Source organism: Poecilia mexicana, unplaced genomic scaffold (assembly GCF_051168715.1).
Source record: "Poecilia mexicana isolate PSO_F unplaced genomic scaffold, ASM5116871v1 scaffold_9, whole genome shotgun sequence".
Taxonomy (NCBI): domain Eukaryota; kingdom Metazoa; phylum Chordata; class Actinopteri; order Cyprinodontiformes; family Poeciliidae; genus Poecilia; species Poecilia mexicana.
The window spans coordinates 31,565,626-31,853,983 of NW_028263378.1; the positions used below are offsets into that span (position 1 = coordinate 31,565,626).

Sequence of the window (288,358 nt, forward strand, 5' to 3'; positions counted from 1 at the left end):
TCCCCTTAGCATTCCCTTTGTGTGTGTGTGTGTGTGTGTGTGTGTGTGTGTTTTTTTCCCCTTTTGGTTTATTCTGAGTTTACTTTGAATTGACTTGTTTGGACATTTTGTGACTTTAATTTGCACCGGACATTCTTGAGTTTGTTAATCCCTTTTGTTTTGCATTAATTGGGTTAAATTGTATTGTTTTGTGAAACTTTATTTTGTAATAAATCATTTTTACTTTACACTTTTGCTCTGGACACATTTTATGTTACCGCCCCTGGACCCCTAGACCTTGGGGCCATAACACTCAAGGTGATGCATCAAGTCTTGCTGGTGACGACTGTGACTGTAGAATACAGTAGAAGATTTCACCTGCAGATGAGAATCTAAATGCATAGAAAAATGTATTGCTTAAGTGTGGTAAGTTTATCAGTGAAACAATAATTTAAGGCAAAAGTTAGTAGATGGTACATTTGTTTGGACTGTTGTCTTGCAGTAGTAAAGTCATTTTATTGAATCCTGGCTTGAGGTCTTTCTGTGTGGAGTTTGCATAGCAGGCGGTGTTAAGTCAAGCAGGATCCATGGGTTCTATTGGATTCTATTCACGGCCCAATGACATGCATGTGAAATTAGCTGACCTCTCAAACATTCTGAGAGTACTTGGAGAACATCAATGAACAAAACGGGATCATAAAGTAACACACCAAGCAGGTCAGGGAAAAGTTATCAGCTATGTTATGATGAAGTCCACCTACCATACTGAAATATGATGGTGGCAGCATCATGTTGTGGGGATGCTTCTAGTCAGCAAGGACAGTGGAACCAATTTGAGTTCATGGGAGGTTGGACTGAGCTAAATACAGATTCCAGACCAAACTGCTCCATGTGGATTGTTGTGACAAATGTTGTGACAAATGATTGGCCCCCCCAGTAGCCTCCCCTGATGATTGACATGTAACAGCACCAGGTCATTCCTGTACATTATTTGGAATCATTCTAAGCCAACCTAATATCTAAAGAAGAAAAACAATAATAAATATATGAAAAGAAAATGTATAAAACTTTATATAAGTCGATGTGATTACATAAATAAACAGATTTATATCAGGCGCGATACCAGCCTCCTTTATAGTTGTACTCATAAAAACGAGCTGACATTGATCTCCTGGATGTTTCAAATGTGCTGCGCTGTGGTGCAACTCAAAGGCTAAAGCACTTCATCCCTGGTGGTTGTAAAACACCAATAAGTTATTTACTGATCCTCCACACAAAAAAAAAAACAAAACAAAAAAAACGAAGCGAGGCCGACAATGTTCGTAGTTTGGAGCAGAGGTTGCGCTGGAGTTTTTTCGTTGTCCGTCAAAGAAAAAAATTGTTTTATTTCCAATTTGTTGTCATCAAACAAAACATTTAGTATTTCTCTGCGAGACCGTTTTTGAAATCAGGTAACATTTCACGAAATGATTAGAAGACGGCAGAACTCTGATCGTTTCCTGATCCCGCATCACTTCCCTCGGCCTGCGGGAGAAAAACCCCGCAGAAGCGGATCAGCTGCTGGTCGCTCCAAAGCCTCTGGTTCGTTAAAGCGTCCAGATCAGAGATGATTCTCTGACAGATATTGTTCTTAGTGTGATTAATAATGAGCTCCGCGATGTTCTCTGTGCGTAAAGTTGAAACTTCCTGCGCACCAAGTGTCAGCTGCGCTTGATCACAGTCTGGACATAAACCAGCGGACTGCTCTCTGTTCTTATCAAGACCAGGGTGAGGAGGGAATCTGACATATTAACTCAGTTAAGTTTTTACTGGTTTTGTTTTTAAAACACCATTAACTTAAGCAGTGTAACTATATTTTGTATATTTCCCATAACACATAAAGCAGATAAATGCATCTAACTTTTTCTCCGTATAGTGACAAACCACTGACTGAGGCTCCAATAACTTATAACAAATGAAATTAAACGACTCCACTTAAATTACCATTAATTCTCCCGCTGCGGTCTGAACGCTCAGCTTCACAAATTCTTCCTGGTCGCATCTGCAGAGAAATCTGCGCTGGTTCAACGACAGTTGGATCTGTCTGAGCCAAACCGAACAATTGAGCTCTGAGAGATTTTTTTTTCTTTTTTTTTTTTTTTTAACCCTGTGCGCGGTTCGGGCGTGCGTTTTTGCCAGGATTTTTTACTTTTATTTTTTTTGCATGGTTTTGCTTCTCCAAAACGGACAGATGTTACGTCTGCCGCGCTCCTTCTGAGCATCGCTCTCCTTCTGGGTGAGGGGGGGTGGGGGGGTAACATCTTCAACTCCATTTGTTAAAACTGCAGGGCGAGTTAAGTTTAATTCTTCGCAGCGTCAGCATTGGTTGTGCAGCGGACTGCGCATGGATCTAATTAACTTCTGCACCTTTATTTATTTCCTCAAAATAAACTGCTGGCTCCTCTGTTTAGACTATAAATGGATTACAACAACGTTGCATTGTCTTTAGTTTTCTCTGTTCTGTACTGGAGACTGGAGTTAAAGGCGCCATTTCAACTAAAGATTTGCAATGAGCTTCCTAACCAAGGTGTCCTGTCCATCATTCTTCAACACGCTGTCAGCTCCCGGTCTGAAAGACGCATTTAGTTCAGTGTCCATGAGATGATATTCAGAAAGGATTCTTTCATTGATTGATTTTAGTTGCCTCTACGATGAGATCTTTGCGTAAAGTCTGTCATGTCTCCATGTGAACCAGTCAAAGGTGTTAATTAAAACCTGTCAAATGACAGAGGGGCTTAAAAAAATAACCAAATATTCAGTTTGGTTATTTTTTTAAATTACATATATATATAATTTTGCCCCCCCCCAGTGGTAGTCCTAGCCCCCCCTTGGCCCCTCCAACTTTAAAAGTCTAGCTCCGCCACTGTGCTTAAGTAAGAATGCCTGATAACAGATTAATATACTTAAAACTTGGCATTACAGAGGTTTTTTTTTTTTGAGTAATTCTTTCTAGATCCAATTCCAGGTTATTCACCCCAACCAATCTCAAAACAAAGTGAGTTGAGGGATTTGGCTTTGGCATCAATTTGAATGTGATTTATTTTTAAAGAGGTTTGTGTCTCTTCAAAGGAGGGTGACTGAGATTGCATCAGACTCAGTCACTCTTACTCACTTTCCACACCTTACTTTCTAAGGTGTGGAGAAAAATTGAAAAGACCGGCAGGACGGCTCAGAAGTGTGATGTACACTGGATGGAAAACAGAAGCTCAAATGGCAGCAGACATAAGACATGTCCTGGTGGACATGCGCAGCCCAGAAAGTTGAAAATGCTTTGCATCCACATGGTCTCCAACAGTGTCACACTGTTCAGACAGAACACACACTCTCTCTCCACCCAGACATCTTTGTTAATATCAGACTTTAGCTCTGGTTTTGACTCCATGTGAGTGGCGTTGTGCACTCAAACTAAGGTGAGTGTGTTATTGGGAGGGCGGGGAGGTGGGTAGCAGGCGGTGTTAAGTCAAGCAGGAACCCTCAATGTTGCTAATTTATTTACAGATTTAATTAGATGGATAGAGCCCTCACTGATATAAGAAAGAGAGGAGAGATGTTGCCAGCGTTACAGCACTTTAATTATGGTAGCAGGCTCCTGATCCCTGCGCTCTGCTGTCTGGGGAGCCAGTTAATTAAAATCCTCATTATTTTACTTTTAATTAGTTCCCCCCTCTTTTGTTTCCTTTCACCATATGGCCATGTTCCGTGGTCAAATTAACGTAATTGAGCTAATTAAGCCGATCACTTTAATTATTCAAAGCGTTCCGATTGGCCAGGAGAACTTTTCTCCCTCTCCCCTCCCTGACATTCCTGAATGAGGCTCTGAGTTGAAAAGTCGCCCTCTTTGTCATCGTGCTCCTCTGCTGTGAATTATTGCTGCAATAGCTCAGTTCCTCCGTGTTCCTAGACTGTCTCACGTTTCACTACCACACAATAAAGGGTATGCAATGCAGCTTTGTGGCTCTCAGGGTGTTCAAAGACGATTCTGAAATATTTGGAACATTTAACACACTATGGTATTTGCTTCAGCAGTCATCTGGCGCTTTAGATTTTTAAGTTTCAAATAGCTGTAGCAGCTTAAGAGGCTTTTAGAAGGGTTGTCAACACAGTTCAGATCTTTCAGCAGCATGCTACCAGCCGGATGGTGTTTTTAGTGGATGTTAGGGAGAGTGCAGTGCCTGAGGGTGGATGATCCCTGTCTGTCAGCATTCTTCAAGGGCTAAAACACTTGTGAAGTGTTCTTTGACTGCATCATTTCTTCTCAACCTGCTTGCTTGCTTTGTTTTAAGGGAAGTATCTGACTGCAGGGCCCATTACTCTCAGGCCATTTCCTCTTCATTCATTCTTGTCTCTCTTTTCCTAGCAGCTAAACCTAATGTTAAAGTTGACACCTATTTCTAACAATAACAGTTAAATTCTATATTACTTATTAAGCTCTGTACAGCTATGTTAAAAGGATGGTTATGAAAAGATGAATGTTGTGTTGTACCTACCTGCTATTTGTGTCTTATAATTGTGTCCTAATAAAATAAGTACTACCTCTATCAACCATCAATTTATCCCATTCTTAAATTGCAGTCAGGGGCCATACAAAATCAGCCCTGGGGCCACACTGTGGACACCCTGATGTAGATTAACCAAACTGACTGGCTGCCTTCTAACAGTCGCCTCCTCATGTTTGTTCTTGACCTCTGAATCTTTAGTGTGTTTCCCAAGAGAATAATAATAATGTAAAACAAATCTGGAAGGAATTTGAAAAAGATGCTTGCAGTGACATTGCTCAGCCTCTGCTTGTAACACTCTTGTTGGTCTGTTGGGGACCGCAGTGGTGACCTGTGAGTCTTACATCAAATAGTTTGCAATCCTGCTTACCTTTTATATAACCTGGCACAATAAAACTTACCGACCAGTGGTTTTAATGATATAAACATAAATATTCACATGAAAGACCTTACGTTGAAAATTTCAGTTATAGATTATTTTTCTTGGGACATTTGTTAATCAAAGTTTCCTTTTTACAATTTAATTTACATTTAGTAACAAACCAATCACAGAGGTGTTGTGAAGGCCGAGGCATCTCCTGGTTCACCATAACCTAGACTCTTCCACTCACACAAAGGAAGGCAGAGATGTTTGAACTTTATCACAGAAAGGTTTAGCAAAAAAAAAAGAAGGAAGATTCGCTGGTCTTCTTTCTCTTCATCATAAGCACATAAAAATACCCCGGCATCTTCTCAAGTCTTCACACGGTGTGAGGTGAAGGAGCTTCGGCAATTACACTCATGCATGTGTTAATATAATTAATTAGCATGAATAAACACTTTCCTATGACACAGGCTACATGATGAACCACACACCTGCAGAAGCTCTGATAAAAGACAACGCCTCGTGGCAGAGAGCTTTTTCATGAGACCTGCTAATTGGCATGTGAAAACGGTCTGGCTAATTAGGAGAAGGCAGATGATGCTTGATTAGTTTGAATGCAAAGTGTAACTTGTGGTGCGTTGGGACTCAGGAGTGTGCCGAGGTTGTATTTTTTCACCATCACTATACAAAGATAATTGTAATTGTGATCATTTACATACGTTAATGAATTTGCGTGACGCTTCTTGATCAGACGTGGAATAAATAATTGATGCAGCATCAGCCTAGACCATGACAAGTGGGACGGTTTGAAATAGCTAAGCGCATTAAAAGGGAAGTTTGATGGCAAGCCGCACACCCAGGCAAGGTGTGAAAGTAGAGCAGATGCTATCGCTTGGTTTCCTGCATGCAGCTTGCTCTACCGCCGCTATCACACAAAGATTAAGTCGCAACCTCGGATGGTATGCTGGGGCTTTAACGTTTGCACGCAGCAATAGAAAGGCACGAAGCTGAATTAGGTGCAGCTCTTGGAAATCATTTTCAGAAGCCATGCAGAGAGTGGCACAGACCAAAGGGCGCTGTGCGACCAACCAAGCCGGGCTGTGTGGGAGCTAATTGAAACAAGATAAAAAGTAAATACATCAGATTGTTTCAAATGCCCTGGCTGTTGGGGAGGGGGAGCAGGGTTGGGGGCACTCCCTTTTAATTAGCCCCCTTTCAGATTAGGCTTTATTAGAGGCAGCCAGCCAGTCAGCCACACAGCATATGCCCCAAGATCAGGCTCCCAGGAGCTCCAGTAGCACAGATACAGGGCTCATGCTTAATTGTTTCTGTAAATGGTCAGAGCTCAAGCCCCCTAAATCCATTCCTCGGGGTAATCAGGCATGTTTTCACCATACAGGGCTAAAGAGGGCGAGAGAGAGAGGGAGAGAAACATCCACCATGCCAGGTACCAAGCAACACAATGGTGCACTAATGCCACAATGACCTCAGGTCGCTTCGTGACATGTTACAGGAAAATTGTTTTAATAGGATTTTTGTTTTCATACCCACAGCCCCCACCCCACCACCCATAAACACATTACACAGGCATCTGATAGAGAAACTGTACAGAAGGGAAACAGTAAAACCATCACAGCTATATTGCACGTCTTTGTGCAGAGTCTGAGGCGTGGATGAGCCGTTTATGGTGAGTACAACCCTGGATTACATCATCTAATGGCTCCCTACAACCAATCACTTTCAGTTACACAAATCATAGATGCCAGTCTCAGTGCTTGGATCTCATGATCAGCTAGAAAGATTTAAAAAAAGAACAGAGGAGGAATAATATGACATGGCAAATGTAGTTCAGTCACTTTCTCTAAGTTCACAGCAGTCCATCACACTTCTGCAGTGATGACTTTTGTTCCCTCTGCGGTTTTATACAGCTTTTCTGAGTCACCATTTTCCTCCAGCTTTGTTCAGTCTTGAAGGAGACTTTTTGCCACTGCAGCCCCCACATAGTCTCAAGTCTTTACACAGACCACTTTGCCATTGAGTGTTAACAGAATGGAGATGCTGTTCTATAGAAAACCTCTGAAATAGCGAGGGAGAAGACATCTTACAGGAAAAAGTGGAGCCTCGCTGGGAAAAGTGAGACTGGAGGAGGAGAGTAATGAGGCTCCCCAACAACAAGTACAACAGCACCAGTAGCAGTGGAGGAAGAATACATGGAGGGAAGGAGAAGGCTGAGAAGGGAAGGAGACGAGGTCGCTCTGGATTCTCCCCGCTTAGCATACCTGGAGACGGGACAGGAGAAGGAGGAACAGGTCACAAAACGCAGCAATGCTAATCAGTAAAGCTCTGTGATTGGATACAGTCATCTTTATTTAAGCAAGATTAATTCAATCACACATAACATAAAATGTAGAAATGTGTTCCAAAGAAAACCATTTGAAGTTTAAGATGACAGTAAACAAACATTTTTTCCCAAAAGCAGCTTCCAAAAACATCCATAAAAAAAAGGATTTCATTTACAAAATAATGGTAATAATTGAATATTACTTCTGACTTTAAGGGTCAAGTAGCCACTTCACCAGTTTGTACCCTCAGCAACAATTTCATCCCTCCATTCCTTGACTTTGTAAACAGACAATGTGGTATCCATTCGTTTAAACAAAAGTGGTTTATTGTATTTTCCAGGTCATCAGACTTATGAAACATGACCGCTGATTAAACCCAAATGAGGGGCACATGATTGATACGAAAGTCATGTGGTCGCTTTTAATACAAGAGGCTGGTGCTACATTACCAAACCTGCAAAGGAGCAAAATGGCAACGAGGACAAAATACAACCCAGTGTTCCAAATAAACGCCTTGCTTTAGATAAATGACTCCTGCCAGAATGGCGCAGCATTGTGAGATCAGTACTAGTTAGCAGAATAACTCTGCATCAGGTCAGGATGGAGGACTATCTTTTGTTGTGTTAAAATCTTTCATTTGAACCAGTGTTAGAGGTTAGGGATGACATTTCTTTGTAAAATATAAAGAATGAATATGTGAAAAAAAAATTAATTCAGTGCCAAATTATGTTCCTTGATGTATTTTCCAAACTCATGTAAAAGTTAGTTTTTCGTTCCTGGTCGGTGGTAAAACTTGCATTCGACAGACTTTTCTTTCCCACTGGCGTTAACTTAATGTCTGTTAGTTTTCCCTTGCTGCATGGGTCTGAAGAATCATCTCAGTAACCCTTTTATTTACCTTCTGGTCCGTCAGCACCGAGCTGCTCTGAAGTGGGGCCAGGTGGCTGTTGTGCAAAGCAGCGCCAGGCCTGTCATGTTCGCAGAAGATTGTACCGTTGATGTAATGGAAGCGATCCCCGGGAATTAGTCTGTTTCTACAGGTGGCACAGCTGAAACACTGCAAGGGAGTATGGGGGGGAAAACAGAGTCTGAATGAATAATAATAAAGTCAGTAAATATATTACCAGCAGAGCTTCATCGTAAATTAATCAGAAAAAAAAAGGAAACACCTGGTTTGCAAAGTCAGCCAAGGTGAATCAGAATAAATCAGAATGTCACATAAAATATAACAACAATAAGTCCGACTGGTTTAAGGACTAAGGGAGGGAAAAAAGGAAGACCGTTCCTTTTGTGTTCATACTAAGCGTGTCTTCTATGTGGCAGGAAGCAGGAAGCAGGGTGAGGTGCAGATTAGGGATTTACCTTGATGTGGTAAACATTCCCCTGTGCCCTCATCACCATCTCGTTTGCTGGGATGGACTGACCACAGGCGCTGCACGCCCCAAACAGCCTGGAAACACACAAACACACCGCTTTGCTTCGCTGTACGACTACTGAAACAATCTAAAACAGGCAGCACCGTCTCCTCTGCCTCCTTCTACTCCTTCTTCTCACTTGATGTAGTCACTGCGACACAGAATCATGCCCCCTTTGCTGTAGCAGGTGGTGCCGATGTCCCCCAGCTGGGCCTGGCAGCAGGAACACTTAAGGCAGCGTGTGTGCCAGTAGCGCTCCATGGAGAAGAGCAGGAAGCGGTCTGCGATTTTCCCCCCGCATCCGGCACACGACCTGGGAGCTGGTGGGACACTTGACGCTTGGCTGTTCACCATCTTGACGGGCCCACTGGCTCCTGGAAGAGTTCAAACAGGTTGATCACTCTATTAGGTTTACTTTACAATGATTAAACTGAAAATACATAAAGTAAGCTCATCTTCCTGTGAGAACTGTTTTATTACAAGTTATAATGACTTGCAAGGATGACTGGAAGGGATTTCTTAAAATTAATGGCAGCAAGGATTTAACCTTTAACCTTAAACATGAAAAGCATTCCAAATGACTGATATTGCTCCAGTGAGAGGCTGATTTACAAACTGATACAGCTTTTAATATTTAGCCTAATGTCAATCAGTAAATGGTCTAATGGAACACAAGAAAAAGCTGTGAACTAAAATGTATTATTATTACCACTACTAACAAACCAAACCGGAGACACGGGTTTTGCTTGTGTTTATGGCCAAATAATGGAGTGTTTTCTTTCCATGTTAACAGTATGTAGCTTTGAAATGTATGGAAATTTCAAAGTTTATAAGGAGTGCGAGCTCGTAGAAGAAGCTGCACGCTGGAATGCGCGCGAGGACTGAAAACAAGAGACAAGAGCCGCGTTACCTTATTAGGACAAAGCGTTTCCTTCTTCCGTCACAACTTTACAGAAACTGGAAAAGTGTTGAGAGAACCTATGGTACGGTCACGGGTGAGTTGCTTTAAGATTCCACATCCACAACTGTACTCACAGACTTCCATATAAAAAATGAGACAAAAAGGACAAAATATATCAACGAAAAGCGCGACAGCGTTGAGAACACGGTGACGCGGTGGCGGCGGTAGTTCAGCTGCTTCTCCGTGGCATCCAGCTCTGCGGATTCAGAACTAAATGTAACTAGGCGGAGGAGCCATGCCGCGGCTGCTCTCCTCTCTTCCAGCTGCCTGTCTTCAACAAGCCGTCCTCTTTCCACGCATCTGACAGCGACTCTATTCATCAAAATGCGCAAGGGGCCGTTTAAATGACCAAAAAGGAGAGGACAACCTACAGAATGAAAGCGGCAGCCAATCAGAAAGCAAGAGGCGTGTCTACAGTCAAAATGATTTGTAGGTTTATAGTAGCCGTTTAATATGAACTTTACATCCCTTAAACTTGGCTACATGACTTTAGTGAGACAAAGTAAACATCTATTAAAAATTATCTAAAGGAGAGGACAAGATTCAGAAACACGATGGAAAGTTGTTTGAATCGTTCCAGTTTAAAACAATTATAAAGTCAGTGAAACATTTAGTTCTAATTTTATTGCAATTGTATTAATGGGAGAAGGAAATGTTATTTTTCCACCACACTCAGCAGCACTTATCTGACCTTTATCCTCTGTTTGACTACAAAGCTAATATATAGAGAACAATCACTGGTTATTTGCAACGCATTGTTTAAAAATAGCATTTCTTTCTTTTCTTTGACTTGCTGGGTTTTGTGAGGCACCCAATGCGATGCCTCTGAAACACATCAAATTGTCTTTTCATGAAACATGTGAATTGCTATGGCACTTATGGACTTAATGCCTTTTAATAGATAAGCATTTTTAAGTGTCGTCTTCTGGAGGTCTAACTGTGCCTATGGTTTTCAGTTTCCTCAGCTCTGGAATCAACTCCCTGAAAACACGAGATACACAAACTGTTTATTCCTTAACATCAAAACTGAAAACATTGTTTCCTGCAGCTTTCCAGTAAATGTCAAATATAATTTTATCAGTTCATTCTCATCATATTGTAGGTTTTAATTTCAAAGCAACACAGATTGCTTTGAAAAAATGTATATCACTTTTCATCAAAATTAACTGCAAAACAACCAAATTTGGCTGGCTTATTATTATTATTATAAAAACTTGTGCATTTGTCTCAAATGAGTATGGGACAGATTTGTATACTTTTATGTCCTCATTTTTTTAAAGTTTCTTAAATGCATGGAAATTTTCTATAACAGGGATGAGGCAGAGCTCCACTTTAATAAGTGATCAGTGTTGGAGGAAGCTGAAGCCGGTCCACACAGTCTGGCTGTCAGAAGGGGCCAACAAACACACAAACAGCTGTACGTCCTGCAAAGCCAATCACTAAACAAGCTACTATCCATTTTCTGCGATACAGAGAAAATCCACAGATGTAATTGCGGCTTCGTTACAACAGTGTTAACTAATAAACATTTTTATTTCAATAATTTCTTCTGCAATATGTATGAAGGTGTATTAGAGCCAGGCTGTAGGAATTTTTATTTAATTACAAGAACATAGTCTACTAGCAGAATAAAGACAATTTTACCTAATATTATGATGTTATTCTCTCATGTTTTTCACAGCAATAACATTTCAAAAGACTTAGCCTGGCCCTAATATTTTGTCATAGAGCAGACCTGAATTCAGAGTCCAAATAAATAGAAGTAAAACATGCTTGTCAAACCAGATGGTGGCCTGGTTTGACATGGTGAAACCATGCCCCCCCCAAAAAAAATCCAGGTTTTCCAAAACATTAAATCTTCAAAGATTTGATTAATCAATAAAATTGATTTATCGCCCAGGCCTAGCAGAGTTTCATTTATAGGTCCAACATGAATCTTAAAACATTAAGGATTGTTTCAAGAGTGTTTCTCTTCTGTGATGCAGAAAATTCCAGCTGGTGGAGCAACATGTTGCCTTCCATGTGACACCTTCACATGTTTTTATGGTTATCACTTTAACACAAAGCATTACGTTAAAATAGTATTTATTTTAATTGTCTTCCTAAAGTCAGAAGGAATTACAATAATGTGAGAACTTTCTTAAACTTTGCAGATCCTCCATACAACATAGACAAACTGAATGAAGCAGCAGTCCCATGCCAGTATCATGGTGCTTATAGTGTAAGCTAATTTGCAACACTGGTCCATAGATGGACTTTTCTAAACACTATATCTACAGCAGGAAGTGGAGCAGCATTAATGGAGTAAAATAATAAAAATTATATTAACAATGTAAACAAAGTCATACACATAAAAGGATTAAAATAACAATTGGAATATAGCTGAGGAACCCGTGGCATTGAGGGCCATGGTTCCATCCAATCTATCTGTACTATTTACATTTTTGTGAGAGACTAAGGATAAAATTGGGCATCATCCATCTTGAAAGGTAAATTCTAATTATATACACATTAGAATTGGTTTTATGCTTTGAATTGAAATAGAAGGTTCCTGAAGTGTTACAGTTCCCTATTGTTGCCTCTAGATGGGAGTGAACATTCCCAATAAAACAATCCCACATCCAGTGTATCCTAATAATGAAGGCATGCTGAGTGAAAGAACTCCCTGATAATACCCAGAAACCTCCAACAGAACCAGAACAATGACATGTGCTCATCTGTGTCAACCTGGTGTACTGTAATAGTGTCTTATGTATGATATGGAGGGCGAAGTGCCAAATTACAATAAAAATAACTACCTTTTATTTGTGCATTTACTGTAATTCAGCACTGTTCACGCTCTTTATTATGATTCCACCTGAGTTAGTGGTTTATGTGTCAGCATAATGAGGGATCAGAACTCAAGGTCCCCGTCTGTGTGGCTGGTTATTGTACTGGATACAGTCATCACTGTCAGTCTGTATTTCTGTTTTACTCTCCCATAAACAAACAACATGACATTTCAATGTGCTGGACAAACAAGTGAATATGATTTTGATGTTAATTGTGCTGTTTATTAGACTCATGGTGAGATTTGTGAACATGTATTTGATTTTATGAATTTTGGAATTACTCTCAATGTTGATTGTCATCTAAACATGTTACCTTAACAGACAATATAATGTTTGGGCTGGATTAAATAAGTAAACATGAAGAGTATATAATAAATAAATAGCCAATTTTGGAAAATATTTAAGAAAAGTCCATTGTCATTCAATATGCAAACTGGATTAAAAAAAGTCCCTTTACTGTAATAATTAATAGTTGTTTGATTTTCATGCAGATATGTTTCTTATATGGTTAGTTGATTGTTAACTGGGTGAGCAGTTCACACTCAAAACAATTCTAACATGTTTGTTTGGCTTAGCCTGAGGTCGAACACGGTAGGCTCCTGTCTCACTTGCTGACTTCAGTCTTCATCCACTTTCACTCTACCAGATTGTATTGCAGACTAACAATCCAGGGGAAATTTTCCACAGAGTGTCACTATAGCTTCCAGCCATGTTTTATTGAGGTGTGAGAGGAACTCATACAGAAAGGACCCAGACCTAAAGACTAGTCAAAGTCAGGACCTTTCTGCCACAGGACAACTGGTGCACTGCCCCCACATTTATCCCTACTTAAAGGGGCAGTACTGTGTGTCTTCCAGGCACACAGAGACATTTAATAGCACATTTAAGTAACTATGTTACATTCATTCTGAGGAGGAGCTAGGTCCACTCTGGTCCACCCTGTCATTTTAAGTTGAAAGGTTGCCATGGGGATTAAAAGATTTCTCAAATATGCATGGAAGAATAAAGACGACACTCCAGGCTTGTTTTTGATGGGGGGAATAACAATGTGATGTAGCGGTAAAAAAAAGTTGATTTTACATAACACTGGCCCTTTAAATGGCTAAAATCACACACAAGGGTCACATCAATGAGAAACAGATCTTCTGTATGCCCTTTGATAAACTGCAAAATTATGTTACATTTGTTTACTTCAAATATGCAGTTTAAAAATTAATCTAAATATTTGTTTTTCTTAGCATCTACTGTGTTTGTCCTCAGGAGGCGTCTTGGTCTTCCCATCATCATGTCTGGAGTATTAGTGAAATTCACTTAATCCTGGTCTCTGACGATTACTTCTCTTTGATTTTTCCTTCCGTGTGTTGCTACATGAATCTTACAGACATCCCCCTGTAGGAGTGATGCTGTAGAGTAGCAACTTTAGATGTGGCAATGTTAGTTTAGTAATACCAAATTGAAATGTGGTGTATGTGGATGTTGGGGGACTTAAGAGTTTAGACTTAAGATTGTTTTTTTAAAAGGTTTTATTGGCTCTTGTGACCTTTATTTGATTGTGAATTGAGAGGAAAGAGGGTAATAAGAGAAAGGGAAAGACTTAGGCCTCCTTATGTGGGTTGTGCTAAACCCCTGCGCCATCACAGCACCCCAAGGACTTAAGATTGTTGTGAAATTAATGGGGAAAAAGAAAAAGGATGATACAAGTCACAGCTCTCCAGCTGAGATGAGGCTTTACTTCAGTGAAACTAACATGGCATCAACTTAGTCTCTACTTCAGGAATTAGGGCTACAGAGAAAAAAAAAGCACTTGAATTCACCAAACTCCTGGAGAGCCAGTCTCAACCAAGCTGTTTCACAATTTAGCCGTTTTGGTCAGGCACAGAGAAATTAACAATAATTAGACAAAAATCAATAATTACTTTAGATCCTGAAACACAAGTCATGAGAAGCAACTACAGTCATCAGAACAGATTGTTTTGGTATTTTCTCCCAACAGAACCTAAAAGTCTTAGAAATCTTCAAAGATGTGGATTTTCTCTGTGCATGGGTTAACTGGATCCATCTACGGATGGTATCCAAACCCATCCATGGATATAATGAAGATAGAAAGAAAAACAGCTGGTTCTGACTCTGGTCATACAAGAACTGTGTTTTGTGCTTTTACTATGGTCTTATTAGATATTGGCTAATTAAGGATTAAGCTGAGATGGAGAAACTCTACAGAATCTCTTTGCTGGTCAGAGCTTTATGGGGGAGAGGCAATGAGAAAAGCTGTTGAAGAAAACCCAGATAAGGCTGGACTAGAGCTTCCCTTAAAGCCATGTGGGGGTCTCCAAAGTCAAGTGGAGCAGATTTAATGATCTGGATGGGAGACCCAGTATTTTTTGAAACACAGCACTGTATATTTAGCTGCACCTGACTAAATGTTATTTTGAACTTATAACATTCTTAAAAGCTGTTGGAAAAAATAATAAAAACTTGTATTGTAGGAATCATTTAATGACATTTTGGAAAGACGGGCTTACCAAACAATCAGAAGGGTGACATCCAGTAGTTAAATTCCTGAAGTCTCCATTATGAAAATGCTCACAAGGAAGAGTTTAACATTCAAAAACAATCCAAGAGGGCGAATCTTTCTGACGTGAAACTGTTGTTAGTAAAACTGTAAAAGTTCTGTTCTTAAAAACTGTATTGTCACTGTTGTTTAAAACACTGGGAAGGTCATTGATGCTGATTAAAAAAATAATCCGATCTGGTCAGTGCTATGTGAAAAAGAAGATACTCAACAATTTCTGTAAGAATTAAATAAAGGGATTTGATTGTTTTCTGAAGTGTTTTGTGGACCAGAACCAGGGCTTCTGAGGCAGCAGCTGAACCACAGAGACGCGACGCCTGCTCCGCTCAGTCCATCGGTACAGCGTCTCATCATATCTACAATCACGGCTGATTCTGGCTTTGGGAACGAGGACAGGACTGTGAAGTCAGCTCAACCAGTCCAGATCATCATCTTCATCATCCTCACCGAACAGAGGCGCCGGCGGCGGACGGCCCTTTAAGCTCTGGACAAAATAAAGAAGAAAACAAAGTCTTTTTCTCCTGGGAGTCTTGGAGACATTAAAGACAAAAGGTTAAGAAGATCTGTCCTTCCTCACCATGTCATCCTCCTCTTCCTCTTCGTTTGCAGAAGCAGGGGGCTTGGCAGGTGGCGTGGTCTGGAAAAAGGATTCTTCTCCATTTTCCTGTTTTGATCCTGCAGTCAGACTGAGAGAGCAGCAGAGAGAGGGTGAGACGGAACACTTCACCTGGATAAAAGGAACTTAGAGAACAATTAGCTCTGTGAGAGTCAGTTAACAGGAGGAAAGACATGGTCAGCTGAGGTCAGAGGATTCCTTCAATCTCTGCATGAATATTGTTCCCTATCTGGGCTTTTAATGATTTGTGTGGAAAATTCTTCTGCCAAATTGGAATGATTACAGGAAACAAGGGTTGCAATGAATTTTAGAATCTCAAAAATGAATAGACACGGAGATATATATCCAGAAATGATACATTTTCTTTTGTTCCAGCTTTATTGCAAATTGTTTTAAATCTTCCCTCATTTTTTTCCGTCTCTCCCCTCAAATTTCTACATACAATTACCCCGCTAAGACAATGTGGTTTTGGCAGAATTTGTGGTTTTTGGCAAGTTTATGAAAAATAGAAAACTAAGAAGTTCCATTTGTAGAGGTATTCACAGCCTTTTGAAATGAAGCTCAAAATTGAGCCATTTCCACTGATCATCCTTGTGATGTATGTAGCTTAAATGGAGTCCACCTGTGGTCAATTCAGTTAATTGGACTTGATTTTAAATGACTCAGAGAAGCCCATAAGAAGTCCCACAGTTAACAGTGCAGGTCAGAGGTCAAACACCAAGCATGAAGTCAGAGGAATTGTCTCTAGACCTCAGAGACGAGATGATCTTGAGGCACAAATCTTGAGAAAGATCCAGAAACATTTCTGCTGCTCTGGACGCAATGATGGAGGCTCAGCGGCCTCAGTAGAAGATGTTTGGAAGCAACAGGACTCTTCTGGGAGGGGGGAGGGGGGAGCAGGGCTGGGAGGGTGGGGTTGTGGCTTTAGTAAGGGAGGAGACCAACACCTGATGGTCACTCTGTTAGAGCTTCAGGGTTCCTCTGTGGAGAGAGGAGAACCTTCCAGAAGGAAAACCAGGTGAATTAACAAAGTACTAAGGTTAATAAGTGACCATAGACAGCTTTTATCAGAGGCTTCAGGTGAGGTAAGGATATTTATGACCCTTGACCTATAGGTTACTTCAGGATAAGTAATCTAACTTTGCTGTTTATTCAGGAAGTCACTGGATTGTAAATGAGGAGCACATATCATGTGAGGAGATCTTTTTGTTGCTATGGGAGATGAAGGTTTTCTGAGAAGACCCAAACAAACACATTCCCTCAAGTTTGGTAGAGAGGTTTTCTGACTTCACTGTCATCACAACTTGGATTCTATATCTGGACCCAAAAGGATGCTATCATTACTATATGTCTCAGCTACATTGTGTGTGTGTGTGCGCGCGCGTGCGTGCGTGCGTGTGGGTGTGTATTACCTATACCTCTATCTTAGTGAGACCCAGCATCCTCCAACTAGTCCGTGGCAGTGTTGTGGTACTCGAAGTTGGTCTTGGTCTTAAGACCATTTTTTGATGGTCTCGGTCTCGTCTCGGACTCGACCGCATTTGGTCTCGGTCTTGTCTCGGTCTCGGGCGCTGAGGACTCGGCATTTTATTTCAAGACCAGTCCAGACCGCAACTGTGAAAATATCACTAAACGTACAGCATTCTGTCCACTTTGTTAACATCTTTGTTTTCAGTGGATGCAAAACGCACCAATTAAAATCCAAGCAACCACGTGTTTCTGTTACTCCCCCCTGCCCTCCCCACCTTTTACTCTCCCTCCCCCTCCCTTCCCCACCTTTCACTCACGCGCGGCACTCCAGGACACGCGCAGTGGTTTCCTCTCAGCGGCAGAAAATGTTTGTCTAATCGTCAGTAATATAATAGCGCTGCATAAATAGTAAGAAATCCGATGGCCACAGCTAACTCAGCAGCGCTTCGCTTTCACAGACGGTGGGGACAACGTCTAACTTTTTTCGTCACTTAGAAAAGTAGCTCAAAGAAGGTAAGCTCCGTTGACGTGATGTTAGCAAGCTAGCTGTATAGAGACACATAAGCATTGTGATGAAAAATGTTATCACTCACTGTGCTGAATTATTGTGCGGAGGTGTTGACTGACTTGTCGCATATATGGGACAACGCTATGTCCAAAAGTCTGCAATATAGTGATGTGACATTCAGAAACAGTCGATTCTTCTCCACGGCTCTTTACTTATTAGATAGGACTGGAGTGTCACTCACTGAGAGCCGTTGTTCTGTCAGATAGCCATATGCTGTCAAGATAGCATACATGCATTAAGCATTAAGAAGTCCGACCGTCAGAGGAGTTGTCAGTTCACCATACGCAGCAAGTTATGATGAACATAAGTCATTAAATTGTTTTCAATGATAACTATATAGATATACATGTGTTGTCATGGTTTCAAAGTGTATTTAAAGCAGGGTCTGGCTGCAGCTGGAGTCAGCTACAACACACGCTTAACCGCTAAGTCAGGATGCCATACAACTATTAATAACAAAGTGTATGACGATCTACGTCATGATTCTATGTTGTTGATTAAATAAAATCTTATGGTAATGACGTGTCTGACAGATATAGCAGGTGTTCTATCACATAGCCATACGCTGTCAGAATAGCATACATGCAGTGAGTACCATGCCAGCGCATGCGCATTAAGTCCGACCGTCAGTGTAGTTGTCAGTATACGCAACAAGTTATGACGAAAATAAGTAATTAAATTGTTTCTAATATGACATAATGTGATAACTAGATGGATATACATGCGTTGTCGTGGTTTCAAAGTGTATTTAAAGTAGGTCTGGCTGCAGCTGGATGCCATACAACTGTTAATAACCAAGTGTATGATGATCTACGTCATGATTCTATGTTGCTGATTAAATAAAATCATATGGTAATGACAGCGTATGCATGTCTGAGCTAAGCGTACGACTATCTGACAACGTATGCTGATCTGACAAAACACCGTGAGTTCGTGTTAAGCATATGACGATCTGACCTGACAGAACACCCGTTCTTTGTTCTTGTAATGCTCTGTGTACACTGCATCATTATTTTATTTTATTATGTACGTTAATATTTAAATTAACAAATAACTAAAACACAAGAACGAAAGAGCATGCAGAGCATGCACATTGCTCTTTGATTGTTTTTGTTCAAAGTGGCAGCTGTAATGTCTGCCATGGTGTCAGACTACCTGGCTTCATGTACTGGGATAGAGAGTGAAAACAGTCACGATGAGCGCCTTCTGTTTGGTTACTTCTTGCTTGTTGCTCCTTGGTCAGTGTTCATGGTTGAGCATTATTTACCGTCAAGGGCATTGCCTCAATTGCTATGTTTAATGGTGCAGACAGTGGTGGTTTCTTATATGAGCAATATGGGCAAATGCCCAGGGCGTTATGTTTTTAGGGATGGCACGAGACCATCACACTTTTTAGCACATAAATGGAATATTTAATATTAGTAAAATGTATTAAGTATTTAATATCTAGGTGTTTTATGGTAATATGGATCTTTCAGATTATTTTGAGAAGCAATTTCGATCATATTTTACATTTTATTGTGTCATGTAGCGCGGGCCGCTGGTCTTGGTCTTGACTCGGTCTCGACTCCCCTCGGTCTTGGTCTTGACTTGGTCTCGGACCCCAAAAGTCTTGGTCTTGTCTCGGTCTCGATACACTCTGGTCTTGGTCTTGTCTTGGTCTCGGGTTAGGTGGTCTTGACCACAACACTGGTCCGTGGTTTTCCATAAGTGGCTTAGACTAGGACTGTGGTAACGAAGGACTTCTGGGCATAGAGATCGGACAAAGCCGCCAGAACTCACCTTCTGTCGTCTGCAGAGCTGTTCTGTTCAACAGTTGGAGGTGGAGGTGGGTTAGTTGGGGGTCCAAATCCTTTCGGAGGAGCAGCAGGTGTTTCTCCGACCTGATCTTCGTCTTCCACCTCACTGCTCCTTGCAGCCTCCTCCTCTTCTTCAGGTAGAGGGCTTTCATCAGGTTTAGTATCAGCACCCACACACTGGTTCACCTCTGATTCTTTAGTACATGACTCAGAGGCAGCCGGCTGCTCCTGGTGCTGCTGGACTGCAGGTTCTGGTTCTTGATGCTGGGATGCAGGCTCAGCACTGGAAGCTAGATGGAGGTCCAGAGTGTCCGGAGTCTCTGAGTCCTCCACCTGGCTGGACGTCTCAGATGTAGATACCGGCTCTGGTTTCACCTTCTGAACCATCTGGACCTTGTTGTCTTGGTGATGATCTGCATTGGCCACATGTTCCTCCTCTACAGTCTCTTCCTCTTTCACTTCCTGTTCCCCGTTCACATGGACATGAGAGCTGTGCTCCAGTTGCTTCCCATCCTCCCCTTCATCGTCTTTATCGTCCTCTTCCTTGTTATCCGGTTTCAGAGAGGAGCAATCCGCGCCACTGAGCAGCTGCAGCGTTACATTCTGAAAAACCATCAATCAGCCATTATGAAGGAAAGAAGGTTTCACTCATACAATAATTACATTTGGTTAGCCCTCGAGTTGACAGATTAGGTAGTTTGCTCTGAAATATGAGACATCTGTAGGGATCTAAGAGAACTTCTTTGTTCTTAAATTTGTAAAGGTTAAGTGGTCATAGCTTGACCCTGTTAGGTCTGCGGCTGTGATTTGTTCTTCTTCTTCTACTTGTTTAATTGCAGTTGGCAAACAACTCAATGGAGCATTACTGCCACCAACTGGTAAGGACTGTGAACTGGGAGTGGGGATTTTTCACATTAGTTATCATCATTTGTTGTGTTTTAATCTTGACAAAAAAAAAAAAAAAACGGACATCAAAAATGTTTCGTTTTTTTTACCGTTTTTTTCCCACTGTTTGCTCCACAAGAACATGAGTAAATAGTGAATTTGAAAATTTGATTCAATGTAGTTTTGTCATATAAATTACATTTCTTGGTAACACTTTATTTGAAGGGGGGTGAATAAGACTGTCACGACACTGTCATAAACATGACATAACACATGTCATGAACATGAATAAGCCTTCATGAATATTTATGACTGTTGTCATAAAGCGTCATTCGGTAAATTATGACATTTTTAATACAAAGTTGACATTATTCAAAATGTCTTTGTTATGACAACTTGACATTAACCAAGAAATCATTACTGTTTAAACTTTACCTTTAATAACATAAAGTTACCTCATTTTTAAAGTGCAATCAGTAAATTTATATCAGTAATGATTTCTTGGTTAATGTCAAGTTGTCATAACAAAGACATTTTGAATAATGTCAACTTTGTATTAAAAATGTCATAATTTACCGAATGACGCTTTATGACAACAGTCATAAATATTCATGAAGGCTTATTCATGTTCATGACAGGTTTTTATGACAGTGTCATGTCAGTCTTATTCAACCCCTTTCAAATAAAGTGTTACCCATTTCTTTAACTGGCTCTCTTCATCTCTAGGCCTCTTTTTGAGAAATATGGTTGAAAATACATGCCCAAAATGAATTGAATGTATCTCAAGAACTACAGAGTTTATTTTAATTGTTTTGGTATCAAAATAAAGGCAAGACTCTAGAGAATATGTTACAGCTCTAAAACCCACCCTGCCTGTTACTGAGGAAAGTGAATTAATATGATACACAGCAGAAATTAAGCAAAATATCTATTTCCGCCTAAAAAAAACCAGTTCAATATATGAAGATTCCTTTCAAAGCATGTTTACTACATGTTTTGGATGTAGTAAACAACAGTACACAATCTGACCTTTTACTGTGCCAAGTTTCATGGAAAGAAAGTGAATCACATGAGTTTTAGAGAGGTACTACTTGATAAAAATCTAGGCGGACCTTCCAAATTAGCCATTTTGGCACAATTTGTGCCATTTGAACTTTCTCGGTTTTTTTTCTGTAGGTTCTGTTTCAATTATTTATTCTTATCATAGAATAAATGATTACTTGTCATAGATAAGTAATTACATCTAATAATTGTTTTTGGGGGTTCCTTTGAAAAAAAATTTCCTCCTGGAGTCTCTAGTCTGCGCTCTGCGCGTAAAACCATGCAGTTCTCAATACAGATATTCAAACTTACGCGGGGCGGTTTCTCGGGATCCCATTGGCCAATTTTGATGATTGACACGTCTTTCGAACCGTCAGAGCCAATAGAATCCGAGGGCGTTGACATTAATACGGAAGCTAAAGCCATTCACCAATTAGAGGACGGGAAACGCATGCGACGTGCATTGACGGAGTTCACCTCTACATTTTTATATGGAAGCCCAGGAGGCGGAAGAGGCTCTGGGCAGAGCCGAAAACAGTATGAGATGGACTTAGGGAAAATGGATTATCGAACCAAGTGGAAATATTTAGTCTAATAAGGATTATGACCACAAAACAGCAAAGGTAGGACTGAATTTATGTTTTTCGCTTTGTGAAATTAGCGATTTCTTTTTTTCTTCTTCAGCTGCTGGTTCAGTGAGTTTTGCACGTAGCGTGGTGATTCTGGTATTGTTGGAAACGGCAGAGCTTCGGCTTTATTCTGATTGATAGTTTGTGGGCTTTGGGAATAGTCGCTCTTTCACTGTTGCATTTTTTACTGTGTATGCCTCGTTAGCCTCGTTAGCATCTAATTACGTTTCGTTTTATCAAGCTACTTCGTGTTCAGGCTGGGTGTTGTTGATGTAGAAAATATTGTTTGTATCATTTAGAAGAGCTTTTTCCCGATCTGTGGATATGCAATATGCCTATATTGATAAATGTATAGCATGTTTTTTCAATCGATCTTGTTGCGGCAAGCGCAGAGGACCCAAATTTGGGTCCTCTCGCGACAAACAGGTTAAAATGGGAATGGTTCTCAAGACCAGTATTTGTGCTGCTCTCATTGCTGTGCCATGTATTCACAGCCATACAGTTGCCTAAAAAAATAATCATTATCACAGTACCACCACAAAACATTGTGTTAAAAATTAGTGTGAACCAGATTGCCAAAAATAACACCTCATATCTCATCATAGAAATTAAAAAATAGAATAGGTAGATTTTACTTCTCCAGTCTTTCTGAAATAAACCAATAAGTTCTAGTTTGCCTAACTTTGTTCATATCAGAGAAAATGATCTGGATGGAGTATGAACTGATTTCAATGTGTCTGTTTCATTCCACCATCACTTTAGACCAACAGAAAATCTTTGTTAGTAGATTAGAGTGAAGGTTTACCTTAATAGTGGCAACGATGACCCCCAGCACAGTCTGGCCACTGTAGGACTCACTGAGGTCAAACTCTGCTCTGAGGGAGTGAAACACTCCATTCATCACTCGTTTCACCTGCAGTAACACAAACCTCATGTTCAGCTCCATAACCTGACAATTTAACGTACTTCAACTCACAGGCCTTCATCTAAATAAAGTATGCTTTATATAGCTGCATTCCCATTGACCACACAATTGCACCAATTGAAATTATGGAACTAAGTTTGCTTAATCGGAAACAAGCAAATTTCAAGTAAACTCACATTTTTTAATTCTATGTTTTTGCACCAACAAGGGGTGGTTTCTCCAGCTTGCGTGGTTCACAAAACTGCAATTAGAACACCTGTTTGTTTGTATCCAGCAGCAATGCACTTATTTGCAGGCACTAGGCTATTTGGCTCCACTAGAGCACTCACTACAGCAGCGCTTAACTGACACAACTTAGAAATAAATTCAAGAGGCAAGTTTTATATCCCGTTCCAACGAGAAATTTCTCTCGCTTAAACAAGAATTTATTTCCAAGTTAAACTCTTCTCTCAGCATTGCACATTTCATCAAACATTAATTTTGCCATTCCAGAGTGGTGATCCATAGCTCTTCTGTGAAATTAGACACTACAGTTTTCCCAAGATGCAGCTTATATATGTAGCCACTCACTAGTATAAGGGGCTTGTCACTCCAACACCTGAATAAGACGCCTGATCTTCTCTGATGAGCTCTAATGCCGTGGCTGAAATATAGATATACATCTCATGACAGTTTACATCCGTCTCCATCATAATTTTTAATGACGCATCACATGAACAGACTTATTCACATGTGATTTTAATTGCATTTCATGTGTAATGGAAATGCAAAATTTCCATTACACATGAAATGGAAAACACAATAGCAAAATTGTGCTTTTTGAACAGTAGCAAAATAATCTTTGCACACATTTTTAATGGAAACACAGCTAGCGGTGATCTGCAGTTTAGAGATGGAAGAAAGCAGCAATAGTCAGTGAATCCTCTGAATCCTGTAGGATTTTCATTAGTGGATGGTTTTACAGAGAATCATTGTGTTGTGGCCATTTATGTAAAGTTTACAAATTGTAATTTCTACTAATTTAGTTTTCTATTTTGGGAAGTTAGAATTTATTTAAGTTAGTTTAGATCCAAAATCTGTAATTAATTTGTATATTTGAATTGATTAGATTATGTTGGTAATTGGTTAGACCCTCCCATTAATTTCAGTAATTAAAAACACTCCGGGTGCTTGGTGGAGGCATTGTTTGGCAAAAGTTTGGTGTGTTTTTGTAAATGATTTTTTGACCACTTTCCACTTTTTCGTACTTGAAACGTCACATTAAGTTTACTTTTGTTCTTGGCTAAGTTGTAGGACATTTTTGGTAATTATTTTGTTGCTAATTTTTTATAAGAAATAAAGAATATATTTTTTCAAACAAATTAAGTCGGAAGTGAGTTCAAATCAAAAACCACCTGTTAACACCCACAGTCTTTGTTGAAATATTATTTTTTGGAAACTAGAAGGCAGCGACACATTGTGGAGCCCTTTATGGATGTCTCATCAGGACAGAAGTCGGAGCAGCTGTAAACCTGCAGGGAACTCTGGTTTGCTTCGTTCGTTCTGTCGTTTAGGACTCCTCACCTCTGCTGCTGTGTCCTTTGAACTCTGCTGCTCTTCCACAGTCCTCTCCAGTTCAGACACTTGTCTTTCCAGCTGTTCCTTCACAGAGCCTCCATGCTGCTCCAAGGCTGAGTACTTTCATAGGAACACACAGATATGAAAGATAATCAGGAACTGCCAAGTTTCAGAGATTTAACAGCAAAGCCAACTATCTGTTAACAGCATTGCTGCATCAAAGATATGATGTGCACCTTTTCTTGCAGTCGAGTTAGCTGATCCTGAAGCGCTTCCTTGCTCTCCACTAACTCAGACAGCTCTCTGCGGTGCTGCTCTTTAGCTACGGCCAACATCTGCTCACTCTTCTTCCTCCATTCTTCCTCCAGCTCCGCCTGCAGCTGCGACAGCTGAGACATAAATCAGGACATCTTAGTGGAACAATGTAGTGGAAGCATTTTGGTCACCTGAAAGCATTGGTCCCGCCGACGGTTCCCCTCAGGCTCGCTATTCATCCAGATCCTCCTCCAGGACGTACCTGCTCAGAGGCCGCCGAGTCGCTGCAGGTCCTGGCTTTACGTAGCTGAGCTCGCAGGCTGTCCAGCTCCTGCTGGCTGCTCCTCCGCAGCTCCTCCACCTCCTCATCCCGATGCTGACGCTCCGCCTGCCACTTCTTCTTCCTCTCAGCTAGAGCCTGAACATGAAGGAAGCAAAGCACTCACCAGAATGGCCCATCTCCAAAACTCCAGCCTGAAACAAGTTGGTGTTACACGACTGGGCGATAAGTCCATGCTTTTAAATCTTTGGAGAAATTTTGGGAAAAATTTGGTTTTCTTTTTACCAATGCACAATTTTATTGTAATACAAGAAGAAAAAAAAGTAATTTTATGAGAATGATGAGGAATGCTGAGCATTTTGTGAAGGTATACTTTGGTATATATTTTACAGATAATATTTAATAATTAAATTGTTGTAAGTAGCAGAACTTTGAGACGATCATGCAAACAACTGAGTCAATTTCAAAGAAAGGACTTCACAAACTGAGCTGCTCACAGTGATCCTGGAAATTATCAAAGATTTGTCCCTCTACACAACATTTTTTCTCATAATTTTAAGAAATTTTGTCTTGTAAAATTACATCCTTATTCTGCTAATATGACAAAAATTCCCAAAATTAAAGTAAAATATTAATAGACCCAGGATTCCACTGTACAACTCACAGAAAGGATGATTGAAATAAAAGCCACGTTTTGAAAATATTTTCAGTCATTTCTATTTTTTTTTTCCAAGAAAAGAAAGGGGAAAAAAACCTAATAAAATTACAGCTGGTATGAAAAAAATCTGAAATGTTATTTTGAAGACATATTGCCTAACCAAAGTACTAACCTCTCCTACTTGGGAACATATTGAATGTACATTAGGACAATTACTGGAAGCTGATGGCATTAATTGGAGGATTGTTATTCCTGTCTGCTTTCACTGAGACAAACATGAGCTGGACATACTCTTCCCAGGTTCTCTTTATCAGACTTCAGGTCCTGTAATTCCTCTTCCACAGCGCCGACTCTCAGCTCCATCTCTTTGCGTCGTTGCTTCTCTGAGCGGTACTGGTTCTGAACCCGCTCTGCAGCCTCCTTCAGTTCTGAAAGTCCACAACACAAAAAGAGTCCATTGGATCTGGAACATGCGGTGGTGTTTGATCTGCAGTCATCATCAGCAGAACACACTCAGAAGTCCTGAAGGAAAGCAGGACTCCTAAGTCAGCTGTGTGTCACTTTTTACTCAAACTGGACATGACATTTTCCATGCTCATGAATTAATTTCATACTTTCTTCCAGATTCTGATCGAGTCCTATCAGCATGGTTTAACCCTCCTTCAACTGTGAAATTATTCAAGTCTGGCAAGAAAAATAAAAGAATGTAAAAAAAAAAAAACAAAAAAAAAAAACATGCAATGTTGTTCTTTTAAGTTCTGCGGATTGGAATCTGTGGTGCAGTCCGAGCACACTGCCTGATTTTAGTGACTCTCTCTGTCCTGATCACATGATGCAGTTTTTTTTTTAAGCTTAATTCAATTTTATTGGAATTTTTGAGACTGTTTGTAATCAGCTCTATTGGGAAAAATATGAATATGAAGAAATGATGAGCAGAATTTAAGCAGCCATTTTCTGGTTGTCCCCCCCCAGGCCCCGACTCATGAGGCATTTATTCCAGATGGACATTGACAGCATAGTTTATGTTTTGTTCAGGTATTATGTTCCTAAACACACCACCTGTTTTTAACAGTAGAACTGATTGCCTTGTGTATTAAGTTTTATCTTTCCTCTGAATAAATTGTGCAAAACATTGAAATGATCCAATTCTCTTGCAGGTAGTTTTCTTAGCTTTCTCTACCATCTGATATTGTATCTGACCGCTCCCACCACTGGAACTAGCAACACTGAGTGCAACTAATCAACAGTAAAGCCTTAATAGATGCAATGAGGCTTGAAATGCCATTCTTTCCAGTTGTCCAGACCTTCCAGCTGGGCTTCCAGGGCAGTGATGCGCTGGCAACGGCTCTCTCTGTCCTCCAGCGCTGAGCTGAGTTCACCCTGCAGCTTTGAAGCTTTCTGCTGGTGAGCTGAAGCTTCCAGCTGCAGCTGGGAGACCCGAGCTGTGGAGGAAGCCAGCTCCTCTGTCAGACGGACCTAGTTCAGATGGAGAAAGTGGAGGAGGAAGGTAAGCTGTTTGAATGGAGGGAAACTTCCAGAGACAACAGACTGGTGAGAAGCCTGGGTGAGTGACGACTGGCGATCATTCCTGTGGGAGGAAAATGGCCAACGGCTGAACTGATGGAAAATGAGAAACCAGAAGAAAATCTTGTTAAAGTGACGATGAGGATGATGTGAGGAGGATGATCCAGTGGCAGCAAAGAGAATGGGGTCAAATAGTCTGTACCACTAATTAGGTTGTTCTTTACAGCTGGAGTCTAGATAAATAACTCTGACCAAAGCAACGGATGGTGTCCATTTAAAAGGGCGCCATTATGTATTTTCCAGGCATTGTGCTATAAAATGAATGTGCCATTTTATAGCACAATCAAATAACAATTTTACCTTCAGTTGCTATAAAAATGCTATATACATCAAATATACCTTAAAAGAAATGCTACGTCCACCCAGATGTTTGTATGGTTTCCATGGAGATTCCAGAATTTCTCAGACATGCATGAAAGAATGAAGAAAACACTCCATGTATACTTTAATGAGGGAATAAATAAAATGAAGTATAAGTGAAAAGGGTATTTTTTCATAATACTGGCCCTTTAACAAAAACTTATTACATTCAGAGTTAAACTGTCACATTTGGTTTTTCTTTTGGTTTATTTTCTAAGCGCTAGTTGACCCCAGTCTGGTGGCAGAACACTGAGAAGCGGGCTCACCTGGCCGGAGCCACGGTCCAGTGGCCGAGCACGCTGCTGGGAAGAGAGAGCAGTCAATGGATAGTAGCATCAGCAAGGCTAGCACTTTGCTAAAGCTTTCACACGCCTTGAAACTTCAGATTTTATAACATTATACCCACAAACTTCTATGAATTTTAATATTTTTGTGACAGATCAACAAAGTACTGCCAATTGTGAAGTAGAAGGACAAGACAAGGTTTTCCCATTTATTTTACAATATCTTGTGAGTTCTGCATGCATCAGTTTTCAACCAGTTCAACTCTTAATATTAACAGATAATCATATGTATGAACCATTTCCCCTGCTAGAAGTCTTTCCACAACTAGAAAATGACATTTTACCCATGGTTCAATGCTCTCAAACAGAGATTGACTGGACGGAGCATGTCAGTGAATATCAAACTGCAAGTCTTACAATATAATTTCAATTGCATCAGCCTGGACTTTGACAGGGCCATTCTAGAACATGAAAATAATTCCATCTAAACCATTTTATAGTAGTTCTGCTTGGATGTTTCAGCTTGTTTTGCTGGAAGGTGAACCTTTACCATAGTCACAGTTTGCTTCAACAGCTTTGCTTGGCCCACATTCTTAATGGTGGGGATGGCGTGCCAGGGCAGTGGTTCTTAAAGTGTGGGGCGCAGCCCATGACTGGGTTAGGGGGTTGGACGGACCTTCTAATATATTTAGGTAAAGGGGCTTTATAAAATGACACCTTTGAGACTTAACAGTTCTGCCCTACTTTGTGTTGATGAATCACATAAAACCCCAATAAAAAACACGGACATTTGTGGCTGTAACATGACAAAATGTGAAAAGGTTCAAACAGTATGAATATTTTTGTAAGGCACTGTAAATACTGTAGATGCAAAACGACTAAAGGATGTCAGCACAATTCCCTCTGACAGTGGCAGACTAAGTATGCACAGGATTTGAATATTTTTAGAAGCACAGACAGAGGAAGATTAAGCTGCTGTTAAAACTGCTGTTCTGAAATGTCAGCTTCTTTTAAGCAAAGCCAGGCTTTCACCTTTTTATCAGAAAAACTGCAACAATCCCATCATCCCGGTTTATTTAGAGCGAGTCCTATCCTGGTTGGCAATAGACGAACTGACAACAGTCCACTGTTCAGATTTTTATCAAGTCTCTGGACCTGTGTGAGGTTCCGTCCAGCTTCAAACACTGCACCATCGTCCTGGTCCCCAGCAAATGCTTCATTATGGGTTTAGACGACTACAGACCTGTTGGCATGACGTCTGTAGTTATGAAATTCTCTGAGCAACTGGTGTTGAAGGATCTGAATTAGAAATGGGTTGACAGATGATGCAGTCAACTCCCGGGGACGTACTCCAGGATGGCGTTTGTGGAATTCAGTTTGACCTTCACTCCCATCAAACCCATCAACCCAGAATCATCAGCAATGGCGCCCCCCAGTGGTATGTCCTTGCCCCCTTCCTTTTCTCTGTGTACAAAAGATTGCACCTCAGCAGACTCTTCAGTGAAATCCTGTTACAGCGGACACCACCACCAATGGAGGACAACGACAAGTGTAACTGCTAACATGATGTGGATCTGAGGGTCTGCTAGTGTGGTCAGAACCTTAACTATCCTTAAATTGCTTTTTTGGCAGTTTTTTGGGGTTGATAAATGGCAACAGAGTGACAAAGACACAAACAACATGCAAGAACTGCAAATTCTTCAGGTGCTGAAAGCATCGTTCTAACAACCAATGGGTAGACGTACGTTGGGCAACATCACAGTAACACAGGTACACCATATCAGCAGCAACAAGGAAATGGTAAATGTACGGCAGGCCATGCAAAAAGAAAAACATCACTTTGTGACAAAAGTTAAAAAAAATTTGCAGCATAAGTTTGATTTTAAAATGTTCAAAGTAATATTAAAATCTTGTCTGTGTGAACTCTGTATTCACACGAACAAGATTTTACATATCGTAACACGTTCCTTCTCATACACAGAACATGTACAGTTTGAGCTGCCACAGAGAAGGTTTGTTCCTCAGGCTGTCTGAAAACGCCAACGACTCCCACAGATATCAGGGATATTTGCACCAATTATGTGGGAGGAGCACCGACTCTCACCTTGTCCTGCTCGGCCTGCAGCAGCCTGGCCTGGTTATGTTCACTGGAGGACTTGAGGGAGTCGTTCCTCTGCTCCAGCAGCTGGTGGCTCTGCTCCATGTATCTGGCAAACCAAACATCAGGCACCACATTATACTGATTGCACAAATGTAATCTTTCCCAGAAATTCTTTGAGCAACATAATCCCACCCAAATATGCCCCTCCACATTGCTGTGGAGGAATTCTGGCCCACTCTCCTTTACAGAATTGCTTGAACTTTTCCACAGTGGGGGGCTTTAAAGCATGAACAAAATGTTCAGAGTCTTTGGCAAGGCCACTCCAGAAGTCCTCATCTAGAGTTGGACCATCTGGTGTGCTTTAGATTGCTCTGAATTAAAGATCAAGTCAGACGTAATGAAATGAATGTCTTCTGCTGACCAGTCCAGAGGATATTTTCGCAGGAGCCTTGAGGATCATCAAGGTGTTCATGGAAAAAATGACAGTAGGCCTCTGTGGTCATCAGTGGTTCTGGTCTTAGAGCTCTCCCATCCCCCCCCCCTCCCCTCCCGAGTCTCTTTTCTATTGTTGAATCATGAACTCTGATTATAACAGAGGTTGGTGAGACTTGCAAAGCTTTAGATGCTGTTCTAAGTTCTGTTGTGACCAGAATGAGTAAATTAATTAAATTATCATTTGAAAATTGCCTTTTGTGTTTACTCAGCCCATCTTAGTCTAAGAATACAACATACAAGTACAAGCCATTTACAATTTATTTTTAATGTTCAATGTTTTTTATATATATATTAACTGAGTTTGCAGCATATTTTTAAAGGCAGTTTAATGTCTTAGTATGTGTTTAATTCTATTAAATTAATTTTAATCGAGATGTTCTCCAAAGGAAATCTGGGACAGTGTGACTCAAACCTGAGTCTATTTCACCCTCTGAGACTCACTTCTGGTTCTGGTTGATGAGATCCCCGATCTTACGGTTCTGCTCCTCAATACGAGTGCTCTTCTCAAACATTTCCTTTTTCAAAGATTCATTTTCCTAAAACCAAAATGTGAGCCATCAGAGCAAATCAAGAATATATAAAACATGGTCAAATAAAAAACAAAAGACCTCTGCATGCGTGTACCTGAACAATCCGGCTGATATTGTGCACAATCATTGAGGTTTCCATCGTCATACCAGAAACACCAACAGTCTGAGTTCCCTGCTTTTCAAGATCACTAATCTGTTAGAGTGGGGGGAAAAAGCCAAATATTAACTTGATAAACAAACAAACAAACAAAAAAATCAAACAAGAAACTATAATTATAACAGGTTCGTACCTTGGAGGCTAGTTGATCCACCTTATCTGCTACTTTTCCTATGGATAACCTGATCTCCGTGTTGTGCTGCCGAGCCTCCGTCATCAAGAAGTTAGTCAACTCCCCAGAACCTGGAAATCAAACTAATCAGTCGCATCAAGGTGGTTTTGGCTGACTTACTGAAATTGTAATGTCAATAAACTACAGAGGTCTACTTTTTCCTTCATGAAACACAAACCTGCTCCCTAAATGTCAAGATCCTTTAAGGCCAGACAGTTAGCTACAAGCAGCACTTTGCTCCAGTCTGAATCAGTCCAGATAAACATGGTGAGCTCTCTTACCCATGTATGGGACAGTTTGAGGCGCGTAGACCTGGCCGATGGCCTGCATCTGAGTCGGAGCTGCAGACGTCTGTGGGTGGGAGGTTTTCAAACATTATTATCAGACTAGCTTCTGTTTAGTTATAGGATTTTGTTGATAGATGTGAGCAAACATCACCTGGAAAGCATGGCTGCTAGCTGGCAGCCCAGGATACGGGCCGACTGAAGGAATGACGGGAAGCAAGGCAGACGACGGAGCTGTGTGAGGAAGAGGATGGGCTGCAGGGGAAATACTGCTGTTAGATAGATGATTCTGATGTGCAGGGAGATGAATCTTGGCCACCTGCAAGGAGCAGAAGAAGGAAGCTCACCGTGGGCAGAAGCTGGAGCAGCAGCTGTGATGGGCCCCACAGGGGGAGCTGCAGGACCATCCTTCACTCTGCTGATGCTGGTATCCTGGAGATGAAGATGAAAGAACAAAGAAACACACAGCTGAGACTGAAACTATTCATCTGATTTATTATTCTGAATTGATTAATTGTCAAAAACTTCAACAATCCGCTAATCATTAAATGCTAAAGTCCATTAATCATTTAAGCAATTTACCTTTTATAAAGGGACATTTGTTGAAAGAAAAACACTCAGAGCAAATAAAACTATTTGTTTTCCAAAAATATACGTTTTGCATATAAGGTAATAAAAACATTTTTTTTCTGTAAATAGGTTCTACCCAGAACTCTTCAAGTGGCATAGAGTTAGTTTATTTATAAATTATGAATTAGTTAATCCAAAAATAGTCAACAGATTAGCCCTCTACTCATCTGATGTTAAGTCAAGCAGTAAGGGCTTTTTATCCTCTGAGGTTAGAAATGTTTTTAGCTGCAGATGCAGCCTTTGGTACAAATTATTAATCATTCACTAAAGGAATGCTGTTACTGCATTTTAGGCAACAAAATACTTATTTTATTAATTAAAAAAAAGAATTTAATTGTTTATTTACATTTTTAATATGTATAAAAAAGGCTTAAGTGAAGTGCAGATGAAAAATCTGCAGAATGTGCCAATTTGTTTACCAATTAATCAATTATTTTTATGATTAACCAATAGAATAAGTGATTAATAAAATTGTTGTTGGTTGCCGCTCTAAGCACCACACAACATTACAAAGGGACGCTGATGGTTTTGATGATCCAGTAAAGGTTGCTATGGTGACGGCCGTAACCACCAGCAGAATGGCTGTAAGTACCAACCTCCAGCTCAGAGTCACTAGATTCAGGCTGGCCTGCAGCTCCAGTCAGAAAGGGCAGCATGGGCTGCCCCATCTTCGCCATGCGGGAAATCAGCTTGGCTTTAGTGGCGTCTGGGTTCTGCTGTTCAAACGGAACAATTTTTATTCAGCAAAACTTCACAGTAATTAAAGATTCTAAAAGTTGAATGCAGTGAGGTTTTCTACCCCCAGTTGCTCGGTCAGAGAGTTGGACTTGGCTCTCAGTGGCGGCTCTCTTGGGAAAAAACAAACCAAGGATAAAATCAGTTACAACAAAGTAATATAAAAGTTGATGTTGATGCCTCATTCGCTGCAGCCAAGTCTCACCCTGGTTTCCCCGAAGCTGATGAAGGTTCTGAGGTCAGACTTTCTACACTGGGGGCTGGAGACGGAGCTGGGGAGGGAGCAGCAGATTCTCTGGAGCTGGCACTGGCCTGGTCAGAACCACTGTCTTTGGAAAACTTCACCTGCGAGACGAGCTTCATAAGCATCTTCAAAGTTCAACATGAGGGACCAAGCAGAGCGGTTGTGGAGCTACTGAAACAAGTGAGGCATAACGTAATACCCGCCGCAGCTCCACTTCAAAGATTAGCGTGCTGTTAGCTGGAACTCGGTTGGGAACGCCCTTGGCTCCATAAGCCAGGCTGGGTGGGATGATGATGAGACGACGGCCGGCTTTCTTCATCCCCAGCATTCCTTCCTCCCATCCCTGTCCACACATTCACCACAGGAAGAGAACAAATCAGCTGGAGAAACATGACATGCTGATGAACACTTAGGCCAATTGATGCCATTCTCCACAGATCAACCTGTGGAATCCTTTATGTCTTCATTTTATTTAGATGTTAATGATTTTTCTCTTCAGGTTTTAGGAATGTGGATTTGTAACCTTAAATTCAGCATTAGGACTATTCACCAGCAAAGCCACCTGAACTACAAAGATGGCAGCTTCCAGTCATTAAAAGTGGGCTCACTGAAATCAGGGCTCACTGAAATCAGGGCTCACTGAAATCAGGGCTCACTGAAATCAGGGCTCACTGAAATCAGAACCCAGTAAAATGATGATGTTAAAAGTCAGATGACAGAACTGATGCTTTATGTCATCTTTAAGCAGCTCCTGCCTTCATGAGTTGGTTAGGAGCTGCAGGTTTCTTTCTTACAAGGTGTCTTTAGTGTGGAAGTTTGTACTGAGTGAGGAGGGCTTAATGTTAGCCATTTGAAATACTTGTAAGGTATTAAAAATCAGAAAAAGATCAACAGGCAACTACGTGGGAATGGAATAGGATTTTTTATCCATCTGTCTGTAACAAACCCATGATTCATTTTAGTCCATTGGATAGTGATTAGCAAGATGCCTGAGGTCTTTCAAAAGAAAAATAAAGTTATGGATATTAAGATAAGAGGTGCTTTCTGTTCAGTTAGATGTTATTTACACTAATGCATGTGTTCAGTAAACTGGACTCTTTGATACAGATCCATCAGAGAACGGAAAAACTGAATCTGAACCTGTGGGCTAGAACGTCACAATGGTTGAAATATTTACTGAAAACTGGAATTATTGGATATCTAATGGTTATTGATAATTCCTTGTAAAACTCAGCATTTATTGTATATTGTTTATTTATGGTGATAATCATGTTATAGCTTTGTTTATGGTGTGTCTATTCTTGTAAAGTTTCTTGACTGACAAGAAAGCCGACTCACCTTACTGCAACCAAATCTACCTTATAGTAAAAGCTGATTGATTGATTTGATGTTTTTTAAGAGCAGTATTTGTATTTGTGGTGCAATGATTCATACAGCTGACCAAAAAAAGTAATAGTTCTTATAATCACTTCAATTGTTATCACAATAGTACTATACGTTATCGAGATAAAACTTTAATCCATATCATGCACACCTAATTCCTCACATTGCATGGTTTATTACAACTGAACAACAACTGTTATTACTATCCTACCTGACTTTGTGTCGACTCACCTTGATTACTTTCCCAGCCCCAAGTTTTAGTCGCAGCAGCTTGTCTTTGTTCTGGTTGGAATCAAACATCTGAAAGCAAACACCATTGCCAGTCAGTTCAATCAACCACTGCATCGGTGCGTGCTGAAAAGGTTTTAGAGCGCCACCTGTCCGATGGCGTGGTTCTGCAGCAGCCAGCCCGTGTACACCACCTCCATGGAGTCTCCAGTCTCCACTGCTTGACCCTCACCAAGAATCACATCCTGAGTCACCACAGACTCCAGAGAGGATGAACTGTTTGCTTTGGCTAGACACACCTAGGAATCAAAAACAAACACTGAATCATTTTATACGTTGAAAAAAAGACTTACAACTGTGAAAAAAAGACGTCCTTGAGCTGCCAGTATAAACAGCTTGCTTACTTGTTGTGTTGATCACAGGAGTGGCAGACTGTACTGTTTATGATTTGTAGTACTGTACACATAAACCATCATATCCTATGACTCATAGCATGTCCTCAGAAATTAGGTGAAAATAGCTTTAGAGCAGGTATGCTCACACCCCTCCTCAGCACAGCGAGTACAAGATGTACAAGATGCCACATGGCTAGTGGCATCTTGTAACCTGAGGTTACAGGAAAACCATTTATCCATGGCAAGGTGGCTAGGCTAACTAGCCTGAGCATTCACAGCAGACTCTGCTGTGAAGAAAGGAGCTGTAGTGCAAGGGGCAGGGTGTCAGCAGCACGTACACGAGCATGATTGACAGAGCTAAGACCCTCCTCCTGGCTCTGATTGGACATTTCTGACAGAGCTGAGTATTTCTACAGATTTCTGTAGGACCACCAGGGGGAGGCAGAGGAGTTGGATTTTGTTCAAAGATTATTTCGCATATGAAACTGTCAGGACAGTTTTAACAAATATGTAAAAAAAAAAAACATTTTCATAAAATGCACTTCCTGCAGGTTTAAGCTCAGTGGAGAACCTGTGATGCTGTGGGCTTGTCTCTCTTGGAAAAACCAGGAGACTTGAAATAACAGTTTAGTGCAGTAATCATCCCGGTGCTTAAGGCCCTCTGCTCTGCATGTTTCAGAGGTTTCCCTGCTGTAACACACCTGGTCCAGATAATTACAGTTCGGCAAAGGCTGTTACCAGTCACCACCTGAAATCAGGTGAACTGAAGCAGGTAAACGTCTAAAACATGTGGGATGGTGTGTCTGAAGGAGCGGCGCTGGGAAACACTGCTCTACAGGAACTGAGATTGGGCGCTCACTCTGTGTTGCTCACCTCTTTGCAGAAGTCTGATGCATTTTTCTCTGAATCAAACATCAGTGACCAGTTCTGCCTCTGGTCATCATAAAAAGTGCAGTAGTTGTTTAGCTGTACCTACAAGACAAGAACAACATATGACACCACGTTTACGTCTTTCTGAAAGGAAACATGTTAAAACGCCAGAAGTTCATAACTGATTCTATGCTTGCTCGTCTTTCATGATGCTACTGACCGTAAAAATAAAGCCCACATGAATCCTGGCAGCAGTCACTTGTTTCTGTTGGCTCAAATACAGCAGAAGCTTGTACTACAAAAAAAAAAAAAAAAAGAAAATTATTAAAACAAGAAGTCCCACCAATAATCTCAAAGGAGTGACTGAGATCAAGGCCAACCTCTTTAGTAGTGTGGTTGCCCAGCACAGCTGCCCCCAGCTTGCCCTGCTTCATGTATTGTCCATTAATACTGGATGAGACAGGAGCAGCAGAAAAGAACGTAAAGAGGGAGGATTTGGTGAGCTCTCATTTTAATTAGAGAATTAAATATTTCTACTATTTCAAAGCATTTCAAAAGAGACTTAAAAAGAAAGCATGAGCTACTTAGAGATGGTTAAACTGACTATTTAAATGCCTGAACTGCTGAGGCCAGTAGGACTGCAGGTCCTGCAGGCTGCTTCTGGCTCTCTGCTGCTGCAAGGATGAAAAGGACAGCGTCAGTGCAGCCTCCATATCACGCATCATACACATACTGAGGTGTTTGTTCCTCTGGTCTTACCCTGAGCGGTGGTCTTCCTGGGCTGTTTGGGGGCTGTGTACTGGAAGGACTCATTTCCTTGACTGGATTCCTGGTCTAGTCCAAAAAGGGAAGCCAGCTTGGCTCTATGGAAACAAAAATGTGAGAAATTTCTAAACATGGATACTTTTATTAAGAAATGCATAAACTGCCGTGGACTGTTCTTTCTATTCTTCACTGTAATGGTCAGAGGATGAAAACCCAACCTTTGACACAAATAGAAAGTAAAAACATGCTCCTGTAGCTTTTCTGTTCATGATTAATAGTAAGAAAATCCACTTCTTCCTATTACAGACCAAAAGCAGGAAGCAGGTACCACTAACTGCAACCAGTTCATTTTTGTTCCAGTGTCCCAATTTTTGTTGAGATTATGGTAGTGTCAAGTTATATTAAAAGGAGTTACCCTGTCAGTAAAGCTATTCCAGCCTAAAATAGCATCTCAATGCTAAACATGCAGCAGCAGCAGCACAGACATCAGCGTCCACAGTCCACATGTCTGAAGACGTTCCAGGAATGATCTGGAGTTCCTGAAACACTGGAAAGCTGAATGTCTAGAACAGATTAAAAGCTACAAATATCTCTGTTGTTGAACTCACGTCTATTTATTCAAGAATTTAACAGTAAAAAGGGCTTTGGAATTGAAAATCTTGCTTATTTTGCTGATATATAGTGTGATGAAATTGCAATTAATTGATTACACACAGATCCTCACAATTAATTTGATAAAAAAAAATGTTATTGAGTCCCACAACGGACTAAAACTTTCATCTGTGTCATTGCTCTTCTGCCTGATGACCCAGCAAATAGTGAACGCCTCATACTAACCCCTGGAACTCCTTCCACTGGTAATCATTGGTGTCTCCCAGAACAGACATGTTGAATGTCCTGAGGGCCTCAACCCCGGTGGTAAAGAAGACGAGGGGTGAGGAGGGACAGCCCGTTTGCATGTGTGAGCCAGAATCTTCGGGCTGTTCTGCTCCAGTGCTTTGGTCCAGGGCTGCCACCGCAGTGGGAGATTCAACAGCATCGCAAGAAAGGAGTGGAGCGCTGCAGCTGTAGAGCCGGGTCTAAGCTGAGCAGACTCGGGCTACAGCAGAGCCTTTCTCCTTTATTCTACTAACAAGTCGCATGTGAAAGGAATTAGTTTGGGAAAAAACACTCCCCCTCTTTCAGAGCTGGAAATCCACTGGCTGACAGTGGTCATGCTGAAAGCCCGGCCCTATGCATGTCTGAGAATGTGGCAAAGCTGTAACTGAGTGTCTGATGGCTGAAAGGGGAGGTGTATTTATAGCAAGTTGGCCTGTCTCATAACAAAAGGATTGCAGCACTTATTATCTGTGACCTGAGGGCCACAGCAAGGCTGAAAGGCCCTCAGTCATGATCACTACATGGCAGATCACAGTCACTGAGGCCGAGGCCAGGTGATCACTCATCTACCATAGAGAATGAATGCTCAGTTTAGCATCCAATTCCATTCACTTTGTCGTTTTGCACTTGAGTAAAGGGCTGTTTCACAGCAGCCTGGACCACCTCAGATCAGCTCTCCTGGTGAATCTAATTAACTTAAGATAGTCTAATCTGAACTGGAATAACTATAGAGACTTTAAAACTGCTTGTGATCAAGGAATCTTTTGCTCCATTTGCAAAAACAAAGACACAAAAGGCATATCTTAATGTTTTTAAGGAGGAGTAGTTCAACGACTCAAACGTGCACTGATTTCATATTCTATAAACCCTGTTTTTCAAAAAAACCCCTCTATTTTACACATGTAATGCAATTTTAGCGTTCGAGCTTCCTTAATTAATCTAAAACCAGTATGATCTGACCTATATTACACTACATGAAAATTTCTGAAAATATTTTATAACTTTCTCAGGGGAAAAAAAGTTATTTTTTTATCATCTTCACAAATTTAGATCAAGTCCATCTTCATCATTAGCTGAAGTATTTTAGTTGACTCGGTGTGAGGCAGTTAAAGGTGTCACCAAAAAGCAGAACTTTAAAGAACGAGTGAGTTGTGCAGATTAATAAACCTAAGAACTGCGGTTTAGATTAGCGTTGTTCTCTGGACAACAGCAAGTCACCAAGTGATGCTAAGCTAATTAGCTCGCAGGCTACAGAACGACAGAAGAATTCAATTGAACAAACTCACCCTCCTGTGGGGGACAGAAAATCTCCGTCTTCATCTTCCCCGCCGAACATCTTTTAACTTTGAACTCTTCTCTTATCAAGAAAAACAAACGACTTAGCTATATTACCATGACTGGTTGGTCACTTCCCTTTCCTGTTTGGTGTGAAGTCAGCTGACTTTCCACCTGACCCCTCTTCAGATAGCACCTAACAGGGGCTGTCGCAAGAGGGCGCCATAGACCTTCAAGCTCCCGAGGCTGTGCTTTTCAGAAAGATTTAGCCAACAAAGAAGATTAAATAAGGTCACTTTGTTGCGAATCTACATACTTTGATGCTGCTGTTGCACTTGAATTTCCCCACTGTGGGACAGTAAAGGATATTTCTATTCTATTGACTCAGACATTGGGCATGGTAAGTACACTGAATTAAACTTAGTAAATAATCTGGTTCAACCCAGCAGTACCAAGCTAAAAATAACAGAATTGTCAAATCATCATAAAGTCTCTTAAACAGTACAGAAATTCTGTCTATGATTTAAACTTCATTCAAGCAAAAAAATTGAGCATGTAGTAATAATAAATTAAATCATATTTATGCTGATTAATTTTCTGTCCACTGATTAATTGCTGACTCATCATTTGTGTGTAGAGTTTTTAACTAGAAGCAAAATCCTGGTGAACATTTGACATGAAAGAAGTCAATGTAAACAATCTCAGCTGTCCCCACTGGCCAACACATACATAAATATAATTCATTAGCTTTATTCTCTGTCAATATTTACACAATCATTTTACAGAATTATTATTTTACTTTTATGACATTTAAGTCACAAATATCAAAAATATACAAAAATAAAACTGCTTCTGTTTGTTCCTTTCTCACAGCTTGAGCCAGTCCACTGCTTTGGCTGATCGTTACTCAGAGGAATGTGATTTCCGGTTCCGCTTTGCTCGACCTGTGGGCGGAAATCGGATGAACTCAAATTTGCTTTGGTCCGTGTTGGGGAAGTGAGGCGGGCCCATGTGGAGTCTCTTGATGAAATGGACCTCTCTCTGGTTCTGCCTTGTCCTGCAGGCTTTGATGGGCCTCCCCTTCCTGGTGAAAGCCACATACCAGCCTTCGTACTTTGCATTCTGCAGGGCTGTGTAATTGTTCTCCAGGACGATCTCAGTAAAGATACAGTCCCTGCTGCGGCCGTTGGGCTGTGTGAGAGAGCAGAGAATATTTTTGTGGCTGTTATTGTTAGAATGATATCTTAAACACATCTTCAGGTAAATAAACATCAAAGGACACCTAAGGGATTTCACAGAACTACAAGCAGTTTTGTCACCAATGTACAGTTCTGAAATGCAAAACAGAAATCGATGATTAGATGAGGATCAATGCTCTTTGTATCTTATGTGATAGACCAATAAAAAGTAGAGCAAAATTGTGAAAGAAAAATAACATGGTTCATGGTTTTATTTAATTTTTTTATGTACAAATTAAAATCTAAAAATGATGGCTTTCACTGCAAATACAGCTGCAGGTCATCTGGTGTGTCTCTACCAGCTTTGCACATCAAGAAAACAGACTTCTTTGTTTGTCTTTTTTCCATTTTTATTGTCTTTGTTATGTTTGCTAACAGGTTTTTCTGTACTTTGACTGGGCCAATCCAACATAACATGCTTTCATCATCCCATCATGTCTCTAGCTAAATGTTTAGCTCTGTTGTGGTGCTGGAAGGTGAACCTCTCTCCCAGTCTAAAGACTCTTGCCGTCTTTGAAAGGTTTTCCAGAATTTCCATGCCTTTAGTTCCATCTATCATACTATCAACTCTGAACGGCTTCTCTGGTCTTGATAAAGACAAGCACCACACAGCATCACACCACCACCATGTGTTAAATTGAAAATGATATGTCCAAGGCCTCACCTTGCATCCACATCAACTTCTTTCAGATGCTTGCTGTGTCAGTTACCAAGTTAGTGGCAAACTGCAAATAGCGATTTTTATAGCTTTCTTTCTATGATGGTCAAGTCACAGTCTAGGCAAAGTTTATTTTTAAAGCACATTTACAACAACCTCAGCTGACCAAAGTGCTCAGGTAGAGAAATGATAAAACATAAAATAAAATTAAGTTTGGTAAAAATAGTAGGACAATTATAAATTTGGCAGAAAATACCAAAAACTAATGGTGTTATTCCTGTCATAATACCTTAGCAACCAGACTTAGATAATAGATTAGTTGTGCAATAGATAGCATAACTAATAACTGTCAAGTTACGTTTCAGGTACATTTCAGTGTTCTTCCATTATAACACAGTAAGTTGTAATTGTTGTTGTAACATCAGACTCGTCTTAAATGTGTTCCGACTGCATGTTAGAAAACCAGTGAGGTTTAAAATGATTGTACTCATAGTCCATATTAGCTTATGGATTATGAGTACAACCATAGTCCACAAGTAAAATATGACTTATGGACAATGGTTATTATTGTCGATATTATTGACAATAACATGTCTATAATGTCGACATATTATTCTTCCTCAATGAGGAAGAACTGTCTTTATAATTCACGATTATTACACTGAAAGTGTTAGAGGTTTCCAACTAATAGTGACCTCCATATATGACCACCAGATAGCAGATAGTGCATAACTGTCTCATATAAGTGTTTTTTTTATTATATTTTAGGTGGAACCTCATAAAATCAGTGACCACAACATGTGTGTGCATGTTGTTATAATGTCCAAAAGCCTAAAATGCTGAGATGCATTGTTATAGATTTATTCTATTCACAATCAGAACCATTTGCATCTTCCGCCAGACGGGCCATTGCCTTCCTACGCAGTTCCACTTGACTCTCATCTACCCTCAGTGTTCTGTCTCGACTTTCTCCCACTGAGAAATGAGCCAATCAGTGAACAGAATAAATGCTAATAAAATGCATCATCATTATTATTATTATTATTATTATTATTATTATTATTATTATTATTATTATTATTATTATTATTATTATTATTATTATTATTTTCTGTATTGTTTCAGAATTGTAGTCTGCCTGTTGTTTTAGCAATGGTAGTGGGAAAGTGAATGAAGCTGTTTAGTTTGTTGGCCATGCTTCACACACAATATTCAGTTAACATCACACTGTAAAAAAAAAATCTCTAACAACAATGTCTCTTTTACTGTCAACCACAGTGGTAAACTGTTCAGTGGCAAACTTGCCAATGAACATAAATGATTCAGTGGCAAGCGTCTCTAGTTTACGGTAAAATTCTGGCAACCATAGTTGCTGGCAACCAAAGTATTTATACAGTAAAATGCTATGCTTGCCAGAATTTTACAGTATAAATACAGATTTTACCATTTTAATGCGATAAAATCTGTGTAAATATATGGTAAACTTCTGGCAACCACAGCTGTCGGTATTTTACTATAAATTAAATAAAAATTAGAACCTTTTCTTTTTTTTTTGAAGTGTAACAGTGCTGTCATTCAGCTTGGCTCTTCTCTCTTCCCAGTAGAGAATGGTTGTTTACAGTGCTGGCAATTTCCAGTAAGATTTATGGTGTCGAACTGGTACATTACATGTCACACCCAAATATTAGCCATTGGGTACAATTTCAAAATGCCTCCCACTACGAATCATTTCTTCATGAGCTCAGACCCTCTGGATGAAGCAAATACCAGAGAACAAGGAGATGGATTTTACCAGACTAATCTTCCACTAGTTTTCTGACTTGTAACTTAAGCTGGATGTGATGATATACTGAGATCAGCGTTCTGGTCTCTGAGCAAAATGGAATGCAGCATAAGAAACCGCAGATTGTCAAAGCCCTCTGTAGTTATCCAAACTGACATAACTAGCTTGTCTTTCTATGTATGAGCTCAGTTCTTATCTGCAAACAGGCAGCAGAGACAGTCCCAACATTTCACCACAGTGATGCAAAACAGATTTATGGCCTGTCACGTCAGAAAATTTGAGTCCATCTTTTCTGTTTCCACTGAAGGAAGGGCAGAGCTGACTCATGTCCAAACATCCATGGGCAGATCATAGGACTTTCCCCTCAGAGTTATCAGCCTTGCCCAGTGAGCCTGAGCTACTGTCACCTGCTGGAGATGTTTTTTTGTTGTTGTTTTTTTTTTAAAGCATAATAGTACAACATGGAGCAGCGCTAACACGTATGCCACCGCTATGACAACAGATGCACAGCAGTTTGAAGTCGTATCTCAGTTTGGATTTTAGGACAATATGATGTGTGAAAGTGTACACTGCTGAGGGAAGGTTGGAAGCTATAAGTGATGTATTTCTACCAGTTTCAGATGATCAGTGAATATGTTTGTGATAAATATAAAAACATAAAGAACAATGAATGTTTAATTTAATATTGTAAGGCAGTAAATGGAAGTATTGTTTTACATTATTTGATGTTTCCATCAAAATCAGCTTCAGTTAAAATCTGTTTGTTTTTCAAAGTCCATGCAATCATTTATGTTCAGAAAAAGCCAGAAATCAGAAACTTGTTCTGTACCTTTCCAACAAGTTTTCCCTTCCGGTTCATGCAGAGGTATAGCCCACTCTCTGCACCTTGTATCCTCACTCGACTGCCGAAGGTGTCAGTCTCCACAAACAGGCGAGCTGCAAGGAAAGACGGACAGAGCTTGACGAGCTGAAGAAGCGACATGCAGGAACAGCAATAAAAATTAAAGTATTCTCTATGTGATTAATGTACAAAGTCCCTGTCAAATGAACCTATTTATTTTTCTGTTTCCTATAGTATTGTGCCTTCTTACACTATTAAAAAAAACAAGTGGACTGAGGTTTTAGGTTCAGATAAGAAAAGCTAAAAAAAAAAAAGATTTTTTCTTATACAAGGAGCATTGAAACATATTGTTACATGTTCCAACTGTTCATCCACTCTGTGTATTCCTGTTTTATTGAGGACAACTATGATGGCAGTGTCTCGCTGCAAACTGCTAGATGAGTGACTAAATGTGAAGGTACCTCCATGTCTTTCCCTGTCATGATCAGCTTCTGACCATCCCAGTCAAAGACACAGAGCAGACAAACAGAAAAAAGTCTCCCCCCCCCGTTGATTAAACAAATGTTATCTCTGCCCATTAACCTGGAAGCAGAATATACACTCTCAATTGACTTTATCCTCCTGTTAACTATGCCTTTTGAGCATTACAACAGACTTGTGTATTGGGACTATGGAGCCAAAGGACTCTTCCTTATCAGCTGCTAATTTGCCAGACGATGGCCTTATGGATACAGTAGGGAGGCTACATTAACATACAGTCCTGAAAATCTGCCTCTAACGAGAGGGACGGGCAAGGCTGGGAGTGAAACTGCTGGTTTGGTCAGAGGACATTAGTCCCCAGTAGAGTTTCTGTCCCAGAAAACTTAAGCTTATCACTTCAGTCTTCAGAGGACATTCCCTGGTATAATTATGGTTAATTGTTAGCTATAAAACTATAAAGCTGAGTTGCTGCCACAGAGCTGCCTCAGATGTTTTATTCTCATCCTGAACTAAATAACCGGTGAGTTCTACATACATCAATGTTTTAGCTTTAAGCCCAGAAAGTTCCAGCAAAAGGAACTTGTAACCAGTCAAGTAAACAGTAGAACCTCAAAGTCAATATGCAAAGAATAGAATGAGGACACAAACAGCATCAACAACCAATAAATTGCTTTGATCTGTTTCTAAGTGCTGTTTGTTATCCTTTCTTATTTTTACACCATAGTTAAATGAAATATTTGTTATTATTTTATTTCTTTTCTAAAGACCAACATTTGATTTGATTCCCCTCAGTGGGTTCCCTTTGATAACACTGGTGGATGTTTTATATATTCATACTGACCCTAAATCAAACTGGGATCTTTGACATATTCTGGACGCTGTTTCCTCTGATTTGGACCATTCACATGATTTCACATGATTTCATACAGATCTCAGCAGTATTTAAAATAATAATAAGCAGTTTAATGTTTACAAAAAGAGGAGAACATTCCTAACTCCCTGGCAAAAAAATGTAGAATTCAATCCGAGGATCCGCGCCTGAAAAGCCTGCGGTGTGTTAGGAGAGTGAGGACATCAGCAGGTCCAGGTCACTTCTTACCGTACAGGTTCCCATCCTCCGCAGTGGCGCTGACTCTCTTCCCCTGGATCTGGACGTGTTTCCCGCTGGTTCGGCTGTAGAGCTGGTAGACCCGGACCTGCCTGCGGCTGAGCTGGTCCGTCGTTGCGCCCTGCGTCCTCACATACTGGTTAAAATTAGGAGACGAGTGATTCTCCCCCTTTTTTTATGCAAAGGGAAAAATAAAATCCATAATTGTGTCTGTCTCTAATCTGGGATGTATCAGTGCACTACTCATTTCAGAACCAATTTATGGCCCTTGGCTTTTTTTAATTAAACATCAAACTACTGGTATCTGTCCAGCTGTTATTACTCTAACGACTTTGTATTCATTTTAAAACGTTTGAAGCTTTCTCACCTGAGCGTGACACCACAGAACAAAAAAATTAAACGATCTGCAAAAAGGTATAAAATATAAGTTAGAGAGACGAAGAGACTCCGAGGCATCAAATTACATTTAAAAAGCCAGGAGACTTACATGTAAAAATAGCGCTGGTTTATTCCATACATCCTTACTTCTTATTTTATCCGATTAATCGAGAGATTCCTGAGGCGGATAAATGCCACAAGGATGAAGTAAATAAATCCAATGGCTTCCCAAAAGTGGCATGTGCACTTTTGATGTCCATCCACACCAACAAAGTATTCCCAAGGCAAGAAAACAACACGGACTACCCGAATAAATTACCCAAAGACTTGACCCAGCACAAGTTCATCGATAGATCCACAAAGCGCATCAAAATCAGTCAATTCCATGATATGAAGCCTGGTGGAGCTGTGTCTGCATCTGGGGAGGGATGTGCCTTCTGCCTGGACCGGGTACAGCTTCTGCCTCCCCGGGAACCGGCTGCCCACTGGTGGAATGGTGCAAGGCAGAAGTCCCTCCCTGAAATCTCTCTGCTGAAGGTGGGCACACCACAGGGACCCCAATGATCATTTATTACAACTGCAAACACGTCCACAAAACAAATCTAAGTGACACAAGTTGTCAGCATTTCAACCATAAGGGCCAATATTATCTATCAGTCCAGTCCACCCCCTCTGTCTGATCTGAGCTCTGACTGATGAATTATGTGTAAAAGTGAAGATGAGTGATGGGTGTGGCAGCTGAGTGTAAACCCAACACTAATTCTCTCTTATTTACATAATGCCAATTCACAACAAATGTCAACATGAGACACTTTTCAAAAAAGCTTTTTCAGTTCAGTCACAAATACATTCCAATTGATCCAAGTTATCAAACAGTACAGTAAGCTCAGTTTATTATTCAAATTAGCTTAAAACGTTTCTGTCTACCAGCAGATAGCATCTAGTCATTGACTTGAAGGTTTCACGCCTCCTGGACAAGCGCATAGCAATATTAGACAATCACTTGCATTGTGTTGACATTACAGCAATCACTCATACAGAGCATGAATGTAGCAACAGCGGAGAGGAAAAACTTCCCTGTAACAGCAAAAAACCTCCAGCAGAACCAGAACCGGGCTCACTACAAGCTTGCATCTGTGTTTGAAAAGGCAGAGCAGAATGCACAATAAACAGATGAACTGATTTAGGATTATTTTCTATGTTCACCAAAAGTAAATAGTTTATATAAAAGGAAGAATGATTAGTTGATGTCCTTCAACAGGAAGCTATAGCAGCCAAATGAAATGCCCAACAACATGGAGCTTTGAAGGAGTGAAAAACTAACTGAGAGAAAACTTAAAGTTCATAGTTGAAACAACAGCAAAAATGCTACATAGCAAACTACCCAGCTGCATTCCCTTGACTTTTCTTTTCTTTCTTTTTTTTTGTAAATTTTTTGTGTAGTTATTTTGATGGAAAATGGCATAAAATCACTACGTGATTTGGGTGGATTTTATTTGACAAAGCTGTTTCTCCCTATGACATTTGTTTGTATGAACAAAGTAAAGTTTCGCTCATTAGGAACAGGAACAGGAAATGTTGATGTGCTGTTTTTCAGGGTGTGGTTTAACCAACAGCTTGTGTTTGAGAATTCTAAATTGCTGTGTTTCATTTGAGATGTTGTTTGAGATGTTTCAGATCTGGGAAACATGTTTCAGCAACTTGAAGCTGAAACAATCAATGTGTTTCAGCTTCAAGTTGCTAAAACCATTGAGACGCAGCAGTAAAGATCCCTGAGGTTGCAGTAGTGTGATGGTGTCTAGGTCCTGGTGTGGAGCAGCAGGGCACCAGGGCATGGTCAGACATTGGTCAGGCTGGAGCTGAAGCTGGTTAGGGAGCTGGATCAGAGCTGTAAGGGGTGTGGTGTGTGGATGAGGCTGGGTTCAGGCTGAGCCAGGGCAGTGGTGGTTGCTTTAAAGCAAAGGTTTATTGACAGCTATAAAACACGTGTTTTTAAAAAGTCTTCTAAAGTCACTGAATATTGATGACTCTGTTTTGGATAAGGCCATAAGTTTAAGTTCATGGTTAACTCATGTAGCCTGATTTTAATATTTTTCAAAAATGCTAAAACCAAAGTGGTTTTAATGATGACACATATTTTTCTTTAAAATACATTTTTTAAAGACTTTATGACACCCCTTCTGTTTTAGCAAAACCGTTGAATTAATGTGTTTAGCATGGACTGAGACAAATGATCCATAACTTTTTATACATGTTTTATACATTACAATATTTTGCCACCTCTTCTCCAAAGTTCACATAATTGACATAAAAAATTAAACTTGATAAATGGGTAACTGGTTGAAAAGGGCCTGTGATAGTTCCATTAATGTTGATGATACCAATGCCTAAATTGCAGCTCAAGGTTCCAATATAGTTTTATTAAGTTTAACAATGCAGCAGCAAAATGATTTAAAATTAACAAAGAAGCTTGTTTGCATGTTTAATCCTCAATGGGTCTGCAGACAGTTGTCCTGTTTAAAAGGATTAGCAACCCTGACTTGATCAGAATGACGTTCATGATTTAATTAGCAAAGTGTGCAAGTTCATTGATGAAAAGAAAAAATCCATCCATCCATTTTCTGTACACCCTTGTCCCTTAGTGGGATTGGGAGGGTTGCTGGTGCCTATCTCCAGTTAACGTTCCGGGGGAGAGGCGGGGTCACCCTGGACAGGTCGCCAGTCTGTCGCAGGGCAACACAGAGACAGACAGGACAAATTAATTAAAATATGTGCAATTATTGATTTTGTAGAATAAGGGCAGATCTCATGCTGCAGCAGAACTCTGTCTTTCTCTGGGTTTCTCTTGCTTTAAGTCGTTCTTTTATCTGAATCAGTCTGACAGGAATCGGCTTGATGCCTGACCTGGATGCCAAGTTGATGGCAGCATTATCTGTTCTGATGTCTTTCAGTAGACAAACCAAGATGTTCATTTGGTTTGTCTTCTTGTTTGGTTGGTAGTGTAAAATAATCTTAAAGAGTTTGACAGTGACTGACATGAAAAGACAAGCAGACTTAAATTGTTCTAAGTCCAAATAATTTGCCTAATAGGTTGCATACAAATGTTCAGTCTGTGGCTGTAGGAGTCAACTGGGATCATTCTTTTAACCTGATGCTGTAGCTCACTGTTGGAAAACCTTTGCATAACCTGCTGTCATCACCTTGGGTCTCTCTGAGCTGCAGTTATGCAGTGTTGTCAGCAAGATGTTTAGGTAACATGATACAAAGGGAGGAAAAGGACAGCATAGTTAGAGTTCATGCCATGCTGCCTACTTAACTCCACTATGTCACCAGATCCTCACACGTCTTACATACCAACACTATCAGACAGCTTGACTTGAGCAGTACACTGAGCAGTTGATGCTTCATGCCTTTACATTTTAATGAGATAAGAACACATAGACAAGGGCACAATATGCAGTTTGAAAATGACTCCTGTGTACAGAAACACAGAAACTCTTCAGACTTCAGTCTTATTAGACAAGATGATCAGTTTTCCAGGAATAGTCTGTAAAGCTTCAGCTGTTTAATCTTCCATCCATCCGTCTGTCTGTCCATCCATCCATCCATCCATCCATCCATCCATCCATCCATCCATCCATCCATCCATCCATCCATCCATCCATCCATCCATCCATCCATCCATCCATCCATCCATCCATCCATCCATCTTGGCAAATTGAGCTTCTGAGAAATACTTTTGGAATAAAATAAAAAGCCATGATATCATCATCACAGAAAGCTTAATAAAACTGTTCATAGGTAACCAGAGAAATAACGCTGGTGAAATTCTCTCTGTTTTTCATACTTTACGATGTCTCTTTAATAAAGAACTCTTTATTTTACATGGATGTAAGGTCTCAATATTTGCATAATTATGTGTTTATATAAACAGTATATACATTTTAGTTGTCCAAAGTTGTATCAATATTCAGTTAAGTTATCCAGTCTTCAACTGATCCTACTTACTGGCTAAAATCTATCAATAATATTAAAGGAATTCCAAAATTGTGATGGACACAAATAAATGCAACTTGTTCATGTTAGAAGGACAATTCTACTATATTAACTCATGGGCAAACTTCAAAGGAGTAAAGTTGACTTCTGATGACCCTGGGACTACAGTAGCTGTGACAAGTGAAAGGAGAACTGGTGGTCTCCAAACAGCTTTGACCACATCGTAAAAATCTCTGCCATAAAGACCAACTGGCCCCTCACACTGACCCTCCAAAAATAAAGGCAAAGGTTCAGAAGCTGGGTGGTCCCTTTTATGTACAATCAAAAGACAAGAATAGTTTTTACAAAGGGAAATAAAAAGAAGAGTCTCTTAAAAACCACACTGCTCTTCAGCAGCTGGGCTGTTAATGTGCTTCTACCTCGATGAATGTGCCGCCATGTTCATCATTTCAGCTTTCAGATTGCTGATGGAGCAGTTTCAATATACAGTCATTCCTGACTGTATATTGATCCTTTAGTCCTAGAAACTTTCCATTTTATACAAAAAGATGTGAAAATATACAACTTTTTGTTACAAAGGCTGCTGACCCTTAGGTATTGCCCTGCCATTTGCAGCCTGACCATTTGAGCTTGCCAAATTTGACACAGCTGAGTCAGGCAATAAATTTGAACTAGTTTCTCCACCCCCTGTATCCATGATGAGAACTGCCCTTCCAAGCTTCTGAACACACACACACACACACACACACGCACACACACACACACACACACACACACACACACACACACGCACACACACGCACACGCACACGCACACACGAGAACATCAGCAATTTTAACTTAAGGATCATCTGTTGTGGTTGTCTTCCACACCTGACAAAGTGAATCAAGAACTAATCTGCAGATTAGTTAAACAGCGTAATTGAATCTCAACATGGAGTAGTAGGCTAGATTTATGTAAGATAAATTATTGGCTATGCAAAGTGTTAATGGATGATGTTCAACGTTACAAGGGTAACCAAACAAATCAATGTCTGGCAGGTGAAACTCAATCTGCTAATTCATGATCAACACTGAAGAGCTGCAGACGACTGATTTATTTCAGGGAAAAGACGCAGCAACATTTGTGACCACAGACTTAGTGAGTCCCATGGTTGTGATTCTTACTGTAACAAACACTGGTTGTGTTTGGGTGGCGGTGCCAGTGGAGTGAGGGAAACAGTCCTAGCATTTGTGTTATGTTAAAGGAGGAAAATGTCAATGAGCAATGAACATGCTCAAGGCATAGCTAACAGGGTTAAATGGAAGGTCGTGCCACTGTCACTTTGCTACACCAAAACAGCCATTGTTATTTTGCTGATGAAAGTTTTTGTTGTTTTTCTCCAAGTCCTTTTCTTTAGATGTAAGCTAAGCAAAAACTCACTCAAAGGATGACAGCTATGTAAAATAAAATATTTTTTTTTGTTGATGAATAGAAATGAAAATGTTAGTGGGAGAATGAATCCAATCATATATAATAATATAAAAGACGGGACTAATTCAGAAAAAATAGCTAATGAGACTCAATCTTGGGTTGTAGAAGTTAATGTTATGGTTAGCTAGGCAGTGGTAAATTTAAAGGTTTTGTGGCTAAATAATGCTAGACAGATGCAAAAACTGACTGAACAAATTCTGAAAATAACAGGAAGGTAAAATGATAAATATAAAACAAGAAAGAATTACATGATCATGTTGTTTGAATGTTTTAATAACCCAGCCTCAGAATTTTGTTAAAACAATTTGAATAGGGAATCCATAACTCTGAAACATCCAGAAACTGACAAAAGTTGTAATATTAAATCATTGAGCAGTAAACACTGTTAATTTGCATCAAGTAGGTTCTGGGTTTGAATCCTGGCCCAGTGTATTTCTGCATGGAGTTTGCATCTTCTCCTTTTGCATACGTTTTTTTTCTCTGGGTACTCCGGCTTCCTCCAACAGAGACTTATTGGTCTCTCTATAAGGTTCTCTGGGTGTGTGTGTGTGTGTGTGCATTGTTGCTTGTCCTGTGTGTCTCTATGTTGTCCTATAATGGGCTGACAGGTGTGCCCTGCCTCTTGCCCAGTGGTTGCAGGATACATGAGTTTAGATAATGGATGGATGAAAACTAACCAATGAAAATCAGACAATGCTTTTGACTTGTGTTTCAAAAGAATCATTTTTAAAATAATCATGAAACAGGCCAGGACAAAAATAATGGTACCTATAACTTAATATTTTGTTGCTCAACCTTTTGGGGCAGGGGTCCCCAAGCTACGGCCTGCGGGCCGGATCTGGCCTGCCATGTCATTTGGTCCGGCCCCCTGAACAATGCCGGATCCACCCGCCTCCTCATACCAGAGAGCATTCAGTGTTTTTTTTCATATATTGTATTTTCTGGTTTATATGTGGATTTTTCTTCAACCACCAGGGGGCTTGAGCAGATGTGAAACTAACTTTCCCTCAATGGAATATATACTAGTCAGTCCCAGCCACTGTTTCACTCACGGTTTTTTCCATTTGCATTCTGGATAAAAATCTATCTAAAAGTGTGAATGTGTCGTCGCCCCCCCCCCGACAGTTTCAAAGACAGAACAGCACCCCCCCCACCCCCCACCCCCCGTCGACAAGAATTTTCTAAGGTTTCTTTCTCCAAAAACTAAGACCGGCCCCCGACCAGAGAAAGGAACAGCTATGTGGCCTTTGCAGGAAAAAGTTTGGGGACCCCTGTTTTAAGGCAACCAAACAAATTCTAACTGTCAGAGAGATTTCTTCACCTGTCTACAGGTGTTCTGGTCCACTCCTCATGGACAAACTGCTCCAGGTGTCTCCAGTTGAAGGGTGCCTTCTCCAGATGTTTCAGCTCCTTCCACAGATGTTCAACAGGATTTAGATCAGGACTGATGGCAGGCCTGTTTAGAATAGTCCAATGTTTTTCTCTTAGCCATTCTTTGGTGTTTTTAGTTGTGTTCTGGGTCGAGACCCATGACCTGCAACTGATACCAAGCTTTCTGACTCTAGGCAGCACATTTTTCTGCAGAATGCCTTGATAGTCTTGAGATTTCATCGCCTGCTGCACACATTCAAGGCACCCTGTGTCTGATGCAGCAAATCCTCCCAGAGCATAACTGAGCCTCCTCCATGCTTCACAGTGGGGACAGTGTTCTTTTCTTGCTATGCATTATTATAGTGTCTGTGAACACAGAGCTGATGTGCCTCGTCAAAAAGCTCTGGTTTTGTCTCAACTATTCTTAGGACATTCTCCCACAATGCTTTGTGGCTTGTCACTATGCATAGTAGCAAATTCCAACCTCACTTATTTATGCCTTACTCTTATGAAGTCCAATTTGGCTCAAACAAATTGGACTTTGAGCAAAACTAACAGATGATTGCAATGTATCACCCAGTGCAGTCTGACACTGATATACTTTGACCTTGGAGTTCACCTTTATTTCTTTGAAGGTTGGGCTCTTTGGTTACCATTCATATTATCCTTCTCTTTAGTTTGTCATCAGTTTTCCTGCTGTGGCCTCAGTGGTTGGCTACAGTCCAACTGACCTTTAACTTCTGAGGCAACCAGGAGTTGTGCAGCTGTGGTCACTGAAACATCAAGCTGTTGAAAATGGTGTAGTAGCCTTTTTCATATTAAATGACTCCATTCAACTACATTTCAAAAGCAGTGTCTAATATTTATTGTTTCATTTTAGTATACCTTTAGTTTTATTATTATTTTTGTCAGTTTTAAGTTATTTAATTTACCATTGTGGGCTTTTGGTCATTAACAGACTTCAAACTGTGCCATTTTGATACAGCTCTCACTTCTCATGTAAATATGCCTTACACAAAAGTTACTATTAATTGTAATACATTACTAAACAAAGTTAAGATATTTTTAGAAGACCTGGCATTACACACAGACAAAATTGTTGGTACCCCTCAGTTAATCAGGTATGTTTGTATTTAAAGATTCTGTTAACCTTAAAGACTGGTTCCTCTAAATGGAACCAGTCTTTTAAAAATGATGTTCTAATAGGATTTGTCAGTAAATGGTGCTTGAGAAAGTGTTTAGGAGATATTAACTGGATGCACAGAATGGGTTCTAGAACATCAGGTGGAGAACAATACCAGTGTTAAAGTATTGAAGTGATAGGAGAAAAGCTGCCTTGTTAGCCCAATTTGGAACATACTCAGAAAACAAGTTACAATAAGCCTCCAGGTAGTTGAAAAGGTTCTCTGTCTGGGGTTTTCATTGTCTTACTGTGGGGAGACTTCAGTTCCCAATCAGGTATAGAAGAGTGTGACTGAAAGGACCAACCTCCCACATGTAAACTGAATTGGTGTTCTGTTGTAGGATTTCTATACCAAATAGTGTTTGCCAATAATGAACATGATGCATAATTTCAGTAGTGTTCAAAAGTGCAAGCAGCAAAATGGCACCTTTGGTTACAAGAAAATAGTTAATCTGGTAATTGTCATCACATTTGTGACTGTATGTCTGAAAGAATGTGGGTAGAGAGAGTTTACTGTTGATTGTCAGCTTCACATCTTGTTGATAAGAACGATGGCAAGAACAGTTCCTAATTTGTTCATTTTTGTTTAATGAGACAGACATTGGCCACACCTGGATAAGCACTTCTAGGTTTAGTCTCCACTCACCATGTAGGGGATTACCCCAGGGGAGCAAACGTTCCCAGTTTTATAACTCAACCACTCTGAGTAAAGGCAAAGAGGAAGCTCTCCTGTCTGTCTATTTCTAAACAACACCATAAAAAATTCAGTTTAAACATGTTTCTTTGTTATAACTGACTAAAATTAAATTAGCAGAACAAATGTACACAATCAGTTTGAGCAGCACATGCCAAAATGTACTCTGCACAATGTGTAGCAAGGGGTGAAAAAAAAAGAAAAAAGCATGCAAACAATTTGACCTCTGAACACCAGCAATGGGAAAGGGCTCATTTATTAGAAATTAGTTATGGTTGAAAAAAACATTTGACCTTCTGCTCCCCAGGGACACATCAGACCATTATATCTGACTGGCTTGGGAATTCAGTGACTTATTGGTAGCCATTTTCAAGATTAATTCACTAATCAGATGAAAGCTCACCAGTGAAGACACACTGACCCTCAGCAATCCCCCAGGGAATTCCTCAGTGAAATGTTTCCAAAACAAAATATGTCCGAGACAGAGCCCAAGGAAGATGTTGTGTTTTCTCCTCAGAACAGATTACAAACTCTGCTAATTGTCCTGTACCTGTTAGACAGATTCTACCAGAGAGGGATATATGCAGTCACTTTTGGTCACCAAAGTATAAACTTTACATCTTCCTTTATATAGACAGTCTCTTAAGATGCTATGTACTTGAGACCAATCAGTGCCAAACTGGAAAAGGTTTGCATGAAAAAAACTAAGTACACCCCCTTGCTGTTAATAAAACGAATAAAGGGCATATGTGACCACTGCTGTAAAAGCAGGAGTTTTGGGAGATCACTGGTATGGAGCATATAGGTGTGTGTTGGTGCCACAATGCAGTGTGGCTTGATAGAACCTTAGTGTAGTGAGTAGGTGAAGATGAAAGGAAGCTCAAAATGGAAGGAAACAATTGAAAGAAAAGACTGAACCTTGTAGCCTCGTAGCACAGAGGAGAAGACTTTTTAAGCCACAGGAGTTGATTACTGGGATGAAATGCTAGTAGTGAGTTTCACTACCAAAAGCACCATAGCTGAACCTCAGCAACAGAAGGAAGACTAGAACAAGTTAGACCCAGAATGATGACAGAGATGAACAAGAAATCACAAACGAAACATTAGTAAACCCTAAGAAAAAATGTTTTGAACTGAAGTTTTTGAACTTGGTTTTGACTAATAAAACCAAAGTATCACAGATCATGACTCTAGGAAGTTTTAGTTTAATAGTTAAAACTATTTAAAGTCTATCACTTTATTATTTATAAAGATTATTTATGAACAGAAAACATCTAATTATTTTTGCTTTAATAATATCAAAGTGTGGCTATGGACTCTACTTTTGTTTATTTTTTAGTTAAAGTTGAGGAAACACTGTAAACACTGCAGAGGTGTTCAATAAGATTATATAGACATCTTTACATGGTCGCTGAAAGATCGAGGAAAATGTAGCTTTTCCAACCCATCCAACAGGACTTCAAAGTTTCTAATGGCTCTATATGTTCACTGCTCTCATGTCTCCTCTCCCCACAGGTCTTTAGTTGAGGCCTCTTTGAGTTATTACCCTCCAGCTTTTTAGTGAGGGGACAGTGTGTTGTAGCTGAAGTAGAAAACTCAGACAGCAGGCCAATGCCAGGAGTTTAATAACTGACTTAATGAAATCATTACAATGAGACAGTAAATGTTGTAATTATTAAAAATATCCCTTTTTCTATTGGTTTATTTTACTATAATATTTACACTTTAGGGAATTTTGCACTGTCCTTTGTTGTCTGGCATACTGCTGCCAACAGTAAAGTTTTATCTATCTATCTGTCTGTCCGTCCATCCGTCCGTCTGTCTGTTGAATGATCCACATTGCAACTACTCTTTGAGCAATAGCCATGAGGCTGCATAGGCATCTTTTAAAGTAAATATTTAGTCTCTAGATAGTTCTAATTTGTCTATAGATTTCTACAATTGATGACATAAAACATAAAGACATCTTCATTTGCTTTAGTATGAATGAAATTGATCCTTTTTAATTCACATTTTTGCTGTAATAACATCAAAGTGTGGTTATGGACTTCACTGTCAAATATGTCATTTTCATGTTTTTATTTTTTATTAATTTTATTTTTTTACTGTAGCACCAGATAAAAACAACACACATTTTAATCTGACATGTTAACCATTCAAACTGAGCAACATCCTTCCTCTGTTATGGTGAAGAAGTTTTAACTCAGTAAATCAGATGAAAGAAATATAGAAATATAGACAAATTATAACATGATGTAAATTACCTTCTTTTTGTGCCAGATTTCCTTTGGTAACTGGTGCAAAAATGATGAAGCAGACTTTGGTGATAAGAATCTGGGTGACCTGTTACCAGCCTTGGGCCCCAGTCCCAGTTGGGGTGCCACAGTGGAGGCGCTTCAGCTGCACCAGCAGCTGCTTTGCACTTCACACCTGATCAACAACAATGACTGCACTTCAAACAGGAATTTTCCATTTTCTATTTTCTGTCACACAGCATGTCTCACTTCCTCCCCCACCTCTACTTCACAAGAGCTACCAGACCAATAGACAAGTGGTACTTTACAAATGAGAGAATGGTGTCAACAACACCCACAGCAGACAGAGATACAACAGCATGCCTGGTATTTCAGGACTGCTGCCAACTCAGCTGCTTTTGCTGCTCTCTTCTTTTACAGTCTTACAGTATACTGTAAGACAGTGAAACTACAAAGCTGGGATGAGGAGTCGGTGTAGGAACACCATGCAAACCTAAGAACTATAAGTATTTGTGGGAAATTATGGCAGTATGCTGCTACTTTAAGAAATAGGCATTACATTTCAGATATAGAGATTTTTTTGAGCCCACATTCAAAAGTTGAAAAAGTTTTCTTTAGTTTATTAATGTTGCTTTAAACTCAGACTTACTGTAGCTCTTGTGTCACTGCTATTCTATTTCCTTGATTCTTTGGCTTTCTTGGTTGCTGTTTTATTTCAATTGATATCAGCCATCAAGCATTTGCTTAACTGCAATCATCTGAACCGGGTGTGTTGAAGCATGGGAACTTCTACAAAATGGAGGGCAGTGATCCTTGAGGACCATGGTTGGGAAACACCAGTGAAAAGAATGGCAGCAGATTGCATGGATTTGCCATGGAAGTTGGAACTTCCATGGATGTAACAGCCATAATGTTTTTTTGCTAGGATGAAGTGAGTTTTTGGCTGAATCAAAATTAGTGTATTTTGCAAAAGTCCAATGGAAACACTTGTTTTCACCTCACATGAGTCATTTGATCAACAACTGCATTTTACTACTGGTGGAAAAGATAATAGGAAGTAGCTGGAGGAAAATGACTCAGCAGGTTTTTCAGTGACTCAAGACATGATTAAACTTATTAACGTGTGACATGTAACATGTTTAATTGGGCTGCTTATGTAACGAAAATACCATAATTATGAAATTGTGATTTTTCGACAGCAGAATATTGATAAAGTTTTGAGCACATTTGTACGTGTCAAACCCAAATTGAACAAGATAAGCTGTAGTGTGTGTGTGTGTGTGTGTGTGTGTGTGTGTGTGTGTGTGTGTGTGTGTGTGTGGGGGGGGTGTGTGTGTGTGTGTGTGTGTGTGTGTGTGTGTGTGTGTGTGTGTGTTGTGTGTGTGTGCGTGCATGTGTGTGTGTGTATAATCTCCAGCTCTTGGTCTTTCTGTGGCTCCTTCGCTGCAAATAAAGTCCCAGACTCAGTTATCTTTTTATCTATTGAGAGTCACTCAGTCAGCCATCAGTCACGAGTTTCTCACACACTGACCAAAACAAACACGGCCTGATGTTACTTCAAGTGAGAGGAGGGAAAACTGCCAGTGTGTGGTGATAGCAGTGACATGGAGATCAATACATGCAAATGCCTCGTTATTCTGTTCTCTGACAACTTCTCTGGATCATTGGCATCATTAGACACTTATGAGTGCAGCCCAGGCTGTTTTCTAAGGTGTCCAAAATCCCATGACTAAACACAATCTACAAACAATGTTTAATCTACAAATAAACAATAAAAAAGTAAAATTATTCCTATAAGAAAAAAAAATCAATTTGGGTTTGCCTTCATATGTCCTGAAGGAAAATAAATAATGAAGCAGGCTTCGGTGGTAAGAGCCAGGGCTACCCATTACCAGTCTTGGGTCCCAGTCTCAGTTGGGGACATTATATGTCCTGAAGGACATATGAAAAGTAAAAAAAAAAAAATATTAAAAAAAATAAAAACTAAATTCTTAGTTCTTAGTTTGACAAATAGCTACATGATCAATAACGTCCTTCTCTTTCCCTTTAAATTTCAATTGATAACACAGTAAAAGAAAGTTATGGATTTTTGTCTGAATTAAGTTTTGTTGTAGTTCACCCATTTTCCCCTTAAATTACCACCCAGATCCGTCTGCCAGTTTCGGGACCCAACCAAAACCCCTCAGTGTCATTACTTTGAGAAATAATGAGATTTGGTTAAATATAAACCCCCTTACAAATCATCAAATGTTACAAGCCATGGAGATCATGCAAATTGAACATACAGAGTGACGTTCACTGTCCAGCACTGGGCTTCACTCAGCTCACCTGACAGGTGACACCAAGTGAAGCAATGATTGTAGCAGCCTCACGATACAGCTGCATAAAAATCTAAATATATTTTGACTGAGTTAAACTCTGAGTGTTTCAAGAGCACAAATCTCAAATGATTTAACGTATCAGCAAAACGGAATCCTCACTGACTTTTGGAAACTCAAGAAGCATTTGTGAAGGGATGGGGTCAGGTGGTCAAAAAGGGAGCAATGTAACAGGACACTTCCACAGACAGCGCTTAAACACTCAATCGTCTGACTGCACCCCAACTCTACTACTCTTCTTTCTGCTAGTCAAGCAAGCTGCTGCGTGTCCCATCAATGAAGGAAGGACTTTGCCATTCCCCAAGTTTTGATAGTTAATGGGGGACAATTCATCAACAAAGTGTCACTAATAGATTTTAATAGGCTTTCTGAAGGCAGGATCTCTCTGTTTGAAATACGGGTGGTGAAGAGGTCTTGTAAGCCTGCTCGGATAACAGCATTTGATCTTATTTGGTTGAGGATAAAGCAAACACCGGGGTGTGGGAGGCGGGAAGGGTTGTATGCATTTGGAGTTCTAACACCTTCGTTACTTATGTGGAGATTTCAGAGGGGCCTCAAACAGGCATTTGCAAATAAATATTAAGCAGATAACTGACTGGATTATAACTTGCTATGGAATTAAGCTGAAGTCCTGACGACTAAATGGGTTGGCATAGCTAAATTAATGTTATTATAAAAGAATAACATTAATTTCCTGATCCATGCATGATAAGAAAACTTGGTAACACTTTATTTGAAGGGGGGTGAATAAGACTGTCATGACACCGTCATAAACATGACATAACACCTGTCATGAACATGAATAAGCCTTCATGAATATTTATGACTGTTGTCATAAAGCGTCATTCGGTAAATTATGACACTTTTAATACAAAGTTGACATTATTCAAAATGTCTTTGTTATGACAACTTGACATTAAAAATCATTACTGTTTAAACTTTACCTTTAATAACATAAAGTTACCTCATTTTTAAAGTGTAATCAGTAATACTTTTATAACAAATTTATATCAGTAATGATTTATTGGTTAATGTCAAGTTGTCATAACAAAGACATTCAATTAATCTGACATATTAAAGTTTGACCATTTAAGCTGTTTTATATAGATAACTGGTGATGAAAATAAACAACAATGATCTGCTGGGAGCCTCTGAAGTTCCCCAGCTGATCCACAGACCCTTAATTGTGGAACTATCAGGGTTCTGCCAAATGTTTATTCATCCATGTGTTCAACATGTTCCTGAGGGTTGTAGTCAGGGGCGTCAGCTCCCAGCAGGGCTCTTAGGCTCAGACAGGAGACATCAGCAGGAGCATTCAACAGCAGAGCTGAGATAAAGTCGGAGATCTGACAGCGGATACGGTTACATGTCACTTCTGATAGTTCTCAGCATTCCTGAGAAAATCTCAACCTGTATCTCACTTCAGCTCTTGGTCTACATACTGAGCAGGGATACATAGTTTTTGTGTGTGAGTGGTGGTAGTGGAGGGATTGGGGATGGGTTTAGGTGATGGACTAACATGAAAACACTCCCTATCAGGCTTCAATTAAAACAGGAGCTGCTCTCTTTTGCTCAGGGCTCACAGAGTGCAGATAACACTGAACTCCTGGTTGGGTTCTGCCTTCTGGACTAAGGAGCAAATCTGTGTAGTTCATTTCAGTTTTACCTATAAACAGTTAAACGTATTGGAATAGTAAAAAGGATCACATGTACAGCATTTAAACACACAATTGCAAAATCCTGATTTGTCTGTATGCCAGAAAATGAAGGTATATTATACAACATAATTTGAGTAAATATGTTTCTTTTGTAAAGTGCCTTTAGACGACACGTGTTGTGCGTTGGTGCTTTGTAAGTAAACTGAATAAAACTGAACTGAGTATGAAACCATGTTTTGTGTAAAAACGGCTTAAATTTCTGTCCTCTGCAGATTAGTGAGTGTCACTAATGTTTGCTTCCAGGCATTACCAGAAGCCTGTGGTTTATTTCGGCTGGAGTGATGTCAGCCTGTGTCTGACATACAAGGTATGATAGGTTTGTCTAAACAATTAGTCCAAAGTGTCTGGGTTTGACTTTGACTGTGTTATTGCAGGTTATGGGTTGAATGAGTGTGCGTGTCCGTGTGTGTAGGTGTGTGTGTGTGTGTGTGTGTGTGTGTGTGTGTGTGTGTGTGTGTGTGTGTGTGTGGGGGGGGGGGTGGGTGTGTGTGTGTGTGTGTGTGTGTGTGTTGAGGAAACATTTGGAATCTATGAAGACCCTGGTGGGAATCATTGTAACACAAAAGCTGCTTTTATGTTACATCTAGTTCCTGCTAAGTGGATTTGGTCAAGAGATTTAATTCCACATTCAGGTTTTATTAAAAGTCATGGATTAAAAGGAGGACAAAACATTATTTAAGGAGCATCTTACTCACCTCTTGGTATCGCCACAATGTAACTGCCCATTTGTCTGCTGAAATTGATTGTATCGCCAAAGCAACCCAGCTGATGTGACACGTACCTTTCTGTCAAACCTTTGGCTGTCTGTAAAAGGTTTCAACTCATTTCTGTTAGAATGTATCTTAACCTATACTTAATCTTGATCTCTAAATTCTGAATGACAGTTGAGGTTTTCTTATCTACCAACCAGCCAACAAAACCAACCAACCAGTTTTACAGACTTGTAAGATTTGATCTTGGATATTTTATTAGCTGGATGTGGATGCTTCCTCCCCAAAAGTCCCTTTTCTAGCTGAACTAGAGTTGTGATATATGAAAATGTTTCCCTCCATCTAAGCAATAGGCAGGATAATGGACTTAACTCCCTTCTCTTCAACTCTTACTATTGAGCCTTTAGTCCAGATCACAAGGCAGAATGCTTTCATATCTGGGGCTGTAGTTGAACAGTGAGAGCATTCAATTACTCTCTATGCTTTTAATTTCCTAAATAAACCTTCTGTAATCTGCTCAGTCTCGGACTGCCTGCTGCTGAGTGAGTGAGAGGAGGATGCTGGCGAAGCTGACATCCATCTTGGACGACTCCTTTCACACACTTTACCAGCCTGTGGAGGCTCTGAGCAGCTCCTTCAGTGGTAGATGAAAACATCAAGGTAAAATATAGTTACCATATGTCATTTATTATCACTGACATAAAGTTGGACAACCGGGAATGAGGTCACAAACAGTACTTGTATGTTTTTGTGAAAATTTGAAATTTAAATTCAAACTTGAAGAGACTTACATACTGTCTGCGTTTATTTTTTTATTATTATTATTTTATTTCAAATATGATAGAAGTATAAAATCACACACATGAATAAGAAGTGCAAAAGACACATATTTTGGTACCACAATAATCTTAACATACTCGAGTAGGAAGTAAGAAACTTATCAACTCCTACCTCATAAACTCATACAATATTTTCAGATGGACCCTCAATATTAAATCAAATAAAAAAATAAAAGAATAAATATAGGTTAATTAATTTTCTATTTTATCTGGGTTTACATATATCTAAATATAAACATCCGTACCCACACACTCATATGCATTAGCCTCAATTTGCATATGCACATTTGTGCTAACTCGCCCATATATCTTGTGAAAATGACCTCCTTATATTTCCTTTCAAATTGCATTAAATTTTGAGTTTGTTTTAACTTGTTCCATAATTTTACCCCATGAATTGAAATACTAAAGCTCTTTCTTGTTGTTCATAAACTACGAATCCTTAAGTTTAACTAACCCCTTAAATTATATCCTCCTTCTGTTTCAAAAAACATGCTCTGTATGAGGTAAGGTACAATTTATTTGATGCTTTAAACATAATTTGAGCAATTTTATCTTCTACCAGATCTTCAAATTTAAGAATTCTAGATTTTGTACTTTATTGTTCTGTGTATGTTGCCATAACAAGTGAATCCCCTCATACAGGGAGACTGGCTTAGAGCTGACCCAGTTTGAGGTTAAGTCTCTTCAATGTCAGCATCCATTATAGCCTTATTATTCATTAGGATGTTTGGTTTTATTACTATCAGCATTTTAGAAGGTTAGCTCTCAAAAAAGTTCCTCTTCGCTTCTTTTTAAACGTTACAACAAGGTTCAAAAGCACATTAAAATAGTCTTGTGTAACTTTTCAACACTCATGTTTGGATTGAGATTAATTCTTCAGATAATTACTGATGTCACACTGCATTATTAAAATACAAACTGTTCATACTTCCAACTGTTATTCACCTGTAGAAAAGGCTTTATCTCCTTATGTAAAAGATGCACAAATATCTACAAGACAAATTTGAACTTAATTTAGAATGTATTTGAATGATTTGGAATCAGTTTGTATTTCTGGTTTAAACTGATTTATTTTGTGAAGTGCTTTGAGATGGCAGTTGTCTTGAACTGATGCTAAATAAAGACAATGAATTAAACTGAACTGAACTACAAGAGTTGAATTTTTATTTAACCAACGATTTACAGTCTGCAAACTAAGAATGTTTTTCAAAATTATTTGAAAACAAAAAAGTTTGTCATGTTTTTTCCTGCAAACATCACAGAGGATTGAAACCTGCTAACCCTTCAATTCTAGGCGGACATTCTTTTACTGTTGAGTTTTTACAGGTGCTAAAATAACCAAGATCTCTGTCCAGACTTAAGTATGTGAGAGTGATTAGTGGCTGACAAAAGTAACAGAAGACCATGCATGCAAAATAACGACACAGAGGTACAGAATCACAGCAGCTTCTCCCACTGGGCTGTTAGAGCCTCACTTTCACCACTCACATACCGACTCACCTCTTCTCCCTCAACCCCTAAATATCATCTCCACTCTGCTCCTTTAATCACCTCCCTCTGTATTCCTTTTGTAGTTAACAGCAGTTTTTCATGCACAGCAAAAATGGGGAAACATCTTTCAAAACAAAAGTGAAGCAATCCATGCAAGCTGTAACTGCGACCACATGCAAGGAACGCAGAGTGGGTGAAAACCAGTAACTTTTAAAAGCAGGTGTCAAATGACAAAAATGCAACTTTTTCTTCTTGTTATCTTACATGTTGTTTCCAGTTTGACAAATCTAATTGGGATTAAATGTTATACAGTGTTGAGAATGTGTTTAACCTACAGCTCTTTCCTCTCTTGTTTTGCTCATCTGTTTCAGGATGTTTACGGCCAGATTTTATCAGGCTGACTTGGTAGTGTGCTTTACATCGCTGACTGCTTCAAATCACAAACTGATGGTCTTATGTTTCTCTACAAGACTTTCTGCCAAAGAGCATTCTTGCTCAGTGAAGCCAGATACGTTTTTTCTCTCCCTTATTTCCCACTGTTGGCCTTCGTTTTACTCCATGTCCTGTGCTATTGTTTTTGGAGCTTCTCTTTCATATTCTCCTAACTGCAAAGCATGGATCTCGTCTGCTGATCTCTCAACGTAATTGATCAAATTTTCTCGACAAGAAGACTGAGCATAGGAGAAAGAGAGAGAGACAGAGCGGAAGAAAGAAAGAAAGAAAGAAAGAAAGAAAGAAAGAAAGAAAGAAAGAAAGAAAGAAAGAAAGAAAGAAAGAAAGAAAGAAAGAAAGAAAGAGAGGAAGAGAGGAAGAAAGAAAGAAATAGTTAAACAAAAGCATGAGGAATAATTAGACACAATAAATAAACAAACTAGAATCACTAACTAATGACATGAACGGGGCATGCACTGAAATAAAGTAAAGGAGAAACAATGCTTATCTAAAGAAAGAGACTAAGTAGCTTAGAATGACTAAATCAAAGTCCAAAACAACTACCAACCCGGGATGCTAACAGTCTGCCCATATTGTCGGTTGAGGATATTGAAGATTTGTACATATTTGGATTTTTGATCATGTGATTTCTGTGGTTTGGAGTTGGTGGTTACCTGGTATATCAGGGAATTTGGAAGGTATTGGCAGCTGTTTTGGCTGGCCAAGCAGAAACTGGTGAACTGGCCAAGCAGGAACTGGTGAACACTCAGACTAATATGCTATGTGACCAGAGCCACAAGCTGGATGCGATTCCTGCAGAGATTCACAGGTCAGCTATGGTCTCTGAAGTTTTCTGGCTGGAAAGAATCAACCTTGGAGAAATTACTAGCTCTGTCCAACGTGAATGACCTATTAGTTGCTAGCTCAGTCCTATTAGTTGCTAGGACCAAGCTGGGAACTTGGTCAGCTGGGAACTGAAGCTCCAAGGAGGAGCTTTGTGGAGAAAGGCAGTGGTTTGTGAGAGCAGGTGTTTAGGCTCCACTGAGTGGTTGGTGCCTAAACCTGGACTTCAGAGTCAAGGATTCCTCAGACATTCATGAAAGAATCAAAGCAACAGTCCAGGTATGTTTTTGATGAGAAAATAACATTGTACCATGATATAAAGCTAAAAAAGCCTAAATTTTACAATTCCCGCCTCCAAAAAAAAAAAAAAAAACACACCTTCCATTTCCACACAGGTGTATACAAGTTTTTTATCTATTCTAAACTGGTGGTGTATACGTGCAGGCAGATGACTCCTGAGTATGCTTAATTCACTTTTAGTAGAGAAAACCATAAATGTTTTCTAACACCTCAGTTGATAGGGAAGGTCACTTCAAAGAGGAGGGAATGAGTGAGGGGCCTGCAGGGGTCTGGGGCTGACAAATGCACGTTGTAAAACTTAACAAGGTGTGAACACCCTGTTTGTGCCCTGGGTCTTCAGGAAAGCTTGGAGAATTTTCAGTGCCTTGAAGAACACTGCAAAAAGTGCATGTTGTCTTTGGCCTAATTTGCACCGCACCAATCAGGACTGAAGGTGTGTTTAAGAGTCAGAATTCAGCCAATCTGCATACAGAGGGCCAGTTTACATCAGTATGTCAAGGCTGGTTTCTACATAATGTAAGAGCTTATCCCCGAAATTGAACTTTTCTTAATTTTAATATTGTTGTTATTGTTCTCTTTTTTTAACATAAACTTGTTAAACTGTCTCTATTGCACTCTAATGTGTTGTATTTATATTGCTTGTATCTGGAGGGACTACTCATGAAAACTAGCCTCTGTGGCTAACTCTGGCATATTATGTGCATTGTTCCTTCTTAAATTACAAAAAACTATCATAATTTATATTTTCATTCATCAAAGAATACAGTTACAATGCAACAATAACAATACCTTGGCAACATTGCAAAAATGTTAATGTAAATGCAACTTTAAGAAACAGGTCAGGCCTCACTTTTTTTCTAATTTCCTGTTTAACAGAAAAACAAATACCATGTGAAAAGCAGAAATAAGTGACAAAAGCAAAACAGTAGTGAGATAATGGCCTATTGAGAAAGAGCAATGCTTATAAAGAGAGTTAAAGTTATTCAAATCAGAATAACCTTTGAAAAGGAATTCTTTTTGTCTCTCTATAGCAGAATGTCTAACATAGCAGCAGTAGATCATTTCTTTAAGATAAGTTTAAAGTTCTCATTCAGTGATTCTTGGTTTCTTTTTACACAGTAGAAAATGAAATAATCAGTTGGTCAATTCTTTTAGAGAAATTGCATGGTTGACATACAGGAAGGCATCAATAGCAAAACAGGAAGTGGAAAAAGTGCTTGAGTTGACATATCCATAAAATGGGAAACATTCTAATCGTCATAGTTTCATTTCAGAGATCGCCATGGTGACTGTTTCTCAGGGGAACATCTCATTGGTTGAAAATTCAGGGTGTTAAATGCTTTTTACCCACTTATAAGTACAGTTCAAAAAATTTAATATGATGGAAAAAGTAAACTTTCTGTCTTATTTCAGAAAGTAAATGTCATTTATTCTTTACATAGAGTGAAATATTTCAAGTAATTTTGATTAATTTAGATTATAGACAATGAAAACACACAATTCAGTGTCTATCATTTTTTATTGAGCTTATTATATAAGCTCAATAAGAAAAATTATATTTTAAACAAAAATGTTTGGCTTCTGGAGAGTATGTTCCTCCATATGAATTTTGCATCAATGTGACACGGCATGGAGGCAATCAACCTCAGGTTCTGTTGTGGTGAAATGGGAGCCCAGCTTGCTTTGATAGGTCATCTGCCTTGTTGTGTTTGGTGTCTCTCATCTACATGGATTTAACCCCATAGACTCCCTATGAGGTTAAAGGTCAGGGGAGTTTGTTGACCAATAAGGTACAGTAACAATGTACAATGATTAATGGACCAGCTTTCGGTACCCTTCTCAGTGTGGGTTGGCACCAAGTCCTGATGGAAATCAAACCAGCTGGTCATTAGAGGGAAGCAGGAAGTGTTCTGAGACTTCCTGCTAGAAGCTGCACTGACTGTGGAGTTCAGAAAACCCAGTGGACCAGAACCAGCAGAGGACATGGCAACCCAAACCATCACTGACTAAAAAATGTCACATTGGATTTCAAGCTAAATTGCTGAAAAACTTAAACCATTCAAAATGAGAATTTGTTCTGAGATTGTAAGCCATCCAGTTGAAAAGCTTTAACAATTTTCCTGTCATAATAGTGAACAATAGTATCTCCTCTAACTTTTACAATCCTCTGAACCAGAAATGTGGGTTACACAATAATACTGAGAAATACCTTAGTACATCACTTATTCCTGAAACTAAACATGGAACATTAGTCACCATGGAATACCATCAGCTGCTCTTCTTAGGATGTATACTCTTTGATTCTGTCCAAACAGTAGTGTTATAATGCAAAACCGTGTTCAGACTTAAACAATATATCATGTCCCATAGTTTTGTGTTTTGCACTGACTCCAGCCTCAGTTCCTTGAGAGGTTGTGTGTTTGAGTCTCTGAATCCGAAGAGTGAGAGGACGCAGTGAGGAGAGTGGGCAGGCAGGTGAAGTCCTGAGGATGCTGTGGACAACGTGGAGGTGGCTCGCTGTGAAGTGGTTCTTTCCTGAGAGGTTTGTAGATGGAAGATCTTGGCTTGAGTGCAAAGAAAGCAGAGATAAGTTCAACTCAAGAAAAGAATTCACTGGAAGGATGAAACCAGGATGCTAGAGGCTACCATGAAGGCTATCAGGATGTCAGAGATTGTAATGAAGTTTCATCATTTCTAAAGAATTTTATCCTGCATCTCCTTATAATTTCAGTAGCTGGATGAGGGGACCAGCTGCAGGTGGGCAGGCTTCACAGTGTCCGGACAGCCCTCTGCAGAGATCCTCTCGGGAAGTGAGATTCATCCTCAAACCGAAACTCACTCACAAACTGTTCTGATACAGTTCATTGGTTGTGAAGCTTTTCTAATTTCTTGAATGAATTTTACTTGACAGTTCTTGCTAGGCTGTGGTTAAAGGTCCACCTTTTCCTACCACACAGTTTATGGAATACTGTAGAATATTCTATAAGGTTTTCATAATGTTCCAATTTTCTGAGACACTGAATTTTGGAGTTTCATTATCTGTAATCCATAAACATCAAATTACAGAATGTAAAGGCTCAAAATATTTCAATATGTAATTACTATGTATAATTTTCTATATGAGTTCCACTTTCTACACTGGGTGAATAAATATAGTGACATTTTTCCTGATACTCAAATTATTTGAGCTGTTTGTGGGTAATTTTCAAGTTTAAGCTAGGAAACAAATAGAGGATGCCCATTTCTATTGGAATCTGTTTTGATGGTGTTTGGACTCAGGTGTTCACAGATTTACTATCTTGGACTGCTGGTGCCAGTGAAAATATCTTGTAATAATTAGTACTGGCTGCTTTTCAGTCACGTTGTTATTATATATGCAATGATTTTGTCATCGCTGCGATTTCTTGGTTCCCTGTTTTGCCGAGAAAGAAAGCAGTCTTGTTGCTTTGTATTCTTTTTTTTTCCTACATGCAGAAGTCTAGAAAGTCATCTTGGATTCTCTTGGCCTCCTTTATGTCCAACAAATGAGATGTACTGTCAGCTTCAGGTACAATAGGAGAGTTTATTTTAGTTTTAGATACATGTAATGAATTAGAAGAGATGAATGACATGCTGACATTCTTATAGATTTTTTTACAGTGTGGAACCGTTTAGGGGGAGGAGCAAGCGTTTGGAAAACAAACATCAGGCGGTTAGTTGGGCAGCTTCAGCTTGGACACTTCTGATTTATCTTTGTAGAATTATGTTGCTGACCTCTTAACCACTCTGCCATTTGTGTAATAACCTCCCCCCTCCTGCCCCCCCACCCAACCAAAGTTCTGTTCAGGCAATCACCAGTGCCACCTAGACACTTACAGCTCACAGGCTGCCAGGTTGGATGCTGAAACCAATGCTAAAACTTTTCAAGTCTGCAAATAAATGGCTGGCTAACTTATTTATACAAAGAGTTAAAGTTGGCTAAAACAGTTATAAAGTATAGTGTTTTTATATTGTTCAGCCCTCCAATATATTTTACCTTGTGGGGATGAAAATTGCAATTCACTCAGTGAATTAGGCCTCAGAGCTTTTCTTGGATATTAATTTTAAGGAGATTTTACTGATAATTCAAACTCTTAAAAGGCTCAGCCCTCACTGTTTATCAGACAGGCTTCATCCTACAGCTCAGTTCCTGTCTTCTTCTCCTGTTGGCGCCTAGACTAAGAACTATCACATACAGTGTTCGTTATTCTGCAATAGCCAGCCACACCCTAATCTCACCACCAACTGACTACTGGCCAGTTCTCTATCTAACAGGTCCAGAAAATCCCTGAAACCCGGGTCTTACCCTACTGTAGGTTTACGAGAGAAATTCTGTTTAAACTGGCGGCGGAGAAAACTCGTCTAGCTCTAACTACCTTCAGATCCAGAAGTTATGGCCCTCTTCAGTTGAGAAACAGTCAGCAGAGTAGCCCTCACTGCTGCATAGTTCCAACAACCACTCCTGTTAACGGTAGCTTTTCTCCTAAAAATATAACGTGCACTTGTTAAATTTAGTGACTTAGATTTAAGTCCCAGGGCCATTATTTTAACACTCACCAAAGGAAAGTACGAAGCCACCACATTTCTAGAATCATGCATGTTGATTTTACTTAAATCAGAAGAACCCTCAATAATCAATGACTTAGTTGATTTCAATGTCCACAAACTCTATTGGTATTTTTAGCATGTATTTTATTAAGCAAGCTCTACCAGGGGTAAATGACAAGCAGATTTGATTACAGGGATTATAAACTTGTAACAAATAGTAAACTCGAATTATAAAATCAATCATAACCTATCCTCATATCCATCCCTGACCTGTGTCGCTAGTTTCACTGAGCGAGGCTTTAGGGGCAGGACAACTCACACCCGGTAGTAATCGATCCTGGCAGCTGAAGTCTTCAGATGTCCATGGTCAGAGTCTCTGTCCTGGCGGAGCAAAGTTCTCTTTCAGAAAAGCAGCAAAGTCGATCAGCCCGTTGTCCTTTAAACGAACAGGATCTTCATCACTCAGTGACCTTTGTCTTTTCTCCAAGTCTGCCGCAGTAGAATATGGATCGTTGGGCGGAGGCAGAGGGTCCGGTCAAATTTAGGAACCATGGCTGGGGCAGATGGATCCTGTCCCTTCTTTGCGGCGTGAAGTCTCAACTTTTCCCTTGGTCCCATGGTGTGGTCCTCTGCTGATCTTTCGTCTGCGTCTTCTCGTTGTCTCTCCTTCTGCGCCGAGGACTAAGAACAGTTTCTGCCCCGGCTCACTGGCTTTTAAACCCTCTTGGCCCATAGTTGTGTGTGGGAGAGGTTTCATGACTCATCCTTCAGTGGAAAGCACCTACTCTCCCCAAACCTTGCTCCTCCCTGACTGCAGAAAGTCCCGAACCTTCCTCTCCTATGCCTGATTGCTGCAACTCCTTTTTCGGTACTTCCCTTTCTCCGCTGGCCATCTGGCAGTTACTCCCTTTTTTGGAGTTGTTCTGGGACCTCCGCCCAACCCAGTGTACTGCTTGTAACACAGTTTGTTCTTTTTCTCATGTACTCAAATCTACAGTCTAAATATCATGAAACATAATCAACTCAAAGTTTGATCAATTTATCTCATCATCTCATTGTTCTTAGTATTATCTCTTCATTTCTTATCCTTAATAATCATACAACAATCAGGTTACAATCCATTACTACAAGTCATAAGTACAGAACACACATTTCAATCATACATTACAGACATAATGAATACAGATTATCAATCATTCCAACCATTATGGATATATGCATGCATTCGTCCTTCTTTAATCATTATTAATCATCATACAAGATTACTGTTATTTCTCAGGCCTTTACCCCGTTTTCTGCGTGTACCTGGAGAGATCTCACACTTCCATGCCAGTTTTCTCGACACCCCCTCCTTGAGATCGAATGGTGCGTCGCAGAAAACGCAAAGTTCAATTAAACAATTTTAGTTCTTCATCACAATGGATAGTCAGAATGTCTCTTTCGTAGCAAGTGACGGGAGAAGATGACGGTGTCCACGTGTCCACGATCTCGTACTCCGTCAGATTCGATGGTGGGGAAATCCAGGTGTCTGCGTCCAGCACATCCTCTATCGTGGAGCTACATGGCTCAGAGAGGTGGTGGTGCTTCAGCTGAGGCGGTGATGATGGAGCGGACCCTGCCATGTCCAAATCCTGCTGTGTGGCAGCTGGGAAATCACAGCACGCCTCCAATTCCTCAAGCAGATTATGGAAATCCTTAGCAAACGAAGGAGACTGCATCTGACAAATGCAGGTGATGTTGGAGCTTGTTTGACTGCTCTGATCCATATTTGAGGGGAGAGGTGTATCCTCAGTCTGGCATGCTTGGTGAGATGAACTGAGAAACTCAGCTTGGGTACTCCGATCGTGAGTTGCAATGCTGGCCTGACATCCGAAGTCGACGTACATATCTGGAGATGCCGGGCAAACTGGTGGAATGGGGTCGCCAACTGCTACTACTCTGCCATCCATAAGGTGCAGAGTGAGAAGGCACTGGCGGGTGATCTGGTTCTCCCAAAGCTTCCGAACGATGGGTAGCACCCGGCCACTCTCCAAAGGCGATGTTTGAAGTGCGTCGTCAGCTTGGCCCAACGCAGAGGTCCACACGACTTTATGGTCCCGTTCCAGGGATCTAGACGTAGAAGCCGCAATGTAAGGCAGGTCCTCTCGTCCATGGAGGCAGAGGATTGCCGTTACATTTTCAAAGTGTACGCAGTCGTGACACCAACGGGCAGACGATGCAACCCATATGAACCCAGAGGATTCTGCGGTCGTTCCACATCCCACGCAGCAGATCGGTGCCTGAAGAGAAACAGCAACCTAGGTAACTTCATGATTAGTAGGTATCGATTAGCTTTACTCATAAAGGGGACAAAGGGCTGAAAAGCGGTAGCAAGAGCATAAAAAGTGAGCTGGTTTAAACTCGTGTGCCTCTTTGAGCTGCAAGCCATGGGGAATTTATCACAGGGGAAACATTCTCGGATACTTGCGATTCTTGATTCTGCACATAAGATGAACCGTGAAATATCACCACATGGGTCATAAGCCACACGACGATGGGCAGGGTAGACATCTTCTTCATCCAATAGAGGATCACTAAAACTCCCCACCCTATCGCCCAAAGGGCTAAGATCGCCCATCTTCAGAGCCAGCGACGTTTGCCTTGACCTCTGATGGAGAAAGCCTGGTATGCCAGGTAGATGAGGATGGATGTCACCAGAAGACCCTCGACGATGGCAGTGAGAATTTTCAGTGGTGCAGCACGGTCAGCGTGGACTCCTCCACAAACCAGCTCCATTATTAAAGCCGTCGTGTCGATGGTAAGCCAAAGACATGCCACAACTCCTCTGCGCCAGTTGATGCAGGTCCGTCCCATCTGGTAATAGGCAAAAAGGGAAGGGGCATGGTCCCATTTTTGCAGAAGGATGGGTCGTAGAAGGAGCTTTGCATACCCTTGGAGCACGACGAGCACTCTCAAGGGTTGCCCAATGGTCCAAGTCCCGGTATGGCAGTAGACTACCCAGGCGAGGATGAACCCAACCTGTTCAAGGGTACTCACTTGAATTGGCTCAAAGATTGGAGTGGTAGAAGAGGAGTTGGTCGTAGAGTTGGATGACATGATGTTCTCCTGGTTGGTTCTTGGTTTAGATCCTTTCTTGACAGCAGCTCTGACGAACGAGGAATGGCTCGTCGGCACACAGCAGCTCTCTTTTATGCAGATTCAGGCTCCTCCTTCGGGGGGAGGGGCTTGTGGTCTCTCCCCTTGCAACGACAAAGTGCTTTTAGCCACACCTCCAAGACAACCTTGCCTACGATTAAGGCGATAGCTATGCCCAGGATGCCCAACAAATATGGCCACAACATGCTCAAAGCATTAAGTAGCCAGTGCTCAATAATATTAAGGCCTCCACCCACTACATTCGTGACCTCCTCTACTACGTTTGTGACGGTGGTTGTCAAGGTAGAGCCCAGAGTTTCGTACCAGCGACAGTCATGTTGATGTAGGCCTTTCCCACACTTTTGCCACACTTCCTTAGAAATATTGCAGGTGAGGTTGGAATAAAGAAGGTTAGGTCCCACCCAGTCGAATCCGTGATCCACCTCTCCATCACACAGACACTTCCGGAACGCATGTCCTTCAGCTAGGGCGATGAGGGTATCGGGGATAAAAGGAACGGGGAGGTCGAGGATACTTTTGCGCTTCTGGAGATGATATCCCAAAATTGCATCAGTGCAGGTTCTTCCGCTCACAAGCGCCCTCCGCCAGTTTCCTTGAATCTTTCTCCAAGTAACCTCAGATGCGTGGGTGTCATACTTGTCTGCAGTGTTCCTTGCAGTAATCTTCCCAACCTCGGACATTTTGGCAGGGTTTTCTGGCTAGCCCAATAATGCACTCAGTGTTGTTACGCGTGCACGTCATGCGCCAAGGCCGTGGGACGACGTAGTTGTCAGGTCTCCAAAAATCCCCGGCCAAATCGTACGGTCTTTGGAATAGACAGTAGCAATGTATTGGTATTTAATCCAATAGTTGTCGGACTCGGTGAGGCAAGGTATAACCCAGGCTTGCAGTTCTTCTTTTTGGAGTCCCCACCATTCCCAATCCCAGGCACGGTAGTAATCCTCCCACCAAGCTCGGAGGACCAACTTTGCCGTAGGGAAGGTGTTAGGATCGGGACAATGATATTTCCAGGTGGAGTAAAAGGTGTTACTAGTTTGCCAAAGGTCACATCGCAGAGAGGACAAAGTCTTCACCCAATCGGTGTCTTTAAGACTGTCAAAACACCATTTGGGTACACACTTGTCAATCTTTGCAAAGTGGTCTTTTGGAGCGTTCAACAGATCGTCTGGAGTTGGAAGTGGCTGTACACGCATGTCAGCCACGTATGGTCCCTTCAACCCAGCAGGGGAGCGGACAGCCCCCTCTGGGAAATCTCCTTTGAAGTACACTTGTTTATTAACTACATCAGTCCATGGGAACGAGTCATTCAGCCAAGCTTCGATTTCAGTACGCACTGCACTCGCACGAACCCATGAAAGTGACCAATACTCTTTCAGAGCCAAAGCTATGTAATTTTGGCCGTAGCATATGAAATATTTGTTCCAGAGGCATGAACTCAACAGACTAAACTGAGTTCTATAGCATTCCTGCTCGTCGAGCTGATATACGAACCGCCTGGGTCCTTGTCTAATTAAGAAGGCTGTAATGTTTGTCCAGACCAGCCCAGGCCGCACTGTCGGTCGTATTTGAGTGCTGTTGCTGGTATTCCTATTCTAGAACAGTGTCGAGGTGTCCACTACCTCTTCTTCACAATTTAAATGATAGTCCCCCCAGAACTCTCCTTTTGGGAGCCAGGCCTTACAGCCTGAGGATCTATGTGGGGCTGAGTAGATTACCTCATTGTCCCAGTATCCTTGAAGCGGCAACAGCGAGGTCACGGCAACTGCAGCGAACAGTAGAGCAAGTAAAGTAAGCAGAGCTGTTATGTACAGTGGAGTACCCGTTCTCGTGGTCTTTTTCCGTAGCAGGGGTCTGTCAGGGGTTTCCGAGTTATTGTCGTCTTCAATGTCAGCACTGTCTTCCGAATTCGAGGCATCTTCTAGCAGATTTGCTCTGGTATACATGCGTCCTGGTCTTTTATGAAGAGAGGATCAGCAACTCTCTGGGGTCTGTGGTGTTGGGCTTAGTGCACATCTTCTTCAAAGCTCTGGTGCGATGTCGAGCAGCAGTCTTTGTAGCCGCTCGTCTGATGGCTCTCCCTTGCAGTAGAATGTTATACACGGGAGAGGGGTAGGGTAAGTTAGGTTCCAACCCCCTCCACACCCATTTCCAGAGGAACACCCTCCAGAAGTCAGGTTGAGGAAACGGGCCTTGGGCGGTGCCACCCCGTAGCTTGTCATCTTTCCAGGCTTCGTGTTTGTACCCTACTGATGTTGTTACTGAAACATAGGTACATAGTGATTGCCCATGCAACGTTAATCTCGTACGATACCCCCAAGATGTCGGTGTGAAGATCCTTTGGTGAGGCGGATTGGGATAAACTCTGTCTAATTCCAATCTCAGCGGGAGCCTGGTATTATTAAAAACATAATAGTCTGGGTTTGTTTCCATCTTCATTACGATTTTCGCCATACCTGGAGATGTAGTCCAAATGATCATGCCATTTACTGAGAGTTCACAATACTGTCCTTGCAACGGTTCCAAGTAATGGGGACCCCATCGAACTCGCACTTCCTTCCCCTCAATCATCAGATAGACCGCATTAAAAATCCATGGACGGTGTTGCGAACAGTCCGGCGAAGTTCCATCATAGCTAGTTGCATCGGGTGACACCTTTCCTTGCCAAATCGGGATGACCGAGGGGACAAAATAATATGGTTTCTGCCAGGGACGTGGCGATGCTTCTTCACTCTCTCCAACTTCCTTTACCTCTTGGAGATTAGGTGGTCGAAGATAAGTGAGATGTTTAAGATAGTAAGCTTCTATGAGCGGATAGGAGACAGTGAAATCTTCCCGTGGCGTATCCAGTAAGATAGAACTGTTTGGGAGTTTCAGAAAGGGTCCTTTCTTAGAGAACCCAGACCAGACCTCTGGGCCCACTTTAAATAATCTGCTCACAAAGTATTTCTTCCCACTTCGTTTTTTATCTTTTCTCTGACTTTTAGACTTGGTAACTCGATCCCCTTCTTCCAGGGTATCCTCTAATTCTGACTTTTCTTCCTCCATGCTGATGTGAGCGACTGCCAGGCGCTGGTCTTAAACTTCTTCTTGGGAGGTTCTATTTCGATGGTGGCATAAACCTTTTCCTCAGGCACTACCTCAATTGTTGCTCCTACTGAGTAGACTCCTTTATAAGGGATGGTGAGCATTCGCACTGACAGTTGAACTTTACGGGTGGTGCTAGGATCAGTGGGCGTTCTCACTCTGTGGGCCACGCCTCCCGGGACCTGCAGTATTCCGTCACGGAAATTGAGTTCTGCTGTTACAGTGTACAGGGCCGACTTTTCTTTAGGTCTTGCTGCGTTGCTGCCCCACCCATCTATATCAGTGGTGTAGTAATAGAGATCTGACGTGCGTACTCCCCTCTCTCTTGGCACGTCCGGTAGATCTGTCACTGGGATGGTGCAGTTGTTAATAACCTCCAAAATAAATGTGCCCAGGTGGTTAGCTCCCAGGGGCCCGTCCAACCCCCATTAACTGCTTGTACTTTGGTGTCATCTGGGAGTAAACTTAACTCTTCAGCTATAGGACGGTTCGTCTGGGGCCGGTACACCCGGAAGATCATCGGGGAGTGCGTGGTACTTACTGGCGGGTACTGCAGCTGTGTTCGTGCAGGATCATAAGGCCAGGCGGAATGGACAGAGTCCCACAGATAGTCGTGCGGTCCCTCCTCCTTCCGCCAGATCCATTGTTCTCTCCCTGAGGGATCCTCTGGAGTGTTGGGGGGAGCCGAAGGCCCTGAGAACCAGTGAACCGATGGTATGGGGCTTCCATAATTACACTGGACCCCCCGTATGTTTGGAAGTACCGCAGCGAGCTATAAAACCTCCTCACTTGCCAGCCGTCAGCCTCTCCAGACACCGTCACTTCTTCCCCCTGGATCTGCTCACTGCAGTTAGAACAGCTGCTCAATTCTTCTCCATCCCATAGGCAGGTACATCTTCTTCGCTCTTCCTCCCGCCATCCCCACTGACTCACCAATAGTAGCCGAGGCAGATAACCCATTCGGCAGTTCCCACATATCTGGACATTTATGACTGAGACCGGGGAGACGGGAAGACATTGCAATCTTGCATCCGTCGCCTCCTGTCGCCTGGGTTTATCGCGGCCTGGTCCCTCCCAGGTGATGGGGAGTTGGCTATTTGTCAAACATACAGGACAGTGATTTTTAGCCTTACTCCACATGAGCATTTCAGGATCTCCTGACAGGACTCCATTTTTGGCCCAATCCAATTTCTTCAGGGCTCGTCCTGCCCAAATCCCTGAAGTTGTTCTCCTGACCACAACCACCCCTTTCACGGTGGCCAGTCCGAGATAGGGTGGAACAATACATGATTCACTGGCCATTTCACCGGCTTCTGTTTCTCTTTAGTCAGGAACTGGTTTGAGCTGCTCAACTCCTTGGATCCCTTTCTTTTCCAGCAGTACTGTGTTCCTATCCAGTACTTGCTTAACAATATCTGTCGTCTCAAACTTGGGTTTGACTGCCGCGCTCACAGGTTGCTCTCTTGCTTTGACCCACACTCGTTGTCCCACTCTGAATGGCACTTTGGGCGTCGGTTCCTCCTTTTTGTTGCTGGAGCCCCGCCCCACTTCCTTCGTGGTGAACGGCCGTTGGTTGAGCTCCATTGCAGGGGCGGGCCTCTCGGCTCTGCTCCTGTCGTTTAGGGCTTGCCCTATTTCGACCGCCATGGTGCTCCAGCTTTTGTCGTTAGCATTCTTAGCTATCCAGCTCTTCACCAACCCAATGGTGCGCTCCACTACTCCGTTGGCTTGTGGTGTGTAGGGCGGTGAGTACACCCTCATCACCCCATATTTCTGACACCATTGGTCAACCTGTGCATTACGGAAATGTGACCCATTATCCGTCCACAGTTCTTTCGGGATTCCCAGGGAACTGCATACTTGCTCCAGCATGCTGACAACACTGCTGCCATTTGCTTTCCTGGCTGCTTTCACGGTCACAAATCCTGACATTGAGTCCACCAGTACCAAAAGGTACTTCTCACCTTTTCTTCCCGTTATCCCCATGGGGCCTGCAACATCCATGCAGACTGAAACCCAGGGGATCATGCTCTTGATGGTTAACCCTTCCAACCGTTGCCCTCGGCGACCTGCGTTGCATTTTCCACACACTTCGCAGTCCCTCAGCACGCGTTGGACTTGTTTCACTGGGATCCAAAGTTCATGCTCTTCCAGCTCCTTACGGGTAGGTCGTACGCCTGCATGTCCAAGGGCCTCATGCACGCTCCGCACGACCTCATCCACGTACTCTTCTGGGACCTCCCTTCCTCTGGGAGTGTTGTCCCACTTCTTGATTCCGACAAAGACAATCTTCCTTTGTTGGACATAACAGTCCACTTCATTTCCACGCCAATGAGCTCCCTCATGCGTGTGCACCCGTTGGTGCTCTACTTCGAGCTCCAGTTGCATTTTTAACTCAGCAATCTTCTTCCATAAATCTCTATGCACCACCGGTTTATCTTTAGCTGTCTCGAAGCCATTCTCCTCCCAAATGGCTAAGTCTTCCTTAAGGGCTTGGGCACAGTAGTAACTGTCCGTTACTAACCTGGCGCTTTTGATCTTCCTTTTCCCTAATTCCAGTAGTCCTTCCAGTATTGCAGTTACTTCCCCAGCTTGGGCACTGCCGGGGGCCTTTCCCTTTTGTCTACACCGTTCCTTGCCGTCCTGTTTCAAGATGAAACCCCAATAGGCCACTTGGTCAGACTCTTTCTTTGATCCATCGGTGTAGAGTGTCCATTCCAGTTGTCTTGGTTTCTCAGGTGCATCTTGTTGTCGTTTCTTGTTGGTGGGTTGTGCTGGTCCAATTTCAAGCTCTGGGTCCAACAGGATGTCTTCCCACCTTCCCCACCGTGCGTTCGTTGCTTTAGTACTTTCAACGGTGCCTTTCCTTAGGTACTTGTGGACCTGACTCTGCATGATGACTTTAACTGGCTGTCCTTGCGGTAGGTCTTTCAGCACCCTCCAGTATCGAGCTAGCACTGCCAGCTCCTTCTCTTCTTGTGGGTATTTTTTCTCAACAGAGGTCAGGGTATAACTCTACAGTGTAACCAGGCCTCCGTTCTCATTACTCACTTTAATCATGGCATCGTCTTCTTCGCAGCTGATCTCTGCCACCAGTCTATCCGACAAACTTCTCGGTTCCAGTCTCACTGCGGCCTGAATTGCCTTCTTTAAATCCTCTAGATCTTGTTGGTGAGCCGCTATCCAAACCCAGGGTCTTTTTCCTCCTTCTTCATTCTCCACACTCTTTTTCAGGCAGTGGTACAATGGTTTGGCATACTTCTGATAGTTGGGTACGTGGTCTCTGACGTAGTTACATAGTCCCAATATTTTCTGCAGTTCATTCTCTGACTGAGGGGGTTGAATGTTCATCATTTTTTCCCTATATCCCTCTGAGAGTCCCAAGTCTGATGTGACTTGGAATCCCAGATAGTTCACTTGGAACTGTCCGAATTGGCACTTCTTGAGGTTCAACTTCAGGCCTGCTTTTGTGAGGTTCTCGATTACTTTCTGCAGTCTCTCTAAATGTTCTTCTTCAGTGTCGTCAGCTATAAAAACATCATCTATGTAAACAGTTGCCCCCACATCCCCCAGTACTTCCATTACGGCCGATTGAAAAACATTTGGCGAGTTCTTATATTCTTGGGGCAACCTCTGCCAAACGTAGCTCTTGCCTTTATGAGTAAATGCTGTCTTACCCTGGGACTGCCTTGCGAGGCGGAGAGAGAAAAATCGATTAGCCAGGTCAATGCAGGACTTGAATTTCTTGACTCTCAGTGTCTTTAGTGTGCCTTGGGGGTTAATCAGGCTGGCTCGATTCGCTATTGTTCTTCGATTCAGAGCCTTGAAATTGATGACTGGCCTCCAACCCCCTCCTGCTGATTCGGGTTTCTTCACCGCTTGGATAGGGCTGTTCGTGATCGGATTGAGTTCCTCTCTGATGATTCCTAGGGAACTCAGCTCCTTCACTATTTTATCCATCTCCTTGACTGCTCCCGGATTTAGTGGGTACTGTTGAACAGGCGGGTGCACTCCTCCTTCAATGTGGTGCACGAATCTTGGGCCCAAATCCCCACAATCGTTCTTGAATCTGGCTACCTTCGCCGAGGCAATAATTTCACGCAGCTTCTTCTTCCTGGCCGGGGAGAAGTCACTTTCTTCGATCTTCTGCTCCGTCACTGTCGGTATATCCACCGGTTTGTACCAGCCTTGCGTTTCTGATCCTGTCTGAGTCGGACCAAGTTTTACTAACCTTGCTTTTAGATTTGTCAGTCGTCTTTGGAGGGCCCGATGATTGCTCTTTTTCTTACTTAACTCTTCCAAATCCCTGACCGTGAGAAGATTATAGGGTCCCTTGATCCATACTACTCCTTTCCAAGTCCCATATGGCATCTTCTCTATTTTCCCGTTGGCAAATTGAACTTTTAGGTGTCCTACTGTTGCTAGGTCTTTGCGGGTCATCGACACCTCGGCTCCGGTGTCCACTAGGTAGGGTACTCCTTCCACTTTAGCGTAGATCTCGTCCCCCTCCCAGGAGGCATTTTCTAGTATGACCCACGACCTGGACTCCATTACTTCGATGGCCCTCCGGTCCTGGTTCTACGGGACTCATGGAGGGCCGTCTTCTGTTCAGGGCTCAACTTTCTGTATTCTTCATCCGTCAGGTAGGGACCTCCCCTCGGCTGGTTCGATGGTGCTGGTTGGTTAGTCGGTTTCCCTTGCGACCCTGGTGCTCTTGGTTGAAACATCCTGTTCTGGAAGTTGGGTGGCGGTCTGTTTTGGTAGCTGGTCGACGGTCGGCTCTGGAAGTTGGTTGACGGTCTGCTTTGGAGGTTGGATGTTGGTCTCACACTGGCCTTATTAGGTGATCTCACTTGCTGGCTCGATTCCTTCCTCCGCTTCTCTTCACAGTACTGCTGCTCCAGGTCGAAACTTTTCATGGCTACATCCATCTGGGTGACAGTGGTGCCTTTCACTGGCATTTTCACAAATGTCATTTCCCCTCTTCGGCCCCTCGTCACCTCACGCAGCACTTTCACATATCTTGCAGGGGGGATAGTCTGCTTTAAAGTGTGCCACAGCGGTTCCAACCGGCCCCCCTTGTCGAGCCGTCCCCTGGCCCTCTTAATTTGGGAGTCTTCATCATCCATGTCTTCCAACACCAACCGCTCATAGTTATCTTGTTCAGATTCTGATCCGATCATCAGATCTGCCGTCACACTGGTCAGCCACAGCTTCTTGGCTAAGTCGTGGCTTGTGGTGGACAGCACTGTTGGCCAAACGTCTTTCAAATACTCCTCATTGCTTTCATCCGCGTTTTTACCCTGACCACCAGCCTGAGGTTCTTAAGCTCGGCGTACGCGTCTTGACCGGCGCTGGGGACTGTTGGTGGAGCCGGCCAGCTCTGAGGGGCCACAGGGTTACGCAGGTTGGCCTTTGGTGTTGTCTGTGGCGACTCTTCCTCGTCGGCTGACACTTCATCTACCTTTTGTTGGGTTTCCCGGGAGTACTTGAAAGCGGCCTTCTTCAGTCGTCGCAGCATTACGTCGTGCATAATCCCAATCTATGCCGACCTAAAGTTGGAGGTTAGGGGCTGGTGCGCCATCAGCGTAGAGCGGGACGGAGTCATAAGGATGTTAGTCCACTCACCAATGGTCGCCTCGACCCCAAGGATAACTCGGTCGTCCAGTCAGCTGGCCCACTCTGCTGGTATCTGGTAGTTAGTCTGGCCGGCCTCTGGTACATATGCACGCCGTCCATCTTTGGCTTGGACCGGTTTACTAGAGAAATTCTGTTTAAACTGGCAGCGGAGAAAACTTGTCTAGCTCTAACTACCTTCAGATCCAGAAGTTATGGCCCTCTTCAGTTGAGAAACAGTCAGCAGAGTGGCCCTCACTGCTGCATAGTTCCAACAACCACTCCTGTTAACGGTAGCTTTTCCCCTAAAAATATAATGTGCACTTGTTACCGACTAGATTAAATTTAGTGACTTAGATTTAAGTCCCAGGGCCATTATTTTAACACTCACCAAAGGAAAGTACGAAGCCACCACATTTCTAGAATCATGAATGTTGATTTTACTTAAATCAGAAGAACCCTCAATAATCAATGACTTAATTAATTTCAATGTCTACAAACTCTATTGGTATTTTTAGTATGTATTTTATTAAGCAAGCTTTAGCAGGGGTAAATGACAAGCAGATTTGATTACAGGGATTATAAACTTGTAACAAATAGTAAATTCGAATTATAAAATCAATCATAACCTATCCTCATATCCATCCCTGACCTGTGTCGCTAGTTTCACTGAGCGAGGCTTTAGGGGCAGGACAACTCACACCCGGTAGTAATCGATCCTGGCAGCTGAAGTCTTCAGATGTCCATGGTCAGAGTCTCTGTCCTGGCGGAGCAAAGTTCTCTTTCAGAAAAGCAGCAAAGTCGATCAGCCCGTTGTCCTTTAAACGAACAGGATCTTCATCACTCAGTGACCTTTGTCTTTTCTCCAAGTCTGCCGCAGTAGAATATGGATCGTTGGGCGGAGGCAGAGGGTCCGGTCGAATTTAGGAACCAAGGCTGGGGCAGATGGATCCTGTCCCTTCTTTGCGGCGTGAAGTCTCAACTTTTCCCTTGGTCCCATGGTGTGGTCCTCTGCTGATCTTTCGTCTGCGTCTTCTCGTTGTCTCTCCTTCTGTACCGAGGACTAAGAACAGTTTCTGCCCCGGCTCACTGGCTTTTAAACCCTCTTGGCCCATAGTTGTGTGTGGGAGAGGTTTCATGACTCATCCTTCAGTGGAAAGCACCTACTCTCCCCAAACCTTGCTCCTCCCTGACTGCAGAAAGTCCCGAACCTTCCTCTCCTCTGCCTGATTGCTGCAACTCCTTTTTCGGTACTTTCCTTTCTCCGCTGGCCATCTGGCAGTTACTGCTTTTTTTGGAGTTGTTCTGGGACCTCCGCCCAACCCAGTGTACTGCTTGTAACACAGTTTGTTCTTTTTCTCATGTACTCAAATCTACAGTCTAAATATCATGAAACATAATCAACTCAAAGTCTGATCAATTTATCTCATCATCTCATTGTTCTTAGTATTATCTCTTCATTTCTTATCCTTAATAATCATACAACAATCAGGTTACAATCCATTACTACAAGTCATAAGTACAGAACACACATTTCAATCATACAGACATAATGAATACAGATTATCAATCATTCCAACCATTATGGATATATGCATGCATCCGTCCTTCTTTAATCATTATTAATCATCATACAAGATTACTGTTATTTCTCAGGCCTTTACCCCGTTTTCTGCGTGTACCTGGAGAGATCTCACACTTCCATGCCGGTTTTCTCGACAACAGTGAATCCTAAAAGTATTCACAGTACTTCACTATTTCCACATTGTGTTACAGTTTTATTCCAAATATCCCAGTATGACAGTTTTTACAATTTCTGTAAATTTATTTTAAAAAAAACAAAAAAAAACAAACAAGTAATCACATTGACTTAAGTATTTTTCTTATTTTGCTCCTCAATTATTGAGCAGCTTTAATGAAAACATGAAAATTTGCCTAAACGTTAGGGCAGATGTAAGCATGTAATTACACAGTCATTCAGCTCCGACACAACTACACATTTTTTCAACGTTCTAGTTGACAAGTCGAAGCAGCATGGCATGGCTTTCAGCTAAGACTGAAAGCCATGCCATAGTTTTCACCTAATCAAGTCAGGTGATAAAACACCTGACTTGATTACTGAACAACTAAACAGACTTGGTTTGGTGTACCTCAAACAGCACCATGCTGGACGTCAAAACTAAATCCTGCTCTAAACTGTCTCAGAAAGCAGGATTTCCTCACGGTGCCCACAGCTTTTCTTAACATCTAGCCATTTCTTCTGAAAAGAAATCTTTTTGGTCTTTCGGGGAAAGCAGTGATGACTAGTCAATCGCATGTATACAACCTGGTTGAGAGAGCAGGTTTGTGGGTGGAAAGAGGAAGCGCAATGTGCAAAGTGCAAAGAATGCGTCAAAAAGCCACAGAAATGAATGTGCACAGATAGTTTATGCTGCAGAGCCGTGAGCCACACGCTGCAGGGTTCAGCTATGAGTCGCTATCGCGCCCAAATCATTGGCGCTGCTGTGCTGGTGATTCTGGCAATAATTGGGATTTTTCTGGTGGTCCTTCCAGCAAAAGAGGTGACGATGCCTGCAGATAACATGGTGGGTTTCCTTTCAGTATTATTGCTTAATCTCTATTGCAACTGTTATCTTAAACCTGTGTTCTAGTATTATTTACTAGAGGGGTTAAATAAGTGAAGAGTATTTATTTAAGCCTCGTAACGTCTCAGTTAGTTGCAAATGTTTTTATATCTAGGTGTCTCTTTGAATTGTGTTAATCCTCGCTGGCTCCTTCTTCTGCTGTTTCTTTGTTGTTTACAACAACAAACTGTTAATTTCAGCTTTTTTCATTTCCTATGTGCCCTCTGTGTCTCAGTTGTGTTTCCTTCTCCTTTTCTTGGAACTCAGCTTTGTTACTTTCTTTCTCCTCTTCCCAGATGTTTTCCATTGCCTCATTTTCTCAGCTGTCCCCACTCACCTGTGATTAGCTCTTCTGGTTCCTTTGCCATTTCCACTTCTCCCTCAGTATTTCAGCTCTTTGAACTGTGTTAATCCTCATTGGCTCCTTCTTCTGCTGTTTCTTTGCCAAGCACCATGTAAGTTTCCTTGTTGACTTAGTAAATCAAGCCAAAATGTCAAGACAATTAGTGAAGTCAGTCACCTAACACCTTGGATCATTGTCTTAACTTGGAGACAACTAGCTTCTAATTAGTATGTGTTACTGGGACGTTATGTAATGAACCAAGGCAGTGTAGTACAGAGATGTGAAAGAGAAGGAAACTAATGGCACACATAACTTGAATTTTCATTAGTAATGGTTTACTGGGAGGTAAGAGTAAATTTGCTGCCATTACAGACACAGGTTCATCATTCTGTAGGAAGATCATTCGGTCTCTGTTAGCCTTCATCAGGTTTTCTTCCATGTAGTTCATGGAAGAACATGGATAAACTCAGGGATTATTTAGTCATTTACTAAACTCTAACCACTTGCATAGTGTAGACCAGTCACCAGATCTCTCTGTAGGGTGTGGTCCTCAGTGTTAGCTTTGCACTACAACTGAGTTTTTTTCCATGTATGGCACAAAGTTTCATTTTGCCAATTTTCCATGAAGGCTACATGTGAAGTGAACAATTTACAGTAGTTATGGCAACAGATTTTACCACCTGAGCTGAAGATCTCTGCAGCTCTTCCATAGTTACCATGCACCTCTTGGTGCCTTCTCTTGCCCAGCCTGTCACCTTAGATCAAAGATGTCAACTCCAGACCTGGAGGGCTGCTGTCTGGCTCCTTTTAGATCTGCCTTTGCTTCAGCCTGATTGAATTTTGCGAGGGTTTTGTAGAACTGGACTGAATGCTCAGAAAGGTTTTGAGCCTTCTGATTCGTTTGTTGGACCTGGGATGGGAACCTGACAGCCCTGGTTTAGGCGGTCGGCCATGTGTTGAAAGGTTTGCAGCTGTGCTGTACTCTATCTATGTTTAGATGATGGATTTACCAATTGACCTGTGGGATGTCCATAGCTTCAGTTGTAGTTTTATAATATAATCTGCTTTAAACTTCTCTCACAATTTCTCTGAAATGTCTGCTGGTCTTCAGGATGCTGGTTGTTCAAACCTCTGAGGCTGTCATACTACATTTATACACACAGTCTATTTAGTTAGATGATAATGGAAGAAAATTGGTTTTGCTAGATTTTATTAAACGGTTTTCACTGAAAGAGGATAAATACACCTTGCAAACCACACTTTTCAGATTTTTGGTTTTGAAAGAATTTAGAAAGCCATGTGTCTGTTTGCCTATAATTCACTATTATCTACTTTTTTTGCACTGATTTATTCATTACAATTTCAACAAATAAACATTGACATTTTCTGTTGTAACCTGACAAAGTATGAAAATGATAAAAGTGTGAATATCTTTGCAAGATGCTGTAGATCAAAGGTGTCAAAGTCATTTTCATTTTGAGCCAAATCAAGTTCATGAATGTCCTCAAAGGGCCGGTGGTGGCAGAATGTATTAATAAAACTTATTAACAAAACGTCTCTGCATTCAATGAGTATTTCTGAGAATTAAGAACATTTTAGCATTGAAGTAATGTTAAACTACTCTGATGTAATTTAGCGCTATTAGACAAATAAAAACTGATATGATTTGACTGGTAAAATAATATTGAAGCACACAACTGTTATCTTGATCTAGTCCTGGGAGGCCGAATTCGGCCCATGGGTCTTAAGTTTGACACTGTAGATGTTAAACTCATCTACAGTGAGTAAAGGTCAAAAGATCTTCTGCAAGGAAGTTAAAGAGAGTTGACAAGAAGCAAAGTCAAACTGAAGCAGAGCAACAAACAGTTGCTAACTTTTGCACTCCATTGCTCAGATAATCAGATCTGTATTCTTTTTTTTTTTTTTTTTCCATCTCAGAGACCACTTGTACAAATCAGATTTGTACATTTACCCCATTTTTACATGTTTAACCCTGGTTTTGAACTGAACCCCGACAAAAACTAATTGGTTGACATTACAAAATGAGTGAGTGAGACAGTTGACTTTTTTTTCCCCCATGAGGTTCACCATTTTGACCTGCAAGGTCAGTTGAAGACTAACTGAAACAGCACAACATCCTGCATTACCCCAGTTAGGTGTCAAAAGCTGAGGAGGAGTTTCACAGCATGAATAAAATCCTGTGCTCCAAATCGAGCCCTGTCTAAAACACCACTATTGGATCAGTTGATTTCCCCAAAACTGTTCTCAGGTGTGTGTGTGTGCGCGTGTGTGTTTATGGTTGTTCGTCCTGTGTGTCTCTGTGTGGCCCTGTGATGGACTGGCGACCTGTCCAGGGTGTCCTCTGCCTCACGCCCAGAGACAGCTGGACACAGGCACCATCCCGTCTGGCAACCTGTGTGGATAAGAGAGTATAGAAAATGGATGAGTTAAATCACTGTAGTAGACGGTACAGAAGCACAAACAATTAAGTCTTCTATGAAAATGTTTTTCTTTCTTTTTTTACTTTTTCAAAGCAGAAAGGGAAAATAAATAAATGTATGAAAGAGGTCAAAGTAACAAAATAGACACCAAGTCAATGAACTAACACAAAAGGAATGATGGAACAGAACATTAAACACAACAAAGGGAAAACGACACCTACACTAATTAAGATCAAACCACATTAACTGCCATAATGCCCCTACACTAGCCACAGTGGGTTAGTGTTGGGGTTGCCCTACTAGTTGCATTTACTCAGTAGCATATACATTTGTGATAAAAGGAATTCATCCAGGGGTAGTTTTACAGTACCATACTATTTGATTCTTCTAAACTTGTTATATTGAAGTAATTTCACTATTACCTGAGTATGAGTTTCTGGCTACTTCTGGCCTCATGTTAATTCACTAAAGGAAGGACAAACTTATTATATCCAAAAATTACCAGACAGACACACCTACAGATGATCTTTGAATTTGTTATTTCATAATAAAATATTGATATATTTTTTTTTACTTTATTATTCAAAAGATTAAAATCGGCAGCTAAATATATATCTGTGAATGTTAGATCATCAGTTTGTGTTAATCATATCAGATGTTGATATCAGTTACCTGTGTTGCCTTTTTATCAAATACTTTTTGTTCTCTAACTTGGATGGCTAATTTTTTTATATATAAATATTCTTATGTTGGTGTAAATTAAACTAATGATACTATTACTCAAATACACATTTTGGTTAGCCATGTTGGCCAATAACTCAAATTAAATGTGTACGTGAAACATGTAATATACTACCGCAAATTAAAGTGCACTGAAAAAACTTTCATGTACAAGATGCTTCACAGAGCAAGATATATATTTAAAATGAATTCAGTGTTTATGAAAGCAAAATAACAATTTATAATAAATTAAATGAACTGATAGCTGACAAAAGACTTTGTTTAGTCTTTGACCTCTTCCTAAACGCTTCTGACACTAAATGCTTTGCCTCTTTCAGTATGGGATTGTACTGGATGCCGGCTCCTCCCACACCTCCATGTTCATCTACAAATGGCCAGCTGACAAGCAAAATGGCACTGGTGTTGTTACCCAGCACAGTGAATGTGATGCAAAAGGTGAGCACATCATGCTGAAACAGCTAACCGAATCTGACCAACTGAAAGTTTATGATTGGACATAATGTTTGACCACTGCCACTTTTTGTTCAGTACCAACTATACTTTGTCACGTCCTCTCAGTGAGTGCTCGGTAGGTCTTTCTCAGGGTCAATGCCTGCAGACAGAAGCTGGTACTCACTGTGAATGTCTTGCATCAACATCATAAAGTCAGAGAACTTGTGTCAAAGCACAAACGATGTATGGAGAGAGGTCTTAGTCCTTGTCGCAGGTTCGAGTCCCGGCCTGATGACCTTTTCCTCATGTCTTGCCCCTCTCTCAGGGGGAAGGAAGAGCCACTTTCACTTCCATGGTGTCATCAGATCAAAACTGTAATTGCATCACTATGTATATATAGTGATGCAATGTCTTGTGAAAGACTTGGCTTCCTAAATGTCCCCTTCAGCTATGGGCACTTTAGTCATTCTCAGTTCTTCTCATTCAAGTTTGTTTCTGATTTCCTTGGAAACCATATCTTGTCCTTTAGAATACAGAAGTGCAAACTTTATGAAGGTCATTCTGAGTTTGTCTCTAAGTACAGCTGGTGTCTTCATCTTGCCCAGGTGGAGGGATATCCAGCTATGCTGGGAAACCAGGTGATGCTGCCAAGAGTTTGGAGGAGTGCATGAATCATGCCCTGAAGGAAATTCCCAAATCTAGACAACATCAGACTCCACTGTGCCTGGGTGCCACAGCAGGGATGAGGCTCCTCAAGTTAGTCTGTGGTTCCTTAAATACAACTTCTAATTTCTTTCTCCAGTTTGAATCACTCCATAGGCTACATGTTCAAGTGTACATCAAAAAGCATCTTTAAAGATTTCTTATTCTTACTTTATTACTCCTCATTTTTCACAGAGAGATCAATCAGACAGAATCTGACAAGGTCCTGAAAGAAGTAAGAGACAAACTGAGCTCCTACCCTTTCCAGTTTAAGGAGGCCAAAATCCTGAGTGGGCAAGAAGAGGGCGCCTATGGCTGGGTCACCGTCAACTACTTACTTGAAAAATTCATTAAGGTAACCAGAGTGAATTAATAAATGATGCTGCAGGTAATAAACAATTATTAACCATTTACAACAACAACAAAACCTACCAAATTTCAAAGAGTGTCAGACTGGAAATTTCTAATGCAAAATCAAAAAATCCAGTTCCTTCAGGTGCACCTTCAAAGCTAAGATGAAGTTAGCATAGTGCTAACTTCATCTTAGTGCAAGTTGGCATAGTGCACTAACTTGCATTATGCTATCATGATTGCTTCAGCTTATTTTTAGTCAATAAATGGAAAAAGGAAGAAATAATTCAATACAGAGTAATTTTCCTTGGAGCAATATTGTCTTAACATGATCTGTTCTTTGCACTTAATTATTTATAAAACTTAGTTCAGAAACTGACTGTCATCAACTTATGTACTAAGGTTTCTTAATACAAACTTTTCTGCCTTTTTTAGTATGATTTTGTAGGACATTGGCTGAATCCAGGAAGAAACACAATTGGAGCTTTGGATTTAGGTGGAGCTTCCACTCAGATTACATTCGAGACTTCGCAAAACTTGGAGAACCCAGACAATCAGATGAATCTGACCCTTTATGGACAAGCCTACACTTTGTACACACACAGCTTCCTGTGCTACGGTCAAGACCAATTCCTCAAGAGACTCTTGGCTCATCTTATCCAGGTATCACTGTTTAATTTTCCACACCTACAATCCTGGTGAAAATACAGAACACTCTTATTCTAATTGTGTCCATTTATACATATAAATACATAATGACAATGACCTGGTATTCAAAAGGTTCTAAAAAAAAATTTAAACTGACTTTAAGTACAAAATCACAAAACACTCCACCATGGAAGGAGGTCTAAAACAAAGATATTGCCCCAAAAGAACGGTGTGTGAAACACAAAGCACACCTAAAAATGTGTTAGCTTGGAGAGCTACTTTTAGCAGTTTATGAACTGGTGGTTTTCTGTGAAGCCTCATAATACTAACATTGTTTTAAAAGGAAAGGCCCACTTTTTCAGGCAACATCATTGCTTGCAGAAAATACAGCCAAGTCTCAGCTGTCAGACAGATGGTCTCACATGGTCTCAAGAATATTAGAGAGGAAACACAGTGGCTCCTTTCAGATCCTGCTTTTGTTCCATGTTGTACACAGGTTCTTTAAGCGTGACATAGTATTCTAGTTTGAAGTCCCCAATCCTCTATTGGAGTCAGTAACAAACCCATAACCATAAAAGTTAAGGCAGAATTATAGAGCAACTACTACATAGTACAGAACAGGAACTGTACAGGCTGTGGAGATTGTGCAGCAGCTGCAGAGAGCAGAGAAAATCAATTATCCTCCACGATCTGCCAGACTGAGAAATGAGTGCTTTAAAGACAACAGTTATTGTCTTTAAAGCACTGAGTGCTTTTGCATGTTCTGTATGAGGATCATGCTTTAAATCAAAGGCCATGCCCCTTTGGTTCCACAATAAATTCTGCATGGTCTGAAAGCACACTTAGGTTGTCAAAGGGCAAAGTGATGTCTATTGGAGGTTTCATGGCTGCATGTTTAATGCAGAACTGGGATCTGAAAGGACCTGCAGGTCTGGTGGCTGAAAAACAAGTCAAAATCATTGTCCCTTCATTACTGTGCTTAACAGTTTAAAGGAGGTCTAATGTGATGTGCTTAGTATTCAAAGAACTGAGTGCTGTGCATTACAGACAAACATTTCCACTTTGGTTTTATCTGTCTGAAAGACATTTGCTTTGGTCCAGGTATCGTGAAGTTCCTTCAGGTGCACCTTCAAAGCTAAGATGGCATATTGTTAATTTTCTTCTTTTCTTCTCTCTTTGCAGACCTTCAAAATATGCTGCATATATTTGGTGTTTTTCTAATTGTACACTTATAAACTTTAGCTTGTGAGGCCTGTGCAGTGTGTTGAATCTGAATTTCCCACAAGGAATTGCTTATCCCAGTTTGCTTCACTATTTTATAAGACTACTGTAGCCCAAAAACAGTTGTAAAAACTGTTGTTTAAAAAAAAAAAAAAAGAACTGGTAACCAATCTTTAAACATTTTTGGCTGTTCATTTATATTTTTTTATATTGATCTGTTTTCCCCTTTCAGACTCAAGGTGTGCTGAATCAAGTAATCAACCCCTGCTACCCACCAAAGTTTAATATTTCTATAAATCTTGGGAAAGATGTCTTTGATTCTTTTTGCACAAAGAAATACAAACCAGCCAATTTGGATGCTCAGAGAAATGTAACAGTGGTGGGCTCAGGGAATTATCACCAGTGTGTCAACAACATAACGGAGATCTTCACTTTTAGCAACTGTAGCTACTCAATGTGTTCCTTCGACGGAGTGTTTCAGCCCAGAGTGACGGGAAGCTTCATGGTGAGATATAAACAAAAGCAAATATGTTAGTGTTCATCACCAATCTGAAAGTGTTGCTTTTTTTAATCTTTACTGCGCCTACAAAAATGGACACCTGGACACAGTTTGGTGATTGATGCTTTAAAGACTTAAGTTTAGCATTAGTCTCTGTTCTCATAAATCATTTGTACCCTGACAAACAGCCAGCAGAATAACACCATTAGTGGAGTTCTAACTTGATGTGTTATTTGAACGCAGGTAGCAACATTTGCAGATAAATTCAAACAACTGTTTCGGTTTGAACAACATTACTAATAACGGAAAAAGAAACTGTTAAGTTTATGATAACAGCCACTTCTTGTTGACTCCTCTGATGATGCTTTCAGAAAATGTCTTGTTCTTAAGCTCAAAACTAGATATCACTATGGCCTCAAAATTGTTATTACAAGTTTATCATAATTTCACTTGTGGCATAATTAAATCACTGAACAAAGAGTAAAGCTGCAGCCTCTTTTATTTATGTATGTATAAACTAATTTCTTAATTGGCTCTTAGAAATTAACAATTTCAGCACATCTGTTGGTGAAGGCCTGTGGTTTTACTTCACTGTCATGTGGCAAAAAAAAATGTATAACCAGAATATGCACATCTGACAAACCAAATCATCAGCATTCATTAAATGACTAACAAGAACATTAACAACCACAACCAGTCTTACAATATTTCAGTTTGACATAAAAATCACCTTGTTGGAGTCCATTAGATATAGAAAAGGATCAGATCCCTCGCCTCCACACCATCTAAAGTCTGTTCCTTTTTCTCCTTAAGTTCTGTTGCTCATGGTTACTTTTATTGTTCTCATTTTCTCTGTTTTTCTCTTTTCCCTTGTTATTTTTGCACAGCCTTTTTGTCCATTTGGGTATTTTTGAGCAGGCTTTAGATGATAAATGGTTTGATTAGATGAGGTTCTTGTTGTCACACCGTATTGTTTCTCCACAGGCATTCTCAGCTTTCTACCACACACAGAAATACATCAAAGATATCACCAACATAGCCCTCACATCTCCTAGTCATGCAGTGGAAGCAGCCAAGCTCATCTGCAATATGACCATCACTGAGGTACTGATCTTCAACCATGAACTACAGGCTGTTAAAAAAAAAAGTTACATCTTAGGCTACAACTAAGTAACAGACCACTCAGGTCATCTGGTTTATGACTTTTTATTTTTGTGTTTTTATGATGTGAAGTACTTTGAACTGAGTTGTTGCTGAAATGTGCTGTACAAATAAATGTGATTGACTGATTGATTGATTGATTGATTGATTGATTGATTGATTGATTGATTGATTGATTGATTGATTGATTGATTGATTGATTGATTGAAACTAAAACCTCTTGTATTTCTATTTACAGCTTCTTCACAAGGCAAATTTGACAGAGAAAAGCGTGAAATACATGAAGAATCTCTGCTCCATGTCTAATTTTGTCCAAGTCCTCTTAACCAAGGGGTACCATTTTGATAACACTTCATTTCCTCACGTTTCTTTTGAGCAAAATGTAAGAAGTAAACAGAATAAACAGCATGGTGGTTTCTATTTGCTGCAACACTCTGCTCTGATTTCACTGAGACTCAAATGTTGTGTCTCTACAGGCAGCAGGAGCTTCTGTTGGATGGGCTTTGGGATACATGCTGAATGTGAGCAATGAAGTGCCTGCAGAGAGTCTTAGCGTGATGAAGGCCCTCCCCTCAGGGCCTTGGAAGGGCATCATTGTCATCTTTATTGCATTTGTTTTGTTTGTGCTAGGATATTGCTTGATGATCTACAGAAATAGAAATGATTAGAGGAGACAGTATTCCACATGCAAAATTAGAAACATGAGAAGCAATATTAAGAGTCAAGGAAATTCTAAATTTTTATTTTGGTTGATGTTTGTAACATTCAACTGATCCATGTGAATGATTTATTTCTATAATTACAGTATATTAGATATAGTTCACAACATTGTATGTGCTGCTATGGAAACGTATTTGCTCCATACAGCTATGTTTGCTGAACAACTCCAAAACCTTTTCTATTGTTTTTTTTTAGTTCCATGATTTACAGTAAGTGATTCAGATATGATGTTCTTTTTCTGAAATACTATTAGCTTTACGCTAGAGATGACACATCCTAGAGAGTTCCACTCTAGTCTCTTGAGTTTACTGAATAATTTCCCAGAAGTTGTGGGGATCATCAAGATGTTATTTTAGAATTATGAGACAGGTATTTGTGTGTGAGGTTTGGGGGGTTGTGTATGTTTTGCGTGGGCGTGTGTGTGTGTGTGTGTGTGTGTGTGTGTGTGTGTGTGTGTGTGTGTGTGTGTGTGTGTGTGTGTGTGTGTGTGTGTGTGTGTGTGTGTGTTGGGGCTTGACAACAAACTAAAATGTATTTTCTAGTTGAGTCTTTAAAATTAATGACATTCTACCTTTTCTTACCCTACACCCCATGTTTCGCCAAGTTCCATATAAAGCCTGTCCAAATCAATCCGTTCAATGTGGTTTTAGGCTTGATTAAAATCAGGAGCAGATTTGATTATTAAATGTTTTTCTTTTTTATGGTAATAGTTGTTTTGCGAACCTAGAAAATGTTTACATGAATACAATGATTAATGGAATTGTATTTTTACAAATGATATGCAGCATTTCATTAAAATCTGAAATAAAACAAACATGGAGAGAAAAACACGTCTCTGCCCGTTTCCTTGTATGCTTTAGGGGCGCTAATATGCCACGAATGAGGTCTGCATGGTGCACTAGTGTGCCTCTAGCGCACTAAACAGGTAGTGCACTAAGACCCAAACAGGAAAAAAAAAATACCGGAACCTTTGCTCAGCAAGTGTTTTCGACGGAGTGTTTTCGAGTTACCATAAGGGAAGTTATGTCTGTTAGTGGAGATCACTACTGTTTTGTGCAGTTTCTAGGGATCGTTTAGCCGTTTTGTTCCAGGAATCCTGCCCGTAAAGCTCGTTGCTGCATCAGCTCCAGGCTGAGGGATCAAAGCGGAGCCAGGATGTTCGCGGGCCTGCCGGAGCTCGGGATAGCCAACGGCGAGGACTTAAAGGAAACTCTGACCAACTGCACAGAGCCCCTCAAAGCCATTGATCAGTTCCAGGTGACCACAATAGCTCAGCGGGTCTTATGTATCTGGTGCATTTCAGAGAAAATTCATAACTTTCAGAGAAAGTTATGAATTTTCAAAAATCCATAAACTATTCTGAGCAAATGCTGTGGTAACCGCTGGTGTTTGAGGTTTGCTGGTTTAGATAACTTCCTAAGATAGAAAGGATCCGTTTTTAATAAACTAGAGAAGTATTAATATTAGTAATTAGTCCAACTTCCCATGTGTATACTTGGAATCAAACAATTAAAACGAGTTTTTTGTTGTTGATGCCTAAGTTTTACATCGGACATAACTTGTTAGAAAAATCCTGTAATGTTGTGTATTTTTACATTTCACTGTGTGCAAAATTATTATTGTTATCATTATTATTGATAATATTGGTAAATTGTTGTTTACCAATATTCTGGCCCAGAAAAGCTTGCAGATATGCTGTAATTACGTTTCTGTTTTATATTTGATGGTCAAATATCTTTTGATCAAGGTACAAATAAGTTCTATTCGTAGATTTCCGGGTATTTACAGAGAAAGCCCTCATTTGCAGAAAGAAATCATTGCTGTACACGGAAATGATAGTTGAATAAGAAAATTAACAAGCACTAACAGCAAACACAAGCATCATTTCCTCTTCCTCCAGTCGGAATCCTTCTGTCATGTTGTGACAGAAGTCAGGTGAATTACCTGACTTCACTGGTTAACCAACAGGAACCAGCCTCTCTGAACATGTAACATATGTGGAATTTGCTCCGTTTTGCAAACATCCCAAACTTGTTGGATCCACATCTTATATTATTATACCATGATGGTATAATAAACCATCATGGTGTGGCTGGTTTCCTCAGACACCTGTAGGATATTCTCTTGGACTATCTCTTTATCAAATACTTCTTTCCGGAACGTTTTGACATAAGGAGATAACCAAAATGTATGTGTGATAGGAAACAGTTACTCCACAGTTCCTCCATGGATACAAGTCTTGGATACAAGTTCTAATGTCTAGAGAAACTTTTAATTTAATTAATTTAATTTTCTATTTGAATTCTCCCAAATTATGATATTTTAAAGGCCTAAGCAAAAACATATCCAGGTAGAAGAAACACTTTTCCATATCACTTTTTTCAACATAGCTTGCATATAAGTTAATAAGGTAGTGACTCCCAGTGATATCTACTGTCGATTGGATGTTCACCTGGCCTCCTAATGGCACTGCATGCTCAGCAGATAGAAAACAACATTAAAACAACAAAGTTGGTGTGGAAAGAAGAATTTTCACCTTCAACATAAACTGTAGATTTATGTCTGGTGCATGTTTGGTTGAAACAAGCTGGCATTTCATGCACTGAAGTTGTTTAGAGTAGCCAGAGTAGCGATAGCCCATAATGATATTACTCAAGTAAAACTGAAAAATGTTCCAGTAAGGAAATGAATGTGTTCAACTAACTCGTACAGTTCAGATTTATGAGTTCTTGTTGCCTTTCTTTCTTGACTGCAGATGGAGAATGGCATCCTGCTGCCGACACTGCAGTCCGCTCTGCCCTTCCTCGACCTTCACGGGACCCCGCGGCTTGAGTTCCACCAGTCGGTCTTTGACGAGCTTCGAGAGAAGCTGATGGAGCAAGTTGCCGTCATTGCAGAGGGAAAGGATGAAGACCGGTGAGTCCTGGCGTGGTTCTGATGCTTCCTGAGAGGAGCGCTGTGAGAGCTAATAGAAAGCTGGAGTCCATGATTGTATTGTGTTTTTCCATTTTTTTCCAGATATGGGAAGCTTGAAGAGCTCCTGGAGAAGAGCTTTCCTCTGGTGAAAATGCCTTCCATACAGCCAGTGGTGATGCAGGTGCTGAAGCATCTACCCAAAGTAAGCTCTCACATGAAACTGTTGCTTAGAGACATCCAAGCTAATGTCCCTCCTCCAGGTAACAGTGAGGTTGCCCTAACAGTTTATTTCCTCCAGTCAGATGAGGAAACCAGACGCCAACTTCCTGCTGATGCTGGCGATATAAAACTGTCTAACAGGTGTTTCTGAGCCATTCACAAAAACAGATACAAACATTTTCAGATGTTCCTTAAATTCCACTCAGCTTTATGCTTTTAGTTTATATTAGAGGGTATAATAAACCATCTGCAATGGCTCATTATACCATCAGTTATTAACTGAATATTAAAAACTGTAACTATTCAGTTTTTATAGTAGGGGTGCTCTGATTATTGTTTTCTGGCTGATACTGATTTTTTTGTCTGAAATGGTGCTAAACATAGCGAGAGTTGCCAGGTCTGGGTGGTGTTTATTGTTAATGTGAACAGACATGACCTGGTCTGTCAGTCAGACTCTCACAGCAGAGCAGAAGAGGACAGTGGCTGATTTTTAGATCTTTGCTGAGATAGAGAAGATCAGGGAGTAAAATTGGTGTTATATGTAAGTATAAACCATCTACCAAAATTCTGGGCTGATTTATTTTATGAGTCCACCCCCAATTTATAGAAGTGCACCAATAAATTGGTCCTAAAATCTGCCACTGTCTGCAAAATGGGACAGTGGCAAAGTTGTAAAGTTCCAACTAAGAGAAGGCGAGGTCTCATCTAAAGTTGCCAACATAGTGACGTTGTTGCTATATTTAGCGATTTTTAGTTTCCTTTTTTTCTCCAGACAAAAAATCTGTATCAGGCAAAGTTGAAATTGGCAGGTGAAGCTTTTTAAAGAGCGATGATCAGTGATTGGCTCGAAAGCTGTAATCAGTGGACCTCTGTTAATAACTGCTCATCAATTCTCCAGAGAAATTCCTTTAGGATGAATCAAAACAATCACTTTAACTCTGACAGGTCAGTACTGGTGGGCGAACTGCTGGTGCACTGAAAAAAATAACTCTTTGGATTAACATAAAAAAATCATGGAAAGATTTTCCACCTGATTACTTTGCTTTATTTCAGCACTATGTAATTTTGTTACTCCGATTTAAAGCAAATGTGTTGGCTCAACTTAATTTATTAAGGTTATTCCAATTTAAAGGAAATGTGTTGGTTCAACTTAATTTATTAAGGTTATTCCAATTTAAAGCAAATGTGTTGGTTCAACTTAATTTATTAAGGTTATTCCAATTTAAAGCAAATGTGTTGGTTCAACTTAATTTATTAAGGTTATTCCAATTTAAAGCAAATGTGTTGGTTCAACTTAATTTATTAAGGTTATTCCAATTTAAAGCAAATGTGTTGGTTCAACTTAATTTTTGTGGTTGATTCAACTTATTTACTTTAGTTGGACCCAATGTAATTTAATAGAGCCAGCCTAACTAATTTTACACCGATAACTTCACACTACTTAATTACGTTGATCCAACTCATGAAAATTAAGTTAGCTGAACAAACATGCTTCATGCTGAAAGAAAGCTATATAATCGTGTGGAAAATCTTTCCATGATTGAATTATGTTAATTCAAAGACATTTTCTTAAGTGCTATTAAATGAAGTGTTTTAAGACCACACTGAAAGAAGAAAGAACACTCAACAATGAGAAAAAGTACAACATGAACTGTATTTTCAAAATTGTTATCCATTTTCTTTTTACACAGCACAAAAAACAGCTGAGTTGAAAGTTGAAATAAACAACAAAAGGTCAGTTTTGTTATTCCAGAAAAAAACTGGGCTGTGTTTAGCATAGATCAAATTCTTAACAACATAAAAAGTGTCAGTAAATTCGCTCAACTTTGCGAAATGTAACAGTTAAAATTTAGTTTTCCATTGAGGTCTTTAGAAAAACATGTAAAGATGCATTGCTCAAGTTGTTCATCACTTCCACCGCCTCCAGGAGAATCCCAACATCCTCAATGGCATCGCCAGGCTCTGCACTCTCCGGTCGAATAACGAAGATTCCACAGACGGTCTCGGCCATTTGTGCACCTTGATGATGGGAACAAGGGTGGGGTATTGGGGGGGAGAGATTTCACATCTCATTAAATAAAAAAATAACTTTACACTTGTTTGGCTGACTCAACAACAGCTAAGGTCCATCAAAGATCTGTCTGTGTTAATTGTGAGTCCAGTGATAAGATTTCCCATTTAGAAAAGGTACCATATTTTCTACATTTTCACAAAAATCGTCTTATAATGCGGTGCACCTTGTGGGAAAATACGGTATATTGTCTCATATGGAAAAACATGAAGAGAAGGGATGAATCCCAAATAGGCCCCATATTCCATGGCCTGTTCTCCTCAATTGAAATGACAGTCTGAGGATCCACCACACAGACTGTCATTCTAAACTAGTCCTACTTATGTGCAAACAAAGCCCTGACTCTGTACACAAACCAAACATCTTATACATGAAGAACCTGTCTTGTTTCCTGGATGGAGGAAATGTCATGACTATGTGTGGTAGTTATTTCCAAATAGATCAGTACTAACATCTTAGGTAAAGTTACTTAATATTTTTGTCTGCGTATGAAACAATGCTGTTAAAAAAAAAGGCTAAATAAAACAGGACAAAGATCTTTTTGTGGAGTTTAACTCACCTAAAAATCCTCATTTTAAACCCACTTAACAATAACTGTAATTATATCAATCTTACTAATGATTATCCTTTTCTGTTGGAGAAATCTAAAAGCATCTCAAAAGTCAAATTAAAATTGAATGTACCCAAGTGAAAAAAAGAAGAGTTTTAATGATCATCTCTTACTTTAAATTTATTGGTAATTCACAGGAAGTCCAATTAACTCCAACTATAATCACCTCTTTTGTAGACACAAAGATAAATTAACATACCATGTACTCTTTCTCCAGCTTCTCTGGATCTTCATCCAGGTACGCACACAGGCCTTTTAGGATCCACTCTCGTCTGACTTCAGCCGTGTTTTCCTAAATATGCAGATCAGAAAACAATGAGAACAACCGCAAAAATCCAGCAGTATACTATAGGGTCACACACTTGAAAACTTAGCTAAATTCAAAGGAAGTCACAACGAAAGTGATCAGAGCTTGCAGCCTATTTGAAAGATCTTTAAAATTGTTATTCTCCTTTCATTATGCCATGACTAAAATTAAGTTTAACATTTTATTTAAATTGAAGCTGTCACCTAAGAAATATTTATGTCTGAAACAAGGGTACAGTATAGGGGGATATACTGTGAAAAATCTATTTCCTCTGCCTTCTCCCAGTGCTAGAAACAACCAGTCAGTGGCAGGAGAGTTTTCGTGCTGTCAATCACAATCTCATGTTGCTGCTCATCCTTCTTCCCCCTTGCTCTGTACTATTCTGTAGCTAGCATAGGGCTGATAGCAGCTCATATCTACTAGACAGAGAGAGACAACACTCCTTACAGTTCCACATCCCCACGCAAATAAAGACAAATAAAACTGACTTGCCAAATACAAGTTCAGCTGAACCCTTATAATCGCTCTAACTCTAGATTCAGTCATTTTAGATCTGGCAAAACTTACCATTAGCCACTGCAATCTAAAACTTGATGGCCGATGACCCCCTTCACCAGTGCTTATGTAGGTGGATAACAGACAGGTGATGTTCTGAAAGAGATCAGATTTTCAAACATTAAAATATGTAATTCACCCTGAGCAGAGTTGTATCTGAACATTCAAACTTTTAGTACAAGTCTCTTGAATGCATCATGAATCAATCAATCAAATTTTATTTGTACAGCACATTTCAGCAGAAAGGCATTTCAAAGTGCTTTACATAATTAAAAACAGAAACAGAGTCATGCAACATTTAATAAACAGTGAAACAGATAAAAAGTAAAGCCAAAAACATTAAAAACATTGAAGACATTAAAACCGCACTAAGCCTAATTTAGCTATAAGCAACTCTAAACAGGTGGGTTTTAAGTTGAGATTTAAAGGCACCCAGTGTTTCAGCTGTTCTGAAACTGAATATAACCACTGGGCACATGCAAGCATGTATGTGCAGAACAGTGGTGACTTTAACATGGTAGAAAGCAATAAAAATATAAAACATAAAAATCAAAACGAAAACCTCAACATTTCAAAATTAAACCGATAAACTTAAAAATTGTTTTTGAACTACAATTATTTATGGAAAAACAAGTACAATAACAAAATACATCTTTAGAGCAGAGGAATATATGTATTTAAAAAATAAGAAAGCCTGTTCATGGACTAATAGGAATAATGGACAATCCTCTGAGTGTTTCAGCCAGAAAACAATACTAGAAATCCATAGCTAGCAGGTGGACATTTATGTGGACATTGCAAGCACATTTAAAGCTCTAACAGCAAAGGTTTCTGCAGGTTCCTGACTCAAATTTAATACTTTTTATTATTAATAAATGAAGAATCTGTATTAAGATAGAAAGCCACAAAAGTGTGTGTGTATCCAATGTCCACTCTGCATTTACCTACATAATAACAGTACTGAAATAAAATAATAATAAAAAAACATTTAAATAGACTTATGTTTGGCCCCAGTGTTTAAAATCCACTAAACCTCAGACTTCAGAGTTTGTATGGCACCAGATGCTGAATTTACATCAGTCCAACTTTTTTCCAGGGAGCTTTAACAACCTCAGGAGGAGCAAAACTGTGACATTTATGGGGTCCGTTTTTTGTCTTGACAGCAGCTTTGTGACCCTTACACTGCTTCATGTGATGTTAGCATGATTTGAGTACATCAATTACATAGAAACGTGACCGAACATAGAAAAAAATGGGTTTTTTTTAAGTCTGATGATTTTAATTTGCATCTTTTTATTTCGATTTTTATTTTGATTTAGACGGATGAAAATAGACTGAATCTTACCTTTTTCACATTAAGCAGATCCAAATCAGGAATCTTCCCGCTTCTCTTGAAAGAACAGTTTGAAGTTTTCCCAGACACAAGATCTCGCGTGATCTTCCGTAATTTCGCTAGCATCTCGCGTGATCTTCCATAATTTCGCTAGCATCTCGCGTGATCTTTCGTAATCTCGCCAGTGTCTCGCGTGATCTCCGGGTCTCGCTAGACCCTCTTTGGCGGGAGATCAGTCTGACTAAATTGAATCACGTTGTCTCAACTTGAATACATTTTATTAACGCTAGGTTGTTGAATTTTATGTTTATTTGACGTGATTTTGTCATATTTGCCTTTGAAACATAAAATAATTCTGTTAAACATGTTATTTTTTATAAATGCAATAACCACTTCAATTCAGTTGTGCTTTGACATGGAGCAAGCAGGAAATGGTGCAAATGTTAGAAAAACGCTGATTAATTACCAGCTAACCATCACTTCATGTGATGTTAACACATGTTAGCCACTGACATGAGTACATCAATTACATAGTGTGAAGGTATCACTGTTAAATAAGTTGGTTTCAACTAAATTTGCATTCATCTTAATCAAGTAAAGTCAATTATTTGGTCCAAAACATTGCAAATTAGTTGGTCTGGTTCTATTAAATTACATTGGGTCCAACTAAAGTAAATAAGTTGAATCGGGATCTGCCGTGATCTCGCTCGTCGCCTCCAGCACAAGATCAGTCTGACTATAATGAATCGTGTTATCTCAACATGATTCAATTTCATAAACGTTAAGTTGATGAATTTCTTGTTTGTTCAACATGATTTTATCACGTTTTTGTTTAAAACATGAAATTATTGTGTTAAAAGTACATGATATTTTTTTATTAATCTAATAACCCCCTAAGTTCATTTATTTTTTTGAGTGTGGTGAGTGTGACCTCCTCAGTTCTGAAAAACGTTTTCTATTCACTCCTTACTGTTTGCTGCAAGTGTCCATCAATTAAATGGCGGTTTTGAATCTCTCTGATAAATATATGTGTACCAGCAACATGCAGCTTTGGCAACAGCATGCTGACAAAAAAGATCAAGACCCAATCTTTATCCTCATCCCACTCTGCAGGTACCAGAGAAGAAGCTGAAGATGGTCATGGCTGACAAAGAGCTGTACAAGGTGTGTGCTGTGGAGGTGAAGAGGCAGATCTGGCAGGACAACCAGGCTCTGTTCGGGGACGAGGTGTCCCCCCTGCTGAAGCAGTACATCGTGGAGAAGGAAGCGGCCCTGTTCAGCAGCGACCTCTCCATCCTTCACAACTTCTTCAGTCCGACGCCCAAAACCCGGCGCCAGGGCGAGGTGAGTCAGGTAGACCTGCCTTCAGGCTGCACTCTGCTCCTGGCATTAAGCTATCAAATGTTAAGTTTATAATAAACAATTCATATCAAGTATCTAACAAAAAGAATTACCAGGAACAGTGCTTGTAAATCAAAAACTAAACATTAGATTAAAAATGTCCTGCTGACCCACAGAGAGGAAATTCAAGATCCAAGGAGGTTTTCAGCAGTTCTATGAACTGCTTGTCTTTGGCCTGCAGGTGGTGCTAAAGCTGACCCAGATGATTGGGAAGAACGTGAAGCTGTACGACATGGTGCTGCAGTTCCTCCGGACGCTCTTCCTGCGGACGCGGAACGTCCACTACTGCACGCTGAGAGCCGAGCTGTTGATGTCACTGCATGACCTGGACATCAGTGAGATCTGCTCTGTGGACCCCTGCCACAAGGCGAGCTCCCATCCACAAACCCCCACACCCAAATAATGCCGGGCCTGCCCCCTCTGCTAAATCCGTTGGTGTTTGTCATCACAGTTCACCTGGTGTCTGGACGCCTGCATCCGAGAGAAGTTTGTGGACAGCAAACGAGCCAGAGAGCTGCAGGGTTTCCTGGACGGTGTGAAGAAGGGCCAGGAGCAGGTCCTCGGGTAACCAATGGCTTCAGCACACTGGCAGGGTCTGCTCTGGGATGTTTCTGTCACTAAAGAGTTTCTGTGTGTTCCAGAGATCTGTCCATGATCCTGTGTGACCCGTTTGCCTGCAACACCCTGGTCCTGAGTATAATCAGGAACGTACAGGAGCTGCTGAGTCAGGACGCCTTACCCAGGGTGAGGCGGTCTGAAAGAACAACAGGCTGTTAAACTTCTTAAAGCTTTTCCCTGACGCTGCGTCGAAAGTATGCAAGAACAGCTCAAAAAATCTAAATATTTTCAATGCTTCCTGACATTGGGATTGTACTCACACATATAGTGAAATATGTCAAGATTTTATTCCTTGTAGCAAAAATTCAGTGTCTCAGAAGATGAGAATACTTAAAACAAAAAAAAAATAGAAACTAAAATATCAACTGATGAACTCCAAACAGCTGCACAGGGGCTGTACAGATACAGGTTCACTCAAACAATTGTGAAATACCCCATTATGACAATGTGGAAAAAGTGTTTTTAAGAGTCTTACTCTGAGAAAATTTATTCACTTAATACAATTTGGAACAGCCCTGAATGTGAAATGTGGATAAGTGTGTAAATACTTTCCAGATACTCAATATCTGAAGATTTTTTTCTCCAAAAGACAGAAATTGTAAACTGAGGCCACTCAGTCACATTAGGCCTCTCACACACTTTAGTGTTAGCTACTCCTGGTGGAGCAGTTGCAGTTGGTCTAGTCACCCCAGGCAAGAGGCTCAACCAAAGTAAAAAAAAAAATTCAATTCATTTAGATAATGGAAAGGATTCTTTTCTAAACTGTGGTAATAAAATAAGTTAAGGAATATTTCAGCATTCTTCCAAACTCCAAAATCTACCATGTCTTCTTGAGGCTGGTCAAATCCATCTCTACACTGGCTGCCTGTTAAGAGTGTGGATGGATGGTATTAGTTGTTGTGCTTTTTATCAACACACTGTTTAGATATTTTTCAGTTTCCAACTTTATTGTTTTATTCTTCTGTATCATTGTAATGAGTGTGTGTGCGTGTGTGTGTGTGCGTGTGTGTGTGTGTGTGTGTGTGTGTGTGTGTGTGTGAGAACAGGACAGCCCAGACCTGCTGCTGCTCCTCAGGATGCTGTCTCTGGGTCAGGGAGCGTGGGACATGATCGACAGCCAGGTCTTTAAGGAGCCTCGCTTGGTGCGTATTCACAAGAATGTTTACAAAAACATCCAACATGTCAGAATATGTTTAGAGGAAAGATCTGATGTTGGTCCAGTTTCTATGTAGCCTGAGTTCTCTACAAATTTAACCCTTTCATGCATAGTGGTCGGTACAGTGGACAGCTATCTAAAAGCCATTTTTTGTGCCTTTTGTGGATTTTATGTTATAAATGTGCACAGACCATTGAAGTGGACGCTAATGCATCATAAAATACACTATAAACTACTGGCCATCAGCTGCAAATGCAAGACATTATTTTTGTTAAATCCTATATGGCTGACAAACAAAAAAGCATGCCAACCCACCTGGTCCCTCCTTCTACTGTAGACGACTCTTGCAGGTAGAAAAAAGTATTATGACATCAGATAACCCCAATAGTACTGATGTATTTTTCAAATATCAACTTTGTATTTGGAGAAAATTACAATTGATCACCTAAAAAGAAAAAAAAAACTATTTTACAAAAAAAAATTACCTACCTCTTTTATGCCTTAAGAAAATAGAAAAAAAAATGGAAAAAAAATCCTGACACAAAGGATCATAATTTATGTATGAAAGGGTTAATTGTGAATTTTTGTATTTGTACTAGACAAAAACTTGTGTCTGGAAAAAGTGTGGAGTTCTGACAGGAAAAATCTTTTGGAAACCTGCAAATGACAAGGTTTGACCGATACTACATGGGATGTGTACTGTTGATCCTCTGCTGGCTGATAATAAAAGAATAAACAGCCTATAATTGTTCAGGTGGTTGTATCATAACATAAAGATACTACTGTCTTACAAACATAAAGAAGGGAACAACACAGTTATTTATTAATTTTATACAGGTTTTAAACCTCTCAGTATGCCTGTTGTTAGTTTGCTTTTGATCAGGAGAACATGCAGCGTGCTCAAAGGAAGCATCTAATGGAGGCCTACTCATTGACAGTTTTGTTTTCTAAAAATCAGGACTTTTTAGAAAACATTAAAATATTAATCAGCAGTGATTGTACAATGCAGGCATGCAGCGCAACAATCCAGCCGCATTAAGATGAAGACAAAGCCTTTTTGTGTTTGTCTTCAGGCAGTATGGATGCCTGGTAGAGAATCATGCCTGCTTTGCTTGTCTTCTTACAGTCTGGTCCTGATCATCTTCCAGGACTCTGAATTAAATAAGGACTAAATCATATAAGAAAGGAGAAAAGTGTCAATAATACATCTTAGAAGTTTTTCCTTTCACTCAACTATTTGTTCATGTTTTTGTTTGTTGTTTTGATCAGGATTTAGAAGTGGTGACCCGCTTCCTGCCTGCTATGATGTCTGTGGTTGTTGATGATCACACCTTCATAGTAGAGCAGAAGCTTCCCAGTGAGGAGAAAAGTTCCCTGACGTACCCCACCAGCCTGCCAGATGCATTCATCAGGTGAAGCCCAGTGATGAGGGTGCGGGGGGAGTCTGATCATGTGAAGCAACTTCTGTGGAAGTTATTTTTCTATATCAACCTTTGCTGAAATGTCCATTGAGCCAACACATGGACTCGTTAGTTTTTGTGATGACGGACAGAAACATAAAGCAGAGTAAGGAGAGTGTGTGTAACGGTGTGTGTGTGTTCTGCCTCAGATACCTGCAGGATAACAGAGTGGCCTGTGAAATGGGGCTCTACTACGTTCTGCACATCGCCAAGCTGAGGAACAGGAATGCCCTGCAGCGGCTGCTGCCTGCTCTGGGTGAGCGTCGCTCATTTCCTAAAGTCTGTAGGTGGTGAATAACCATCCCAACCAGTTCTCTGTTTAATTCATGATTAGAGACCTGGACGGTGCATGGGTCTGCCCATCTCTGAGGCCATATGTGTGTGTGTGTGTGTTTGGCCTGTAGTGGAGACCTACAATGACATGGCTTTCAGTGACATCTTCCTGCACCTACTGACTGCTCACCTCACCCTGCTCTCTGATGAGTTTGGATCAGAGGAGTTCTGCTCTGTTGTCTTCGACAGCTTCCTCCTCACTTCCTTCTCCAGGTTAGTTTCCTCTCGCTGCTGCCATGATCACTTCTGCTCTTAATAAGCAATCATTTGGAAACTGAATTCACAAGTATACATTTATTTCGTTTTCTTATTCAACACATGGTCAGAGTTGTATGTACATACTCAAATATCCAGTCATGTTATCACTAGCTGTGGGACGTGATTAAAATGTTTTCTCGAGTTAATTGCAGGGTCTGTAACATCATCAGCAGCAGCCGTCATGAAGTCAACTCTACACTGTATTTGAAGGTGTTGAAGTGAGGGAGCGACTATATAAACCATATTTAACTTCCTTAAAGTTAAACATGTCTATTGTGTATTTTCCAGGCTCATAGTGCCATTTTATAGCACAATAAAGTAACTATGTTACCTTCAATTGTTATAAAAATGCTGCATATACATACACAATGACTTGTAAGAAATTTTGCTTCTTAATTTAATTTCTTCAAATTGGACCTCTGTCTCTTTAAAAACTCCTATTTTTTCTGAAACTGCTGTCAGGAAGTCATCACAACATCACACCTCTATTAACCCTTTAATGCTTTCACTGACATTTCACTGAGAAGTAGCTCCTATAATGAGCTCTGCAGATGTGTAGTTACACTACACATCAGCTAATTGCTGCTGGCTAGTCTGAAGGAGCAGAGTTGGGAGAGGTTATCTGTGAGGCAAAAGCATGGAAGCTGCAACTCTGGGGAGGAGCTGAAGTTTTAAGGCAGTTTTAAAGCAGTGCTAGGTCCAATTATGTGTTCTGCAAAACTGAGTGGTTGCCGTGGAGATTAAAGGATTTCTCAGACATGCATGAAAGGATCAAGGCAACACTCTAGGTATGTTTTTGATGAGAGATTAACATTATTACAGATGTAAAGTTCAAAAAAGTTGATTTTGCATAATACTGCCCCTTTATAATGTGAGTCAAATACAAACTACTTAATGAGTTATTAGGTTAATTATTTTTGCTTAAGCATTTAAGACTTTGAAAAGTCTTAAATGTAACTGATCATTTTAGGATATGAACTCTGTTTCAAGACAGACATCCCTTCTTCTGCTGATGGGACTGATGTTAGCATTAGGTTGCTAATGAACATTACCACACCCACCAGCAGAGGATTCTGGGATTTGCAGTGTTATTATAGTAGATGTTTAGAATAATCTCACAAACCAAATTTAATTACACTGTTGGCCGTTTTTGGCCCAACAGCTATACTTTGACACACATGCTGTCAGAGCTTCCATACAGTAGTCTCTTCACTGTCTGCATGTGCTTGACTCCACTTTAAGGCCACCTGTTTAGTTTTCTATCAGCTGGTGTTGAGCAGATTCATGATGGTTTTAGTCTTGGTGTATCAGTTGGTCTGTTCCTCCTGCAGCTTCTCGTCACACTGCAGAACCACTTACTTACCAACAGGAAACATGAGGCATGTCTTTCACCACAAGTTCCATATAGATATGGTTCTTCCTCTTCATCACTTCCTGTCTTTAGTACAGAGTTTACAATCCTGAAGAGTGATTAGTTTTTCCATCGTTAATGTTGTAAGAAGTTAGTCATAAGCCGGTTATGCTGTGTGTTTTGAGACCATTTTCAACTAATATTGTAATAATGGCCTAATAATGCAAGAACTGCCTCATTCAACCTTCAGCTGAAGGAAAGACGGGACGGGGCATTTTGTCGTCCAGGCTGGTAGAAGGAGAGACAGGAGGAAAATAAACAAATAATCACTCAAAGGGAAATTATTGAGCTTATTTTAATTTATCTTATTGTGACAGGCTTATTTATAATTCGACAGATGAGTGAGAAATATTTCTATCCATCTGTAAACTTTCCAAACAGAAGTTTTTCACATCATTTCAGGTTTGCCGTTTTCTTTTAAAGAAATCTAAGTTTAATTCACATGTTGATAAAACGATTGTATTCCATAATAGAGAGGTTACACATCCTTTAGTCATTTCTATTTTCTATTTCTATTTAAGACTGTTCCCACTAAAAGATTCAGAAGGACCAGAATGGTTTAGTAGGAAATGAAATGATTTTGGCTGTTCATTATGGGATGTAGGCTTCATTCTCACTCATGGCTTTCTACCTGGGAACGCATGTGACCGTTTCTGTGTGTGTACGTGTGTGTGTTTATTTCACAGTAAAGAAAACGTCCACAGACACATTCTACGCATGTTGCTGCATCTCCACCACAAAGTGCTGCCTTCATATTTGGAAACGCTGATGCAAACACTGGAGCCCCCAAAACAGGTAGGCATGGTTTCCACGGTTTCCACTTCCAGCTCATTTATTCCAGGGTAAACGGGAAGTCTCAGCATTCTTAGGTCTCGACATGAAGGTAGGGCTGATCAGGTGCAGCAGCTGCAGAGAGTTGTCTCTGAGAAAGTTGTCTATTGTTACCTTGTTAGATCTATAATGACTAACACTTTTTCTTTTTACAAATTTAATACAAATCCTGCGTCACGTTTGTCCCGAGCTCTTCTCATCCCAGAGATTTGCAGTAGCTTTGACTCAGACTGTCTCAGGCCCTAACAGTAACACCTACATGATCTTATGAGCCTGTGCAAAGTTCCTATTCTGAGGATTCACACCAGCAGCCCCAGACTCACAGCTCCACATCTGACTCACAGTCTTAATGTCACACACTTACCTTTCCCTCATCTGCTGAGTGACTGCGGAAAGTTGTTACTGATTGTCTCCCAGATTCACGTGTTGCTCTGGATCAGGTTAAAGTTAAATGCTTGAAAAATGTGGGCCATCATGTAATGAGGGATGGTTCTGAGTCCTGGACAGTGCTGACCTGATGATGAGGCGGCTCAGATCCCGGCTGATGCTTTCTGGACCTCTGCTCTTGTATACAGAGAGTGGACATGTAACTCTGTCTGGCTTTGTGTCAGAGTTGCTTTGCAGCTCAAATCTAAATATAAATGGCTGATTAGAGCCACGGAAATGGTAATGACCTGTACCTGAATAGCACTTAATCAAGTCCAGAGGACCCCAAAGCGCTTCACACTACATTTAGTCATTCATCCATCCACACACACATTCACACACTGATGGTAGCAAGCTACTAGACAGTAGCAACAGCTGGGGCAGTCTGACCATGTACCAGTCCCACTGGCAGGGGAAAGTGGAAGTCTGACGTTATTTGACTAGGAATGGCCTGATTACAAATGTGCACAAATCTCTGTCTACATTATGCTAATGTCAAAAAAAACACAAATTTGCAATTTTGGTGTTCCCATTAAATAAGAAGTCAAATTAAAACCACAAGTGAATAGTTTATTCACATGATAAGTCATTAAAAATCATGGCAGCAAAGGATGTAAACAGTTAAATGAGATTATATTCACAATTTAGCCATGGAACTAGCGCTCATCGTTTATCAGAGACGTCTGCGTCTTATTCAAGTGTCAGACTGACCAGCCCCTTATACTTGGGAGTGGCTACATCATTTGTAGAGGGATATTTTACACAAAGTTTAATATGTTGGAATGATACACAACTTTGCTCTGGTGGAGCCAGCTGCACATTGTCCAAAAACCAAAAACAAACCATCATCCTCCTACTTCCTGTCTTAGTACTAGTACTTCCTACTATGACAGGGTGTAGGAAGTACTTCCTGTACGAAGAGAAAATGATACAGGAATTTCTGTACGATTTTCTCTTTCACGAAGAGAAAATCTTCTCCGTGATTTTCTCCTGTAGTAACACCTGTTGATCATATGTCTTGTGATCAACAGTCAGGAAAAGGAAAAGGAAAAAAGTGTTTCCTTTCCAGTTTTGTGAAGTACATTTATTTTGATACGGCTGCAAAAACCACTTCATTGTACCGCAAAAACCTTTTATAGAAAAACAGGAGTTTTTCTAAAATTGCCACATTTCCATTAAGCAAATATATTTTCGTAATTTTGATTCACACAATTCCATGGTCAATGGAAACGCAGCTTGTATCAAATGGTCAACCTTCTGTTAGGTTTCTTTAAAATCTGTCACTTCAGAAAGTTCAGATTGGTTCTAAAAGCTTTCTGAATATAAACCCTAATAACTCTCCCTGTGTCATAAAGTAATGGAGATATTTGATGATTAGGATCCTTGAAGCCGTTTTGAGCTCAGCTCTCATGCGCTCCCCTGCATGCTGACTCATTCTGCCACGCTGTGTCTTACAGTGCAGTGAGCCGCTAAAGGAGCTGCACAGTCAACTGACGGAGAAGCTGGAGGCCCACAAGAAGAGTCCGACACCCCCAGACGAACCTACGTCTCTGGACCTGGGGCTGCATCCTGTGACGGTGCCCACCACCTCCTCCTCCTCCGCCCCAACTACCCCGGTCTGAGGGGGGCCGCCAGCGAAGGCGGCTAGGGAGGAAATACTTTTACTGGCTGCTGGCCAGATGGACGTTATGCGTTTCTGTGCTGGATGAATTTTTTTCTCTGTCACCCTCTGTTGGTGTTAGATGTTTCTCTTTTGCATTGTGATTCAGCATCTGAGTATTTTCCTTTTGGATGTTTTTTTTCTACAATTGTTTCATTTTTGTGTAGAAATATAGTATTTTCATACATGACTCAGTTATCTGTGTGAAATATTTGATCTGTGCCAGTGGTGTAAATAAACTGTTATTTACAAAACTCATTATTCTTTCCTATGATCCTGGTTCAGATCTTGAGCAGTGTTGCCTCACATTATTTGGCAAACCACTAGCAATTTAAGTTCTACATTGTCTAGCACTTACCCACAATGTGAAAAAAACACACTCATTTGGCAACTTCCCATGCAGCTACTGACAAGTGTGACAGATGAGATGATATTCACCCTGACAACAGGTTCTGGTAAGTTCTCTCTAAACTATTATATATAAAGAACCAGCTGCAGTTGGAAGCTAAACAATGTTTGTTCAGGTGTTTAAAGGTGTTTTAGCTTAAAAGATGTTTAGTGAACTGAATTAAATCGGGATGGAGTGAAATATATGTGGGGACTTTTAGTGTTATCTGTGGTGAGTCTCCCAGAATACTGACATTAGATCTGATAGGTAACTGAGTTTTATTTGATACTGTGAAATGGATGTTATTTTGTAATAAGTTGGATGCTACATATCATTTATATATGCAAAATAAATAAAAAAATGAGTCAAAGTGAAAACCTCATTAAATGCAAGATAACTTTAGCCACTGCTGTTGTAGAATTATTTCCTCTCAGCCAAAGTGCTGCAGCATTTATAGAATATCCAGCTGTGTACAGATGAGACCTTTACATTATCAGGTACATCTACCCCTGCCAGCATGCCTAGGTGGGCCCCATGTGGGGAAAAGGAGGGCAGGCCATATGGGTCCCATATGGGTTTGTCCGCGGGTTCCACGATGGCCCCACATGGGTTTGCCCATGTAGGGCCACAACCCACATGGGCACTACATGGGCCCTATATGGTGGTGGCCCACATGGGTTTGTCCATTTAGGACCCATGTAGGGCCCATGTGGGCTGTGGCCCTACATGGGCAAACCCATGTGGGGCCATCGTGGAACCCGCGGACAAACCCATATGGGACCCATATATCAGCCCTCCTTTCCTCCACATGGGGCCCACCTAGGCATGCTGGGACCAGGTTTTAAAAAATCCATATAGGACTGTGGATGCATTCATGTGTATTGTAGCAACACCTTAGTAATACTCATGCGCTAAATATTAGCTTAATCACACCAAGATGTAATGAGAATAGGCAGATTCTGTATTTACATGATGGGAAATAGTACCAATGATATTTTGGTTCAAATTTAAATTAACTTTGTTCTGGTCAACTTTTTGTACTGTAACTGTAAATCCTTCATTTACAGACATTTTCTTCTCACTGAAGTTAAATCAGAGCAAACATCTATTATTTTAGATCAGTTACAATTACAAAAATATTTCTATTTGCCAAACACCAGAAAACCTACTGAGAACATTTTTTAGACATTTATTTTCTATCCATCCATCCATTTTCTTACACCTTTGTCCCTTAGTGGGGTCGGGAGGGTTGCTGGTGCCTATCTCCAGCTATCGTTTCGGGCGAGTGGCGGGGTCACCCTGTACAGGTCGCCAGTCTGTTGCAGCATTCATTTTCTAGCTTTCTTCAAATTCATAAGTTGACATCCATATAGTCAGTATCTAATCTGTGTAACTGTGGATGTATTCTGAGGCCAGACCTGGAACACCCTGCTTTCTGTTTTGACATGTTTAAAAATTCAACAAATATCAGGAGGAGAATTGTGTAGCTACACAAGCCTGGTTCATCCTGGGATCAATTTCCAAACGCTCGAGAATGTGAGAATGTCGCATTCATCTGCCCAAACTGCTATGCACAAGTATGGACAATTTATCATGCAATAACTGTGAGAATTTTAGAAAACTCAGTCATGCAGTTTTATATAATTTTCCTCAAGAAGATAAATGACCACCAATAAAATCCTTTGTCTTATGTGTTTAACCGGTTGTATGTAAAACATTTCAATATTTATAGAACTGGCTAATATTAATAAAAGTCTTTCTTGTTGTTTGAAAACCTGGATTTACTGAAGTGAACCACTTGAGTAGCCACACGATTTCACCACAGTGAAATGTCAGAACTTTGCTTTGAGGAAGTGTGATGGGATCAGCTGGGTGTGAGGTGTAAACGCATTGCTTCTCAGTTCTGTATGAACAGTAAGATCAGGAAAAAAATGTGCTTAATTCAAGGATTTTTTTTTCGACTCGCTTCAATAAATAAAACAAAAGAAAGAATGAAAAATGTACAACATAGCAACCTACTCACCAGTTCTGCTTTAGTTCAGATGACCAGAGTACTTGATGGGGGATCATGAAAAATTTAAGTTTTCTAATTAACTACATATTTAAAAGAAAAATCTATCAAGCATGTTAAATGATATAAGCAATAAAAAGGAACATATTTGCATGAGGAAAAGATAAATTTTCTGTGCTGCCATAGATTGGATTCAAGAATTCAAGGATTTTTAGATACTCTTTTTGATTAGGATTTTAAAATAATGGCATAATAATGGAAGTTCACCTTCCCAGAGTTCAATACATTTTAAAGCATTTACTCTGGAGTGGGAGGATACTTTAAATGTTAAGAATAAAGGAAAGAAAACTACCTAAAACAGTAAATAAAACATAAATAAAACCTCACACAACCAAAACCATAAATAAAAGGGATTATGCTCAATAATCATCAGGATGAAAATTATTGAGCTCCTGTCGATTAATTGATTTATTGCTTATTGCAATAGCCTTACACACACATACAATTTTATTGATAAATAGTAAAGTATCGTGGTTTTAAATGTGGTCTCAGTTCTCCTATTTTATAAGGATCTTCTGATATTTGAGTACTGTCACATATATTTATTTCTTTAATTCCAAAAATATCAAACTAGAAAGAGAACTAAGAAACTGCTGTCCAGAGGTTAAGTACATGGGTTTGAACAAGAAGAAGGCATAGAGATTGTATGAGTGTATGAACTGATGAGGAAGCTTATTGGTCCACAGTCATAAACAGAAAACAATCTATCATGCAAAAAAGGTGTTAAAACTGTTTTTAAACAACCAATAAAAATTCACAATTGCACATCTGAAATGAGCTTTTGACGTGAATTCCCTTTTTAGTGTATTTGTGTTAGAATAGAATAGAATAGAATAGAATTTATTGAGCCGCAACGGGAAGAAAGTCCAAATATGGTCATTTCCTGCTGATAGATTATCACCAGCAGGGTTTCCAACTGCAAATAGAAAAAGCAGAACCAAGAGACAAAAAACATCAGGAGACAAACCTGCATTTAAACTTAAATTTCCTGTGCATCAACTGATCAAAAGTTTCAAACTGTTGACTTTAAAAGTTGAAATCTGTACATAAATGTGGCTTTCATGTCATATTCTGGTTCTTCTGGAGCCAGGCACAAATGTCTTTCTGTTTGAACAGAGCAGGATTGTTGAGCTGCACAAGCAAAGCCTCTCACAATGCTCCATCACAGCAGTGAGGCAGTCATTTAGAAATTCTGTAAAAATCCTCAAATGCATTGGAACAAAAATGGATGCACATTTTGTTGGTTTAAATTTCACTAGATGGGACAATATGTCTCCACCAGCCTACTGTAAGGCATGCAAAATTGGTATTTACATTTTGCATGCCTCAGAGAATATTAAGATAATCAACAAGAACTAACTGCTGCCACTTTTTGATACTTTCATTTCTATTTTTAAAGTATAAAAAGGAAATGGTCTTCAGCTTTTGCAACCAGCCTGTTTGAGTTTAAAAGCAGGTTTCAATGTTCTGTCTCTTCTGCATATTTTCTTTCTGCCGTAGTTGCGTTCTTATGATCCAGATATTAAGATTTTAATCAGGAGAGTATATTTTACTAAAGCACTACCCTGCCTTTTTGCTCACAGGTTTTGCAACGACAACCATGGTGGAAGTGAGCACTGTTGGGGATTTCACAACACCACTAACCACCAACAGCTCCCCATCTCATTGCCAGGGGGAGAACCAGCATTTTGCTCTCACCTTCTTCCTGTGTCTGGTCTTCTTCATCGGATTCCTCCTAAATATGTTCAGCTTGTGGGTGTTCTGTTGTCGTTTTCCATGCTGGACGTCTGGAACCACCCTGCAGTTCCACCTGGCCCTGAGTGATGCCATCGCCACCCCGGTAACCCCCATGATGGCTGTGTACTTCGCCATGGGTAATGACTGGCCCTTCGGCCGGTTCCTCTGCCAGGTCAAGATCGCCCTGCTGAGCTCACATTTTTACGGCAGCACCATATTTCTTACTCTCATCAGCATCCATCGCTACATTACTGTGGTGCACTTCAACAAAAGCTGCCGCTTCAAACGGAAGGCTTTTGTTCAGAAAGTCTGTGCATGTGTTTGGTGTTTGTTGGCGATCCAGGCTCTGGTCTATGCAATCCTGCTCCCTCCCAGCAAAGAGAAAGGGAGCAGTCAATGTCTCTCCATCCATCAGAGAAATCTGACCGATTTCTACTTCATCATTAACTTCTTCCTGTTCATCTTTGGATTCCTGATTCCTTTCTCTGTGTCTGCTGTCTGCTATGGCCGCTTGGCAAACACATTGACTAACCTTAACAGCAGCACAGCCAAAGGTCTGAAAGTCAAGCTGAAATCTCAGAGGATGATAGGTGTGTGTCTGCTTATATTCGGCGTGTGCTTCCTGCCTTTGAATATTGTACGAACTCTGGGAGTCGTGCTGAAGAAATTCTTTCCAGAAAAATGCGATGTTCTCCAGCAGATTGAGACGGCCTACTACACCACCTGGATCTTAGCTGGTGTGAACAGTTGTCTGGACCCGGTGCTGTACTGTTTTGGTTCTCAGAATTTTCGAGATGCATTTCAGTCTTTCCAGGCTGGGAAGCTGGATGTTCCAAACAGACCGAACAGAAGTGAATCAGAAATGACTGCAAATCAGAGAGAGATGGATTAACTGAAAGCCAAAGCATAGCTTGAACCATCTGATCATCTTTACAACTTGAATTATTGTAAAGATGGTATTGACCTCATGGAGACTGAAGTGATCTGGAAAGTTACCAAGTTGTATTTCTTTCATGAGTTATTTGTATTATTCCAGTATTAACAAAAACTCCTGGATTGTAGTTATGTTTATTTTTGATTAATAATTTTCCACTTGTTGGAAATTGAAAAATAATCAAGATTCAAACATTTTAAATTTGTTTAACATATGCTAATGTGTGTGTAGTATAATAAATTGTAAAATTTGTTTAAAAGAAGCCTTGCCTATAATGTTCTGTCCTGGGGGTGACTTATGGGTTCCTTCACAGGGTTCTTTTTGAGCCAGGTGGTGGCGCTAGTGAGTCAACACCATCACCAGCCACTTTCCTTCCCTAGAGATGAAGGAAGCAGAAAAATGGAAGCAGTACAGTTTTTGCGCGATCATGTGAATGATCGAGGTTCTCAGATGGAAAGAGAACCTCCACGTGTTGAACCAGAGACACGGGGAGCCTGGATTTGAGGATCCCTGCAGTACAGTTTTATCAATTACAGACAGTGAAGCTACAATAGATCAAATAGGTAATAATCCTTGTGTGGTCATATTGAGAAATGCAACATCAGCTCAGGTTTTTCATTTGTTCAGTTTTTAAAGTTCAGTTTTTTTGTTTTTTTTTTGCTGCTTATTCTGCCAAATATTTCCACATATTTGTGTTTTAAACTATTATTCTTCATTAAGATGCTATAATTGCTTAAATTAGTCATTTAAGAATCACAAAGAACGTGGCATATTTCTAAACTTATCCTAATAGTTGTATTTCCTAAATTGGGATTTCAATGTTAAAGTAAAAATTCTTGAAATATTTGTTGACTTGCGGGACGATGACTTGATCAAACCTTGCAAAAAGAAAAGGGGGTAATTATAAGGGTATGACGTCAAGTCCTGGAGATAAAAGTTGCCCAAGATTACCTTGGAGCTGCTGGTGACGTCAACAAGGGGCGGAGTTAGAGAGCCAGGTACTGAGTCCTGCAGTTTTTGTGCGCTTCTCAGGTGATTGTTGGTTTCGGTGAGGATAACATGGGAAAGCTGGAGGCCTTCGAGGTCGAGTTTAACGAGAACAAAGTTGTGTACACTCCGGGAGAGTCCATTTCTGGGAAGGTGACAGTCAAACTGAACCAGCCGATCCAATGCAAAGGTAGGTACCTCCTCTGAACTGTCTCCGTCTCCCCCCTGGTGGGAAATGTTCCTGTCGCTGAACAAGGAAGTGGGGAAATGAGTCAGGCTCAAGCAGAGTCACGCAGCTCCGTTTTACTTCGAGACCTGCTGGATTTAGGAAAGCTCCTTGTAGTCTGTGGGACGTTTTGGACCACCTGTATGACCGGGTGGAGCTGGGCGGGTTTGGGGAGGGTTGAGGGGGTAAGTGGGTGGTGAAGAGGAGGTTGGAGTGTTTTTAGAAGTCAAAAGATTGAAGCATAACTGTTGTTTAAAGTCGACGTTGCATCTTTTACATTTGTAATTAACTGCTGATTATATGTTTTATACAGGTTATTTATTTATGCAGTCAGTTTAAGCTGCGTCATTTATCATATGAGGTACTGGAAACAAAGGCCTCAAACAACGAGGGAAAACATGAGCAGGCTTGACTGGCAGCGTTTCAGTGAACTAGTTAAGCTTTGTAGTTTTCTTGACTGAGTATTAAATACCAAATGGAAAAAATAAATTGTGTAACTTTTGGTTGACTGCACTGGGAATTCATCTTATAAAAACAACACAGGAATGCTTTCCCATTTCCCAGGACCTTCTTGGGAAAGCATAACCTGTCAACCTGCTTTAACAGGTTACTTGTTACAATATCAGCTGACCTGACTCACTGTTTCAGAACTTCCTTTTCTGTTTGCATGTTGTTGCATTTTAAGAACACTAAATCATTGTCATCCATTGTCTTGCATAATAATAGAACATAAACTGAAACTAGTAGAAGTCAAGCTGGAAAAATGGACTGTGGAACTGGAAATGAGAGCCCAACCCATCCAGTTTGTGCTAGAGCGACGCCTAGATGAGATGATGAGAATTCACTCTCCTCAGTGATGGAAATGAAAACTAACCCATTAGGAACTCTTGTGTCATCAGGAGAAGGGAAAGGGAAAATGGTCACACAGATACTTTTAAATCTTTGGTTTTTCTACAGACACACAGACCTCTTTACTGAGACGGGACCAAAATGTTCAGACACAGAGTCATGTTTCTGGGCTGATTCTCACAGGTTGAAGCTGACTGAAACTCTGCTACCTTCCCACTGAGAGCTGATTCCCATGTTGGGAGTGGCTCTGTGTTTGTGGTCCTTCAAGTTAGTTGACATTCCTGTTCAGGCAGACCAGGTCGTTCTGCCTGTCCTCTAACCTGCTGCAGGCTCAATCATTTGGACATTCTCATTCAGGGTTTGAGGCCAATGGTTTTAGTCTTAGGAGTTCAATTTTCATTCAGTGGATTTTCTCAGATCATTAAAGAATTGTTTATCCGTCACTCTCAAAATGCTTTTATATAAGTCAGTGGATCTATCAGGTCATCGATGTCATCAGGACAGTTAAGAGTTTACAGAATTTTTCCAAAGCTTTTTTTTTTCACATATCATGACTAATTGTAGAAATATGAGCATAATTTTCTAAACTTTTTGGAAGTTATTTCTGCCTTTGTGGCAGTAGATTATCCTGCCACCTCTGAAGCATTCTGCTGCACACTGACACCACACCAAAACCTGGCATGATTCTATTGGACCATGTCAGGATGCTACAGAAGATCATGCAACTATTAGATGACTTGTATGAAGTTGATATGCTAGTATATGAGTACAGTCATTGACTCATTTAGTCATTTTCTCTACAGATGTACTAATTAGGCTGATCAGGCTCATACCCATGTCCAGTTATGTCAAATTCAGATTATTTTTTGGGGGGGGCTCTAGTGACCTTTATTGAACTGTATTGGGTGGAGAGAGAAGGGGGTAAAGGCATCAAACCCAGAGCTCTGCCAGGACTGCAGCCTGTGCTCACGGTGCACCTGCCAGCTGAGCCACTCGGAGCCGCTGGGTTTTCTTTTATAACTACAGAACATACAACTAGATAAATGGATAAATGTAGAAATCATTGACCATAAAAGGAAAAAAAATACAATAGTTTCTGAAACTGTAAGTCATTTTGAATCTTTTACAAGATCATTAGTATTCATGCATCTAACCACATACCTGACCTCTCTTGCATTTTCACTAAAATAAAAAAACTAGAGTAAGTAACATGCTGTGGCACCTTTACTCACTACAAAGAGAAGTTTCTGTTCTAATAGATTTGATTAATATTAAAACAAGCATTTCTTATTTTTTAGTAAGGAAAAAGCTTCCTGATTTATTGGTGCATCACTAATTTATCTCCACAGTTGTTTGTACTAAGGAGAGTGAGTCTATGGAGTCAGTTACAGAAGGAATGATAAGAACTGTGGTTTCAGTATGAAACATGTAATGTGTAACTTTATCGACCGATGTGAAAACATTAATCAGCAGTTCTATTAGCACTGGTGATTGCTGCAGAAAAGTTCCAGGCTCAAATACTGGCCTGATGGAGTTTACATATTCTCCTCATATGTGTGGATTCTATCCAGGTGTTCCAGCAAATATTTTAACAGTATTTTCAAGGCAAGTGTGATCAATAGTTGTGCCACATTATGACATTTCTCCCTGTCTGTATTCATCACTGGCGCTTCAGTCTGATGCATGTCTGCCTGACAAACTGAGGATCCATATTTAAATATTTATTGTTATTCTTAGCACAGTTGTTGCTGTTGCTACCTTTACAGAAGTGGTTATATAGCATGAAGTTTGTGTATTTCTTGCTGTAAACATCTTGTCTCCTGTTAGCTCCGTATGGTGGAGTGTGCAGAATAAGTTAACATCAAACACTTCATTTCATACAGTAAAAATGATAGCAAATGATACTTTGTAAATAATCATCCTTCAGTTGCATAGTTTTGCTTTATCGTACAACATCTAAATGAGTAAATATGGGCTTTAAGGCCCAGTAGAGCAGCAAAGTGGAACACAGTTCTTTCTGTTTTTTATTTATTTTTTGTAGATTCACAGATGTTTATGCACATGGTTTTCATTTCAACAGTAGAGATTCCAGAGTAGATTTTTATTTTTTATTTTATTTTTTTGGTAACTTAACATAATTGCTGAAAGTTGCTTAAGCTATTATTGCTCCGACCCTGGTTCATTTTTAAATCCATGTCCTGTGTGTTTTTTTTATTTCATCCACAGTCATCAAAGTGAGCTGCAATGGTTTCTGTGGCATCACCAGTAAGATAAATGACACCGCCTGGACAACAGAGGAGCAGTACTTTAACAACACCATCTCCGTTGCCGACAAAGGTACAGTCCAACACTGATGGGATTGTTTTCTTTAGCAAGTGGGCTTGTCGGGATTATTTTTGACATGTTTATTAAGTAAATATTGATGTGACTTCTTTGTCATCATAAGGTGTGTGTAGCTGAAGTGTAAAGACTGCACAAATGAAAGCTGCATCTGTCCACTGCAGCCCTGGGTGGAAAATAGGAAGCTGATTGTTTCTGTGCTCTCTTTGCAGGAACCCTGAAGCAGGGCGACCACCAGTTTCCCTTCAAGTTTCTCATTCCAGGTAGGACAGATGAGTGACATGATGAATACATGCTGCTTTGCATTCTTTCCCATGATAGTGGGTTTTTCCCTTGCAATTCCAGTCAGGCTGCAATGTTTTGCACGTGGATTTATACTGTCATCGCAGCCTGGACTGGCAACAGTTACCTGGGACTCAGGACACTGATTTTTTTTCTTTTTACTACTAGGGAGTGAGAGAAAATCTTCCCAGATTTTCATTTTGGAGCACTGAGCAATCAACAACCAAGACTTGTTTTAGGAATTCTTCTAAAAAGTGTCCCTTGATACAATGGTGCCAAATCAGCTGTTAATGCACTAACAGAGCATATCAACACACACATTGAGCCAGGGTCCTCAGGCTGTCTGGCTGTTATGGCAACTTGAGAATTCGGCACACCTTTCCTAGCTTTTTTTCTTCTTGGTATGACAATGTTTTGTGGATTAATGGATTCTTATGGCGTTCAAGCATAAGAACGCCATAAGAATAGATTTAACCTCGATAACAGGGACAGGACTCTGAATTAGGAGCCTTCTGGATATTTTTCCACCCAACCAATACCAATGCTGAGCAGCTGTTCTTCACTGGTAGAAGACCATCTTTGTCACTTTTAAAGTGGTTCTTTCTTGGCACCAACTCTTTGTTGGGCTATAGAAGAGAACCAGTTTTGAATAAAAAAACAATCACAATGTTATGAGTAGCATGTTCAAAACCTATTCATCTGCTTTTAATTTCTCAAGATGGGCTAATTATACTCCCACATTAATATGAAGAGTCTTACATAAAGCTTGACTCATCATGGAACAAGTTACATGTTTGCTGTTTTGATGTCACTTGTAATGTTCTAAATGTCGGTTGGCCTGGTTCTAGTGCAAACTTTTGTCTTGAATAATGAAAGTGGTTATTGAAACAGCAAAACTGATACACTTCAGGTTGTGCATCAGCGAAGAGATTATCTCTAGTTGTTCATTGTTATTCATTACAGAACTATGCTGTCAGCAATCAGAGGGAAAACTCCCAGTCCCAGCTTTGTCACCACTGCCAGCTGGGCCTTTTTCTGAGTGACAATGAAGAAATGAGCCCAATGCATCTGCAGAGGACTTCATAAATACTGACTGATGGTTGAAAAGTGCTGTTAGCTTTGTGTTCAAAATCAGAGTAAAACCATATTTGGAAATTGGACTGATAATTTTAGGGATCACTTGACAAATAATGTGATTTCATAAAGAAGAAAAACACAGTGAACCTTTTCATAAATTCATAATCCAACAAAAGGAGGATAAAACATTTTCCAAGGAGGGCCAGGTGATTCTTTTCCATGTTAAATTGGGGACTCTGGAGTTTTGTTTTGAAATCACTTGCAGTAGAAATGTATTGAAAACACTCCTTAGTAGTAAATGTTCATCAGTAAAACATCTTCAGAGGAATAAAGCCTATCCTACTCATTTTTATGCAGAATTTGGTCAAAATAAGTGTTTATGTTTTTATGTATGTATGGCAGCCAAGACTCACTGGGAAATATTTATCTTGCTATGAGAAGATTTGCTGGTTGCATGGGTAGGTGGTTAGCATGGCTAAAAAGGTCTCATGCAAATTCAGTCCACTTACAGATTAACATGATACAGTTAACAATGGGGATGTACACATAGATTTAATCTTATACTAAATACAACGTTCAAAATATACTTATTAGTTTTATGAATTTTATTAATGATGCAATAACCCAGCAAGACAAGGGCCAACTTTAACTGTTCCTTCCTAAAGCACCATAGATCTGAGAAAATAACAGCAGAAATTCATAACCGTCTGTCTGCTAAGTGGTCAAACATGTACAGGCGCAGAATTGGAATTGAATTAATTGGGCAGAAAAGTAAAGCCAGATTGTTGGATTTGGTTGTCTGGTATCCTGGACTGTCTTGATGTATGCCAGTATATTTTCTTTTTGTGAGATATGAATAATTTTTGCATTCCATTTTGAATTCCAAATGATGTGGTTGGCAAGTTACTGTTGTTTTTCACTCCACACCCATTTTCATACTGTTATTGTCTATAGTCACAGATCAGCGATGCCTGTAAACTGTCTACATATTAGCTAGAACAGGTTCAAACACAAAACATTCTTCCACTGAGAAAGTATATTAGCAGTGTTGATTACTTACCTGATTCCAAAGACTTTAATAAAGTGAAACTCGCTGACTCCTAAACTTTGCTTGAATCTAGTTTGGTGACACAGCTTGTTATGGTGTTGTACTGCAACCCACATAAACAGTAAAACCAGGTCATGGAAGGCTTGTGTGGGGTTCATTTGGACTGGTATGATCTCAAAACACTGAAACAGTCAGTAAGGTATTCCGTCAAGTGAAATCCTCCTTCTTATAGAAACGTTTGGCTGTCAGTACTTGGTACCAGTTTTCTAGTGCTAGAGTCGGGCATTAACTCTGGTCTGACAGAGTCCCTTCCTTAAAGAACATCAGGACCAGGCAAAGTTTCTCATCTGAGAAACTTCTCATCTGAGAAACTTCTCATCTGAGAAACTTTGCCATCAAAAGTCTCAGATAAGACTTTAGATGACTTTGATTATCAAAGGTCTGAAATCAAACTGAGGGGTTTTAACTAATATGAAAGGAGTGAAGTGAATTTTACTTTTGAGAAACAAACACCTATCACTTTGTTTTCAAGTTGTTGAACTTGATGTCCTCAGACTCCAACGGAGGACATAAAGTTCCTAAGGAACAGTTGTGCCTGTAATGACAAGCCTTCTCACCTTCAATCTGAGTCATCAGCAATGAGATGTCTCCAGGAAATTGTTACAGACAAATCTTGAATTATCAAATAATGTTTTGTTGAACTCAGAATGACCAAATGGAACATTTATCTCCGATGACATGTTAGTCCTGGTCAGAGGTATGCAGGCTCAAGATGTGTGTTTATGTGGGTTCTGGCGCAATAAGCAGTTTCTCCCTTTAAACTGTATCGCTCCATGGTGGCACATGTCATTTTCTGACATGAGGCTGAACGGAGAATATGAAGATATTTCTGGATAAACAGCTGAATGTAGATAATTATCTGTTGACGTGGAGTTTGTAGTCATTTACTTCCTGCCATGCTTTGACTTCATAGTCTCTGATGCAACACAGCGCTAACTATATCTTTGTATTTTAGACTTGGATGAACCACTTTCCTGTTTGAGATTGTTGTTCTTTCTAGGTAACGCTGCCACTGCATTGCAAGATGTAAAAATAATAAACCAACCCAACCAGTCTTTTACACTGTTACACAACAATATGTGTGTGTTTGTACCTGTTTATCTATTTAAGATCCTTTTTGGTATAATCATTAACCTTCTGAAGACCAATAAGCCTGGCCCTAATGTGGCAGTCTGCCAATGTTAGGGCTACGGGTAAATACATAGTTATTAAAATAAATCCTAATATAACTGGATAGACAAATGTGTGTCTGCTCTATCACTTTGTTTTCAGGTTGTTTATATGATCTGATAATATTTCAGGATTTGGAAGTTAAAAAAACCCAGCTTTTTCTATTATACTTAATTGAGATTCCATTTGATCATTTATTTTGAAGTTAAAACCATGTGTCACAATGAACTGTGTTTTTAGAGTATAATTAATCAGATTTTGAGATTTTGAGGAGAACATGATGGTTCTGTTCTGCTTGTCTCCACAGCCTCTTCCCCAACCTCTTTTGAAGGCAGTTATGGCAAAATCATTTACAGAGTGAGGGCTTTTATCGAAACCCCTCGATTTGCCAAGGACTACAGCACAGAGAAGCCTTTCTACCTGCTGAGCCTTCTGAACCTGAATGAACTGCCTGATATATGGGTGAGCTGTTCTGGATTTTTCTACAGATTAGACCTGGTACATCAGCTTGGTGGTGAATGTGGGTGTTTGATTAAAAATCCAGGTGGTAAAATGGAACAGGTTCAGATATTCTTTTGGATGGAAGAAAATAAACTGGATAAGCATAAATTTATAACGGGGATAGGCAAGCTAAGCTGTTTGGAGGTCGTTGTGTAGAGAAGGGATGTTTAATTTATTGAACAAGGGATCTTTACACTCCAGAGTGCCGGGTTGGAGTATAAGTGATGTGACGAGTTTATCTCCCAAACACTTTTAGGCCTGGATTTAACATTCATCTTGATTTAGTCAAACTGGAACAATGCTAAATACTGCTATAAACACACAGGAGACACATTGAAGAGGAGATTTTCACTGACTCTAGCAGCACATTAATGCTGCTCTCTGAAGTAGTTCAGAGAAACATATTCGGACACATTTTTTCATTTCATCAATCAAGAGAGGTTTTAGTCAAAGTCATAAGTAGATTACAAAATACGGAAATAATTGAGAGAGAAAAGACACAATGTGAATGTTTAATTGTGGGTAGGTGTTTTTCCTGTTTCAGACGTTAAGAGAAAAGAAAAGACCAATGAAAGCTTCAATGGATTTTATTTACAAACTCCTGATCATTTTGTCTTTATGTTATTCTTTACAGGGACCATCCACTTCTGAAGTAACTCAACAGTTCACCTACATGCTTCTAAAAACGGGGACAATTGTTCTGAAGGCCGAAACAGACATGAAGGGTTACACACCAGGCCAGATCATCAAGGTGTCAGCCTACATCCATAACCAGTCCTCAAAGTCCACAGGCCACATAGCTGCCAGCCTCATGCAGGTAAAAGCTTTTCAATGCACCAAAAATATGTCTTAAAGCACTTTTCATGTCACCTATTGCTATGTAGTTAATAAGGCTGTCCCGATGTGAGGTGCATTGGGATTGATTTGAGAATACAGCAGGAGGGGGTGACACACAGACTGATTTGCTTTAAAAAAGTAAAAATCTGTTACAAAGAAGCAGGAGCGGTGTGAGGTGTGTCTCTGTGCTACTGTCTCTACCTCCCCTGCTCAGCCCCTGAACAGAAAAAAAATCTGGAAGAAACAAAATAGTGACTCTGACTCCCAAGCAGGAATTCCTTCACTCCAGAAACCAACTTCACTGATGCTTTGCTTGGACTAGTGGAGTTTAGGCATTTCTCCACCATGGTTCCTGGATTATTGTCAGGAGGTTTATTTATTTATTTATTTAAAAGCGATAATATCTGAGGGGACAAAACTTTATTTAAAATGGGCTCATTTCCAGGTTCTATAGTCCATATTTCTATAGATATATGGACTGTAGATATTGTCCATCTTTTTATGGACTATATAGATATATGTATGGATCATTCAAGGAACTTCTGAGAAGTTCCTTGAATGATCATGTCTTCCCAAGGCACTTAAAAGCTCAATGGATATAATAGCATTTCTATAAATTTGATGGTTGAATAACAGACTGAAAGCATAACATATCTTTGTTGTTGAGGTGGCACCAAAAGGAATTTTTGAATTGAAAATTTGTATTTTACTTATATATTCTCTTTGAGCTCAATTAATTTCAATTGTTGAATTATAGACCCTGCAATTAACTGTTACAATTGGTGGAGCCTCACCACTAAAGGAAAGATAATGCCCTTCATTCAAATTAATATTGTAGGGTTTTAAATAATCTATTATCAAAAGGGACAAATAAAACGACTACAATCTCTGCACATTATTACAGTTCCTGCTACAATGTTTCCTAGCTTGTCATGACTGCTGGCTTACTAAAACCCCATGATGGGGAGGATTTTGAAGTAGCCATCTGTGTTACTTTTCTCAGTTATCACCATGTTTTTTTTAATGAATTAATTTTCATGTTTTAAGGATCATCTGACCATCTGGGAATTAAATCTCAATGCTCTATGAGTGCTCTCAAGTGGTCAGATACTATTAAGATGTAGGTACTGTCAGGTCAGAATCCTGACAGCACCAACATCCCTATGTTAGTAAAGTGTTTCCATGGTTGCATGTGATTAAGTAATTTTATTGATGATCAATGCTTTGAAATTTGAGTTGAAGTCTCATTGATTTTACATCAGTGGTGTTCAGGTGCTCATGCAATACAAGGGCAATGTAGCAGTTATTTTCCTATATAATTTTGTCTTCCAAGGCCACTTAATTGAAATGTAAAAACGCAATAGTGTAAGCAAACATTTCATAAAGAAGTCACTGCTGAAGTTATGGTTTATGTTCTGATTCTGAAGTGATTTACATTTCAGTTTTCCAGTGTAAATGTTGCTGTGTAACTTTAATCCCGACCACAGCAGTCTGTTCAATCTTAGAAACTCACAGAAGTCCACTTCAGTCAATCCTTTCAAAGTTTGTTACGGTTACACCCTCCCTGGGACTTTGTAGAGACTCCATAAAACTTGTAAAATATGCTCATTGTTTGCTTAGAGATATTGCTCAAAATCACAGGTTTCATTATCTCCCACACACTCCTCTGCTGAGAAACCATTGGTCAACGTTGCTGCTGTGGGAAGAGTTCCTTGATCAGCACCTCACCCTGTTTCGGACCCACAGTTGAAATGTTCATAGAAAAACAACCAAAGCTAAAGAATGCTCTGAGAGAAAAAAGATAGGGGTCTTAAAGTCAAAATGGCTGATGACTAGGTAAAGATTCTATATCAACTGCTCTTCCCCATTTTAAATATTTCATAATTCACAACACCCAGCTTTGCCTTTGTGGTATTTTGTTCTTTGTTCTTTTTCTTTGAAAACCTGCTTTTTAACACCATGTCACAGTCAGCTTTGCTTTAGTAATTTCCGTATCATTACTGTTTTCAGAGGGTGACCTATGAGACGAAGAAGCCCACCCATGATCTGAAGTCCATAGTTGAGGCGGAAGGTGGTGAGGTAAAGGGTGGTAGAGAGGTGAAGTGGGAGGAGCAGATCATCGTTCCTGCCCTCCCTCAGTCCTCACTGAATGGCTGTGAACTTATAAAGATTGAGTATTATGTCAAGGTAATAATATAAGACACTCCATGTCCTTTAAAGTTTATTATGATGTTATCAGAGAATGTTTGACTTAGTGAATCTGTTTATTCTATGTTCCTTGCCTCAGGTCAGCCTGAAGTCTCCCGATGTTTCGCTGACATTACCGATCCATATTGGAAATGTCTCACTTGACAAAAAACGCTGTCATTCCAAAAAAGAAGTTCCTCCTTCCAAGAAAGAGCTAGTAGCCCCTGAGTCGGAAGCAGAGCCCTCAGCATCTTCCTCCATGAACACAACACCAGCTCGACCTGGTCCTAGACCTGCTCCCCGTCCCACACCCCGCTCCAGGATGTCCTCCCACAGCTCCCCCAGCGCCCCTCCTGCTGAGTACCACCATGGAGCAGAAGGTGGGAACTTGTTGAAGGATGACTTCCCCAATAAGCGCCAGTCTCAGGCGGTATCACCCAATGCCTTCAGCTATGCTCCAGGCCTCTTCTTTCCCCAGAACCAACCACCTAATGCGTCCACCCCAGCTCCAAGTGGGCCTTCCCCACTTGGAGGGTCGACAGGGTCCACGGCCCCTTACCCCTCTGGTAATGGTGCCCACCCAGTGGCAGCACCACTCAGTTACCCTCTTCCAGACTATGGCACCCAAGCCTACCCACAAGGTGAGTTTTTATGTAGCTTTATGAGGGAATTCTACTGCCATAATAAATGAAGCTTACATTTTCAGTTTGAACGCAGGATTCCATCTCTTCGTTCTCAAAACTTGTAATGCTTGCACTCAAAACTTTTGCTATCTTTCAAATATTCTCTCAAATCTTTGTGTTCATGCTCATATTTTATCCTCTCTGCACAGATTATATATCCATGGCTCTGGTACCTAGTGGCAGCTGCTGGAACCTACCACTACTAAGTTGAGTCAGCTTCCAGCAGCTGCCACATCAAGTGCCATTAATCGCCACTGTGACGATTTGAACTTGCTGTCGCTCTTCTTTTGAAAGAATGTCATGACGCTGAAAGTCTAAGCACGGCGCAAAAAGCTGAAGTTGGTTCTCCCTACGTCCAGTGGGCGGCGCAGAAGGAACAGGTGCTACAATTGATTGTAGCAACTCAGGCACACCCAGTAGAAGGAAACAAACACACCCTAGAGGAGGCTCCCACCGCCTTGTATTGAACTTTTGCAACTACTTAGAAGTGAGGGACGAGAGTATTGAACAGAGCAACTGAAATTGTTTTCCAAAGTTGTTTTTGTCAGTTATTGTCAGTTTATTCATGGTTTCCACTTTTCGAGTCAAGCTAATTTGTTTGTGAACATTACACACCTGGTTGGGGCTCATAGACAACAGGATTTTCAAAAGTTGGAAATGGCTAGCTTAGAAACCGACCCATTCATCATCCCTCCTGATGCGTCCCTTCTCAATAACGGAATATTTGATATCTTTCTAATCATACTTATACTCATAAAGTATATGAACGTTAATCTTCTTACCTTGTAAAAAGTGTTCACTGCAAACCAGCAATTATACTGAGGGCTGACAGTCACTATGAATGATGGCTGATGTCAATCACCGCTGTATCTTTCCTTATTAAAAGTTATAAAATAAGACAAGTTTAATTTGAATCCTTGTCCGTTTGTACGGCTGGCTGCGCAGCACCCTATGACCATTTTTAAAATGAAATAAAGTAAATAAAAAAGCGATATTAGGTTACAGATATCCGTTTTGAGACAGATGTAGGAGTGCATTGGTTGTTTTAACCCCATGATGGCAGAGTGGGTGGAGTTCTGGAGAGTGTGACATCACCTGCAAAGGCTCAATAACACTTTATTTATAGCTTGGCTAGAACGGTTGCCAGGTGATGGAACTGCTTGTTCTGTGAGAGAGAGCAGAAAACTATTTGCAAGAGAGCAGAGAGGTTTGTGAGCGGAGATTTAATCCATCCAGAGAGAAGTTTTGTGAGCGAGGAGAAAATCTGACCAGATTTGAGAGAGCACAGAGAATAAATGAAAGAGAGCAGAGGTTTTGAGTGCAAGCATTGCAAGTTTTGAGAACAAATGGATAAATTCCTGCATTCAAACTGAAAATGTAAGCACAAGTATTATACTTTTAGAGAACAGAGAGGTAAAACTGCTTTCAAACTGAAAATGTGTGCTCTTGGCTTATATCAGTTAGTAAAATCCACACTTAACATCTGTCACTGCAATCCCAAGATTCACTGACTTTATTTGTGAGTTAGCACTTATTCATATACATTAGTAATTACTTTTGGTTAAGAGCTTTTGAAAAAGCTTTTTCATTTGTGTTCAATTTTTTCAAAGGACCAGAACATTTGAAAGCTTCTGGCATTTTCTCAGACAGAAACTAATATTTTAATTTGCAGCATTTAGTCATTTCTGTTTGCAGTTTCTTCTTCAGATGATGAGGTTTTCTGAGACAACAGAAGGACATGAATGTCTGAGAAGGCTTGATGGGTCCAGCTATGACCATGTGCTTATGGGTCAAACAAGCTGATTACCACTTGTTGCGTTTAAAGACATTGATTCCATCTTATTTATGTCAGAATATTATTCAGTCAAAAGAAATTCAATATAATTCTACATTACCAGTCCAGACAAAAAATGAATCCACTCATGGATCAAAGGGTCAGAGTTCAGAATTACCAGAATTATCAGAATTGGTTGGATTGAAAAACTTTTAAACAGTAAGAGAAACAATTCTATAAAGCTTCACAAATTCCCTCCTCTGTTAATAAAGTTCAGAACAAGAGATTTGCCCCTGCTGCTCTTTCTGATGGCATGTTTAGCTGGTGGTCGCCACCAGTCAGTGGAAAATAAGCACTGACATCAGATAACATCAGATCAACTTAAAAACAGTAGTTTGAATTTTGTCAAGTGGGGTTCTGCTTGCAGTGGCTAACAAAGACCGTTTGCTTCTTTAGTTCCATGAAGCAGAGCTATAGTGCTGATTTAGTGCTAGCTCTTAATCAGAGGGGAAGGTGGGATTTGTCTAATGCTAAAACTGCTGCTATCTCACAAATAACTGATCAATAATTTCTAAATCTATACGCCTCAATTTTCACACCTTAATTGAAAATATTGGCTCAGTCATAGAAAACTTGGAAGAAACTGTCCTGACTTGCTGTTTGAAGCGGTCAGTCATGTTAGGGTTTCTGTAGAAAAAGCCCTGATGAAGTTTAGTTAAAATTATTTTGTAATATACTTCAGCACTTGAACATGAAACAAATTATTAAATCATTAAAAAATGACATCTAGTTTTTAAAATAAAACCAATAAATTTGATTGAGGGACATATAATTAACTCTCTACTTAAGTTTTTTCCAGTTTTAAAAAATGGACACATTTCCTAAGTTATTTATTTAATGCAATTTGGCACTCTTCACTCTCCATAATACAATAACATTGTGCTTTTGTGTGATGGTGTCTGTGTTTTCCAGAAGCTCCTCCTTCCTACAGTGAGAGCTGCAACACATGAAGTTCATCAAAATACCATAACCAGTACAAAAACCACGTGGGAATTAAGCATGGACAATGTGGACATATTTCCAGGATTACACTGTTTTTGTCTGTTTACCCAGAATACAGAGAGCAGGCCAGCAGGAAGCCTGGAGCAAATTGGGTTCCTTTTGGACTTTATATACCTGGAGTTTCTGCAGTTTTGAAGCAATCTCAAACTCCAAACTCAAAGTCTGTTTAATGTCTTGCATTTGATTAATACAAATGGAAAATAATTTGATTTTTATATGTTTGAAATAGATTTTTAGTTGTGGGTTTGTTTATTTGCTTTTCCAGCATCAGTGATGCACCACTGATCCTGGAATTAAAGAATAAAAGAATTAAAGAATAAAATCAGCCAAATTTAAAAATCTAAACTGAATCAGCAAGATTAATTTTGAATGTTTTGACTGTAAGGATATAAGAGAAAATGCTGTAAGGATATAAGAGATCAATGCTAGTTTTTGCACCTTTGCTGTTTTCATGTCCAGTGTCGTTCTCATTGAAATCTTCACATCAATGATGTGTACTGATTTTGTTTTTACCTCTTATGTTTGCTGTCTTCCTATAGGTTAGAATAATGCAACATCACTGTGATTTGAGCTTTTATTTGCCCATTTATAATGTGTTTTATATTTAGTCATGTAGATTAGTGCAGATATATTGCCTTGCCTGTAAAATCAAGGAGGATTTTATGTTTATTTATTGTATTGAATGTCTTTCTGCTGCCGTTTTTAATAAATTGAATTAAACAAGTGGGATGTTTGTGTTTTCATCAGCTTCTAATTCCTTCAGCCTGCTGCTCCATTGTCCAGATTTGATCCTCAAGTGGCTACTACAGTAGCTCTGTGGTGCTACCACTTCACAACCATCAGCTGCTGATCCTCAGTAAGCTCTGCTCTGGTGGCACCATCATTCTATAGGTGGGACTGCCTCTTTGTTTAAACCATTTTGACTTGAAGCATTAAGACTACCTCAGGTGTAACAATGAAGACTGTATTCTAACTTTGGTCCATTACATTGTCTTTAAGTAGATTGCAGCTCATATTGGTGTAGATGTCAAATTCAAAAATACGTTATTGATCCCAAAAGGAAATTAAATGCTGTTAATTAATATTCTTCAGTTATTGTAGGTAGTGACTGTGTTGGCAGGGAAGATCTTTTGTAGCTGTCTGTATTACAGAACATTTGAAGAAGCCTCAGACTGAAGACACTCTGTTTTCCCAAAACAGTCCCATGAAGAGGATGGTCAGGATTGTCCAATCATTTTCTTTATTTTTATGAAGAATCCTTCTTTGTTTAATCATCTCCAGAGTCGTCCCCAGAACAGAACCAGTCTTCTTTATCAGGCTGTTGAGCCTTTTTAGGTCCCTGGTTCTGATGCTGCTGACCCAACAAATGACAGCAGAAGAGATGACGCTCTCAACAACAGACTTATAGATATTCTGCATCATTTTGCTGCAAACCTTGAAAGATCTTGGCTTCCTTAAGAAGTGCATTCTGCTGTGTGCTTCTAAAAAACAACTTCACTGTTGCGTCTCCAGTCCAGTCTGTTGTCCAGATTGAGGTATTTATATTCCTCAACCACCTCCACTTCTCCCATGTTGGAAATAAGGTTTGATTTAACCCTGCTTTTCCTGAAATCAACAATCATCTCTTTAGTTTTGTTTACATTCAAGATGAGATGATTATTTCCACACCATGACACAAAGCAGTCCACCAGCTCTCTGTACTCAGCCTCTTGTCCATCTCTGATACACCTGACAACTGCAGTCATCTGAGTATTTCTGTAGATGACAGAAGTCAGACTTGTGTTGAAAGTCTGAAGTGTAGAAAGTGAAAAAAATGGTGAGAGTACAGTGCCCTGTTGAGCTCCTGTGTTGTTGACCACCTGGTTAGACACAGTTCTTCAGTCTCACAAAATATGGTCTGTTTGTAAGGTAGTCATAAAGCAATAAACCTGAGTTTTAGCCTTGGAAAATTTATAGCTGTGGATATGCAATTTGGGCTATAATATAAAGTCAAACAAAGACTGTTGGAACACTTACTTGGAGTGTTCCAAAAGATAAAAAAACACTCCCAAAATAGTTTTAGAGTTAAGCTATACGCCAATTTCAAGTTTTCTTTTTACAAAAAAAAAGAAGCATGCATAAAGATTTTCTGGGGAATTTGCGCGAATTATGACCCTTCAGGCATTCCATACCTGGTGTGGGCCCAGCGTTGCTTCCCTCTTCGCCTGGTAAGTTGGAACTTTTGTTGCTTGAACTTTTCATGTTAAACAGCTGCTGATGTGTTTTATCTACTTTTTTTGTAGTTTTCTACTGGGGTCTTCTGCTTAGAGTATAGCCCCTTCAGCGAGAGTTTCGTCTGGTTCCTCTCTTCATGCCTTTACGGAGCGAAGCGCACATTTAGTGTTTTAGAAAGACGCTGTTTAAAAACACGGCGAGTTTTTAAAGTAGCAACAGAAACCGTTTTCATCCTCTCGATGTACGGATGGAAAACCAACTCGTTCAATATAACAAGATTATTTGTTAACTGCTTCCCGAAGTTTCTCCCCTGCTTCCTACTGAATCAAAACAAAGATGGCAGCCATTGTTTGGTTGGCTCTTTCAAACTTGTGACTCCTGCATCTCATCTTTTGCATTAACTAGTCTTTTGTGAAACAGTAGCCGCCTCGATATCTGGGACTGCTTAAGTTATCGCTGGGTTAAATGAGAATAATGTGCAACTGACGAGGCGAATGAAAATGAAATTAGTATCGGTACAAAAATGATAAACTGGTAAAAACAGGGTCTGGACTGGTACCGCTAGAATTTCCCGAGCGATACCGACCTCCCTCAAAAAAAGCAATGATTTTAATTTTAAAGTTTTTCTAGATGATTATGTCTGGCACAGGTTCCCTTATATAAGTTGTAATTTTCGATCCCACCAAAAATGATTCCGATCAGTTTACTCCAACTCCCAAAGAAATTACTAAAGTTAATTATGTGCTTTAAACATGCTGGAGGGTCTTGGTTTATTTAATGGTCATATTTCATAGTGCTGACCCACGTATATAGAGAATATTGACTGATTCTGATCTCTGGCCAATTGGTCGGTGTCTTCCTAATTAAATGTATGTATGCTGTAAATCTAAGATAAAATAAAAATCATCATCTAAAAGTGATAATTTTTATTTTGATTGATTAATTTCTTTCTCCTTGAAATAGATTGTTGTATGTGACCTGTCATGTCCGACACCAACTACACTGTTGAATAGAATAAATGTGCTTTCTCTTCACAGCAATGGAGCTGGACAGAAACGGTGTGTCCCCTGGACCAGCGGTATCCTCTAGTCCTGCTTCTAGAACACCCAAAGCTACTAAAGGACAAGAAGCTAAAAGCAATCAAAGGACTGGTTTCACAGTGACTCCTTTCCATATGTCACCCATAATCAGTAATGATGCTGCTCTGCAGAGAAAACCTGTGGACACAGCTGTAGGGAAAGCGACTCCACCTCGTAGCAGCAGCCTATTTCTGGCCGCAGCTGGACGACTGACTGCTGAAGCTGTTGGAGAACGGTTTCCTCCAGCTGCTACTGCTGAAAACTCAGAGCAGCTGATTACATCTGCATGGTCAGCACAGGCTCAGCAAGTGGAAAAGGTACAGTCAGGTTCTCTTAGCAAGGCAAGACATTGTTACTGCGATGTTCAAAAGGATGTAGCTGTGAATTAGTGTGTGTGTGTATATATATATATATATATATATATATATATATATATATATATATATATACACACACACACACACACTATCACAGTGGTATTATAGAAAATAACTGTAAGTCTATTTGTTCTTGCCTTATTTCTCTCATTCATTTAATGGAAGGTCATGCCTGTTTTCTCTTAGCCTCCAAATACTTCTGGCCAAAAGACACCAAAGCCTGTTGCTAAGGACTCTATGTCATCTCAACCAGCATCTACTGCTGAACAAAACCACACAGCCAAAGGAAGGGGTGTGTCCACCGTGATCAAAGCTCAGATGGGTTAGTTGATCCATTTGTCTGCAACTTAGAAAGTTTGCAGTTTTTTTTTTTGAGAGTTTTTACTGCATGCAGCACTCTTAGGTAGCTCTGGATAAGAATAAATAGGGACTGCTGATTGAAAATTTTGTTTCTCGGAAATAAACAGAATTCACTTCTGTTTATTTCCGAACAGAAGTGAATTCCTACAGAATTCCTACAGTCCACAAATACACAGAGTTTGATTATCCTTTTTTTAAATCTTGCAATAAGTTTATGGAAAAATCATCTTATAGTGATTATCCATCCATCCATCCTTTTCCTTACACCCTTATCCCGTTGAGGTCAGGAGGGGTGCTGGTCTCCAGCTGTCAACATGCGAGAGGCGGGGTCACCCTGGACAGGTCACCAGTTCTTTTAGTGATAAATACATTTTATTTCTAAAGTGCTTTTCAAGACACTCAAAGGCACTGAAAAATAATAAGATCTAAAACAACAACAGTTATAACAACAAGCAATCATGCAAATATTAAAAAAGATGGGTCTTTTTATAATTTGAATTTTTTGCTTCTGTCTCCCAACCAAAAAGTGTTGGAAATTGCTGCAGTGTGTTTCACATTCTGGTCTCATTGCAATCAGGATTTGCTCTGTAATGTTTTGACATAGTTTTTGTCATATGTTTTTGGTTTGAATTTTTAAATGCATAAAACTTGTGCTTATTTGTAGAATCTGCACAGTGAGAAAGTTCAGTGACTTTTTTACTGATTCAGACGATGAAAACACATTTTACATTGGAATCTTTTCTTCATACATTAAGTTTCCCAGAAGTATGAAATATATTTGGCATAATGCCAAACTATAATTATTCTATAAACTAAACTACAATTATGCCATAATGCATAATGTAGATAAGTTATTATTCACAGGGGAGCTGGATAATGTGCAGGTGTTCACATCCTCTCTGTCATTTCTATTTGGACTTTGAAAATTTATATATTTTTATTTATTTTATTTTATTTATTTTCTGGGGTGGTCTGATTTTCTTATTACTGCAGTCATAATGAATGGCATTAGTAAGACCTGCAAACCAGTAATGTGTAAAGCTGTGGTTCATTTGATCTCATCTTTGTTACAAAGTAAACTGTAGCTGATGCTATATTTTTGTTGTTTTGTTTTTCTAAAAATAATAATGCCAGACCTTTTATTTGTTCTTCTAGCTGTGAAGAAGAAGAAGAGGAGGATGGGAACATACAGCCTTGTCCCAAAAAAGAAAGCAAAGGCAGTTAAACGATTGGAGAAGGCAGGTCCATTTGTTGTTGCTAACTAAGGGGACACAGGCAGCACCACCGTGTCGCTGAGGCTGCTGGGAGCTCTGGAGTCCAGGCTTGTGCAGCTTTATCTGAAGTGTTAATGCTTCTGAATAGAACTGGATTTTACCTTAAAACACACACAGCTCAACAGAGCTATGTAATGTTTTACTGACGGTGATTAGATGTGCAAGTTTCATTTCTGTTTTCCCATAGAAAGAAAAGCCAAAAGCAGGTGTGAAGAAGAATTTGCCTCCAGCAGCTGACAAATCAGTAAGAGAGCCCAAGACTGTAAACGCTGCAGAACAGACGGCTACAGAGCAGAGGAAAATATCTTTAGAAGACGGCCATGTTGAGTACACAGAGCTGGCTCTGGACTGTCTGGACCTGAAAGCTCAGGAAGAGCTACTCTCCCCTTTTCTTTCAGGTAGACACTGAATGATTTTCTGGAATGAGTCTCGCGCCCTGAACTTTAGTGATCTGATAATGTTCTGTGGTGCTGCAGGAGAGGCTGAGGAGAAGGACACAGACCTGGCAGAGGAGCTACCGCTGTGCTGTTGTCGTATGGAGACTCCCAGCAGCGGAGGGAGCTTTTCTACCCACAGTCAGACCTGCATGGCCATGGAGAGCTCCGATGGAATGGTAACAATTAAATACCTAAACTAAAATCCAATAACTCTGGACCAAGTAAGAAGTCAAAAATGTATCACTTTCATATACAATGAAACATATAAAGATCTCTCAAATATATTTATGAATAAATACATGTTTTTCATTTTTGTAGTAGATAAATCATTTTGACTTGGATTTTTTATAAGTAACTCGTATACAGAAAAGTCCCTGATTTAATGTTTTTTTATGGAGACTTGGTGACCCCACAAAGCCACTTTATGTGGTTATATTTTTCATATGAATTTGGGTTCTAGTCAAGGTTGGTTGCCAATGCTTGAAAGAGACAGGCCTCTGTCACGTCATGTTTATACTTCGGGGAAATGAATGGATACAGATAAGTTCAATCAAACCTTTTATCAACTTATAAAGCTCAGAAAAGTTCATTTTACTTTAATATAATAAAAACTTTTTTTAATCTATACTTTCCTTTTCTAGCTGCTATTCCTTCATCAAAAACATACCTGGAATGTTGCTTTGATTCTTTCATGCACTTTAATCTCCTGTGGCAACTATTTAGGGGTGCCTGCTCTCACACAGCTCCGCTCCTCTCCAGAGCTCCAGGCTTCAAGCTGAGCTTCCGCCCACAGATCACCATTGCCCCACAACTCCCCCACTCAGCACCTTCAGACTAGTAACAGCAGCAATTAGCAAACACCTGGTGGAACTGTGAGTCTGCTGAGCTCATAAGAACTACTTCTCTGTCCAACACTCCCAAGAACGGTTGTAAACTGCTTAATAGACAAACATTGTGATGTAGAAAGTGGGAGTGTTGGAAAGAGCAGAATCCCAATTTCAAATAGTCAAAATCCAATTTCGCTTAAGTAACGTTTAATATGTACAGCATTTAGCAACTGAAGGTGACATGGTTACTGGACTGAACCAGTATTATGTGCCTGGAAAACACATAATACTGTTCCTTTGAATTCTAAGTGGGTCTAGATCTGGGGTGTCCAAAGTCGGTCCAGGAGGGCTGGCATCCTACATGTTTTCGTTCTCTCTCTGGTGGTAGTAACAACCTCCTCAGCAAGTCAATGTTCTTCTTAGACCTTCTAATGAGCCATCATTGGATCCAGTTGCGTTAAACCAGAGAAAGAACTAAAACATGCAGGATGCCGACCCTCCAGGACCGACTTTGGGCACCATTGGTCTAGTAAATGGACCATCAGCTAATTTTACATGTTTTTCTGGAACAAAATCTTTAAAAAAAACATGTTTTCTGAAAGCATATTTTGAAGTTTGTAAGGTTTTACATATCGTCTTCTCAGTGTTTCTCACTGATCCACTGTGGCTCAGAAAAGTCTGTTTAGATTTGTTGCTGCAGAGAACATTCATTTGGTTTAAATCTACAGACGAGTGTGCCATCAGTGACAGAACTCCATGTTTCTTTACAGTTGATTTGATTTATGTGAGTAATGTAGGATCAACTGAAGTCAGAGTCAGAGTGTTTAATAAAAAAACTGTAGTGAGTCATTTCATGGAGAGAAATGTGGTACATGTACAATATTTGTCATATTTACCGAATTGCACCCTGTAGGTAAAAATGCATATTAGAATTCTCAAACAGCAAAGTCAGCTTTGTGGATTAATTGTTTCTTTACAAAAATACCACAACCCAGAATCTGGAGAGAACCTTTTCATCTGAATACCTTGAACTAGTCATTCCTCTCCTGACAGGTGGAATCCTAGGAATAAGAAGTCACAGCTCCATGTAAAGGTTATGACTTGCTGGAAGTCACATGATGCTGTTGTCTTTGGGATGTTGCAGACCTGTTGTTTAATTGTTTCTTCCCAGGTGAGTCGCTGCCAGAGGCCGGTGATGAAGCCAGAGTTAATGCGACCCTCCAACACCGTCCACCTGCTGGTTTTGTGCGAGGACCACCGAGCCGGCATGGTCAAGCATCAGTGCTGCCCTGGCTGTGGGCTATTCTGCAGGCTGGTAGGAAGAAATAAAACTCGCTAGTTGATAGGGCTGTGTAATAATATCGATTTTGCGATATGTATTGATATTTTCTTTCCTAGAAAAAAATTGACATTCATCTGCAAGTATCGTAACATCCAACTGTCACTTTGCTCACTCACTGCTTTCTTTGCCGGGAGAGTGATTAGGTCATCAGGCTTGGAGTGATTCCTTCAGATGTTAAGTGTCAAGGTTAAAAAGGTATCAAACTATTCAGAGCAGGGTACTTGGTGCACTTTATTTACTTTACAAATGCATGTAAGCTACAGTTTGTACTGTTTCAATTAAAAGAAACATGTTTTCTCACCACTTCTTTGATTCGTTTTGTCCAACTGTCGACTTTAAGTCTGTGTCCATGTCCAACCAGAGCCAGGTATTGTGTAGTTGGTGCTTTAATCAGTTTTCAGTTAAATTAATTCAGTCCAACACTATAACAGTCACAAAATGTCACCAAAATCACTCTCTCCCTCTAAAATCTTTCAGAAAATCGCAAAAGTGTATTGAATTGTATCGTTTGCTGAATATTGCAATATATATTGTATCGTGAGCAGAACATCGTGTATCGTATCATGAGATTATTGTATCACTACAGCCCTACTAGTTTATAAGTAAATGTTTGTCATTATTTTATGAAAGTAGCAGACCATATTACAAATAAATCTCCTGATAGTAAGCTGCTGACTTGAAGACCTGCTATAATTTTTCAGTGGTTCAACCCAAGATCACATTCCTATCAGACATGTTCATAAAGTAAACACAACTCGCCCATGATTAGAAGTTAATGGAATGTCTAGCATGTGCCAACTGACTGAATCAAAATGCCACAAATCTGAAAACCTGAAGTATTTAGAGATTAAAACTTGACCACGTTTCCCTGGTTTCTGCTGGCTTCTCAGGGTTCCTTCATGGAGTGCCGGCCGTACAGCAGCATTTCCCACCGCTTCCACCGGGACTGTGCCTCCATCCTGAACGAGCGTAGGTTTTGCCCCCACTGCGGAGAGGACGCCAGTGGGGCGATGGAGGTCATGTTCCCAAAGCCAGATCTGTCACCCTCCATACCCAGAACAAACCCTGGACCTTTACTTCCTGCTGTCGCTACTCTGCCTTCTGTTCCGACTTCCCCCGCTGTCCCTCAGATCCTTAGGGCGAAGAAGAGCAGCCAGCCACAGAAGAGCAGGGAGGAGAGCCAGACAAGGTAACGCTGTCCTTTATGTGTCTAGGATTTACAGAATGAGTCATTTAAAGGGCTGTTTGTTCTCTATTACAACACAGACCCAGAGCTAATGTTTGTTGTTCAAGGTTCAAGGCAGAAGCTGTACATCGGAAAGAGTCACTGGAGACCATCCTCATGTCACTGGATGACGAGAAGTAAGATTGCAAAGAAATGCTAAATTGAAGATCTTACATGCTTTTACACGAATGACTGTTCAAGACTTTGTTTTTCTTTTAGCTTAAAACGGAAGAAAGCGAAGGGTCCCGCCAGGCAGCTGTATGTCTCGGCAAAGCAAGGAGACCTACAGATGGTCATTCAGCTTCTTGGTAACTCCAGTTTGCTTCACATTCACTTTGGCACCTTACGCTTCCTAAATCTTTAGAAATATTAGGATGCAGGAATGGAACAGTTCTTATATGGAACAGTTCAACTTCCTGCTTGGCTTTGGATATTTTTTGATAATTCATGAGCAGGTGTTATAATAAGTTTACATTTACACTTTTCCATTAGCCGGGCTGTCTGCACAGATCCTAGGTGTTACTTTGTACAAGTGGTTATTATGTACTTGAATCAGCAGTATATGCTTTGAAACGTCCATGTAAGCCTAACAATAGTTTTCTGTAGTTGATGGAAAGGACCCTAACTTCTTGATGGAAGGACACCACAAGCGTACCGCTCTTCATGCTGCAGCTGCTGAGGGTCACCAGGAGATCTGCCACATGCTGGTCCAGGTAAAATTAAACAGGCCTCAATGCAGAACCAAGCTGGTGGATCTGTAAAGGAAGGAATACGAGAAGTCTTAAAATTATCTTAACTATCAGGAAAACTCCTCTGTTGTATTTTGGCACTGGTCTTTCTGTAATCCAGGTTTAGTAAGTTCTGTTTCCAGATCCATTTTAACACTTCACAACAGAGCTATTGTGGTTTAAAGTTAATTTAATTAGATACTGGAGAAAGTACAGCGTTTTCTCCAGTTTTACAGACTGAGGTCAAAGTGACCCACTTTGTCTCATTATTTCCTCACTGATGGCATTACAGTAGATCTACCACCAGAGGGCGATGTTGAGCAGCAGGTTTCCAGATACAGAAGATCCTGTACCCTGAAAGTTATTTATTTTAAATCCTTTTTTTTACTTTATGGCTGCCATAAAGCCTGTATTTCTATTCAGATTTATCATAGAATCTCTTTCTTAACCACAGCCTAATTCTGTTGCAAAATGCTTAGAATCATATTTTGTAAAGTTTTTAATGATTTTTAAACTACTCCCAGATCATGTTGGGAGTTTTATGTTGCATAAAACTTTCCTGAGTCCATATTCTTGAGGGCTGAGAACCCAGAGCTGTTGCCTCTCTGGGTGAGATGATGATGGATTCTGTGACCCTGTGTGGTTAAAGGCGGGGGCCAACCTGGAGATGTTTGATGAGGAGCACAGAACACCTCTCATGGCGGCCTGTGAAAATAACCATCTGGACACAGTGAAGTACCTGGTCAGAGCCGGAGCTACAGTTGGCCACAAGGTGGGACATTGTGCATCCACTTACTGCCTGCCATCTTCATCTGTTGTGTACTTGTGTTACACTCTGCCTCTTCGGTTTATTTATTCTGAATTCTATCTGCTGTTTTTTTAATTCATGTTAATGTGAACATTTAGAGCATTTGAATATGCCTGATGGACAACTATAGTCTAGAAAAATACCCCTCCTAATAAGACAGATGTGCAGCAAAGCCTTCTTCCAACCACATGTGGGGCATGTTTTTATGGTGGCAAAAACATATTTGTTTCTTCAGACTTTCAGTTTTCATTTTTGTTGTTTCCATGTAATCACTAAAAAAGATACCGAGAAGGTAAAACTTCATTTCCACTAAACTCTGATTACTACATCTTTATGTGCCATGAGAACCCCAGTGTACACAGTCATCTGCCATAATTCACATTTCTTGCTCCATCTGTGTTTTAGCTGAGGGTTCTTAATGTGTCTGCTCTAGTCTGCCATGCTGCTTCTCTTAACTACAGCAACTCCTGCAGAAGAACTGACCTAGGTTCTAATATTAGTGTTCCTGTATTTTTTTATTTTTTTTTTGTGAACAAAGGTGCAGTTAAACTGAAGTAAGCATGTGAAGGGAATATGGAAAAGATGCATGTGTGTGTTTATCAGTAATTACTTAAAGATATAAAGATTTCCAAATCTGGCTGAATCTGATACTTTTAAATGAGCCTAAGAGTATTTAATACTGAAAGGCCATTTGTAAAAGACAAGATTAGATGGCAAACATTTTCAAACATATGATCATATTTCAGATGGTCCCCTCTGTCATAATGCATAGTTTTAAGTCAGGAAGGCTGGAAACAAATACCATGATGGCATCCATGTTGTTTTGTTCAATGTGAATCATAATGTTATCCCAGGACATCATGGGTTTCACCTGCTTGCATCTGGCTGCTAAACTGGGACATTATGATGTTGTCGATCATCTGCTTAACAAGGCATCCAAATACATCAACTGTCAGGTAAAAATGCTTATGATCTTCATATACTAAGCACTGGGATCACATACACGTGTGTGTGTGTGTGTGTGTGTGTGTGTGTGTGTGTGTGTGTGCGTGTGTGTGTGTGTGTGTGCGTGTGTGTGTGTGTGTGTGTGTGTGTGTGTGTGTGTGAAAAATCTTTACATGAGTTTATTAGCTTCTGTCTCTTCAGGATAATGGGGGGTGGACGGCCATCACCTGGGCAATCGAACACAAGCACAAAGAACTGGTGCATCTGTTTCTGAGGAAAGGAGCTGATGTCAACATCAGAGACAAGGTGAGTCAGTAACACACCACTAGGCCTATCACATGATCTGCACGATCACATGAGCAGGTGTCCCTTTTTTGTAATCTCATTGTTAACATCTGGAAATATTTTTATTTTTTCATAAACTGAAATAATTTCTTTTCTTTATCATCACACATCACCTATATAGTTGTGGAAGACATTAGTAAGTCTTTAAATATTTTATTAATTGCACAACCAAGCTAAGAATGAAATGATTTACTGAGTTTATCAGCTAGTTTTAATGAAGTCAAACTGGTTTGCACTTGTGCCTATATGAAGCAGGTGTTGTTCACAGTATGACCACTAGATGGTGTCAAAGCGCTTGTGGTACAGCGGTTGTGGTACAAGTCTTGGCTGTACTTATCCTGGAACAGATAGAAGGTTAATCAGTGTCACCTGCCATAAGAACAGCAGTGACACTGTCTCTGTGGGACACATGGAGTCATTTCAAACCAGTTTTGGTTGAAGGTGAAAGTTTGTCTGGAGAATTCAGCTGGTGCAGTGATTCTCAAATCCAAGCCTCGAGGGCTGGTGACCTGCAACTTTTAGATGTGTCCCTGGTTACACACACTTCAGTTAAATATCTGACTTATTTCCTCAGTGCAGTCAAGCTCTCCAGAGTCCTGCTAATGGCCACATTATTTGACTCAGATGAGTTGAAACAGAGATGCATCTAAAACCTGCTGGACTAGGCCTGGATCTGAGGATCCCCGGTCTAGTGTACTGGTTAGTAACAGTGTTACATTTGTGAACTTTGGCATACTGACGTCTAGCGTGGGCTTTGTGCAGGAGGAAAACGTCTGTCTGCACTGGGCGGCTCTGTCAGGCTGCGACGACGTCGCCCAGGCGCTGCTGGAGGCTGGCTGCGACCTGAACGCCATCAGCATTCATGGTGACACACCACTTCACATCGCTGCCAGAGAGAATCACCTACAGTGTGTTATGTAAGTGTGTACCCTACAGTCAAATTTATGCTAGATTCTGTAGTTCTTCATAGGTGTGAAAGAATCAGTAATGAGGTCATGGACATGGTCCGTGTCTGGACCGTGTCTGAGCAGCTCTCTCTCACTTTCAAGGACATTATACAATTAAGTAAATGCAGAAATGCTCCTGTGACTACTAAACATCACATAAAATATCAAATTGTCTTAGATTTGAAACATAAAAAAAGTATTTTGTATTAAATTGATATGCTTTACTTATTTTTTACTTATTTTATAATACTTGTAAAAGCCTGAATTCAGTTTTAGTTCATTCAGACCTTTAGGATAAATTAAGTTTATATTTCTTAGGCTAATTTAAGTTTATTCGGATAAAATGATTATTTACCAATAAAAAACTCTCATGCATAAGAATGTGTTATATTAGACAGTGTACTAAGGCCCTCTTGTAAATGTACATATTGCTTATTAGACAGTTAAGGAGTTTAGGGTGTGGCTAAACCTTGAGTGAATTGGACAGCAGGGTTTTCCCCAGTATGTTGTAAGCCTGGAGGGCCACCAGGCTTTACTTGTGTCCCCACCAGGCTTAGCATTGTTTATTTTAATTTGTTTTTAATTATTCCCTTTTTTAAGACTTTATAGTTGGTGTTTAGGTATTAATCTTCCAGTCTTCCAATAATGCATGACTATCGAGTGATCATTTCAAATTTCCTGTCAACTTTAAACATTCTCGGTGAAATGCTGGTAAAAAGGTTGAAGGGTTAATAGAGGAGTGATGTTCTGATGACGTCCATGAGGCTCTTAGGATTATCATGTCCAAAGATAACATTTTATAACCATAATTATAAAATGTGCACACATTTTTATGTGTGTTTAAATGTATAACAGAGACATAGAAAGGTTTATTTTGTTCTTGAAAACAAAAGGAAGTAAGCACTGCAGCATTTACAGTGTATATTGTTAAGAGAGCCACCAGAGTTACAACATGACTGTTATACGGACTGCAGGTTGTTTTTGTGTCATGGGGCGGATGTCTCTCAGAAGAACAAGGAAGGTGACACAGCGTTGGCCCTGAGTGTGAGCGGCTCCAAGGTGTGGACGGCTCTCAACACCAACAAAAGACTTACTGATGCCAGGAGAGAACGAGACTGTCAAGGAGAGAGGCAGCTCAGCAGGTAGACGCCATAACAAGACCTACATTGGCTTGAATTTCTAAGCCCAGAAAGTCTGACATTGAGGTTAATATATTTTCCAACATTGAAGATTCCCAAGCCTTATTATTTTTCTTATTCAGTAGTTTTTCTTTGGGTTTTCTAGTAGAAAACCAGAAGCATATTATTTGAGCTTGAAAGGTGATAGTCGAACTTCCTTTTTACACAACCAGGTTTCCACTTCCTTCCTTCCTTTTTGCTGAGCTATTGACTGTTTATTGATTTGTCCCCACTTAGCTAATTAGACGTCTCTTTATGCTGTGTGCGTTAGCTGTCTGTGCAGCTTAGGAAAATGTCTGTAGTTTTTGAGAATAGGGAACTTTTGCATAACCGATTCCTGAGTTGTTTTATTTTACCTCTCAGATGTTAACAAGGTCCAACATTTCTTTTCTTCTTGTAGGGACATATCCCGGGGATATGAGGCGGTCCCTATCAGCTGTGTTAATGGTGTTGACAGTGAACCATGTCCTGATAACTTTAAATATATACCAGACAGCTGCCTCAGCTCATCACTGAACATAGACAAGGACATCACCCATCTCCAGGTGAGTCTAGATGTCTACCTGTGAAGTCTAAGCTTATGGCTGACTGCTTGTGGAGTTCCTCATGGCTATGAATGTATTTTGTCACTAAGCACTGCAGCTGCACAGATGACTGCTCATCCAGCTCCTGCATGTGTGGCCAGCTCAGTCTGCGATGTTGGTATGACAGTGTAAGTTCAAACACACACGCACACACACACACGCACACACACACACACACACACACACACACCTGATATCCCATATCAAAAGTGTTGCTGTTTTCTACTATTTGCAGATGAGGAAAAACAATTTCTGTATTTTCTTTTTGTTTTAACATGTTAGCTGATGGGATTTGCGAGGGCAGTTTGTCTCGCTACATCTATTCTGAGTCTACAGGAAGATCACAAAAATGATATTTTATCTATGAATATCAAATATTTATATAATCCTAGGAAAAAAGTACTTGTTTAATCTTTCCTTCAAAAGTAATTTCCCTTTCTCGTTCTATTTCTGCAAACATAGAATAATAAAGTGTTTTTAAAAGTTTCACCATGTAATACATATTCAGAAAAACATTAGGATACCCATGGAAAGTTGTCTTTAAACATAATTGTTAACTTACTAGAAATGTCCTGAATTCGGTTTAAATGTACCTTTAGTCAAATGTTGGGATCCATTTTTATTCACAACTGATCAGATCTAATTTCTAAGCATTTTTTGTGCTGGAGACGTCTTTGCCAAACTCCCCCCTGTAATAAAACTCAAAGTTGAGCAGATAAGAACTATAAAAGCAAGATCTGAATCCCAAAGACTCTTGATGGATCTGCCTGTAGAGGCCTGCTGTGGCACCCTCTCCATTCCTCAATGAGAAGGATAATTTCCTCAGTATTTCCAACCCAAAGTACAGGAGGTTCTGCTGAGAAACTGAAGCTGGGACGCCAGCCGACCTAACACCTGCCTGAAGAGAACAAGGTTTTTATTGAAATTTTGTTCCATCAATTTTTGGATTTTTGGACGTTGCTTTGAATCCACCTGATAATCGACTCAGTGATAACGTTTCATTATCTGGGATGAATTAGGTGTTTAAAATATGGTTATTGTAAGTTGCCATTCTGTTGCAAGCTTGCTTAATGTTGTGCTGACTATATGCTGTATCTTCTTATGCTATGTTTATGCTCTGGCATTTTAAGTCTTTCACATGTTAGCGATTCTGTGGTTGAGAATAATTGAATTCAGCACTACATTCATTAGCTCTCTCTTGGCCAATCTGTTCTCTCTTTCTCTCTTTCTCCCTCCTGTTCTCTTGTTTTCTTGATTTCTCTGTTCATATCTACTTTGTGGTCATACAAGGCCTTGGACCTGTTTCTTTTGTCTCGCCTGCATGTTAGCTTTCCTCCGCTTTTGCTTTCATCTTCTTCCTTCTTCACCAAAGGATGGAGTTTCTCTGTCCTACAACATTATGGTGCTGCATTTAAGATTCTGCACATCTGATTTTTCCTTTTTCTTGTCTAATTTGGTGGTTAGTTTTTAAATTAATTTTCAACATTCCATTTTGTTTGGTCATAGTTTGTTCTTTAATGTGTTTTGATTTCCATTCTATTCAATAATTAAAAAATGAGATTATTTGCAGAATAATTCAGCTGTAAAGTTGGGGCATTTTCTCAATAAACTCATTGGACTTGATTAGAAATCAGCGTGTCGGTGATCATTCCTTGTTCTGTGAAGTTTCTTCTGCTTGTGCTCTGAATTCATTCCTTCTTGGGAGACTTGAGTTTGGCTTACTCAGAGTTACTACAGTTGGTGCTTCGATTAAACAAAATAACTTTATTAATAATTTGATCAATAAATGATTGATTACAATTATTAATAATTACATAAGCCAACAGTTTTGATGCCACCATGTGAAGTTGGTACAACGTTTTTGGTTTCCAGAATGTTGATTCCCAACACCAATGGTCCAGATGTTTGGTTTTTCCTTCGTCTTGTGTGTGTGTGCAGCACAGCTCTTTTATCTGATAGATTTAAACATATGTAAATATAAACATACGACGGATCAATAATAGACTTGAAAAGTTATTTCTACTAAGTGGAGGTTGTTAGATTTTATACAGGAATTACATGGGATGAGAAAATAAAAATAATGCCTAAAGAAGGAGAAAGAAGAGAGGGAATAAAGGAAGGGCAAAACGATTATAATCATAATAGATGAATTTGTTGTTTATAGTATAAGTGAAAGTCATATATAATCTACTATATGAAGATAATTTTCCATTGAAACGTATTCAGTGAGTAAATTTGTCTGACGTGTCAGACTGGCAGCGGTCCTCGTTTTCCAGTTTATAAGAAATTTCTTTTTTTTTTTAATGGTTAAAGCTATAAAGCATGAAAATATTTATTTGAAGTATTTTGTAAAGTGTTTCCACGTAATTCAAACTAAACTAGACCCATTTTATGTATAGTTTGAGCTATGTAGTGAATTCAGTGGAATATTTTATATTGAATAACCTGAAAATTATAATTTTTCCTCATATATGAGATATTATTGCAAGTTCTAATCCAGAAGTCATAATCCAGGTTTATAAATCAATTGAACATGATATGTGAGTCCACTGTGAAAATTCAGCTTTCTTTCAGTCACCTGTAGTAAGTTGTGTGTGTTTTCACAGGAGGGTCGGCTGCCTCTGGACTTCTGTCAGTGGGAGCCTCCGGTGCTGTTTGAGTGTAACCATGCCTGCTCCTGCTGGAGGACGTGTCGGAACCGTGTGGTGCAGAACGGACTCAGGTGGGACTGTCCTCAGAAAATCTGCTGCATCTAGAATTCGCTGACAGCTCAGTGTAGTTTGCCTCCATCCTGGTGTTTCAAATGTATGTTGACTGAGTTCTTCAGAAATGTTTGATATGTTTCTAAGGAACAGAAAAAGCTTCAAGAAGTTTTTTGGGTTTTTTTCAGTCACATAATCTAGTGAGAGATTCCTGCTTGTTCAACCAGGTCCGAAATATCTTCAATCAGCTTCCTGCAGATCCTCCACATCAGGACAACAAAGAGCTTTTGTCTGTTAGTTTTCATAAATAAGACAAAAATTCTTGTTTCATTTGGATAAAACTTTTAAATAACAGAAAACTTAGTTCACAAGCAGTTATGTGCAGGAACAGCTGTGCTGTGGTATTTTTGTATAATTTACAAAAATCAGTTATGTTACTTTAAAAAAAAAAAAAAAACAGACTGAAAGCTTTGACTGAGTGAGGAGGCAGATTAGAATCCTGGTATCAGAAAGCTCTGACATCTACTTCCCTTCCACCAACATGATGACATGATATTTATTTATATTGTTTGTTCCAGAGTCCGCCTGAAGCTCTACAAGACAGAGAAGATGGGCTGGGGAGTGAGGACCGTTCAAGACGTCCCACAAGGAACATTCATTTGCGAGTGAGGAGACGCTGACAGAAGAGACATAATAAAATCCATTATTTCACTGCTAACACATAACGCTATAGAGCTGCAACATTATAAGCTCTGCTTCTGGATACTTTAACAGGTACGTTGGCGAGATCATCAGTAATTCTGAGGCCGACAAGAGAGAGAATGACTCTTTTCTCTTCACGTTGGACAATAAGGTGAACTACATGCAGACATGTTGATAGGAAGCCCACACATTAGGGATGCTGAGCCCTGGAAACATTTCCTGCTTTCATGCATCTTTTGTCTACATCATAATGTTTTCTAGTGGAACCATGCTCCTTCCACTATAATGGGTTAGAGCGAAAGAACAAATGTGCATGCTCTAATATAAGTTTTTATAATTCAGAACATAACAGAATAATCTGTTTTTAACCAATGGAGAACTGAAGTATGTGTAACTATTTTTCTGAAGTAAAAACATAAGATGACACGTGTTGCTTTTGTAGCTTAACCAAGTAACTATGTTACCTTCAGTTGTTATAAAAATGCTGAATGGATCAAATATTATTTAAAAGAACTCCCTATGTAATGTAATGCCTTGAAATTGGGCCTTTAAAAACTCCTGCTCTCTCTGAAACTCTGCCTTCAGGAAGTCAGGAACATCTCTCCTCTATTAACCCTTTAACAATGTTTTTACCAGCACTTCACTGAGAAGTCCTATAATGAACTCAGCATCAGGTGTTTGCTAATTGCTGCTGGCTAGTCTGGGGGAGTCGCAGGGGAGAGCTGCTCTGTGAGGCGGAGGCTTGGAAGGCGGAGCTAGGCCCTAGCAGGTGGTGCTCTGTGAGAGCAGGTGTTAAGGCACAGCTGAATGGTTGCCATGGAGATTATGCGATTTCTCAGACATCCATGAAAGGATCAAGGCAACACTCCAGGCAGGTTTTTGATGAGGGAATAACATCATAACATGATATAAAGCTCAAAAAAAGTTTAACCAGATCCACTGATTGATTGATCATCAAAGTGTGATTGAACATTTCCTATTAATGCAAAGGAGGAATTACAACAGCTATTGCCCAGGAGAGGCTTCCCTTTCCAGAACTGAGACTGGAAAGTGGTTGAAGTAGAGAAACCTGCAGCAAAGCTGCCTGTCCTCCTCAGAGTGGTCAACAGGTCAGTGTGTCTTATGACCATAACAGCTCTAGAACTGACCTTTGGAGCGATGAGACCAACATAACGTTTGTCCATTGTTTGCAGTTCTTTGTCTAGAGAACACCACTCTCCACAATAATTCTCCATTTAGAACAAGGCAAGTCGTGACTGTGATGCTGTTGGGTCATGGTCTTATTTAGGTAGGGGAGCCATACTGCATCGATGCCAGGCTCTACGGCAACATCGGCCGCTTCATCAACCATATGTGTGAGCCCAACCTGATAGCTGTGAGGGTGTTCACCGTGCACCAAGACCAGCGCTTCCCAAGAATAGCCTTCTTCTCAAGTAGACCCATCATAGCTGGAGAACAGATCGGGTGAGTTCCTGCTAAAATCCTTTCCTCGGCTCTCTCTGGCATTCTTGGATAATAATTATTTTGTCTCTAGGATTGACTATGGCGACAACTACTGGAGGGTGAAAAGCAAGTTCTTCAGCTGCCTGTGTGGTTCTCCCCAGTGCCATCACTCAGCTGCAGGCAGATAGAAGCTGATCCATTTTGCCTCCATCAGCAAATGATGGAGCAGTCAGAACTCCAGAACCATGGAGCATGTTTGGTTTGGCTTGGAAAATGAGTTTATGTTTTAGGTTTCGTCTTAGTTCCCTGTCCATAAAGTCCATCTCAGCACAAACCACTTGATTGAGCTGAGTGTGTGCTCTTCCTGTAGTGAACTTCTATTCTGGTTTGCACTAAAGTTCTGTGCTGTTGCTTTTTCCTTTTACATTTGTCTTATTGATAAATATGACAGCTGTGTTTCTACGTTATTGGTCTTTGTGCTTCATTTAACTGGCAGTGAAACATCTTTTTTTTTTTGTACAACACACTTTTTTTTGTTGTCTTGAGACGTCAATGTTAAAACTATCACCTCCCATCCACTGTGAAAGTCTGAGCAGGAGTTATCAGACCGTGGTGCATGGTGTCTGCTGTCTTAACATTTTTAGATGTGCATTCAGAACTTTTGATTGAAGTGCATAGGCTAAGCGTGCCAATATCTAATGAGTCATCAATATGTAAGAAAGTACCAGGGAAATTTTAACTTGAAGGTCTTTCTGTTGTGAAGTTTTTAAAATGTTTGTCATGATTTTATACCGACTTTCCAAAACTGCTGTCTGTAATTTATTTTGATTATATCTGTATTCTTATTGTGGGAGATTTCAGCATTTAATAATTAATGTTCAAGTTAGATTTGCAAAAGCACTCTGGAACATTGTAAACCAACTTTAACAAAAGAGATATTCTGAATCTGCTCATTTCCAAAGGTCTGAACGTAACTCGTGTGACTGCAGCTGATTTAGTTCTGTCTGAAGCTGACTGGTGAGACATGTAGCAGAAGTCTGAGCTGAAATCGTAGTACAGGTGAACCCGAACCAGATAGAGAAGAGCTAAACTAAATTCATTTTCATTTTTATAAATAGTTGTCATATCGTTACCTTGAGGAAAAAAGTGAGATATTTCTCATTTTCTGACTGCAATAAAAACGATCTTGATGCTCACACTGTTTACTGTTTACTGATCCCTCCAATGACTTGCCTTTTTTAAATAAAATTCAGAGAATAAGAGGGGCCGTAGTTATTCCCACCACTAGTAAACAGATTATGTCTCCTGCCTCAAACAGTTTTGGGGCATTTTAGATGACTTTAATCCAGTGGTGCCCAAACTCGGTCCTGGAGGCCCGGCATCCTGCATGTTTTAGTTCTCTCCCTGGGGGTGGTAACAACCTTTTCAGCAAGTCAATGTTCTGTTTGGCCTTTTAATGAGACATCATTTGGTCCAGGTGCGTTAAACCAGGGAGAGAAATAAAACATGCAGGATGCCGGCCCTCGAGGACCCACTTCGGACACCTCTGCTTTAATCCACTGACTTATGAATAAGATATTCAACAATGGATGTTTTTATTTATTTTATTTTTTACCCTTTATGACTTTTACAATCAATTGTGATTATTTGTTTTGTCAAATTTAAAACTGATTTCTATATTTAAAAAAAGACAAATATGTGACAAAATAAATATTCACCCCTTTAAGTTCATACACTCCTTTGGCTGCAGTGAAAACATGGAGTCTGTTCTCCACATCTGTGTGTTGTAAAACTGTCCAGGAGGCCTTTTCAAGTCAGCCGCTCCAGAACATCCAGCTTGTTGATTTTAAACCTGAGATTGATCCGTTCCTTAAGTGCCCAATTCTAAACTGGCAATGTTCAAATTTATAATTTGCAATGCAGTTTTTTTTGTACAACTGGATATGAATTGAGGCATTAAGGGGTTAACTATTTTTTAGTTTATTTGCTCATATATGTAATTCAATGTTGCTAAGGAAACAGGATGGCCACATGTGGTATGAGAGGTTTTAAAATGTAGTTTATCCACAGGAACCAGATGTGTCCTAAAGCAGAACCCTGAGGGACTTAAACCTTTTACAACCTTTGACCTTTCTATTCTTGGCTGTTATTCTCCTGTGAACCAGCTGTTCTTACCTGGATCACTTTATATAATGTGGGATTATTTACCTAATGTGTTAATTTGTTGTTGGAAAATAACGTTGTAAACTTGAATCATTTATGACTCAATGATTTATGAATGCAGGGGTTGGATTTATAAATCCAGTTGGTGTGAGATGCTTTTCATTTAGACTCATTTTATTTATTTCATTAAACTCAAGTATGAAAATATAAGTAAACAAAAAGGAACAGCTCTTATTCTGATAGTTGATGATGGGATAAGTTTTTGTACGATGTGGCTCGCGCCCTTCCCTGTTGCTATGGAAACAGGGTCGGTCCAGGTGGAGCCACTGGCTGGCGTCTGTCAGCCACATGGGGGTATGGAAGAGCGGCGCTCGGGAAAGTGGAGTCTACATTCTTCTTAAAGGAGGTTTCGTGGAATCGAGCGGCCGAGCCGTGATTCCTCTGCGGAAGACGGATCGTCTGAAGGCGGCGTGTTTTTTCAGCTTCCGTGGGGAGCGGCAGCTCCAAGAAACACGCACTCCTCATTCAACTCGGCGCCGACTGGAGCCTCCCGGAGGAGGAAATGCGGCTGTTTCTGGGCGTTCTTCTTAGGCTGGGGATCACAGACTGACTGAAGCCCGTCTCTGCAGTCAAACAGCTGGGAAGTTGTTTTCACTGGATGGATGGATCTGTCTCCTCTGAGGAGCGGGGCGGGCAGCCGGAGGAGCAACACCCAGGAAAATGATGCATCATGGAGGGGCAGCCGCTGAACTTTGAGCAACAAATTCACCTCGGAGCTGCCGGCGGCATGGGGAGCCGCGGAGACCAGGAGCTGTCGGAGCGACCCTGAGGAGCCACTCTCATTGCTTTGCTGGATCTTCTTGCTGACTCTGTCAGTGAGGACCTGCCGGGGGACGGTGCAGCAGGCTCTGCTGTGATGCTTCATCTCCATTCCTGTTCTGTCAGTGTCGGTGTCTCCAGCAAGATTTTCGCAGTCTCAGAATGGCTCGTTTTGAAGACGACGCGTCCAGCCGCTTCAGAGGCAGCGGCCCCACGGGGCCAGCCAGAGGGGCCAACCGGCAGCCGGGGCCTCCGGGGGGCCAGAGGATGTACAAACAGACCATGGCTCAGAGAGCCAGGACCATGGCTATTTACAATCCCATTCCAGTCAAACAGAACTGCCTCACCGTCAACCGCTCCCTGTTTATCTTTAGCGAGGATAATATCATTCGGAAATATGCCAAAAAGATCACAGAATGGCCATATCCTTACTGTGTACAGTGCAGACCTCAGTCAGAAACATGTTAGGAGCATTCATTGTACAGTTAGGTCTCATGATGTCTGCAGCCTCATTCAGTATAAATTATAAAGGAACAGGTAGCTGCTGCTGCTGCTGCTGCTGCTGCTGCTGCTGCTGGGGGTTATTTGGCTTTCAGCCACAGAAATACATCTGCTGTTAACATTTCTGCGCATATTATTCACATCATCTTTTAACGATAAAACAGCCTCAGTCCATCATATGGGCCGTTCTGGAAGCCAGGCTGTGCTGCAGTGTTCTATTCTGTGAAGGTGTGTTTGTTTTGATTGTCTTTGGTGTTTCATGAAACATACATTTATGAACTGGGTTTGGCTTCAGAACTCAGGATAAAGGCTGGTGTTTGGTGAGTTTCTCGGTGAGGATGGAGGATCTCGGTCCCTCTGGAGCTGCTGGCTGCCTTCAAACAGCAGCTCTCCTCATGGGTGTGACTCAAAGAAACAAACAAGCTGCACTCACAGATTCATTTGTCAGGATGTCTGAACAAACTGCTGCTGACATGGAGTAGCTGCTGTCTGCTGTGATCCAACAGTCAGGCTTCAAATCCTACTAAAAGAATGATTGATCATTTACAGTGCTGTGAAGAAGTGCTTCCCCTCATGCCCCTGTTTTTGGTTTGATTTTCCTCAAATAAATTCTGCTGTCAGACTCTGTTGATATAGGCCAATCCAGTTGTTTTCAAAAATTATTATTTAATCATTAATGATGGGGGGAAGTGATCTAAACAACCCCAGCCCAGTTATAACATTATAACTCCCCCTTGTGAAATGAGGAAGTGAATACAATATAGTGGAAGGACTTTTGATTAATTTTTATTGAGGATGTGGATCTTAAGGGACCAATCACAACATGCAGATATTTAGCACTGATGCATGAAAGGTTAGAGTTTAACTTTCTGCGTTTTCCGTATCAAGGCTCTCAGATTAAAGAAAATGTGGTCAGATTGGTAGTAGGAGAGAATACTTTAGCCTTGTTTGTGTGCTATTATAAGTCAGAAGTGTCCTTCTAATTTTGAACTATAGTGTCCACCATTACTTTGGGTTCACATTGCATTCTGGTTCAGTGATGTAACATCCATGACCAGTTAGTGCAGAGGAGAGGTTTTTATATTGGCACAACTTTTACCAGACCGAGCAAAACATTGAGTTGGTGCCAGTTGCTGCTGCTTCCTTCAGAGTGGATTCCAGTCAAAAGGCATCAGGGGAAGCAATACAGTGATGCACAGTCAACACAGTTTACTAAAGTTACATAGGGAGCAACAGCATCTTCCTGACAGACACTGCTGTGCCTTCAAATATTCATATGATATCTTTACTACTAACTAATGCGCACAGTAAAGAGTTCATTTGTTATTTTTTATAGTCAAGTTCCCATGTAAATTGTATATCTGTCTCTGGCTCACTTGGATTTTCATATTTGCAAACAGTTTCCGTGGCTGCTTCTATCTGAATCACTGCCTACAAAAGGATGCAGCGCAGCATCTTGGTCATCCTGCTCAGTGGATATCAGGATGGTGGCTAAGATTTCCTCTGGACTGATTCCCACTGAACTTCCAGATCCTGTAACTCATTGCTCATCTTGACACTAATCTGTGTTCAGATGAACAATTTTGGCACAGATTGTCAAGATTGCTCAATCTTGACAATTCTTGACAAACACGAGCATAAATTCACATAAATGAAACAATCTCAAGAGCTTTTTGACTGAAGGCTGTTTGTGAAAAAACAGATTCTAAGACTTTATCTGTTTGCATATTTTTTATGTCACTATAACCTGAAAAGCTTTTTGACGTTAGTGGATTTACATCATAATGTCAAGATATAAATAGTTCAGCTGGTAATCCAGAGAGGATGCTGAAATAACGCTGGTGTTGCCATGTGATGCAGGTGAACACATGTTGCTTCTTACAGCAGCTGTTTGCTCTGCTCTGTTGACTCGTCCTGTTGTTACCTTCTAGTATGATACTAGCTCACATTTATTGGTAGTGAGAAACTGAACCAAGAGCTCCCCTAACTGAAAGTGATATGCTAGTTGAATGTGTCTTAGTTTCAGCTGCAGAGAGATCATTTCCAGCTCTGTTATGTTAGCTCATCCTTTCACCAAACATCCTTAACACTGTCACTCCATTCGAGTACATGATCCTGGCCACCATCATAGCAAACTGCATTGTTCTGGCCTTGGAGCAACACCTGCCAGCTTTGGACAAAACTCCGCTGTCAGAACGTTTGGTGAGTATTACACTTCTTCCACTGCAGCATGCAAAACTTCTCTAAGTGGACCAGATCCAGACTAGACCGCCGTTTTTGTTTTGTTAGCTTGGTGTCCGTCTGCAAGTTCTTTAACTGCCAGTGATCCTCATTCCTAGTCTCACCAGCAGCGTCACACCGCCTCCTTAGTGCTGCAGGTGAGGCTGAACCCTGCAGAGCTGCTTCTGATCTCCCCTGTGTGCCATTCTGTCAGGTTACCCCTGCTGTACCCTAATCCCCCCGACAGCCCTCTGGTTAAAGCTTTCCATTAAAGAAGCTAGTGCTGTGAGCCCTCCTGTGCAGGCAAAGAGCTGATGAACAGTGGATCACAGTGATGGCACCGACTGTCCCTCAGCAGGATGGGTTAAAGGTCTGATGTCAGACTGTTTCTTTCCATCAGTTCTCATACGTAACAATTTAGACAAGCAAACAATGTGGAGACAAAAAGAGAGGATGCTGTGTTTCTACTTCTGTTTCTCAAGTAGATGTAAAAGGACAGCTTTAATGGGTTTTCAGACTCAATATCTGGTGCAATATTTAAATGTTTTTCTTTTCCAAAGACTCATTTATTAAACTTCTGGAAGATTAATAATACTTATTTAAGGTATTAATTACTACCTTAAATGAGGACTTTATTATTTTAAAGTCAAAATGCCACCACTGGTCTCAATGGCAATGAGAGGTTTCCCTAGAACTGGTTCTGGTGCTAATCAGAACCAGTTCCTCCTGTTTCCACCAGTGTAGAACCGGTTCCATGACAAAAACTGACCCTCACAAATCAACAACCTGTTGGTTCAACTTGTACATTCCTGAATTAGTTTTTTCTTTTAGTATGCTTAATGTAAGACACTAATAATAAAACCACTGAATTTCATTTTCTATAAAGAGTCAGGTTAGATAACAAGTTCCCTGCCTGTTATCTGTTACATGAGGCTCTGTGCAAGAGATACCGATGTTTTTGTTAAACTAACGCTGCAAAGTAGTAATTTTTTTTTTTTGAAAAATCACCTGCGAGTGCTGTTTCTACCTGAACTTTGAACACATAGTTGGAGGAAAGATGATGCAGTTGCTTTGTGCATTTCTGTGAAAACTTCCTGCTCAAGGAACCACAACAGCAAAGGAGCTTGTTTTTGTCTCACTCTGTCATGATTCTGTTTTCATCAAACTTCAGGCGTCTTGCTAAAAACCTGATGACTAAGAGGAAGCACATATACTGTGTTCATGAAAATCTAGCATAGCCTTCCTGTTGAACTCTGCTTGAAGAAAAATTTCACTTCCAGAACAGTTTTGCCTCTCTCCCCTCCACACGGATTGTCTCCAGAAGATATTCTACCGATCTAATCAGCAAACAGAAGAAGCTGGGAATGATGATGTCAGTTTTCTGTGCTGCTCTAGAATTGTAGTCTACTTGTAGTTTTGACAATGACAGCAGAGGAAGTGACTGAAGTTGTTCAGTCCAACGTATTTGGAAGCATTGGCTGAGTTTCCAAATATTGATCTAACATTAACAGCAGCCTCATTCAGATCGGCTCTTCTGTCTTAGCAGTGGACGATGGTTATTTCTGGTAAGCTTTCTAGCATCCACCTGGGGGATTCACATGTCATGGGCAAACGTTAGCAATTGGATAAAATTTAAAACCTCAACAGAGTCCACGTCTCCAGGAAACAGTTGTTTCTCAAGCAAACAAAGGGCTGGTTTTTACCAGGCCATGGAAAACCCAAACTGAATGTGTTGATAAAATCTTTAGTGCAGCCAAACATGGTGTAAAGTTCTGAAATACTGGGACTATGTCAAATGTTTCATTTTTCTAACTATAGCACGTTCTGATGAGTTTCGTGCAACTAAAAGTGGAAGATAAACAGATTCTAGAATGTGCTCTTGTTAAAGATATCATCTGTAACTTACTAACTCCAATTCTTCTTGTTTCCATTCCAGGATGACACAGAGCCCTACTTTATTGGAATATTTTGCTTTGAGGCAGGCATCAAGATCATTGCCTTGGGTTTTGCTTTTCACAAAGGCTCCTACCTACGTAATGGCTGGAATGTAATGGACTTTGTGGTGGTCCTAACAGGGTAAGTAGCACTGGCCTAATGTAATGGCTTCCACAGCTGGTAACTGACAGTGCTGATGGGCAGCAGTGATTAACGAGGGGAGGGGCAGCTTCGCTCTGTGTATGGGTGTGTGTTGCTTTTGTAATGATTGGTAAAGCCAAGCTGTTCCAGATGAAAGGATGTTTTCTTCCGGTCTGAATAAACTGAGTCCTAATAAGATGGTATTATCTGCATTAGATGTTTAGAGCTCCGGAGGAAACACTGTGCTCACATTGCAGAAATGATCAAGATGCATATGTTTCAGAGTTTATGATGATTCCTGATATTTTTCAGAGGAAACAATGTTGTGTTATTGAGAATTCCTGTCAGTTATTGAGTACTGTTCAGGGTTCATGTCAGAGGCCTCTGGATCAGCTGCTTCCTGCAAACGTCGCAGGAAACACTAGAACTGTGTTTAGTCATTAATCTGCACATGGAACCTTCTTGCAGTGCTATCCACTGCAGAACAACGAGGATGAACATTGTTATAACGATCACCATGCATAGTAATATCTATATTATTGTCCATAATGGTTCATTTTATTGGTGCTATTACTACACTGTTGCTGAAGGTATTAAATGTTGTTACTGGGGCAGCAAAATCTTATGAAAACATTATATCTCCCATATTTTTCCTGAAGTTTGCAGTAATATTATTAATTGTGATAAGATCACATTTTCCTCATTCTTCTGTCTTATCCATCATCACCTTATTGGGTCTCTGTGGGCTTTAGGGTCTCAGCTGCCAGGAGCTCTGAGCTCATCTAACAGGCCAGATATATTACTGACATACAGACGGCTTCAATAACCTACCAAATATGTCTGCCTTTGTGATTTAGGAGTTGCACACATTAATGTAGCGACCAATAAATGAATAAGTAAATAAATAAATAGTTTGAACTTAGATACGCAATTTTGTTAATTGTCATTTCTTTTTTCTTTTACTGTTTTTATACAACTATTTGCCCAGTCATTTGTACTCCTTTAAAGGCTATAATAATAATAATAATAATAATAATAATAATTTATTTATTTCTGTCGTGCTGGAGTGGATTTTCTGTACATAACCCCTGCTGTCTGTTCCCTTGATGCATCTCTTTGAAATGTATTTCTACATGTATTGGATTAATTTCCTTGATTCTAAGTTTAAACTCCACATGCGGCTTCAAAAATATTTAAATCACATTCAAAGCTTTATGCTGTCTTTTGTTGCTTTGTTTGCCTCCCAATCAAATAAGATAATAAATGGACAGTACTGACTGTTATACAATTTTGTAGATGCTGAAAAATATCTTTTCGTCATTCTTTATTTTTCTGATGAGAAATCCTAGAAATAAATCATGCCATGTTCTATTTTTACTAACAATATTTAATCTTTAAGGAGTAAAGCTTTCTTGTGTTTTCAGTGTTGTAAACAGACATCCTCCCCTGGGGCCGGATGAGAAAACTGCAAGAGTAGTGTTGTGTATGAGGAGAGACGGAGCAGAGAAGGCTGTGTGTGTGTGTGTGGGGGGGTGTGTGTGTGTGTGTGTGTGTGTGTGTGTGTGCGTGTGTGTGTGTGTGTGTGTGTGTGTGTGTGTGTGTGGGTGGGGGGTGATGGCAGTGGCAGAGGATACTGTTATGCTGTAAAAAGTCCCAGAGCGACGGCTGGACTCAGCAGGGAACTGCTCAGTTTGTCTTGCATGATGCTTTTGGATTTATTTGAACCATCCTGGGTTTGTACCAAGAGCCTCGCTGCAACAAGCAGAGCAGCAGGCCAGTTCCCAAACACCTCATTATACCTGCTGCTCCTCCCACTGCAAGTCATCTGAGTTTTCATTCCCACTAGCTGAACACAAAGGGAGGCACTCACTGGAAAATGTTAGAAACACACAGGATCCACAAAAATGTCTGCTTCTGCAGTCCTGCATAGATCTGTGCTTTTTATGTTTCTGTTTTAAGAAACTATTTTTCACAGGTCTGGAGGTCTGATTGAAATGTCTGTGATATACTTTATTAATATAACGATGACAGAGAAACAGCTTCTTTATGAATAAATAATGAAAGTAGCATACTGGCTTTTGAGGGCGGTCAGCACTGAGCCTCTTGATTCAACTCAGCTCATCTGGCTCACTAAGTCTGTCTCTTCTGAGACATTCAGTGCTCAGCAACCTTTGATCTGAATTATTACAATAAGAGAGCAAAGTGTATTTGGCCTTTAAACTCAAAGCAGCACACTTTTACTTTCCCCTGCAGATTGACCACAAACAGCTGGCTATCATCTGTTTGGCAGAACCTTATAACACACTATGTGTCCAAGTGGACGGTTGTTAAGACACTGGACTGCAGTCATAAATGCTGCTGTAGCTGATGGGATGGTTCATAACTTTTCAGGTAGTTTTAAGCCCAAAATTATTCACACCTTAGGCAGACAGATATTTTCAGTCAACCAAGAAGGAAATAAGCAGCATTTCCCAAAAGATAACCACAATGTTCAAGTTGTTGTTGAGACACCTCTGAATATGAAATGAGGAAAAATGAATGCACATAAAAATCATCCATGAGTTCACTTTTTATGTTGCATGCACATATGAACACTTTAATCTCTCTAACCAAAGATTAATAACAACAAAAAGCTGTTGAATGTTTTATTTTGCATATTTTTCTTGATAAATTGTGACATTTCAACAACTATAAACACTACAGGAGCAAAGCAGGACCACTGTTTGTCCAGAAGCTTGTTTGGATCCAAAGTCTCAGTTTATCCTGATCGCAGGCCGTAGACTCCCTCGCTAATACAACCGTGTTTCTTTATGAATGAAATCCAGAGTGATTTTGGTGATCTTTCCCAGTAAAACATTTAATCAAAGTAAGAGTGCAAATGAAAAAGAAACTAGAAGACTCCCAGCAGCTGGTCAGACTGCGGCCATGTGGAGCTCATTTCAGCTGATTTTAAATCTGCCTGAATTCAGCAGTTAGCAGAAGAAGAAGAAACTATAGAGAGTCCACTGATAATACACAGTTTGACCTTGTACTTGTTCCTCTTAGATCTTTTAGGCATTTTTGAGAGTATTAAAAATTTTACTATAATTATCACCGCATTGTTAATATTCGACTTTGCATCAACTAAATATTCTTTTAGAATATCTTGCTGCACTTCCTGTTTGCTGACTTGTACAGCACACAAAGTTACAAAAATGGCAACATGTACAACTGGTGTGGCCGACAGAATGCAATCCTCTCTGACAGGCACACGGCGTTTCTGACAGCATGCCCTGGAGGAAGAGAGGAGCAGCAGGCATTAAGCAACTATCAGGCTAAGACGTATTCTGCCAGGATCATTTCAAAATAACAGTAAAGCTGACTAATCTTCATGGGGTAATAAGTATTTCAAATCTTGTAAAGGTCTGATATAATAATACTCCTTAAATAATTATAAAAAGTTGATTTTTTTTCTACTTTCTTCTCAACCTTAAAATGTGTCTGACTGTACACAAAATCCATGCACATTTATTTATATCAACCAATCAAGCCTTTTGGACTGTGGCAGGAGGTCAGAGGACCCAGAGAGAACCCACACATCCAGGGGGAGAATATGCAAAGACCCCAGACTGATCTGAACTCAAAACCTTTTTGTTGCCAGGCAATGATGCTACCAACTGCACCAATGTGCAGCTCATACAACAAAATGTTTATGGTAAGACATAGCTCAAAGATGTAGTGCTGGGTAGAAAATGTAACAGTGAGTCATATCACAATATTTTCATGTTCTTTACTAACCCATGATGGCTGCTTTGTGCAAACAGAAAAAAGGATCTAATTTTTCTGTTAGATCCTTTTACATCTAACAGAAAATCATATGTTCACTTATTGTAAGTAGCCTTTATGGCCTGAATGATTAGTAATTGTTTACTTTATTTACTATCTCTTCACATGACTAGACACATGGAAAGGGAAGGCACAGGGAGCAGCAGCGTCTTTTGATTTGGTTAAAGACAAACATACAGAAGCAACTTCTACCAGTTGCAAATCAACTTGTGCTTGTTGCTGATTACCAAACTGAAAGTGGTTGGTCAACCTAACAAATGTCTAAAAATAAAAAAAAATCAGCAAAAATCCTTCCAAATGCACATCATCCACTACTAGAAAGAGGAATCAATCTTAAAAGGGCAGTGTTATGTAATAACAACTATTGTGAGCTTATGTCATTTTATGTTATTCCCTCATCAAAATCATACCTGGAGTGTTTCATTTATTCTTTCATGCATGTTTGAGAAATCCTACGCCACTAGAACAGATAATCTCAAAAACACTTAATCTCACCAAGCACCGCCTTTTCCACAAAGTTCCTCCTCAGAGCTGAAGTCTCCATCACACCAGCAGATGGACCACAGTGTGCACCTTTCTATGGAGGTCGTTCTATTAGTTTTTAAAACTATCACTGGTCAGAGCTAGAAAAATGTGAAGCCAACTGATTCTGGTTATTTTTGACTCACTCAGCTTCGGAGTGTATCCAAGTCTGCATTAGCTGAGATTCTAGGTTCCTTTCCTTCATATACTCTGATATTATGATTTTCCTTTATCTTCCAAAGCCAAAAATGAGCCTAAAACATAATCAGAAAGTTTGCCCAAATCCTTGCAACTTTGGATTATGTTTTAGGATGAGCTTCTCCAGGCAGACAGAACCAAAGTCAGTGACAGTTGTTAGATTAACAACTGCTTTGGTTTTTCTAGATCTCAAACAATCCTGTTTTATGTAATAATTCCATAGAATGCAAAAAATATCAATATTTATTATATGCAATACACAATACACAATGCAATATGAGAGTTCCAGGGAGATTTTTCTCAACTGTAGTATTTATGAGCTGTGGGAGAATATGTGTGTGTTTGTGTGTGTGCATGCGTGTGTGTGTGTGTGTGTGCGTGTGTGTGTGTGTGAGATGTTGGGAGCAGCCCAAGCAGGCCTTTATTGAATTGGTGTTCAGCAGACTCATATGATAACCATAATTGAAGGGCTGGGCCGTGGATGGAGGCCATTACAGCAGCGGTCTGGACATCTTATCAGGGCTGCGCTACACTGATAGCTTCTGCAGTGTGGTCAGGGGAGGCAGCTAATCCTCATAGAGACTGTAAAGAGCTCCACATTCATATACACTAAAACATGTATCAACACACATACCAACAATAACAAATCACTATTTCAAGCCTCATGGCAATTAGAGAACAGCAATGACTCACTAAGAACTGAGTTCTTTAGATGTGACAGCTGGACCGATTTGTGTTGCAAGTTGCTAAGTTTCAAATTTAGCAATAAAGAACATCTACTTTACCATTAGTCCAAGTCCATGTCCAATATTATTAAAAGTTAGCTTCAGATCATTACCCTCAGCTTCATACTGTTTTCATATTAGAAACCAAAGGTTTGAAGAGAACCTTATCAGTTAGTTATTGTTAACTTTAAGAAACTGCAACAATCACACAGAAAATTGTGTGGGCTTTTCTGAGTTATACATGTTTTATATCTAGTACATATAATTTTCTATCAGATTTGTGTATGATTCATTAAAGTTTACTCTGGGGTACTGCGATGGTGCAAGGGAAAAGCACAACCTGCATATGGAGACTTTAGTCCTCAACTTGGACATCACAGGTTCGAGTTCCGGCCTGATGACCTTTGCTGCATGGCTTCACCTCTCTCTCTCTTTTTCTTTCCTGTCAATTCACTAACAAATAAAGGCCTCTAGAGCCAACAGAAGCTTTTAAAAAATAAACATTCCTGATATCAGGCTGTGCAAGGATCTAATGGGGGATCTTTGTTTTACATTGTCATGTTTTTCTGGTTCAGTTCAATAGTCCTCACACTGTGAGTGTTGGAGCCTTTCAATATAACCTTGTAACTTGTCACATGACTCATGACAAGTTGTGTGATGAGTTACATGACTTGTCACTGAATCAGATTCTGCTTCTGCTGGAGGTTTCTTCCTTGTTAAAGGGGAGTTTTTTTTCTCTCTGCTGTCACTGCATGCTTGATATAAGGGACAGCTGAAAATCAACAACACAAGCCATGTTGCACTCCATGTAGGGTGGCTGATAGATTCTTTGTTTTGACTGATTTAAAACATAACAGACAGCTTGGTAAAGAGAGAATCTTCTTTATTTTATAACTCTCCTGTATCATTTGTCACCTACAATTAACTAGACTTACTAACTTTAAACCTTGTGTTGTCTTGTGGGTCAAAAGAGACCCAGTAGCATGTTTAGCTGTAGAAAAAATACCCTGAACTATCTTTTTCCGACTTGAAATTTTATGACTTTTCCTAAATTGACCCCATCATTAAAAAAAAGTGACACTTTGTTTTTGTTTATATTTCCATGTGGGCTGAGCACCACTAGGGTCCAAAAATTGTCTTATGGGTCATTTTGGACCGATGAATTTTAAAACCATTTAAACACCAAAAAAAAAAGAGTTCAACACACACAAACTCTCTCTAATATATACACACACACCACCCCACACACAAACCTGCACACACACCACTCCCCCCTCCACACACACGCAAACACACGCGCACACACACACACACACACACACACACACACACACACACACACACACACACACACACACACACACACACACACACACACCCACGCACACACACACACACACACACACACACACACATCAAAGAAACTGGATTGATGTACGAATTAAACTTGCATTTGACCTGCACTCTCAATCAGCAGCTAATCCCTCACATCACACAAGTTCCCAAACAAAACAAAAAATAATCTCAGACATAATAAAATCAAATTAGGTATCAAGGATATGAAGCTATGCTGAATCTGAGAACCACTAGTTGGTTCCTTGCTGAAGCCATGAATAGATGTTTCACTAACAGCTGCTACGTTGTATGTTTGCACATACTGATCTACATGGGATCTTCAGCATAAGAAGTTGAACATCTTATGTTGAACAAATTCTTGTACTGAAGATATTCAACGTAGGAGCGTCTTCATACGGTGAAGAACATGTATGAAGATTTTCTTGAACATCTTGTGTTGAACATTTTGTGTTCAATGTGGGATGTTCTTCATCTTAAGTTCAACATGGGGTGGTAAGGATAGAATGATCTTCATCTTATGTTGAAGATGTTCAATATAAAAACATCTTATAAGTTCAACATCTTTTGTTGTTGAACAGAAGATGTTCTTCATCTTGTGTTGAGGATGTTCAGCATAAGAACATCTTCATAAGATGAACATCGTCTCCTGAAGATGTTCTTCTTATGTTCAGTTCAATACCTTATATTATATTCTTCATCTTGTGGTGAACATTTCATATAATTATGAGACACAACACATGAGCTGATCTTAAATTATTCACAAAATCAAGCTACATTTTGTTATGTTGTGTTACAAGAGGTATTTTATAATTCACTTCCTAAAAAAATACAAAGGAATGAACTGTTGACAAAAAAGTTCCAAATTGTTGACTTTTTTTCCCTTTCAGCATAATTAATGCAGAAGTAATAACTTCACATTTATATAATTACAATAATAAACCTTTACTTTGTAAAGGAAAATTGCTACAACACTTGGTTTGTGGTAAAAACAACAACTGTTAATTGTCTTTTTGTATTGTATAACAAAACTACATGATAAAAATTATTGAATTGAGCTGAATTGATAAATAACAGATTGTTTCATCATGCCAAATATATTTTGGATTCAAAATTCAATTCATTTGCTTTACTTTGGGGCTTTTGTTAGGGCGGGTCATTTTTGACCCATAGGACAAGGGGAGTAAACAGAATGTTAAGACAACACGAGGGTTCAGTAGCTTTATACAAATGTCCAGCAACACACACCAATCCAGGTTCATACATTAAGTACTGCATTGGTAATTTGACAACAGTTTTGTGGTTTAGTTCCTGTGGTCAGTGTGCTGTCTATTTTTTTACTTCTAATATTTTCATCAAAATGTTCTGTTAGAAGAAATAAAGATAATATTTGGTCTTTGAAGGTTCACCATCTGTTAACTTTTATCTCTGCAGTCACAGTTTTACTTTGGCACAGACATAATGGTATGACTGTGAGCCTTGTCTAGGCAGCCTGCACAACACCCACTGAAACAAAACCAGAAACAACTTTGCTTTTGGCGAACACAGTCAACTGCAAAACTGGGGTTAATTCAGACAACAAAACTAGAAGGGTTGAGACCAAAGTACAACAGCATACATCCTGTAACAATCAACGTTGTGCTTTGTGTTTAGAGAGAGAGCTATTTTGTGTTCCCTTCTTCAGCTTAAGTTCACTTTTAGCTATGCTATACATGTCTGCTCTGTTGGAGCTCAACAGCTGATTTTACACTTCATTATATGTGTTTCATAGTTCAGTTGCTTCATAAGCTTATTACACAAAAAGCAAAATGACTGAAGAAATCTCCCAATCATTTATTTATCCCCTATTGAGTAGTTTATGACTTGCTCATTTAAATTGAAAATGGATTCAATTTATGTAGCATTTTTCTTGTTATACTGACCACTGAAAGCAGTATAATTACACATTCACTAATTGACACACATAAACCAATAGGTAGCCAAATTGGGGCTAAGTGCATTGCAGTGGGGCACATCAGCTGGAATCAAACCCACAACCTTCTGATGCACGACAACTACTCTACCCATTGAGCCACTCTGCTACTCCTGGTTCTGAAGCTGTACCTTGCAGAGAGGACTCATGAAAAAGAACTTATTGTACTCTGTTGTACTGAGTCCAGTTCTGGTTCTGCTGGAGATTTCTTCCTGTTAAAAGGGAGCTTTTCCTCTCCACTGTTGCTACATGATTGATGTAAAGTCAACGACACAACACAGAACAAGATCAAAAGTTGCTGGTCACAACTGTACATTATTACTGTTATGATTACCAAAATTATTATTATTATTATTATTATTATTATTATTATTATTATTATTATTATTATTATTATTATTTATTTAATTTTTGTTTTGTTTTAAAACAGCACCTCCTCCAACACTCAGAGCCCTGGGCAGCCTGCTGCCTAACCAGTGAGAAGGACCTCAGACTATCCACACAGTCATCTGGTCATCTAGGTTTAAACAGGAAAATTTGAATTATTCTTTCAGTTTTCTCTGTGAGATCACTGTTACCTCTGACAGGAGATGTGAGACTCCATCCAGCAGGATGTTACAAAGTCTTACAAAGTGGGAATTCATTAGGTTAACCAAGAACTCCTGTTTTACAAACACTCCTTTGCAAACCAAGTATTGCTCACTGAAAACACAACAGTAATATAATAATGTAGCTATTATGAACCACACCCTTCAGCCTGCTTTGAGTATTGGTCATTTCCATGGTTTTTTGTCAGTCAGCCAGTCTTCACAGTTCTGGTAACATACTGACATCTGCAGTACAGTCTGCTGTGCCCTCCTGCTGCTTAAATCTCTACCTTCTTTTGACAAACTGAAAGTGTTAAATCATTTTATTGTAGCTCACCCTTTTATACCTAAAGCACCAACATATGCTTTTAATGCTCGGTTTCGCTTTCACACCTTTGTCTTGGTGTAATAACACCTCTGATTGTTTTGCTATATCTAAGGTCTGTTAGCTTTAGCATGGCTTCCAGCACTTAGCTTCTGCTGCATGTGACACTTGCTTAGTTATCTTTTGCCTTCTGTAGTGATAATTACTCATGCAATAAGCTGAGACTTTCTGTAGCTTTGGAGGCAGGAATCTTGGAACTAGGATGGCTGTTGAAAACAAACTAGTTAATAGTCAAGTCTCATCAGATCCACCCATAACGTTTATCTTTAGCAGATCACAGATGCTTGGACCTTAGTGAGTGTGTCATAGAAAGCATTGTTTCATTCTGTCCAGTGTTTCTAACAGTTTCCACCTGCTCAGTGGTCTGTGAAGCACACATTGAGATTTAGCTCCATGGTCAGAAACATGAAACGGAGAACCTTAGTTTGTCTTCCTTTATCCAGAGCACACAACATTAAGTCATATCTGAAACCGTTATAATAGCTAAGTGTAAAAATGATTAAAATTTCTTCTTTTCCTGTTGATGGTGTTTTATTTATGATGAGCTTCCAATTACTTCAATGTATATTTACTCAAAAGTACAAAACAGTCATCCAGAAAATAGTTCAAGTAAGAGCAAAAGAAAATGTTAAAAGGATGCTCAAATACTGACTGACTGGTTGTTAACAACCGATCAAATTTGTGAATATGATATAACCACAGACCAAAATAATGTGCAAATTCTGGTGTTTTAAAAAATGAATAAAATAGCATTGCTACAAAATAATTATTTCATTCAGAAGAACCATGTTAGACAATATTCAGTGTAAATTCACTGTCCCTGCATACAGAACAGCAGGCTCAGCAAAATAATGTTAAAACAAAGAAACTTGTGTGCAAACAAGACTTGAACATAAACTGCAGGTCTGTTTCTGTCTGGAGCATTTTTGATCAAAATCTGCTTGACCTTCATTTAGTGAAGCCGCTGGAGCTTCACTAAGCAGCCTGAAATTGTACCCAAGTAAGAGAAACATTACATCCAAATAACATGACTCAAGTAGAAGTGCACAGTATGGCGCAGTAAAACTACTACTACCAGTCCTGTTTTATTTAAGTTACTACCCACCTCTACTGAAGGGATATTTGTGAGAAAGTGTTGTGTTCTCCCTCTTCTCCAGTGTTTCTCCTGTGGCTGTTAGTTTCTAATGAGATTAGTCTCCTTTGTTTCCATGGCAACACTCTAAATGGTCTTTGCTTTGGATTCCCCTCCCTAAGTATATCTCTGTTTCGTTCCTTCTCTTGCTCCTTTTGCTGTCTGTCTGCTTTGGTCCATAACATGCATCGTTCCTGCAGTCTGCCTGGTGCTGCACCAACACAATCACACTGAGCTACAAAGGAAAAGAAAGAAACAACACTGTGCAGCAAACGGACATATGGTTAATATTATTATGAAACATCAGTCTGATGAGAAAACATTAATTTTTAGTTCAAGGAACAAGTAAAAAGGGTTTTACTGCCACCTATTGAGTGAAACAAATAGAAGATGTAGGCTTTGTTGGTCCAAAGCAATTTTTCAGCCTTTAGAGCTACAAGCTGAAGAGCAGTCAAAGAACAGAACCATGGAAAGGTTAAACGCCTTGGTGTGCAGAACCTGTGTGATGGGATCATCTGTGGATAAGATGAAATAATAATCAAACTGAGAGGTGGGAGGGTGGCTCTGCTCATCCCAACAATCAATGCTCTAAGCACATCACTTTTTCTTCACTGAAAGCCTCTCATTTACACCAAGGGCTGATGGCTGTAAACTCTGGTGATCGCATTAACAATTTCTTAATTAGTTTACAATACTATGACATCACTCACTGCCACAGCTTGCCACAACAGATAACATTATTCATAAAAGCAAAGAGCAAAAATCATAACTTATGATTGCTGGCACAGTTGCTCACAAGTGGATGTGTGAACAGTGTGGTGAATTCTGATGTATGTGTTGTTTTGTTCAAAACAAACAAATGATGGGTAGGAAAAGAAAGGGCTCCTGAGGACTGCGCAAAGACACAGCTCTAAATAAAGAGCCAAAATCTGAATATATTAATGAAAACCAAGAAATGGTTCATACGCACAACCCTTTAGACACTGGATTGGCAAGGTCTCCAATTTGACCTGGTTCTACAACTCCACCTTCTGTCCTACTACATTCTTTTACAGATCAGTGTAACTGCTCTTGTTTGGAGCAAACATCAGAAAATGTCCAGCAATGGGTGTCCAGACATCAGGTCAGAGGGATCAGATCAGATGTTGCATCTAATGACACCGCATAAAAACCCCCTCTGTAAACTCTGCTTCACAATCTCAGATCTATCAGAATTATCCTCACCTTTTCAATGTTAGGTGGAAACTTTAACCTCAGGTTACTGTTTCTGTTGATGGCAGCAAGGTGCAATCAGCTGTTTTATCCACTTCAGGGTGGAGCTATGTGAAATGGGTCTTGATGTCTGTTGTTTTTCAAAGTCTCCTGTAATTTAAATGTCCATTTTTTTGTTTTTTTGTAAATCTCAAAAAGAATGATTATTTCTTCTCTTTCATTGTCATTTATGATGCAGTGGTGTAAATGTGAGCAGCAACTGCACAAGTATACCACATTTTGTTTGGGAACCTAATGGAGTCAGGGGAATATGAAACATCTGGTTGTGAATCTGACTGTTTGTTGTGTATGCAGGATCCTGGCCACTGTAGGGGCTGATTTTGATCTGAGAACATTGAGAGCAGTCAGAGTCCTGCGGCCCCTCAAACTAGTCTCTGGCATTCCAAGTAAGTTTTCAGATACTGAGGCTGATGATGACAACAACTGATAAATTTTGCAGATTGCCATTGTATGCAAATATATATACTGCTCAAAAAAATAAAGGGAACATTTCACTTTAATTTTGTGTGTGGCTCCAAATCCAGGCCTCCATTGGTTAATACATTTGATTTCCATTGATGATTTTTGTGTGGTTTTGTTGTCAGCACATTCAACTTTGTACAGAACAAAGTTTTCAATGAGAATATTTCATTCATTCAGATCTAGGATGTGTTATTTGAGTGTTCCCTATATATATATATATATATATATATATATATATATATATATATATATATATATATATATATATATATACATATATATATATATATATATATATATATATATATATATATATACATATATATATATATATAAAAATGTGACGAAATTTAACTGGGGCCTGCCCAACGTGTGCCCGTTGGTTTGGACCCAGCGTTCTGTCGCTTAACTAGTAACACGTCTGTGCAAGCCAGCAAGTTTGCACAGCTGAACTTTCCCCTGGTAAAAACCAGGAGCACATCCGTACTGACCTGCTCAACATGGTCCACCGCCAAAGGTTTGATGGAAGCACAAAAGCACTTCCCTGTATCCTACAAAAGGGGACACATTTCACAAAATGTGTCCTCCATTACCTTGAAAATAATTTTTACAGCTGGGTAAAAAATCACTTACTTCTGTTAAAAAAAGATCACATATTACCGCTGCAACCATGAACTAACTTATAACCTTAACCACTAAACTGAAAATTCTTGTTTATTTGCTAATAAGCTATAGTCCATCACCTATTGTAAGTGAAAGCCTCAGTCTGTAATAGGAGCAGGAGAGATCCTTGCACAGAACAGTCATGTTTTATTCATGCTTCATTCATGTAGTAGCCTCTTATACCTCCTGCTTTTCCTCTAACTTAATTTTTAAACAACTTATAGATATTATAAATGGCTAACTTCATCAGATAGCAAAACTATCTACAACTAAATCAGAATATTTCTAGTTTGTATCAGCCTGTTTCCTATTATGCATTCACCTTGAGAAAATGAAGTCCGACCAACTTAAAACTTTAGAGCATAAAATATTCTAAATATGTTTTTTTAAGCTTTGAATGTGCTTTGCTTTAAGGTGTTTGTCATATTTGTTCTTAGGCCTTCAAGTGGTGTTGAAGTCCATTATGAAAGCGATGGTACCTCTGCTCCAGATCGGAATGCTGCTTTTCTTCGCCATTCTCATGTTTGCTATCATTGGCCTGGACTTCTACATTGGCAAATTTCATCGAACATGCTTCAAGAATGGAACAAGTAAGCAAGATCAACACAAATAGGGTTTCATCTAAATTCATGTCCCTCTTGAACACTTATCAGTTTGAAAGGAGAATTTTTTTAACTGTTTACTAAAGTGATGAATCTGTAGCTTTTCCAGCTATAATACTTGTTTGTTTAGGCACTCCTATGCTTCTTATGCATATCAGTGAGTCACATTTGATGGATTGTGGGACCTGCAGACAGACAATATCCCAAAAGATCTGTCTTTTTTGAATTTGTCAGCTTTTTAGTCATCATAAGTTGATCTGCCTCAAAGCTGCAAGCTGCAAATAATTTCTTTATTACAGACCCAATGTGAAAATCTGGACTTTTTTTTCGTTGGTGTGTTTAACTCTGTATATATGTGTGTGTGTGTTTATGGTTATAGACGAGCAGGTGGCAGATTTCCCTTGTGGACCTGAACCTCCAGCAAGGACCTGTGGCAAAGGGAATATCTGTGAAGAGTACTGGCTTGGACCTAACTTTGGGATCACAAACTTTGACAACATCCTGTTTGCCATTCTCACTGTTTTCCAGTGTATCACCATGGAAGGATGGGTGGACATCCTGTACAATGTGAGCTTTACTACAGAAAACATCTGTATTGAGATAAATAGTTCCAGATGTGTGGTTTGATGTCTTTGGATCGGATCAGATCAGGTCTTCTTATTTAGCGCTCAGGCTATACCGTCTTTAACACTGTTATCTGCATGGTGTCTTTGGCAAATCAGGTTGAATGACATACCACATTTCCAAATTCATGAGATGTAAATATTTACACTGAAACTGAAATAATTATCAAAGATTTATCTTAAGAATACAGATTTGCAGATAATGAATCCCAGTCTAATACATTACTGAGAGCAATACCATGCATGTCCTGAAATCTCTCTCAAAAAAGAGAAAAAAAGCTTCAGTGTTGCATGTTCTACATTAGTAATTGATTGTTTCCTGCTTAACTCGCTTATAAATGATGCTCAGGTGCTGCAGTATCCATTTTCCTAGCAGGTTTCTACTGGAAAGCCTGTTTATCTTTGACAGTTACATACTTTATATAAAAGCACAAATACTTATTTTCCTTCTGTCTGACAGCAAATCAAACAAAGTTTTTTGTATTTTCTGTAATTTATGATTCAATCAAGCACATGTATTTTAATCCCTTCAGACTACAGGGCATGACTAAGGGTTTTGTTTCTGTGCACTTACAAACCAGCAACTTCAGAAAGTTTATTGCTTTATTGGCGGGTACTTTTACACATTTCTCACCAAATCACTGAACCCGTCTTGCTGCTGAACAGCATGATGACTGGACACACCCATGGAGTTAGTTCTTACCCATCACTGTATCTTCTGCATCCTCTCCACCAGCAGTGTCTGGGCCCTGGGGGAAGGGAAGCGTCTCTAATCTTCATAGACAGTGGCTCATTCTCTCTGTTTTCATCGCCACGTCTTCCTCCTGGGTCCGAGCGCCAAAGACTTTGATTTGTCAATTAAACTTTCTAATACCCACTCTCTTTGTGTGTGAGACTTTCCAGGTTGAATATGCCCTAACCGTAGCCCTAGCAACAGACACATAGACACATAGACTACTATGGTTTTAGGATAGTTAATATATATGTAAATACAGATAGAAAATAGTTCTAAGTGTAATGATAGGGACGAGTCATTAAACCTCTGTGTCTGTGTGTTTGTGTTCAGGCCAATGATGCCTCTGGGAACATGTGGAACTGGCTCTACTTCATCCCTCTCATCATCATCGGGTCGTTCTTCATGCTCAACCTGGTGCTGGGCGTGCTGTCAGGGTGAGTACGGACTGCAAACAGACCTGAACAGAGGGCTCTCTTCTTCTGTACAGCAGGTTTTTAAAAAAAAAAACTCTCAACCAAACATGCTTGGTTGAGAGCATGTTTGGTATAAAACTACCCTTTTATAGAGGTAATTGAAAACACATTAGTTACATATTCTCTGCTTTTTCTCATAACTGTCTGCAAGGATAAAATCTGCAGATGAGCAGTGCAGACCTTGCACTGCACTGCTCATTTTTCATTTGCCAAACTACTTGACCTCTACACCAATCAAAATCCATTTTATTTTAATCCCCTTTTATAAGAAATCCCATGTAGCAAGTCAATCTTCGCACTATTCAGCTCATTAGCTAATATTAGGATTTTGGACTGGCAGACTGTTGTTTTAAGTTGTGTGCATAGCAACATAAACATGACAGAATATAAAATAGGAATTGATGTTCCACAAAATCTTCTTCTTTACCTCATGATAGGCCCCAGGTAACATGTCTAAATCACAGCATAGACAGCAAAGAAAGAGTGTGATGGCAGCTGAAACATTTGCACTTAGAAATGTTCTGTAGATTTTTGACATCCAGCATTTAGAACGTTCTCCTCCAGGGTTTACACTTTTCTTGCTCTTACTAATTTAGGTGAATTCCACATATGTGGCAGAACCAATAAAATATTAAGACTTTATTGAAATGTTAATTTAATGATTAATTCATGAGAGCTGTGGCTGACTGCATGTGGTGTTCAGATCTGTTCAGTGTCATTCTGCTCCTTTATCAAATCAGCAAAGGTAGATAACCGTGTGTCAGAACCGTTAGCACTGAATCATGGACATGAGACATCTATGTTTTTGTTGTCCTATGTAACATTACTTTGCTGTTCATACTGTTCATAATAAAGGATTACTTTATTATCAACATAAAAAGTAACATTAAAGTAATGTTTAATAATGTTCATAAAACACAATCTTTTACTAACGTAAAACAATATGAAGATAATGTTTTATGAACAGAATCTTCAGTATTCAGTATTCAGGTTTGTGTTCTTTAGCAGGAAGCTTCTTTTATGTATTACAGCTATTATTTTTTTGTCCTCTGAGAACTGTTTATAATACTTGAAGAATTTATCACTTATTTATTTTCAGTTTGAATTTAATTTTGCCAAAGAAAAGGTCCTTAAGACTTGAAGTTAAAGCCATTGGTTTAATCAACATGGCATTAAACTCACATTAAAATCAAATACAATTCATACTGACTAAGTGTATTGTAAGATCTAAAAATGTAGTTGCAGTCAAATGTAAAATTTGTTGTCCAACATCATCTGCATTGTTTCCTTTTGTCTGGGTTATGGAGGAAACAATTTAACAGGTAAAGTTTACTCCATTACTCAAACTTTAAATGTATAACCTTTATATACATTATAAGGGTTATACATTTATAATGTGTAACCTAATCTGGAACAAATTAATAAATTGGATCAAGTGTTTGAAAATAATTGCATCTTTGCTGTCTAAGGATTTTTTGTTTTTATTTTGTGGGTGTTTTTTTTTTTATTTTGTTGAGATTTGCTTTAAAAGCAGAGAAGAGCTGTTCACTAGGTTACATTTGAAAATGTTCATGTTCATCTTTTAATAGAAATGTGAAGAGCAAATTTATGTTAATTCAGTTGCTCCCAACAGAGATGAAATATAAATGTTTTGCTGTTCAGCTTTATGCACTCCTTTGTTTACACTGAGTGAGACTATGAGGGAGGCTAAGATCTGATTTGTCCATCTTCCTCCGTCCACGGGTGTCTGAAAAAAAAAAGTTTAGTTATCTGCAAATTCAAAATAACATTTTAAAATGTTTATGCACTTAACTGGTTGAATTATTCTTAATCATTTGATATACACATACATTTTTTATTGTAATTCATCAACAGATACTGTATGGAAGCCTTAGAGGGTAGTTAGCCTTCACCTGCCTCCTCTTCTCTGTTGTTGCTCAGATCTCCGGTTCTCTCTGTGGAAGTTGTCAGAAGGATTTACACTGAACTGGTGAAGTGAAGGTCAATGATGCTGTCCGACTGGGCCCTGCAGGGGCCTTGTCTCTGTTGAAAGGCCATGATCTGATCTTTATAGGGTGAGGAGTGTGGGGGCACAGACATGCAGGTTTCAGAGGCCTTAGACCCCCAGGGCCCTCAGGGACATTCACAAAGCTATAATCCCATTGGTGTAGGCAGGCCAAGGACTGATGTGTCAGTTAAATCCAAATAATCATGTACGTAGGAATGTATTTCCACTCATCTTCACTTCTGTGCAGATTAGAACTATGTTTAGTTTATGAAACTGTTGGCTGGGACTGAAACAAACACAACATTTCAGGCATACTTGGTAAAAAATTAATCTTATGGCTCAATCAATTCCTTATTTTTTCTTTTTGTTGTTTCGTATCGTTTTCTACAGTTCTGGCCCTTAAGACAGTAGAATCCGGCTCTCAAATACATGATCTGCCTGATAAAGTTGAACTGGAACATTTTCACCACTCCTTATGAAATGATTGTAACAATATGATTTATTCTTGATAGTTGACTTTTTGATATGATATACATTTTATCAGTCTAGTTCTATCACAGTGAAAATAAACCACAGTGAAAAATATTGAGTTCATGGGCAGTAGTGGATGTGATTGCTTCCTGCTTCCAGTAACAGGAACTCTCTGCTTGAGTTCTGTAAAACTCAGTATTTGTAGGGTTTTATTAAGAATTGAGCAGGAGTATTACAGTGTCTGCTTGTGTGAATGTAGCACAAGAAACCATTGCGAGTGATATGAATATTTTTACATATATAGGGAGTACATATGAAAGCAGCAGTCATATGTGCAGAACAATCCAAGGTTCAGCAAACCATGTCGAATGTTACCTGTTTTCTTTCTGTGGGGAAGCAGGTAAGCAGACCAGGCTGTTCATGTGATGAAAGAGAAATCATGACTCATCAGACCAGATCTTCTGTGTCCTGGTCTGATCCTCTACCATGGTAACATTCCTTTCCCGTTTCTGTCCTCACATGCACCCATGTGTCATCACCACAGACATTTCAGTCAGTATAGCTCCAGAGAAAGAAAACGTTGTGGGCTGTGTGTAAGTGGAAGCGTTGAAGTGTCCTATTTGTTGTAAAGGCAGTGTGATGTGCTCACTCTGAGGAGTATCTGTCAGGAAGTGGAAGAGTGTGGTACTGGAAACTATCTTCCTAGAAACACACACACACTCCTGCAGCCACACATGAAGATGGTGCCCACAAAATTAGATTGAGAACGGCCCACACATGCAGACACACACACACACACACACACACACACACACACACACACACCCCCACACACACACACACACACACACACGCTCACACAAAGTGAGGCAGAAATCCACTGCAATGCAGGATAGAGGTTTCCCCTGGACGCACCAATCAGAGAGTGGGAATGGACTGGAGAGGACTGGCTTCCTCTCTCTTTTTCCTTCTACATGCTCCGTCTCTCAGTCTGTCTTCTCCATCTTGAACTTTTTTCCATTTCCTCCTTTCTCTGTAATTTCCTTCATATTTCAGTTCCCTCCCTCCTCATTGAACATGACAATACACAACTTCTATTGTAAGCTCAGCTCAGGTCACTTTATTTATATAGTTTCAAGACAAAGATGATTGGTTATGTAGAATCCAAATGGGTCAAAATTTAGTTCAATTAGTTCAGTTCACTGTAGTGAAATTCAATCATTGTAGTGTGATGTCTTATTCCAACCATATTGACATATAATGCAATCAATTTCAATTAGCTATAAACCCCCCAAAAAGTTACCTATTCAAGAAAACCAACCCTTGTTCCTCAGTAAGCATGTGGACACAGTGGGAATGAAATACTCACAGAATTACTGACAGGAAGAAACCTCCAGCAAAACCAGGCTCAGTCACTAATGGCTGAGCCTGGTTCTCAGGTTAGGTGAGCAAAACTGGAAAAACTTTCCTCCACTGTAGGAAGTTAAGAACTCCAGGATCCATAGTTAGTTTGTTGGTTTTATTTTTCTTCCAAATTTAATAACCATTCTTGTCTGTTTGTGTGTTTTCTTGTTTTCTGGGATTTCTAAAGAGAGTTTGCAAAGGAAAGGGAGCGTGTGGAGAAGAGGCAAGAATTCCTGAAGCTTCGTCGACAGCAGCAGATTGAAAGAGAGCTGACTGGTTATTTGGAGTGGATCTGTAAAGCAGGTTGGTTACTCACACATACACACATACATCAGCCACAGACACACAATAAAGTTAGTATACAGGAAAGTATTTTATTGGAAACTGTATGAAGTGTAAATGTGTTACAGAAGAGGTGATGCTGGCTGAAGAAGACAAGAACGCTGAGGAGAAGTCTCTGGATGGAGCGTGGTACAAAAGGAAACATAACCCCAACTCTGGTGAGGGCTGCCGTCAGCACAGGCTGACTGCCTCACATCAAATCACAGTTCAACAAAGCCAACCAAAGCATTCATTTAAAAATGGAGGAGCTTGTGATCGTCCACCTTTAGTCGTAAAATAATTATATTGTAATGTTTATTAAATAAATGCACCAATACAGTGAGCTGATCTACCTGTTATTAAAGAGTTTGTTTTTTTAAATTGGAAGTTATGAGGAGACAAAGGACCTGCAGAAAGCCTTCCTACGTGAGACGCATCAAATGTCATAGCAGGAAATTATTACTTGGTTCCATTTTTTTGCAGTGCTGAAAAGAACGAAGAAGAGTAAGAATGACCTCATCAATGCAGAAGAAGGGGAGGACCATTTCACTGACATTTCATCAGTTGGTGAGCAGAATATATACAGCATACCTTCTGAATGCCATACAGAATAAAAGACAGAAATAAAACTTTACTGTCACATTGAATGCTCCTAGAATATTGCTGGAGTTTTACATGAGTGCCATTAAAGGTGAAAATATATATTTGAAGGATTTCTTTTCTGAGACATATTTTGTAGCTTCCAGTACTTTCTTTAGATTATGTGGCACTAGTGGTTTGTTTAACCATTGCTTTACATTAAAGAGAACACAGAAAGAAGGATTAGATATGCAGTAAGGAATCCAGGGTGGAACCTCAAACTTGTACATCTTTGTTGCGGACTGACGTCATTAGTACAAGGATTTACCAAAAACTAATCTAAAATATTGGACCAATATTTAGACAATATTGGTCCAAATAGTGAGTACTCCACAGTTTCTCTAAAGTAACGAGTATTCCACAATTTCTAATATTACTAATAAACCAGAATAATCTGAAAAGTATAGAATTGGTCTAAATAGTGAGTCTCTGGATTCTAAGTTTGTTCTAATTGCTTTTCTGAGTTAAGTAGTAAGTAAGTACTCCACAATTTCTAACAAGTAATGAAAAGAGGAAAGAGCACATTAGGGAAGTATGCACATAGCAACATTCAGACAAAACAAAGACATGAGTGAAAGGCGATGACATCACAGGACCATGAACCTCGTTGCCAGGTCTCCCAGCAGAAGTCCGACATGATGGTGTTATCGAGATGCACTAGACATTTCCTCTTAGTCTAGATGGTATCAACTTCAAGCACACTAGTGTGTCATTCAGAAAAGTAACTATCACAGTTCTGTACAGTTCTGTGAACTGTGAACTTTATTGGCATCTCTGTGTGTTTCATTCCTACTGCCCCCCCAGGGTCGCCATTTGCACGAGCGAGTGTGAAGAGCAAGAACGAGAGCTCGTCTTACCTGAGGAGGAAGGAGAAGAGAATTCGCTTCACCATCCGCCACCTGGTCAAATCCCAGACGTTTTACTGGACTGTATTATGTCTTGTTGGCCTCAACACTCTGTGTGTAGCTATAGTGCACTATGACCAGCCAGAGTGGCTTACATATGCATTATGTGAGTAGCAGTTAACATGTTAATGAGTCAGTTAAGTCTTTTTGAATGACTGGTAATAGATTCTATTGACTCTACTAACCACACATTATGTGAAGTTGTTTTTAAAAGGATAATTTTCTCATCACCAGAATGTCTTCAAAACAAACTACAAATCAAACTCCTCTGGTTAAAACTTGTTAGAAGATCTTCAGATCTGTTGTATTTCTATAATGGTTTAAATATTGTAATAAACTTTTTCAGTGCCATGTACCACAGAATGTAAACGTTACTTGTACTCAATAGTGATAAACCAATTAGCTGGCAAGTAGTCAAAGTTTCCCTTAATTGGCTCTAAATGGTTATTAGTAGGTTTGTATGCATCAGCTAACAACATGATGCATTTGAATTGGCTTTCACTAAAAATGTTAAAAAGAAATGCTTTGCTCCATAAAGAAGTGGATAATTTTGTCAGTAATTATCCTGATCAAGTGCACATTTTTCTTCTAAGGTCAAAAGTGTTTTGAATTAGTTTGCTGAATTAAAAAATGTAACATAGATCAACTTGTATGAGTTTGTCTCTTGAAAGAAAATCAGACTCAGCAGGTCAGACTGAAATCAGTCAGTAAATTCTTGATTGTTACATTTCTTTTATTTATTCTTGCATCGCAAATTCCAGAATGTTTTTGTTCATCTCCATAAGTCGGTCAGACATGGTGGAACGTTTTTCATTAAGGTTCATTTTGAAACATAATTTTGAAACATAATGAAACATCATGTCTAAGAAAGTCTCAATGATCATTCAGGGATACCAACAAGTTTGTTTTTTGTTTTTTTTTACATAAGTGGATGAGACAGAACTATATATGTATTTGTATGAGAACCACATCTATCCTGAAGCAAACCCTGTGTAGTATTGTTCAGAGAACATAAGCATATCACATCAGCTCCAAGCAAATTTACACTTGGATCAAGTATTTAAATCCCACGAAGACCAGATTTAATACTAGTGTTTTTGCTCATTTCCATGGAAAGACCTGGCCGAGTTTGTGTTTCTGGGCTTGTTCCTGGCTGAGATGACCATGAAAATGTACGGCCTTGGACCCCAGAGCTACTTCCACTCTTCTTTTAACTGTTTTGATTTTGGGGTGAGGCATCCTGCACTGCTGGGAACTTTGTCACTGCATGTGAATATGATTTGTAACCTCAGTGATTTTTACCCAATATATGTGTCAATATATGCCTGTGGCATTTATTTGCTTGTGTTTGCAGGTCATTATTGGGAGTATTTTTGAGGTGGTCTGGGCTGCCATCAAACCTGGGGCTTCATTTGGCATCAGTGTCCTGAGAGCGCTGCGACTACTCCGGATCTTCAAAGTTACCAAGTCAGTCACTGGAACTGTGTGGCTGTTTCAGACTGATTAGATCTTATAAATGCTGTGCATTCATGTGGTTGTGTGTGTAGGTACTGGAACTCTTTGAGGAACCTGGTGGTATCCCTACTCAACTCTATGAAGTCCATCATCAGTCTGTTGTTCCTGCTCTTCCTCTTCATCGTGGTCTTTGCTCTGCTGGGAATGCAGTTGTTTGGTGGACAGTGAGTCTGTTTTGGACATGTTTCTATGTAGTTTGTTGTAATTGTTTAGTTTAAAGATGAATTCCTGTTGAATGTGAATTTTCGATAAACCACACCATATTGTGACTCACACGGCACTGGGCTAATGTTTTTAGTATCTCATTTAAAATAATCCTATTTTCTCCTGACTTTTGACATTTAATGTGTCTTAAAGAACCAATTGTTAAAACATGTTTAGCTGTATCTTAACAACCAAATTCCAAAAATAACAACAACAGTTTTGAGGTTTAATTTTATTGTTGAACAATAAAATTAAACCTCTCTTGGTCAATACAAAATGTTAACCTTTCAAACTTGAATATTTAAGAAAAAATAAAAGTGAGATTTTGGCTTTCTTGGAACAATATCTATGTGTGCATGATTAGTGTGCAACTATTAGTGTGCAGAATTATTATGCAACTGAATTAAAACTGAAAATGTTGCCATCTCACTTGTTTATTGTCAAAGACACTTTGGTTTCTAAAGAACTGGGTTTCAGACCTCAGCTGACATCAGCAGAGAGTTTTCTGGAACAGTAATGAAACTGAACCCAGAGAGAAATCATCTTTCATCTGAAGAAGAGCTGGGGGGGGATTCAGGATATTTTCTCCTCTCTCCAGGTTTAACTTTGAGGATGAAACTCCGACAACCAACTTTGACACATTCCCAGCTGCTATTCTCACTGTGTTTCAGGTAAATACCAATCCTCTATTTTTTATGTGTTTATTTAGATTTTAAATCTTCTCATGTGAGATGGACTCTATAAGCAGGTTTTGTCTGTCTTCTAGATTCTAACTGGGGAGGACTGGAATGCTGTCATGTACCATGGGATAAAATCTCATGGTGGTGTGCATGGAGGGATGTTCTCCTCCATTTATTTCATCATTCTCACTCTTTTTGGAAACTGTATCCTACTTTGATGAGCCAATTCTACCCATTTAAGTCCTAGTTTCATGCAGTTGGATTTTACAGAATATGTAGTTGGTAGTACTGACTGTACTGACTGTTAGTACTGATTTTTTTTCCTGTTCTTTGACATTCTTTTCCCTGAGCCATATTAACCAGACACACTGCTCAATGTGTTCTTGGCCATCGCTGTTGATAACCTTGCAAATGCCCAGGAGCTTACAAAGGTATTCAGGCTCATCATTAGATGTTGAGGGATGATCCCAGATTGCATCTATGGACTTCTGTACCTTTTGCTATATAAACCTTATGCACAAAGTGAGCATTGCACTTTTCCAATCTGGCTAACAAATCCAGATTGTATATGTGGCAGAGTGTAAACATTGTGGGGAAGAGGAGGGGGCTGATGCACCCACAGGTGGAAGGCCTGTTTTGTGCCAAGAATACAGCCAAAACTTAAATATGAATGCCATACAGTATTATTCAATAAATTATACATCCTGATTATGCTTTTCAGATTTCAGTACCTTTTGAAAATAAAAACCTTTTAGCAGCTATTGAACATACTAAGAAATGTAAAAAAGTCATCTAATTTATTTACAAGTGCTAAAAAACTTGAGCACTTGATTCAAGAGAGGACAGTTGGAGTGTAGAACGACCATCGATGTATTGGATTAGACGTCACCTATCAGCTGCTACAGCTCGTGACGTGAACCTGGTAGATGCCATTATTATGCATTGAGTGATGTCCACAAAACTATACTGTTCTAAAGCAAGATGAACAGGAATCTGTCACAAAAAATGGTTGTAGTCCCCATATTTCTTATCCAATTTCTATAAAATGTTACTTATTGTTTTAGAATGATACATAGCAAACCACCGGGATGCAGAACTGTATTCTGCCCGGCCTGGAGCTGTGCTGCTGCAGCCATACTGAGTTCCACATGATGGTGATGAGGCGATGCGCCTCAGAATAACTTCACCTAGTAGCCTATCTGTAACACCTAAAATAAAACACTTATTTACATCAGACTTTCTTTGAGCTGAAATAAAACATTGCCTATCATGTTATATTTTTTCCCTGGCTTATTTTTTGATATTATATTTAAAATTCCTTATTGCACTTTCTGAAACATTTGATAGGATGTTTGCTGTTGTTTTTGTCAGTTTCTTTATTATTTATGAAACAACTCTTTTCCATTAATTGACTGTTACACTCCTAATCGCGCTGAATCAACAGATTAAAGTTGTGTTGTTTTTGCTTTTTTGGTGATTCTTGTGAAGTTATTGGTGTATTTAAGTGTGGTGTCCTGGTGCAGAGGTATCAAGCAAATTTGCAATTCAGTACATTTATGTTTGTGTTTAAAATCAATTCAGTACAGATTTTCTCTATCATATTGGTATTGATTGACACCAAACCTCAGATATATGTATCAGTGTTGAAAGTGGAAAAAGTGGATCAGTCCACTCCATATGAATACTTTACATGTGTAGGGGAACATTTTCACACATAGACTAGAAATCTCTTCTATTTTGTTCTATTTACTTACATTTGATCTACTATTCAGGATGAAGAGGAGCAGGAGGAGGCAATCAGCAAAAAGCTGGCTCTTCAGAAGGCTAAAGAGGTACAGGAAGTCAGCCCTATGTTGGCTGCTAACATTTCAATCACAACGTAAGTGAACCTTTTCTTATTTTTTTTTAATGCTTTAAGTTTCTTCTTTTATTTCTAAATTCAGTGGAAAGGACAGGAAGTCTTGTCTAAAGTAAGCCTGTCTTTAGGCTGAAGTAACAGATTAGCAGAGTCCCTCAGGTCAACAAGACTTCCTGTCCTTTCCACTGAATTTAGAAATAAAAGCCTTGAAATCCTGTCAAGCCCTTTAGCCCTTTAGGGCTTGACAGGATTTACGGTAATATTTACCCAAAAACTCTGAACAGCATTTAGAGAGGAATATTTTGTGTTTGAAGAATATATATGTTTTAGACACCAGTGCTAAATACCTACCTTGCTGGGTTGAAGCAACAATCTCCTGGCCTATCAACTATTCTGACTGTGAAGTAACTCCAACCTACTGCTGAATATTCCAGTGCCAGATCATTGAAATACAAAATTCAACTTTTGTATTTATCATATTAACTTTGAACGTTGATGTTCTTTTGATAAAAATAACATTTGGCTTTGATCCAACATCTCTAGTCATTGGTTTGTGAAGTTTCTACTTAACATGATGGTTTTAGATGAGTGGACCTGTACCGGATCTAGAAAACACTGAAAGGAAGCTCCCTGGTCAGATGTCCAGACAACCTCTGCTGACAGCTTATTGTTTTCAAAGTTACAAATGAAGGCAACTGGACCTCTTTTGTTATCTTGAAGACATTTCAGTGTTCTTCCAAAAAGCTTCTTCAGTTCTTAAACTTAGGTTGGAAGTCTCAGGCTTATCTTACACATTTTAATCAGAAAGAGTCACACTGAGAGTAATGGAGGTCACTAACCAGACAAGTGTGTCAACTTGTGCAGTGTGTTAATCACATCTCAAGGTGCAAGTTTCTGTGAAGCTGCCTGAGACCAGGCGAAAAGATGGAACTTTACACCTTGAACATCTTTGTTGTTGTTTGGTTTTCACGTTTCACTTAGATGGTTTCTTTCACTGCTCTCTCAAACCATGTTCAAGGTGCACATTGTTGTCTTCAAAGGAGAGTCTTTAGTCTTTGAGATGTAGATAAACTGCTGAGTCTTGGCCTGATGAGTTGGTTCTGATGTGTTGAGCCATCCTCTTGTGCAGCTACTGTTTTGTTTCTACAGTGTAGAGGAATGAACAGTCCTCGCTACAACTGGCTCCATGTGTTTGGGATTTTTGTCCTTGTGTCCTTTTAATAATTGCTGCAACATCTTTTTTTTTTTTGGTTCAATAATAAAGAAATACAGTAGCCCAGCATTCAAATAACACATTTATGGGGTATAGTTTTTCTGCATTCTTGGATCTTGGGTTTCTAATTTGTGAAAGAAATTAGAAATCACATAAGTTTGTCTAGTATGAGATTTAAAGGACATGTCCTGGTACACTAAGGATCCTTATATTTGTACTGGAGAACAAGATGTTGCCATTCAGATGAAGTGACTGACTAAGTAGTTTGTGTCTTTTATCTATTTTTTTTTTTCAATTTTATTTTATTTCGAACATGATCGAAGTATAAAATCACACATAATTATTTGGTACTCTGGTGTAAAGATGGTTGCTTCTATCTTGTCACAATCAAAAAGTAAAAAAGAAAAAAAAAACAACAACAAAGGCCATCACCTTAACAATGGAAATGTATTTTAAGTTAACAGATATGTAAGATGAATTGGTCCAAACCCTGAGGTACTCCATAACTAACATAAAGAAGTAAAGCTTCTTACCATGAACTAGCTGTTCACTATTTCATACTATTTAAACCAGACTAACGTAATTCCCTTGAAGCCTACAACATATTCAAGCATCTGCAGAAGAACATTAATGAATGTTAAAGCAGGAGCAAGAAAAAAGCACTTTTATTTTATTTTATTTTTTTTTGCTATATGCTGCTCATCCTATTTTTAGTTTTCAGAAATGGAACCCCTCCCTGTCTTCTTTTGTGCTTTTATGTATAATCTCTGTTTTCCCTTTCAAGTCTCCCTCTCCCCCCCTCTGTATTTCAGTATCGCTTCCTTTTTATGTGTTTGTGCTGTAGGAGTTATGTCTGCACCCCAGTCCATCACTACCTGAGGTAAAAACCCAGCTGTCTTCACACAAGTTGGCCAATGATGTTGGCCAAAACATACATATCCATGTTGTCACAGACCATGTGATTAAATCAGAACTACCTTTTATTCATAACACATTTCAGGCTTTTCTGTTCATCTTGTTTTCCATTTGAAACTTCTTGGATTTTGACCTTTTTCAGTTGCCATCATAGACTGTGCTGTGAACAGATTGACATCTGCTCTATTACTGGCATATTAACCTGGAATTGTATCTGTAACATCAGGGGAAACTGGAACTAACTACAAAAGGTGCATGCATACAACTTCCTCGGTTTATTGTAATCTGAAAATACATTTCAAATGGTTGTGTATCAAAGCATGGTAATGGAACCATGCTTGAACTTCAGCCATGACCATGAGCAGCTCTTTCCACAGCAGACTGGGATCTCTGGTACTAGTCTTCCACTGTGCTCAAAGCCCCATTGCACATGTTATCAATCATTCAGCATTAAAATACAATTTGTGTCATCATGGGATTACAAAATGTTGTACTTTTGAGTTTATATACCATAAAGACTCATAATGAAAATCTGTTTTTCACTGAAAATGCTAACTGTAAATCCTTTGTCTACAAAAAAACAAGAACAGAATTGAAATTATATTGTGCATTACTATGTAATATCAGTGTTTCAGTGGTCATGTTTTTTTTTTTATTTTATTTTAATTTTTGATCTTTGGTTTCCTTTTTACTTAGCAATGAGCAGCAGAGGTCAGTCAAGACGATGTCTGTCTGGGAGCAGAAAGCCAGCCAGCTGAGGAGGCACAATCAGGCAAGCTGCGAGGTCTTATATGATCCCGAGGAGTGTGTCCGCCTCCCCTCTGGCCTTCAGATGCGGCCTGACATGAAGACCCACCTTGACCGGCCCCTAGTTGTAGGGCATTCCGATGGGCTGTTGGTGAGAGGCCATCAACATCACCGTCACAAGCCGGGCACGCCGGAGGAAGCAGAGACTGCTGCTGATCCACCGTCTGCTCCGCCTCATTCTCATCACCGTCACCACCGCCACAGAGACAGAGGGCGGGCTAAGGTGAAAGAAGAGCCTAATGACAGCGGTGGTGACAGTGGGAAAGATGGGAGGCAACACGTCCATCACAGCCACTCCAAAAACCATGACTACAGCTGTAGACAAGAGGGGAAGAGCGGGAGGTCCTGCAGCACCGATAGGAGCAGAAAGCATCACCATCACAGTTCAATGGACGACAGTGCAGGTGGGGGGGGCACAAGAGAGAGAGAGCATCGGCATCATCATTCACATCGACAGTCCAGAGGGGGGAATGGGACAGTGAATGGTGGGGGTCGAGGCGAGCACAGGGTTCACCGTAAAGATGGTCGATCATCTAACAAGGACGGGGAAAGGGAGGGCAAGAGGAGGAGGCATCACACACACGGGTCGAGGAGTCAGTCCAGGGCTGAAGGAGAGGAGTCAATTGAGAGAGAGGAGCCAAATACTAACAGGTACAACTATTCATCAACAGGCAGACTTCAGTTCTGTCTGCTATTGATTTAGTTTACTGTCAGCAGCAGGAGATCAACACAAAATTCAAATTCAGACACATTTAACATCCCTGAACCCCAGAAAGAAGGGATCTGTACAGTTTGTTAAAAACCTTAACAGAGGTCATCAAAAGTATTAACACTGACAGTGTTAAAACTGTTAATGTGGCTCTCACAGCTTGATCTGAAACACAAACCCACCAACCACCTTGTCAGTACAGGATCAGATCCATGTTTGCCATCAGAACCACTGTAGCTCTCCATGGCATCAAATTACATAAACCTCCTTCCCTCCTTGTTCTGGACAAACGAGGAGCTTTGAACATAAGAAAATCAACTTCACCAAATCATCACAGCAATTTAATGCCTAAATGCATTATTTTTACCCACAACTTATGTCACTAATTGCTGTAGTGGTGAGCTAATAATGCTCTTTCTTTTAGGGATCAACTCTTACTGAGTCAGGTTTCAGGTGACCAGAGTTATGGAAACACTGGAATATAAACATGATTCTCTTGGAACAGGTTTGGTGACTCAGATGACATTTCCCAGCAGCCAGGCTCTCTGGAAACGTCTGGCCAGCCAGAGGACTCAGACAACCAGAAGAATGTCAGAAGAACAGGCCAGACCTCCATCCGCATTCCCCCTGTGACTATCACCACACCTGGAGAGATCACTATGATACAAAGTTAGTACTCTAATGGCTTCAGAATGCACATTTATTTCCTGAGTTCATTGGTTTATTTCTCCAAAGTCTCCTTGTTATTCCATAGTGGTTGTTTGGAGATTTTATGTTGTCTTGTAAAATGTTGGCTCATGTTAAACTAACTGCCATGTGTTAATCATTATTCTCTGTCTTCACAGTGAATACTGACAATGAATCAATGCCTATGAATGAGAAGAACCTGAAGGATCAATATCACTCTGGACCAAGACCCATCTTACCTTACAGCTCAATGTTTATCTTTGGACAGACCAACCCGTGAGTCACCTCAGTCTGCTCCGTCCATCTCTCCATCCATCACTCCTTCCTTCTTCACTTCCTCTGTTCCTTCCCTCCTTCCTTCCTTCCTTCCTGCTCTCCCCCCCTCCCTCCATTAGTAACTTTGTCAGAGAGAAACATGGCTAAACACAGAAGCCAGTGGTACAATCTAAGAAAGAAAGCAGCTAGTCTCAAATCCATCCAGCTGTCATGAATGATTTTAGCAAATTTCAGCAAATGATTTTACTTGTGTGCACATTAAAACTGCTGTCATTATCAATACAAATATATTAGTATTTTTTCCCCTTTATTTATTATCACGTATCTCACCAACACCCACAGAATTTATGCAGTAATATATTCAATCTGTTTGCTTAAAAAAGGTCAGTCTGGGAAGTAAAACCTTGTATCTCAATGAGTTAAAATGCTGAAAAGATTTTAAACAGAAAAAAAGTAAGACATTGTAAAAGTGGAAGAAGTTCATACAGTGACTCTCGAATGCAAACCATTTTAACAGATCAAAAAACACAACATATTCAAAAACACATTAAGCGCAATTACAAATTAAGAAAACACAACATTATCTACTCAAACTGTTCAAAATTCTCCCTCTTTTTTTTACATTGTTTTATTGTCTTTGAAGAGATATGTCATTTCCTGTCAGAACCAAACCTGGTTGGATGACAGTCATTTAAACAGAATTTCAAGCAGTTGCTGCAGCTGTTTACTGTGTCTCTTTGTCTCGCTCCCTTTAGGGTGAGGCGGTTATGTCACTACATTGTGACCCTGCGGTATTTTGAGATGTCTATCCTGGTTGTTATCGCAATGAGCAGCATTGCTCTGGCAGCTGAAGATCCAGTCTGGACAAATGCCCCTCGCAACAATGTAAGACAGACCTAATCAGTTGCTCCCTTTAGTTGGTTTTGTTTTGTTGGTGGGAGGTTTACCTTGTGACTGAAAAGAGTGAGTTAAAAAATGAATAACTCTTTTTAGTAACTTCTGAGCTCACCTCTGTACTCCATGTCTGGTGCCTATAACAGGATACAGCCATTTAAAGGTTGAATAAATTCAATGATCTCTGCATATTCAAAGTGACAGTAATCATGCACCTAGCTGGGATTTCCAGCAGGAGCTGATGAAAGCTCCCCCTGTTGTGAGGACATGAAGACAACATGGAGGGCTGGATTTACAGTACAAATTAGGACAAAGGGGTGGAGTAGAGTGACTTATATCTCGTTTCTTCTGAGACAGAAACATCACTGTCTCAGGTCACATCATCAGTAGAGAGAAGAGAAAGTAGCTGACTTCAGTAAAATCCTGAAAAGTGATTGACTTTCAGAAGGAAGTAGAAATTCATGATGCTCATTGATTCCACTGAATCTCTGCTGCAGGTAGTAACTGTGTCAACACAACAGTTTACTCAGTCAGTATCACCATTTAAGATCTTCTAGTGTGTATGGCAGAAACAAATAATCAGGAAACAGCAAGGCTAATATGAAAGATGAAAAGGTCATGTAAAGCTGAAATCACTCCTGACCAAAGGATAAGAGGAGGAACGGTGTCCTTTAATGACAGTGGGGCTGAGATACTGTACACTAATTCCAGATCCATCTGTTCTACAATTTGTATTTTAATTCACACTGTGTTAACTATAATTGTGTCACATCTGTGTTAACACTTATGCAACATGGTCTGTTTTTTTAGGTGCTCAAATATCTGGACTATGCCTTTACTGGGGTTTTCACATTCGAAATGGTGATCAAAGTAAGACGCCACCACTGACTTCCTCATTTTCTACTCTGTTTTCAAAGACACAATAGTGCTTTGCAAGAGGATGCATAACTCTTTTGTTGTGCATTATGGTATATTTGATATGGATTTTATGTATTAGACCAATGCAAAATATTACAGGACTGTAAAGTGGAAATAACATGACTCACAATTTTCAAAGTGTTTTCTCAATAGGCATGTTTATCCAACTTTCTTTATTCTGATACCGTTATGTCAGGATACCCCTAATCAGAATCAATGATCACAACATGAAATGCACATCTCGTGGTGGCAGCATGTTGGAGTGTGTCTCTTATGTTAGTTCTGGTTTGTTGTTTTTGTAGACCTTTATTCTTGGTTTGTTTATTGGTAGTTGATAGTTTCATTATTTGGACGGTTGGTGCCTTTGGTTTTGGATGCTGTGAAACTGTAAGGATTTTGGTTGTTACTTTTTTACTTTCAGACAGTTGTTATACATAACCATGACAAAAACTGGAAACAAGTGATTAGCATCTCAAAAGCTTAGATAACACCTCAACTTTTACACACAAAAAGAAATTTAATAGAGTTGTAAAAGCAAATGAGGTGGATTCGCAGTGCTTACAGACAACTGACTGGTTATCCAGGACATGCTATGGAATATTGTCTCTGCTGCCTGGATACTGAGCTGTTATAATATGGCAGTCTTCAGTCAGAGGCCCCGTTAGATTTGTTGCCAGACAGACTGCTACCAGAGATCCTTCTTGCTCACAGCATCACCACCCACTGCTACTCTAAAGGTACTTTGGCCATATGACTTACATCACTATTTAATTTCACTTTGGAATGATAAAGTATTTTTGAATCGAATTGAAATATAGAATAAGCACAGATTTCTAAAAAGTTGAAAAAAGTAATAAAGTAATTTGAAAACATCTGAATTTATTAGAACCAAACTGATTAAACACCATTTTTGTCAACAATTTAGATGGTGGATCTTGGACTGCTTCTCCATCCTGGATCTTACTTCAGAGACCTGTGGAACATTCTGGACTTCATAGTGGTCAGTGGGGCTCTGGTGGCATTTGCATTTTCGTAAGTTCAGCAGCTTCTACCTATTTGCTGTAAAATTAGAAAATGAACATGTACACTACAACATTAAACCACATTATACAGAATTTAAGAATCCAATATTGCCTTCAAGGTATCTTGGCTTCTGTTTTTTTTTTTTTTTTTGAGAATGCCCTGGGTTTCTCAATCTCTTTGATAGCTTTGATAGCTGTACGAGTTCTGTGGGGATTTTCAGTAAACACAAACACTAAGGGTCCTTTGTTATTGAATTGAAATGAATTGAAATACAGCAAAAGCACTATATTATAAGAACTCAGATATGACTGCATATCTGAGTTGTATGTGGTGAAATGTTGTCTGGAATATGTTGCACAAGCGCAGACAAAGTGCTAGTGATGAGTGATCTTCTAGTTTGTAGATTACTGTTGAGTATCTGGTATGATCACCATGAGCTGCTGGCACAAAAATGATTTAGGATTGGCAAAGGAGAGCATCTTGAAAATCTAAGAACAAGGCAGAGAAAACACCGTTAGGTGAGAACTATGACACTAACATCAGTGGAATCTGTCCTCGCACAAGTCGAAGAGCAACTCACTGAGCTGAAGTGACTCTCCATAAGCAGTAGCATTATCACCTGGATATGTGCAGTGTTTAAAAAAGAACATTTTTTTAATGAGACACTGCTACTGCTTTATTAAAATGATTAACCAAGAAATCATTACTGATATAAATTTGTTATAAAAGTATTACTGATTGCACTTTAAAAATGAGGTAACTTTATGTTATTAAAGGTAAAGTTTAAACAGTAATGATTTCTTGGTTAATGTCAAGTTGTCATAACAAAGACATTTTGAATAATGTCAACTTTGTATTAAAAGTGTCATAATTTACCAAATGACGCTTTATGACAACAGTCATAAATATTCATGAAGGCTTATTCATGTTCATGACAGGTGTTATGTCATGTTTATGAAAGTGTCATGACAGTCTTATTCACCCCCTTCAAATAAAGTGTTACCAAAGCTTTTAATGTTGATTCTGGACTCATTCTAGATGGGATTCTGCTTGCATTGCCAGGCTTCCATAAGGCTTATGTTTTTAAGTTGGATCCACTGCATTGTTGTGATCACTGGCATACAGGATTTTACCGCCTCATGATTTCAGGGATGTATTGCTCAAAATGAAACTGTTTGAGCTCAACTTTTATGTACTAAATATTCTATGAACTTCTGCTAAACCTACATATAGTTTCACAGTAAATAAAAAAGAAAAGATTTCTCTTTTATCTGACTTGACTGTGATTAGAACTGACAGATGTGTGTGTGTCAGTATGTGTAACAGTTTTGACATGCACCTTTTTCCTGTTTCTGTCACGGGATTTCTTTGAAGGAGCTTCATGGGGTAATGTCTCCTCTACTTCTCTCACTCTGCCTGTTTGTCATTATGTATGTGAGAAGGAAGCATACATGACCAACACTGCAAAAGCAAGAAGTTTCCTGATATGTTGCGTCTTACATAAACAAAAACAGTATTTTTCAAGGAAGATATCATCCTCTATAGATATTGAACATATTTTCAATAAGTTCTAAAAATGAGGGTTTTGCATATGTCTCAGTTAGCTAAAATTCTTGCGAAAAAGTATTCCCTATCTGAAAAAGGACAGAACGGATTTTAAACATTTCTCAGTTTTGTTCTTGAAAACACTAATCTTCCTTCAGCCATTGCCCTGAAGGTTGTGTCAAGAAAGTGTTTATTGGTACACTTTCTAAATAATAATTATTTGGTGGTTCTAATAATTGTGGCAACTAAACAGCACAGTTCAACATCGAACTGCTTCCTAATCCACATTTGACTTATTTCTGTTTTGTAAGACGTTGCATATGAAGTGAAATTACTTGTGAATAATTGCAGGGATGTTTTGGAGTGCTGTGTTGCTGGGGATGTACTCTTATCACATTCTCCATCAAATATTTCCTTGTACTCAGCTGCCATATTGCTTGGTGAAAAGTCATTTTCCCATAGTGCACCAGGTGCTACAGAAGGACACATCGCCTGCTTGTTGGCTACATGTTGCAGCAGCTCTTGAAAGAGCCGTTTTCATCAGCATGTCCTGTCACTGCAGCTCCACTTGAATGAAAACATAAGTTCATTTTCAGTGTTTTTCATAATAATGTAAATAGACTTCTACATTCTCACAGATATTTTATAAGTACTTTGTAATTGTTTTCTTGTGCATGATGGCAGTTCTTGTTAGGTTCAGGGTGAAATTACTTTTTCACAGTGTGTCAAGTGGATTTGTTGCATGTACTAAAAGACATGCAACAACTACTTTTCCTTTTAAGTTGAAAAGCTCTTATTTAAAAAAAATTGATTTTGTGTTTACTTAGGTCATTATTGTTTTATGATCTGAAAAATCTGGAAATGGCAAAAAGGCAAAAGCAGAAGGAATCTCTAAGAAGGGAAATACATTTTCATAAGACATAAAAGCACATGAACCTGAGATAAAATTTCCAGCTTTAAAAGCCTACATAAAACATAACATAAAGAGAAGCCAACATTAAATCATACAGCCTCTTGCTTTCTGGTCACCTCTATGCCGGCAATTACCGTTTGACTGAGGGCCGTCATTCCTTGACAATGCATGTTGTTGGGAAATGCCATGCAGTTCTTCTCCTATAAAAACTGCAAAGATGTAAATGAAAAAGTGTGAGTCTCTCGCCTGCTGCAACCAATGGTGCAGCACACACACTTCTGCTTTTTAGTGCATGCAACAGGCTGAAGAGCTGTCTCTGACTTTAAGTGCTGTTCATTAACAAATTACTGATGTTTGTGATATTTGATACATTTAATTACTCTTATTTAGAGCCTTGGAGAACTCATTTTTTCTGCTGTTAGTTAACTTTTTGTTTAGTGTAAAAGCATTCATAGCTGTATGTATTTACAAAACACTGACTGAGTAGAGTAATTGCTTGTTATAAAACACTTCTGATTAGTATTTTTTGTAATAAGCTGCTTCTAAACATTATGCTTTTATTTGGGTCTTGTAATTTTTTATCGCATTAGTTGGATGTATTCAACCAGCAGTCTGTTAAAAACCAAAGTATAAAATGTTTTGCTTTTCTGTAGAAAATAGACCATATGTAGTGTTGTCATTTGATTCAAATGTGTGCTTTATTTTGTGTGTGTAAAGCATCCATAAATGTGCTGTACCTTGTTTTACTACTGTTTTCCCCCAAGTAGATCGCAGCAAGCTGTGACCAGGTGGGGAACCCCCCTATGCCAGCCCACCCTTCATTCTGACTCCACCCTCCCTAACCCTCCTCCCCCTGATCATACTACTGCTCAGATCAGCTCCATGAACTCAATGTAAAGCTTGTTTTCCTGGAAAGCAGAGCTTTGGATTGAAACATGCCTCTGCTGACCAAAGTTGTTACAAAAGTTATTTTGTCAAACCACAAAAGCAATACAATGTGAGAGCATCATTTGAGAGGAAGAAATAGGAGTCCTGTTTACGCTTTTTGGAGTTTTGGTTGTAAATCGAAGTTTGTTGAAGAGTTACAGCTACGATCTGACCTGAGAGGTTTGGAAGGTTGATACAACAACATCCCACAGAGTACTGTTCAATCCATTATTAAAAATGGAAATAAATACAAAGACATGGCTGTTCACCTAATCTGACAGGCAGGCAGGAAGAGCATTAATTTGAGAAACAGCCAAAAAACCCATGGTACCTCTGGAGGAGCTGCAGAGACCCACAGCTCAGGAGAGACAATCCATCAGCAGGACAACTATTAGTTTTGCATTCTGAGAATCTGGACTTTATTGCAACAGTGGTGTCATTTGATCTGTTGCTGTGCAGAATTAACTAGAGTGGTACCAAGTGAAGTAAGACAAATGTTAAGCTGAGATATTGTTCATATTTTCATTGCTTGTCGTGATGAAACAGGAACTTATTCTGAAACGTTGCTGATTCTCACCAGGACAAAAACATTTCAGACCATATAAGAAGCTGCTAATGTTTAGTGTTTTGTCTGTTTATAAAGTATCTTGCATTGTATGCTAAAATGTTTTTACCATCTGCTTCCCTTACATAGTTGATCTGAAAACATTTCACACTCCTCCACATTTCAAATTTCTCTAAGCTCTTTTTTAATTTCATATGTTTCAGAGCTGACTGTTATTTTGTTATTTAAAATAATTTTTTAAATGAATTAAATAATTTGATTAACTGTATCTAATTTATTTGTGATAAGTGTATAACAGACTCTGCTGTCCACAGGGGGACTAAAGGCAAAGACATCAGCACCATCAAGTCACTGAGGGTCCTCAGGGTTCTTAGGCCTCTCAAGACCATCAAACGTCTGCCAAAACTCAAGGTTCTAAAGTGTTTCTGTTTCATTACCTGTGCCTGCAGAAATATGTATGTGTATGAAATTCAGCAGTTTAGACCAAAATGTTCCCTCCTTAAAAGGGTTTTCATGTTCAAGCCCATAAATAAACTGCAGAAAATATATACACACACACACACATTTTAGACAATAGTAAAAATGGTTGTGTCTGTTAACATAGTGTATTTAAATATCTGGTTTAACTGTAAACCTTGTGTTCCTACCCTATGAGGTCATAGACACAAAGACGCTGTTTGCTTTCAGCTGTTCTGTAAGTAGACTTTCAGGATGATGCAGACTTTAAACGTGTTTTCTTTGTCCCCAGGCCGTGTTTGACTGTGTGGTCAACTCTTTGAAGAACGTGCTGAACATCCTCATTGTTTACATCCTCTTCATGTTCATTTTTGCTGTTATTGCGGTTCAGCTCTTCAAGGGAAAATTTTTCTATTGCACTGATGAGTCCAAAGCCCTGGAGAAAGACTGCAAGTCAGTCTGATACACCTAAATGTTCTCATATCGTGCCAGACCCTTTACATTTGGTGTGTGTTTGCTTAACACGTGTCACCACTTTCTATCTTCCAGAGGACAATTTCTTGACTATGACAAAGATACAGTGGCAGCAATGCCAAGAGAGTGGAAAAAATATGAATTCCATTATGACAATGTACTCTGGGCCTTCCTAACTCTCTTCACAGTCTCAACCGGGGAGGGCTGGCCAACGTAAGTGCAATTGATTTGTCTTCTTTAAGTTATACCGACCCCCAATATAACGTGTTTGGAAGTAAAAACTAATTTTTCATTTTGCATTTAATGCAAAATTAAATGCAAGAGACTCAATTACACCTACTCTAACTGGAACGTTTTTTTTTAAGTTTTAGACATATTTTGTTTGAATGATAATAACTACAAATAACATAAATCGCTCTTTTGGTAACTGATGCTGTCATGAAGCCAGAAGAATATAGTCAAATATAGGCAAAAGACAGAATCTCAAAAACGTCAAACTGATTTAAATTTTCTTTCACAATAATCCTGAATATCTTAAAAGTGCAATTAAGCATCCTCGACTAAAGAACCAACATCTGAAACCTGTCATTTTAGTTAGTGAAGTATTATCTTGATGCAAAATTAGAAAAAAATGATGAAAAGTGTCCAAAGTGTTCAATTTCCTTTAAGATGCTTGGCTTCACTTGCCTTATGTTAATAGAATAGCTTGTAAAACTCTCTTAATTACATGGCAGCCACAGTCAGGAGGTGTTTTACTGTGTCCTACCATTCTTTCTTTTCATAGTGTTCTGAAACACTCTGTTGATGCGACCTTCGAAGATCAAGGTCCCAGCCCTGGCTACCGCATAGAGATGTCCATCTTCTATGTGGTCTACTTTGTGGTCTTTCCATTTTTCTTTGTCAACATATTTGTTGCTTTGATCATTATCACTTTCCAAGAACAAGGAGACAAGGCCTTGTCTGAATGCAGTTTGGAAAAGAATGAGGTATGTTGTGAGTTTCTCTTATATAATCATGTCAAAGTTAGTTTCACCAATGCACACATTTGTATATAAGAGATGTTCTGGAGTGCAGAAGGAGGAATGTGTCTGAAACTTTCCAAATAAAGTTTAAAAACATGAATGAGTCAAATTCAGGTAAAAATATTTAAACCTAATTCACTACAATACAACTAAATGTTCTTTTAAAGGTAATTTATAAAAGCACATCTTGCTAAAGGCTCCAACAGCATCAGTAAAGTCTCGCTCTGATTCAGCTATCCTGTAGGGGGTATGTAGGTGGGCAGGTAATCCAAGTCTAAAACCTCTGCTGACTAAAAACACAATGACAATGATCACACACACTGTCCAAGGTTAATATTTCAGGCTCACCAGCAAGCCCACCTCTGAATAAGGGTTTTGGAATGGCCCAGTCAAAGTCTGGAAATCAAACTGAGATACTTTTGCGTGACATTATACTGATCACTCTAATATTTTCACAGTGATATACAAAATTCATTGCCACTTTTCATAAATGGCACAAAGCATTTGTTGATTTGTTAGGGAGAAACCCTGAGCATCCTCTTCATGACTGTTATACAACAACAGATTGAATTCAGTCAAAGTCCTTCTTAGATAATATGACTTCCATCAACATTTAATTTCCCTTTGGGATTATTGAAGTATTTCTGAATTTGAATTTGGACTGGTGACCTGTCCAGAGTGACCCCGCCTCTCGCCTGTTGACCGCTGGCAGTAGGGATTAGGGCATATGATAATGGATGAATGAATTTGAATTGAATTTGAATTACTTTTTCATATAGGGCGATATTCTCCTAATAAATCATTATTTAAAACTTGTTTTCCTCTTTTCTTTGTCTGTTCAAAAATGGTTATCTAAAACATTTCAGTTGACAAAGGGACAAAAACAGAAGAAATATGTAAGGAGGTAAATACTTTTACATAAAACTGGCCTTTGTCTATGTTGGCCAGTTCTATACCTTAGCAGTTGAAATCAGTTCAATCAGGGATGAATGTTTACTGTTCATACCTTGTGAGTTTGAACAAACCTGTGGAAAGATCAATATAAAGAGTGTTTTTGTGCTTTGCAGAGGGCTTGTATTGACTTTGCCATAAATGCAAAACCTTTGACACGCTACATGCCAGAGGACACACAGTCCTTCCAGTACAGGATGTGGAAGTTTGTTGTTTCAGCTCCATTTGAGTACTCCATTATGATCATGATTGCTCTCAACACTGTGGTACTCATGATGAAGGTAAGGTGCATATATTTTTCAATGTCGAGCTATGACAATCTGGAATAAGTTCATGGAGAAAAATATTTATGCTGCTCCCTCTGTCCTGCTTTCCCAGTTTCATGGAGCTCCGGACTTTTATGAAGCAATGCTGAAGTACCTGAACATAGTGTTCACCACTCTTTTCTCTCTGGAGTGCATTCTCAAGATCATCGCCTTTGGTCCCCTGGTGTGTATCTATTAAAGGTTGGCTCTCAGATTATTGGGAAATAATTTGAGCCTTATAATTTCCAACTTTTGTTCCTCAGAACTACTTAAAAGATGCCTGGAATGTATTTGACTTTGTGACAGTTTTGGGGAGCATCACTGACATCCTGGTGACTGAAATCAAAGTAAGAACACAACTCTCCACATTCTCAGTGCTGCATGTCAACATTACAACACTGTATTCAGAGAACAACTTTACAACACCGGCCAGTGAAATGAACTAGATCTGTACATGAAGCTCTCTACAAAGACGGCACATTCGCAAAGACAGCTGTGTGACCAAAGAGAGCCTGACTGGTAAAGCAGAAGAGGAAGGGGATGTTTGTGTGGTGGCAGGAGGGATGCATAGAAACTTACTCTAAAATATGTTAGCTATTTAGTCTTTGGTTGAGCTCTATCTGACCTGCTTTCAGCGGTGGATTTACTCATTCCTCTTATGACACCAAATTCTTTATACTGATGATTAACACGTGTATTTGTTGAGTAGTATCAGTTGTTATTGTATGATATTCTCCTATCTGCTGCATCTTATGTCTCTCTCTCTTTCTATCTCTCTCTCTCATTTTCTTTCTCTTTTTATTTCACTGCCGTTTGGTTTGTCCACCAACCTCCTCCCACCACCACTTCTTCCAACGTTTGATGTTGATTGTTGTCACTGATGTTGCCATGACTTGATCCTGAACATGTCCAGACTACGGTGAGTGACTTTGTGATGCTGACTCTTTGCCAGCATAGTGTTTTGCTAGACACATGAGTACCTTTTCTCTCCAGCAATTTAATACTCAAGCTTAATGTTGACTTCTACTAGACCAAAGGTAGTAGCTGGTCTTTCATGCCCATCTCCAGTGTGGCCTGTGTCTTTCAGATTGTAGCTACCTGCAGTCCTTGTAGCTACCCTTCCAGAACAGCTTCAGGATAACAGCAGAGGGAAGAAGTCCCCTTTGTCAAAAAGAAGAAACTTGGCAAGAGTCAGCAATAATGTTGTAATAAGTTGTGTAGAGTGAGTTTTTTTTCTAAGTCTCATTATGACTCTGGTCAACACACCAACAGGCTCTCACAAAACTCCCCATCCACTCTATGGTAGAAATTCGATCAGTCATACAGATGAAGTTCCAGAAAAATGTTTTGAGCACACAACTTTATAGCTGCTGATCCCTCGAATGTTTTGACCAGTTTTGCTCAGAGTGTTTATAAAATTAAAGACACTGGATGTGCTTTTGTGTATTACAGGACAGACTATTGAATTTGAGCTTCCTGAGGCTCTTCAGAGCAGCTCGGCTCATCAAGCTGCTGAGGCAGGGCTACACCATCCGCATCCTGCTCTGGACTTTTGTCCAGTCTTTCAAGGTGCTCTCACATAACATAAGATGGTCAGACTTTATCCACATTGTACCTTGCAAACTACTTCCTGTTGTCACAAAGTCCTAAACAACAACTTCTTGCTAAGTCAAATCAAGATAGGATAATTCAGAGGGAACATGAATAACTGTGTGTTCTGCCTTTAGGCCCTGCCATATGTGTGCCTGCTTATTGCCATGCTGTTCTTCATTTACGCCATCATTGGGATGCAGGTTTGTGTAGCTGTTTTGCAGCGATCGATGAAGATTATTATTTTTTGGAAGTTATTCTGAGTGAAATATTGACATCTGACTTTTTCAAACATGATATTGTTAATACATTCTTGAGTGTTTCTGCTGCAGGTGTTTGGGAACATTGAGCTGAATGAAGACACAGCTATCAACCACCATAACAACTTCCGCACTTTTCTCCAGGCTCTTATGCTTCTGTTCAGGTAGAAAGCAGCCTAATGGGTTATCTTCTTACAGATCTATGAACAATCTTTTGTCTTCTAGACACATGGATGAAACAAAGATGTTAAAACTGTGATGTTAAAACTGAACATAACTTTCTCTAGATCATTAAGGGCTCATGTCACTGTTGTTGCTGGCTTCACCAATGCTAGTTTCACACTTTTAGACTGTAAATAGTTTGCAATGCTATAAAAAGTAATTCAGGCCTAGCAGACTTCATGGAGATATCATAAACTGAACTATTGTTAAATGGTTAATGAGAAGGAACAGAAAGTTATTGAATAAAGTTGGGAAATTTTACAAGATTATGGACAAATATGTGATTTATAGAAAGTTCAAAACAACAATTATGATTATTCAATGAAACTAGGTTGATCTTGTTGATTATTTTGAGGTCAGCCTCCTTCTTTCAAAGATTAACCCTTCCCTGATAAAAAATAAATAAAATACTGTTTCATCATCTGCCTTGTATGTTGGGCTATTAGAAGCACATCAAGTGAGGATCTAAACATAAAGAAATGTGAAACATTAATGCTCTGATCAGATTTGTATCCACATCCACACAGGCAACTCATCCACATGTGAATATTTCTCTATTATGTGTCCTCAACAGAAACAAATAGAAATCCAGAACTTACTTTGTTGTGAAGGTCTCCTTCTACTGAATACAACAAGCTTTATTTGAATTATATTTATTTGAATTATTTGAAAGGGACTTGCATTCAAGTAGTTATAAATCCTCAAACTTTGAGTCCTTTCACATCAGTGGTTCACTTCTTAAAACTCCCTCTTGTTGTATTGTGCATGTTTATCGGAATGGAGAATATGGAATGCACAGAGTTCTATGTGCATTATGGAATAACTTTTATAATGACATTACTGACTCATTTTTATGCTTAATGATCACCTGACTGGCTAGGGATGGAAGCTTAATGCTCTATACGTGGTCTATGATTACATTGCTCACAAGTGGTCAAATAAACACTTCATGCATTTACAATGCTGCCAAACATGGAATGAAATGAAGTATCAATATTATTGGGTCACTGCTGTGATGTGTTTTACTTTATTATCTTAGGCCAATTTAATGCCATCCACACTGAGTGATTGACTAGGCAGAGTAATTGAAAAGTAGCATGAGTTCAGATTTTTTAGCATGTCATCTCAGTGCAATATAAGATTAGAATGATTATCCTTTGAGATAGAATAAAAAAGGTCAGGATTAATTTTTTTTTAGTCTTTGTTTTGACACTTAGTTGAAAGAAAATGTACCAGTGCAGAGAAAATAAAATTCTAATAAAATAAATAAATAAATAAATAAATAAATAAATAAATAAATAAATAAATTTTAAAAAAAAAACATAATTTGGAAGCAAGTGTGATTGCTTCCAGGAAGCAATCACACAAGTCAGAGGTGAAGGTTATGATGTTGGTTAATCTTTGTCTCCCTGTGTTTTCCTTTTCTGGACATCAGGAGTGCAACTGGAGAAGCCTGGCATGAGATCATGTTGTCGTGTCTGAGTCATCGACCCTGTGATGAGCTGTCAGGGACTAGTGGGAAAGACTGTGGCAGTGATTTTGCCTACTTCTACTTTGTCTCCTTCATCTTCCTCTGCTCCTTCCTGGTCAGCATCCAACTGTCATCAATTTATCAAACAGTTCATTTGAACTTCTAGAGATGATACTAGTAGTAGTTGTTTTGATTTTTTAATCTTAGTGTTTATTACTTTAGATTTATTTGTCAGGTTTGTGTTATTTAATATTTAGAGTTTAAGGGTGTTAAAAGATGAAATACTGACCTTGTTCAGTTTTGCAACAAATAACATGTCATTAAAGAGCATAAAATAATTAAAAGTAATTTAAATAAATGCAAATAAATAAATGTCGTAACGTAAGCTTAACCATGTGTCTTGAATAAGCTTTAATAATAAGCTTTACAGGTAGTTTGCGGAGTTTGAAGTCTTTTGCTCTAGATTGAAAATGTCCATCTAATCTGATCCTGTTTGACTCCTCCTCCTCTTCATCTTCCTCTTCCTTCTACTAACCAATTAACATTTCAGATCTATATGTTCTGTACATTTCTATGATCTTCAGCGTATATCAAAGTTATTTTCTTTCTGATAAACACACTCTGGTGAAGTTCTAAGATGTGACATTAGTGACCTAATCAATCCTCACAGCACAAAAATTGTTGCTGTGAGGATTTAAGTCCTTACAATCTGATAAGTATTTATCAAATTCGGAACAGTGAGTCTTCTTAATGCATAGTTACATAGCTTTACACTATGGTAATAATTTCATTTTCATCAAGGTGTCAATGTATATTTGTAAGTAAAATTTGTCTGTGATAATTGTTATGTCATTGTACAAGTTGATTACCACTGATTTGGTGTTACATTCACCAAGGGCACAACACATTTCAGGACACAAGGCAGGAATGAGGGTTCAAAAAATATATATATATTATTAAACTCTCTTGAACTTTACTTTTGGTTCAGCTGCTTTGATTTTCTGTGAAGAAAAAAAGGGAGAGTTAAATACCCTCAGTTCCCCGTGTCCCAAAAAAGAGAAAAACAAAACCCCCAAAATATTAACAGAAAGTTGGACTTGGTGATCCAATCAAAAAGAACAAAACGGTACAGCAGGGGGCCGACCCTCTACATGGCTGTCGAAGCCCCTGCTAGTACCAGACTAAAACAAAAAAGGCCAGGCCAAAATCACAACGAAAAAGCAAACAAACAAAGGCTAACAGAAACTACCGCATAGCAGGCTGGAGACGTCAGCTGCGTCCTACAGCGACTGGAGATGTGCGCGCACCGCATCAGGACACATCCTCTGTGGTGGTGGAGTGAGTGGAAGGGCAGGGTCTCAAACATGTCGAAACCCACCGTATTTATAGGCAGACCAACAGTGCCACAAATTAACGTAATCAAATTAATTACCAAAAATAAGAAATTATCCAAACTCCAGAATATATTAACAAAAAGTCATTCAACTAAAGTCTATACAAAACAATCTAGAAAAAAATAGACAAAAATAATTATAATGTGCCTGAAGCACATAACAGTAAACAGTTTTGACTATCAAAGCTTTTTCAGAGATTAGCCTTTGTTGGAGACATAAGGGAGACAAAGACTAAATCAGATCTTCAGGTCTGGTGATGCTTACATCTAACAAGAATTTCCTTTTAATCAACATTCATGGCAGTAGTTTTGAAATTACTGCAACCAGAAGTGTTTTGAGCAGTGCTGTGTGTGTGTGTGTGTTCCAGATGCTGAATCTCTTTGTGGCTGTTATAATGGATAACTTTGAGTACCTCACCAGAGACTCCTCCATCCTGGGGCCTCATCATCTTGATGAATTCATTCGAGTTTGGGCCGAGTATGACCCAGCTGCTTGGTATGTTATTGGCTTCTTCTGATATGCAGCACATAGTTTTCACAGTATAAGTGGAGAGAATCACCCTAATCTCATTTCTCATCTCTATTGGTGGCAATGGGGTCTATTGAAGCTCCATTCTCAGTCCTCGTTCCTCATTGTATGCAATGAGCCCACTGATGACTGATTAAGTTGAAGGTATCCTGAACGTTATGTATGTGCTTGTTCTTTTCCGCAGCGGACGGATTTCCTATATGGATATGTACAATTTGTTGCGCGTTATCTCACCCCCCCTTGGCTTAGGGAAGAACTGCCCTAATAGGGTAGCATACAAGGTTTGCAAATACCGGACATTTTCATCACTAGGGTGCTTTGTGTACCTCTATGCCAAGAGACTTTTAATTGAATGGCTGTGCACCAATGAAATCACCTTTATACTAGCACTCACCTCTTCAAACTGTCTGGCTTTGATTGATGATGCCGAAGAGGAAACAAAGCTTTCATAGCTGTGGCATTGTCTCAACATGCCGCCTGCCAGCTTTCTTGTCTGTAAACTTTTATGTATTAGAATTGTTTTCTTTTTAACCATGCCACATAGGTAAATCCTGAAAGTCTTCATTGGTGAAACCAATCATTTCTTTTCAAATCAGAGACCTTTTGAAGAAGCTTTATTGAGGTGTTTTAGGAAACCATATCCATGATGAAAAGAACATTAGAAACAGAACAAGTCAGGCTGGCACTGAAACCTTTGTCTCCATGCACCCTGATTGAAGTACCAGTGGAATGTCTGCAAGCATGCCAGAGCAGACATTCTCATTACAATGCTATCATTTCTCTTCCAACCCATCAGCATCCTGCGTGTTGGGTTGACCCATTCATCCCTCTTCTCTCCTCCCCCTTCCTTCTCTGACCAGCCTCACTCTTTGCCATTCCATGTTTCCTCTCAGGAACCCTGAGTTCTACAGTGATGCATCCGTGTGCCCCAACACAGTGGCCAAGGATGGCATCCACCCTACATCTCACTTGAGGAAATCTATTGACAACAGATTTCTGTTTCTCCTCTCCATTGTTCTCCTGTTGATTTTTCTTCCCGATCCTTCTCTGTTTGCATTCTGTTATTTTTTTCCCCCAACCCTGTGAAGTGGCCGTATCAAGTACTCCGATATGTATCAGATGCTGCTACACATGCCCCCACCCTTAGGTTTGGGAAAGAAATGTCCACCAAGAGTCGCCTACAAGGTAGACCCTACTCTCTTTCCACGTTCTTCCCTGTGCAAAAACAGCGTTTCTCCCAGTGACGTGCTCTGCAGTGCTCCATGTTTGTTCTTTGTTTTGCTACTGTGCTAATACCTTTTTGGTGTCAGCCCCAGTCTTTTGTTCCCTGTCTTTACTGTTTTGTTCAGCTAGCTGCCTGTGTGAGCTGATGTTGTTCAGTAGTGGTTTAACTAAGCGAACTCCAGTTACAGTATTTCTAATGTTTATGGTAAAAATTTGCTCCAGTAGGTGAATATTGTATTTAGATGGACTACTGTAGGTTTTGTTTGTGTGTGTGTGTGTCCACATGTGTATGTTCAGTTAGGCTGTTTGTGTGTGTGTGTGTGTGTGTGTGTGTGTGTGTGTGTGTGTGTGTGTGTGTGTGTGTGTGTGTGTGTGTGTGTGTGTGTGTGTGTGCTGTTTGTCTGGGCTCTTTTACACTCTTTGTGGTTCTGTCTTTCTACTCATTCCCTTCCATTGTTTTGCTCCTTTTGTTTTTTATTTCTTTCTAATGATAATACACCGCTAAATTAAATTAGGTTTCTATCTGGATATTACATTTAGGCAAAGGAACCCCAAGTTAGACTGTATCTGAACCCAAATGCATTTGTCTTTATCTACAGTAGGTATTTCCAGTACAGCTCTGTTAGGGCTGCTTGTCTTTGATGTTTCTTCCAGCGTCTATAGATCTGTGTCCAGTTCAACAACAGCTGTGCTGCTTAGAGTCCAGTGTGGCGGTATTAGCAACACTGGGCCTCCATGGGTCCAGTTGGATCGGTGATGTTCCACAGGCAGTCTAGCTCCTGTTAGCATCTGAAAGAGCGTCCAGCTCTGCCTGTCTCAGCACAATAAACGGCATTTATTTTTAGCTCGTTAAGGTAACATCACCTGTTAGATCCTTTGTCAGTTCTGCTGGTATAAATGACTCAAAGTGTTCTGGAGAAATGTCCAGGGAACAGATTAAGTCCCTCATTGTTTTCCGCTCCGGCTCTCGCACTGCGCTCTCCTTTCTTTCATGTGGGAAATTCACCAGATTCTCCTCAATTTTTATTTTTTATTTTTTTTTAAATTACACTCAATAGTGACAGAGTGTGGCATTATCTAAAATTACACCAGTCAAATGCAGTATGATAAACAACTACTCTGGTAAAGTTAGCCTTCCTGTGTTTACTCTAGATTGCAGTACAAAATGGTTCATTATGCGTCATCAACCCATCGGTGAAAAATATTTAAAAAAAAGATGTACATTTTGAAGTAATTGTGAGTTTGTCATATCATAAACAGCAATTTTTTAGGAAATAGGAATATTGCAACATATTTAGGTCATCATGTTCAACTAATCCTGGATCCTTTAACAGCTGTTTCCAATATTTACAAGAGTAAAACCAAATAATGTCATGTCTCTACATGCCAGGCAGTTTGGTCACATAATGTAGATTTTTATATTTTCCCAAACAAAGACTGATGATCTAGAAGTTTCTCATTCTGTGTGTTGTACTGTTGCTGAGATATGATGTAAAATCTCTGGAAATATTTATTTTGGTGAGCTCGTGCTCTAAGGTCCTTTGTAATATCTGGACTCTGGAAGGTGTGTGCTACCTGGCCAGCAGGAAAGAGGCTGGCTGTTAAACACCCAACACCTCCCATTATGGCTCTAAGAACAGTAATCTCTCAGTGAAGGAGGATGGCAATGTCAGCATATAGCTGAGCAAATGGTTTTCCTTCACATGGTTTGTTGTGATGGTGAAATCTGGATTTGAACCCAGTATACATACTCTAAGGCAGGGTTATTCTAGACGTCTATTTACAAGAATATTCTCAGCTTCCAATGTGAGGCGTATTTTTTCTTGAGTTTTCACAGTTGGCAACAGGATATGGTCCTGTTTTTTCATGTATTGCTGGGTGAGTGCTTCCTCCCTGTCTAATTTATTGAGGAGTAGTCCTACATTTTGCCTGAGCATAGATGGGATAAAGGAGCTGTCTCTTCTGCCTGAATCTTTTTTTTTTTTTTTTTTTTTTTAGTATACAGGGAACACACTGTCTTTCATGCAGAGCTGGAAACTAGATTAAGAAATCAGAACCATGGCTGCCCATGAAAAAGTTTAAAATGGACGTGTTGTATAGTAGTTTAAATGTTTAAGGAGTCAGACGAAAGTAGAAACTAACTTATCAGGCTGTCCCTGAGTGTGCCAACTTATAATTTATTGATTCTGTTTTGCTTTTTCCCCCCTCCTCACTGCAGCAACAGCCACCAATTTAAGTAAGCTTATGATATTGTTTCTGTTGGGATAGAAGTAACTAGTGACAGTGGTCTCTGTTGTTTGATTTTCATCTCACATATTGTTTCACACTATTATTATTTTTGAACAATTAAAAAAATCCAGGTTGAAATTGTGCTGACTCCAGGTTTTAACTTTTGTTAAATTTCGGCATTAATACTCGCTACTAACTGCTTATTATTAATAATCTTTTGACTTCTGACTGTAAAAGTCAAGAAAGCATCCTTTGCCCATTTGTACATGTGTTCCCCTCCATCTACCTAAAAAAATAAGCTCTTCCTGATCTATGTTTTATTAAAAAGGTTGAATACTGTATTGTTTTCTAAACTTTCATTTCATTATTTTCCCATTATTCTTTTAGCGTGCCTGTGTAATGGGCATGGACATGGTTGATATTTTCAACTCTATTCTAAATCAGGAAAAATTATTGGCTACATTGTGGAGCTTTGAGTTTAAATAAATAATCTAATAACATCTTTATGGACATCACAAGAGCATAACTGAGGTACCTGACACCCTTCACAGCAAATTTGTATTCAAACTTGTCATTCTGTAACTCCTATTCTTTGAAATCTTCTCTGTGCTTGGTGATCTTCTGATCATGTGTATGTGTCTGTGTGCGTGCGTGCGTGCGTGCGTGCGTGTGTGTGTGTGTGTGTGTATGTGTGTGTGTGTGCGTGTGCATGCGTGTGTGTGTGCATTGGACCCTCAGCTCGTCATTCCCGCCTCATTCTCTGGTCTTCTCCTTCTCTCTGCCACTGTTAGAACATGTAGATGAATGCTTTTTTGTGTTCGGGGGAGCTCAACTCTTACAACTATAATGTCTGTTTTCTGCATCTGGTGATGCCACTAGTGTTGTATAAAACTACCTCTGAATCTCTCTGCTAAGGCTGACCCAGCTTGGTGGAATGGACACTGTTTACTGGTAGCTGCCACTTTACATCTGCAGCATGTTCAGTCTCTTCAACTCCTTAGTTGTTGATTGCTAGGGTGGTAAGCACAGAGTCGAGCTCCTGCAACTGTCCAGGCACCTTCATGGTTATGCGTTACATGCCTTCTCTCACCTTTTTTTTGGTCAATGTCGGTCTTGCACCAGTGCACTTCGACTTGCAAAATAGTGCATAATGTAGCCAATAGCAATGAATGTGAATGTCTAGTTTGTCTTTACATTTACATGGAGAAGACTTTTTGTGTGCTAAGTTGAGTCTGGGTGAAATTGTATAATTACAAAAAAAATAAATAAATAAATAAAAAGAATAGCAATAGTAGTAATAAAATCTGTCAATAAATAATAAAGACTCAGTTACAGTAGCACACAGATTGATTTCTCTGAGTGGATTGGATATTTTGATGTGGAAGTTTTATCACGTCATAATGTTACTTCTGTCACCTGATTGTCTGCACAGCGTCTTGTCAAGATGAACATGCCCATCGCTGATGACAACACAGTTCACTTTACCTCCACTCTGATGGGCCTGATTCGCACTGCGCTGGAGATCAAGTTGGCCTCAGGTCAGATAAACTCAAACATCTATACAAAAAGTGCCACCAACAACAAGGTGTTATATAAAATGAGCTATAAAAGACACTAAAGCACTGCCTTAAAACTGAACGGCAGTGATCGGTGATCGGCAGTGATCAGCCCTCATGGGTGATCAGAATCGGTAGCAAGAAACCTGATCAGAGTATCCTTAGATATTACATATCATTAAAGCCTGGTGAACTAGATGTTTTAGTAGTTCCTTGCCTTTAATAGTGTCTACCATTTGTTCTTAATAGAATAGGTTTGTTATTTTTATTCTCATTTCCTATGTTCATTTAGAAGGTTGAATTATATATTTATTTTTGATTTCCAGGTATGGTCCTGCAGCGATTAATGGATGCTGAGTTAAGGAAAGAAATGTCCACAGTTTGGCCGAGCCTCTCACAGAAGACCATGGATTTGTTGGTGACGCCACACAAACGTAAGTAACCTGCTTCATTTTTAACTATCAAGTTCAGCTCTGACCTGTAAATAACCATTTTATCTAAAGCATTGCTTCACAATGTGAGAGCATGCATACTCTTGTTTATGTGCACAATTATGCAGAGATGACAAAGCAATTAGATATTTACGTTTTCTGTGCAGTACTGCATAAAAACACTTAAAATATGTATGTAATAATGAATGTGTTGCCTTCACTGCTGGCTAAGATTAAATATGGTCTGAACATCTTTCAAGAGGGAACATAGATATACTGCAGCAATATAGGAAAGCTTCACTTCAAAGAAACAATGGTGATTGTTTATGTCCCACAACAAGCTTTGATTATTGACTTTAACCCTTAAACTAGCTCCCCTCAGTATCTAGTTCACATATTTATTTTTTTTAAAATAAAGGACAGATTGGGTAGAGGAATATAACTGATTAGAACTCCTGAATTGGAAACAAGATTTTAGGTAAAAGTTTATCAGGCACCTGGGAGAAAAGGCTGATTGAGTTGTCAGGTTGGGACTGAGTGTAGAGGATAAGTTGATAGGAAAGCTATCAACTTTCCTATCAAGTTGATAGAGGATAAGTTGATAGTTTCAGTGAAGATGATATTGATCATGATCATTGATCATCAGTGGGTATAGACAATTGATAGCTGGATGGACTGATGATGGGAAGTGGAAATCAAAATTTTCTTCAAATTTTCTTAAGATTCAGCAAATTTATGCAATAAGCATACTGTAACTTGTTTTTTTCTGGAGATTTTCCGCTAATAAATCTGTTTTTCATCTGAACTGCATCGTAGTGGTGATGGTGGTAGGAGTTTGTCACGCAAACAGTGGGTGACTATTCAGTTCCTGCTCCATCTGTCGTTTTGTCGACAAAGACAGATTGGCAAGACATTTCACCTGCCTTGCCTGATGGGGTGACCTGCCGGTGGCAGCCTCGCCTCTGTCAGACACAGACTGCTGCAGGGCAGGTGTGGCTACTAACCAGTAGCTTGCCATCATCAGTGTGTGAATGTGTGTGTTGTAATTGGTGAATGGCTGAGTGTAGTGTAAAGGACTTTGGGGTCCTCTGGACTTGCACAAGTACAAGTCATTTACTATTTGTGCTAAACAAAGAAAGGTTTGAAGTAATTCATCAGAGTTCACATCATTATTAAAATACACTTTACATTAAATGTATTGAAGGAGGTCTAATCCTTATGTCTGATTGCTTAATAGGTGCTCACAGCTCGTTTTGGAATATTCATGTTTCCTGTCAATCTGTTGACAATTTAAGATCTGCAAGAATATTATTATATTTTTATTTTAGATTTTTTACAGATAATTCATTTATAAATTTTTTTTTCAACCTGAATTGCATCTAAAGAAAATCAGTTCAATCAAGTCAATTTCTCCCTAAAAATAGACCAAACAACCACCTTTCACAACTGTTGTCAAATCAGAAGATGTGCTTCTTATTTCTTTTCTCCTCACTTCCTCAGCCAATGAGCTAACGGTAGGAAAGGTTTACGGAGCACTGATGATCTGGATGTTGCTTTAGCTACCTGCTATTTATAAGTAATATTCATTTCATACAGTGCTTACAAAGATGCATTTACTTCAGTTTAGCTGTAATACGTATTCTTACTGAAAAATCTATTTTAATAACTCGCTATGAACATAACAAAAAGCTTTATTTCCTGAATCATTAATTAAATGAGCTAAGATCATAAAGAGAACCACTTGGTCTTTAGAGTTGCCTCTTTTTTCTCTTCTTACATTATTTCTTTTCTCCTCACTTCCTCAGCCAATGAGCTAACGGTAGGAAAGGTTTACGCAGCACTGATGATCTTTGACTACTTGAAACAGAATCGAGCGAGGAGGCTGCAGCAGATGGCCAACCCTGACCCCCAGGTAAAATGTCTGCGCAACTTCCACACTTATTAGACACACACACACACACACACACACAAACACAGAAATGCACACACAAATGCACTGAAGCATGTTCACATTGGATGCTACAATATAAACCTGAGTGCATGTGCCCTCATGTCCTCAGTACTTGTGTTTCCATAGGCTGCTCATTGGGTTTTTACAAAAGAATATTTGACATTTCTAAAGCACAAAACAACCTTGAATACTTCAAACTAGACAGGCAGTGAACTTGCACATTCACAGATGCATGTTTGTTTCTGGATTCACAAGTTATCACACACAATGTCTGAATGCATGACTCTAAAAACAATATTCTACCCCCAGTGTCCACTTTTAGGTGACACAAAGGAACATTGTTTTCCCTGGGTCCATGAATATTTTGCCTGCTGCTTCTGAATGTCCTCAGCATGTCGCCATCCATTTCTCCTCCACAGTGCAAGGTCGAAGCTCTGTTTAAGCCATTGCTGCCTCTGACTCACATGCAGGGCTCACCCAGTGCTCCTCAATCTCAGCAAAGCCTGGAGTCATTTCGTCAAGTGGTCAGCTCTAACTCCATCAACAATGGAGGGATGCTGTAAGTTCCACACCTCACAGTTCTCACAGTTCCTTTCTAAAAACTTGCATCAGTTGGTTAAATAAATACATGTTAACACAATAAATGTGCATTTTCTGTCTAGATATGGTGGGAACCTCAAATTCTTTTGGAATATATTTTGCGAATAATTTCTAAAATGTAATTTGATCTGAAGCTGTGGCCGTTATATCGTTCAGGCCAGGTTATGACCCCAGAAATAAATCAGTACCTTCCACTGGGATGGAGAGGCCCACCGAGGGGGTCTATCCCAAACCAAAGAGAACCATATCCAAAGGCCCATCAGTGGACACATCAAACGTTGTCAATCAGGTAATGCAGAGACAAACGTGCAGCCATCAGGCTAATCCCATTATGCAAGATATAACAACATGCATGTCCTAAAGAGTCTATAAAAACAATAAATCATAACAAACCTGGTTCCCTTACACATAGCTACATTTAGTAAATACAAGGCACAGCCTTTTTCAGTTTTAGGTTTTAATGTGTCAGACCATAATAAAAATATATTTAGTTTTTAGCAAGTTCTAGAATGACCTACAAAAACACACACTACACTTTATTTGTAGAGATATGATTTCTATTAAAAATAGTGATTTATAAAGCTGCGATGCTGCACTCCTATTATCTTATTTAGATACTAGCATATTGTCCTACATTGATATCATTTGTAAAATGACAGAGTTTTCTTAAACTCTAATGATTATATCCCTAAAGCTTTCCATCTTATAAAAAAGAAGTGTTGATGCAGGAAGTAACATGGAACTTATTGTATGTCCAGGAGTCAGTAGGGCTGAACAGTGTCAGCAGCACAGTCCCAGTCCCAGGCCCTGGTCCAGGTCTGGAGAGCCAGGGCAGGGCTGCTTCAATGCCTCGGCTCAACGTGGAGCTCCAGGTAACAGCTATTCCTCATGTTCTCAACTGCAGTGAATGTGTGTAGATATACTCCAGCGGTATTATGATTTGAGCTTACAGTATTCTGTCTCATCTTTGATTAAATACGCTCCTAAATTCACTATTTAGGAGCTGATTATTTAGTTACTCAGCTTTTGTTTAAACTCATTGCAAACCAGGTTAGATTAACTCTTGTTTTGGGAAATAAATGGGATTCTTGGGGCAGTCAGCTTTTCTGGGCTTTAGGAGAATAACATTAAATGCAGGGTCTGATACTAGATGTGAAATAGGGGTTAGACGACTTCAACATGATAAGAGTCAAGTTGACTAGTCGCTGTTACATCATAGAACAGCGACTATGATGAACATAGTCGCTGTTACATCATAGCGATGATGTAAAGCTTACAGGCTGATATAAAGCCTGTAAGCTTTATATCAGCTTACAGGCTTTATTCATAGCAAATATGAACAAAAGACATCAGTTGGTACTGATGATTGGATAACTGCATATATAGGAGTCAAATTATTACGTTTACCACAATCGTTCATGTTAACATCATGAACTTATTGGGGCCTGCCATAGCAATTCATTGGCATAGAAATGCTAATGTTAGCCTTAGCATGTTGGCTAATTTTAGCTTATACACTAATGTTTGCATTCTGAATGGAGTAAGCCCATGTTAGTCAACATGCTTTTGATTCTCCATATACTATTGACTACATTGTTAGCATTATTGCTAATTTTTAGAATCAGGTCGGTGGGTTACAACCAACGGGCACACTTTGGGCCCGTTTAAAGGTTCTAGTTATGAACTGATCCTGATCTGTTTATGCAAGCAGGTGGGACAGCCCCATAAAAACTTACATTATTACACTCATGGAAATGTATTTCTTACTGTAAAATGTGCTTTCAAACATTTTCAAAACATTAGCTTACCATCTTTCCTACAAAACCTCAGAAGAAGAGTTACCAAAGCAGTGCAGAAAAAGAGCAGCTCTGACAGACACTATACAGTATTTCAGCACTGTTCAGGAGTACCAACTCTTTACGACCTTCTGTTCTATCATTCAAACTGGTGAACAGAATCCTTCTGAAGCCAAAACATCTAACTGAAACACACAAGGATTTGCATTTAGTCCAAAAATATAGAGTAAAGTCTTTAAAACAACCCCAGATCTCCCGTTCTTATCCTTTGGTCTTCTGTTCTAGCAGGGCTCGTCTATGTATCTATGTTTTTATATACATAGATATATACATACATAAGAAGTTATCATGGTGTCTGTGGTACAAGATAATCACTAACATCATTCAACTTGCATGAAGCCATATTTGGACTTCCTCTCTATTCCTGCAGTCATATCTCGTTTCAACTCCCTCAAACTGCAGCATTTGCATTATCATGTTGAGGGGAACATTCACAGCAGTCCGATTGTAATATCTGTCCACTGTGGGCTGACCTCTGAATCTTGCCTCCGTCATATGAATGCTGGATTTCAACGTTGAGATCAGACAAACTGGAAATGTTTGCTCCTGATAAACTGCCATATTGGGGACCAATGACATGCAGAACTTTGTTCAACACACAGACGTTTGTGTGCAATCTAAAATGTTTGTGTCTGTTTTAGAAATATTTTTTTCTCTCCTTTTTTCATCATCTCAGTTTTTTCTAGCTTTATTTGTCATGAAACCTGATCTCAATGAACAAGCAGGCCTCTGAACCTTTTTTTGGATGACATGCTGAATATTTGACTGCATCCTTGAAGCCTCTCTATGTTTCAGTTGGCATGCAAACAGTTGGCATGTTCTTCAAACTCAGGCTGAAACATCCATAGAAATATAAGAAGCAGCTCATTCCTGAGCATTGTTGATTGATTTGTGCCTTTAAAGTGCTCTGCAGTTCAAGTATGGAGCGCTGTTGTTTGGCCTGCTTTCACAGCAGAGAAGTGTACAATAACGTGATTAAACCCTGGCCAGCTGCCAGTTCAGTGATGCTTTCCTCCGACTGCCTACTGAAAAGTTGATCTAAATGGATCTGGACTCAACATTCACTGAATGGTAATTGGGTTACGGACAGAGGGAAATCTGCAGTGAAGGATTAATGAAAGGATGGAAGATATCAGAGCATGCTGACCTGCTGTCTTCGTTTTCTCACCTTTTGGAACGAAGGCCAGGAAATCCTTCAGGCAATTCAATTAAAGTTGGCCTTTTGGAAGCAGCCTGCTGGACTGTGATGGGAACTCTAGAGTGCAGCCAGAGTCATGGGTCCCCACAGCAGTCATTTACAATGTCCTGTCTTTATTTTTTCTTTTTTTTAATTTGTGCTCAACTTGTTCAAATCCTGTTATAACCTCTGCTATGACCTCTAGTGTTATCTACGATTTTTTTCTGCAATGACAGTGTTTGTTTGTACTTTTCTCAAAAAACGTTCTTATTGTGGAGTTTTATCACCTTTTACGACCAGCACATGCTAAGGTGCATTTTATTTAGCAGGAGATGTACAGGACGCCCATTGTAGGCTAACACCTGACTTTGTTTTCTGAAGGTCATCTTATAGATGCAGATCAGATGTCTGTTTTGTACATCTCAGTTATAGTCTGTTATGGTTAGTTACATGTTTCAGTTTACACAGCTTTAATAGTTGTGTTCACAGAGTGTTAGTAAATTATTATAAAATATTAAACCGAAATATTCTAAGTAGTTTAATGTTGATGATTATAGGTTCCAGTTACTAAAAGCCCAAAATTTGACAAAAATAAGTTTATGTGATAACTTGCATACTGCATAAAAAATAATACAAGTTCATTTATTCCAGAAATATCAGTCTACAGATGACATCCATGTAGTATGTTGACATGACTTTTATTTATTTTCTCTGTTTTGTATTTTAGAAACCTTTCATTTTCTTAATCATATTTAGTTTTCTCATGAACTAATTTTTAGGATGGCATTAGCTGTAAGCCAGGCTGCACAGTGGCAGTTGGTAGAGCTGTTGTCTTGCAGCAAAAAGGTTCTGGGTTTGATTCCCAGCCCTGAGTTTTTCTGCATGGAGTTTGTATGTTCTCCCTGTGCATGCGTGGGTTCCCTCCAGGTATGCCGGCTTCCTCCCACAGTCCAAAAACATGGCTGTCAAGTTGATTTCTCTAAAATTCTCCCTAGGTGTGAGTCTGTGTGTGCATGGTTGTGTGTCCTCTCTGTCTCTGTGTTGCCCTGCGACAGACTGACGACCTGTCCAGGGTGAACCTGCCTCTCGCTTGGAATGTTAGCTGGAGATGGGCACCAGCAACCCTCCTTACCCCACTAAGGGACAAGGGTGTACAGAAAATGGATAATCATCAAGTTAATACTTTGAATACATCACTGATCTTTTAAAAGGTTTGAGCGAATGAAAACTGGTGCAAACTTGATAGCAATCACAAAGCTGATCCACAAAGCTGATCAACAAAGCAGGCACAACTAGGATTCTTAGCAGGCGCAATGTATTTACCTGTCTGCCGTCATGAATATGCAGAATATATACTGATCATCAGGAAATGCAAAATAGTGGGAGCAGGAGATGGAAATGTAATGATGTAATGAAATGTGTAGAGCCACAGAAATAATTTGTGTAGGATGTGATTCTCATCCTTTTCTTTCTTTGCTCCTTCAGTCTGGTCGTGATGCTAGCTCTATGAGGCGCTCTGTTACCACTGTAGCTCCGCAGCGGCCCCAGGAGGTTAACCTTAGGAACTACACCCTGGAGAAACCTCGTCATGAGAGAACACATCACCATCACCACCACCATCACTGCCACCACCGCAGAGACCGAGACAAAGACAAGAGACAAGGGTCTTTGGATACCCCTTTTGGGGGCCAACCTCCCAACTCAGCTGGTCAGTCAGCAAACAGTACAGAAAGTTGTGTTTCTAAAGAAGATCACTTTGTAAAACAGTGGATTGACCCATTGTGTCAAGTGCAAAACGGTCTCCCGCTACTTTTAGACTTTTCTTTGATATTTTATTTTTCTATCAGAAAAAGACTTCAACAAAAATAATCCCATCAAAACTACTGATTAGTACTAAAATCTAAAACTATTGAAATCTTAAAGGTAATGAATTCAAAAATAATTTCAGTTCAGTGCATTTATGTTACTCCTATTCTCGTATGATTTAATCCCAAGCCATATTACAACACAAACATGGCAGGACTGGACCAGGACTACTTTCACTGGGAAAGAGAAATTAATTCATAGCAGTGATAGTATATCACAATAGCTTTGTCAATGAAAGACACATAGCTAAACACAGACTCTCTGGATCAGGTGTGTAATCCTAAAAAAGAAATTCAGAGGGTACACAAAACTTATGACAACAGTAACTAAAAATAATGCATAAAGGGAGAGAAAAGCAGAGTGAGAGCAGCCTAAACCTATGGCAGCACAGCTACAGAGATAGCTGCCTTCAGCCAGTAACTCTAGTCTTTATCAAAAAGACAAGTTTTATGTGCTGTATTTGTTCTGTGAATTATTTATTGAGGTGTTTGGTTTTTTTGTCCTTACTTGTCTTTGGACAAAAGATGAAATTTAGCTATTGTGCTAATTCCTGCATATTTACGCTGCTATAAATTGTTGTAGTGTAGGTTAATATGTCGTAATAAAATAAATAAAAATATTCTTCTCATTTAAGGTGGACCAGAAGAGCCAGCATATGAACCTGCTGCCTCCAGAGAGCGAGCCCATAAACGTGGGCGCTCCCATGAAAGGAAACACCATCACTCCTCAGCAGACAAGCAACGCTATTACTCCTGTGACCGCTACTGCAGCCGGGAACGCTGCTGTCCCAAATCTGCTACTGCCGCCTGCTCCTACCGAGAGGAGCAGGAAACCAGCAAAAAGCAGGTAGGAGGCTGCAGCTGACTGGAACAGAACAGATGATGGAGGCACACTTTCCTATTTTATTTGGATACATTAAAGCCATTCGTAACATAACCTTTAGAATTCATTGATTATCTTTGTAGAATGTACTAATTGCTTGTCGGAGATTATGATTAGTAGTTTCATTAATAATTCAAAATATTGCTCATATGCTCACATAAAAAGCACTACCTTGTTCTAAAACAAATATTTCTCAAATAAAGTCTATTATTGCAACTAATCATGGATCCTTTTAACTACAAACATTAGCCCCTTTCAGATCAGATTTTCTCTTAAGCATGCACCCACAAATATGTCGCTTTACATACAGTAGCAGGCCATGTGTGCTTCCTGATTATGCAGCTGGGATCACAGAACCAAAGTGTGTGGTACATAATTGGAAGATTGGCCTGAGTAAAAAGGTCCCAGCATGGAATGTCTGATCTTCAGCTGCTTGTAAGGCATATAATAGAAGGTGTGTAGAGTTTGGATAGGATATGTGATCTGAAAGGTGTTATTGTCTGAAGACATTTTCTACTCTGTCTTTTTTTAGTACAGTCTCTCATTCGCTTTCACTTTTTTCCCACTTTCTCCTTCCATCCTTTTCTGAATTTTTGTCCGTCATTCCCATTTCATTGGTGTTTGTTCTTTTTTTGTATTTTCTTTGTATTCTCTGTTAAACTTTGCTTTCTATCATTGTTTGTATCTCTCACCTCTTAATGTATGTTTCTTTCTGACCCTCTCCTTGTCTTCCTGTCGATCCTTTTTCTTTTCATGCATATTTTGCTCATTGTTCTGTCATTTCAAATTGCTTGTTCAATTTTCACCTAGGGCAGTGGTTTGGTTAAAGGCAGCCCAGATGCATCAAGATCCGGTTCTAGCACACTAAGCCGTGGACGCCGGCAGCTCCCACAAGTCCCACACACCCCACGGCCTGGGGTGGGATATAAGACTGCATACCCTTCTCAAGTGCACTTTGTGTCTAGTCAGGCTTCTCAGAGTCCTGGCCGACTAAGCCGTGGCCTGTCGGAACACAACACCCTCCGTCATAGTGGTTCCTACTACTTCCCCTGCCCTGTCACTCGTATCAGCTCAGAGCCCTTTCTGGGCCAGGGCCATGGTGATGCCCTGGGAAGTCCTTACAGCAGCTTCCAGAACCAGCTGGATGTCTTCCAGGATGTGGCATCACTGTCCCCTACCCCTAGTGCCGAACAGTCACCCCGGACCACACTGCCTCAAATGATGGGAGCCCTACATCCAACTTTTGGTGTAGATCCGAGTGTGCCCAATGGGTACCACTTAAGTTTAGGGGGCAGCACCAGCCCAGGCACTGGATACAGGGCACTGAGGTACAGAAGGTAGATGGGAATGAATGGTGCTACCATGGCTTTAAACCAACCTGTTTAATGCATTTTTGAGGCATTATGATGGGTTTTTATCAGCTTTTCTGAAGGCTTTAGTTTACATGGTCACTTTGTGTTTAATACTGTATTCTAGCTCAGAAAGTTAAGGTGATTTTTCACATGGCATTCTAAAATGAAAGAGAAAAAAACATTTCCTAGGAGACACATTTGTCTGGCAGTTGTTAGGGTGTTTTTTACCTCAGTGTTTTGTCGAAACCACCATATTGAGCTTGAAAGAATAATTGAAATGGGAGAATCATTTTCCATGTTCTAGTAATAATACTCTACAACCTGAACAGATAAGAGTCTTACAGTTTTAGATGAGACTTATGCAGACCAGCTGTATATTCAGCCTTTATTTTGTCTTATTTAAACGTAGCGTTCAGTGAGGGACCTGGGTGTTTCCCTCATGATGGCCGTTGTGCTACACATAATGCCTTTTGCCATTGTGGAGAAAATGAGTTGTGGTGTGTGTATGTAGCTAACTTTTTGACCAATAGTTCTTTTATTAAAATTTAAAGCTCCACTAACTTGTCCTTCCATAAGTCAGCAATTATAACAGATCCCCATTTTCAATGATGATTTAACAGGTTCAAATAGCCATTTTATTCTTCATGTTGGTGATGAATCCACTTGGTTCTGTTTAGTTATGGAACTTGCACTGTTCCCAAGTATTCATGCAAAGTGAACTCTTGAAATTCTGTGAAGGATGTCTCTGAGCAGACATTTTTAGTATGCTAACCACAAAATACCAGCGTGTTATTTTGATAATTTTTTTTACATATTTTTTTTTTATTTCAGACAGACATTTCACCAACAAAACATAACAAAGTAAGACTTTCATATTTATAAGTGTAAATACAACACCTTATTACCAAATATACATACTCATATACATGTAAATACTCCACTTGTTCCGTGACTGTGAGCCTGAAAAGGAGCATGATGAAGTTTAACTTATATAATCATACCCCTTTTCCATTCAGTAATTCATAACATAAGTAATCTTCCCATTTCCCATATCCCTTCTAAAGAAAAATAGTTTCTGAACCAGATGAAAATAACACACACACACTAATATACATACTCACCTATGTATACACATACACATCTACCTGTATATATACATATATAATGTATAACTATATACACAAACACACACATTTACACACACATGCCTATACACCAATTGCCCAAGTCATCCACAGTGCTGTAATACCCAGCCAATTTCATCACCCCTGTTCATCCCTTTATAATAACCATTTTGAGGCTTTTCTCAAAATACCTCATGCTTGGACTTTGCTTCAACTCTTTGGTGAGTTTATTCAGAATCTTCATTCTTGTCATTGTTGTTCTAACAGTTAAAGTTCTGAAGTTGAGGTTTTCTCTATAGTCATATCCCCCCACCCTATCAGTAAGCAATTTTTGAATATTTTCTGGTAATAGTTTGTTTCTAGCTTTGTACATAAACTGTGCAGTTTGAAACTCTACCAAATCTGGGAGTTTAAAGAGGTAAGAATCTATAAATAAATTGCTGGTATGACAATAGAAATAAATCTTATAAACTATTCGGATGGCTATTTTCTGTAATGTGCATAATGGTGAAGTTTTGTAGGTGTTGCCTCAAACTTCCACATAGTAACTTAGATATAGCAAAATAGGTGAACAGTAGAGAATATGAAGGGCAGAGGAGTTTAGAAATGTTCTAGCATTATGGAGAATTGCAGTACTTCTAGCTATTTTAGATTACACATATTTAATATGAGGTTTCCAACACAGCTTATAACGAATCAATACTCCACATTCACATTATCAATTATTATTTGTAAATTGCTATCCACTTCACAATTCCCGAATAACATAAACTTGGTTTTATCTTTATTTAGTGATAATTTATTAATATGAAACCACTTTTTCAATTTCTGTAGCTTTAAATTAATTTCTATCAAAAGCTGCCGTAAATTTTCACCTGTACAAAAAATGTTTGTATCATCTGCAAATAAAACAAAATTAAATATCTTGGAAACCTTACATATTTCATTTATGTATAAAATAAACAACTTTGGTCCCAATGCTGAGTCCTGGGGAACACCACAAACAATGTCCAAGCATGAGCATGATTTTCACAGTATGATTCCAACCTTTTTTTGAATCAGTGTGTAAAGATATTTAGTCAGCTAATGAGGAAAAATTAATTAATAGAGCCTAATTTATTTGACAGGAAACATTTTGTTTAGCCTGGATGTTTTAAATTTATATTATTTCAACCATGTACATTAGAAACTCTTAACAAGCAGACAGTGGAAATGCTTCAGCTGTGTCGCATTAGAGCTGCTAGGGAATTCACAGAGAAGGTCATGCTTAGAGATTCAAAAATCAGAATTTTATGTCTGATTTAAAATCATCTTCTCTGGTAAATCCCTGACCTGCCAACATAGATTTTAGCCCTTTCCAATTTCTGCATAAGATTGGAACACTAAAAATAATTTCTTTTCATCTTGCTGCTGTGAGTGATTATTAATTATTTATATTAAGAGCAGCAGTGATGTCATGTGATAAAGCAGGTACTTTTAAACAGGATTTTACTATTTTAAGACAAAAACAAAATTATTCTTGAGTTGATATTGTAAGATGGCTTTAGCATGTTAAATTACCACTTAGTATTTAAAAATAGAGTTCTCTCCATGCCTTAAGAGGATGTGATCTTTACCTCAACTCTGAGATTTCTGCCAACATTTCCAAATCTGAAATGTCCCATAATACAAAAGGGGTTGATAAAAAAAGAGCAACTTCAGGTGTTAAACTGTCTAGCCTTCCTGTTATCTACTGAATCTCCTTCTCTCTCTCCCACTCTTTCATTGCCAAAATGAACCGCAGACAAGTCTCAAAAATGTCATAGAAAACTCAGCTTAAATACCTTTTTTCATTTTTAAATGCATGACCACATGTGACCTAATAGCAACTAAAATGATGTGTTTGCTCATTAGAAATGTTTGGAATTTGAGTTGTTAACTGTACAGACACATACAGGGTCAAACAGATATGTTAAATTATGCTTAAAGTCAGTTTCTCTGTGAATCTTGGCTTACTTATCACCCTTGTTAATTTGTGGGCCAGCTATGGGAGTGATTTGGGGTTCTTCCTGTGCTGTTGTGACAATTGCAGATTAAGGAACAAAATGTTATTGAATAAAAAAAAAAACTTCAAAAGAGATCTGGGAGAATAGCTACAAACTAATGCAACATGTAACAATAAATTCCAAGTTTGGTTGTTCCTTACTATAAACTGACAGAAGTAGAACAATTCTTCAACAGTTATGCCCTTCTTTAACTTATTTTTTACACCAAAGTGCAGCCTTTAATGAAATATTGTAGATAATTGGAATTACTATAAAGTGTTGTTTCAGGTACTTGAAGATTAGCATTGCATGCTGGTCTACAGACACCATCATAATATTCAGCAGGAGATCACTGTTCCCAACAATGGAAGACATACAGTGCTTAGAGCAGCTTTGGACCAATAATGTTAGCCTGATGACTGTGTTTAAAATGATTCACTGGTCAACGTTTCCTCTTCCAGGTTTCTTCATCACCACCAACCATCACCAACCACTCTGTTTGAGTTAGCTGCAGCGGAAGTATGGTGGTTTCAACAGAATAACTAGTGCTGTAAGTCAGGGGAAGAAGACAGAATAGCAGATCAGAGGATCAGTGTAGAGAACCTCAGACTATACAACACTGTAAAACAAACTGTCGCTCTTTAGTTTACAACTCCACCATTCCACAATGACATCGGATCTTTTGCAACATTCCCTGTGTCAGTTGAACAGATGAATGCTGGCTGACAGTCGGCACTACTGTTTTTCTCAAATACTTCTTTCTTACAGCCTTTACAAAGCAATGCATGGTTAGCTGACCTGTGTGTTTTCTATAAGAAGTTCATTGTGAATGATTTTCTTCTGTTGTATCCATTTGTTGAATAACATGTCATAACACTGATGTGTTTTAAGTGAACTGTTTACAGTTTGCCATTGTTTCAGGTCTATTTCTTATAGATTTTCTTTGGTTTGGAATGTTTTAAGACAAAGTGCCTATCCTTTTAGATTTATATAACGTAGAGAATAATGCAACATCAACTTTTTTGTAATGCATCCACACCAAAATAGACAGTTTATTTATTTTGTATGGAGCTCTGCAGGAAAACATGTTGCACAGAAAGCCTTATCTGCAAGCAACATTTATACCTACAGTACGCTTGAAAATCATGAATTGACGAATGACCTTAAAAATGTTTTTTCTTCTTTTTTTCAAAATTTACATTAACAATATTGTGAGCATTTAATTCCTCGTAAAACCATGGACTCTGATGTGAGTAAAATAGTGTGCATGTTTAGAGTGTAGCTCTGGTCAAACACCTGTATTTTTGATAAAGCTGTCAGAGTATGCCCCCAGGAAGCTCCTGTCTTGTTCACAATGTAAACCCATGTGGGGGTCAGCTGATGTCTGACTGGGCAGCAGAAAGCATGTCTGAGCGAGGGCTCCGAGCATAGAGAATGAACGTAGCTTGCTCTGTTAGTGTGTGTTGAAGTGTGTAAACTGCTAAGCACAGATTCTTGCATATCTTTTTTGTATGTGGAACTTCACTCATTTACTTTGTTGACCTTGGAGGCAACTAGCAGAAGAAGATGAATGTGATAATATCATGCCAAGGCACTTGCAGCCACTGCTTTCATTATCAATTTATTACAGTAAAATACAATGGTACTATTAGCTGTGTTCAAATTACCACTCAATATGATGCATGCTTATGTGTGATGCCAGTTACAGTTGAGTCTTAATAGTTGAATAATTAGCTACAGAGAAAGATTAAAAAGAAAAACAATAATAAAGATGAAGAGGATGAATGCAATGGAACCACTTACCTTTTCTGAATAATTTAGATTAAAATGAATATAATTGGGCTTTTATTTCAGTTTGACTTTCACCATTATAAATAGTAAAATCAATTTATTCCCTATACTATCAACAAAAGCATATTATTTTCATGTTGGATTGTATAAAAGTGGCCCACAAAAGAACTAAGTAAAACATGTAATCACTTTTAGCATCTTCAAAGAACAAATAACAAATAAAAATTATTTAAGTCCATATAATATATTTTCTTTAAATGTGGATCAGGCTGCTTAGTTACCTATGTGGTGTAAGGTGACATCTCATTTCACACTTACACCAGCAGGACAAGGAAGTGGAAAAGGGTGATTATATGCAAATATCAGATTTTTCCATTAGTCATGGTGTTTTAATAAGTGGAGCAGTGTAACTCATCTCACGTGGTTTTATCAATAACATGAGGAATGTTATTGATAGGAATGTTTGATATTTTTTTCCGTTGCTCTTGTCTTTCATATGCAGCAGATAATTATTATTTCCATTATTTTTTATTTCCATTATGGGACACTTCCCATTTCTTATTTCCAAAAAATAAAATGGAAGAATTTAATCATATACTGAAGAAAATGATGGAACGCTTTTAAGCAAGCTAAGATTTTAGGAACAACTGGTTGAATGAATCAAGATAAATAATTTTAAAAGTGGTATCAGAACATCTTTTGGAATCTCGGTTGGTATTTGTCAACATATGAATAGATACTGATGAATCTGTGGCGATCCTTTTTAGCAAAGCTGCTCTAACTTATCAATATGGATTATAAAATTTGGACACAGCTAATATGTAAACAAAAATAAAGCAGCCAACAGCTTTGATGGAACTTGTCAGAAAGATATGCTGTACTAATGTGGAAAATCCATTGTAAAGTGATGCAACCCACTGTAGAAGTAGCAGATAAGTTGTGATCCATGAAGGGTCATAATAAATGTGAAAGGACATGTAGAACGCCACTGATGATGTCACAGAGATCCCACTGGTGGAGCTGCGTTTCAAGTGTTGTCTTCAAGTGTTCATGTGAGGCCTGTGAACTGAAGCTAAAAGCTGTACTTTGCACTGACCAGGACATCATATGAAGGCTGCTCTACACTCAAAGAATAATTGTTTTGTGCATCTCAACTGACAAAGGATCTTGAAAATTATTGGCAGGTTTATATGCTTCCTATTATGGCTGTACAAGATGGAAGGAATCTGCAGCAACAGACTGAATGGAATGCAGGTTCTCTGAAAGCCTGTCTTTGGTGGTCTACAAGGAAAAGAAGGAAGAAGAAGGCCAAGAAAAGTAGGGCTATGCAACAAAACCTCCCCAGTTCTCCACCCAGTCCATTCTGTAGCTACTGATTCAGGCTTCAGCATGATTGTGACCAAATGTTTTAAAAAACATGCAAACAAGAAGACTTGAAACATATTGAGGAACAAAGTGTAACAAGAAACCAATTATTTGGGACTATAGCAACTTTATACATGTATTTGCATGCACAATATTTACCCATGTTAATGTCAAATGAAAATCCCTTATGGGAGGAGATGTGTTATTCTCTTTGGAAAATATAACAATGTTTTTTAAAACCAACATGTTTTATGTCTCAGCTATTTTCATACTGCTGAAACAGTTATTTGCTCAACTTTCTGAGGTCTGTATTGCGTCAAAGGATATGTACCTCTGTCTAAGACGATCACCTGGCTTATACCCATTAGATCCAAACTTCTGGATTGTGCATATCTTTTAGGGTGTACATTTGGTTTTTACAGAAATAAATAAAATAAAAAAAACACCAAATGTTTGCATGTTCTAACTGTATGTGCATGGAGGAAATCTGGTGTTTTTAGAAACACTGTGCTTGTTTTTATCATTTTTAGATTTTGTACAATGGGGTTTAACAATGCTTATTAATATTTAAGTCACTAATTATATTGGTGTAACCTAATGTCTATTTAAACATACATTTTCAGTTAAGGAGCAGAATTCATTGTTTTCATGCCCTGATTTTGTGCCTTTAAACCTTTGCTGTCACATTTCAAAACCTTGCTGGCATCAAAGTTTGCTTTGGAGCCGTATCAAAATAACACCTGCTGTAAGAATTGATTGATGCTTTTCCCAATGTCATTAAAGTCCTGCTATTATCCTTCTGGCACTTAAACATGTATTGAGTGTGAAAACACAAAATCCTGCTCTCACATTGAAAAAAGAATTATCTGAGTGATAACAATAAATTACCCCCTTTTTAACATTGTTGGCACTTCATCCCTTTACTGAAAACCTCCCGTTGGGTGAGAGAATTTAGTGTAAATTTTGTTTTTTACAAATTTCATATCTACTGACTAAACTTCAGTTTGATACCTTTTAGTCATTTTTTCCTGTTACAGTTGCTGCACTGAGTTTTCACAAGCAGAGATGGGAGATAAAAGTATTTATAGCCCCTGAACTTTTCCATAGTTTGTCACATTACAAGCACAAACATAAATATATTTCATTGGAATTTAATGTGAAAGACGAACATAAAGTGGTATATAATTGTGAAGTATGATTCAAAAACATTTTTACAAATAAAAATCTAAAAAGTGTGGTGTGCAAAAGTATTCAGCCCTCTTTTCTCTGAGTGCAACCAAATGCCTTCAGAAGTTGCCTGATATCTGCTAATCACTAAATGGAGTCCAGCAGTGTGTAATGTAATGTCAGGAGGGGGAGTCTGTCCACGAGACAACTATTAGTCATGCACAGCACAAATGTGGTCTTTATGGAAGAGTGGCAAGAAGAAAGCCATTGTCAAAAGAAAATCATAAGAAGTCCGGTTTGCAGTTTGACAGAAGTCATGGTAAGATGGATGGAATAAAGGGCAAAGTTGGAGAAAACCTGTTGGAGTCTGTAAAAGACTTGAGACTGGGGGGGGAGGTTCCAGCAGGACAGCAACCCTAAACACAAAGCCAAGGCTACAACAGAATGGTCTGATAGAAAAGAAAGTTAGAACGGCCCAGTCAAAATCCAAACCAAAACCCAATCAAGAATCTGTGGCAACATTTGAAAACTGCTGTTCACAAACACTCTGCATCTAACCTGACTGAGCTTGAACTGTTTTACAAAAAGAATGGGCAAACATTTCAGTCACTAGATGTGCAAAGCTGATAGAGACAAACTCTAAACACTATCTGCTGGAACTGAAGCAAAAAATTGTTCCATAAAGTATTGACTCAGGGGGGGTGAATACTTTTACACAGCACACTTTTCATTGTTTTATTTGTAAAAAAAAAAAAAAAAATGTTGAATCACATATAAATTACAGCTGTTAAGCATGAAATATGCACTCTTCTGAAAGCATCACTTTACGTTCCCATTACCAGGTATAGCACAAGAATAAAAGGAACACATGTTTGGGGTGGAGGGAGTTGGGGTGTGGCATCCTCAGTGCAGTGTAAAATCATGGTTGCATGAGCATTATTAGAGGTCTGTGGGCCAGATCTTGCTGTATAGACAGTTAAAAAGCTCATGCGGGTCCATTCAACCACTCTTAGAACTATGGGAGGGTTCAAACTCTGCTCATTCAGTTTTAGTTTACAGAAAGAGCGCCAAGCTGCCAAATGAACAATATTATTGGTAACCTGACCAATAATATTTAAGCTTATGATTTGCAAACTCTCGCAAACTCACATAGATGTGGGCTGTCAACAAAATGTTTTGATACAAATTATCTTTTTTTCTCCACAATTTTAATAGTAAAGAGGATTATGCAAATAAAAAAATATATTGTTTTTTCTTTACTTAAAGGAAAATCCGAAGGTACGCACAGTGCGTCCACCTGCAGGCGCTACTATGAGTATCATTTCTTTATGTTCAAAAAAGGGCACTTGAGGCATCAAGGATAAAAGGGGCTGGGGCTCAAGCCCCCCCCCCACCCCTCGCCCTCTCTCTGCACGTGCCTGCTAAAGAAGAGTAAAGGTTATCCTAGAGGTATAGTGTTGTTTTTTGATGTTTGATGTTGATTTCGAGCCAAAAATAAACTACTTGTGATTATGGCCCAAAAGTTAAAATTTCTATCAAACAATAAATTATTCTCCCTCAAGGTTTTGAAAGATTTTAACCAGACATGTTTGTTTTCTTTGAAGGATAAGAACTCCCTCTTACTACTCTGCTTATTAGTGCAGACAAAACAGAATACGAGATTTTTGACTGTCCAGAACCAAAAGGTAACTCGTAGCTTTTGCGCTGTTGCTGTTGGCTTCTTAGTGGCCTCCTTCACTAGTCTCAGTATTCTCATCAATTTTGTAGGTACAAATGTCCTGATGCGGTCTCTCTCGCTGTCATATGGGACAAACAGATATGAATACACACTGATACCTGCAGAACCCACACATGCATTGAAAGGACATGCAAACTCCATGCAGAAGTTTACATATCAGCTGGGATTCAGTAGATACATCACACAGCCGTCCTGGATTCCTCCTCCTTGCTGAAAGTCAACAGCAACAGCAGGGAACAGCAACCTTGCCATACAGCCTGCAAAAAGAACCGTTTTTATGCTGTTATTAACACTGCGATGCTAACTTTAAGGAAATATGTCACATTCTTTCAGTTCAGTAAGGTAAGCAACTTGTCAGTCATTGAATGTTCCGTTTTACTGACGGGTCTTTGAACGCAGCACGGTAACAATCTACGTGAGCTGCATCTCATTTACAGCTGGAAGTGGGTGACATGCAGCCAGCATCTTGGTTTGAAATTAAACTTGTTTTTGCACAGCTGTTTAGCTGGTGTATTTTCTAAACAGCGTTGGATATGAAAAGACCTCCGAACTTACTTTGTCAACAACGGGCTGTTTGCCACTGAATCACCGACTGATGTGACTCTGTTTGTGGTGGATTTGTGAGGGCTGTACGGTTTAAAAAGTAAGTGAACAATAGTTTTACACCTACTTTTGAGTTTTTAACCTCTAAATTCTTGAACGAAGTAATGATGTAGGAATGGTGACGGTGCTGTACTTACAAAGAGCTCCTTTGTTTACCTTTGGTGTGTGTAGGCCTCGGGTTATGCTCGGTCCACAGTTAGTAAGTAAAATCAAAAAAGCTTTAATTGAGAAACTTAAAGGAGTGGTCCTGTCTAGTGTCTAGTGGCCACCCCATGTCAACGTTACAGTCATTATATGAGTGTTCCTTTCACACAGAGTTACACCCAACAAACTAGACTGCTGATACTGTTTATACTGAGCTAGCTGTGCTATGCTAACTACCAATACATTTAAGCTAAGAGTACGAAGAGTTATATACTAGAGTCATGAAAACTACTAGACGTGACTCAAATATTTGTGTTTTTGTTAATGACATTTGACGTTGTCGCAGCCGCTCATGCGTCCCCTGCCTGATTCTTGATATGAATTTTGTTGCCCTGTTTGGATGAATATTACCGCCACGCCTCTTGTGTCAATGGTTGATTCCAGATATGCACGCTCCCAGCCGGCCGGACTACGTGTCTGTCCACTTCACTGGACAACAGACTGGGAGCTACAATAATGGCAAGCAGTGGAGGAGGCAGTCGTACTGGAGGGTAGGTCGCTTCCTGCTGATGGGAAAGCCATCCGCTCTGTTCTGTGTCTGGTTCAATCAAATGTTGTTCTAACTCATATAATCCAAGTATCTTCAGAGTTCTGAATGGTGATGCTGTGGCCAGGAAGGAGCTCCTTTAACTTACCAAAAATCTTACCATAAGTCTAAAGAAGCTTCTGACTCTAGACTTGGAAATAGGAGGCATAGGGAAGCTGGTTACTGAACATTAATAGGTTGGAACGCATGCAGAACTATTTTTGAATTAAACCAGAATTAAAGCAGAATACTTATGCAAAGATGTGCTTGTTGCCAATCAGTGATTTGGTTCAGATTCCCAGCTGCAACCCTTCACCCTAGGACCTTTCCTCTTCAGAAATGATAGTTATCATCACCTGAAAAAGTAGGGTTGCAGTTCTTCAGTAGTACCAGCTCTCTCGTCTTCATCACTCCATCCAGCTTCTTCTTCCAAAACTTCAGATAAATTGCTCAAGTCTTTGCTGAAGTTGCTCTCAACTTCCTCTCTTTCTCATCCTTAGTTGTTTACTGTTTGACTTACTCTGATTACATCACAAGCTTGCACCAGTGTTTCATTTGCTACGGACGAAAACAGCAACACTCTGAGATGCTTTGGGATTTATAGCAGCCTAAGAGAAATATTTGTTACTAAAACTTTTGTGTCCACAGAATGAAAGCACCAGTAGTAGTCCTTTTTAAATCTTCTGAGTGGTTTTATCATGAAAGTGACATTTTAATCATTGTACAGTAGTGAATGGAAATGTTTGGTTATTTTCACAGTGTGAAACTGTTCAGCACTCCAGATTCTATTAGGAGACAGCACATGTTGAGTCATTAACCATCCTCAGTCCCTTTCTGTGTGTTTTTAGAAATGGAAGCAGCTGTCCAGGCTACAGCGAAGTCTTTTCCTCTTCATGCTCGTACTGCTGTTCATCTGTGGCCTGGCTTCCTATTCTTCTGTTACCAAGCAGCTCCGAGGTAAGCTTTCCTGTATGTTGGCAGGATAACCTTTTGCTTTTGAGCCTGCTGTTGGTGCTTTTGATGAGCTGACATTGTTGAATGTTTACTGAGCAATATATATATATATATATATATATATATATATATATATATATATATATATATTTGTAATCTGTACAGTAAATACTGATTGTTGTTTTGCTTGTTTCAAGGTTTTACAGTGAGAGAGCAGGAGACGGAGAGCAACATCCTTCAGAAACCCTTCAAGCCTCATGTGCTGCCGGAGCCTGTCAAACAGGGCCAAGACCCGCTGCTTGAACAGCTCTCTCAGGTTACAGATCTGGTTTAGAAGCACCACTGGCATCTATCACAGCATACCTAAAGACTTAACTCCAAAGAAAATAGCAGAATTTCACTGGAAGCAAAATAAAAACATCCTTTAAATAGTGAAAAGAAAACCAATGAGACTGATATTTATAATCTCCAAAATCTTTTAGCACCCTTTGTGAAAATGTTTCAGAAAATATTTATTCATTAGTTGGATCACTTTTTTCTTCTTTTTTTTTTTTCCAAAATCATCAGTGGCAACATTTAGGAATGTTCATACTTAAGCACTTGAGTGTTTGATTTGAATATGATTCTACAGTTCTACAAAATCTGTCTTATTATTTTCTAAATTTCATTTCATTTTGTCCCAAATAAAACTTTTTCCAGTCTGACCATATTTATTAATCCAAAACATGTGGAATTCTGGAGTTTGGGAAAATGAATTCAGCAATACTGTTATTCAACTTTCACTAAATTTAAGAAGGTGCTGAGAGTTCAGCAGGTCACTGAGAGCTTTTAAAAGTATATCCTTGTCATGTTTTCTGAAAATGAAAAAAAAACATTTAGGAGCAAAATAAAGAAGTTTAACTTGGCTTTAAAATATGTCTGAAAAAGAAATCTGTAAACGATAAAGCCTTGTGCATAATGAATAGGACCCATCTTCATTTTTATTTAACCGGCATCTTCAGTAGATGGTAGCTAGTCTTCTTAGCCCCCCAGTCAATGATTCAATGGCTTTACCAGAAATGGTTGAAACTGCTGAGGTGTTTTTCTGTCTTAAACTTTTCTAATAGCTTTGGGATTTTTCTACTTTCATGAAGGACTTCAGTGGTTCAGTGAGCTTTTTTGCCATGGCTGACCTTGTTTTCTGTCTGAGTGGCAATGAGAGCAGAGCTGACCCCACCTGGTCAGGTACCAGGAAGCAACGGCCAAAATTCTTCAAAAACTGCTCCATATCTTTTCCTACTCGATGAAATCAGGGAATTATGTGATTCCATGTTTTGTAAATAATTTAAAGAATGCATAAAAATTTCTGTACATAAATGAATAACATTTGACATCATGTGTTCATGGTTCATTTGGTTGATCATGGCAACCACAGATTACTGGTTATGTTTTAACATCCAGGTGTTTATCTCGATGTATTGAAAAATACATGTAATCCCCTACCTCTAACACAAGTGTTAAGAAATGAATGTAAATGTCAAAGCATAATTACAGACCAATGTCTTTTTCAAAGTTGTGGTCTATAACAGCACATAGTTCCAGTTTAGGTTTCATGAACATGCATTTCTTTAAACTTTAAGTAGGTTTAGATATAATTTGCTGATTGTTGTTGCTTGTGCTGTCATTTCGCAGAGGAAATTATCCAATAAGAGAGGACCTCCTGTCCTTCTGAACCGTCTTCAGAAGAAAGGAAATGCATCTAATATCCTGTCTGAAGTCAAGGTAGCTGACATCAAGAAGGAGGGAGAGGAGGAGAGAGTCATCAGGTAAGAGTTACCAGGGTGGTTACAGCAGCTGCTCTGTCATTCCACAGGTTTCAGGTTTGTAGCGCGTTAGTGCTGCCACCCGTCCCGTATGATACGTAATCGTCTGATATTATTTGCTGTTAAAAGTTGCGTCCCGTATTGAACCGATATGGGACGCGATTTGTTATGTATTTCTATAAATGTCTGATTGACATGCCTATTTTTATGACCAAAATAAAACACAGGAAATATTAAGGTCAGCTAAATTGTAATTTTTTCGAGCTAAATAGGTAGAAAAAATGTTGCTTACTTTTGGCTGTCTGATTTAAATTTAAAATATTAAATCATGTGTTGCAATCAGTTACTCAGTACTTGAGTAGGCTTTTTAGCAAATACTTTTTACACTTCTTTACACATTATTTAAAGCTTAATATACTTCTACTCAACATGTTGAAGTTATACTACTCTGATTGGAGTACAATCTTTAGTTACTAACACACCTCTGTAATAATTGGACTATTGCTTGTTTTTGGTTTTACAAAACCACCCATCAAATAAAATGTACCAATTTTATTTGACCCCACCATGGTGACCTCACTGTGGTGACCTCACTGTGGTGACCTCACTGTGGTGACCTCACTGTGGTGACCTCACTGTGTTGACCTCACTGTGTTGACCTCACTGTGTTGACCTCACTGTGTTGACCTCACTGTGGTGACCTCACTGTGTTGACCTCACTGTGGTGACCTCACTGTGTTGACCTCACTGTGTTGACCTCACTGTGTTGACCTCACTGTGTTGACCTCACTGTGTTGACCTCACTGTGTTGACCTCACTGTGTTGACCTCACTGTGTTGACCTCACCGTGGTGACATCACCACAATGGGCATCCTTTATTTTTATTTCTGACAGGTTTCAACCCTAAACTGCGTTGTCCTTTGATGTCACTCAGACAATATTATACTGTGTTTACCATGTTTAAATATAATTGACATTGTATGTTAATTTGGAAGTAGAAATGCATGTTTCTTTTTTTCTAAATTTCTTCAGCTGGCGTGGGGCGGTGATCGACACTGTCCAGGCCACAGACGGCACTAAGGATGGAGAAAACAAGGAGGACTCTCCTGGCAACCGGAATGTCAACCAGTCAAAAGTTTTAGGTAGTTTTTGGTTTTATCCCCTGCAATATAGAGTATAAATTATTAAGCATTTTTAACAAGATAGATGTTAATGCAAATTTAATGTCCTCAATATTAGTGAGCACATATACTCCATATATGGAGCGCAATAATTGTTGGCTGAAAAATTCCAAGAAAATGATCCTATTATACCAAGAATAAGAATCCAATACACAGGAGAGACGGTCTGACTGCCATGCAGCTACAGAAAACAACTAAGCTTGGGTGTTCAGCCAGTGGTGCATTTGGTTCATAAACATTTAGAATACAGACATAAAATGACCATCAGATCAATGAAGTATAAGTAATATATTACCTCATAATAAAACATTCCACCACATTACAGAGGGATTGAAGCACAGATGAGAGGGAAGAAGAAAACAGGCATATATCATACCCGACATCATCTTTACAATATGTACCAATGTTATCATCAGCACAAGATTTTCTAATATCATGCTGCCCTAATATATACCCATGTTTTGCTTTGACATTTAACAAAATACCTTACAAAGTAATGAAAGCGTGGTTCTGAATCAATGTGTGATATTTATGCACCAGTGAACTGTGGGTTGTGTGTCCAGAGACAGAGCGGATGGAGGCAGTGCGGGAAGCTTTCAGACATGCCTGGAAGGGTTACAAAGAATATGCCTGGGGCCACGACGAGCTCCGGCCCGTCTCCAGGTCCTACAGCGAGTGGTTCGGGCTTGGCCTCACGCTTATCGATGCCCTGGACACCATGTGGATCCTGGACCTCAAGCAGGGTATACTGACATCTAGATCACCTTTGCTCTGCACCAGAAATCACTCTATTATTGGTTTTTAGCTTCTGGTCTTTGAAAACTGCTTTTTAAACCACAGGAAACTGCAGATCAGAAACTTTGTAGTGACATGTGAGGAGGAATGTCTTCCATGGAAACCTTTCAAACTACTTTTGTAAACTTTCAGAGTTTGAAGAAGCCAGGGAATGGGTTGCCTCAGAGCTCACCTTCAACAAAAATGTTGATGTTAATCTGTTTGAATCTACCATCCGCATCCTGGGAGGCCTGCTGAGCACCTACCACCTGACCGGAGACAGCCTCTTCCTGGACAAAGCTGTGAGTCTCCAGATCTGTACCTGCTAACTTAAGCATTCTGCCACATTAATTTAGAGAACATTTTAGTGAATTCTTTTTCTGAAAAGAAATTCAGAATCATAATTAAATTGGTGGTGGGACTCAATTTAATATTGCTTTATGAAGTTATTTGCTGTGTCTGTAATTAATTAATCAAAATAAATTGCATTTTAATCTAGCTGTAAATTAAAATGTTTGAATTCAAAAACCCTTTTTGCTGCTAAATTATTGAATAAATAGATACCTTAGCTCAACAACCGAAATATTAGTTTGTAATCTGTGGGCATAAAGTGCTGTTACACGCATTCCCTTAATATTTTTGGTATATTTAAAAGAAAATACAATTAGCATGTTAAACTGTATGTATCTACTTAATCAGAATTAATGCATGAAAGTCCTGTAAAATATTAAATATACTTGGCATGTAGGGGGGCATCACCTACTTGCCACTACCACTGTGGAAAGCAGTCATACTGATTCTCAGGCATCATATGCCTATTGACTATGCACTAGTTACATCACATTGATCTTTTCTGCCACAGTTAATGCAGAACAAAATTTACCAATCAGTCATCAGTATTCCTTTAATGTTAGCTTGATGTGATGTTGACAGCTGTATATAAAAGCCACTGTACTTCCACAGAAAGACGTTGGCTCCAGGCTGATGCCAGCCTTCAACACACAGTCCAAGATTCCCTACTCTGATGTAAACATCGGGAAAGGCACCGCCCACCCGCCCCGCTGGACCTCTGACAGCACTGTGGCTGAAGTTACAAGCATTCAGCTGGAGTTCAGGGAGCTCAGCCGGCTCACCCAGGAACCTCAGTACCAGGTAGACCACTACTCTGCTCTGCCTGCTTTTAACACACACGCACACACATGCACACAAACGCACACAAACGGCACTTGTTCCTATGGGATCTGGCCTCACAAGGAACAGTGGGTCCTCCCAATGTAATATTTGTTTGAAAAACTGACCTTACAAGATGAGAAACTCTAAAACATCATTATAGTGTTCAGATATTTCTCATTAAGCATCAGCACTCAAACAGCACTTTAACTCAAACTATTAAGTAATGCCTTACTTACACAAACTATGTTTAAGGTTTGTTGTTACTCTAGTTGCATAAATAACTGTGATATAACGTGGCATACATCAAAACAGAATTTTAGACCATAAAGCTACATTATGTAATTTCTATGATAAATATTGTTTTACATCTTTGTGAAAACTGTCACTATGTTGTGACAACATAACATAAGAGATGATCTGTGGAAAAATAATCCAGTAATACTGTCACAGCCTGGTGATGGTTTTAACAGAAATTAACAAAACATATGTTTTTGCAAAAGTTACATACTGTAGCTTTAATAGATGTTGTTGTGGCTAGCAGGGAACATATACTAAATGTTTTAACTTTTCTCAGTAGATATAGTTGTAACAAAGCTAATGACATGAAACTAACTCCAGATGATAACTAGATCATCCACAGATGGGAATATATCAAATCAGAACACAATAAACATACCACGAGTTATGAGATGTTGGTTGAAAAAAAAAAAGTATTCAGAGCCTTAAAGTTCTGGGAGATTCTTCTGTTTGCTCTTATGTCCAATTTTCTCCAGAGGTTTTCAGTTGGAATCAAACCAGGGGATTTTCTGGGCCATTATACCAGCATTTCTCTCTTTCCCTGAATCCAGTTGAGAATTTCCCTAACTGGGTGTTTTTGGATCAGTGTCTTGTATCAGAGAAACAGGACATTATGATAGCATTATTGAAGATTAATGTGGAATTATCAGTTTCAATTTAAGACATGAACTGTGATAGCCCACCTAATGTTGTGTCAGAGCAATCCTTTGCGATTGTGATATTGCCTCTAACTTCTGTGAATTAGTAGCTCATCAATATAACTTCCAATTCCAAAACCTGAAAGTGTAACACAACTCCAATACTACACTCCATGACTATCACAGCAGTGTCTGCAGTTGAACTCTCTGGATGTCTGTACAGGCTGCAGTAGCTGAAGTCATGAATCAGGTCCACAAGCTAGAAGGCAAGCTGGACGGTCTTGTTCCCATGTTCATCAACACTAACAGTGGACAGTTCACCCATCAAGGCATCTACACACTGGGAGCCAGAGCAGACAGCTACTATGAATACCTGCTGAAGCAGTGGATCCAAGGGGGCAAGAAGGAGAACCAGTGAGTTCATTTTAACATCAGCACATGCATTTATATACAGTCATATTCAATAAATGTGTTCTAATGAGGCTTATTTGTCAGATGAAAATTACCTTTTGAAAACGACATGAAAAGTATCAAACATACTTTTCATGAAGACCACATTTCTGTACTAAAAATGTTTTTATTGGCCTGATTTAATCAGACAATACAATTTATTTTGTTTCCAAATGTAATGATTTGCAATGAAAATCACTGGTTTTGTGGTGTTACTTTTCAAATATTTGCAAAGCATTTTACAATACTTTTTCCTCATTGAACCCCTTCGACAATCTACATGTAGAAGAAAAAAGACAAGAAAAAGTCAGTTGGATTGAACACAAACATTTTTCATTTTTAAATAACTTAAATAGCTCAGTTTTGCTACTCGCCACATCAATCAGACTGTGACATTAACTAAGGCTGAAGCTCCAGTGTAGTAGAAGTAAGAAATACTGCCTCCTACAGGTGGGAGTTGGCAGTCACTTGAACCCAATGTTTTTTACCTTTTTTGTGGGAAGTTGGCAATAAACTCACTATTATGCATTAGCACTTAAAAATATGGGGATCTGTTGGTTTTCCATAAATTTGCATGATAAAGGAATTGCAAAAAAACAGACTGGTGTAATATCTGAAACTTAAATGTTATCTTAAGTAGAAAATTGTCAACAAAAGAAAAGGTTTGAAGACATTCTTGGTGAATTGAGTTACTGAAAGACATTAACTAGTCATTAATAACCTTATGTATTGAACATGACTGTATGTGCTTATTTGTTATGACGTTGCTTGACTGTGTGTCACATTTTTGACTATGCTGGATTTCGTTTGGATAACTGTTAAAACCGGACCTAGTTACCAGGGGTGCACTGATTAACTGGCCAGCTGTTTTATCAGTGCTGATTTTCTTAATTTTGGGAGACCTTTGATTGGCCAATGCTTACATGTGAAGCCGATCTTATCCCTCGATCTTATCTACCTCAGCATAGGTCTGCAAATCGGCTCTCCAGTGAGAGAGATATGACTGATAGAGCGGCCCACCAGGTCATGTCTGCACGTTGCAGTTAACAATAGTAGTCACCCCACTGTTGCCAACACAGTGACTTTCTTGCTATATTTAGCAACATTTCACACAAAACAGTCAGAATCGGCTGGTTAGACACTTTAAAGATTGGCCATCAGTCTGCAATCAGTACACAACCTACTAGTAACTTCATGCACACAGTGCCATGCTAACAACAGAACACTGCTGTTTCTGAATACTTCTTTGATCCTTTTGATGTTTAGGTTTTTGGAAGACTATCTGCAGGCCATTGAGGGTGTAAAGAAGAACTTGCTACAGAAATCTTCACCAAACGGTCTTGTTTTTGTTGGAGAACTCTCCCATGGGCAGTTCAGTCCTAAAATGGTTAGTAACAGTTAAACTTGCTTTTATTATTACTAAGGAGAATCTGGCACTGCAGTATGCTGCTGTTGAGGAGAACATATCGGGTGTGGCTACATCCTGCCTGGTTGATGCAGGCCAGGTCCTTCATGTACTGCGAACACCAGAAGTGAGCATCTCTTTGAGATTAATAAAGTATTTTTGAATTGAATTGAATTGAATTGGATTAATTACCGCATTTACTTCGCTGTATGTCCTGTTGCCTAGCAACAGTGACAGTGCTAAACATGAGCTGGTAAAAATGGACCTTGTAATCTTGCTGAGCTTTTTTTATTACACATCAAATAATCATTTATGTTAAATAAATTTTCTGATTAAATAGATTTTTTTTTTTTTTTTTTACAAAATTATATAAAACATGTATAACATGCAAATAACAAAAGCCTGAGAAAACAAACCCTTTAAGCTTTTATATTTTGTACAGACAGAACTTATGTACTTTTATGTAAAGGTGTAGTCCTCCATCGCTCACTTCGTCCTCTGTTGTTAAAACAACAATTTCCCATTCGGCCTGCAATGAATCTTGGGATAGCGCAGGCTGCCAAGAATACACCAGATCCGTCCTTCATATCTCAGGAAAAGGAGAACGCTTTTGGAGGAATCTTCAAATTTGGAGACCCTCTGGCACATTTCAGGGTTCAGATGCAACCTTAGTTTCATTTTAAAGACTTCAAAAATCTTCTAGTGTTTGAAAGTGTCTTCAGTCAGTTATTACAGATGGTTTTTATTTTTGTTCTTTCATACCTTTAAAGTTACAGTAGCATGAAGGTTTCTTGCTGCGTTTAGCTGTGCACTGCTCACTGACTGGCCCTGTGTGTGATTTGTTGAAGGATCATCTGGTATGTTTCCTCCCCGGCACCTTGGCCCTCGGTGCTCATAATGGCCTCCCTGCTGACCACATGGACCTGGCCAAGGAGCTGATGCACACCTGCTACCAGATGTACGTCCAGATGGAGACTGGCCTCAGTCCTGAGATTGTTCACTTCAACATGCACCAGGGCAGTATCAGAGACATTGATGTGAAGGTCAGTGGTGTATCAGTACACTCCACCTCCTCTTCTCATATACTGAGTAACAGGACAGGATGCAGGACAAAATATGTCCTGAAATAAGTATATCAGCTACATGTGTGTGGTGGCTCTGGAAGATCTGACTTCAGTCTACGCCTTTAAACCTCTAAAAACAGTTACAGTATCTCTGCTGCTTTTTCGAGCACACTTCTTTCTTTTCAACTTTCCACTGTTGACTGCTAGTTTCAGCTAGCTTCATTAGCAGAGGCCTTTTGTGTTTTCCTCGGAGAGAGTTTATTGACTGTCTACTGCTGTCAAACCAGGATTCTTCACTATGGTTGTTCAGGCCATATCACAATTATGAACGATTTTAGCATTCAGAATGGAGTAACTTTTTAGTTTGTTTTTTTTTTTTCTACAAAAAAAAGTTTAAAAAATGTTCAAATTAAATGACACAAATATGAACAGATTTTCTGAGATTGTTTTTAGGTTGACAATTTTAGAAATGTTTTAAGATGTGAATACCTAAGATCTGTTCCCAGTTCAAACCTGAGAAGAAGGAAAAGTGAATCAAAAATGTCAGGTCGGAGAATTTTGGTTACATTTGACGTTATTGTGTACTATTAAGCACATGATCTAAGTTATGAAATGAATTACTGAAATAAAATGGTGTTTGGGTGGTTCTTTTTGCAATGTCTACACACAGTATTACATTTTTGTATCAGCCATTTCAACTGAGATCAGATTTTATCATATTTTTTGTCAACTGTCAGTAAACCTGAGAGACAATTGGAAAAGAAAGGAGTAAATCTCATTAAACCAGAATACAAATCAAATAATTCTGCAGACGTTTCAGGTGAGAGAAATACAAGAATTGTCTCAAGTCATCTGTTTTTTTTTGTTGTTGTGTTTTTTTCCTGTCTGTCTTTCTGTCTGACAGCCTGCAGACAGACACAACCTTCTTCGACCAGAGACTGTGGAGAGTCTCTTCTATTTGTACAGATTCACTAAAGATCGCAAATACCAGGACTGGGGCTGGAAGATTCTGCAAAACTTTAACAAGTACACCAAGGTTAGTCTGAAAAATGAACATCAAACAGGAATCGTGATCATCCAGGTGGGTTAAGGTCAGATCTGACTGTGTGCTGTTAGACGTTCACACTCACTGCTACAAAGGAATAACACTTTAAAACAGCTACTGCTGATGCATTCAATGACAAAACAAATCAGGAAAAACACAAGACTGGATTTTCTAGTTAGAATGTATGACTGGAGTGCTGGTAGACTATTAGCAAATTCAGTTTTCTGATTGCTATGGTTTTTATTGTTCCAGTCTAACAATTGCATATTAGAGCTGGGACTATAACTTGTTAAAACAGCATCTCAATGCTAAACATGTAGCAGCAGCACAGACATCAGCATCCACAGTCCACATTTCTAAAGAACTTCCTGAAACTTTGGAAAGCTGAATGGCTACAATAACACTTTGCACCAGTCTGATGGTTTAGGAACATGAAGAACAGATTGAAAACAATGAATATTTTATATCTATGTATTCAATGATTTAGCAGCAAAAATAGTTTTTAAATTGGAAATATTTTTGTCGATGCATAGTTTTAAATTAAAATATGATTTGTTCCAATTTGTTAATTGAAACAAATAATACCACTGCTCATTATACATATTATCTTCTCAGAAGCTTTCCATCCAGTAGCTGGAAGCTTCTGTCTGCAGCGTTGTAAGTCTGTCTGTGGGTCCTCAGGTTTCCTCTGGTGGCTACACATCCATCAACAACGTGTGTGATCCAGATTATCCCAGTCCCAGAGACAAGATGGAGAGCTTCTTTCTGGGAGAGACCCTGAAATATTTCTACCTGCTCTTCTCCGAGGACGCTGACCTTATCAGTCTTGACAAATACGTCTTCAACACCGAGGCTCACCCACTGCCCATATGGCCTCCGGCTGAGCCACAGCCACTGTGAACCAGAACACTCCTCAGGGTTGGTATGACACCAGAACCACCTTTGTCTGTGTAAGTAACAGATTGACATCAGAAGCGTGAACCATGAAAACTGGCTCTTTTATGCTACCCAGACTTTGCTAGTATTGAAAAGTCAAGTCATGTTCATGGCTAAGCCTTTGTTTATTTGTTGGACTGATTGGTTTTGTGCTGGTGATGATCAGATCCTGACCCTGATCAGGAGGAACTGTGGAGGGTGGGTCGATCACAGCTGGAGCTGCTGGGCCAAGTTCTACAACATCCACTTTGGAACTACCTGATTTTTTTTTTTTTTTTTTTTTTTTTTTTTTCAGAAATGGTTTCAAGACTCTTTTCTACTGTTATTAAAAACAAAGTATCTACCTTGCAGCTGTGAGCGACTGCAGGCTCGTTGTCTCCACATTCCAAGCACGTGGAACCGTTTCTCTCCCAGGAACAGGAAGCAGTTCTCATCATGAGCCATTTGGTGAGGCTGAAGCTGTTTTTAGCCATCCCCAGATCTTCCTGACGGGCGCACAGCTGTGCTGCATTCATGTCATTCAGCTGCAGCTGAATGACAAAGCTGTTCAACACGTGTTCGGATTGTTAAAGATCTAATAGAAAATATAGAATTTGTCTCTGAATTTGAGCCGCCACCTTTTATATGACTGGATATCAATGCAAATTATTCAGCATTAATACTGAGGACATCTATAAACAGCATTTATTACAGGATGGTCCAGATGCCTCATAAATGAAAAATTAAAATGCTCTGTTACAAAGCAGCAAATTAGTGTTTAGTAAGGCGGTTAGTGTGGGTCCAGTCACCTTATGCTAGTTTGCTCCTCCATTTTCTCCCTGCAGTGTACCATTTCATCTCGCGCTACTGTTCTGTTACACATCCATGTAGTGTAGTTATCATGGTAATCTTTATAGTTCATTCTTTCCACTGATTATGGTTCTGACCCCTGGACACTCCAATTGACTTAAAATGTCAGAGGTTACGACCCCTTGATCAAACCACTTCATCTATGATGTTTATGGTCCCAGAACCACATGACCTCACAGCACACCTCCTCAGGGCAGGTGGAGAAACTGACCATAGATGGTGATTCTGGAGAGGTCGGAGCAGAACGACCTGCAGCACTGCTTCTTTGATTTGAAAGTCATACAGAAAAATTTAGCTGCAAATGTGCAAAATGACCAACACTTAAGAAATGTGTTGATTCCCTGCAGGGTTTTCTTTAGCACATCTTTACTTCTGTTAAACAGCTACACTAACCATTCTTAACTTACAGGGGAACGTTTGGCTTCTTACATAAGTTGTTGCAAAGTTTATTAGTTCAGATCAACAGCACCAGTTGGCTTCAGTGGTTGGTGGGTGTGCCAAACAATAAGCCCTATTTTGTTCATAAACTGTTTTTAAAAAGCTGTACTGCATCAGAAGGATGGAGTGAGAAGCCAGCTCTTCCTGGTACTTCTGCCTATCTTTGGATGGGTTGCTCTTATACTGCCATTTAAGATGCATTTAAACAGCATGAAGTGGCCGAGCTAATAAAAGTGAAGTCACACTCTTTGCAGGACCCAGAGTGAATAGTTCTGGCTCCAGTTTCACGCTGTGGACACAACAAACACCGTTTACCTACTGACTTTTACTGTTTCACTCCCACTGACATGAATGCAGCATCTGTGGTTGATGCTTGGTGTAACAAAACTGCAAGAACATTAAATCTTCAAAGTATGTCATCTAGTTTTGAGTGAAATAAGTTTAAACTTAAAATAACTTTTTAGGAGCTTGTTTGAAGTCAATCATCTTTGACTATTTATAACAAGTACTAACTTTGCTGGCAGATTTTTTTTTTTTTACAACATGGGAAAATGTCTAGTTAGAAGTTAAAAACTCTACCAGTGATACTAGTATGTTTTAATCAGTATTGAAGAATTATTGATTTCAAACTCCTAGTTCTTTCTGAAAAGGTATGTCTTAGTTTTATCTTGCTTCACTAGAAACTAAATAAAATACTTAATATTTTGTGTTTTTGCATTGAAGCCAATGTGGGTAACAACAAACCTAAGCTAAAAGATGGTTACTGGGATTTGGGGTTTTTGTGTATATGTCGCAGGGTCAAAGTACATGTCATTTTTAATATGAGAGAAAATGTGATCTATGAAGTTATAATAATATATTGATTCCTTGTGAATATTTAAAAGCTGAATTTCTTCTGATAATTGAGTTTTCTTAGTGGTTAAGTGGATTTTCTTTAGTTTGGGGGTAGATAACCATGTGCAGTGAAGAGCACTAGTTGACATGCTCCTGATTGTGATTGAGACCAAATTCTTCTGGACTCCACATCTTCTTCTGTCGTTCTCACGTGTGCCTTTAATCTTGCTTCAGACAACCTTCATTCCATTCATCTGATTTCCCATGTGCTTATGTAGCTTTTCACATGGTCGTTGTCATACATCTAGATTATTTTTCCATCAGAGTAGTGACCATTTTCCTCCAATCGGTTCTAAGGTTTACATGATGTTAATCCTGCCTACAAGAACTCTGCTCTTTCCCTCAGTCATGTGTTTCAGCAGAACTCTTGAGCCAAAGATATGCTGAAAATTCTCTGAAATATTTTAGATTTTTTTCTTCAATTGTTTGAGATTTAAATGATGAAAAGCCATTCTTCAAAAAGGTGCCATTTGAGAAAAGTCTATTTTTAGCATTTTTGATGAAGATTTGATCAAATAAAGGTTTTGTATTCTAGCTGAATCTCATTGCGTGAAACAGTATATAGTCACTCTGTCCTCGCAGAGATGCTCTGCTGTGGAAATATTTCACCTGGGTTTTTCTGTGGGCAGATGAGAGGCTGAGTCGTCTCTCAATACAAATGCCAGCAGCCACACTGTGCCAACATCTTGAACTTTTACCATATTTAGAAGGAAAATCAGAAATTAAAAATGTTTGCAATACAAAGTGAAAATGTGAAATCTTAATAAGTAGAGCACAATAAAGTAGGGATAGTTGTTAGTTTTTACAGCCCCAACACTGCAGCACAGTGATGTCTGGTAGGACTGAAGAATATTAGCAGGACTTCTCCTAATTTGCCTTCTACCTTATGGTACAGGAATACAAAAAGCTGGAAATTATCTACATGTTTCCTGAGAAATAAACATGTTTTTTCTGAATCCTGCCTGACCTTTCCCAGACAAACTTCCTGATGGAAAAAGTTTGTGTACATGCTGACTTTGGTTCCTGTTCTTGACTTCCTTCTGCCCCAGTTGACCAGTGGAGGCCAGTGTGTGGTCCAGCAAATGGCTCTGGGGTGGCTGTGGTTTTGTTGTTGGCTTGATTCCAGTTTCTTCTCTACCAAATGCCGATGTGCCCTTGGGCAAGGCACTTGAAGAAAATGAGAAGTGGCCAAAGATTTGACTGTTAATACAGCTGTTTAATGTTGGTTAGACATTGGTTGAAAACAGGAACCGTGAAATTAAGGAGTTCCAAATGGAACAGAAGCAGAAATGTTGAGGATGTTGAAGGTCTTGGTAAGAAACTTAATTTAATGCAGCATCTAATATAATTGGGTTTGAGGGCTTTAAACTGGTTAAACTACTGAGACTGTTCGCTTAGTCCTATGAATTTCTTTCCCCCATGCAGAGTTCATAAATGTCTGGATTCTTTACTTATTTGTTTTGGAGGTTCATGGAAAAAAAATACTATTTTTGAAAGTTCACTGTTTAAATTTTCTTTCCTTTCAATTTCCAAGCATAAGCTGTTTTTGTATTGTCATACATGCTGGACTTTCTTCTTTATTCTTGAATAAAATATTGAGTTTTGACTTATTAATCTGGTTTATATTCATTTGTGTTCAACCTTTTACACTGATACCCCAAAATAAAATCCATTGCAAAGCTTTAGAGCAGGGGACAACAGCTCCAGAACTCAAGGGCTGGAGGCCTGCAACATTCAGATGTGTCCCTAGAACCAAATAGCTGCTCGCCTCAGTGCAGTCAGCTTCTCCAGAGTCCTGCTAGCGACTGAGGTGATGAAGCAGACACATTAGGGAAGCAAGTGATTGCATCCCTAATACCTACATAACCATGCACACTCATGGTTCACTCATGGAGAATTTAGAGAGAGGTTGAGTTTTAGAGCTTTGCGAGGTAAATAAGATTGGCTTCACATGTATTGGCTGATCATTCATCTCCCAAAATTTTCTTTTTTTTTTCTGCATGGAGTTTCCATGCGTGGGTTCTCTCCCACAGTCCAAAAAAATGGCTGTCAGGTTAATTGGTCTCTCTAAATTCTGGATGTGTGTGTGAATGGTTGTCTTGTCTCTGTGTTGCCCCGCGGTGGACTGGCAACCTGTCCAGGGTGAACCCCCGCCTCTCACCCAAAACGTTCGCTGGAGATGGCCACTAGCACCAAATGTACACCCTTGTCATTTGGTGCTAGTGGATGAGAAAATGGATGGAAGTTATATACTGTAGCTTTAAGTCACAACAGTTCTCATAATCAAACATGCTTATTGGCACAATGTTTTTCCCCCTTGTCATGTTACAATTTTCTGCATTATCCCCTCTGCTTTTCTGTCATGTCCTGGCCTTTGTAGCATCTCCCACGCTGCTCCACCATGCAGCTCAGCTGACTCAGCGCTATTAAGGTAAAACTAAAGGATTAATGAGTGATTATCTTTTGAAACGCAACCATTTTCCATGCCTTTACCATTCTGGAATTACCCCTCCATCTTTATTCCTATATCAACTGGCTCGGTTTCAGGTTGACTAGCAGCGCCCTCTTCTGGATGGCAGCCAAACACTAAAGAAAGATCTAAGTGGATTGATTGGAACTAATTTTAATCTAACAAATAATTAACAATTAATTGCAAGTGGATTCATTGTTCACATCCCCAGTAAGAATATTGTTGAAGGCTTGAGGTCATATCATTTCATATCAGCATGCTGTGTGTTATAGTTGAATAAATACAGTAGTAGATGGAAAAAAAGTTATTTATTCAACAAAAGCTTTATGGACAATCTCTAGTTTCTTTCTCAGCCTTATCTTTATTAGTAAGACTTCACTACAAGGCTTTGGCTGGAAGGAAACATTTTAATAAAACAGCAAACGACAAGATAATTTCAGACAAAAAAAAGATAATATCAGAAAATGTCCATCTGTCTGTAGGATAAAAACCTGTTTAGTTACTATAATGCCATGACTGTTCTCATTGTTTTTTACTGTACCTTCTCAGTACAGTAAATCTGTACCATGTTTAAGTATCAGTGGATGGAAGCAGCTGAAAATCTATAGAATCATAAGAAGTTAACAACTTCAATTTACCATTTATTTGATTCAAATGCTGAGGGAAAAATACAAGACGGGATTGGTTAAAATGTGCTCTTTTGTATTCTGTTGGATTCTTTTAAAACAATAGATCAGATGAACCCTACAGCTGTGTATATGCTGCCGTTAGTCTATTCCTTTCCATCTTCACCCACTGTGCAATGAGCTCTGCTTCAGCCTTTCTGACTCTGACGACTGAGGCTGGATCAGAATCATTAGATCCTCTGCAAGAGAACAAAAACATTTGTTTTCATGTTGAACATTTCAACAACAAAGAACAAACTGAGGAGTATGTGGTACCTCAGGTCCAGGTGATGAGCTCCTCCAGAAATGTTTAGCGCTACCAGCGATGAACTCAGCGACTTGCGCACCTGAACATCGGAGAGATGATTAACTGATGTGAGACTTCACTGAAGGTTTCCTGCCTGAGTCTCACTCACCCCTCCGTTGGCCCATGGGTCCAGATCCCCGTTGGAGAAAATGATGTTGTTTGCAGTGGAGAGGGCTGAACACAAGAGATCATTAGAACAGGGTTTTACAAAGTGGGGGCTGTGGGTGACAACCTGGGGCCAATCAGGGGCCTCAGAAAGACAGAAGGAAAATTAGGAAAAAAGGAAGGACTTTTTGTAATAAAATAAACCCTCCTGTAGTCTTAGTGTGAAGCTCAGTGGGGAGACAGAGGGGCTGTTCCATCAGACCGTCAGTTTCCAAAACCACACAAAAAAACAAAACCTTATAAAAGTGCACACCGGTCAGACTGCAAGAGGGTTAAAAAATTAAATAAATTATTACCTTTTTATGAATGTAACATGTTTTTCTGTCATTAGTATAAAATAATAGTTGTTGAATATGGAGACAGAAGATAAAAATAGCCTTTACTGTCCCAGAAGAGAAATTCAGGAAAATGTTTTTGCCATGCTCATCTTTCTGATTGGCTGCCAGTCAAATTTATCAAGTTGCTCCTCAAGCCTCAAGCCCTGCTGCAGAAAAACCTAAACTGTGGAGATTAAATCAAATTTGATGGGGATTAGGATAAAAATATTACATATTTTCTAATCAAACGATGGGATTGTGGTGGAAAATTTGATCAGGCAATGTATTCAACATCAGATTAATGAAATCATAATATATTACTTGACAACATTTTCCACCAAAGAACACATTGCCAACTAAAATCAGAAGCTGCACAGTAGCATTTATGCAAAATTAATCTAATTTAATATAAGGAACCACTGAATTAATTTAGCATAACTTAATTCAGCATTAACTTAGTAAATAAAGGCAATTATAATATGGCCCAAACCCATACTTTGGGTTTGGGCATTAGCAGCATTAGATGATGGAGCACTAACTGCACCTAAGAGCTTTCAAAACCAAATTTTGAAAAAAAAAAAAAAAAGAGAAAAAGAAAATAAATTTTGACTTTCTATTGATTTTGTGAACAAAATTAGAGCTTATAGTCTCTAGACAGAGCTGCATAACTCAAATGGTAGTGTGCATGTATTCTCCAGTCTGTGGAGAACACCTCTGAGACCAGAGGAGGAGCAGCAGAGGGGTTCAAAGGTATCTGAGACCTACCGTCCCCCCAGAACTGGATTTGGAGCCAGCCTGGCCGAGGAGCCACAGCCCAGCGTTTGGAGCAGTAGGCCTCTCGGTCCTTCTCAGTGAAGGCCATCGGAGGAAACATGTCTGTCACGTTGTTACTCTCAAAGCACAGCTCCACCTCTGTGCAGGCCTGACAGGGAACACAAGCAGGACGATCAAGCAGTGAGATTTATCAAAAAGTGTCACAGAAGCAGATTCTCAAAGTTGGAGCAGACTGTGAGCTGGTGGTGTGTGTGGGATCATTAGAATCTGCAATTTACAGCTAAATAAGCACCCAGTTGTCTGGATCCTGATCATTTTATTTTTGTCAGTAAAGATTTTAAACTTCAAGTTTCCAGCAGTTTTAAAAACAAGGTTCCTACTTTAGACTTCCAGAGCTCTGAGTCCTTTCTGTTAGAGATGGATGACATGGATTTAAACTTGTAGTATTTATTGAGATAATGATAAAAGTGACAAAAACGGTATTTAGAAACTATACACATGTCACTGTAGTCAATTTGCCACCGAGAAATTGTGGAAATTTGTCAACTGTCACTTATGTAACTGTGTCTTCTTCAGGACGGAAGTTACAAAGAAAAGTTTTTGTAACCTGCATCACTTTATTTTTTAAATAAACTGCACACAGCAACTACAGTGGCTGATTAATAATATTTACTGATGTTCTTGGAGACCAAGGTGCAGAGAAAAGATCTAAAGTAACAATCCAGGCAATATTGTCAGGATTTCTTTCAATAAATTATCTCTTTTACTTTTACAGACATCCAGTTTGTGTTTATTTCTTTAAATCTGTTTCCACACTGCAAAGTGACTTTTATGCTAAAATTTCAGCATCCCAGCTCATACAGATCAGTAGGTCTGCACTGATTGCAGTTTTCTGGTCGATCACTGATCTTTAAAAAGTCTGACCTAATGATTCTGATTTTGGTTGATACCAATTTTTTTTTGCCAGAAGAGTCGCTATATATTGCAACAAAGTTGCTGATCTGGAAGCAGTGAGGTGACTATTATCTCCACATACACAAATGCATCCTGGTCAGTCAGTCAGGCCTCTACAGGCAGAGCTAAAGGGGACAGTGGCTGATTTTCAGACCTTTGTGGAGGTTGATAAGATTCCTGGATAAGATTGGCTTCTCATCTATCAGCCAATCATCGAGGAAATCAGGAACGATGCATCGGTGCAACCCAAAAGATAAGCAGTCATCTAGCTCTGGAATAAAATTTTAATTTTTGTAAACAACTGCACATCTGTTTGTGATGGGATTGAATTATCTATCAGATATACTTCTGTAGATAAACTTTATTCCCATTTTTTAAATGCCCTGAGATGAGATTTGTTGTGGTTATTTAAATAAACTCGACAGTCACTGAATCCATTCACACGACTGACACGTCTAACCAACATGGAAGTAAAGCCATTGGTACCACAACTCCTAATATTACCCATCAGCCCCAGGGTTCTGGTGTACCTGGTAGTCCCAGGCCAGGCTGTCCAATCCCAGTCCACATCCAGTCGGGTCAGCACACTGCACATAGAGACTGTAGAGGTCAAAACAGGTCAGCAACCCGGTGGAGTTGTACACGATCCCTGCAGGTTGGAAGGCATCGGTTACTGAACAGACATGGCTTCCTTGCCTCTGTGTTCACTTGTTTTCTTTTTGCTCCAAATTGTTTCAGAACCGTTACAAGAAGGTTTCCAGACAATGAGAGGCACCATCACTGTCTGCTCCCTTTTTCCACAAGGTGCACTGTACTGACCATGAAGCTGACCACTACCCTCTACTGTCTGCACACAGTAACTACATCTCAGGTGCCTTGGACAGGGTGATGCATCCTTTCACGCATAAGCACTGGTTTCAGGGGAAATCTTTGCTCAAACAACTGTCCAATCAGCAGCTGATTTGTGTTACTGGACCTGCGGTGTCTCTGAGGTTAGCCAGCAGATCCAATCCTCTCAGCATGGTTCCACAGGCCACCTGAAGGAAAATAGAAAAAAATAAATAAATCACAGTTTCACACCAGTTCAGCATAAACTAAACATGAGTTGAACCAAAGTGCTGTACAGTATTCATAAAACCACAGATAAAAACACTTAAGGTTAATATGGTTATTTTGTTCAAACAATAGAACTTGAGATATATTTTGAATCAAGTTAAAAAAAATTGGTTCACCCAAGATCTAACTTCTGTTAAGCAATCTGTCGGAGACTGTAGGGAATCATCTTTATCATGCCATTTCTTTAGGAGTAGCTATATTTGTAGGTTGTCTGCAAAGCAATGAAAGTGGACTCACTTTCTTAAAAGTAAGCCCAAAGGCAGCAAGTATAATATGAACATTAACTAAATACGGCCTAAGATTGAACCTTAAGGGACCCCATAGTTTAGATGTGTTGCCACAGAAGAACAGTGATGGAGATTAACAGAAAAAAATCTGTTTTTTAAATATGATGAGAAGAAATCTAACACTGTACCCTTAACACCAAAACAGAGCTACAGTCAAAATAAAAGGACATCATAGTCAACAGTATTGAACGCTGCACTTAAATCTAATAATGTCTCTCCACCCAAGGAGATGATTAAATACTGTGATCACATGTAAAACCAGACTGGATAACCAGGGAACCAGACTAAGATATGTTGTAGTGGAATAAAGTTAATCATAAATATGTTAATAATGTTAACCCCTTCAGTTTCAGAAACATTTTCAGATGACAATGAAGCTAAAAGTCCTTAGTTGCCATTTGCATCTGAACATAATAAGTTTAACAAATTAAACTATGAACATGTAATTATTTGAGGATTCTAGAAAAAAATTGTTTGAATGCTTTAATTTTGCCAATCAGATCCATTTTGTAAAGGAAAGCCTTCCAGTCATTCCATGTCTGCAGATAAAAAGATACCAGAGTGGCTTCTTCAGTCGTCACAATAATAAATACTTGTACCTCCTAAAAGCAGCGTGTTGTGCCTGTGAAGCTGACCTTGACAGGGTTGGCGGGCATATTGCCCATGAAGCTGGTGCTGTAGGGATAGTCCAGCATGGCCATCATGGTGAAGGCGTTCCTCAGCAGGCCGTAGAGCTGCTGGATGTCCTGAGGAGACGCCGGCGGCTTGCAGAGAGCAAATTCTGACTGGATGCCACTGTAATCTGGCACCAGCAGAACAACATGTCTTTATTCCAAATAATGGTATGTTTTGTAACAAATAAAACTGTTCATTGTGTGGGCGGTCAGGAAGAATTCACTTTATAAATTTTTCTGTGATTTTCAGAAAGTTGTTCATGGCGGAGCTCCTCACCTTGGCGATCAGCTAATTGTTTTAACAGATGGAAAGCTCCTCTCACAGCATCTCTGCATTCAGGGCTGATGTTCTCAAAATCCTGTAAAGGAAAATATATTAAAAAAATAAATAAATAAATAAAAATCACATTCAGCATCTCACAGGTTGACATCCTATGAGATGTCAACCTCACAGGATGTGAGATTGACAGGAATGTTCAGTTCCTGGAGAAGAATCTTTGTTAAAATAAAAACGTCAGCAAAGAAAAAAAATTACATCAGGTTGAAAAATAAAAGATTTTCTTGATATAACAAATTAAACTATGAACATGTAGCTTACATAAGTTATGTAAGTTAATTTTATTTATCTAGAACAGGGGTCCCCAAACTACGGCCCGCGGCGTCATTTGGTCCGGCCCCCTGAACAATGCCGGATCCGGCCCGCCTCCTCATACCAGAGAGCATTCAGTGTTTTTTTTCATACATTGTATTTTCCGGTTTATATGTGGATTTTTCTTCAACCACCAGGGGGCTTGAGCAGAAGTGAAACTAACTTTCCCTCAATGGAATACATACCAGTCAGTCCCAGTCACCGTTTCACTCACGGTTTTTTCCATTTGCATTCTGGGTAAAAATCTATCTAAAAGCGCGAATGTGTCGTCGCCCCCCCCCCCGCTCGACAGTTTCAAAGACAGAACAGCATGAGACCTTTTTGTTCAGACAGAATACACAACAGAGGAGTCTTGCTATCAGAAAGGTTTCCATGGTAATAGTAAAGACACTCTGCTACATCAATCCTAAAATCTTTATCTGAAGAAACTAATTCTTGGATGATCTGAAATTTTGTGCTTTTGAATTCAGTCAAAACAATAAGTTATTGTTTTTGGATCAGAACCTCTGAAACAGAACCTGCTTAGGAAATAATTGAATCCTGGTAGTATTAAAGTAAAGAATAAAGTAAAGAACCTCTGTGTTGTTTTTGACCCGGGTTTGTCATTTAAATTAAACAGGTTTCTACGATTTCCTTCTTTCACCTCCACAAGCAGAAGTAAATTAATCCGAAATGTCCAGAGGTTAAGATGTTACACTGAAAAACGAGGTCCTGCATTTGTTACTATAAGGTTTTATTATTAAGGTTTTATTATCATCGGTGGTGTTTTATAGCTAAACTGAATTAAACCTTAACCCTCTTACTTAGTAGCATAATAAAACAGTAACAGTAAACTGTTACTGTAAACAGTTTACTGCAGCAGTAAACTGCAGCCACACACAAGCCAAGCTGCTCAATAGTTCAGAGTAAAGACTCTTCGTATAAAGTCGTCTGTTCCTGACAGAGAGCTCATGTTGGTGACTCACAGCTGTAACATCTCTGAAAAACTGCCTGGCGTCTCCGAGACCAGCGGTGGACAGGATGGGGGCGCTGGCCGCCAGGGCGCCGGCCACCATGTTGGGATACTTGAGTCTCATGTAGACGGACAACATTCCACCGTAGCTGCAGCAACAGGGGTGAGAGGGGAAGATGTTATCTGACAACCTACAGTACCTGGTGAACACCCCACCACCACTACTCCTGTAGGTCTCACCTGCCACCAAACACAATAACAGGACAGTGTGAGGCTGCCAGCTGCTCCTTGAGCTCCCTGATCATGAGGGCGTAGTCAGCGAGGGCCTGCTCCACCGTCAGCAGCCCCACCTCAGGGATGTTGAAGGACTCTTTCCCAAACGGCAGAGATTGGCCGTAATATCTCTGAAAAAGAGAACGGTATGAGCATGAGAGAAATATTATTAAAAAATACATATTAGTTAAAAAAAAATCTTATGTCAGCAACAGAGATTGAAGGAAAAATGTACAGTTTTGATCACATTTACTGAAAACACAGAAAAGACCTTAAATAAAACGTTTTTCATCCGACGTTTAGCTTGAGGTGTGGAAGGTCAAGTTCACAAAGAGCAGACAGAAACTAAGGCCAGGCAGCACAGCAGTCATAAAGGCAGTTTCTCTATTCCAGAGTCCTCTCTAATTATCTACTATCTTACAGGATTTAGATCCAGTACTGGTTTTGTAAATGGAATAACCTGATTTTATTGATCTGGCCAAATGTTTTGGAACATTGTCCAATAAGAAGAAACTGACCAATTTACTGTTAGAATCCATGGAGTTTTAGCTTAAATGTTCTGTTACTTAAAAAGAGTCCATGATCCCATTCACTCCAACAATGTTTCTGGTCTTCAGAAGAGCAACAGGCCCAACAGATCCTCCAACGTCCTCATCAGTGCTCATGACATATGTTTCTACATATTCATCCTTTATTTTAATACACCAGGTGTTGCTGAAAAGCTCTAAGTGAATCCAGGGACACACCGCACCACTTTCACAGTCATCATCACTGATTGTGAGAAGACCTGTTCACACCGTCAGACTGAGAACCAAACAGTGAACAGCTGGACCTGCTGATGGAGCACAGACTGCAGCCTCCATCAGAGCTGCTGCAAACCAAACCGTATGCAAACATAGACATTATTCTCAGAATATGGCAGGAGTAAATATTTAAAATAATTTATTCTGATAAGAGTAGTAAATACATTTTGAACAGTGCCGACTGCTTTTTTGTGTTTGTTTTGAGTTTAGAGTTGGGAACACTGATTTGTTTGCTTTGAGGTTAATGGGTTTTGTAATTAGTTTTAATGTGGGATTTGTTATTCTCATCATAAACAAACAACATTATAATGTATGGACTGAGTTGTGTAGAAAAGAATTTAACAATTTGAAAATATTTTATTCTTAATATTGGTAATAGATAAATACAAACCTAACCCCGTAAAAGAAAACTTCTCAGTTTAAGAGCATTTACACATTTTGGTTCAGAAGATGGATCATTTCATTTATTTTGTTGAGGCTCTTCATTATTTACTGGTTTTTAGTCTTTAATATCTGAATGTCTCTTTTATTGTTGTCATGACTGCATGATTTTATTTTGATAGCTGGTTTATGCCCACTGTTTAATATTTATGATGCAGTTAAATAAACTAAAGTTTTCTGGAAAAAAGAAGAAAAAGAAACATCTGACAGCTGAAGTGTTCCAGCCTCTATCAGCAGCACACTGCTCACACAGCCTGTCTGCATCCAGACTCTGTGTTTACATTTGTGATGGTAGGACAGAAAAAAGATAAACAACTGATTATTATGAAGACTTGCTGACCTTATATCTTCTTACCATCCTACATACTATAAATGATGACAAAAATAATTCTAATTGTTTCACCAGGACTTTTGTTCATATTTCTGATAAAAGGGTCTTTGTTCACACTGAATAAACGTACTCAAAGTAACAATTAATTTAAACTAAAAACCTTCTAAACCACACTGCTAAATGAACAAACAATATCACATAATGGTCTTTACTAACCACAATCAATTGTTAATCTGCTCTGTACAGTTTCTGAAAAAACAAACAATGGTTTGGATTTGGGGAGATTGAAGGTCTTGCACTAAATGTAGCGAAACAAGCTGAGCGAAATGATCCAAAATGCCAACATGCAGTGACTGGCTGCTGCCAGGAAGACACAGGAAGATGCAATTTTATATTTTGTAGATTTGTTCTAAAGAAGTATGTTTCTTTTTGTATGTTAAAAAGCAAGAAAACAGATGAGGTAGTTTTACAATCCTAGTCTAGCTGCAGCTGCAGTGTGTGAAAAAAACTGCCGTGCAGTTTGACTCGTGACAAATGAAGCTGATGAACCGAGTCGAACTTTAAACATTTACTTCCCCTTTTTCCTCCTCACATGATCCACCAAATCTCAGCTTGGCTGCCTCCAACACACTGATGGTTCTTTTTTGACAGTTTTTTCTTACATGTTCAGCAAATATGACCAGTGCCTGCTGCTGAGCTGCCAGCTCTGTGATGAACCCAGAGTTCAGAGCAAACTCCCAGATGTTGCCTTCATTTCCGGTGTAGAAGAAGATGGGACCATAGCCTTTCTTCCAGTACTGGTCTACAGCAGGGAACAACAAATTCATGTTAATCATTTGCTGTTCAGTTTATAACATTTATTAAAGGAAAGTGTCTGTACCTGTGATCAGGTAACGCTGGCTGAACGTTCCGTTGCCCATGCTGTTAAAGTTGAAATGATCCAAAGTCTGGGTGAAGAACTTTTCAGTGAACTGGGGATCTGATGAACCTGCAGACTTTGTAGCCTGGAGCAGTGAAATGAGCAGCACATGTTAGAAAACACAGCATGATGCAGTTTAAATAACCCGCAGAGCAATGAATGTTTGGCTCATGAATGACTTTAAAGAACTATAATCAAGAATGTCTCAGTTGAAGGCTACACAACAACAGGTCGTTTAACATCTATAAGGTTAACAGCGCTCTAGTAAAATACTGATCCAAACACCAAATCTTCCTGACAAGACAGAGCAGGCGGACTAAACATCACACAGAGCGAAGTGAAACATTACCTGAAAGTATGTGTGTGAGAGGCCATGAAGAGCGTCACAAAACACAGCGACTGTCACTGTGAAAAGGATTAATCCAGCTGTCATGTTTCAGCGATACAGTTACCAAAACTCACACCGCGCTCACTTTGACTTAACGTGACACAAGCCTGCACAAAACACTCCAGTCACATGACTTCTGTCACGTGACTTGTGTGAAATTCTCCGGTGCATTCAGGTGCAGCTCGGTAGATCTGCTATACACCAGTTGATGTGCGCCTGTAAGCAGTCACACATGACAAAATAATAATAATAATAATAATAATAATAATAATAATAATAATAATAATAATAATAATAATAATAATAATAATAATAATAATAATAATTTATGTTTTCGCATCCACCTGAATAATGTGCAGTTGCGCCACTTCATTTACCCAATTGAATTATTTTTATTCTGGCCAGGGTTCAACCGTTTATGGTGAGTCCCCCTTACTGTTTTTCAGTACGTTTATTTGCAGTTCGCATTTTTTTTTAATCTTTTTGTTTGCATGTAGGTTAATTCGTCAATAGCTTGCATGATTTGTTTTATTTAGTTTGTTCGTTGCTTTGCTCGTCTTGCTTTTTGCTGTTTATTTGCTTTGCATGTTTTTCTTTGTTTGGGTTGCAGTGTTTTTTTTTTGTTGTTTTTTTTTTCTGTATTAATTTCTTTGTTTAGTTATTAATTGGGTTTGAAAACAGAACTTGCCGCTGAAGAGCTGATGTGTAATATGTAATCTGTGAAGTTTGTAAACTGTCTTCTTTAACGCATATATTCTATTGTTGTAGACCTATTTTAAACTTTTGGAGAAAATAAATCATTAATTTTTAAATATTATGATCCACCTCTCTTTGTTGTCCCGACCTGGCGTAGCCTTTTTGTAGATATTAGAAGCTGAATAGTCCTGGGGCCAAGATCTCAGGTGGCGTTGTTGGTTGTAATGTTTTAAAATTTAATAGTAGACACCGCTATTGTCACACTAATAACAAAATTATTAGCTAGTAATGCACTCCACAAATCTGCATTTCGGTGGGAAAAGGTGCTCTATTCAAATGTCTGTGGATCTCTGGACTCTAGAACTACCGATGTTGCCACCTCATCTGGGCTCTTGCTGAACTGAGCTGAGCCACAGACTGAAAGCATCAGTTCATGTTCTACGTGATAATACAATCATAATCAATAAATTAGAATATATGTCCCAATAATTTTCGAAAATAACAAACTTCTCAGTTTAGCTCACATTTTGTTTATATATTTTTTATACTTCTGATGTAATAATCTATTTTTAAATGTTACGTTTTAATTATGTATCATTAACAGAAATAAAGACTTTCAAACAACAATTTCTATGTAATAATATATATATTACTTTAATAAATTTGTTTAATGGGCATATGATGTCATCATAAAACAAAACATGGACTAATCAGATCATTAATCCAGAGTCCACTTTTCTTCTTCAAATCACAAAGAAGCCTTGAGAAAAATCCCATTTAAATCAAAAAGTTAATATTGTTGAGTGTAAATAAAATATTGCTTGTTCATTGTGTTTCTGTATTCTTTGAAAATTACATTGGCACGTCTGCACTGCCAGGTCTGTTTAACAGAAGAATGTGAACACCTGGCTATGATGCTTGCTTGGCATTTTCTTTTGATCTTCCTGTGGTGGGCGGAGCCTGTTGCCTGTTGGATGTCGTTCTGCCGGTGCAACAGGTTGGCCAAGCAGAGAAAGCCCTGATCTGGGAAAAGACACATTATTTTCCTTGTGTCTGGTGAAGTGTTTGTCTTGATTCAGTTTATGGCTCACTTCTGGAAAGTACACTCATTTTCGCTCCTGACTTCCTCCTCAGAGACAAGCCCTTCATTGTGAGCTCAAAGGTTTGTCTGAGTTCTCTGAGATTTCCCAGCAGAGCTATGATGTCAACTCACACAGTAATTACAGTCTCTACTGTAATGAAGAATAATATGGTGACTCTCCATAATTAGAATGGAAACAAAAACCTCTATTAACCCCAGAGGTTAAGAAAGATGTTCACATGGATCTGTTGCAGAACTGTCATGGCTTCTCAGATCTAGCAGCAGTTTGAATTTGAGGTGAAGCTTATTGTTACAGTTAGTTAATAATGTTGCTCACCAATGTGCTCACTTCTGTGTGTACGTGTGACATAAAGCAGGTGAATTCCACCTCTGGTGTGTCTCCCTGGGGAATGTGGATGGAGGACTTCCTTGTAGGAGCTGGGAGGAGACTAATGAAGAGGCCAGTTTCTTTTCCTCACACTTCCATGTGAGCACAGTGTTGTGCACAGCAGATACACAGGGAGCAGACACCAGGACTGCCAGGACCATTTCAAGCTCTCATTCTTATTTGAAAGGTGAGATTCATGGTGTGCTTGAGACTTTTTATTCTTGTGTTAACTGAGTTGAATGGGAGCTTTGCAGACAATGAATGACTTATTAGGACATATATTAGGAAATATTCCTTGAATATGAGGTACTTCAGGAAAGCTATTAAGAATTTATTATCTTAAAAGAAAACCAACAGATTAATTTCATTTCTAATTTAAATTTCCTAAACTTGAAGCTGTTTTTAAATGGTTGGTTTTTGCTTTTCTCCTTTTTATCACATGCTGATAATAAGCTCTGCTAGTGAACTACTTAGAAGTTTAGCCATGCTTGGTGTAGATTCTCAGGATGGGAACCCTGAGCTTTGAACAGCTGGACTTCTGTTTTTGTTCAATGTCTTACTACTCATCTGCAGGCTGCTTTAGTTCTGATACTGTGGTGGGACTTCGTTTGGACCAACTCACACATCCTAACATCTCAAGAAAATAGAAATATGTTCTCAACTACTGTCTTGCTGAAACATGGAACTGAATTTCTTCACATATTGCTTAGGATGGGAGACATTTGTTTAACAAACGACACAGGGGAAGAGCAGGTTGTGCTGGTTTCACAGAAATTCTCTTTGGAATTAATTTAGGTTTTTTTATATTAACTTAGAAACCTGAAACTTCTGACTCAGCTTTCTGTTTGACAGGTGGAACATCTTTTTAGTCTTTAATTGTGAATGAGACAGGAAAAACCAGCTTGGTGATTAATATCAAATGGAATCTGGCTGCCACAACCTGGGTAGTTTTATTCCTTCAGCTGTTCCAGATAAACCCCGAATGTAACCGTCTCAAACTTACAGCATTTTCCAACTTATTAAATATGACTTTACGAAGCGCAGACTAATTGCTTTATTAGGCATTTATTGACCCTATAGACAAACACATTTATGAATTCTTATTGTAATTACACAGAAACATCTTATTTTTTGGTGGTTCTACTTTTTGTGTTGGGGTTGCAAATAACATGGGAACGTTTTGAAGTGGACGATGTGGCTCTTTAACTACACTGGAGAATTTTTGAACCATTCAAAGTTTAGGATCACATATACATATAAGAAAAGCGGTAATTAATTCAACTCCTAAAACTGCACATGAAGGTTAAATGAAACTTACTTTTTAGACTGGATGCCAGAATGTGAAAATCATTTAAAACCAAAGAAACACAAAGATATGTATTAATGTGTGTGTTTCCTTGGTCCAGTCTCTGCTGCTCAGAATGCCTTACACCGAGTTGCTGCGGCTCTGGAATGAATCTGTGCAGGCAGTGGATGCCAAAGACTGGGAAGGAGCTCTGGCAAAGCTCCAGCAGATCCCGGAGCAGACTTCTCGCACATACTTCAACGCCGCCTCGGCCCACCTGGCTCTGGGACAGCTGGACATGGCTCTCAGGGTTTGTGTCAACAGCATTCACAAGTATTACCTTAACTGTCAGTCTAACACTACAACATTACATATTTGGTCAGAATGTGAACCAAAGCCTATACATTTCAAAGCAACAGTGAGGAGCATCAGATGAGAGCAGCTGAGCAGCAGCTAACTCTGTGCAGGCAGCAAAAAACCATATGTGACATTCGGCATCGCATTGGAAACATAAGCAACAGGACTAACGGGGAATACAAAATTTGTCGACAAACACTAGATTTACTGAATCTTCATGCAAGATGTTTTTCATGTTCTACATTTAAATCTAATCTTTTGAAACTTGCTTTTAATTCCAGAAAGCAGGACCATAAGGCCAGTCCTGGTTTCTTCCGTTTATCATTAAATTTATTGATATTGTTTTATTTATACCATTAACACTTTCTTAATTCATTTTCTACTCTTTTGTTGTTTTTTCTTACTTGTGCAGCACTTCAGGTGCCCTTTGGTTTTAAAGCAGTATATAGATAAATAGATGACCATGATGATTTTTGATTCCCATAAAAAGTTTTTCTATAAAGGGAAACATAATTTGCTGAACACATATAAAAAAGTGTCTGAAAATTGTATTTTATTAATCAAATGTCAAAGGTCAAGGAAAATTTGAAAGCAAAGAGGCTAGCAAAAGTTCTAATGAGTGCAAAATCCTCCTGAAACCTAAAGAGGCATCTGGTGGGTTGACCCCTGAACCCTGATTAAAAAAATCTAACTTGTTCTATTCCATCTGTTATGTTCAGTGTTTAGACCTCACCATTGCCAAGGATGAGCGGCTTGCTGTTGCCTTCTTCCAGAGAGCGGCCGTGATGCTGCAGATGGACAGGTCAGTCTCTTTAGGCTTCAGAAACACCTGCAGCTACTATAAAGCTTTGTTACTGAGAAGGAATGAAACTTCACTAAAGATGTAATACTTTAGAGGTAGAATGAGAGAAAATAAACCAAGACATTTACAGTAACTCCACTCACTGAAACAAATGACTTAGTTCCTTTTTAAGCACATTTAGTCTGAAAGAATAATAACATATGCACTCAATGTACTCAATAACAGGAGACAGGAAGCAGATTAGCATCTGCGTCTGCTTTGATGACTCTGCAGTGATACTGATGATTTTTACTGATAGTGATTGATCCTGTGATCCCTGCTCCACTCATTTTACATGAATGTGAACATCTGGCTCAGAAAAACCGGGCTGACTTGCAGAGTTATTTGTGTTTTGCAATAGTATTTATTCAACTGAATATTTTTCCATTTTACTACTTTACAATTACAAATTTATAAAAAATATGGGCTTTACTTAAATAATTTTCATAATCTAAATATGCATAAAAATGCTTACTGGTTAATGAAATCAATGATTTTGATGTTCTTTTATGCTACACTAAGATTTTTTTCTTTGATTTGTCACATCACATGTTGATTTTAACATTTGACACATAAGTATTTTGATGTACCATCACTAAGTCCACACTCATTAAATAATATGTAATTTGTGCAAATACTGAACCAGTCCTATAGTTCTTAAACTGTCTAAAACATCACAGTTGCACTAAAATGACTATTCTTTGGAATTTCTGTGAAGGAAACAAAGTTAGTGCATTTAGTTGGTCCAAATGCTACAAAAACAGTGAAGTAGCCCTGCACCTCTCCTAAGAGCCCAAAATCAGACTTAGCATCAAGTTGTTTGATCATTTGTGATGCATACAAATAATAACACCTGACTGTTATTAGATTAAATAGATTTAATCTAGTTTTACTTTAAAGGTCTAGAATATTAATAAAAATGTAAAAAGAAAAAAATAATAATAATAATAATAATAATACAATAAATTTTGGATCCAGAAAAGGATGGAACATATAGATGTGTTATTGAGTTCATATGCAGATATAAATATATGATTATCCTCAAATTTAATGATAGAAATGATCAAGTCTTTGTGCTTGTGTGGGCTTCTGTAGAGCCTGGTTAACCAGGCTTTAAATTTGACCCGTGTATCAGATGACAACCATTCATCCATTCCTCTGTGCATGCTGCACTGTCCAGGTCGGAGGAGGCTCTGTCAGACTGTATCTGGGCGCAGGAGCACATGAGAGGGAACGCCGTCATTGACTACAGACAGCTGGGACTGAGATACAAACTCTACTACTGGCAGGTCTGAAATTCAAACTCATGTGCATACACAAAACCATCACCATTTGACTCACCATCCATTGACTTCCATTTATTTCTACAACCTAACCTTAACCAAAACTCAATTCACACCTTAGTCCTAAACCCAAAAACAGCATTTCCCCTTGTGAGGACCAGGCTATGGTCCCCACATGGAGCAGTGAGTCCCCACAACATGTGTACGCCTGTGTTCACGTTTTAGTCTTTGTAATAGAATTATTGAAATAAGAAGACAGCATTTCTTCATCAGATGTCCTTCTCCTGGCACAGAAGATGCTAGTGGCAGGTTACTGCAGTCAGGAGTAATGACCTTGTGTACTGCTCCTCAGTCGTGAAACAGTCTGTACTACAAGTATGTTTTCTGTTTTCTCAAAGTCAGAGTTTATTGATATAGCACATTTACAACAACCTCATCTGACCAAACTGCTTCACAGCAATCACAATATCACAGGTAGATAAAAGACAAAACAAGAAATAAAATTAACTGTGATAATATAATAATAATAATAATAATAATAATAATAATAATAATAATAATAATAATAATAATAATAATAATAATAATAAAACATTAATAAAATTGGCAGTAAAATACCAAAAATAATAATATAAATAAAAACCAAGACATGCTTAATTTTAAGTGCAGGGATTTTGCAAAAAAAATAAAAAATCAATTACTATTATCTCCCCTTTTCTTTTCTTCCCCCTGTGTTGCATTGTCCATTATGGTAAACAGTTCAAGAAATCTTTTCAAGATTTTATGTCAGAATGCTGGGAAGTTGAGCTCATCATTCCATTGATCAGCCTGGTGCTATAAGGGGATAATTGATTTGGACAAAAAAGAGAGGTTGATTCATGCGTCCATAGAAAACTCTCCAGATTCATACAGAGGTCTATCTTAGAGCAAAGTCCTCAGTACAGTGACATTCAAGCGTAAACCAGTGCAATACTATCACAGAATAGATTTAAGTCCTTTGTAGGCATAATTATTATTCCAGTAATCTTGACGGTTGCTGGAAAAATAATGTGTTTTTCTGTCACTGGTTGCAGAACAGATTTCCCTGTGGAGTAGGAACTGCTGGGCAAAGCTGTTTTTGTTCCAAAACCACAAAGTGAATTTACCATATGATATTTGCTGCTGTGAATTATGCTGAATATCATCTCAGAGAGATTTACACACCCAGAAAATAAAACCAATATTTAAGTGATGAAACTGAAATTTGTTGTTGTAATTTGTTCCATAGATATTATATAATACAGCAGCTGCGTATTGTCGGATGGGCCAATGGGAGTCAGCCATGGACAAGCTGGTGTCAGCCACTCAGGACAGAGGACAAGGACGAGGGGGAAATATTGAGGTGGCTTTGAAGAGCGTTGAAGTGAGTGCTGCAGTCTTTACTTCAGACCGTTTACAGATTGGGGAGAAATTTGACCCACAAGGTTTATGTTGCATTTTAGCAGCATAGTCCATAGAGAAGAATGAGGACTGGTGCCCATAAGGGTTTCCCCCACTGTGTATAGCCCGGTGGCCCGCCAGGCTGAGTGTTGCTTGTTTTTGTTTTTAGAAAATATTAATAATTATTAAATTATTTTATTTAATTTTTTAAATAAGTTGGACAGGAAGTCTTGTTGCACTGAGTGAAGTATTCAAATAGATTGGTTTATAGTTGATGCATTCCCTAAAATTTTGTTAATAGCAAGTGAAGAAAATAATATATATTTTATTTCATATTATATTTCAGACTGCAAGAGATATAAATGTCTTTAAGAGGTTCAAGAGACCAGAAAGCAAAAAGTTGGTCAGAGATTAAAGGAAGAATTTATTTGCATGATGCCGGTAGAATGCTTTTCCATGATTGTTGAGAATGGTATTAATAATTTTTAACATACCATTTTTAAAAATAAAATGTAAATGGACATAGATAAATTATAAAAAAATAAACAGTGTTTTTACATGACTGTAATTTTTGAGATGTCTAATTTCCAGTCAGAACAAACTTCTTAGTGAAATGGGAAGAATAAGCCTAAGTCTGAAAGGGGTTTAAAGAAATCTTGTGCTTAACTGCAGGCTTAAATAACTGTGCTTTGTATGTTATGATATTACATATTGACATTAGAATATTAGCACTGAACTGTCACTTCTTTGTGCTTTCACACTAGAGGAGGGAGGTCCTGGACCCTCTGCTGGTACCAGTGGGGTCGGTGTTTCGTCCCAGAAAACAAGAAATTGAGCAACTGCACCAAAGAGACTTCCTGGGGAAGGCGAAGGTGATTTGTCCTTTAGGGAATTACTTGATATTCACAATCTGTCATCAATATAAATTACATTAGCTCCATTTGGAGTTTTCAGACAGAATAAATAGCCCAATAGTAATCTGGCTGGACAAGAGTAGCTGGGTCAGAGTTTATTTGGATTCAATTCATTACAATTCAAATAGACACATTTAATGTTTAGTCAAATTCAGTTTAGAATGACAGGTGGTACAAAGTTATCAATCAATCAAAGCATCAAGTCACTGGACACACCTTACCAACCCATGGGGAAGTATTTGGTAACAGTGGAAAGGAACCACTCCCTTTTATCAGAAAACCGAATAAACTGGAATAGTTTCTCTGCTAAAGAAAAACTGAGTTCACAGAGTTAATGACAGCAGCTGGTCTGTCAGGAGAAACAGCAGAACAGAGAGGCTAGTGCTACAAAGAGGCTAGTGCTACCTAGAGGTTAGTGCTACCTAGAGGCTAGTGCTACCTAGAGGCTAGTGCTACCTAGATGCAGTGTTGTGGTACTCGAGATCGGTCTTGGTCTCGAGTCCGGTCTTAAGACCGTTTTCTGATAGTCTCGGTCTCGTCTCGGACTCGACCGCATTTGGTCTCGGTCTTGTCTCGGTCTCGGGCTCTGAGGACTCGGCATTTTATTTCAAGACCAGTCGAGACCGCAACTGTGAAAATATCACTAAACGTGCAGCATACTGTCCAGTTTATTTGTTAACATCTTTGTTTTCAGTGGATGCAAAACGCACCAATTAAAATCCAAGCAACTACGTGTTTCTCTCCCTCCCCCTTCCCTCCCCACCTTTCACTCGCACGCGGCGCTCCAGGACATGCGCAGTGGTTTTCTCTCAGCGGCAGAAAATGTTTGTCTAATCGTCAGTAATATAATAGCGCTGCATAAATAGTAAGAAATCCGATGGCCAGAGCTAACTCAGCAGCGCTTCCTTTCAGAGACGATGGGGACAACGTCTAACTATTTTCGTCACTTAGAAAAGTAGCTCAAAGAAGGTAAGCTCCGTTAACGTGATGTTAGCAAAGCTAGCTGTACAGAGACACATAAGAATTTGTGATGAAAAAAGTCACTCACTGCCTGAATTATTGTGCGGAGATGTTGACTGACTTGTCGCATATATAGGACAACGCTATGTCCAAAAGTCTGCAATATAGTGATGTGACATTCAGAAACAGTCGATTCTTCTCCACGGCTCTTTATTTATTAGATAGGACTGGAGTGTCACTCACTGAGAGCCGTTGTTCTATCAGATTACCATACGCTGTCAGAATAGCATACGTGCAGAGTACCATGCCTGCGCATGCGCATTAAGAAGTCCGACCGTCAGAGGAGTTGTCAGTTCACCATATGCAGCAAGTTATGACGAAAATAAGTCATTAAATTGTTTTCAATGATAACTATATAGATATACATGTGTTGTCATGGTTGCAAAGTGTATTTAAAGCAGGTCTGGCTGCAGCTGGAGTCAGCTACAACACACGCCCGTGTAAAACTCACTTAACCGCTAAGTCAGGATGCCATACAACTGTTAATAACAGATCTACGTCATGATTCTATGTTCCTAGCATACATGCAGTGAGTACCGTGCTAGCGCATGCGCCTTAAGAAGTCCGACCGTCAGTGGAGTTGTCAGTTCAGCATATGCAACAAGTTATGACGAAAATAAGTCATTAAATTGTTTATAATATGACATAATATGATAACTAGATAGATATACATGCCTTGTCGTGGTTTCAAAGTGTATTTAAAGTAGGTCTGGCTGCAGCTGGATGCCATACAACTGTTAATAACCAAGTGTATGATGATCTACGTCATGATTCTATGTTGCTGATTAAATAAAATCATATGGTAATGACAGCTTATGCATGTCTGAGCTATCTGACAACGTATGCTGATCTGACAGAACACCGTGAGTTCGTGCTAAGCATGACGATCTGACCTGACAGAACACCCGTTCTTTGTTCTAGTAATGCTCTGTGTACACTGCATCATTATTTAATTATGTACGTTGATATTTAAATGAACAAATAACTAAAACACAAGAACGAAAGAGCACGCAGAGCATGCACATTGCTCTTTGTTTTTGTTCAAAGTGGCAGCTGTAATGTCTGCCATGGTGTCAGACTACCTGGCTTCATGTACTGGGATAGAGAGTGAAAACAGTCACGATGAGCGCCTTCTGTTTGGTTACTTCTTGCTTGTTGCTCCTTGGTCAGTGTTCATAGTTGAGTGTTATTTACCGTCAGGGCATTGCCTCAATTGCTATGTTTAATGGTGCAACAGTGGTGGATTCTTATATGAGCAATATGGGCAAATTCCCAGGGTGTTATGTTTTTAGGGATGGCACGAGACCATCACACATTGTAACACAGAAATGGAATATTTAATATTGGTAAAATGTATTAAGTATTTAATATCTAGGTGTTTTTATGGGAATATGGATCTTTCAGATTATTCTGAGAAGCAATTTCGATCATATTTTACATTTTATTGTGTCATGTAGCACGGCCGCTGGTCTTGGTCTTGACTCGGTCTCGACTTTCCTCGGTCTTGGTCTTGACTTGGTCTCGGACCCTAAAAGTCTTGGTCTTGTCTCGGTCTCGATACACTCTGGTCTTGGTCTTGTCTTGGTCTCGGGTTAGGTGGTCTTGAACACAACACTGCCTAGATGTTAGTGCTACCTAGAGGCTAGTGCTACCTAGAGGCTAGTGCTACCTAGAGGCTAGTACTACTAGCTAGTCCTGTGTATGGAGTGAAAAAGATTAAGTATACATAAAGTATGAGGCTGGTCTAAATGTGAATGAAAACTATCTGAGTCCCAACAAGAACTCCAAGCCTTCAGTAAGCCTGGAAAACTATTAATCAAGAAATCATCGAAATCTAACAGCTTGGAAACCAAATATCAATAATAGATGTCTCTATACTCACAGTATTAACTGTATATAAAGTACTGAGAATAACTAGAATATCTCAGCAACAGCAAGTTCAGCAGACACTTCCAACTAACTAGTTAGACTTTCTCAGTGGCAGAAGGGTCTATAGCATGTTCCCCATAGAAAAGCATGTAATAACTATGCAATAATGAAATTATTTCATCTTGATGAAAATATCAGAGGGCTGCACAGTGGCACAGTTGGTAGAGCTGTTGCCTTGCAGCAAGAAGGTTCTGGGTTCAATTCCCAGCCTGGGGTCTGTGCGTGGAGTTTGCATGTTCTCCCTGTGCATGCGTGGGTTCTCTCTGGGTACTCCAGCTTCCCACAGTCCAAAAACATGACTGTCAGGTTAATTGACCTCTCCAAATTGTCCCTAGGTGTGAGTGTGTGTGCATGGTTGTTTGTCCTGTGTGTTTCTGTGTTGCCCTGCAACAGACTGGTGACCTGTCCAGGGTGACCCTGCCTCCCACCTGGAACGTTAGCTGGAGATAGGCACCCCTCCCAACCCCACTAAGGGACAAGGGTGTAAAGAAAATGGATGGAAAATATTCATATATAGAAATAAAATTTTGCAGAAGTATAATTTCTAACATCTGAAAATATCAGATATTGATAGACATATGAAATAAGATTTTGCAGAAGTTTGGATATCTAGAGTCTCCTTCTGGATTTTTTACTTTTATGCTGTAATCTACAGGTGATTTCTTCTATGATTCCTAATGATGATTTTGGAGGCTTTGAACCTCTGAGGCAGCAGGTAAGTGTGATCAGAATATCTTTATATCTGATGAGACTTCAGTTGGTCACTGAATCCATGTTCCAACTCTGCTTTCTGTGCAGAAGCCTGGTTTCTATGAGCCTAAGACAGATGGTGTCCAGTGAGTTTTCCATGATCCTGCAGGACATACAACTGATCATAATTCCACTTCAGAACAAAATAATTTAATAAATCAATCCTTGTGTGTGTGAATTTGTGTTGTGTGTTAGGGAGTCCCGATACATGCGTGTGCGGGCTCCTTACATGGCTCGGGGCCCAGGACAGCTGACCGTCCCCGGAGGCTCCATGGTGTTTTTATTTGGAGAGGAGGACAGAGATGGAATGATCAATGTCATCCATGATGGAAAGGTGAGGACAAATCCTTTATAGTCTGCAGGGTACTGGGAGTTTTTGCCTACTCAAAAATAAATTAGGCAATTCCATTAAATTCATTTCATTGGTATTACATTTCATAACATATATCATCTCAAAGCATTGTCACTGCATATTGAAGCTTTCACATGTTCTAAAGATCATCACATTTTATTAAACATTTAGAAGTCAAAGTTGAAGCTCATTTTTATTGGTCAGATTAAAGGGCATAAAATATAATTAATAAAACAGCAACACAGATATTGATAGAGAAAAGCACAGAACAATAGAAACATGTTCAACTTATTTTATTATCTATTTAACTTGAACCTTTTCTTCAAATGGACACCACAGATTACAGCTAGATCAAATCCTTTAAATGAAATAACAGCATGCTGAATTATCATGCAGTCAATCCCCTTCAGCTGACTAAAGTTATTGTCAAACTCCAAAACAGATCATTTGAGATTGCAGCAAAGTGAAACATCCCAGATGAAACATGCAAAAAGCTTCTCAGCAAAGGGTTAAAGCCCTTTAATGTTGATAAAGATGTTTCCAGTACTTATTGAATGTGGTAAAAATAATGTTGGCAATGCCTTTTTTAATAAAATGTAGATAGTCAGACATTTTTCTATTTTTATGTTGTTTTTTTAAACATAGTTTTACTGTCTTTAGAAACACATTCTTTTTCCTAAATTAAAAAAACAAAAAAAACAAACAAAACTACTTAAACCTTAATCTGCCTGGAGTGTGACTAATTCTGATCTTAACTGAATTCCTTAATTATTCTGGGCAGTTCAGAACTTTGTTCTTTTGCTTTCAGAGAGGACTGCTGCCAGTGTCGCTCCTTGAACCTGCAAAAGTCAAGAAATCTAAGAAGGAAAATGTAAAGTTTTTATGTCCTATAAACGTCCATTAATACTCCAACCAGCATATTTCCTGCTCATTACCCAGTAATTTATTGTAAACTTTTCAAGAATGTCTGTCACACAAAATAGTTAAACATATCAAGATTTCCTGTTTTACTTAACTTAGTTTCTCCAACAGCGCGTCCCCAGTGGGATCCCCCTCCCTCCAGAACACAAGCCACCGAGTCGCCCAGAGACTCTGCCAAGATCTATGGTTCCTCCTCGAGGTAAAACTCTCCCTCCTGCTCTTAGTTTGTAGCTCCTCTACTTTTTTGTCCCAACCAGGTGTTTTCTATCTGAGGATGCTCAGCTGATTGCATTAAGTCAGTGACTGCACATGTGATATATGCATGTTCTTCCTTCATAACAAAAAGAAGCCTCCATTATGAGCGACCATCTGCTATGAGAGACTAGGAATTTGAGATGACAGAGCAGACACACAAAAAACACTGTTGCTCTGTCTATATTAAGGAAAAGTGAACCAAATTAGTAGCAGCAGTAGCTCCTTTAATGGCTTCAAAGACAAAGTTAATCAAAGAAAGGGATGGAGCATCAATGGAGAATTATCTGAATAGAGAGCTATAACTCACCTGATGGCCAACTACAGGGAGATGACACAGTGAAACAGAAACACCAGGACAGATTATTCAACACCAATTGTTGATCCACCAACTAACTCCCAGCTTCCTCATCCCCACGCTGTTAACCACAGGATCTGAATATCAACAGTACCTATTACAAAACACCCATCAACCACTGTTCGCACATGACGCCAAACAGGCTAGTACTGCCTTTACCCAGTGGAGTTTTAACTCCTGAGTTTTCCAATTCTGTTATCCTGCTGTAATCCAACTTTAAGACTTTCGCAAAAATCTGTTTTATTTTCTCCTCTGGGATGCCACTCATCAGAATATTGTTTTGTTTACTGTAATCTTCTACACTGTCTGCTTTTGAATCCAAGACCAACATAGATTTGGTTAATGTCTGAATATCATTCAAACATATCATTTAGTTGAATCCATTATTTATCTTGCTTTGTTTATTTTTCAGTTCATCAACTTCCTTCTGAGTAAAGTGAAGTTTGTCTTCACTTCTTGCAGATCTTTCTTTAGCTCATCCATTCATTTGGTAACAGTGGTCATTATCAATTGTGTGAAGTTATTTCAACTCTTCTCTTGTTGCAACAACAGTTCTTTAAAGTGCCATCACTCTTTAGTTGAGTATTTGGGATTGTATTCCATTTAACTAAACACAGCCATGAAATTCAGACCACTCATACAACAGTGTTGCATGGAGAGTGGGGCAAATATTCCAAAGAATATAGCAAAGGGTTGTGACAAGAAGGGACCCACAACATGAGGCTGAGAACAAAATGATTCAATTTTTGTCTCACAGTTATTACAATGAGAACTGATTTCTGCGGTTTCACTCGACCATGAAGAGCCCTGTAGGGTGGATAAGCTGAGAGAAATGGAATGGAGCAAGACCAAGAAGGGATTTCAAGGAATACAAGGAATTTAAAATGAGTAATAAAATGTATAGGTAGGGGAACAATGGTTAAAATCATCTCACAGGAACCTCTAATTTATTACATCACACTTTAACCTGACAAAAGCTCCACTGGCTTCCCATCACACATCGCATCAACTACAAAATACTCCTCCTTACCTTCAAAGTTGTCCACAACCTCATACCTCAACCACATCCTTCATGTTGCTCCACCAATCAGATCCTTTTCCATTTAGATTTACCTTCAAAACTCATCTGTCCTGATTGTCGGCTACTGTCTTATGTACAGTTTTATATTATGTTTATTTTTATTAGGTATTTTTTAATATTGTGTCTATTTTTAAGTTTGATGATACAAGGTGACCTTGAGTGTCAAAAAGGGCACCTATAAATAAACGGCATTATAAAGCGGCAGTGCAGAGCCTCAGGACTGAACTGTGTTTTGGTTATGCAAGAGAAATGACTGTAACCAAAACACAGAATGGTTAAAAAAAGCTCCATGTTTCTGATACTTGTGTTAGAGCTGCTTCCTGAGGGCGGACCCTACAACAACAACGCTTTACATTTAGTTTATTTTAACATCCATGCCCATGAACAGACCTGCTGTCAGACTGATTTTACCTTATTTTCTCTGCAGTGAGTCCATCCTCAGAAACTCCACGTCCATCCTACAACAATGCCACCCACACACAGCCACCAGCCTCAGGGCCCCCCAGGTACACGGCCAACACAGCAAGCAACAAGGTAGCACACACGCACACACAAATGTACTAATGACTTAACTCTCCTTTACTTTTTGTCTGATCTCAAAAAAATGGATTTTTGTTGAACTAGTTTTTTCAGAGAGAATCTCAGGCTGAGAAATACTATGTCCCAATTATGTCACAGAAATGTTTAGTAAAGCCAGAGATACTACAGGTCAATTTCCTTTCTTTATGTGACTTGAATAGACTCACTTTTAGGGGATCTTTTCTTATATCCTGATTGTTTAATAAAAAAAAAAAATCTAGAACCTGAACACAGGGTGCTTTGTAACCATCACATCTGAATCAGTATGTGAGGCGATCAGAGGTGTTTAAGGTCAGAGGAGGAAGCCGAGGAGCCTCTTAGTTGTCGTTCTTGCTGTAGAAATTGTATTACAGTATGAATAGATAAGAAGGTACTATTCATTCTAGAGTCATGGGGTAAACTAGTCAGTATGATGCAACTGTGATCAGTCAAATTTTTTGAGCTTCATATCATGTTATGTTATTCCATCATCAAAAACATACCTGGTGTTTTGATTTGTTTCATGCACATTTGAGAAATCCCTTAATCTCCCATGAGATTAATGGATTGAAGGATGCCTAATTGCTCCTCCTCATTGCTGCAGTTTTTGCAATTTCACAGAACACCTCTCCCTCCGTCTCCCTCACTCAGCTACTTCAGACTAGCAGCAGTAAATTAGCAAACACCTGGTGGAACTGTGAGTCTCCTGAGGTCATCATACAAACCACTTCTCAGTCCAACGCTCCTAACGGTTGTAAACAGCATCATCGAGAAGTGCTGTTGTGATGGCATGCTGAAGGAAAATGTCAGAAAGAGCAGGAGTATCTTAAAGGGAAAGAGACCAATTCCACGCAGTCAAATTGAGAAGTCAAATTTCTTTTAAGTTATGTTTAATATATAGATCATCTTATGACAACTGAAGGTAACATATTAACTTGATTGTGCTATAAATCGGCACTATGTGCCTGGAAAATACATAATGCTGCCCCTTTAAGCATATAATTTAATCCTGTGTAATCCTCTGTGACTATGAAAAAAACATTCATGAATGCACAAAGTTTAGTTTTGTTGGCAAAATGGACCTGACTGAGAAGTGCAATTTATCTGAGGATGGGTTGGCAGCAAAAAACAACTAATGTTTGTGGTGTTCTACTGCACTGCCACAGCATCCTGGTTGATACAGAATCTGTCCCTGGTGAAGCTTGCATCATGATGTCAGACATAGGCTACGAAGGCAGCATTGAACTTAATTGTTTCAATGCCGCCAGTAAAAAGTTCCTTTAAGTTAAAAATTTGTAACTATTAAGTAAATTCAACACAAAAAAGTAAGCTGCCATCACTAAACCAAAAGAATTAAGTGAGATCAATGTAAATAAGTCCATAACATGAACTACACCCTAAATACACTTTTTAAAGTGCGTCTCTGCTCTTATATGGCTAAGTCAATATTAAATTGATTGTGCTATAAATCTGTCTATATGCTGTTTTTTCTGTCTATAAAGCTGTCTGACTGGATTGTTACGTGGTTTTGAGTTCTTCACTTGAAGAAACAAGCGTTGGCCCGCTGAGCATTGCTGGGAAAACTGGAACAGTTTCTCTTAGCGCATTTAACATCCTGTACCCAAGTGGGGTTTGTCACAGATAGAGAGAGTTATAAATGGTAAATAATAATGCACAAAAAGAAACATTTGATATCTTGATGTCTTTAAAACAGGAGTGCAAATTCTGAAGCTAAGCCAGCTGAATCTAAACCCAACACTAAAGCTCTGATAATCCCCACAGACACGAGGTAAGGCAGGCAAACTGATTTGACAGTTTGTGTGCACAACGCATTATACCAACGCTGTGTTCATTTTAGCAGATGAAGTGGTTTGGAAATCCTTAGTAAGAAAGTATCACAAAACTATCAGAATAAAACTAGATTGTGGCAGAACATTCCAGTACTTAGCTTTCTGTCTGTTCCTCTCAGCAGGCTGGCTCCCCTCAGCGAGCAGAGGAGGGATCTGTGGTGGTGAAGGTTCACTACACCTACAACTTAGCTCTGTCCATTCCTCTGGACACACCTTACCATAAGCTGAAGGAGCGAATCGCAGAGAAAGTGGGCCAATCAGCATCTCAGCTGCGGCTCAGGTACGAACATTAAATAAATGTGTTTTTTCATCATTTATTGTGTTGTTTTCCTACGTTTTCTCTTCCATTTACAGCTTCCATGTTTTTCTCTTTCTCTTCATCAGACATAAACAGTCTGGGTCCAGAGTTCTCTTGCCTCTGCCTGGAGAGGAGGAGTCGGGACACACAGTTCAGGAACTGGCTGAGGCTGGGAGAGTCACCCTGTGGTGCCAGGTAAGACATGCAGAGGATCGTAAACTTTATCACTTTGTCATGGTGGAAGTGCTGGTGTTATGTCAAAATGTTATCTGGGATTTTTGTTAATTTATAAAAAATATTAATATTTAAAAATAAGTTTATAAGTATTTCCTGCGGTGTGAGTCATTTTCAAGCTAAAGTACATCTGATTCCCACTGATTGTCCTTCAGATGGCTTCTACTACTTGATTTGACTCCACTGGTGATAAATAAGTTCTCACCCTGAACAGAATCATCAGAGCAGAAACCAAATGATCTTTCAGCCTCTGAGGCTTGGTATAAACATATTTAAAACAGTTTTGGCAGCACTGTATGTCCTATAAAGCACTGGGATCTTCATTATTCATGTTGAAAAGATCCTCACTAGATCTGCTTGACAGACCAAAATCAGGCAAATCAGGCCTTGACCAGAGACTTGGAGTCAGCGGTCACCTAGGCAAAGTTCCAGTGTTTCCAAATAGAAAAATCATTCAGAAGGTCAACCGTTGCTGACCTCCATCTGTCCAGTTTTTAGAGTAATCGGATCAAACCCACTCCTCACTAGCAGCTCATTAAACCTGCTGCAATTCAACCCCGATTGTCAGATCAGGAGTTACAATATTCTCCAGTCAGATTATTCAAAAATACAACTATTTCATTAAAGCTATCATGCTGACACATGACGGTGTCAGCATCATGCTGTGGTGATGCTCACCTGCAGCAGAAACTGGGCAGCTGAGAGGATCTGCAGAGGAAACGGGACCAAGAATAAAACTGGATTGATGCCAGTGGGGCTCCAACAACATATTCAGCCTTTTGGATCAATATCTATCTCCCTAAATATTTACATTTTTATAAAATTACCAAAATTCCCAGGGTCATGTTTTCACTTTGTCTTGTATGTAGGTTTTCTTCAAAGAAGTTTTCTTATTTCTTTTTAGAATATAGTTCTATATTCTAATTATTCTAATTATTAATATTACTATTAGTTATTAACTATGACAATAATAATAAAGTTATTACTATTATTGATATTCAAATTATTTTTTAAAAAGTCTGGGACGCAACAAAATGTTGAAAAAGTGGAGGGCTGTAGATGGCGTCATTAACCCTCCAATTAGCTGAAAACATGAGTCTGATTTTACTTAAATAAAAAAATCTTATTTGTTATTGTTTTTCTCCATGAATTCTCAAATGTTTTCCTGACTTGTATGTTGTCAATTTAACTAAATCTTTCATGTAATCCTTTATCAATTTGACATCGTTGCTCTTAGAGGGAAGACCCCCTGGCAAACCGTACTATCCTCTACCAGATGGTGGCGCTGTATGACTATGCTGCTGAGGGCCCTGAGGACTTAGAATTCAGTGAAGGAGACACCATTGATATCCTGACTGATGGTGAGATACACACTAAGACAACCCTGTGGAGTAAAGTTGAATCCTGTTTTTATGTTTTTTTCCTCCTCACTATTCACTCTGTTTCTTCTCCTTCCTCCCTTGCAGTAAACCAGGAATGGTTGGAGGGACACTGTGCAGGGAACATCGGCATCTTCCCGAGCTCCTTTGCCTACAAGGAGAACAAGAGCATAATTCAAGACTGAAAGTAGATGTCAATCAATGCAGTTGTCTCTAATAAATTCATAAACCTGTAAAAAGCAGGCCCTGTGCTAACTTCATGTTCAGTTAAATTATTTATGTCTAATATTGTACAACTTTCTAACTGTTGTGGCCTCTGAGGCTCACTGTGAATCTGTACATCTTTAATCTCAAGGTGATCAATATATGATGATCATAGTTTGTCTGAAGCAAATGTGTCACATGGTTGATACTGTGGAAAACAGACAAGTGAGCCCACACATCCATCCCTGTTATCTATGATTGGTATATTTATAGTAAACCTATTGTACAGTTTTCCTTCCTTGAAATTACACTACTGAAAACTCAGATCATTAGGTATTTTCTCAGTTTTAAGCCATGTGAGTCAATGTGTTTGAATGTTTCTTTTGTTTGTTTGTTTGTTTTTTTTCTGAAAAATATTAAACTTGTCTGAGAAACTTCACTATCTTCTGTTTCTTTAGAAACAGGTATTTAACACAGGTTGCTGTACTTTCAGATTCTCCAGTCTAATTTGCTGCTCTAACTGAACATTTATTTTGTGTTTTTTTTCTCACTGAAGATGGAGCGCTATCACCTTTTTACTTACGGAGGCCCCTAGGCCTACTATACATTTTAGCATATTTGAAGCCATTCTAATCATCAGTATACTTGAAGTGTGTTATTTTGGAACACCTAAATTTTTACTTGGTATATTTTAATAGTAATTAAATTGCAGAAAATCACAATTTAAAGTGTACTAAGTGTACTACTATGTGCTTTTTTGGAACCACTAAAGTTATACTTTGGATTCTTTAAGAATAAGGCTTTTTAAGTAATATAAATGTGCTTAATTGGTATATCTTAAGTGTACTATTTTTGTGATCGAATTACATTTAAAATATAATTAACGTGTTTTAACCATTACATATTTTGCATTAGTTGTTGACAATATGAATGGTTTAAAGGGCCGTTTCCATGTGCAGTTCCATCTCTTTCTAACACAAACAGACATAAACATGCAGTGAATAAATTGATTTTCAATCAGTTTTTTTGCACCAAAGAGTTAAGAATTTATAAACACATTTTCACCAAGGCTCTTTAAATGTGTATATATATGAAAGTTTAAATTGACATTTGTGGCTGCATACAAAATATACCATCAAATATTTCACTAAGCAAACAAAACGTATTGCAAGGGAGCACAAAATAAAAAATTCCCCCGCCCCCAAGGGGTCCCTATTTTCTTTCCACAGGGTCATGAAGGTTTGGATGTTTTTCTCAATTAATGATAAGCAACTTCCTTTAAAATCTGCTTTTTTTACTTGCATGTTTTTGACTAATATTTAAACTGGTTTGTAATACTGAAGTGACAAGCATTTGCAAAATTGCAAAACAATAGAAAGCCAGAAAGGGGGCAAACACTTTTCATACCACTGTACATTTGGCAGTGAGTGTATATTCCATCACTTTGTTGTGCTTATTTGAATGGTGGACTAAAATAGTCTAAGTCTCTACATGTCAATATATTCTCTGCATGCATATGCCTCACACAGTGAGAAGTTTCCTTGTTATGTCATTAACGGTCTGCAAAGAAAATGTCAGGAGCTTTTAGCTGTCATCATAAATGGATACAAAAATGTGCTGGTCAGAGCTGCTGAGAGCTCCACTGAAAAGGCTTATGAAACAGAGGCCTCTAATTACTGCACTTCTCTCCTGGGCGCTGAATCGGAGGCAACAGAATCAGCGCCCACATTCTCCTGCAGCTGCAGGTAGAGGGGCACATTTCAGTGGGAGTCACATTACCTCATGGAGAGTTAAAGCACCCTGTTAGAAGAAAAATCTGTTCACAAAGAGACAAATAGATTTAGATCTCCTTAAAAGAAATACATTGATGTAACGCTGAAAACCACACAATTGCATGTTTTAGGCATGGAATGTAATTGAATTTCTAACTAGACTGCTTTGCTCTTTTTCATCAATAAAAGAAAACATTTTAATTAAAATCATGAATCATTACATGAATCAGTAGTATAGTAGGACATATATCCATTTTTTACTAATAATTTTATATTCAACTGTATCTGGCTGTACTGTTGGGATTGAAATGATTTGATTTTACATGATTTGGGCTGAACTTGGTTTGAAGTGAATGTGGTTTGGACCTGTAAGCGCTGCTGCACAGAACCCTCAAGCTACCAGACCTCCCGTTAAAGACCTGAGACTGAAATTCAACTCGCAAATGACCTCTATTATACATCCTGTGTGTTTATCATTTTCATCAGAGTGTTGTATGCAACTCTGTAATGTAAAGGAAATAATGAAGTTTCTTTAAGTTCATAGTTTTCATGCCCATTGTTAGATGCTGCCAGTGTCTCATTAAGACTAATTTGTCATGAAGCTCTTTGTCAGCAAAGCTACATATCATGTCTGCAAACATTTCATTATTATTCAGTACCTTCACTGGTGTCTTTGTGAGGGGAGATGTTTCCTCACTAATTGCATTTTTCCTTTACAAGTTTATGTAAACAGTTACATAAAGAGGAAGTTTTAAGTCTGAGGGGGAGAGGATTAATGACTCCGGATAAAATGACTCATCCACTTCACTTCATTTAGGTTGTAACTTAACCTGTGCATGACCCCATTTTATCTCTTTAAAAGCATTATGTTTCACTGCCAGGGGGAAGGGTTTATCTGAGGTGGGCATTTATGGTGTGGTTTTTACTCAAATCCACTCAAGAAGGAAACACATAACTTAATCCTGGGGAAACTCTACTGCTGAATTTGACATGTGAACCTTACACTTTAAACAATGGATTTGCTTACATGAGATTTTCTGAATCCTGGGTGATTTACAGGGTGTATCCTGTATCTCTATAAGGCTGGGGGAGATTTCAGCCAGCAGATCCAAATAGTTCATCCAATAGTTTTTGGATTATTGGAGGAAGTTGCTCTTGGAGAACACTTTGAGCCCTCTCTTTATTCATGACAGTGTTATTGGCCTGAACTGTGAACTTAATAGAGAGGGAACCTCAAAGGTTTCACTAATTTTTCTCAGGACAGATGATTTTTACTATGTCCTAAGGAAAGTCCTAAAAAAGCCTTTTGCCTTGTCTTTGCTATTTATCTTTCTGTCTGTCATTGTTGACAGACAGAAAGATCATACATCACCAACCAGTATGATCACCAACCAATCATACTGGTTGGTGAAGTATGATGAAACTATTTATGTCATGGTTGGTGGTTGGTGATGGACCCAAATGCAGAGGAGTGGAGGTGTAGAGTAGTGACATGTTCTCTGTGCCGAGGCTTTGGAGCATGTCGAGTGATCCAAGATGACTTTTATAAAGTACGTATCGACACTTGTGTTGATGGAGCAGGTGGTGAAGTTGACTGTAACACGTGACTGGTTCAAGAACGGCTTCGTCAGTTTTCTTGTGAATCAAATTAAATGGCAAAACACTGTTGTTTCACCGTCACATTTTCTTATGTTAGGACTTAATGTTTGCAATTAATTTGAGCGCCTGTTTGCAATGCACCCTCTCCTAAGGTTCACATGTAGTAATAATAATAATAAAAAAAAACACTCAGGATCCTGTGTTCTAATTTCTTCTTATTTCTAATATTTTCAAATGTGAAGTGTCACGGACAAATGAGCTGTAATGCATTTCTGACCCTTACTCACAAAGTGCAAATGAAGAGCCTCTGCGCCCTGTGAGCACAGGCACAGTAAAGGTTTTTATTTTTAAATTAGAAAAAAATAAATAAGCTCGTAAAGTTTGTGACAAACTTGGCAGTAACAAGCTCACTCACGTTATAATCCTCTCCTGCATTGTTTTATATAAACAAATTAAGACTATAATCAGGATTTATGTATTATCACAAACATCATTTACTTGTTTATTCAGTTTCAGGTTTCACACATCACTTTGTTTTCATGTTGCCTATCTTGTTCACTTGATGTCGCAGTGGAGCAAATGAATCACCTCGGTGCGTCGGCTCATGAGTCAAACAGTTGGATGGAATCATGAGGTTAACTTGATAACTGAAGTTGGGAAACAGGACTTTGTTTTTGTAGTTATGTACCAGTTCAGCACAGGTTGTTTTATGCTCTCAACCAACATGCTCAAAATCTGACTCACTAAATCCAGCTGTTCAGCATGAATCATGATCCTTAACTATAAATGAATATGCTGTATTCAGGCCATGACTCCCCAGTAACTCTACATCTGTTCTCACATTATTACAGCATTTAGAGCTCAGCGCTGTCTCCAACTATAGCTAACTGTGTTCTTTTCCTGGTTTCTTAGCTTTCTGTATCTTTTTTTTGTTTGTTTTTTACGTTTTATTCAGAATTTCCCATGCAAATCACATCATACATCATACATGTAACAGTGACGTGCGGTCAGGGGAGGCAGGTGAGGCAGCACCTCACCTGTCATCATGGAAAAATAATATATAATAATAAAATAATTTATATTGCTATTTTCACCCTGTGGTTTGTAAAGTGTGCGGAGGAGCGATCAGAAACGGCAGAGAACAGACTCGAGGGGGGGCAGGCAGTTCTCAGTGAGCTAGCCATGGAGCTAGCCACACAGTAAATAAGTAAAGTGCAGTGATATACACTCCTGATCAAAATCTTAAGACCAGTCACAAAATTGCAAGAATTTGCATTTTGCACTATTGGATCTTAAGAAGGTTCTAAGTAGAGCTTCACAATGTTAAAGGAAAAAATCAACGCAAGAGACAAGAACTTTTGAGCGGGGAATTTCCTGAAAACTGCATTTACACTCAAACATGATTCTTTCAGCTGATTAAAAGTTTAAGACCATAATCTTTAAAAGCCAAAAGCTGTGCAAAAATCTGGATTCCATGTCATTTTCTGTCAAGTCTTTACACTGTCAAGACCTCCTGATGGCAAAAGCAAAAAAGCTCACTGACTTTGAATGTGGTAGGATTGTTGAGCTGCATAAGCAAGGCCTCTCACAGCGTGCCATCGCTGCTGAGGTTGGACGCAGTGAGACAGTCATTTTGCATTTTTTAAATGATCCCAAGGGTTATGGAACAAAAAAGTCAAGTGGTAGACCCAAAAAAAATTCACCACCTCTGAGCCGCAGGATCCGATTGGCTGTCCGTCAAGACACGGGATGATCCTCTACCCAAATTAAGGACATTACTGGTGCTGACTGCAGCCCAATAACCATCAGACAGCATCTGCAAGAGAAGGGCTTCAGAAACAAAAAAACGTCTTCAAAGGCCACGTCTTCTTCAACGCCACAAAATTGCCCGTTTGGGCTTTGCAAGGGTGCACCAAACATGGGACATTGAAAAGTGGAAGAAAGTTGTCTTCTCTGATGAGAAAAAATTTACCTTGATGGTCCTGATGCATTCCAATGTTACTGGCATGACAAGGAGATCCCACCTGAGATGTTTTCTACACGGCACAGTGGTGGGGGCGCCATCATGATTTGGGGTGCGTTTTCTTTCAATGGAACAATGGAGATTCAGGTTGTGCAGGGGCGTCAAACAGCAGCTGGCTGTGTGGAGATGTTGCAGGGGGCATCCATCATGACTGAGGGCCCTCGTCTGTGTGGTAATGACTGGGTTTTTCAACAGGACAATGCTGCAGTTCACAATGCCTGCCTGACAAACAAGTTCTTCCAAGAGAATAACATCACTCTTTTGGACCATCCTTTCATGTTCCCTGGATCTAAATCCAATTGAGAACATTTGGGGATGGATGGCAAGGGAAGTTTACAAAAATGGACATCAGTTCCAGAGAGTGGATGCCCTTCGTGAAGCCATCTTCAACACTTGGAGCAACGTTCCCACTAGCCTCCTGGAAACACTGGCATCAAGCAACGATTGTTTGAAGTCATCAACAAGAATGGTGGAGCTACTCATTACTAAGTCCTTTTTTGACACTTTGATTTCTGTTTTGGGGGGTTTTCGGGGTTTTTTGAGCTATGGTCTTAAACTTTTGATCAGCTGAAAAAATCATGTTTGAGTGTAAATGCAGTTTTCAATTAATTCCCCGCTCAAAAGTTTTTGTCTCTTACGCTGATTTCTTCTTTTAACATTTAACATTGTGAAGCTCTACTTAGAACCTTCTTAAGATCCAATAGTGCAAAATGCAAATTCTTGCAATGTTTTGACTGGACTTAAGATTTTGATCAGGAGTGTATTTGTTTTCTCATCTCTTCTGACGTCAACATGAAAGACTACATTTCTACAGTTAAACAGTGTTCTAAAGTGGATTTTCAATTGAAGCAGGAGATGATAACTAAAGGAAGACCAACACCGGAGCTGAAAGTTTTGCTTCGAGACAGTGATGATTCTTAAACGGAGTAGAAAAAACATGCCAAGGATAGACTTGGCTTTGGATGAACGGATATTTTTGTGCAGAATTAGCTGTGCATGGATTTCATTGACACATAGAGGTAAGACAACAATAAGATGTTTTTGTTTAGTTTTTTAATTAAATGTGCATTTTGTGGGCTACAGTTTATGTTTAAATAATTCAGTAAAGTAGAAGTGATACCTTATCTAACACAGCAATTATTTATTAATTAAACATTAAGCCTAAAATGTACTACAACAACAGACTAAATGTTCTGTTCTGTGTGCAAAATTCTTGAATGTTTTTTGGTGTTAAATCCTAAAACATGAAGTGGCATTGTTGTCAGTTGCTATGGCAATGAGTCTGTGTAGCTTGGCGAATACAGATCACTTTGCTGTGGATCATAGCACGAAATTAATACCTACATTTTTAAGTTTCACTGAATTAACACGGCTATGGATGACATGTAAAAGATTAGTCTTTTTGCCCCCCAGCGTTGTATGCCTGCGCGAAATTTCCATTGGTCCAATAACATGTATGGTGTCTAAGTCATAAGTCAATGCCTCACCAGCAATGAACCTCACTGCACGTCACTGGTACAAACTGTATATGTACAACCTCTCATTCTATGCTCCATAGGAGACTTTGTTTGTCCACAGTCCAGAAAAAGACTAAACGAGTTTAGAATAGAGGCGAGTATCTTCTCCAACATAGCGGTCTCAATCCCCATCAGCAAGTTGCCTGAGCCAGTCTGCTGAGAACTTCAAGGAGTTTATTTTCAATGTTGTGAAAAGTTTTAAATTTGCTTGAGGACTGAACTCCCCAAGCAAATCATTTTGACCAGTAATACTAGTATAATTCCCACTTCTTTTCTTAGCAATAGCTCGTTTATACCCATTTGCTAAAGTGATAGATTCCACAGAGGTTATGAAGAATGAAGAGAATCTAATTGCACAAACACAACATTAAGGATTTAGGTAACTTCAGAGAATAATATTATTTCATTGTTAAAAAACAGTCATCAGTAAAAATGAACCTTTATAGCATCAGTGACATAAAAAACTGTACTTTTCTACTAAAACAAAGGAAAGCACCACTAAAACTGTAGATACTGATTCTGTTCTACATGCAATAACAATCCCTTGTATTCTTAATATATCTGGAATAAGATGTGTTGAAAACGTAAGCCTCTTCTTCCAAAGAAAGCATCCAGGTCTGCAAACATATGTTATGATCTGATATCAAATTGAATACCAAAGAGTGTATTTGGCACAAGAAAGTGGCAGAGTAAAATGTGATGATAGAAGATTTGACCAGAAGTTTGAGGACAGTGAGAAAACAGACAAACCAGACTACAGTAAACCAGACTAAAATTAATTATTTGGTGTGGAGAGAAAGGAAGCCCTGTCAAGACTGAGTTGCAAAAATAATGAGCCGAACCTGTGCCATATGGATCTGTCTGCAGCATGGAGTACCATCTCCCCATTAAGGAGGGAGACACAGACTGGGTAGCTACAACTGCTGCAACCTCTTAACGCTTCTATGACTGTAGCATCTGAACTCCACTCTGCCAGGGCTTGCAAAGAGTTTGCCAACTTCTTTAAAGATAACTTAGAAAAATTAGAGGATCAGTCAACATCAACATCAAATCCATTCCCATTGACATGCAAAAATATAATAAATACTGAGAAAATGGCTATTCACATTACAAAGGTTTAGAAATGAACACATAATGAAATAAGCAAAATGCAATAGAAACATTTAATAAACTAAATCTGTTGAAGCAACAAGAAAACTGCATGATGATTTGAAATGCTGTAATTTATGGTAATTTTTATTTTCAAAAGTCCTGACTTATAAAGCTCCTAAAAGGCCCCGCTGTGCTGACATAGTGAGGAGTCAGATTCCTGGCAAGTGACAAGTATCTCTCCTCGCAGTCTCCTTCTGTGAATTGGACAGACAGAGGAGGCTCTTAACTGTCGAGAGGAGGAAGACAAACTCTGGCATTCTAATAATAGATGCTTAAAAATAGCCTCAGGGTTGGGTTTGACAGGGAGATGATAACTGCTATAATGCAGCTTGATCAGCTAAAAGATGACAGACAGACACCCACTGTCACCTGAATCCAGATGGAGCAGCCATAGTCCCATCCCACTCAGATGTTGAGTAGTTCACATTCATTGAACTACTCAAGGGTGATGTGAAGAGTTAGAGTAAATACAGAGGAGTGACAGTGATGAGACATACCATGTCTCATCACTGTCCCTTGGAAAGAGGTTGGAAAGAGTGGAAAGTGATGGCCAGTTTACTAAAAACCATATGAGATTGACATATTTTAGAGGGTATACAGTTACTAGATAATGAGCAGCAGCATGGCTTTCTGCTGAAGTGGTGGTTGCCTTGACAATGTTGATGGAAAAGGTGAGAAGCAGCTGCTTTGTGTCTGTATGACTCTAGAGGCAGCAGATGCCAAGAGATGAATGTTGTGTGGGAAAGAAATATGTGAGGGCGGGCAGGACATGTACAACCAGGGAGATAGTGGTGAAGAGTGTGAAGTGTGTGATCAGAGTGACAGATGTCTTCTGGGAGGTGATAGGGAATTCATCTGGGATCAGCTCTCAGTCTCTGGTTAGAATCACTATAGGATGATTAGAGGAAGGAGACTCCATTGACTATCTTGTGGCATTGTGATGGCATCCATATGCATCTGTGGGGAGCAGCCTGGTAAGGATGATGTGAACTGAACTGAAAATCAGAAGAAGACAACATGTGTGTAAATGAGGTAGGGAGGGAAGCTGAAAGGTGAAGAGGTTACACTTTCACCTGAATTCAACTAGTGAACCTCCACATCAGTTGTGCGTGTTTTAGATATGTCTCTGTCCCAGAACACCTGATTCAAATGACTGCATGACCTCCTCTGCATGCCAGAAGTCTGTTAATCACCCACTTATTCAAGTCAGGTGTCTGGCAGAAGGGAAACGCCTAGAATATGCAGGGCAATGGATCCTGAGGACTGGGATTCAGAAACACTACTCTAGTGAGACAGTCATGTTATCCAGAGTTGCTCAGTAGTTGCTCAGTTTTTTTACATCCCAGTTGGACATCGAGGTGCAGGAGAATGAGCAGACTGTGATCCAGTAAAAAGTCCATGGCATAGACTTGTTTTTAGTAGCACTCATAGATTGTATTACAGTGGCCAGTTTAGTGACTGTGGAATCTCTTGCTTTACAGGTTTACAGCTGCACACAGCTTTACAGGTGCTTATGAAAAGTATTTCCTTGAATTGGATGTTTTACTTTTTTTTTTTGCTGTTTTTTGCAGACTTTTTCAGTCTACCCATTACATTAGATCTGTTATTTTATTTTATCTTTTGCAGAACTTGTTTGTCTCAGTGCACAAAGATTCAACCAATAAATTTCTTGTGATGAGATTGTTCTGTTCTCCACACTCATTTCTGCTTCCTAGGGTCAGCACACCATTCCCTGTTCCTTCACCAAAATAAGTTATTTAAAGCAATTTAGAAATGGAGTCTGTAAAACAGAAATAAATCAAATTCCTAGCATCTATCAAAAATGACTCTCAGATTGTTCACTTTATGCTTAAAGTAAGTTCAAAAAGCTTAAATTTAGCAGAGTTTCATCAGTGTTCATCTGTGTTTAGCAGCAAAAGATCTTTGAACTGTCATAACTTCAAGCTATGACAGTCATCTCATTAGCTCAACAGAGAGTTAGCGACTTCACTGGGTTAAAATGGTAGAAAAGATTCATACATTATCAGCAGAGCGGTGAAAAAAACAGATTTGACTGATCCTGAAGCCAGAATGTAGACATAAAACAGGACAAGCAAAGAACGGAAAATTCTGTGACATACTCACTGAATTTTCCAAGGATCCAATTATCTGTGGTCCCTCTGTGGGATCCAGCAGTTCCAGTACAGCTGGACATGTAGAATCAGGTGCCCGGCTGATTTCATAGTGAAATTTTAAAAGAGCTGACTCTGCACTGCTTCCAGATCTGAACCTTGACAACTTCCACTGAGCCAGGTTCTGGTGCAAGGGAGTCGTTTCTTTCCACATGGATGTGTTAGATTTACCCAATTAACATCATGCAGTATGATCAAGTGACTCTGATTGGACTTTATAGTATTTCGGGAGATATGTAATATGAATGACATGAATGCCATGATAAAATTGTATTATATAATAGCATAACAATATCATCACCGTCATCATTATCACTTATTCTGGTTATCTGGTCTGTTTTTAAAGCTCATGTTGTTGCTGTACTTTCAAACAGCTGTGTGACATTAGCTTCAGTCTTCATTTAGAGATTGGTGAGTGGTTTATGGTAGTTTCCAAGCAACACGTACTGCCATGGCCACACAAACTTGCGTCATTTCCTACCAAGACTCCAGAGCGCGACCCGTTCTGCGCTCTCCTCCAGCTGCGCTCACAGAGAGCTTCTTCGCAGAAAGGAGCACATTCTCTTTTCGTAGAGATATTCATTGTTAGAATATGGTTATGTGGTTTTTCAAATAAGCTTATTGAAGATTCACATGAATGAAAACGGTTTTTGTTGTGTTTGAAATAATCCATCTCGCCGGACAATCAAAGTCGTAGAGGTGCGTCCCGTTCAGAACCCCGGTCCAGCTCGTGTTGAGCATGCAGTAAAGAGAGGACGGAACAGCAACATGCCCTGTTTTCGGAGCTGGAGAAACGTAGACCTCTGATGGGAAAATGTGTTCCTTGCCGTGACAAACTGAGCGCACTCCAGCGCCATTACGCACATATATTACCGGCCACCTGTTGATGCCTGGAACTCGGGGAGCTGTTTAAATTTGTTGGAGGGAGATGTGAAGTGATCGGCGCTGGACCAAATGCCCGATCCTTCCACAGCACCGCATGGCACGCTGTTTCTCCGTTATGCGGTAGGATGAGCGCTGATCTGGAGCGCGCTTCGCCCAACACATCGGTGAACTCGGCCGGCGTAGGGAGCCGTGCGCTCTCGACAAATGTCCGAAGGCTCCATAACACACTCAATGTGCTGCTAAGTGACCTGGAGAGAGAGCAATTTATCCACTGTCTAAATGTTTACCACGCCAAACGCAACGTTTACGACCTGGTCCAGACTCTCAAAGTGATTCTCAACACGTCCGCGAAGAGACAGCTGCTGCCCATGCTGCGTCTCGTCATCCCCAGGTCCGACCAGCTCCTCTTTGACCAGTACACCTCCGAGGGGCTCTACCTCAAAACAGACCTGCTGCCCAGCAACGGCAGCGCGGAAAGCTTCGGAGATGAGGGCGATTCTACTCTGCAGTCGTATATCAGCTCAGTCTGCGAGCAGCCTCTCACGACGACTTGTCCGGAACCGACTGTTTCCATGGCCCCGCTCTTCAGCGAGGGCCTCTTCGGAGAAGTGCGTCAAGTTACCCTGACGCGCTCCAGAAGCCACGAGGGTCTAGGTTTCAGCATCCGCGGGGGGTCAGAGCACGGCGTGGGGATCTACGTGTCGCTGGTGGAGCCGGGCTCATCGGCCCAGAGGGAAGGACTGAGGGTTGGGGACCAGATTGTAGCAGCGAACGACTCGGTGTTTGACTCTGTCTCTCACACGGAGGCGGTGAAGGTAAGTAGGGGTTCACACATGTGGGAATATGTTTGATTTGTGCTGCAAGATGAATCCAGCACGGTGTTTTTGTAGACTGCTGGATGAGGCGGAAGCAGTGACCACGCTGTCCTGACCTAATGCAGCAGCAGCAGTATGGGTCAGTCTCTCTCCTCTGTAGCCAGGGAGCCCAGAAGGAAGCTGCCTAATCCCTTTTTCTAAGTTCTTCCTGCTCTGCCACTACAGTAAAGGCTCATTCTGCTTCCGTTTTAAAAACAGAAAACAAAAACAAACTTTGCAGAAATGCTGCTGCTGATTTTAATACACAGGGTTATGTTCTGTAAACTCTTTCTTGATGAGTCATAAAATATATTTTATCCACTTAAATAACTATCAAAAAATGGCTAAGCCAATTTCAAAACTGACTGGAACAATGTTTTATGACGTAATGCTTTAATATATTAATTTTTGATTTATCTTAATGCAAAATCTGACTAGTTTGTTTAAAACTATGGAATGCTGGTAGTTATTCATCATTAACAACACATCTGTCGTTGTATGCTAATAGTTATGGTAAGCAAACTAGTGTAAGAGGTGATGAGCTCCAAAGTTTAAAACTATTCACTAGAAATTGTTTTTGAATATCAGGAGAATCAGTCTTTGCTTTCAGTTGCTGTTTCATGTGTTCAAAAGTATCTGGTTGATATTAAGTATTCATTGTAAAACATTTGAGCTGTAT

The 288,358-nt window shown here is 39.4% G+C and overlaps 12 protein-coding genes and 1 long non-coding RNA gene across 20 annotated transcripts in view; 9 read left to right on the plus strand and 4 right to left on the minus strand.

The window, feature by feature from the left end:
• Positions 1-6,385: 6,385 nt before the first annotated feature.
• Positions 6,386-9,924, minus strand: lmo4lb (LIM domain only 4-like b). The gene is made up of 5 exons (XM_015006581.2): positions 9,546-9,924; positions 8,775-9,009; positions 8,583-8,670; positions 8,119-8,277; positions 6,386-7,157 (listed from the first exon to the last, which is right to left on the minus strand). Exons 2-5 carry the CDS (start codon positions 8,987-8,989, stop codon positions 7,149-7,151), a joined length of 471 nt encoding a protein of 156 aa, XP_014862067.1. The 5' UTR covers positions 8,990-9,009; positions 9,546-9,924; the 3' UTR covers positions 6,386-7,148.
• Positions 9,925-14,902: 4,978 nt separating this feature from the next.
• Positions 14,903-39,223, minus strand: fkbp15b (FKBP prolyl isomerase family member 15b). Of its 4 annotated transcripts, none has more exons than XM_088009147.1 (28): positions 39,065-39,223; positions 36,894-36,997; positions 36,739-36,805; positions 36,515-36,584; positions 36,355-36,429; positions 36,138-36,236; positions 35,019-35,168; positions 34,873-34,941; positions 33,458-33,601; positions 33,220-33,359; positions 33,079-33,127; positions 32,876-32,992; positions 31,997-32,081; positions 31,804-31,904; positions 31,647-31,716; positions 31,327-31,436; positions 31,131-31,229; positions 30,948-31,042; positions 30,015-30,117; positions 26,987-27,158; positions 25,974-26,110; positions 25,007-25,162; positions 24,726-24,878; positions 24,496-24,609; positions 22,813-22,920; positions 19,436-20,055; positions 15,577-15,685; positions 14,903-15,483 (listed from the first exon to the last, which is right to left on the minus strand). In XM_088009147.1, exons 1-28 carry the CDS (start codon positions 39,112-39,114, stop codon positions 15,406-15,408), a joined length of 3,444 nt encoding a protein of 1,147 aa, XP_087865273.1. In that variant the 5' UTR covers positions 39,115-39,223; the 3' UTR covers positions 14,903-15,405. The 4 variants fall into 4 exon arrangements, with proteins under 4 accessions (XP_087865273.1, XP_087865272.1, XP_087865271.1 ...); XM_088009146.1 differs by having other exon boundaries at positions 32,876-32,995; XM_088009145.1 differs by having other exon boundaries at positions 36,739-36,808.
• Positions 39,224-84,067: 44,844 nt separating this feature from the next.
• LOC106905945 (ectonucleoside triphosphate diphosphohydrolase 2-like) lies at positions 84,068-94,359 on the plus strand. 2 transcript variants are annotated; one of them, XM_014970998.2, is made up of 9 exons: positions 84,070-84,233; positions 88,115-88,232; positions 88,835-88,985; positions 89,127-89,286; positions 89,718-89,945; positions 91,384-91,656; positions 92,635-92,754; positions 93,050-93,193; positions 93,288-94,359. In XM_014970998.2, exons 1-9 carry the CDS (start codon positions 84,117-84,119, stop codon positions 93,477-93,479), a joined length of 1,503 nt encoding a protein of 500 aa, XP_014826484.2. In that variant the 5' UTR covers positions 84,070-84,116; the 3' UTR covers positions 93,480-94,359. The 2 variants fall into 2 exon arrangements, with proteins under 2 accessions (XP_087865274.1, XP_014826484.2); XM_088009148.1 differs by lacking the exon at positions 91,384-91,656 and having other exon boundaries at positions 84,068-84,233.
• A 160-nt stretch (positions 94,360-94,519) lies between these two features.
• nelfb (negative elongation factor complex member B) lies at positions 94,520-111,354 on the plus strand. Its single transcript, XM_014970997.2, has 13 exons — positions 94,520-94,788; positions 96,287-96,447; positions 96,550-96,649; positions 102,656-102,886; positions 103,125-103,310; positions 103,395-103,507; positions 103,585-103,687; positions 104,608-104,703; positions 105,987-106,129; positions 106,327-106,433; positions 106,582-106,723; positions 108,866-108,974; positions 110,894-111,354. The coding sequence occupies exons 1-13, from the start codon at positions 94,687-94,689 to the stop codon at positions 111,056-111,058; spliced, it is 1,758 nt and encodes a 585-aa protein (XP_014826483.1). The 5' UTR covers positions 94,520-94,686; the 3' UTR covers positions 111,059-111,354.
• On the minus strand, positions 98,302-100,442 carry LOC148157765 (uncharacterized). Its single transcript, XR_015764314.1, has 3 exons — positions 100,222-100,442; positions 99,547-99,639; positions 98,302-98,685 (listed from the first exon to the last, which is right to left on the minus strand). It is a non-coding gene; the product is annotated as an uncharacterized LOC148157765 (long non-coding RNA).
• Positions 111,355-111,471: 117 nt separating the features above from the next.
• On the plus strand, positions 111,472-116,482 carry LOC106905946 (P2Y purinoceptor 4-like). Its single transcript, XM_014970999.2, has 2 exons — positions 111,472-111,551; positions 115,139-116,482. Exons 1-2 carry the CDS (start codon positions 111,494-111,496, stop codon positions 116,182-116,184), a joined length of 1,104 nt encoding a protein of 367 aa, XP_014826485.2. The 5' UTR covers positions 111,472-111,493; the 3' UTR covers positions 116,185-116,482.
• Positions 116,483-117,183: 701 nt separating this feature from the next.
• Positions 117,184-132,033, plus strand: arrdc1a (arrestin domain containing 1a). The gene is made up of 8 exons (XM_014971011.2): positions 117,184-117,403; positions 120,515-120,625; positions 120,841-120,891; positions 124,573-124,727; positions 125,401-125,583; positions 127,614-127,790; positions 127,891-128,431; positions 131,220-132,033. Exons 1-8 carry the CDS (start codon positions 117,286-117,288, stop codon positions 131,255-131,257), a joined length of 1,374 nt encoding a protein of 457 aa, XP_014826497.2. The 5' UTR covers positions 117,184-117,285; the 3' UTR covers positions 131,258-132,033.
• Positions 132,034-133,338: 1,305 nt separating this feature from the next.
• On the plus strand, positions 133,339-152,022 carry ehmt1a (euchromatic histone-lysine N-methyltransferase 1a). The gene is made up of 23 exons (XM_088009151.1): positions 133,339-133,516; positions 134,561-134,919; positions 135,166-135,301; positions 136,495-136,581; positions 136,805-137,011; positions 137,090-137,226; positions 139,049-139,192; positions 140,110-140,408; positions 140,513-140,581; positions 140,664-140,752; positions 141,051-141,157; positions 141,822-141,944; positions 142,835-142,936; positions 143,127-143,231; positions 144,033-144,187; positions 145,192-145,359; positions 145,796-145,940; positions 146,030-146,107; positions 148,586-148,701; positions 149,260-149,346; positions 149,456-149,534; positions 150,672-150,847; positions 150,918-152,022. The coding sequence occupies exons 2-23, from the start codon at positions 134,563-134,565 to the stop codon at positions 151,012-151,014; spliced, it is 3,063 nt and encodes a 1,020-aa protein (XP_087865277.1). The 5' UTR covers positions 133,339-133,516; positions 134,561-134,562; the 3' UTR covers positions 151,015-152,022.
• Positions 152,023-152,161: 139 nt separating this feature from the next.
• Positions 152,162-221,550, plus strand: cacna1ba (calcium voltage-gated channel subunit alpha1 Ba). Its single transcript, XM_088009150.1, has 50 exons — positions 152,162-154,230; positions 156,406-156,511; positions 158,466-158,605; positions 170,871-170,962; positions 172,139-172,291; positions 172,683-172,870; positions 173,993-174,096; positions 178,206-178,321; positions 178,429-178,518; positions 178,823-178,904; positions 179,772-179,989; positions 181,001-181,113; positions 181,238-181,350; positions 181,431-181,562; positions 182,201-182,273; positions 182,369-182,486; positions 182,646-182,713; positions 184,055-184,161; positions 186,198-186,233; positions 186,965-187,726; positions 188,290-188,453; positions 188,630-188,747; positions 189,503-189,632; positions 190,452-190,511; positions 191,485-191,591; positions 192,957-192,968; positions 194,808-194,828; positions 195,847-195,943; positions 196,281-196,441; positions 196,538-196,675; positions 197,247-197,448; positions 198,552-198,716; positions 198,814-198,924; positions 199,004-199,087; positions 199,654-199,659; positions 200,193-200,309; positions 200,468-200,533; positions 200,663-200,754; positions 202,248-202,398; positions 204,045-204,172; positions 204,390-204,486; positions 209,091-209,196; positions 209,541-209,648; positions 211,451-211,557; positions 212,016-212,155; positions 212,353-212,485; positions 212,955-213,068; positions 216,715-216,937; positions 217,730-217,941; positions 218,788-221,550. The coding sequence occupies exons 1-50, from the start codon at positions 153,971-153,973 to the stop codon at positions 219,316-219,318; spliced, it is 6,972 nt and encodes a 2,323-aa protein (XP_087865276.1). The 5' UTR covers positions 152,162-153,970; the 3' UTR covers positions 219,319-221,550.
• A 7,389-nt stretch (positions 221,551-228,939) lies between these two features.
• On the plus strand, positions 228,940-245,385 carry man1b1b (mannosidase, alpha, class 1B, member 1b). The gene is made up of 14 exons (XM_014969030.2): positions 228,940-229,181; positions 229,730-229,836; positions 230,720-230,828; positions 231,023-231,141; positions 232,497-232,630; positions 233,660-233,769; positions 234,372-234,551; positions 234,736-234,884; positions 235,546-235,734; positions 236,914-237,104; positions 238,407-238,527; positions 239,394-239,588; positions 240,514-240,645; positions 241,336-245,385. Exons 2-14 carry the CDS (start codon positions 229,732-229,734, stop codon positions 241,552-241,554), a joined length of 1,953 nt encoding a protein of 650 aa, XP_014824516.1. The 5' UTR covers positions 228,940-229,181; positions 229,730-229,731; the 3' UTR covers positions 241,555-245,385.
• Positions 245,386-246,532: 1,147 nt separating this feature from the next.
• Positions 246,533-256,393, minus strand: dpp7 (dipeptidyl-peptidase 7). Its single transcript, XM_014969031.2, has 13 exons — positions 256,218-256,393; positions 255,830-255,953; positions 255,612-255,751; positions 253,342-253,505; positions 253,115-253,250; positions 251,778-251,859; positions 251,462-251,628; positions 250,400-250,460; positions 249,954-250,072; positions 248,461-248,617; positions 247,323-247,387; positions 247,183-247,253; positions 246,533-247,106 (listed from the first exon to the last, which is right to left on the minus strand). Exons 1-13 carry the CDS (start codon positions 256,299-256,301, stop codon positions 246,986-246,988), a joined length of 1,491 nt encoding a protein of 496 aa, XP_014824517.1. The 5' UTR covers positions 256,302-256,393; the 3' UTR covers positions 246,533-246,985.
• Positions 256,394-258,462: 2,069 nt separating this feature from the next.
• On the plus strand, positions 258,463-276,145 carry noxa1 (NADPH oxidase activator 1). Of its 2 annotated transcripts, none has more exons than XM_014969032.2 (16): positions 258,463-258,608; positions 259,828-260,016; positions 260,783-260,865; positions 262,085-262,193; positions 263,455-263,589; positions 264,371-264,478; positions 268,125-268,184; positions 268,268-268,305; positions 268,415-268,553; positions 269,380-269,442; positions 269,604-269,691; positions 271,611-271,717; positions 273,711-273,871; positions 273,976-274,084; positions 275,361-275,484; positions 275,590-276,145. In XM_014969032.2, the coding sequence occupies exons 2-16, from the start codon at positions 259,843-259,845 to the stop codon at positions 275,685-275,687; spliced, it is 1,596 nt and encodes a 531-aa protein (XP_014824518.2). In that variant the 5' UTR covers positions 258,463-258,608; positions 259,828-259,842; the 3' UTR covers positions 275,688-276,145. The 2 variants fall into 2 exon arrangements, with proteins under 2 accessions (XP_014824518.2, XP_014824519.2); XM_014969033.2 differs by having other exon boundaries at positions 273,714-273,871.
• Positions 276,146-286,838: 10,693 nt separating this feature from the next.
• Positions 286,839-288,358, plus strand: part of whrnb (whirlin b) — a 60,493-nt gene continuing 58,973 nt past the window's right edge. For all 3 annotated transcript variants that reach the window (XM_088009152.1, XM_088009153.1, XM_088009154.1), the window contains exon 1: positions 286,839-287,640. In XM_088009152.1, the coding sequence (XP_087865278.1) occupies positions 286,951-287,640 (690 nt within the window). In that variant the 5' untranslated portion in view covers positions 286,839-286,950. The remainder of the gene's footprint in view (positions 287,641-288,358) is intronic.

Coding starts and splice junctions, on each gene's coding strand:
- LOC106905946 (XM_014970999.2), top strand. CDS start 111,494: ATGCAGCTACTGACAAGTGTGACAGATGAGATGATATTCACCCTGACA. Junction 111,552..115,138: donor CACCCTGACAACAGGTTCTG/GTAAGTTCTCTC, acceptor TTTTGCTCACAG/GTTTTGCAACGACAACCATG.
- dpp7 (XM_014969031.2), bottom strand. CDS start 256,301: ATGACAGCTGGATTAATCCTTTTCACAGTGACAGTCGCTGTGTTTTGT. Junction 255,752..255,829: donor CCAGCGTTACCTGATCACAG/GTACAGACACTT, acceptor TCCCTGCTGTAG/ACCAGTACTGGAAGAAAGGC. Junction 247,254..247,322: donor ACCCATGGGCCAACGGAGGG/GTGAGTGAGACT, acceptor TCCGATGTTCAG/GTGCGCAAGTCGCTGAGTTC.
- LOC106905945 (XM_014970998.2), top strand. CDS start 84,117: ATGAGTCGCTATCGCGCCCAAATCATTGGCGCTGCTGTGCTGGTGATT. Junction 88,986..89,126: donor GCAGGGATGAGGCTCCTCAA/GTTAGTCTGTGG, acceptor CATTTTTCACAG/AGAGATCAATCAGACAGAAT. Junction 91,657..92,634: donor GAGTGACGGGAAGCTTCATG/GTGAGATATAAA, acceptor GTTTCTCCACAG/GCATTCTCAGCTTTCTACCA.
- fkbp15b (XM_015006576.2), bottom strand. CDS start 39,114: ATGTTCGGCGGGGAAGATGAAGACGGAGATTTTCTGTCCCCCACAGGA. Junction 36,237..36,354: donor ATGTGGGCTTTATTTTTACG/GTCAGTAGCATC, acceptor CTTGTCTTGTAG/GTACAGCTAAACAACTACTG. Junction 32,996..33,078: donor CTCTGACCGAGCAACTGGGG/GTAGAAAACCTC, acceptor CCGTTTGAACAG/CAGAACCCAGACGCCACTAA.
- arrdc1a (XM_014971011.2), top strand. CDS start 117,286: ATGGGAAAGCTGGAGGCCTTCGAGGTCGAGTTTAACGAGAACAAAGTT. Junction 117,404..120,514: donor CCAGCCGATCCAATGCAAAG/GTAGGTACCTCC, acceptor TTTCATCCACAG/TCATCAAAGTGAGCTGCAAT. Junction 120,626..120,840: donor CATCTCCGTTGCCGACAAAG/GTACAGTCCAAC, acceptor CTCTCTTTGCAG/GAACCCTGAAGCAGGGCGAC.
- nelfb (XM_014970997.2), top strand. CDS start 94,687: ATGTTCGCGGGCCTGCCGGAGCTCGGGATAGCCAACGGCGAGGACTTA. Junction 106,434..106,581: donor GCGGCTGCTGCCTGCTCTGG/GTGAGCGTCGCT, acceptor TTTGGCCTGTAG/TGGAGACCTACAATGACATG. Junction 108,975..110,893: donor CACTGGAGCCCCCAAAACAG/GTAGGCATGGTT, acceptor TGTGTCTTACAG/TGCAGTGAGCCGCTAAAGGA.
- ehmt1a (XM_088009151.1), top strand. CDS start 134,563: ATGGAGCTGGACAGAAACGGTGTGTCCCCTGGACCAGCGGTATCCTCT. Junction 141,945..142,834: donor GAGCTACAGTTGGCCACAAG/GTGGGACATTGT, acceptor ATGTTATCCCAG/GACATCATGGGTTTCACCTG. Junction 145,941..146,029: donor AGGACATCACCCATCTCCAG/GTGAGTCTAGAT, acceptor TTTGTCACTAAG/CACTGCAGCTGCACAGATGA.
- noxa1 (XM_014969032.2), top strand. CDS start 259,843: ATGCCTTACACCGAGTTGCTGCGGCTCTGGAATGAATCTGTGCAGGCA. Junction 260,866..262,084: donor GTGATGCTGCAGATGGACAG/GTCAGTCTCTTT, acceptor TGCACTGTCCAG/GTCGGAGGAGGCTCTGTCAG. Junction 268,306..268,414: donor CCTAAGACAGATGGTGTCCA/GTGAGTTTTCCA, acceptor GTTGTGTGTTAG/GGAGTCCCGATACATGCGTG.
- man1b1b (XM_014969030.2), top strand. CDS start 229,732: ATGCACGCTCCCAGCCGGCCGGACTACGTGTCTGTCCACTTCACTGGA. Junction 229,837..230,719: donor GGAGGCAGTCGTACTGGAGG/GTAGGTCGCTTC, acceptor GTGTGTTTTTAG/AAATGGAAGCAGCTGTCCAG. Junction 231,142..232,496: donor TGCTTGAACAGCTCTCTCAG/GTTACAGATCTG, acceptor GTCATTTCGCAG/AGGAAATTATCCAATAAGAG.
- lmo4lb (XM_015006581.2), bottom strand. CDS start 8,989: ATGGTGAACAGCCAAGCGTCAAGTGTCCCACCAGCTCCCAGGTCGTGT. Junction 8,671..8,774: donor TGTCGCAGTGACTACATCAA/GTGAGAAGAAGG, acceptor GTGTGTTTCCAG/GCTGTTTGGGGCGTGCAGCG. Junction 8,278..8,582: donor GGAATGTTTACCACATCAAG/GTAAATCCCTAA, acceptor ACTCCCTTGCAG/TGTTTCAGCTGTGCCACCTG.
- cacna1ba (XM_088009150.1), top strand. CDS start 153,971: ATGGCTCGTTTTGAAGACGACGCGTCCAGCCGCTTCAGAGGCAGCGGC. Junction 204,173..204,389: donor GAGTATGACCCAGCTGCTTG/GTATGTTATTGG, acceptor TCTTTTCCGCAG/CGGACGGATTTCCTATATGG. Junction 216,938..217,729: donor CCAACCTCCCAACTCAGCTG/GTCAGTCAGCAA, acceptor TTCTCATTTAAG/GTGGACCAGAAGAGCCAGCA.